We start from the raw sequence: 278,330 nt of genomic DNA on the forward strand, positions 1-278,330 counted from the left end.
CCCAGACTCATGATCAGTGTGGTGTGGGGCCAAGCACAGGAACTCAGGGCTCCTCATTCCTCTCTACTGGGGTTTACTCCCTGGAAATGACGTTTCCAGCAGCCTGCCATGTTCCCTTCAGTCCTGCTTTTCCCGGCACAGCCTCCCATTATCCCGTACTGGCACTTGCAGTAAACCACCCCTATGGGGTCTGATCGCAGCAAGGTCAGGGTTTCCTCCCCGTTTCAGGGCATTCTCCCAGCCCTGGAGTGCCATTGGAAAACATAGAGGGTATCTGATCTCTCCCTGTGCTGTCAGGGCTCAGCTTCAGCAGGGACAGATTCTGGGATTAGGAAAATAAAGCACTGAGGCTGGCGGGCAGGGTCTGAGCCGTGGGTGCCTCCCTGCATCCCCCCAAATCCTCCCTTGGCTCCTCAGGGCTGCTGCAGCCGCAGGGTGGGAGCTGGAGAGCAGAGACCACAAGTCCAGCTGGACCCGATCCAGGCCTCAGGGCTGTTATTTTAGGGTGCTCCTGTGTCTTAGGGTTCCCAGCATTTGGAAGAACTTCTGCGCAGTGCCAGTGCTGGCTCCAAAGCCATTTATTGGGGGGATAAGGGAGGGGGAGAGGGGGGAGGTCCCTAGGGTTGGAGGACGCTTCTCAGCAGCTTTTTCACCTCGGGGCTGAGCCTCTTGGGGAACAGGATGTCGAAGTAGATGTAGAGGTCGCCCTTGCGCTGCGGGTCCTGCGCCAGCGGCATCCCCTCCCCTGGCACCTTCTTGTAGTACTTGGGGCTGCCGGGCAAAGGGGGGGGCTGAGGGGAGCTGTGGGGTGACCCCAACACACAGCCACGATCCCCAGAGCCCCAGGTGGGTTTCACAGGCTATCTGCTCCTCCAGCTCCACCAGGCCCTGTTCTCTTCAGCATCCACCCTCACCCAGCCCTCTCCTTGCCTCTGCTCCCAGCAGTGTGACTCCAGACCCACAGAGCCATCCACTCTCTCCCTCCTGCAGCCCCAAACATGCTGGAAAAGGTTTTGGAGCCCCCCGAGCTCCTCCCAGGTGCCCCCTCACCCCCATTTCCCCTGGCACTTACTCCACAATGTCGTTGATGGGGATGTTGAGCAGCCTCCCATCCAGCGTCCACACGTCCAGGGTGCAGCCAGTCAGGGCCTGCCGGGCGTGCAGGGCCACCAGGAGCTGCTGCTGCAGCCCCAGGGCCCAGAGGTGACCCTCTGTCCCCTCCCTGGGCCCCTCACCTTGGCCAGGGAGATGCTGGCCACGTACAGCAGGTTGTTCTCGATCCTCTTGAACCTTGGGTGAAGCTTCTCTTGCACAACAAAGGTGATGTCAGCTGGAATGATGTTTGGGCCCTGATGGAGGGGGAAAAGGTCACACAATCATGGAATGCCAGCATAGGACATTAAAATTCACCCAGTTCCACCCCCTGCCATGGGCAGGAACATCTTCCACTAGCCCAGGCTGCCCCAAGCCACATCCAACCTGTCCTTGGAAGCTTGAAAATTATTTTATACAGGGACAACTGACACAAACTCCTGCTCCTCTTTTGTTGCTGTTTTCAGCTGGCTAGAGAGAAGGGAAAGGAATTTTCTTCCCTTAAGAGAAAAAGGAATCTTTAATCGAAGATGGCTGTCCAGAACTGTGTTTCTGCCAGGAACAAAACCAGCCCTTTCAATTATTTGTTCTTTAACCTGTCCTGAGGAAAACCCAGGCTCCTCAGAGTGCTTCTGTTGGCCACGCTGTCCTCAGCAGTGGGAAAGCAGAAGTTCTTCATGGAAGAGCTTTTCCCACGGAGTGGGCACAGGACTGGAGCAGCTGCTCATGGTGGGGGCATGGAGTCTCCTCTCTGGAGAGATCCCAAACCCCCCTGGAGGGGTTCCTGCCTGGGCAGGGCTGCTGGATGAGCTGATCTGCAGGGGTTCCTGGTTATTGTGTGGCTCTGTGCTCACCTGGTCTCCCTCCTTCTCAAAGGTGACCCTGGTGCCACGCTGCCATCCTGGCTGCACCTCGATGGTCAGGATCTTGTCCCTGATGGTGCTGGTCTGGCCATCCTCGTTCATCACCTGGGCACAGGGCACAGGGAGGGTCAGCAGCAAAGGGCAAGCCTGGCCTGAACGGCAGAGCCTGGCAGATCATGAACCAGATCCATGGAATCATCTGATCCATAGAACCGTGGGGTCATTTAGGTCAAAAAAGCCCTCCAAGACCATGGAGTCCAATGTTCCCCCAGCACTAACCCCTATCCCCAAGCGCCACAACCACACAGATTTAAATCCCTCCAGGAATATTTAAATCCCTCCAGCCTATTCCAATGCCTGACCATCCTGTCAGTACAGGAATTTCCCTTAATGCCCAAGCTAAAGCTCCCCTGGCACAGCTTGGGGCTGCTCCCTCATGTCCTAGAGCAGGAGAGGCCAGGGCTGGGCCCAGGAGGCTGGGACAGCAAGGAGGGGGGACAGAAACCACCAAGGGCACAACAAGGAGACAGAGTGGAGCGTGAAAATGGAATTGTGGGAGCCCAGAACACACTGAGCTCCTCCTCCTGTGCTGAACTCCCTCTGCCAAGCTGGGGAGGTGACCACTGGTTCAGCTCCTCCTGGCTTTGGTGCCACTCCCTCCCTGCCACAAGCTCCTGGGCAGGGCCACCCCCAAACCCCCACATCCCCAAAGGGGGCAGAGCCCAGCCCAAACGCAGCCCCTGGAGCCCCAGAGCCCCTGCCTGCCCTGCGGGAGATCTTGATCTTCTTGGTGCAGCCGTGGAACAGGTCCTCGAGGGACACGTACAGGTCCCGCACGATGGGGGGGTCCCTGCGCAGGGCCCCCCGGCCCCGGGGTCCCCCAAAGGGCAGCAGCACCTCCGAGCCATCCTCGGCAAAGAACTCTGGGGGAGGGAGCACAGGGACAGCCCTCAGAGGGCTCAGGGCTCCGGGCTCTTCACCTCCCACCCACAACCATCCCAAATGCCCCAAGGGTTTTCCTTCCAGGAGTGTTTATGGCAGCCTGGCCTCCCTCATCCCTCTTTAGGATGGGAATCCCAGGAAGGGTCACAGGAGCAGCTGGGGAAAGCTGGCAGCCTGAGCATGCAGCTGCAGGCCTCCCTGGGGGAGGCCAGGATCTCCCCTCCCAGCACCTCAGAGGGATCTGAGGGCAGCAGGGCAGGGAAGCGTCCCTGGAGAGCTGCCATGGAACGGTGGCAGAGCCCCAAAGTGTCCCAGCCTACCTGCAAAGGGGTTGTCCCCTCCAAAGAACTCCCTGAAGACTCTCTCAGGGTTGTTGTGGAACACGTAGCCCACGCTCCAGGGGTTGTCACTGGCGTACTCCAAGGGGATGCCACCTTTGAGCCCCTCTTCCCCAAATTTGTCGTAGATGCCTTTCTTCATAGCTTAGGGGACAAGGAGGTGTTGGGGGAGAGCCCCAGCCTGAACCCAGGCTTTATTGGGGTGCAGAAGAGAGAGAAGAGGGGTCCCAGCAAGAGTGTGCCAGTTCCCAGCTGGGCTGGGGGTCACAAAGGAGCTGGTCCTGCAGGGAGCAGGACACTCCAGGAGGGGGACACACTCCAGGAAGGGGGGACACGCACTCCAGGAAAGGGGGGGCACACACGCACACTCCAGGAAAGGGGGACAGTCCCACTTACGGTCGCTGAGCACATCGTAGGCCTCTGCCAGCTGGTGGAACCTCTTGGGGCCCCAGGGCTCCTTGCATTTCAGTGGGTGGTACTTCAGAGCCAACGTCCGATAGCTGAGGGGCACAGGAGGGCTCGGGTTCAGGGGGGTTTTACAGCATCTCATTCCCAGCCCCTGCCATGGGCAGGGACACCTTCCACTAGCCCAGGCTGGAGAGGGCTTGGAGCAGCTTCCAGGAATCCAGGGGCAGCCACAGCTGCCCTGTGCCAGGGCCTCACCACCCCCAGTATCCCATCCATCCCTGCCCTCTGGCAGTGGGAGCTCTTCCCTGTGTCCTGTCCCTCCAGGCCTTGTCCCCAGTCCCTCTGCAGCTCTCCTGGAGCCCCCACAAGGGCTTTGAGCTCTCCCTGGATCCTTCTCTCCTCCAGGCGAGCTCTTCCAGCCTGGCTGCAGAGCAGAACAGAGGAGCTCCAGCCCTCAGAGCACCCCCAGGCCCCTCCGTTCCCCCATCAGCCCGGGTTGCCCGCACAGCCCCAGGCCCTTTCCCCACTGTCCAAGGCCTAGCACGGCCACTCCCGGCTGCCTCCCGGCCCCGGGGGTCGCTCTGATGCCGAGGGTCCCCTCACGCCTTCTTGATGTCGTCGGCGGTGGCGCCGCGGTCCAGCTCCAGCACAGCGTAGTAGTCCAGCCCCATGGCGTCCCGTTGCTATAGCGACAGGACTTCCGGTCCGCGCCGCGCGGGGCACCACGGGAAATGCAGTCCTCATGCTCACTTCCGCCCTCTGCCGGGCCGCTCAGTCCTCACCCCGCACCTCTTTTCTTAAAAAATACCCAAGTTTCCATGGAAACACATGTATTAGCATATAACACGTGTATTAACATCCAGCACATGTATTAACATATAAACACATGGATTAAAAGGAATGCTGATAACAGGTGTTATCAAAGCAGCGGTTTATTTCACTCCATCCTGTGACAGTCACTCTCACTGCACCCCCTCTTCTCCCCCTTCCTTTATTTGTTAAATCCCCCCCACTACAAAGAGCGTATTTTCAGCACTGGAAATGCAACCACAAGATCACTGCAACACAAGATCCTCTTCAAATTAAAAATTGATCCCAGTTGTGGAGTAGGAAAAAAATATGACCTGTTACAAAAACACTGTATGGAGCCTGGTCATGACAAGAGCCTCAAAGCTGTGCACACACATCCCAGGAAAATCAGCTTGGAAGAGCCTTTCCCACGTGTTTCTCCTTTTTGGCCCCTTCAAACACCTAAAGGTCAGAAAGTTGGTATCTCCTCACTATCCCATCCCTGCAGCACGTGTAGATCTCCTTCTCCCAAGAAGCCACCTGAAAAAAGGGGGAAAAAAAAAAGGAACAAGATGGGTCAGGCAGAACACATTGCTTTTACCCTCAGGATCCTCCCAGCACCCTTTATCCACACTTTTTATAGGAACAGAGGCGTTCCTCCAGCCAGCTCCTGCACAATGGAGATAAAGCCAGGGAATTCTGCAGAGGATTGCTTTATGCAAAATATCAGGATTATCGAGGTAGAAGGAGCAAAGATAAGCTCAGAAGTCAACCTGTGCCTGAGGTGAAGGCAGTGCCTCCTGCCTGGCATCAGCTTTCCCTGCCCACCCTCTCCTCAGGGACATTCCCCACCTTGTACACGGGGTCACAGTCAGCCTCAGTGAGATCCAGCACATAATCCAGGTCCTGCTGAACAATGAAGCACGTGCCATCCCCTGCAAGCAAGGCACAGCAATTAGTGAAACGAGCCACACTCTTAATTACAGACAGAAATTGCAGAGGGAAAAGGCTCCAGTGGGTGAGACATTCCTTGGAGGGGTATGAGGGATGCAGAGGGTGGAAACCCCAAAGCAAAGGGGCAAGAGCACAATGCCCAAGGAGCACAAGGCTCCTTGACTCGATTCCAGGATTTCTAGGGGCACAAAACAGCCCTGGAATTACCTTGGCTGGCAATGAATCCATCTCTGTACGGGAGCAGGGACAGCACTGGTGCTCCTGACCTGTGGATCACCTGGATTGGAGCACTGGGAAAAGGAGCAGAAAGAAGGGATGAGGATTGCTGTCCAGAGCAGCTGGGCCTGTCCCTGGATCCCTGGAAGTACCCAAAGCCTGGCTGGATGGGGCTTGGAGTAGCCTGGCACAGTGGAAGGTGTCCCTGCCCATGGCAGGGGTGGCAATGGATGAGCTTTGAGGTCCCTTCCAACCCAAACCATTCCAGGATTCTTTCCTATGGACTGAGCTAGCAGGGAACAGCAATAAAACTCCACAGCTCAGTTCCAGTCCTGTGCTGGAATCAGGATCATGGTAAATATCAGGATAAATATGATGTCAGGATCCACATGAGGGAAAAGAAATGGGAAGTGTGAGAGTGGGGAATATTGATGATAAGAAGTTTTCTGCCCAATTCATCTACATGCATGTGCACACAGATATTATAAACATAAAATTATATCAATGTTTCCATAACAATACAGCACACCAACAATGCAAGAGGCTCGGGATGCAATGGGATGCCCCCTTGGAAGTGGCACCACCCTCTGCCTGACTCTCTTTTCCAAGCAAACAGTGCTTGTTTGCCCCAGGCACTCCCTGACTCACTCACTTTGTGTTTCTCACATCCAGCTGGTAGATGTTCCCATCCTGGGTCCCTGCCAGGATGTAGGTGCTTGACAGGAACGTGCAGCAGTTGAAGGCATCAGATCCCATGAAGAGGAACACCTGAGGATTTGGGAACAAACCAAGTGTCAGGCACGTGGGACACCCACGAGAAGGAAGCTGTCATTTATTTAGACAGTACAGCTGCCACTGTTTAATTTTAAATACTGTTTTCCCTGTTCCCAAGTTAAATCCTGAGCAATTCTTACTCCTGACACAAAAATCTGTCCAGGAGGAAGGAGGGAGTATTACAGCAACCTGAGTGGGTCGCTTGGGTGGTGAGAGAAAGATGAGAATCTTGTTTCTTGATCAGAAGGCTGGATTTATTGATATATGATATATAATACATTATAACTATACTAAATAGAATAAAGAGAGAAGTTGCAGAGGGCTTGCTAAGCTAAGAATAGAAAAGAAAGAATGTATAACAAAGTTGTGTCCAGGGACACTGTCCCCAGCTTGCTCCTGTGATTGGCCCTTAATTATAAACATGGGAACATGAACCAATCACAGGTGCATCCTATTGCATTCCACAGAAGCTGATAATCATTGTTTACATTCTTCTTCTGGGGGCCCTTGCTTCCCAGAAGATACAGAAATCTGAAAGAAAGGATTTCTGTGAAAAATGTCTGCAACAAGGGAGAGCATCCCTTTACTGCACCAGGCTTTGGCCTCTCCTCCAGTTTAGGTTTAACCCAGCTCAATTCCCCATCCCAGTGCCCTGCCATTCCCAGATCCTTACTGGCTGCCTGCTCTGCAGTCCCACTCCTTGAAGCTTCTTGTCCTCCCGAGCCAGCAGCAGCATTTTCCCTTCCGTGCCCACCTCCCGCTCACCTGGCAGAAGGAAGGACAGCGGGTAAGAACACACCAGACCTCGGTGGGACCGGGGCACGGAGCAGCACCCCCAGCCCTCGGGATCCCTGGGGCCAAGGCCAGGCAGCCTGGGCCAGGGAGATGAGAGGTTCAGGGCAAGGCCTTACTGGGAGGGCTCTCGGGGGAGCCCAGGCTGAGGGAGCTGTCGGCGGCGGCCACGGCGATGCCATTGACGGGCGCGCCGCAGTCGGCGACGGTGCCCAGGCAGGAGGCCTGGCCGCAGTCCCAGAGGCGGGCGGTGCCATCCCTGGAGCAGGACAGCACGTTCCTGCCCCGATCCACCATGGCAGTGTCCAGGATACCTGTGGGACAGCAAGCACTCTGCTCACACACACACAAAACCAGCCCGTCTCCCCAGCTCAGCGTCCCCAGTGACGGCAGAGTGACAGCGACAAGCTGTGCTCCCAGGAAAAGGTGCCTGCCCAGTGACAGCAGTCACACACAGACAAGCTGTGCTCCCAGGAAAAGGTGCCTGCCCAGTGACAGCAGTCACACACAGACAAGCTGTGCTCCCAGGAAAAGGTGCCTGCCCCAGTGACAGCAGTCACACACAGACAAGCTCTGCTCCCACAAAGAGGTGCCTGTGGAAGGCAGCAGCTCCCAGAAAACCCCACAGAGTGGAGCCACCATCTGGCACAAAGGGATATTATAGATATTACCAATCACATGATCAGCAACACCTGACCTCAGCCCGAGCTGGTGCCACATAAAATTCACCTCTAATCTGGGCAGAAAAGAGCCTGGCACTTTGAAACATGCTCACTTCCACCCCTGCTGTCCAGCTACAGCAACATGCAAAGGGCAGTGTCTGCTGGCACTAAGATCCCTTAACCACTTTATTTTACTGTCACATTTGGAGCTGAAAAATGGCAGTGGTTTTTTCAGCAGAGAACAGCCATGGGGTCAGCAGATTTAATTGGCACTTTCCCCACAGAAGCTCAAAGGACAGGATGAGCCAAGCAAACAGACTGCAGCAGTTTGGGCTGGAGGAAGGACAGTGGCTAAGGTCACCTGAGAGTGACTGGCAGTGCCACTGTGACCAAGGTGCTGCCACACCATCTGGTTTGGTTAGGGGACACGGCTGCAAAAGCATTTTCAATGCTCACAAACAGATTATAGAATGGCTTTGGTGGAAAGGGACCTTGAAGAACAAGGTCCAACTCCCCACATCATGTAAGAACAATGGCAGGTTCAGCACAAGATGGGCTTTTGAGTTAATCAAGTTTAGGGCAGCCAGACACAGGGTTTATTAACCTCTCAATGAAGCTCAGCACTTCGTGGGACAGGGAAAACCAGAGCCTGGACACAGCAGCTCAGGGAAGAGAGAATTTGGGGCATCTGATGCCACATTCCAGACATGAAACACGGAGTGCAGCAGGCTGCAGACTGGACATCAGTCCTGGAGTGCAAGGCAAGTACACACACAGCACACGAAGCATTTCAAGGGCTCTGTACCTCCTTTGTGGCCTTTAAATGTTACTACACAGCTGGCATCTTCTGCTGACCAGATCTTTAGCTGGGCATCCATTCCCCCGCTGAGAACCACGAGGCCCGATGGGAAAAACCTGCAACAATTCACATCATACACATGGCCTTCCAGAAGTCTCTGGAAAAACAAAGAACTACATGCTAGTTCCATTGTCATCATCCTTGTGCCGAGCAGTTGTTGAGTTATACCCTGGAAAACTTGGCATTCAGGATTAAACCCCAAATCCTCTGGCTCTGCATCGCTGGAATGGGCTGCTCTGAATTTGGGGCAGTCAAAGAGTGACTTTGGGGCTCCCTCTGCCATTTGAGCAGCCAATTACACAGCAAAAGATATTACATTTGTTTCCAAACACAGGCTAAATGTCTTTATCCTCTGCCAAAAATCCTCCACAAGAAGGAGCTTTTCCCTTTACTGGGAAGGCCACAAGCCAGGATGTGGCTAATCCAGCACCAAAATCCTTTTCCCCAGCACCAAAATCCTTATTCCCGTGCAGGACAGGGGCTGTCAATGGCCTGTTACTCCTGAGTACCTCTCTGAGCAACACCCTCTTGGGAGAAGCCAACTTTTCCAACAGATTTGACTTAAAGCCTCCAAAATGCCCAATTTCAATTAGCTTTTCATTAAAAAGCCAGATTCCTCACAGGGTGTGCACAGCCTGACCAAAGTCATGGCCTTCAGGACTTGAAGAATGTCACAGACAACCCAAAAACACCCAAGGCACATGTTCTTACTCTTATTTCTCCATTTGCAGCCTGCCATATTTTCATGGTCCCATCCGTGCTGGTAGACACTCCGAGTCCTCCACCACTGGAAATATCAAGGCAGGTAATCTGCAGGAAGGGAAAAGCACCAAGAATTAGCTTTATATAATTCTGTATAGAAATATTGCTGCTCAAGAGCCTAGTTCTGTTCAGGGGGAGACCAGCTAAGTACATTCTCTGCCTATGGCTCTGCAAAGCAAGGAGAAAAAGGAATGCTGAGGCACAAGCCTGCACAAGCAGCAGGGAGCATGTCCAGGGAAGGTGAACAGAGAGAAGGAGAATTCTCTCACTCAGGTTTTTTCCCAGAGAAGCACAGAGAGAAGAAGAGAAAATAATAGAAGAAGAGAAAATAATTCTTGGCTCTACTTGCTGCTCCTGTTTGCACAGGTGAAATGCATTAGGAAGATTGGCTAAAGAGAGTTCCTAATTGGATTCAGGTGAGAGTTGTTAGCCCATTGAGTCAAAGCTGTGCTCCAGCTAGCTCAAGACACTCATGGGTTTTTCTTTCGTATTCTTTGTAGTATAATATAATATAGTTTTAATAAAACAATTGCTCAGCATTCTAAATCAACAGAATTGATTGGACAGCTTGGACTCTGTGATCTCAAAAGTCTTCTGACATTACGAATTCTGTGGTTCTGTGAGCTGCACTTGCATTGCATTTTTTGAATTGAATTTCCAGGCTGCGGGTGGGGACAAAACAACCCGCTCCAGCGGTAAAACCCACGGACAGGACTAAGAATGCAGCAGGGCTCCAGGCAGGACAGGGTTAAGTTCCCAGCAGCAGCAGGGGCAGGGCCAGCAGGAGGATGTTCCCGCTCCCACCTCTCCGTGCGGCGGCGGGAAAAAGTCCCACGTTTCCCGCTTCCCTTCTCTCCGGCCGGGTCCCCGCGCTCCGTCCCTGTCCCACTGCTGCTCCCAGTGAGTCGCTGCCTTCGTGCTCCGGTTCCCATCCGCAGCCTCGCACCCAGCCCAGCGTGGGAACGCTGAAATCGGGCATACCAGTCCCAAGGCAGCCATCGTGCGGCACCAGGGTCGAGATAAGGACAGCTCTGCCCGCAGCGGGCTGGAAGCAAGTTTGAGCTGAGTGCTTGGGGTGTTAGGTACCGTCGCTGGTCACGATGTGGCTTGGTCAGCTCTTCGTGGCGTGGTACCTGTGCAGGTTTATATTGCCCTGTGTGGTCCTGATAATGCACTTTAACAGCTTAGAGAGATGGTTCAAGATTCTTTTGTCCGTGGACTTTGTGCTAAAAACCTGAGCAGTTATACACCACCTCCAGGAGACCATTAATAATGGTTCCCAGTCCGTGGGGGGAACAGGGGATGAATACTTTCACAACCTTTTCACCTCCTTTAACTCCTTTAAGCCTCTTAAAGCACCTTTTGAGCTGCCTCTGAACACTGAAGAAAGCACATTGTCATTCTGTCTGCTGTGTCTCCCTCTGGTCTACATCACCCTGATGGTCTACTTCATCTTCAGAGTTGCAAAAGAGATTTCTGGGAAGGTCTTCCAGAGAGTGGATCACGATGAGTGGCATGGAAGGTGGGAGAAAATTGGCCAGGTTCTGAAGGAGTATTCAGCTCCAGTGGTTTGGAAGTTCACCCCTCAACAAATACGGGACCCCGTTAAAGTGGCAGAACACCTGAAAGAGAAACGCTGCCGTGGTTCCAGGGAGGAGCAACTTACAGCACTCTGCTGGGCCCTGGCTACTCTGTATCGGGCACTGCTGGATACCAGCTAGCCCCCTCAGGAGCAAGAGGAGGAGAACAGACCAACAAGCAGCGAGGCCACTCAAACTGCAGCCGCACCAGAGGAACAACCCATGCTGGGAGCAGTCGCTCCTGAACAGAACACATCCAATACTGAATTAGTTTCCTTAGTGAGGCGTGAAGATGAAGAGGAGGAAGAGTCCTCAGAAGAAGAGGTAATGAGCGAGCCCTCATGGCAGCTGCAGTTGGTGTGGGGGCTCTTCAGGCGCGGTGCGAATCAGTCCCTGCTGCTGTGGCTGTACGACTGCTGGTTTATAGGGGCAGCGGACGTGTGGCTGCGCAGCTCTGAGGTCCAGCAGCTGGGCCCCCTGTCCCAGGACGCCGCCATCGACGGGGGGCTCGGCAGGAGGCCGGGCAGGCACAGCCTGTGGGCGCGCCTGGTGGGCAGCGTGAGGGCGGCCTACACCGCCGAGCGGCTGCTGCGGCGCAGGGACAGCTGGAGCAGCAGGCTGGAAGGGGCGCAGTACCTGACAGAGCTAGCCATGGCCGACACGCTCTTTGGGAACGCACAGGACAGTCGGTGCCTGGATGACCCGGACAGGGCCTGCTGCACGTGGGACACGTGGCAGGAACTGAGGAGGAGCGCGCCGCCGCTCTACGCCGAGGCGCTGTCGTCCAACACCTGGAGCAGGAACCTGAGGGTGCTCGCATTAAAGGGCTTCATCTGGGACTACAGAGCGAAACCCTGTTCCTACGTGGAAACACAGCCCAGGGAACAGGCAGCCTGCAGCGATGACCAATGCTCGATATGCCACGAGAAGCTGGGCAGGAGCTCGTGTGAACTGGAGTGCGGCCATGAGTTCCACAGGGAGTGCATCAGGACGTGGCTCCTGGAACATTCCAGCACCTGCCCCATCTGCCGTGAGCACGCTGTCCTGCCTGCTGTCCAGCCTTACAAAGCCAGGCCTTGCCAAAGATCAGGCATTTAGAAGAGCTCCCAAGGAAAATGCTGAACACACCAAGGTTTTGAAGAATGGACTGGATTGATTTCATAAGGCTCCAAGTACAAGTGAAAAAATGGCAGCAGGAGAAGAAAACTCAGAAGAATTTAAAAGTCAGCTAAAGAAGCCGCTGGATACCAATGAGAGAGATTGGAAGCCCACTGGTGACAAGGAAGAGCAGTACAATGGATATAAACTCATATTCTGAGACATTTAGGAGGGACTGCCTGTGATGAAGGGAATGATTCCTGTGCTTTTGTGTGTGTAGATGTGGTTGGGTGGCCTGGGATCTGGGCATAAGTAGATGGGATAGAATGAGGGGTGGGGAATGTCCTGGTTCTGGCCAGGACAGGGTTACTTTTTACACGTGCAGGGAGGAGCACATTTGGGATATTTGGTTGCACAGGTTCCTTGTGGTGAGCAGAGGTCTTCCCTGTCCTGTACACTTTATTAATTAATGCTGTTGCTACTGTTGCTTTCTTAAACTCCATTGCTATTCTCAGTAAATTGTTTTATCTCAACCCCGATCTTTGTCTTTTGTGCCTCCAATCCCCATGTCCATCCCACTGAAGGGGGAAGGAGTCAGTGGCTTGTGGTCCAGGGTGTTTCAGTGGGAACACCATCCCTAAAACCCCAAGTTCCATCTCCACTGCAACCCCTCACATGCAGATCCACACTCCAGGCCAGCCCTCACTGTGAGGACACCAGAGACAGGGATGTGAGAGTTGCCAGCCACACCCAGAGACTCCCACCCAACAGAGCTACTCACACTTTTCTGATGAATCCTGCAAAAACTCGTGTATGGAGCCAGGAACTTTGTGGACACATTTTCATGAGGACAAGAAATGAGGATGCTTTTCTAGGAGGGGAAATAAGGAAAAAAAGCAATTAGGAGTGCTATTAGTCCTGAAACAGAGGTTGCCGAGGTAGAACTGTGGACTGGACCCAGCTGTGGGATCCCAGAGTTTGAAAATGGATGGGAGGGTCAGTGTGGGGCTCATGGCCTCAGGATGCAGGCAGGGGCCAGCTCCAGGGCCCTGCACAGCAGGACAGGACTGTGCAGGGCAGGGTGACAGCCTAGGCTGTCAGAGCAGCCCCTTTATGTACAGGGAATGTCCCCAACCCCTCTCTCCCCAGCCCTGGCACCTTGGTGACTTCCCCGACCACGAATCCCTCGGAGGCCACGATGTCTGGGACGCCGTCGGAGCTGAGCCCGCGCCGGGTGACGCTGCCATACAGGGTGGCCTTCCCTGGGGACAGCAGCCATCAGCCCCAGCGCTCACAGGGACCCCACACACCCCTCTCAACTCAGAGGGACCCCAATCTCCCTCACCCGCAAGGAATTCAGACACCCCCATCCCCTTCTAACCCCCTCAGGACCCCTAAATGACCCCGCAACCTTTAAAATCAAAGGGATCCCCAAACCACCCCAGTCCCTTTAAATTAAGGGACAGCAGCACACCCCAGCAGCCCCATTCCCTGCTAACACACATCCCACCCCTATCCCAAAGGATCCCCCGGGCACCCCCATCCGTTTCTGCTCTTTGAACACCCCTCTCGATCCTCCCTGATCCCGTCTCACCCTCACGCCTCCCTCGAGGCCTCTTCAGGCCACTCACCGGGGCTGCGGCAGCTCAGCCACGCCTCGCCTTCGTCCCTGCTGCAGAGAGAAGGGGCGGTGAGTGAGGCAGGGAGCGGGACAAGGACAGGGACAAAGAAAGGGACCGTTCCCACCTCAGCGCCCGGCTCCAGTCGCTCTGGATCCGCAGCGTCGCCGCCATCTTTGCCGAGGTAACCGCACACACTTCCGCCTCCTTGCTTCCCGTCGACCCCCGCGCGAGCGGAAAGGGGAGAAACCAGCCAATCAGCGAGCGCCGCCGCGGCCGTGCTACAACCCGGAAGCGCGGCCGTGCTATATCCCGCCTTAAAGGGACCGCGCTGCGCTGGTACGGGGGCTAAGGCATGGATGGGGAGGGAGGGGATCGTGGAGGGGGGGCTGGAAATTCCTGGGGATGGGGACCCTCGGGAGGGGAGGAGGGCGCTGGGCACGCGGGGCTGGGGTGAGGTGCCCCCGAAGGACACGGCCGCCTGTCCCGCCCGCAGCGCCCCATGGCGAGGCCCGGGCACGGCTGGAGCGGCGCGGCGGCGGCGAAGCGGGGCTCGGAGGAGGAGGAGGAGGGCGAGGACCCGCTGGACGCCAGGATCGCGCGGAGCGGCTGCCTGGAGCAGCACCGGCAGCTGCAGGAGTGCATGGCCGAGCGGCGGGACTGGCGGCACTGCCAGGAGCAGGTCCGCGCCTTCGGAGCCTGCATGGCCCGGCGGCAGCAGCAGCGCGGCACCGGCCCGGCCCGGCCCCCGGACTGACACCCCCGGACAGACAGACCCCTCTCCGGCTTGCTTTTTGTCCAACTCCTTAAAAACCCAGGTGGAATTGCTGGGAAATAAACCTGGAGTTTGGCAGCCCTCGGCTTGCTGTGTGCCAGTGGGAGAGGGGGGCTGGTTTGGAGCAGACAGCATCGAGCTGTGCCATGATACACTCAGGTGGGACATCAGCAGGAATTCCCTCATGGAAAGGGGATTTCACCATTTGTAGGGACTGCCCAGACAGGTTTGGAATCCCCAAGTATGACTGGACATGGCACTCAGCCCTCTAGGCTGGTGACTGGGCATAGCTTGGACCGAATGATTCCAGAGGTCTTCTCCAAGCAAAATGATTCTGTGGTTGTGAATTCCCAGCCCAAAATGTCCCCATCCAGGAGCATTCACAGCACTCAGGCTGGGTCTTGGCTCCAGAACAGCCTTGCCATGGATTTTACTCCATGTCCTCTGTGCCATCCTAAGGCTTTCCCCAGCAGTGATAACCTCACAGGATGAGATTTATCTCCTGGGAAGCCACAGAAAAAAATAGCAATGGGAGAAAAATGGATCCTCATCTGACCACCAGCTGCTGGCAAATAAGCCACGAGAAAGAAAATAAAATTGCTTTCTGCATGGCTTTTGTCAGAAGGAAGGTTGCAGGCTATTTCCCAGGGATGTAGGTGCTGGGAATACCAAGAGGCTGGGAATGGAAGCACAAGCAACACCTGGACAGCCCCAGTGTGGAGGAAGAGTGTAAATAAATGAATTATTTTCCCTCTTTTTCACAAGCTGGTCTTTAGAAAGGGATAAAAAAAAAGCCTCCAAACAAACCAACCAGTTTCTGGAACAGTTTCTCTTGGCATCCATCAAATTTGGTTATAACAATTCCTGGGATTGTTGCAGCACAGCAATATTCATGCACAGAGATTTCTGCAGAAATTCCCACCTATCAAAAGCAAAATAGGCAGGAATTAAAAAAGAAATTAAATAAAAAAGGAAGGAAAGCAAACCCACATTTCGTTGTGGCACCCTTGCTCCCAGTACAAACCAGTGAGATATAAACACATAGTTTATTTTTACTGAGCCAAGCTGGTTGCCAACAGTGGGAATTCCTCCCAGTTCACAGAGTTACCAGGACAGAGCTCATGGAGGCACCCTCTGGAGGCTGGAGCAGCCCCTGGATGGCAGCACACTGCTCCTCACCTCAGGACATTTCTGCCAGCAGCTCCTCCAGCTCTGGTCGAGCCTTCAGCCGGCTCTTGAAATCGGCTTCCGTGTGCTGTGGAGAGAGCGAGGGAACACCAGCACAAATCAGGATCACACAGAAGTTCCCTGCTCCCCAAAGGGAAGCACTGGGAAGTGTAACCATACCTGTTTCATCAGCAGGTGCACCCCCTCAGGCTGGCTGCTCTGGATGACCTCCAGCAGGATGGGAGCAAACGTGGAGCTCAAACCACGGATCTGAAAGCAGAAACGACAGAGCTGCAGGAGAACAATCCTAGAGACTCTGGCTTGGAAGGGACATGAGGGATCATCCACTGCCACCCCTGCCATGGGCAGGGACCCTTTCCACTGTCCCAGGTTGTTCCAGCCTGCCCTTGAACACCCCCAGGGATGGAGCACCCCCAGCTTCTCTGGGCGCCCCGTGCCAGGCCCTCCCCATCCTTCACATATTACTTCCCAATATCCCATCCACCCCTGGGAGTTTCTGCCCTCACCCATCCCCAAACATGACTCTTCTACCCCTCATATCAATCATTCAGCAGAAAATAGATAATACATCTTCTGCCTGAAACACAGAGCCAGGAAATCCTCCTGGGCTTCTAGTTGAGGAGCAACACACAGCAGAAAACATAACCAGACTTTTTGCTTCCATTTCTGCCTCAATTTGAGGCGTTTGTGGAGGCTGTGATGGGATCCCAGATCCTACCTGGACAACCCTCTGGTGGGTGGTAAGGACTGCATCCAGCTGCATTTTGGATCCCCTCTCCTCCAGGAGCAGCACCTCGTTGGTTCTGGTGGGCATGGCGTAGCTGCAGGGGCAGAGGGCAGGGCTTAGCACAGGCAGGACATGTGCAGGGATGAATCCTGTAAATATCCACCCTCCCCAGCACAGAAAAGGCAAGGAGATTAACTTTGCAGGGGAAATTAATGATGCAAAGGATGTATCTTGCAAACCAGGGGCTGGCAGAGGCTGGGTGTTTTGCTGGGAGGAGATAAGGAGGAAGCTCTGCCAGCAAAAACCTGGATTAGCACAAAAACCAGCCTGAGAACTTTTCACTTCTCCACAGCTCAAGAAAAGCAACAGTTGTGACTTATTTTGTCTTTTGGGACACAGTAAAATCTGCTGCTGCAAGGCACCATTTAAAATATGTTTGCACCTCAGATTTGGTGGGAATGTGACTGGGAGTGGATCAGACTCTGCTCAATGCTCAGAGACCTCAGCTTCCTCATCCCCACATCCAAGCTCCATCCTACTGTCCACCTTTTCCCCTCAATTCCCTGTCTGAAGGGCAAATCCTTTCTTTCTGTGCACACTGAGGCACCTCAGAGGGTACAAGGGAAAAGCACACACACTTTAGAGAGTCCCCACTGGTTTTATTCCAGAATAAATGAATGCTCTGACATTCCTCAGGCATTAAAGCCAGAGGGGTGGCTGCTGGAATTCTCCTGCTTTGGAGAACCAGGGTGCTGCTGGAGCATCCTCTCCCCCTAAACTGAAGCAGCTTTCCCAAGCTCATTCCAGTTCCAGGCATGCACAGCCTGGATCACAAACCATGACATGTCAGCAATTGCCAGCTCTGCACCCACAGGCTTAAAGCCTTTTCCTCAGAGGAAGGACATGTAACAGGCATTTTTTCCTTGGAATCTGCTCAAGTCAGTGCCTGAAAAATTCAGCGCTTCTAAATAAAGCATGCAAAATTGTACAGGTACACAAAAGGAGAACCCAGGGCAGGTGAGAGGTTTGGATTGACACCCAGATGGGGTGTCTGGTGTCTGGGAGACTGGAGTGTGCCCTGAGGTGCAGGGGCCCTGTTCCAGAGGGACAGGGGGACAGATTTCCCTTACCTCTCGTTGACCCGGACGCAGAGGCGGTTGCAGAGCCTGTGCACATACTGAGCAAAGTGCTCCACCAGGCACAGGTCATGGGAAGTCATCTGGATGTTGATGTCTCCATACTGGTGCTCATCTCCAGCACTGATCTCCTTCATCTGCACCTTCTCCTTCCTCCTCTTTGGCACCTGTTTTAGAAAGAAAACACAACAGGATAAAATAAAGAGTATCTGGTTTGAGCAATGCTGGAATAAAGGTGCAGCTCTTGGGTGGCCCCACACAGAAAACACACTCGTGCTTTGATTAATTTCTCCCAGGGGAAGAAAGAAAGGAGTAAAACCAGTAGAAATAAACCTGCTGTTCATTTCTGCCTAAAAGGCAGCTGACTTCTTATTGTTTCCTCCTGCCACAGAAATTGATGTCTTTGCAAGTCTCAGGGAGTGAGAAAATGTTCCACACAAGTGAGAGCTGCTCACCATATTCAGGTGTGAAATTGAACTATTAATTAACCTTAAATTGAATTATTAATTGCCCTCAGGAGGAGGTTCCTCCTTTCCAAAGCTCGAATGTGCTGGACAAAAGGAAGCATTTCTGCAGTGTGCTGAGTGGGTATTTCATGGAATAACTGGGATTAGGATGAACCTTAAATCTCATCCCATTCCAGTCCCCTGCCATGGGCAGGCACACCTTGCACTATCCCAAATTTCTCCAAACCCCATCCAGCCCAGCCCTCTGAGATGGGGCACCACATGCTTCAGGAACACCTTGGGAAGTCCCTCTGCCTACCTCCTGTGGGAGCAGGTACTTAAACCTCCCAATCCCATGGGTGGGTCGGGATCTGTAGGATCTGTGGGCAGCCAGGAGTGCATCACCTGAAAATGAAAGCAGAGCAAACTGTTTCCAGCTGCAAACAAATAGCTACAGGTGCTCTGAGAGCCCCAAATTATGGTCACATGACACCACCTGCTTAGCCAAAACAGGGCAAAAAAATAAGAAAAAGCTGGGAAAAAAACATATGGAAGTGGCAGACCACCTGCTCTGGTTAATTACCCAATCCAAAATTGGCTAAAAAACCCCCCAAAACAAAACACACATACTCCAACGTTTAATATTTATTTGAGGGAAGTGAATTTTTGCATCAAAACTAGATGGACAGCAGACCTTACCTGCAGCACACAGAAGGTTTTCTCTGGCTGTTGCTGCTCTGTAGAAAAAAAGATAATTAATAACTCTGATTTCTCTCATTTATGGAAAAATATGTGGCCAATGTCCTCTTGCGAAGGCACAGCCTGATCCCATCAGCACAGATTCCCCCTTTTCCCCAGCCCTTTCAGCTCCCAGCTCAAAGTCCTAACTCCAGCATCAGAAGATTTGGCAAAAAAAAAAAATAAAAGAACGGGAAAAAACATGCAATTTTTTGGTCATGTATGTTTTCTCACCTGCTGAGGGCCAACACCTGCCTGAGCAACGCTCCCTTCTCCGAGCACAGCACCTGCAGGGGTTAAAACACAGCAGGGTGGCAGATCTGCCGGGAATTTTATCCGGGTTACTGCACCTCTAGGACAGGACCCAGGCAAGGGCTGGAACTGTGTCTGGAGGGTTTAGGCGGAGACCAGGGAAAGGTTCTTCCCCAGGGGTGCTGGGCACAGCACCAGCCTGACCGAGCTCCAGGAGCGTTTGGACACCACTCCCAGGGACATAGCTGGATAGGCCATGAACAACCCTCGTGCTTGTCCCGCCTCCACACGGATGGAGGAACAGGCTCATCCATCGGGCAAAGAGCTTTGCTGTCGCTCTTGTGTCCCCGCGTCCTTCCCCGTTCCCGCTCCCCTTCCCCGTGGCCATCCCCGGTACCTTCGGCACCGCCGCCATCTTTCGGCGCCGCGGTCCGTCGCTTAAAGCGTTCCCCCTCAGTGCCTCGGTACGCCCGCATTCAGCCCCCCCAGTCCCGTGGCCCGCTCCTCACGTTCCGCCCACCGAGGCCTCCCGGGAATTCTAATTTTCGGACAGCTCCCCGCTCCGCCCACCGAGAATTCCCGCAGGCAACAACTTTTGGACAACCCGCGGTACTGGCGGGCCGCTGACATCCTGAAGGAGGCAGCGGGAAGGACGCGGGGGTGCGGGCAGTAATGGCGGACACCTCGTTCCTGCCTGCCAAAACGCGGTGGGCAGCGCCGCCGCGCGGCAGCGGCTGCACAGCGCACCCTGCCCTCCGCCTATCACCGCGCGTCCCGCCCCCCGCCCGTCCTCGCACACGGACTGGTTCCCAGCCACGTCCATCACGGCGCGGCGGCCATGTTGAGTGTGGCATGGCCACGTTGCAGGGCTGAGGGCGGTGCCCGGCCCCGCCCCAGCGTGGTGCGGCGGCCATCTTGAGTGTGGCGGCCCGGCGGCCATTAGGCCTTTGGTACGGCTGAAAAAAAAATATATTTATAATCACGAAATCCTAAGCGAAAGAAGGCTGGGCTGGCAGGGACCTCCACTCTGATTTCCCAGTGGGAGAGCAGGTGGGCAGGGGATCTGTCTGGGAGGAGATGGGCTTGTACTCTTCTGCCCGCCAGGCCTGACAGTCTGGAGTTGGCTCAGGGAAACACATCCTGTGTCTCACTGCCTCTTCCACACAAACTTTAATTTCCCACAGGTTCTTTTTCCTCCTCCTGGCTCCCCTGTGTGGAGGGGCTCCAGTTCCCCCTTCTTCCACAGCAGGTGCTCACTCTGGAGCCCACATATTGGAGCTGTTGCCTGCCTGTGAGCCGGATTTTGAGTCAGGATTTCCCTCCCTGCTGACTGCTGGCTGCTCCAACTCTCTCAGAGCTGTCAGAGCTCCTGATGGACTTTCCCCCTCAGCTCATCCACGTGGCAGGTTCATGTCCTGCTCTGTGACCCAGCCCTGTCCTGCATTGCTCAGTGTCCAGAGCTCCGGACACACACTGGGCACCCTCAATGTCCATCTGTCTGTGCTAGAGACAACAGAAGGAACGTGAAGGGACGAGCTTTGTGTCTGCACCTGCCCAGCAAATGGAAAGCACAGAGGAATCCATGGCACCTTTGCTCTTTGCCCCACAGTGCAAGGACACGTGTTCCCAGCTCTGAGCTGTGTTTTCCTGGCGCTCCCAGGACATGACAGAAGTGCCCACGTGGAAGTTTGCCTGCCCTTTGATCCCACCTGGCCTTGAGCACCACAATTAATGCAAGTGACTCCTAATTCCCTGCCCTCCAGTTCTGTGTGCCCCTGGAGTGGGACTGCACCCCTCAATTCCCTCTGCCCCTCCTGGGGACTCACCTTTGTTCCACCCCCAAAACGTGGCTGAGTGTGGGGCAGGGCAGGAACAGATTGCAGGGATTGCTGCTGTCCTCTGTGTCTCCGTGAGAAACGAGTCCACCTCTCCTGCAGTGAGGAATGTCTCTGCTATCCATCATAGGTGGATACATTTTAAGGCCAAAAGGGACTGTTAAATCAGGCAATTCACTCTCCTGCACATCACCCTGGATGGGGTTCCAGTGACTTATGGCTCTATGGAATGGATCACTCCTCTCCCCGTGAAACCATCTTTCTCACAAAGGCTGCCCTCCATTTTCCCTGGATACAAAGATAGTGCTGCTCTTGGCAGCTTGTTCTAGTAGCTGAACACCCTCTCTGTTAGGACACAGTCCTTAATTCCAACTGCAATGTGCCTTTCTTTGCCTTTTGCATCATTTCACATCCCTGTTGCAGGAGCACAACTTCCAAACCTGTTGTTATCATATTTCTAGAGTCCCATACCTTCTACCTCCACAGCTCTCAGGCTGCCACAGCTCCATCACATCAGGGGCACAGACTTCCTCCTCTGCTTACTGCTGCTACTTCTCAGCCAGGGCTCCTTCCAGGCTGTCCCTGCCTGGCCAAGCCCACCCCCTTTTATCCCAGCTACCTTCACCAGCCACAGCTGCAGCCCATCTAGAGCAACCGGGGCTCATCAGGGCAAGGCCCATACACAGATATTCAATATACAATACAGATATTTTACTGGGATTCTACTATACAAACCTTTTTGTGACATTTCCATGGAGAAGTTGAGGGGACTTGATGACTTCCTTTTCCTGCACCACACTTGAAAACTCCAGGAAGCTGCTTCTCCTGTTTAAGGTTTCCCATGCCTTGCTTCCACTTCTTTTCAGACTCATCCAATGATGAAAACAATCAAGAAGTGTTCAAACAGACCTCAGAAGAAAACCTCTGTTTCACGTGTCTCCTCCTCTGCCTTCAGCTGTTGTTTTCCCTGGGACTCATGGGAAAGATCCTGGAATGAACCATGACACAAAAACAAGGACAATATCTGTATTTAATATTTGAGATCCTGTCAGGCCAGGCTAGGTTCCCTTTTTCAGCCACACAACCAGTGTGGAAGCACTCCCAGATGCCAAGTGCAGAGCTGGATGGGAGATTCTGCTCATATCTATTAAAACTTGCTTAAATTTACTCACCTGATTAAAGACACATTTTTCTGTTTTAGTTCTCTGGTACTCCAAGGCCTGGGTGAAAAAACCCCAACCCTTGGTGAAGCAGTTCATCACATTGAGGGAATATAAATGAAAGGATCAAAAATAGAAAGACCTTCAAAACTAAACATGGAGCAGGATCCTTTTCCTTGACTATCAGAGCAGAGATGCTCTGGAACAATCTCCCACCCAAGGTTTAAACAGGAGGGGCGAGGATGCGCCTGGAAACCTCCTAAAACACCGAACTTTGAGGGCAGAGTGGAGGAAAATGGGCAAAAACTAGTGAAAGGCAAAGCGGGCCCCTCCAGCAAAAGGCGGAGGGCCCTGAGCCCCTGTCAAAGGATGGCAGTGGGGATCACTGGGAAATATCGCCTTGCTGTGAGGGACCTGCTCCCCAGAGATCTCCTCTGAAAGGAGAATCTGCGCCAGGGTAGGATTTTAAGCCTTTGCTTTTAAGGACTTTGCTGGTTGTCCCCTCACGCCCGTGCGGGCCGGGTACACCTTGCAGCCCTTACCCGGGCGCTGAGGATGTGAGGGCGGCGAGGCCCTGGCACTGCCCAGAGCAGCCCCTGGATCCCGGGCAGTGCCCAAGCACAGGGCTTGCAGCAGCCTGTGCCGGAGGAAGGTGTCCCTGCCCCCGGCAGGGGTGGCACTGGCAGATTGTCCGCGTCCCTCCCAGCCCGAACCATTCCCGGCCCGTAGCCGAGGGAAGCGCCCACAGCGCCTGCGCGGGGCGGGCGGAGCGCCGGCTCCGGGAGCGCGGGGGGGCGAGCGGCGGCACCGACACCGGCACCGACACCGATCACCGGCACCTCACCGGGGCTCGCAGCCTCCGCCGGGCAGGAGCAGGACGAGGGGAAGCGGCAGGAGGAGGCGGAGGCGGAGAGAAGCGGTCGCGGTCGCGGGTGCCGCCGCGGGGAGCGGAGCGAGCGCGGGGCGGCGGCGGCGGCTCCTCCATCATGTCGTCGGGCGGGGACTTCGGGAACCCGCTGCGGAAATTCAAGCTGGTGTTCCTGGGCGAGCAGAGCGGTGAGTCACCGCCCGCCGAGGGCCGGGACCCCAGAACGACACTGGCTGCCCTCGGGGGGCACGAAGGGACCCCCTCCTCATCCTCCCCGGCATCCTCAGGAGCGGCTCTGACACCCACCCGCCTTCATGGGGTCTGGTGGGATCTCCCTCCTCACCCTCATGGGGGCTGATGGGATCCCCCTCCTCACCCTTATGGGGGCTGATGGGATCCCCCTCCTCACCCTTCCTGACATCCACCCTCCCTCATGGGGTCTGGTGGGGTCCCCTTCCTCACCCTTCCTGACACCCACCTCCTCTTCAAGGGGTGTGATGGGATCCCCCTCCTCCTTGTCCCCTACATCCATCCACCCTCATGGGGTCTGATGGGATCCCGTTCCTCACCCTTATGGGGTGTGATGGGATCCCCCTCCTCATTCTCCCCGACACCCACCCACCCTCATGGGGTCTGACTGGGGACGCCCTCCTCATTCTCCCTGAAACCACCCACCCTCATGGGTTCTAATTGGGATCCCCCTCATTCTCCCTGACACCCACCCACTCTTATGGGATCTGATGGGATCCCCCTCCTCACCCTTCCTGACACCCACCCACCCTCATGGGATCTGATGGGATCCCCTCCTCAGGACACCCATCCTCTGTCATGAGATCCCTGCCACCCCCCCACCCTGGTGGGGCTCCGTGGGGTTCAGCCCTGCTTTAACCCCCCCACCCAGCAAAGCCCATCTGCAGGAGCAGTTGCTGATTCATTGGGTCCCGGCTCCTCTGGTTTTTGGGGGGCAGGAGTCTCGATCCGCAGCGTTTGCTGTGGGAATCCAGCGTTTTTCCATAATGGAGTTATGTCTTGGCAGAGCGACGCTCTGAATATTTAATTCAGTCAATGAGGTTTTCTTCCCTGTCTTTGGAATGAAAAAAAAAAAAAAAAAAAAAAAAAAAAAAAAAAAAAGCCCAACCTAAACAATGTCTCCTCCTGTCTCCTCCTTCCTCAGCGGAAGGCCTCTATCTCCAATGCTGCATTCCAAATTTTTCCCTTGGAAGAGTTTTCTGAAAAAAAAAAGAAAAAGAAAAAGCTCCTTTATGAGATGCTTTGTGCAATTCTGGGGATATACTGTGAGATCTATGACATAATGAATAGGTGCAAAATATTTTCTGTCTTGGGGTGGGGTATTTGCTCCCTCAGCCACCTTTGGTCTGTGTTGGTAGGAGATGATGAAATACTGGTTGGTTTAATTTTTTGGCTAAATTAGTTGTATCTTGGTGTTTCCTCACTCAGATGGTGATAAGGCTGCGGTTGAAATTATTTACCTGTGTGTTGGCAATTTTCTTTAGTCTGTTCCTTGAATCATTCCCTTTTTATTTTGTGGTTTTGGGGTTGAAACAGCTCTTCTCATATCAGGGATTTGGGGAGCACGAGTGCAACTTGATTATTTATTATTTTTTGGGTAAGTCACCTGATCTGTTTGGTAAGGTGCTATTCGGCCAGCCATTTTATGAGGATTTTGGATGAGGGTCATGTGTAGAAAATGCTGTTTGTTTTTTTTTTTTGTTTGGTTGGTATTTTTCCCAGGTATTTGATAACAGGAATCTGAAATATTTACAAAGGGCTGTGATGATTTCTGAGCTTCAGTACCACGAAGCTTTTCAAATCCATCCTTGGAAGGTTGTGGCACTTGGTGCAGACCTCAAACCTCAGCAGCTCTTCCTTCACACGTGGATTCCTTGTCTCCTCTAGCAGACATAACGTCAGATATCTGCTTCCTCTAGGAATTTTTTTCTTTTCCCTCTCAGCTAATCATGGAAGGTTTGAAATAATTCCCAGTCACAGCATGAAGCTCGGGGAGGAGAGGAGGGATTCTGTGGGTACAGCCCAGCGAAATCCTCCTGGCCCAGCACTCCCAGCCCTGCGTGTGCTGCCGGGGCTGGGGCTGGGGGCTGCCTGGGAGCTGCCTGGAGAGCAGGCAGGGCTGGCAGCTGCAGGGTGGGCTCCAGCCCTGCCCCTGCCTTTGTCTGGGCTGCCTCGGTGCCAGCTCGCTCCGTGGTGGCCGCGCATCCCGCGGGTGCTGCAGCGTGGGCATGCTCCGACACGGCTCCCTGAGCCTGCCTCCCTGAGACACGGCCCTTCCTCCCGGAGTGAAGCTCCTCACATGTCTCTGTCATGATGTCATTCCCTGTAATTTTTTATTTTTTTTTATTTCTTTAACTGCCCGGAGGATGCGGAGCTCTCCCGGAGGAATAGACGCCCTCGTGATGTTTGGAGAAAGCTGCGGGAGATTCTGGTGCTGCAGAAAGGGAGCTGGGGCGGGCTGTGCTCACACCTTGCTGTTCTTTGTCTGGAGGGTTAAGGGGGATGCAGAAATAAAAGTTTTTTAGGACAGAAGCTTTCCCAGCCCAGGAGATCTTTGTACAACTGTTGCGCTGGATTGCAGCCTTTGCTTCCTGTTCAGATGAAAGGTTCTGTGCCCTGTTGGAAGGCCATAATTAGAGATATGCTCTGGCTGCTGGTGGCAGGCTGAGTGCTCTGCCTTCCCTTACATCCAGGGCCTTCAGGATGACAAATGAAATGGTACAAAGGTCTGTGATGGCCATTAGCTGCCTCAGCATCCAGAGCTGTGCTGGCTGTACACGGCCTCGCCAATAAACATGTGTCTCGAGGCTGAGGAAATCTGAGCTGCAGCTCCTTGCTGGGCAGCCTTTGCAGCCCTTCCTTGGCAGATCTAGAAGCATCCCTGGGTGTTTCATTTCTGTGTGAGGGTGGGATTGCCCGTGCACGCAGTGTGAGGTTGGCTCTGCTCTCCTCAGCCATGTTGTGGGAGTTCGGTGCCGTATCCTCAGCGTTCACAGGGACTGCAGTGCCTCTGCCTCGTGCCCTTCAGCACCGCTGCAGATGCTCTTTCCCCTGCTAAGGTGCTGCTTTTCCCTGCTCCTCAGTCCCCCAGATCTCCTTGTCCCTGGGGCTTGTGGCCCCCTCGCCCCTCCCAGGCCCAGCTGGGGCCTCGCTGCGTGCGCTGTGGGTGCATCACGAGCCTGCAGCATCATCCCTGCCCAGCCAGAGGAATCCTCTCCTCCCTTCCCATCCCTGTTTTTGCTAACTTCTGCAGGGATACAGCATTGGCTGGCTAGGAGAAGGCAACTTCACCAGCACTCTCCTTAATTGAATTACTTTTCTCAATGATTGAAGATTATACAGAGTTTAGCAGTTTTAAATATGCTAATCTTTGCTAAAAAGGCAGGGAGAGCTCTCAGTGCTGAGGGATTAGATAGAGCTATTGTGTGTGGGGAAGTATGTTTCTTACTGCCTTTGATCTGGTTTTATCAGGTGGTTTTCATCAGTCCTAACACCTCAAGTTTAAGGAATTCTGATTTCTGGGTCACGTCAGGGAGTGGACACTTCACCTACATTGGGGTGGCTTGCAGTAAATATGACACATATTCAAATATTAATAACCTCTTTGGTTCTGCTTTGCATAGGAACACCTCTACTTGTTAATAAATGGATTTTTTTTTTTTTATTGAGTGGGCAGAAGTGAATGCTGGGGCACTGCAACAGAAATATTTGTTTGTCACGTGAGTTTCTACTGCAGCTTTCATTGGCAAGCAGGTCTGAAGGGCACCAACGTGTACAGAAAGCACAAGAACTCCCAGCTGTCTCTCTGTGCCAGCATTTCTGCAGAAGATCTTGAAGGAAATTAGAACCAGTTGCATTTGGGGTTTTTTTAATCAGGAGCTGAGATTTTTAATATTGAAAGCCAGTGCTAAGTGCAGTGTAATAACTTTGGAGATGTAGCAGTTTGGAAAGCACTAATGAGCTGTTGTGTTGCATAACGCTGTTGGTCCAGGCACTGCTGAGCAGCGTGATGTGGCTCATTGGATCACTGGGGAGCTGCAGGTGCTCTGTGTGTGACGTGGGGCTGCTGTGGCCCTGCTCACAGCTGGCACACACTGCTCCCTGTGCTGCCTAAAACTCCCTTGTTTTAAGGGATTCTCAGTTTCACAAACCCCAGAGGGTGTTACCTTGTCGCACTGGTGGTTTAAAGGCTTATCCCCTCCCCTCCGGGTAATTTCCCAACCCTGTGGTTTTCCTGTGGCTGGGCCTTCAGATACTTGGGGTTCTCTTTGGACTGGCTGAATTTTCCATGAGTCTCTTAACTTGGGCTTCACATCTGGAAATGGAACATCAGCAGCGCATCCCAACCAAGGGGGAGTCAGGCAGGAACACCAGGAGGGCTGCATGGATGAACAAGGAACTCCTGGGCAAGCTCAAACCCAGAATGGAAGCCTGGGAGGGTGGAAGTGGGGGCAGGTTGCACAGAAATTGTCTGAGCAGCCAGAGATCAGGTTAGGAAACCCAAAGCCCTGATAGAATTCAACCTGGCCAGTCATCTGGGGCAGCAAGAAAAGCTTCTGTGGCGATAAAGGAAAAGTGTGGGGTCTCTGCAGAAGGAAGCAGGAGGTCTGGTTACCCCAGGAGAAGGCTGAGGCACTCAGTGACTTCCTGTGCCTCGATTTTCACCTGTGTTCCTCAGGGCTCAGCCATGGGATCAGCACTGTGGAACATCTGCACTGGTGACAGGTCCCTTCCCACCCAAACTGTTCTGGGATTCTTTCACAGTGCAGTGTGCTTGGTGTCTGATCCTTCAAGATCTTGAGCTCCACCATTTCTCTTCTTTCTCTTCTCCATCCCTGAAAAATCCCTCCCTGCAGCAACGTGTGCAAGGAGCACAGAGAAAAAGCCATCAGTGTTTTGTGGTGCCTGTTCTCACGGTGCCTTTTGATCCCTGGCTATTTGTGGAAGCCTCTGAAGGAGCTGTGTCTGTTCTTGAAAGGAGGAGTAGCTGTGCCTTGCTGAACTCTGCTGTGCTTTTCTCTCTCTGTGCATCTCAGAAATAATCTGTGAGCTGGAAGGAAAATGATCATCCTTTCCCTTGATGTGCCATAATGGATTTTCTATCTGCAGCTCTCGGGGTGCTGGTGGTACCTGGCACGGGACCCAGGCTCTGCAGAGCAGGTGCCTGAAAGCTTTTGCTGGGGCTGGAAGTGGGACTAATGGAGAAACAAAGGCAGGGAAGCTCATCTGAGCCCACCTTAGCAGATGATGTGGCATTTGGGAATCACCAGAGCCCACAGCCATTTTTCTCAGCTTCAGTGATGGCTAAAAATGTGTCTTCTGCCATCAGTCTGTGAGGAAAGAGCTGCCTTTTAGTTACCTGCTAATTTAGTCCAGATGTTTAAAGGCATTTTGTTGTGCTCATGCATGCACAAGTAGCTGTTGTGCACACTAATGGTTATAAAACCCCAAACCAACCAAGCAAAACAAGCCAGCCAAACCCTTCAGTGCTCTGAAAAGTGGCTCAGGAAAACCCACACGTTGCTGCCTCAACATGAACACCATCAGACTTTTCAAGCCAACCTCCAGAATTTACCTGTGAGGCCTGTAAGAACAGTGACCTTGCGATACACGGGTGTTTCTGAGCAGGTGTGGAAATGCTGATCCATCTCTCCCACTTTGGAGCAGGGAAAAGAGCTCTGAGATCATGGGCTGATCAAGGACTCGGTGATCTTGGAGGTCTTTTCCAACCTAGATGCAGTGTTTTGAAAATTAACAGATGTCATCAAATTGGTGATGGGTTTGACACGTTCATATAAATTATTTATGGAAGCAGTTTAAATGAAAAATGTGTGTCTTGGCAAACAAATGGCAGCAAAATGTGGACTTGCAGTGAAAGTCAAATTTTTCAGGTCTCTTGGCTTGATTTATTTACTGAGCTCACAGAAGTTGACGAGCTAAATGAATTCTTTGTTTTCCCCTCAGCATAAACCGAACTCTTCTGGCTCTTAATATTATGAAAGGCCCAGGGACAGTGAACAATTCCATCAATTATTTTATGTCAGACATTTTCCTTTTATGTTCAAACCATGTTCTGGAATATTTGAGTGATATTAACCAGAAAAAATGACTTTTTTGTGTGTTTCAGTACGATTTAACTCTTACCCAAATGAAGCCTAGTGCATCACAAAAAAAGACAATCTGGGAAGCAAATATTGTGTGAAACTGAATGTAAATAAATTTGGTGTGAGCTCTGAGTTGTCAAGCCCCTTGCTTGCTTCTGGCTGCCTCCTGTTGGGTCTGGCAAAGAGGAATTTTGGGAAGGAAATCCTTATTCAGCTGTCCAGCACAATGGTGCATTTAATTAATTTGACTTCTTAGAGTCAGGGTGTGAGTTGCCTGGTTTTTATCTTGGTTTGCATTTCCTTTCTGCTGGACCTGGATGGGCGTGTGCTGATGTCACCATGGCAGCTGCTGCTGTTTGAGCAAGGAGGGATTTTGGGGTTCCCTTGGAGCAGTGTCCCTGCCTCTCCCCCATGGAGCAGGGATTTTGGGGCTCCCTTGGAGCAGTCTCTGTGCCTGTCCCCCATGGAGCAGGGATTTTGGGGTTCCCTTGGAGCAGTGTCCCTGCCTGTCCCCCATGGAGCAGGGATTTTGGGGTTCCCTTGGAGCAGTGTTTGTGCCTGTCCCCATGGAGCAGGGATTTTGGGGCTCCCTTGGAGCAGTGTCCCTGCCTGCCCCCATGGAGCAGGGATTTTGGGGCTCACTTGGAGCAGGGATTTTGGGGTACCCTTGGAGCAGTGTCCCTGCCTGTCCCCCATGGAGCAGGGATTTTGGGGTACCCTCGGAGCAGTGTCCCTGCCTGTCCCCCATGGAGCAGGGATTTTGGGGTACCCTCGGAGCAGTGTCCCTGCCTGTCCCCCATGGAGCAGGGATTTTGGGGCTCCCTTGGAGCAGGGATTTTGGGGCTCCCTTGGAGCAGTCTCCATGCCCTGAGCAGCTGTCTGTATCCCCTGGAGATGGCACCCAGCTATTCTGAGTGTCTCAGGCTCGTGGTGTTCTCTCATCCAGACATGTGTAGGTGTTACCAACACACAGAATGAAGGCTTTGCCTTAGCTCTGAAGCATATTTGCCCGGAATTGAAAGAGTTATGGAGCAATATTGATGAGCAGTATTTTGTCTTCAGGCACAAGCAGGAAGGGGCAGCTAAACCTGCTAATGAGAAAATGTCTTAACTTTGAGTTGGTCTTTTCTCTGTCTTGAATTGTGACCCTTTAAACCTCTGTACTATTAACATTTGCACCATTCAGACGAGTGCCATTTATCCTGCTAAGTGACTTTCCTTTAATGGTTTGCTTCTTCAGGAGCAATCAGCGATTGCTGCAGAAAAACCAACCCACTCCAGCATTTCTGTAATTAATGCAGGGGCCAGTTTATTCCATTCCACTAAATGCTTCCTGCTGCGCTTCCTGCCCGTGCCCCTGTCTAGGTTTGAGTTACAGCAAGTTAATTTTCATCATGTTCTTGATATCTGCAACACAAAGAGGAGGGAGATTAAAACTGGAAAGGAGAGGGGCCCATGGAGGGTGCAGCATCCCTGGCAAAGCTCCAGGCAGTGCCTGATGCAGGATTGGCGAGATCCCTGTCAGTGTGGGCTTTAGGTAGCTGCTGCTGGAGTTGGGAAAAGAGAGTTCCTGTTAACAGGTTGGGACTCTGTAGTAGGAGTCCTAGTAAAATATCAGTATTGTATTTGAATATCTGTGTTGTATTTGAATATCTGTATTGTATATTGAATATCTGTATTGTATATTGAATATCTGTGTATAGGCCTTGCCCTGGTGAGCCCCGGTTGTTCCTGATGGGCTGCAGCTGTGATGTCCTTCAGTGGGCTGCAGCTGTGGCTGGTGAAGGTAACTGGGATAAAAGGGGATGGGCTTGGCCAGGCAGGGACAGCCTGGAGGGAGTGCTGACTGAGAAGGAGCAACAAGCAGAAGGTGAGGTCTGTGCTGTGAAGAACTGCCCCCAAGAAATATCACTGAGAAGGTATGGGACTCTAGAAATATCATTGTGACAGTGTGGGACTCTAGAAATATGAAATACAAGATAACAACAGGGTTCTAGTCCTGTAGAGGCTCTGCAGCTGCACAGGAGTGGGCAGACAGCATTGGATTCATGTGAGTGCAGCTCTGTTTCTCTGCAGCTTCCTTTTTTTAATGGTGATGTTGCCTTTTCTGGAAGTTGAAAATACTCATTCCTGTCCTCCTCTGCTGGTACAGCACTGGCTGTGGGAGCCCCTGGTATCAGTGACTGGAGGGTTTTTTGAATGGCCTGGTGGAAGGAAGGCTTGGTAGAGAAATCTGAACTGGCTGGGTGATGGAGTCGTGCAGTGGGTGTCTGAGTGGTGGAGGAGATGGAGAACATTCTCTTTTGAAGGAATTTCTAACTCTTTTCTGACTTTCCTCACAGCAGTATGCAGGTATTCATGCTAGAGGTTTGCTGCCCTGTCTTGTCTCTAGTACCTCATTGTTCTTTTCCCCTTCCCCTTGCTTGATTCTGCAGCAGCTTTTTGGGCATTTTGTCCTTGACTCACTCAAAAAGGCTGAGAAGTCACTTGTGTCCACATCAAACCCAGGATGGCTCTCCTCAAGCTGAGCTGGTGCCACTGATTGGGGTGAAGCCAGAGGTGAATCCTTCAGCAGCAGCTGGACACAGCTGGAAGAGGGGCTGATGGCTGAAGACAGCTGGAGTATCATCACAAGGAAATCCCAATCTTTTTGGTTTGTTTCCTTTTTTCCCCTGACCTTGGAATGCTTTACAAAGAGCATTTCACAGGGTTGCTCTATTCCAGTCTCTCACTGCTGGGCTTACTCACCACTTCTTGTAATTTCTCCTCAGCTTTTCCAGCTGCCCCTTAATATTAAATATTTATGTGTTCAAATCATAATTATGTTCCTACTCTTTCTGTTCTTCCAGTTTCCCGCTTGTCTGCCCTAGCTGAATTATCTTTGCTCTTTTTTCACTGGGCAGTCATCAGTTTTCTCCACCACTGTACAGTTGTGACCATAATTCTCTTCCACTTTTTTTATTTTTATTTCTGGTTGCTCTTAAAACACAATGTGACTTGAAGAAGAGGATGGTGTTTATTTTTTTTCCCCCTGACACTGCATAAACAGTAGGGAGATCAAACACTCATGTCCCATAAAATTGACCTCTTTATTTGGATGCTGTTGTGCAACAGCAGACTTGAAAAAAGCTTTTCCCAGTGAAAAAAGCTTTTCCAATCTTGGTGTTAAAATATTTCCCCCCTCCGTGGTGAAATGCAAAGGGTCCATAGGTTGCCTCTGTTTCTAGGCTTGGTGGACTCTGTACTGTCACAGTGAGAAATTCACAGTTGCAAATAAATTCCTTGGGTTTAGGAATTCTACATTTTTGCTTAAAAATGCAAGAGATTTAGGAAACTCAAAAGGAGCCTTGTGTGAACTACTACACTTTGCCTCCAGTAAATCCTGCCATCTAGAGAAAAATGTCCCTGGGGGATTGTGTGGCTGATAGTTTAAATTTGGTTGTTTGGTCTGTGCAAGCCTTGCATGGCTGAGGGAGAGGCAGAGATTTGAGATCTGGCTTTGCCTGCCTGCTTCCAGATCCCAGCAAGAGCAAAGCTTTTTTAGCTTTACCTTTGGAAACTGGAGGGGGGGAAGAAGTGTCCTACATGAGGTGTTTTTAAGAGCAGCTCTGTGCTTTTCCCTGCATTTGGTGCCTCTCAGCTGCTTGCCTAAGGACCTGAGTTTAGAGCTAACCCCTAAAAGTTGGTTTTGGGCAGCCTGAAGACCCCAAAATATTTTCTGTGCACATTTATACAAGGAATTGCTCAAGTCAGAAACAATTCTTAGAGGATAAATATTACACTTAAATAGGAACTCAACTATTAAGTGTCCTTAATATGAAAGAATTGTTCTTCTGGAAAATACTGCCGGAGGAGAGTGTTTATTTCAAGATCCTGTATCCCAGGTGGAGTGTAGGTAATTCTTGTCTGAAGGATCTTCTGCTCCAAACCCAGTTTCTCATAGAAACGCTTCCTTTTTTTCTGTAGTTGAATCCTACAATTCCTTCTGGAATATCCATTCATCTAGAAGAGATCAGAATAAAACACAAGCAGAACTTGTTCCCTTTACTACTTGCAACCAAATTTCTGCCTTTTAAAGACTAGCTATTTTTAATTTTAGATGGGTATAGTACTTGAATATCTGTAAGTAAAAGAAAAGGGGGAAATATTGTGCTTGAATATCTGTGTCTAGGCCTTGCCCTGATGAGCCCCTGTTGTTCCTGATGGGCTGCAGCTGTGGCTAATGAAGATAACTGGGATAAAAGGGGGTGGGCTTGGCCACTCAGAGAAAGGAGCCCTGGCTGAGAAGCAGCACCAAGCAGCAGCAGAAGTCTGTGCTGTGAAGAACTGCCCCCAAGAAATAACTGCGAGAAGGTATGGGACTAGAAATATGATAACAGCAGGTGAATTTCAGACGTTGGGTTTGCAGGGCCTTCAGGCTCCGTGGCTCTGCCCAAGGCATTTGTGAAGTACAGCTGGGAAGGAACAAATTCATAGTCAGCTCCATGTGGAGAGGTCAGTGTCTCAGTTTGGAATAAGTTAGAGGAAGAGGGGGAGATTTTGGAGGAAGAGTTTCCCATTGAAGAGTTGGGAATTGATGTCATGGTTTAACATCCTTTAGCTTGGAGTAGTTAATTTGCAGTGCAGGCAGCAGGAGCCTGAACGCCTGCTGGCCTCCATCCTGCCCCAGTTCCCAGGAGAGGAGCTGGGGCAGCTCAGGATCAGGAGGTGTGAAGGAGAGTGGGACAGTGTGGTGTCAGGATATCCTTCCCCGAATCCTTAATGCCAGGGATTGTAGGATTGTGCCGCTGGCCCCATACAGGCTCTGAGCAGCCCAGAGCCCGCAGCTCCTTCATCTGCTCAGTTTTACACCCTTTGGGTTTCTGTTACTAAAAACCAAATTGTGGTTGGGGTTTTTTTTGGTTTCCCAAACCCCAGGGTTCTGTGGTGTCCCTGTGCTGTGCTTTACAGCAGCTGTGTTCCCTCTGCCTGCCAGGGCAGCTCCATCACGTGCACAAACCCGTGTGTGTCCCCGGTTATTGTCACAGCAGTCCCCAGGTGTTCTCCACAACCAGCCCTGTCAGCTCACATCAGCAGATGCCTGCAGGAGAGCTGTGCTTACTGAGGCTACTCCAGGCACTTTTTCCTTGCAAGCTGCCTCTTCATAAGCCAGCTGCATTCGCCTTAAATCAGGATTATTTTAGCATCTTGTCCAAAGTCGCTTCTGAAGAAACACTCGCCCGTGTGCCTGCCTGGGGAATGAGTTTGAGGAGCTCCTGTGGAAGCTGTTCTGCACCTCCTGTGTGGAAAGAGCAGAGAACAGCTCCCAATCCTTCCAGTGCTACCCAGGAGATGGTAGGCTGTGGCAATCAGATGGAATCACTCAGGAGAATGCTATATGGAGCTCTCATCCCCTTTTTTCTTTTCCTTCTTTGCTTCCCCCAGCAGGAAATTTCTCACACAGTGTGAGAGAGCAGGAATTTCTTTGTGGCAGTGTGGGGAGTCAGGAGAGGAAGCATTTGCTTGTTTTGCCACTGGGATAATGGTGCTGGGGAAACATTAGGCAAGATTGAACTGAGTTTAAGGATGGAGGGAAGGGAAGGGGATGGTAATCCCTTGCATTTTAATAGGTCTCCTGAAACTTGTCTGACTCCTCGCTGGAAATGGCTGACTTAGCAGTGCTTGTTGTGCTTTCAAGGGTAAAACATCTTTGGGGAGGGAGCAGGAGCTTGTTCCAAGGGCTCCATTTGGCCGGGGAAGCAGTGCCTGGGTTCCCTCAGCTGGATGCTGGCACCTGCTGGTGTAGCCTGCGTGGGGATAATGCTCTGTGCTCAGAGCTGGGAACGTTTCCCCTCAGAAATGCATCCTCAGGTGGCTGCTCCCTGCTGCCTCTCTCTCCTGCCTCAGGAACAGAGCTCTGAGGAATCCAGGGGAGTGTTTCCATATTGGATGAAGCATTAGCCTATCATTTGCAGTTTATTTAACAGAAGTTACTTCTGGGAAGTGTTCTGTTTGAGGATTTCTCCGCAGATTTCTGTCTAAACTGCCTGTGAATATTGTTTGTTATGGGAACAAATTCTGTGTTAAAGGTATTTAAACCAGAATTTCATAATTAGGTTTTCACTGTCTGCTTCTTCTTTCCAAAGTGGTTGGATAGCATTTAGTCTCTGACTTAAATTGAGCACTTAAAGTGGCTGTAAATTTGGAAATCAGTTCAAGGGATCCCTCAAGCTTCAGGTAATGAAGGAGCTCTTGCCTCCTTCCCCTTTTGCCCACGTGGAATTTGTGCTTTCCAGAGCCACTCCCCACCCTTCCAACGTAATGCCTGTCCAGAGTGGCTTAATTACTTTTGCTGCTTCTCCATATATAGCATTTTATTTCTTTCAGGCCTTTCACAAGCAGATAATTAGGTATTTAAAAATGAAATACTGAGATGTAAAAATTGGATCTTAGGAATGTTTAATTACAGAAGGTCTCCAGGTGGGTTTTTGCTCAGTCCTGCACTGGTTTTTAATGGAAAGTTGGAATGATAGAACCTGGATGCAGCTTCAAAAAGTGATTTCATCCCCATGGGCTTTAACTGCCATCGTATATAAAGTGAATATTGAGCCATCTTTGCATGACAGTAATAAAGCTTCAGCATTGGGCTCTGAAACTTGATAGGCCAAATTTTTGTGTGGGAATGGACTGAAATAGAGTAGAATAGTTGGATGTGTCTCTAATGTGATTTGTCTCATTGTGCTCAAAGCAGAACTTTAATGATGTGGGATAAAGTTGAGTTGTTCTGAAATCTCAACCCAAACACTGCAACCCAGAATCCATACTTTGTCCAAAAGCTGAGTTGCTGAGGTGATGGTTTGTCTGGAGTGGTGCTGTAGGGATTATTGGAGCAATAATGAGCAGGCTGTGTTGGGAAGAATGAAATAGTAAATGTCACCTGCCAGGGTGTCACTACCCAGGGTCTAGCACTGTTATTCCTTTTCCCAGTCATCCTCCAACTGCTCTGCCTCACAAATATGCTCTTAAATGAGTTGTTTTCCTCACAGAAATGTAATTAGAAATATCACCTAACTAAATGCTGGGGATAGGATTGAGTCCAGTTTTGGGATTTGTCTTCCCAGGGTGAAACCCAGTGTTTAAAACCAGAGTGAGGAGTCCAAAAGAGGTGACTTAGTGAGAGCTGCTGCTGTTCATCACCTTTAGAAAAATCATTTCTGAGATGCAGGAGCAGCTTCCCAGTAGCATCTCCTGCATGAAATGTCTTCCTCTTTGCAGTTTGTGCTGCACTTGCCAGCTGAATTGTTGTTCAGGTCCCCCTGGAATTCCTCCATTCACTGTGCCTTGCTCCTGAGCAATTTTGGGTGGAGACTGTGGTCACATGGACTTCTGGGCTACTAAATCTTCCTCCTTCCTCAGCTCCACAGTCATCCTCTCCTGGTCAGAATTTCCCTGGCATGTGCTTTACAATATTTCCAAGTGCTGCCTTGTGTTACCAAGCTGAGGGTCCTGAGGCATTTTGTGAGCAGTAAAGATAAAATCCTTTGGAGAATATTTGATGCCTCATTGGAAACTATTTTAAAAGCTTTAACTATGTAAGATAAGAAGGAAAGCCAAGTCCTCAGGCTGTGGTGAAAAAAAAATCCTTGTGAGTTTGAAAATTTTGAAGTTTTTTTGCATTCCTGGCAAATAATGAGAGACTGCAGAGAAGCCTTTGAAATGTAAAGGTGGCCTGTGAGTACCCTTTAGTTAATGAACCAAGTGATATCCATGGAACCATGAGTGTATCCCCCAGAATTCCTGTTCTCTGGTTGGTGTCAAACTCATCCCCATGGAAGTGAGAGGCATCCTCATGTGGGTTTCCCTCCCAGCCACTGGAGTGTAAATCTTATCTGTCTGCTCCAAGGGGCCAAGATTTGTGCCCTGATGCTGTGACATAGCATGGGACACAGCTGGAGGTGTCTTTTGCCTTTTCCATGCTTTTGTCACACTTGTCCTGCACCCCTTAGGAGCCAGAATTGTTGGGACCTTTCCTATGGGTGCTTTGTCTCATCCCTTACAGCTTGGGCAAAATTCTTGTGTCTCCCCGTTCTTTTGTTTTCCTTATCTGCACAGCTCCTCCAAATCTTGATCTTCTGGTTGCTTTATCTTGGGTTGTTCTCTCTGATTTGAATGAAGCCACGTTTACCACACAGTGCAGCAATTGGCGCTGTGGGATTCCATTCCTGCTGTTCCCTGTGGTTCCAGGTGTTCATGTTTCATTTTTCCCATTGCAGCATTTGGGTTTCAGCTCTTCACGGGATTCCAAGGCTCCTCATCCAAGCCAAAACTCTTGCTTTGCCTGGCCATTGGAAGTTGAAGATGGTTTCTGGTTTCCACACCGGTTTAACCTAAACTAAATGTAAAAAACCCACCCAGCATTTCAGAAATGGGCAGGACTTCACTTCAGCCATATTTAATCAGAATATTTGCCCCTTCTGTGTGAAATGGTGGGAGGCTCAGCACTCTGAGCACGAGAGATGGCAGCTGTTCCTGCAGCAGCAAGCTGAGAGTCTGGCTCCTCCCGTGGCTTTGTGTCCCTTATCCTGGGGGAGGAGAGCCGGGATTGCCTGCAGGTCTTCCCCTTGTGCCCCTCCTTTTGGCTCTGTTGCTTTCAGGAACCTTTCAGTCTGTGAAAATAGCACTGGTTGTGTTACAGGCTTGGTTTGGAGTTCCTCTGCAGCAAAGCAAACAAGAGGTTTCATCTCTAGAACATAAGGTGTAGGTTTTAAAGTGGATTTTTGTAGCTGTGCTTAGGAGGTAGCGTTTCCATGTTTTATTTTACTGTATTGACAGAGTAATTGAATTGTTACATTTAATAGATCTCTTCCAACCCTGTTCAGGGTTGACCTTGTTTATCCTTTTCTACAGTGGGATGGTAAAAAAAAACCCCAATTTTTATATAAAAACTTTTCATTGTTTAAAAGAACTCCAAGGTGTGATTTTGAGTCAGAACCAGAGGCTGACCCCTTTTTACTGTTTCATTTCTTGGTGGCTGTGACTGAGCAAACAGAACAAGATTTGTTTGCATTGTGCTCTTTCATTTATTTCCCATTTTGGGAGGAAGAGTCAAGCTAATTACTGACAAAACCCACAAGAATTAATGAAGCTATTTATCCCTGGGTATTTTTGTCCCTGTCACAAGGCTTGGTGCAGATCCCCAAGGAAATCTTGCCTGTGCATTAATAATCAGGGATATTGTTCTACTTTTATCAACTCTGCCAGTGCTGATTAGGATTTGCCTAGCAGGAAGGAGCTCTGAGTTTGTCATTCAACTTGTAATGAGTCTCCACACATTTTTATTGATCTGTGTGATCCTTTCACATCCCAAAATGCAAAGAGGAGCCTTTTCCAGCTTTGTGTGTCCAGGCTCTGCCTTCTGCTTTGGGGCCAGTGATGATCAGTTTTAACTTGTGCCTCAGTTTATTTCTGAGAAATACAGGTACCAGCTAAAACTCACTGGCATCTCCCTTGAGGAAAAAGTGTAGTGCTAAATAAAATAGCATTCTAAATTGCCTGCACACAGCTAACAGGCTGGTGTTGCCTCAGAAAAAGACGGATCATACAAAATACTCTCTTCTGCCTCTTCCTTTCCCCTTTAGCTACTGCTGAGCTTTAAACACAAGTGACAATTCTTTGCCTCTCTGGCTGGTTTAAAATGCCCGGGGACTGCATAAAATGCATCCATATGGCACTGAATGCTTGGATCAGTGGCAGGGCAGGCTTTTTTCTGCTTGTCCTTCGATGGGTAGCTGCCAGCTGTAAAACCCCCCTGGGTTTTTACATGCTGGGAATGGCTGTGTAAAAGGAAGGGTCCTGCTCACATCTCTCGCAGTGGCAGAAATACTCTTGGGGTTCCCTTGAGGCAGGGAAGTTCCACCTGAGCTGTTTGGAATGAAGATCCCAACAGGGAGCTTGGACAGGATGAGAGGTCCTTTCCAACCCATCCCATTCTGTGGGAACTCTTTTGCCAAATCCTGGAAGCAAACTGCAGCAGTGTACAGCAGGAATTATACATGTATGCTGCAGGATTAGGAATAAAATGAAAATGTTCTCATTTAAGGGAAAAGAGAGCAAGTTTTTAATAGCTTTAACTAGCTCTGCAGTTCTTAGTTACACAGAGATGTTCAGCTAGATGTAATCCCAAGTGTTTGTCTCTATCCTGATATATGTCTAATCTAAAGCAAGGCTGAGAGCTTCAAATTTAAGACCTAAACCAGCCTTGAACTGGTAGATTTTGAAAAGCATCTCTTGGGAAGAAAGAAAATAAATAAATCCTTGATTTCTGCATTGGATTGAATTTGACTGAAAAGTTGGGGGGGTGGAGTTACAGGCCCTGCTGGGCACTGCTGTCAGCAACACCCTGGGAAAAAACAATTTCTAGGTCAGAAAAGTGCATCAGCCTCCATTTCCCTCTGTCTGTGATGAATTATTGTGGAAAACAAGCCTGTGAATGTGCTCTGAGGTGCCCAAAGAGAAGGATGAATGAGAATTAATGAGCTTTTCAGGCTAACACATATTTTCATAGGCATCTTTTTTCTAAGGCAGTTACTGAAGTGTTAATCATTTGATTACTGTTGTTGTAGATAAGGGAGTAATTGGTGCCTTTTTGTATGCGATGGAAATGCCTGACAGGAAGGGGCAGGCATGGGAACTCTTGTTTCCATGGATTATTGCCCAGAGAGATTGACTGGAACTAAAACCCCTTTGCTCTGATGGCAACTGGGTGGCAACAAAATTCTGTGTCATGTTTGCTTCTCAGCAGCAAGGGCAGGTCTTTAAACAGGATCCCAAATGTGTCTGAAACTTCATTTTTGGCTTGGCTTCCAATGAGTGTTATGGATTTCTTGTAGAGGCCATTGCAAATGAGCCTTTGGTGGTGGCCAGGGGCAAGGGCTGGGTGTCAGTGTCCCTGTGCTGGGTGACACACGGGGCTGGGTCTCAGTGTCCCTCTGCTGGGTGACACACGGGGCTGGGTCTCAGTGTCCCTGTGCTGGGTGACACACGGGGCTGAGTGTCAGTGTCCCTGTGCTGGGTGACACACGGGGCTGGGTCTCAGTGTCCCTCTGCTGGGTGACACACGGGGCTGGGTCTCAGTGTCCCTGTCCTGGGTGACACACGGGGCTGGGTCTCAGTGTCCCTGTCCTGGGTGACACACGGGGCTGGGTCTCAGTGTCCCTGTCCTGGGTGACACACGGGGCTGAGTGTCAGTGTCCCTGTGCTGGGTGACACACGGGGCTGAGTCTCAGTGTCCCTGTGCTGGGTGACACACGGGGCTGAGTGTCAGTGTCCCTCTGCTGGGTGACACACGGGGCTGAGTGTCAGTGTCCCTCTGCTGGGTGACACACGGGGCTGGGTCTCAGTGTCCCTGTGCTGGGTGACACACGGGGCTGGGTGTCAGTGTCCCTGTGCTGGGTGACAAACAGCTCTGCTGCTGCTTGAGGACATTGCCCTGAGCCTTGAGGACCTGCACTGCCCTGTGTTCCTGGGGCTGTAATGAATACAGCAGGTATTTTTTGGTGTAACTCTTAGCAAAATCAAGTAGTACCCTCTGCCTGAGTATGAAAAATAAGAGAAATGCAGTATGAGGCAGCCTTTCTCACATGCCCAGAGTTTCAAATGGTGCTCCTGTGCAGAGGGCCTGGCTCCTTCCTCTGTATCCCGTTCTGCAGCACGTGGGGCCGAGCTGCAGGTGATCCCAGAGCGGCTCTGTGTGCTCATCTGCTGGGCTGGTGTCATTCCTTGTTATTCCCTGTTACATCAGGCCAGCTCACTCTGCTCCATGCTTCCCTTCCTGCTGCTCTGCACCAGACACTGATCAATATTCATCAGCACCTCCCACCCTCCCTTAGGCTCCTCTCCCTGGCTCGGGGTCTGTTCCAGTTTGCCAAGTGCAGCTTTTTTTACCAGCGCTGGGGAAGGCTGATGTCACACTTCCTCCTTTAGGAACTTGCTGGGATGTTGAGGCTGTGAAAGGTTTTGCTCAGAAATTCTCCCATCACAAAGAGCAGAGTGAAGTTCAAGGCACCTGATTGTCACAGGGTGAAAGGAAAATGGGAGTTTCCTCAGCAGCAGCAAAATTCTGGCTGTGGGGTTTTTTTTACTTCATTTAATGAGTAAAACTCATCTCTCCACCTTCAGCTCTCTTAAAGCTATCTCATCTTGCCTTGAAAAGTCCAGTCCCGATAGAATCTTTGTAAGGACTAGGGGAATTGAATTTACCATGAGCAAATAATCAACTTTTTGTTCAGCATCTCTCAATACTTTAAAATACTCAGGGCTATGTACGGAGGGCAGAGTAAAGAGGCCAATTTGGTTATTCCAGTGGTTCATTGAGCACGTGTTGGATCTCCTTAAACCCGTCCCCATTTTGTGTGGAGCACTGGGACAGTGCTATTAGTGATCATCTGGAAAGGGGTTAAAATCTAGGTTTTGAAAAAGTAATTTAATTTTAAGAGGCTCAGCACTCTCCCATGAATCACAGAATTCTGGAATGGTTTGGGTTGGTAGAGACCTTAAAGATGATCCAGTGCCATGGCAGGGACACCTTCCCCCATCCCGGGTTGCTCCAAGCCCTGTCCAGCCTGGCCTTGGACACTTCCAGGGCATCCAAATGCTCCAGGATTACCTGGAGCTTCCAGAAGTCTCTCCTGTTCTCTGGTTGGTTTCTGTAGAGCTTGTAATTGTGATTGTTTCTTCTACAAATAACTTTTTTTTATAACTCTTTGAATAACTGTGGTGGTGGCTGTGAGGAGTTACTTCTTATGGCTCTGGCCACTGCTGGCTAAGAGATGGAAATGGAAAACAGGGCAAGGCCAAGTGCACCTTTCCCTGGAGCTCAGCAGGGCTGAGCAGGCTGCTCTGGGAATGGAATGGGGTATGGGAGTGCTCCACTGCCAGTCCCTGTGTTTCTGTGTGTTTTCTCCTCTGCTCTGTGGGTACAGGCCAGCCATGCCCAAATTGAGAGCTCCAGGCTGCCAGCAGTCCCTGAAGCCCAAGTAATTGATCCAGGACTGTATCAAACAGTTTCCAATAGTGCTTTTAATTAAAAGGCAAAATAAAGGCTGTGTTGTGGTGGTGACCTGAAAAGAGATGAAGGATTGGCAGGGGTTCATTGGTCTAAAAAGGCCAGCTGCAGTTGTTTGATGTTATTGATTGTGTCTGCCTTTCTAGAGTTCCTTTGAGGTAGGATGCCATAAAACCTCCAGAAACAAAGTGCCAAAACCCCTTTGGAGGTGGCTCTGCTGCTGCCTGTCCTCCCTTCCCCTGCAGCCATGGACAAGCTGCTGCCAGCAGCATCCTTGGGGCTGTTTGTCATTGCAGGAGGCTCAGAGCAGGTTCTGCAGCCTGTGTGGAGGTTCTCGGCTTATTTTGGGGCTGAGGTTTGCCACGTGGGTGTTGTTTGTAGCCCTGTGAGAGCTGCTGGATCCCCAGTGCCAGAGGGATTTAAAGCCCTGGGGATGCAGCGCTTGGGCCATGGGTTGGTGATGTTCTTGGTGATGCTGGAGGAATGGTTGGACTCCATGATCTTGGAGGGCTTTCCCAACCAAAATGGTTCTGCGATTTATTTCCTTGCACTTCAGGAGTATCCTTGTGGATGCTACAAAATGTGTCCTGAGCTGCCAAAGAAACACCTAAATACCAATATTTGGCACCAGCACGTTGTGTGCAGGCTCCTCACTGGCTCTGTGGGAGGCAATGCAGCTGCAGATGTCCTTTGGCAGACAATAAATTTTGCTGCTGATAAAAGAGAAGGCTGGAGCTGCTGGAATTTGAGGGGCTTTGTGCTCAGGGGTGCTCCCTGTGCCCTCAGAGCCAGCACATTCCCCATCCCTGCTTTCATTTCCCTTCCTCATCTCCCTGTTTGATCTCTGCCACCAGCTCCAGGCCATGGTTTGTTCTTCTTGCCGTGAGTACCAAACCCAGAATCAGCCAGAATTGAGGTGAGTTGTTCTCTGGGAGGAATGAAATGAAACATTTTTAAGGTAGAAAATGATGGAGCATCTTTCGAATTCCAAAAGCAATATACAGCAAACCTAAATTGTTCCCTGTTTTTCTGGGTCTTGTTTCCCTGTAACTCTCTGGATATTCTACATTAATTTTCTAAACAGAATCTTAAATAATGAAGCACATCTCCACAGTATCATTTATAACCTAGATCTTTACTAGGCTGGGAATAAATTATCTTAAAAGGAGCTGTTTGAACCGTTTTGTTTATACTACTTAGAGGGGTCCGTGCATGGATTTCAAGAAGGTTTGTATTTTGCAGGCTTTCCGCTAATTTTAGTTTTTCTTGATCTTTCAAAAAAATATTGAGGCCTTAAATCTGTAAGGAATTGGCTCAGGTGGTCCTTTGGTCCCATCTCATCTTCCACCAGGAAAGAAATGGCAGCATAAAATAGGTTTGACAATAGAGCAGGAGTGGAATCAATAGGGGAGAAATCAGGGCAAAAAATCCTTTAATTAGAGCAGGGAGATGAGCCCTCCTCACCTGTGGCTGTTGCCTCTGCTCCCTGGGACCAGGCTGGGCTCCATCCTCCGGGTTCCTCGTGGGACTGAGACAGATTCCACCTGCCTGAGAATCCCTGGATGAGTGCAGTGTGCTGGCTCTGCCAGTGCCTTGGGTAAGGAATGAGTTTGGTGTCTTGCTTTGAGGGAACCAGGTGAGATTTCCATGGTTTGACAGCACGCAGCAGAGCAGGATGGGGGGTGGTTTTATATTTTTTAAAGAAGCTGCTTTAATCACTTTAATACAGCATTTCTGTTTGCAGTGCTGGGAGTGACGTACCTAAAAATGTTTTTACTGGCTCACACAGATCAGTAAAAGTCAACTGTGTGCATCTTCCTTTTGGGGCTTCTTTTTAAACACAAATCTAGAAATGGTTTTGAGGCATTCATAATTCAGTATATTGTTTTTAGCAATGCTTTTCCTTTTGGTGCCTTGGGTGGTTTTTTTTTTCACAGCAAAATAATTCCAGTGAAGATTTTGAGGTGAGCTTAGGTATGAAAGTTGTAATGTCACTGGGGTTTATCCTTCAATCAGATCTGAAAGGAGTCATGCAAAGGGCAAGTGAAATTTGGGGATCACACAGTGAGGAGAAGGCTTTGCTCTTCCTCCTCCCTTGGCCTGTGGCTTTCAGCAGGTTGGATCTCGTGGCCAAGGGCAGCTTTCCACTCGAACAGTCTGGACATGTTGATTACTTTTAAGGTTATTTTGCTTTCAAGATAATCCTTGGGGTTTTTTCCTGACTGCTGATGCTTTGAAAGTTCTAAACAACCACTAGGATGAAGTCAGTGATTTAAGTGTGGCTTCTCCAGAAGAATCCTTGGAGAGGTTGTGAGTATGATGTGCCTAAAATGAGGGGGGGATGTCAGTCTGCTCCTTGTGCATCACACAGTCCATGTGGCACAATCCCAATTACTTTTCCTTGCAGGTCACTCCTGGCTGGTGCCTGAGCCCTTTGCAGACTCTGGCAGCAAACAACCTTGTAATGCTGTGCTGGTGCTGGCAGGGAGGGGATTTGTGTGGCCTCAGGGGCCTGGGCCCTCCTGCCCAGAGCCACCGTGGATCTGTGGCACTCTGGGGCTGCTGCTGGGCACACAGGTGTCCCCAGGAGCAGGACAAAGGCAGCCTGCAAGAATCAGGTGCAGTGACCTTGGAGTGTGTCCAGGGCTGCTGTGGGATCAGAGGGGCTGGGAGCACGAGATCAGCGTATTGATTCCATCCTGCAGCTGAGTTCTCTGTGAAATCCCTGCCAGGCAGTGGCTGCAGGCTCCCAGACAGGGGGCATTGATCAGGGGCACTCCAGGAGCTGGAGCCTTGGAATTCAGCCCCTCCTGCTTCGTGGCAATTCCACTGATGGGATCTTCACAACTTCCCCTCAGTCATCTTTGGGCACTTGGCTCTTCGCTGCCACGGTTTAGTGTTGGGGCATCTGCTGGTTCCTGTGCTGAACCGGTGATCAAACCTTTCCTTTTAGCACTTTCCTAATTTTGTCTATCACAGCAGCCAGCTTCTTGTCCCAGAACACATGGGAACATTGCAGCCTTGCAGAATTCGTGGCCATGGGTGAGCAGCCAGTTCATGATGGGAGCCACCAGGTCCAGATTGCTCCAGAGCTGATCCAGCTGAAGAAAACCATCTGAGCTTAAAACTTCCTGTTGGAGCTGGATCCCTTCGGAAGTGAACATTGATAGATGATAGCAGGTGCTCTGGGGGCTGGAGCCAGGATGGGAGAGCTGGTTGTTCGCTTGGGGAAGGCTCCAGGGAGACCTCAAAGCTCCCTGAAGGGGCTCCAGAAGAATTGGAGATGCTCTTGGCACAAGGGATGGAGGGACAGGACACAGGGAATGGCTTTGCACTGCCAGAGGGCAGGGCTGGATGGGATATTGGGAATTAGAAATGGTTCCCTGGCAGGGTGCTGAGACCCTGGCACTGCCCAGAGCAGCTGTGGCTGCCCCTGGATCCCTGGAAATGTCCAAGGCCAGCGTGGACGGGGCTTGGAGCAGCGTGGGACAGTGGAAGGTGTCCCTGTTGGGGACCAGGAGTTGGGATGAGCTGGTGTTCAAGGTCCTTTCCAACCCAAAACCTTCCAGGAATTTATCATCACAGCAATCACTCAAGCAATGGTGCGTGAGGCAGAACTGTGTGATCAGGAGCTGTTTGATGTGGATTTTGTTGGATGGAAAGCTGGAAGGAGTCAAGAACTCGTCTGGTAAAGCCGTTGTTCAGCCTCTTAATGACAGAAAAATGTCCAGAATGTCAGGCTTGGTGTTGAACCAAATGGTTTCTTTGGTTAATCACTTCTGGATGTAAATTCCTAGAGTGGAGTGACATTGGCAACTCTGCATGCCAGGGGAGGGAGGAGAATCCACTGCCCAGCTGAATAAGTGATTTTGAAGTTCAGTTGCCTCAATTTCCCAGTTCTGTGCCCTTCCTGCTCAGATTGTGGCTGCACTCAGCTTTTGGCTGTTAGAGCTTGATCTACAGAGGGGAAAGTGGCTGCAGACAGCTTTCCCTGAGCAGCAGGTCACTCCTGCCCCTGCCCTCTCAGCTGCTTGCTGTGAGCTCTGCAGGCTGCCTGGATTTTTGCCACAAAGTTCCTTCTCAGCTCCTGAATTGTTTGAGATTTCCCTCGCTTCCTGTAGCTGTCAGTGTGTCCAGTCAAAGCAATTCCCATTCCCAGCATTTCCTCCCCACCTCTGTGCCTCAAGGATGTGATACTGACCTTTTCCTTGGCTTTGTTCCAGCAGCATGCCAGGAATATTTTGCCCTACAGGATATTTATTGCATTGCTGACTAACGCTGCCCTGGACGTGCTTGTGTGTGGAAATTTTTCCAAGAGATTAAATTAACTCACTAGATTAAAAACAACCCCAAACCAACATCTTAATGAAACAAAGCTGAAGTCTTGAGTGTCTGATCTGTTCCTTGGGCTGTGACCCCTGGATTGCTCATCCAGTTGTTTCCCATCTGGATTTTAAGCAGCTGCTTGTTCTTGTCTCTGTGTATTACCTTGTTCTGCTTCTCCCTGCTGGGCTTCATTTGCCTCCTGAGGTCATTTTGGCGTTTTCCAAGATGAATTTGAATTCTGAATCTGTCCCCTCCCTTGCTTGCAGTCTCTCCCAAATTGTTGCCTTCTGGGAATTTGAGGAACATGCAGCCAGCAAGGCAGAGCAGAAATTAGAGGTACAGCGGGAACTGTGGGCTTTCATTCCTGCCAGCGTTTCTAAAAGGAGTCACTTTGGTTTTTTTGAAAGGAGGAATGGCAATGCCTCAGTATTGATGGAATTAAAACTGTGAGCAGTTGGTGTTAATGCCATCTTGATCTGCTGCCTGTCAACATAAACCTGGGTCTCTTCAGAGAAGAGATGTCTTGGAACTCAGTCCGTTAGGATGCTCTCTCCAAATGTTGCTTGAAGCAGATATTTAAATATAAACAAGCCAAGCAGTACCTTATTTCTCCCCTCTTTTTGTGAAATGAGTGAAGATAGTGTAGGGAGGCTCCAGGAATAAACAGAATATTTTTATTTTTTATGATTTGTGGACAGATCCCTTCCAAGATACGTTACTCAGAAGGGAAGAATTTTCTGGAACACTTGATTGTCCTTCAGAGCTAATTTCCTGGGTGGGCCTGGGCCTGGGAGGGGTTAAATGCGGCTCTTTGCATCAGTGGCCACGTGAGGAAAACCAGCAGCTTGTTTCTGATGCTGCCAATCAATTCCTGGGGTTCAGCCCGTGCTGCAGCAGGAGGGGATTGGCTTTGCTTTTGTGTCTCCTGAGGCCTGGAATTAATCCCTCCTCCCTCACAGCACATCCATGGGACAAATCTGAGTGAGGGGTTCAGGAATCATTCCCATCTGGGATGTGCTGCTTCTGAAAACCTACTCAGTGCAGGGAGTATTTGCTCTGCCTTTGTGAAGGAGCTTTTTAACTTGCTGGGAAACAAGACTCTGCCTCCAGAGCAGAATATGTTAGAAATTCCTGTGGGAATTCAGGTTTTGGCTTGGGAAAATCTCATCTCTCTGAGGCTGTCTGCTGGGTTCCTGTTTGTTCAGCCCTTTTTCAGAGTTAACTGAAGAGAAAATGCTGCTTAATTTGGGTGCTGGACATTTTGGTGACACTTAGGGTAATTTCTAAAACAAACAAAACCCCCCCAAACTCACCCCAGAAATCACAGAATGGTTTGAGTTGGAAGGGACCTTAATCTTGCCTCAAATCCCTGTGTTCACTGGATGTCCACCCTGGCAAAGAACTGAAATCCTTGGAATATTGCTTGGAGAGCACAAGTTCTGCCTTGAGCACTCCTTTTTATCTTTTATTTGCACATGCAGTGTTTGTGTCCAGCTCAAGTCACACAGCTCCTCTCCTCTGCCTATGGGAGATGGCAAATTCCAGCTGCAAGGAGGGTGGGAAAAACTCTGGGATGCACCCCTGAGTTGCTTCCTAAATAACTGGAATAAATTCCTAAATAAATTCCTAAATACAATTAAGAGGATTTCTGCACATTATAATGAGGCAGCTGGAGATGTTCCTGTGGATATCTTGCTGATTCCTCCAGGTGAAGATGCAGGAGAAAGAAAAAGCCTTTAAAGTATGAGTTAGGCTGTGGTGTTTGTCTTAGAGGAGTAGAAAATAAGTGTTGTGAGGATGATGGGGTCTGAAAATGAAAAAATCCCATGTTTTATGAGTGAGAAGAGCTTTTTGTTGCTCATAATTTGTTATGGGGGCTGTTAAGGTCATTCAGTGCAACCAAAATTACACAGAACACTGAAACTAATTTTCATCTCAAATCACAAATATTTAAGAGCAAATCTGATGGTTGGGAATGATCCAGGGGGGAAAAAATGTGACTTGACAGTTGTGAAGTCAATAACTGCTCTGGTTCTTGCAGGAAGTTTAAGTGCACGTGATGGATCTGTTGAACAGTAAACCATTTTTATATCATTTGCTTAAACCTTGCTCTGAAGTTGGTCTTTGAATCCATGGTTTTTTTCTCTTCTTTTAGTGGGGAAGACTTCCTTGATCACCAGGTTCATGTATGACAGCTTTGACAACACCTACCAGGTAAGTGAATCCATATTTTTGTCTTGTGTAAGACTCCTCTCCTGCCGTGTCTTCCACTGCAGGAAAAGTCATTCCAGAATCTAATCCCTGTGTGTGGAAAACATAACAGGTACCCAGCTCTTTTAAGCAAGTTGACACAAGCTAGAAAACAATACAAAATATATTTATGAAAAAATCAAGATGCTTAGAAAACAATTTTACAAATGAGCACGGTGCAGCCCAGGAGAACAGTCAGCGTTGCCCACTCCCAGAATTCAGCATGAGCTGAAAATGTGGTGAGATATAGAAGTATTTCAGTTTCCTGAAGTGTGTCTCCTCCAAGCAGAACATGTTTCATGACTTGGTTACAGTTGGTGATGTTCTGGATACACGAAACTGAGAAAAATCTGTTCCCTGGTGCCTGGGAAGGTTTTTAGGGGGTTGGGAGGAGGAGGTAACAGAAAAAAGAAAAGGAAAACGTGATTCTCCTGTTCCTCAGAGTCTAGCCAAGGATCTCATTGAACTGAGAGATTCCCCTGCTGCCTCCTTCATTAATTCCTCCTTGCTGCTGCTAGGAAAAATGGGATGGGGAGTTGTCCCTGAGCTGTGGGAAGAGCCGCGTTTCCATAGTGTGGGAGGGCTGGAGCACACATCCCTGCTTCCTCCCACTGTAATTACATGGACATGGAAGGCAGTTCTTTTATTTAAGCTGGGATTTCATCCCTTCCCCAGTATTTTTTTTAGGAGAGCTCCTTTTCCTTACTGAGTTTGTCCCAGTTCTTGAGGAGGTTTCACCCTGTGTGCTTTAGGGTGTCACCACGGAAGGGTGGTCTGATGTAATACATGAAATGATTGCAAAATCAGTGAGTGGCACTTAGAACAATGAGAAATCCTAAGGGCTTCCAAGACAGCTTGGGTTTAGGCATCAGTGCTGCCTGCCCAGTTTGGGTGTTAGGGACTTGGGTCAGAGCCATTCATCCAAACCCTTTGGTTTTCCTGGAGTTGTGCCTGAGATGGGGCCATACCTCCTAGTGGGTGCTGTGGCTGGAAGAAGGAACCAGTCACAAAAGCTCCAGGGATTTGGCCAAAATCACACTGCCTGTTGGTGTCAACCCAAACCAGACCTCTTTGGATGCCCAGGATTGGCTAGAGCCCCCTGAGACCTCAGTATTAATGCACCTGATCATGGGTAGCTGGAGCAGGAGGTGAGTTCAGGGATGATCTGCTTGTTCTGGACGTTGCTGGCACATTTTGAATGCCTATTTTTCTGAAACCTATCATTTGAACACGGGCTCTTTATGTTCAGCTGTTAAAAATAGCAAGCTGCCATTTAGAAAAATCCGTGCTGTGCATTGGATTCCTTCTGCTCGCTGCTGGGTGGGAGCAATTCAGCTGTGTCCCTCTGTCTTGTCAGTAAGAACTTGCTGTGCTGTGGCAGAAACCCAGACACCTGGAATGAAACCATGTGATTGGAGGGGTTTCTTTTACCAGGAGTCATTCCCCTCCTCCATGGACGTGCTGGGAATGGTTTCCTTTGTGCTGTGGCCCCACATCTGTTTTAGTACAAGTCTGGTGTGTTGGGCCTGCTGCAATCAGCTCATTGGTAATGCTGCTTCCCTGTTGTGGTAGGACAGGCTGGGAGAGGAGAAGGCTCCAGGGAGAGCTCAGAGCCTAAAGGGGCTCCAGGAGAGCTGCAGAGGGACTGGGGACAAGGGATGGAGGGACAGGACCCAGGGAATGGCTCCCACTGCCATTAAGATGTTCTCCACTGGTGTTGGGAAGTTGGGGTGAACCAGGCTTTAGTTAGGGATCATGTAGGTGTCTGCGTTGATCTGCTTGGAAGAGTGAAGATCCATGGAAATATGTGGCACTTGGGTAGAAGGCAGTGTGCCCACCAGTCCTGGTTTAGCTGGGGGGACACCAGTTTGTCACATGCATAAAAATCCCTGCTGCTACCCAAATTAATATGCCCCAAGTCAAGCTTAAAACCTTTTGTGCCTTAAGGAATTGTTCTGGTCATGGATATATTAAACAAATTGCTCAATGAATCAAGCTATATCTTAAAAACAAGAAACCAAACCTGTTTTTTTTGCAGCTTCTGCTGCTCCCCTGAAAATGACTGCAGGTGTTCTGACATTTTTTTTTAAGAGCTTTTGGTTTTCTCATCTCTTTCCAGGCAACAATTGGCATTGACTTCTTATCGAAAACCATGTACTTGGAGGATCGAACAGTGAGTAAGGTTTTGTTGCTTTTCTCTGTGAGCAGTAGGAATGAGGACCAGCATCTGGTTTTGTGCAGCCCACACTTGTGAGATCACTGGGAAGCACAGGCTGAGCCTTCATCTCCCAGCTGCTCCCAGGCTGACAAGTGCTGTGGAGACACAGCAGCGGGGATGGGAAATGTGGTGTCATCCTCTGGGAGGAAAGAGATAATCTGAGGGGTGAATGGTGGTGGGAGTCTGGAGAAGGGGGAGCCATGATTAACCCCTTCAGCTTTTGATGCCACAAGACAGAAAGGTGAAATGCAGGTTGTCAAATGTGGCCAGTTAATAGCTGGTTCCACGTTCTTAATACTCTTTGTTTAAAAAGAAGGTGCCTTCTGATGAGTGCACAAACGAGACTGAATTCCTTGCTTGGTGCAGTTTTAGCTCATCAAGTGAAATCACTCCTCTGTGCAAGCAAAGCTGTGGTTTAAAATGAGCTCAGATTCTTAATTAAGAAATTCAGCCTCAGTTGAGCTATTTGCAGAAACAAAACTGCAGTGCTGCAGAAGCTTGTGATGAACACCCAATAAATGGGATTGGATAAACCCCCAGTAAATGGGATTGCATGGAGAGGGCTTGAGGGATGAGATGTGCTTTCCTTGGCCCAACAGGCTCTTGCACACCTTGCTTTTAGTGTGCCTTGCCTTTTCTTCCAGAGCCTTGCTGGTAAGAGCCGTTGAGCCTGTCTGTGAGTGTCATTTTGCAGTTTAGAGTAACAACAAGCGTTTTATCCTCAAAAACCTGACATGAGGAGCTTTTCCACCAGCAGCTGTCCTTCATGCTGCTGGAGGTTGCCTGTGTGAGTCCTGAGCAAGGAGAGCAGAGCATGAGTTTCTCCTGTAGGGAGAAGTGCAGGTGAACATTTCACAGAACCACTGAGGCTGGAAAAGCCCTCCAAGATCAAGTCCAGGCATCCCCAGCACTGCAGGTCCCCAAGTGCCACATCCACACCCTTCTGAGCACTTCCAGGGATGGTGATTCCATCACTTGAGCTGTAGCTTTCTTGTTGGTGCTCTCAGTTTGGAAGCTGAGCAGTTCCACTCCCCCCTTTTGGAAGGGAAGCGTTTTTTGGGAAGCTGCACCCCCCAGTTTGGCTGCTCTTACCCCTCGGGAGAGATTGCTGTAGGGAGACAGTGTCCTGCTGCTCCCAGTCCCCAGGCACCTCCTGCATGAGTGTCTCCTTTTTACTTAGCTATTTTTTGGAAGAAAAAAAAAAAAAAAAGTAGTGAAACATTTCTTGACTCTTTGCCTTTTAGTGGCAGTTTGGCTTTTTTCATTTTCTCCCGCCCACAGATCAGGTTGCAGCTGTGGGATACCGCGGGTCAGGAACGTTTCCGTAGCCTCATTCCCAGTTACATCCGTGACTCTGCCGCTGCTGTAGTAGTGTACGATATCACAAGTAGGTATTTGCCCTGCCTTTGACCTTTGTCTCATCTCTCTTGCTTGTTTGACTGATTTTGTTAGGTACGGTTGCAATTGTGGGACACAGCAGGTCAAGAGCGGTTCAGGAGCTTGATTCCTAGCTACATTCGTGACTCCACTGTTGCAGTTGTTGTTTATGATATCACAAGTGAGTGGGGGGAATTCTGCATTTCTAATACTCTGCCCTTTTCATCCTCTAGCTTAGCTTTGCATGTCCTCTCACGTCATCTGCTTGGGCTTCGTGCTGGCATGACAAACGTGGTTTCTCTGCTCGTTTCACACAAGCCCCGTGGTTGCTGCTGTTGCCATGTATAAAGTGTCTCACAGAGGCCATGTTAACCCTTCCCCACCCCATTTTCTTCAGTCCCCCAGTCCTGCCTGCTCTCGTTGCACTCCTCCATCCGCCTTTGGTCATAACATCACCTGTGCCTTTTGGTCTTTGTGTCCATGGGTATCTGAATTCTCAAACTGGAGACTTGTGTAGCTTGCTCCACCTCATTGACCCTCCCCCTCAAATGAACTCTGGGCACGGGCTGGCGGGGAGACGGCATTAACATCACGTTTTCCTTGGAATCGGCCACTCTCACATGCTGCAAGATGCAAAACTTACTACTAAGCTCTTACCCTTTAACAATTGCTCTTTCATTCCTTACTAAGGTATGTACATTTTTGTCAACTAAAATATTAGTGCTTCTTCAGCCCTGCTCCTTCTGTCCCTCCCCTCAGTCCAGACACCCCTTAACTTACCAGTTCCTCACTGACAAAGAGCAGAAATTCTGTTTTAGGGGAGCTAAACCTTCAGACAGTATCAGTTTTAAACCAGAATTGACTGAGAACAATGGCCTAATTCTGCACAAATGCATAAGTTCTTGTCCTTTGACTTATAAATACTAGAAGATTACAGCCAGGAATAGGGGCTTTACCTAGAAAAGGTCTAATTGTTAAAAATGGCACTTTCCTTTGAGCTAAAATTACAGGTTAGCTGTGAATTCTGAATTTTTTCCTGACCCAGCAAATTCAATATTGCCAAGCAGTAAAGGGAATTAAGACACTGGCAGGTGATCAAGTCTTGGCTGTCTAGCATGCAATATATTACTTTGCAGTAGAAGCCATTAAAAAAAAATCAATACTTTTCAAGAACTGCTGCAGAGGCCCCCCCTTTCCTAAGTACTGAAACTACTTTGGCTGCTCAGATGCTCTTTGTGTCACTAACTGGCAAATGCTGAGCTCTGTGGCAGCTTCCCTCCAACTCCTTTTTCCCTGTGGGATGCAACATTCAAGCACCCCAGAGTCTGGAATTCTTACCTTGCAGCTTTAAGGGTGTACATGAAGTGCCTGTGAAGAAGTTAAATTTCTGCTTTTGGTGTTATGCAAAGATTTGGGAATTTTTGTTTTGAAGGCAAGCATTCAGTGCACGGGAGTTGCTGCTGTGTTGTATAACCCTGGGATTCCCTAGAGAAAATAGAAATTTATTCAAGTGTACAAAATGCAAGGCTGGGATTGAGGATTTTTGGGAAGCAGGGGTACTGTAGGAACCTCTGTAGGTGCACCAGCCATGAGTAGCAGAGTGCAAAAACTAATCCCCGCTCCCAACAGAAAATACTTCATGTAAAAACAAACTGAAACACAGTGATAAGACTTTTTATTTTAGGTGCTGTCAAAACCAAATTATAGATGGACTCGGCTCCCTCTGGGGCTTTGAGCCCACCTGTCAAGAGGCACTTTTCCATCTGAAACCAATGCCAGAGCTCTGTGTCCTTTAGTGGGGGAGACTCGGGGTTCCACTCGCTGATTCTCCATCACCCTCCTCCGTGACTGCACGGAAACTGAAGCTTTTCTTTCCAAGTGCAGATGTGTGTCCTGGTGAGCTGTGAGGGACAGCTGCAGTGCTAACCCTCTCCACTGTTCTCTGATAGATGTAAACTCCTTCCAGCAAACCACAAAGTGGATCGACGACGTCAGAACGGAACGGGGCAGCGATGTCATCATCATGCTGGTGGGGAATAAAACAGATCTAGCAGATAAGAGGTATGGGCCAATCACCCAGCTTTCAAATGCTTTTCTTACTCTGCTGCTGCTTGCTCTTATTTTAAGGAGTGTATTGTAATGTATTTGTTTTTTCTGGAGATGGCTGTGACTAGAGAAATCTCAATTTTAAATCCTCTTTCTTTCGACTAAGCCAAATTTCCATCACAGGGCTGAAAAACCATCACCAGCTTGTACAGATGTCAGGGGAGAAGGGATTGTTAACTACAGCCCACACCAGTGAATGAATAAACTGGTTACAAATATTTGTTCTTAGTAATGTCCTGCCTAATGGGTGGAACACATATCCAGGGAAAAATCCCTCCCAAATGAGGTGGTTACACTTGGACTTTTGTGGAAGTACTTTGGTTTTGATGATTATTTTGGGACTGTGATTGCTAATTGTTCAGACATAAAAGCAGAGCTTCCTGGGCAGGGATTTTAAGGGTGAACACTTGGCTTTTCTGCTGGAATGCTGAGTTCTGCTTGGGTGTGCCATGGAAGTGAAGTGGTGATACCTGTCAGCACCTGTAGATTCCATGAAGGCAAAAAAAACCCCTTTAGGTGCTTTCAGATAAAACACTTAAAGGTTTTTTTGAAGTGTAATAAATCTTAATTATTGAGGTATTTGTCCAGGTTTGTGTTTTATGAGGTTTTTTTCTCCCTAACTCTGTGTTTTCTTCCCCAGACAAGTGTCCATTGAGGAAGGAGAAAGGAAAGCCAAAGAGTTGAATGTAATGTTCATTGAAACTAGTGCAAAAGCAGGATACAATGTAAAACAGGTGAGTGGCTGCAGGTAACACACCCTCCTTGTGGGAGCAGCACCTCCCTGGCTCTTGGGAAGCCTTGGCACTGGGGGCAGTGGGAATTGTAGTGCACACACAGCAAGCAACACCTCAGAGCTCAATTGTTGGCTGAGGTTCTGAAGGATCTCTGGCCTTGCTTCACGTGATTTGGGACTTCCTTTCCTTAAATAACAGGGCAGTTATGGAAGAAGCTTTGTGAGTACAGAATCACACTTTCCTGGGCTTTTGGTAATCCAGATTGGCTGTTTGGACTGAGAGTGAGACACGACGCTGGGGAAGCACAGGTCTGAGGACTGTTTGTGTTCTGCTTCAGTGAATGAAACAAACCAGGGAAGGAGGAGCACGATGGCTTAAAATGCTCCCAGTGCACAGGGGGACAGAGCAACTGCTGTTCCCACTCTGCTGCAAGGCACTGCAAGTGCCAGCAAATGTTTCTGGACAGCCAGAGCTATTTATTTCCAGAAGATGATGAGTTGCTTTTGAATTGGGGAAAGCAGTGAAAGGTCTTTTGAACTGATGGGAGTGCAGAAAAATGAGGGTTTATGTCCTGACATGAGCTGTGGCTCTTAAAATTCAGACCTGGAGAAGGCATAAATTGATGGGTGTCTCCACAGAGCAAACACACCAGTGTGGAATGCTGTGCTCAGCTCCCTGTCCCCAGGAACAGAAAGAGATGAAGGTACTGGGGAGAGCCCAGAGGGGAGCAGAGAGCTGGAGCCAGGCTGGCAGAGCTGGGGGTGCTCCCCTGGAGAGGAGAAGCTCCAGGGAGAGCTCAGAGCCCTGGCAGGGCCTGAAGGGGCTCCAGGAGAGCTGCAGAGGGGCTGGGGACAAGGATGGAGGGACAGGACACAGGGAACGGCTTCAAATTGTCAGATTTAGATTTGGTATTGGAAAGGAACTCCTCCCTGTGAGGGTGGGCAGGCCCTGGCACACAGAAGCTGTGACTGTCCCTGGATCCCTGGCAGTGCCCAAGGCCAGGCTGGACAGGGCTTGGAGCAGCCTGGGACAGTGGGAAGTGTCTCTGCCACGGCAGGGGTGGCACTTGGGTGATCTTTAGGTCCCTTGCCACCCAAACCATCAGGGATTCTGTGTGTATGGGTGACATTCCACATATATCTTCTATATGGAATTACACAAATGGTTTCTGTGCAGAAGGGTACGAGGAGTAATAAAATAGGATTATAAACTGCTTCATGTTCTAGACAGGACTGAAGAGTCTGTTATTAAAATGTCCCTTGACTTTGCCTCTAAGTAGCAAAATGATTCCCTATATAATGGGATAATTATAGCAGTGTTAACTCAGAGCTGTTTCACTGCATCACCCACCATGGATGGGTTGGCTTCCAGGGTCCCCCAATTATCCTGCCACAACAGATAATTAGGGTTTGGATCCTGTGCTGCAATCCTTAATGAGTGCTTAGACCTGGGGGTGTGCACTGAGAGCAGTTGCCTCACTGAGAGGAGTGATGATGATGAAGGAGCTCTACCCTCCCTCTTTCCTTCGGGGAGTTTCTGGGCCCTGCCACATTTGCAGAGCTTCTGTAGCCAAGCCTGGGAGGGAGTTGTGGCTTTCAGGGCCAGCTGGAACCCTGGGGATGTGGTGGTGTGCACACACACGAGTAGATATTCAAAAAGAATTAAAAATGGATTTTTCTTACACGTTTTGATCTGTGTGTTGCAGGTGTGGACTGGGATTCTCAAGGATTTCAAAGCTGCTCTATATTCTAGAGTATTTGTAACTCATTTTTTATTAGTTTAATAAGCAGTTGTTTAAGCAGTTATCAAAGGATAAGAACTTCAATACCACCACTTAGGCAGCTCCCTGTTTCCTTGCAGCTTCTCTGCTAAATGGTGTGAATTTATTTTATAACTTAGCAATAAATTCTCTCCCAGTGAAATGGGAAAGTACAACTGCAGAATGGGTCCCCTTCCCATAACCTGTGTGAAATCCTTAATAAGCTGCATGCAAATTTGACCTTCCCATAACTGATAACTTCTCTCCACAATATATTCTGATCCTGCAGAACAATCACGGTCTCAGTTCATCCTCACACAGAATTTTCATCCAGAAACAGCCGAATTTCTTGTCATGCTCGGGGAGGGAATGGCTGTGACTCCACAGTGGGAATCCAGGGGCCTTTTGTCCTTTGGTGCTGCTTTTAGCTTCTGGTTCATGCTTTTCTGTGGGAAGAGATAAGAGGGAAGGGCACTGCCTGCAGCTCCCTGCAGCTGTGCTGCACATGCAGAGGGCCTGCCTTTGTGCTGGACCCCGGTAGGTGAGATGCTCTGTACATCCAACCGCAGCTATTCCAGTGCCAGGGTTTTCTGCAGCTATTCCAGTGCAGGATCTTCTCCCAGCAGAGAGGCAGAGGGGATGGTGCTGCTGCCAGGCTTCTCCTGCCATTCCCTGAGGCAGCAAAGGGGAGAGCTCTGAGGATGGCACCTCACTGCTGGCTGCTGTTGGACCTGTGATTGCAGAGCTGTTTGCAGTCCCCAAGGTCCTTCACACTCACTGTTCCTCCTCTGGCTTTGGGCAGGGGGTGTTGAGGGAAAAATGAGTGGATATTAGGGAATAAAAGCATTGGCGGTGTTATTGTAGGGTTAAACCAGTGCAGCAGAGGGGAAAAGACTGGCTTTGGGATCCTGCAAAGCCTGATTGCCAGGGGAGCCTTAAGCTGGGAAGAGAAGTAGATAAGTTGCTCCTTTTAATGCAGAGAGCTGTAGTCTGTGATTCATTCTGTCAGCCCTGAGTGAGCTTTAGGAGACTTTGCGATTCCTGCTCTGTCTCGGCGCTCCGTAGTTCGGGGAATCTTATTGTTAGTCCCTGGATTTCATGCCCAGAATATGTCAGGGTTCATTTTGCTGCCTTGTAGAAGGAGAGGGGAGGGAGGGCCCTGGAGTTGCTGCCTCCAGCAGTACCTGGCACGCTGCACGCTGGCCCTGCAAGGGCTGGGGATGAATGTGGGCCTTGGCAGAAGAACTTTCTCACGGCAGCAGCTCTCTGAGCACAGCCCCTCTGTGACCCTGTTCTCACAGAGCTGGCCTTTCTCCTGTCTTCTGATTCTTACCCATCTGATGGGCAGGAATTACCCTCAGAGTTGCAGAGAATGGGAATTAGGGAGAGATGTTTGCTTGCCTTGCATTGGGGAGCAGGGTTCTTGGCCGGCTTTTCCATCTGGACAGCGATCCTCCCGTCCTTTCCATATTGCTGAAAACTGGTTTGTGCCTGCAGTCCTTTGTGACCCTGATCTGTTGGGATTTATTGGCTGGAGTGGCAGGCAAGGCACAGTTTGGCAAATGACTTGAAACTGATGGTGAGGGATGAGGCTTCTTTCCAGAGTTTCTATCAGCAAGCAGATTGCAGAGTTGAGCGCTGAAAGAGAGTTTGTGTGGCTTTTAGTCTTTCAGCTGCTGCATTTAACTCCTGCCTTGGAAAAAAAGTCCTGGATGCTCATCAATACTTGTGTTTTTATACCCACACAAACATTGAAACATGTACATGTGTGTACAGACACACACTGGCTCGGGGCTGACAGCACCAGCAAGCTCAGAGGGCCCTGTGGGAAGGCTGCTTTCCAACCATCAGGAAGTTTCCCTAATTGGATTTATTCACATATGCTGGGGCCGATAAGCAGAAGGTTAATAAGAAATAAAGTTGATTTTTCTTAGTTGCCAAATTCCTATTTTTAGTCCGATAATTTAGGGGAGAAATACTGCTAAAAGCATCATTTTATTCCTAGTCTTAATGTAAAGAAAGGATTACTGCATTTTAAATAACCTTTCTGTCAGCAGTGTGGTTTAAATGCAGGAATTCCAGTCAGTTCCATCAGCTGAGGATTTTTTAAAGACTCCTCACCCTTCCTGTATGTGGGCATTCCTGCTGTTGGTTTAGGTAGAGTTTAACATCTGGAATTTTGTTGCTTCCTGGTTGGCCTGTGAGGATTTCCCTGAGGTTTCCAGGGAGGCTGGAAGGTCCAGGTTAATGGCGAAGGTCCACAGAAACACAGAGGGAGGCATACTGAGCTTTTTTGTTGGCTGAAATGAGGGAGTTACATCGAGTCCCGACTTCTCAGACCCATCCTTGGCTCAGATTCCAGTGTGTGCCAGATTGCTGCCAAGAAAGATCCCAGACAGACCTGGGGGCTTGCTCGTGGTGAGCTTGGAGGGGGCTGTAAGGCCAACAGAGTGACCTTAGGAAGGTGGGAGCATCACTGGGACACTGGGAGAGCCCAAATGGGGAAAGCCCTTGGGCAGGGATCCCCAGGGCTGCTCGGGTACCCACAGCCCTGATGTGAACAGGCTGGCAGTGCCTTGGCTGGGCTTTCTGTGCAAAGTGGGTCACTGGGAATAAGTGGTTTAGCTTTGTGTCATTTGAGGAGAGGCAGGACAGCGGAGGAACGCGCCAGGCCTGACGTCAGAGCCGCAGGATCCAGGGATGCACGGGGAACGCGAGATGGAGGGACAGCATCCTGGGCAGGGGGACGGGCAGCTGGACCCAGGGCCCTTCTCCTGCGTTGTCCACAGGGTCCTCACCCAGAGGGCCCAGGACAAGCTGTGTGGTGGCAATTACCAGCCTGAACCTCAGGGGCAGAGGTAGGAAATGCAGGAGAGGGAATCGGTCCTGTTCCATCTCGCCTCCTTCAAGTGGAATAAAACCATGAGGAGAGTTTGTAGCTCAGACCTTGCTGGGGACTGGAGGTGGTGTTCAAGTGAGGGGCTTTGGATGCCTTTGTTCTGTGCTTTTTGCCCTAAATATGGGCATAGGAAAACCATGGAATGGGCACCAAATGATGAGGATTAGGTTTGGCTGTGTTCCTTTGTTCCTGTGTCTGTTCCATAGGAACCTGAGCCACAGGTAGGGGAGGCTTGGGAGAAATCCTTTCCATACGTCCCATTGTTAGACACTCTTCCATGTGTGTCAGCTGGGCTGTTGTCGTGACAGGCTCCTGGATGTGTGTTTGTCTTCATCAGCTTGTCCATGCTCCTCTGCAATCCTCTTGGGAGGTGTGAAAATGTAATTCCCACCTGCCCTGGGGAGGCTGTTGGGTCTGTGGACATGCGTGGCAGGTGTGGGGTGAGATGCTGGCTCCCACCCATCCTGTTTGCAGGGAAGGTGCAGGAGGTTTGCTGCACACAGCTCTCTGATCTCCACTAACAAGAGCTGTGCTCTGCCCTTTTCTGGGAAGAAAGGTGATATTTGGTGTCAGGATTTTGGGGCTGAGCAGTGTAAATAGTGCTGGGGATGTGTTGGATCATTGTTTGAGCTGCCTCAGCCGGGGGGAGCCGTTGTTTTCATCTGTTCCCTCTGTGGTTCTTTGCAGCTTTTCCGACGTGTGGCAGCTGCCTTGCCCGGGATGGAAAGCACACAAGACAAAAGTAGAGAAGACAGTATCCTTTCTGTGCCTGTGCCAGGCATTACCCTGCACCAGGAAAATCCTCTGCAGCCCTCACTCAGCTCCTGGACATCCCAGAGAGAGGGGGAACAGGGGCAAGTAACCTGCGAGCTGAGCAAGGAGGATTGGTGGGTTGGAAGGCTGAGGGTGGAGAGGGCAGCAAGGGGAGGAATGGTGATCCAAAAGGATTCTTTGCTTGGTGTTTGAATGTGTGGAAGGTGTGAGAAAACAGGTGCCAAGAGGTCTGAACAAAAACCCCTGTGGTTCTTGCAGACCTGACTGACAGAATCCAAACCAAGCTGTTCTGGAAGGGACCTCTGAAGGCCCCTGATCTTCTCTGATCCTCCTGCTCAAAGCAAGGCTGACTCCCAAACTGAGCCAGTTTCTCCAGGTCACGTTCAGGGAAACTTGGGAAATCTCCAAGGATGGGGATCCCATAAGCTCCCAGGGCAGCCTGGGAGCCCAGGCAGCATCTCAGACTCAACTGATGGGATCAGTCTCAGCCAAGGGAAAGCAGGGGTGGGAAAGGCTTGAAAAGCAGTACGGCTACACTGGAATCACCAGGCTGGCCAGGTGGGTGTGCTTGTAATAGCTGCTTTACCAGGATTGCTGGTTTTATTTGCAGCAGGGATCGTGGAGCTGGTAAATAGAGGAGAAATTGTGATGTGGAGGAAGGACGTCCCAGGAACTGTGGGACCTGGCACTGAATTTCCATCAGAGCATCTGATTCATGGGGAAAAGAAGGTTTGGGAAGCTGGGGATTGCAGCTGGACAAGCTTTGTGTGGCAGGGACTTGAGTGATCAGAAATACTTTGTTATGCAGGTCCCCAAAAGGTTAATGAGCAACAATCTTTATTAATGAGGGGGTAGAGTGCACAGGCAGGGAGTTGGATCAGCAGTCCCTAATGGGAGTGCATTTAGGGCTCTGGGCATTGGGCTTCCTGCAGGCTGCAGATAGCAGGGATGGATGGGATCCTCTCTCCCAGGCTGCTGCATTAGGATTAACGGGGGCACTTCTGCAAAACATGGGGGGTTCAAGGATCTTGACCCATTCGTGCTCTGAGATGAAGCTGGCAAGGCTCATGTCAAGGTCTCTAACTTAAACACACTTTAAGCTTTAAATCAGCCAAGTGGACCAAACACAGGAGATGAATTGCCTGTCTTCTGTTCCCATTTCCATGTTGATTTTCTCCAAACCTCTTTGAAAAGCAGCTTCAACCCCCTGAAGAAATCAGTTGGAAGCCCCAGCTGTGTGATCTCTGTGCCTCTGTGTTCTGTGATAAGGGGAAGGCTGGAGACTTGTGGTGAGCAGCTCTGAGCTGGGATTAGCATTCAAAGCTCCTCCTGGGAAGGGCTCTGGGAGGCTGTAGCTGGAGGGCATCCGCTGGGAATTGAGTGCTGCTGCAGAGGGAGGCTTGTCACAGGCAGGCTGTGAGCAGCCAACTCTGCAGTGACCTTGTGGGACATCAGCTGTCCCTGCAAGGGGGAGTGCAGGCTGGTGGCAGGGCTGTGCTGCCTGCTGGGGGAGCACAGAGGTTTGGTGAGGAGGTTGGGTGTGCAGTGGTGCCCAGGGAGTCGTGGAGCCCCGTTCCCAGAGGGATTAAAGCCCTGTGGATGTGGCGCAGGGGGACATGAGGTGCCGGTGGCCTTGGCAGTGCTGGGGGAGCAGATGGACTTGGAGATGTCAGCAGGCTCTTCCAGCCTGAGTGATTCTCTGGTTCTGCAGCAGCGGTGATTGGACCTTTCAGTGGATCCGTGCATCTCGAATTCCCACTGCAAGAGAGCAGACTGGTTATACACAAACAATGGGCTCTGACGTTGTTTCTGCTGCAGGTTTCATGTGCCAGGGCAGGAGGGGCAGGTGAGAAACCTTTGCTTTGGAGCTGGTCTTTCCCAGTATTTCAGCAGGAAGCACTGAGAATGCCATTGCAAATCCTGCTCCTGGTAGGGAAACAGAGTTGGAGATCTGTTTGCCTTAACTTCCGCCTTCCAGTGATTGACATAAAACTGGAAAAGCCTCAAGAGCAGCCTGTCAGTGAAGGAGGCTGTTCCTGCTAATACCATGTGGCTTCCACCTTTCTCCAGAACATCACTGCTTTCCCTCCCTGTCCTCTTCATTGACTGCAGTGTGAATATTGGCTTGAACCTTCCCCTTTCCGTAATAACGTATCGCAGTTCATCATCGCTGGCTGTCTCGTGGAGATGATCTTTAGCTTCACAAGCACACCCCACACACACACCAACAAAATGTCAGTGTCTTCATTATTTATAAGAAAAAAAAAAAAAAAGCCAAAATATTCCACCGTATCCTAGGTATAACTTTAAAAAAAAACAAAAGCGAAAAAAAAAAAAAAGAAGAAGAAAATCCAAACAAAAAAATAGGTACAATTTCTTAATATTTGTTCCTTTTTTAATATGTTATGATATTGCACTTTGAAATGATGGCAACTGAGTAAGTTTGGAATTGGACCTAGATGAGATGTATGTGCAGAAGAAGGCTTGCAAATCTGACCCATTGGAATTTCTCTCAGAAACTGGGAATGTGTAGACAGCAGGCGCCATCACGGGGGGAGGCAGCAGATGCCAAGGGCTGAAGGCTTATAATAATTAAACACAAATTAACCCCAAGCTCTTAATTGCAAGTCTGCCTGGTGTCCAGAGCCAGCCTGGCCTTAGCAGGGGTTGGGCACTGCTGGCTCTGGAGCTGGGAATTGTCGCCGAGGCAGCGGGGACGCGTTTCCAAGGAAGCGTTACTGGGAAATACGGACGGGCTCTTTGGGATGAGTGGCTTCTGGAGGATTTGGGGGGAAAGGAAAGGGTGGATGTGCATTAGCAAAACACTTGCAGGAAACAGGGAAATAACGTTTCGAGTGCAAAATGAGTTTTCAGAGCATTTTTTTTTTTTTTTCTTTTTTAGTCCTTTTTAAGTAGAACACCAATGAAGTGAATTAGTACTGCCCAAGAGATGGGAAGGTAACAGTTCAGCTGTTTGGAAGAGAAAGCATTTTGCTTCTTGGCTTTTTTAGGGGAAGTATTGAAATCAGGACTGGCGCTAAAACCTGCCAGAGCCGATTGAAACCTTGGAAATTTGGGAGAAAGAGGGAAGAGCAGCTGGCTGCCCCAGCAGAGAGGGGGAATGGCACCCACTTTCCAGAGTGTGGGCATAGGTCGGTGGGGAAGGGGTGTTTACTTTGAACCTACAGGATCCTAGTTGAGGCATCTTAGATGGAAAGGGAGGGACTTGAGTAGGATGGAAACCAACTTCTGATTATGCAGATTTATGCCTTTATTTTTTAGCTTTTTTTTTATTATGTTCGGTCTTCCAAGTTGGTTTAGTTTGGTTCTCTAGAGCTGTATAGTTTGGTTAAATAATTAGTAATTTAGTTTTCTATGAAATTAGGCTCACAATTAACCCTTTTTTTTCTTTGATATTTATTTCTCGGCTTTAATTTTTTTTTTTTTTACTCTTTCCAATGCTGATTTTGTTGTTTTTCCTTTGGCTGAGGAATCTGTGTAGAGCTTTGCTGATGTTGCGAGATGTAGCTACCCGAGAAACACGGAATGAAACACACTAGAAGTGCACCCTTTTAATCTTTACTAGTCATTGTGAAGTTGCTGTGTAAGTTAATAAACACAATTGTAAATACATTGTTTGCTGGGCGACTCTGGCCGAGTTACAGTGCAGGAAGGAATTCTCGAGTCTGTGTTGCGATTGTGGGTTAAATGGACAATTGCAAGGGAATGTTCAGGCTCCTCCTTGGTTCTCTTCTGCCCCTCTCTCTACCACCTAAAATAACCACCTGGGGGAGGGGAAGGGAATCATCCTCACCACCACTTTCCCCAGGAAGCGGGCATAAAAGAGTTGGAATTGTTCATTCCTGAGGTGAATGCCAGGCTCATGCCCTGCCCTGGGTTTCTAGCAACTCTGCACAACAATAACTTAAAGGCAGAATGAGATGTAAAAGTGCTTTTCTAATGCAATATTAAAGGCGAATTTTTTTGACGTGGCATGTCTTGAAATAAACATCAATGATATGTGACAAAGGATCATTCTTTATTTAAAAGAAACTCTCTGGGGGAAGGAAACCTGGCTGGTTTTCCTTTGTTGTACTGTTCTTAACCGTGCTGAAATGCTTCATCCTGCTGCTTCTTCCTTGGCTTTGGTTTGCTTTTTTCTCCTTGGGTTCTCCGTGCAGCTTCTGTTGGTCCTCATTTGGCTGTTCCCCACGAGCACATCCTATTTTTTCCTTGCTTCTGATAGAACCAGCCCCCTCTGCTTCCCACAGTCCCAAGCTTTAAGCCCTGGATTTAAGGAGCTGGCTTAGCCCGTTCGGGCTGTGATGGACCAGCAGCCTGGACGCTTTTCCTGGGAGACCTGAGAGCAGGTTTGTCCAGAACTCGCTGGAAGCAAAGGTGTGGAGAGCAGCATTCCCACAGCTCCGTGTTCAGCACGGCCAGGGGGCTGCAGGAGCACAGCCAGGTACGTTCAGTGCATGTCCTTGCTGGTGGCCTGTGCTGCTTGACAGGGCTCACTCCAGCTCTCCAGAGAAAGCACACTGCCAAGGTGAGCACAGGAGCAACGTGGTTGTTAGATTCATTTTTTGTTTGCTTTGGTTTGGGTTTTTTTGCACCATCCGTCTGTCAGGTTTCAGATTTTAATTTTCTTTCACTCCGTGGGTGTGGCCAGTGGAGCCATGGGAACAGATGTTCTTAATGCTGATTTCTGTGCCATTTTCTGAGCGAAGGTCTCGGCTCTGTTTCTTTTCTCCTCCCTGCTCTGGCTTGCTCGTTGTACAGTCCATCATGCAGCTATTCCATGCCTCACGTTTTGTCTTGGTAAAAGTAGTTGAAGAAATTGTGTAAGGGGGGGGGAAAAAAAAAGGTTCCTTTTCTTCATGTTGGAATGTCACTGGTACCTCAGCTCTGTTTGATAATATGAACCAACAACGACAAGAGAACAAATCCTTAGTGCTTGAACTAAATAAATACCTGTCTCATTGGAAAGCTCTGCCTCTCTTCTCTCAGTGCAGCGTGGGCAGAGGAGCAGCTCCTCAGGGGAGGCTCTTGTGGGGCAGGAGGAGCTTTGGGGTCTCTATGGTACAGGGAGGGTGTGCAGGGGTGCTGCAGGAGGAGCTTTGGGGTCTCTGTGGCAGGGGAAGGCGTGCAGGGGTGCTGCAGGAGGAGCTTTGGGGTCTCTGTGGTACGGGGAGGGCGTGCAGGGGTGCTGCAGGAGGAGCTTTGGGGTCTCTGTGGTACAGGGAGGGCGTGCAGGGGTGCTGCAGGAGGAGCTTTGGGGTCTCTGTGGTACAGGGAGGGCGTGCAGGGGTGCTGCAGGAGGAGCTTTGGGGTCTCTGTGGTACAGGGAGGGCGTGCAGGGGTGCTGCAGGAGGAGCTTTGGGGTCTCTGTGGCAGGGGAAGGCGTGCAGGGGTGCTGCAGGAGGAGCTTTGGGGTCTCTGTGGCAGGGGAGGGCGTGCAGGGGTGCTGCAGGAGGAGCTTTGGGGTTTCTGTGGCAGGGGAAGGCGTGCAGGGGTGCTGCAGGAGGAGCTTTGGGGTCTCTGTGGTACAGGGAGGGCGTGCAGGGGTGCTGCAGGAGGAGCTCTGGGGTCTCTGTGGTACAGGGAGGGCGTGCAGGGGTGCTGCAGGAGGAGCTTTGGGGTCTCTGTGGCAGGGGAAGGCGTGCAGGGGTGCTGCAGGAGGAGCTTTGGGGTCTCTGTGGTACAGGGAGGGCGTGCAGGGGTGCTGCAGGAGGAGCTTTGGGGTTTCTGTGGCAGGGGAAGGCGTGCAGGGGTGCTGCAGGGCTGTGTTTGCTGTTGCTGCGGTGTCTCTGCCATTGTTTCCAGGGCTCCAGGGACGGAGCCCGGCCTGTGCCGGCTGAGCTGTGCCTTTGTGCTCCCCTCCTGCTCCGTGTATCCAGCTGCTGCCTCCGCTCCCGTTGTGCGGCCCCAGCCCCGCCTCAGCTCCCTGGCACACGGTGCACCCAGCCCAGCTTCCCTGGGCAGGATCCTCCTCCAGCCGGCTCTGCGGGGCCGGGAGGTGAGTGACACACGGGTGAGTTACCCTCTGCTTTCCCGAGGGACAGAGAGGATCCTGCAATACAGCTTGGGTGGGTGGGAAGGGACCTTAAAGAGCATCCAAGGGCAGGGGCACCTTCCCCTAGCCCAGGTTGCTCCAAGCCCCATCCAATAGGGAAGGGGAATTACCTGGGTGTGGTGTGCGCCCAAACCTCGGTCTCTTGGTCAAGACTCACGAAGAAATGGGTCATGAAACTGGAAGGTAGTGCTGGAATTAGGGTTATGGGAACAGTTGTGTGGTGGAGATGAGTTCCTGGAGGTTTTTGTCACTGTGGGGAGCTTCTGTTCCCTGTAGCCGGTACCTGCAGGTGCTGCCCTGGCTGGGAGCCTCTGCAAACACCACCTTCACCTCCTCAATTCCCATGGCTGCTGCTGCGGGTAGCCCTGGGACTCTCACCTCGCACTGCTGTCCCAATTCCCAGCCTCCCTCTGGTGGAGGCGTCTGGGTTGAGCTGCTGTGGAGCAGGGAATGGGTGGGGATCGCCCACCAGCTCAGAGGATGCTCCTGGCCGCTCACTCATGGCTGCACTGGGTCGAGCTCCCTCTCCAGCCCGGCTCCAAAATCCAGGAGGGATTGTCTGATTTAGATGGGAAGGTGCTGATGGCTCCTTTGCTGGCTGGTGGGATCAGCCCTGCTTTTCCCACCATTGATTTTCCCTCAGCATGCACCTGGCAGCATCTGCAGAGCTGCTGCGGCAGCCGAGCCGAGCATCCCCTGGCTGCAGTTGTGCTTCCAGCTCCCCGATCCCGGCGATCCCAAGTGCACGGGCTCTCCCTGCCTGCTGCAGCCGCCCCTTTTGCCATGCTGGGCATGTCCCAGCCCCGAGGAAGATGAATGGGGCGGGCGGGCTGCGCCAGGCAGGGCTGCCGGCAATCCCGCGGGCACGGAGGCAGCTGCGCGCAGCCGGACCTCGGAGCAGCCTCTCCTCCCATCTGCGCTGCCTCCTCCTCTGCTGCTCTCCCTCTGCCTTTCCAGGCGTGCTGGGCTTGGGGCTTTCACCAGTGGAGTTGTTGTTTCATCAGTTTAAGGGATTTTTTATCAATTGGTAAAAATACCGATTTTATTTCCCCCCCCCCCCCCCCTTCTTTAACCATTTTCCCCTTCCCCACCCTGATCCAAGCACCTGGTGAAGTCAAACATGGATTTTTATAAAATATTCAGGATCCTCTTGTAGGAGCAGAATGGAGCTGACTGCCTAGATGGTTGCTGGAAAGCCTGGGCTCCCACTGATGTTGGAAATGAAACTCCTGTGGAATTGCAGCTCTGCCCTTCCCGGGAGGATGAGGGGTAGGGAAGGGCTGCAGGTGATGGTGCTCCTGCTGCCCCACAGCCCTGCCCTGCTGCTGCTGTTTCCAAATGGAATTTTCCAGCCTTGCCACCTGTTTCTGAGGGTTTGGGTATGAATTAGAGCCATTGTGAGTGCTCGCTGTGGGCCACCCGGAGAGCACGTCTGCAATGAGGATGTTATTAAAGGCTTGATTAAAGGTACTGCTAATTAAAGCACTGAAGTGTTTCTCCCGCAGCCAGTGGCTCCTCGGGTACAGGGCAGGGAAGGGAGAAAATGGGATTTATCCATGCTCCCAGCACTGGTGGTTTGGCACTGTGTTTATCCCAGTTTGGGAAGGGGGGCTGTGTGGAAACTGGAGGTTTGATCCTGACATTTCCTGAGCTGCTCCATTTCCAGAGAGGTGGGTTTGGATCCCAATGTGGCTCCCAGCTGACTCCTGTGCCATGGTATATTGTGGGATTCATTTTCCAGGCAATTTGTGGCCATGATGGGCTCTTGCCTGCTCCTTACTGCGGGTCCCGTTTTTCCGAGGGGCTCTGGAGTTGTTCTGGGCTTTGGAGCTTCAGCAGCTCTCCCTGCTGGGAGAGAGGAGTGCTGCGAGCTGGGGATGGAGCAGGTCAGCCCTGAGCCCTGTCCCTCAGCACTCCTGCTCCCTCTGCTCCTACCCAGCGCCACTCTCGGGCACCACGAGCTCCTGGGAAGCCCCTGCGGAGGCTTTTGTGGGCTGTGCATCTGTTGTTTGGGCTTCCAAAATTATTTATATTTAATTGCTGCTTCATTTAGCTCCCTAGTGCAGGGCCTGCATGAAGACCCCAGGAATTGCTGCTGGAGGCTGCTCCAGCCTGAATTGCTCCATGTCCCTGGATCTCTGGGAGAGCAGCACAGCAGGAGAGAAGCAGGAGCACTGTCCAGGACGTCCAGGTACTGCAGGGATAAGGAGCGTGGGGTCTGAGCTTCAAGGTCTCTTCCAACCTAGAAATTCTGTGATTCTGTGAGCTTGGGAAAAGGAGCTTTAGAGGTCAGCAGCTGGACGTAATGTCCAGCATGGCCTTCCCATGCCAGACAGTTTCTAGGTCATGTTGCTGTTGGTAACAAGTTTCCAGATCTTTCCATCTCCCAGTGTGTCTCACCTTGGCCCATGAACCATAAAATGGATATTGGATTGGTAAATAGAGTAAAATTCTTCTCTGTGAGGGTGATGAGGCCCTGGCACAGGTTGACCAGAAAAGCTTCCTAATATCCCATCTATCCCTGCCCTCTGGCAGTGGGAGCCATTCCCCCTTGTCCCCAGCCCCTCTGCAGCTCTCCTGGAGCCCCTTCAGGCCCTGCCAGGGCTCTGAGCTCTCCCTGGAGCTTCTCCTCTCCAGGGGAGCCCCCCCAGCTCTGCCAGCCTGGCTCCAGCCCTGCAGCAGCTCTGGGGCCTCCTCTGGGCTCTCTCCTGTTCCTGCTGTGTCCCCAGGGCTGCAGGTGGGCTCTCACTGAGCACAGACACAGAATCCCCCTGTCCTGCTGGAAAGGCAGGGGGGACAAGAGGAGCTGGTGACAGCCCTGGGCAGCTCTGCAGGGGGACACAATCCTTCCCACCCCCAGAGTGTTCCCTCCTCATCCTCACTCACCCTCAGGCCAGGCTGGTTTTTCAGTGCCTTTATTAGAATTCAAAGAGGTTTTTTTGTAGTTTTTTTCCCCTTTCTGGGGGCGGGTGCGCAGCAGGAGGGAGGCAGGGAATGCAGGAGAGGATGAGGATGGTGTGTGGGATATCCCAAAGCCCTGATGGGCACAGGAACTGACCTAAAGGCAGGAGCAGGCTGGGGTGCTGGTGTCACTGGTGGTTTTCCATCCAGCTGTAGGGCTGTAATTCCTAAACTCAATGTCAGTCGTGGTTCCAGGATCCCATCCTGGCTCTAGGGGTGACACTGGGCAGCTGTTCCTCACCTCTTCCATTGCCCAACCGAAACCCTGAGTGCTGCTTGTCCCCTGGCCTGACCAGGGGTTTGTCCCTGCTGTGTCCCCTCAATCCCAAATCCCTGCTGTGAAGATCCCGGCTTGGCTGCCAGAAAGGCTCCCTGGTCCCCATGGAGAGCTGCCCTTCTGCCCATCCCAAAAGTGAAAACCAGGGATTGTTCTGGGTGAAACTGAGGATGCTGGGTGTCCCTCCCACTCCCTGGGCTCTTCTCAGCCTCATTCCCAAGGTTTAAACTCAAATTCCTGAGGGTTTTGCACCATTTCTCCAACTTGGCCAGGCCCAGGGGACCGGTGCATGTTGGAAAGGGGTAGAAATCCTGCAAAGGGTTTCATCCTCCTTCATCTTTTACCTACCTCCTGAGTATCCCTGTGGTGCCCTCTGGTGCCAAAAATGCCCTTAAAAAGCCTCTGCATTGTGGGGTTCACCCAGCCTAAAAAGGTCCAGCCACTTCCCCCACTAAAAAAATTCAACTTTCTCCCTTCTCCCAAACCCGGAATTTCTGCAGCCAGCTCCCTGTGGAGATTTGGGATGGGGAGTGGCCCAGGGAACCTTTGCTGATGGGAATTGGGTGCTGTGGTTCTGGAGAGGGTTTGGGGGCTCTGAAGCACATGGGGGTTGTTTAATGCAGGAGCTGGGGCCGGCAGCAGGGCGTGTGTGGGAGCCTGTCCCTCTGGGGAGGCTGAGGGCGCTCAGGGCAGGGTCCAAGGCAGGGCTGGGGAGCGAAGGGGGGCCGTGGCTCAGTTTGGCAGCCACTAAAACCAGCAGGGCATCCACATGAAGGAGCCCAGGGCGGCGCCGGTGGCGGCCCCGGCCAGCAGCCCCAGCGCCATCTGGTCCCCGGAGACGCGGTAGGGATCCTCGCGCACGATGACGTGGGTCACCCCGGGAGCTGCGGGGAAAGGGGGTGTCAGCAGGGGGGGATGGCCCCGGGCACCCCTCCCCGGGGCCACGGGGCCACCCACCTCCGTACTGGGGGCCGTAGTGGCCGGAGCTGATGTAGGCGGCCTGGTGCGAGTCCAGGGGCACCGTCTGGTAGTAGTCGTCGTCGTAGGGGTCGTACACGTGCACCTGCAGCAGTGGGGACTGTGGGGTCAGCTCCCCGGGGGGGATGGGGTTCTGGGGCTCTGGGGTGGGGAGTCACAGCGGCCCCAAGGGCTGGGGACAGCCTGTGCTCGGGTCACCGTCATTCTGCCCCTTGCTTGTCACCTTAACGGTGCCCCCGCCACCTTAATGGTGCCCCCGCCACCTTAACTCTGCTCCCATTCCCTTCACCTGCCCCTGTCACCTTAACCATGCCCCTGTCACCTTAACTGTGCCCCAATTCCCCTTAACTGTGTCCCTATAACCATAACATCGTCCCTGTCATCTTAGCTGTGTCCCTGTCACCTCAACTCTGCTCCTATTGCCTCTAACTGTCCCTGTCACCTTAACTGTGTGCCCTTGTCACCTTACCTGTGTTCCGCCACATCAACTCGGCCCCCTTAATGGTGTCCCTGTCACCTTAACAATGTCCTGACCTGTGTCCCTGTCACCTTAACTCTCCTCCCGTCACCCTCCACCAGTGCTCTGTCACCTGCCATCAGTGGTGGCATCCAACCCCTCCCCTCCTTCTTCCCTGCGCCCTGAGGCTGCACTGTGGGTGTTGGGGAGCCCCCCAAGCTCAGGGTTGGGGTCACCTCTCCCTGCCCAAATGCAGAATCCCAAATCCCGTGCCAGGACGGTGTCCCTGCTCAGGGGACAAAGCCTCACCGGGGTGGATTTAGCCTCCAGCACGGCCATCTTCCAAGCACTGCAAACAAAACAGAGTTACTAATTTTTGGTGGGTGCTGGAGGGGTGGGAATTGTCCCCTTCCTCCCCCCGGGGACCTGAATGTGGCACTGTTCTTTAATTCCCTGTTAAATGAGTGCTGGGCCAACAGCTGGGATTGGGGATGTGCTGGGAGGTACCTGACACCACAGGGATGGGCACAGAGCAGTCCCTGGGAATGGCCCTGGCTGAAACAAGGCAGGCAGGAAAATGACACCTAAATTTGGGGGGAAGAGCACATAATGGATGAATTTCCACTCAGCTGAGATCAAGCTCAGTTGAGGAAGTTCTGTTTGGCATGTTTCCCTCCATCCAAGTTCAGCATAATAGTATAAACAGAAGTGGGACAGTGCTAAAAAGGGCAGTTTGCCTCTAGCCAGTGAGGGCTTCACATTCAGACTTTTTATTTCCAGATAATGATGAGAACCCTTCTCCTCAGTCAGGCCAAGAGGGGATTTCTTATCCACGAGGAGCTGCCCCCATCAGGAGATGGACTGCTCAAAACCAGCTGCTTTTGGCTGTGGATTATTCAGTGAGAGCCCCAAATCTCCTCCTGCACCTTTTGCCCTGCAAGTGTGTTTGAGAGCAGGGGCTGTGGGCCGGTTTAGCCAAGGGGAGCAGGCCAGGGCTCTCCTGCGGCCCGGGTCCCTTCCAGGCTGGGATAACTGGGATGGAGAAGTCGCTTACACGGCGTCGTCCTCGCTCTCGGCGCACAGCGTGGTCTTGGAGCCGTCCCGCAGCACCACGGTCAGCAGGCACTCGCGGCTCCTCCCCTCGGGCGGCTGCACGTCTGCCGGGGAAGGGATGAAGGGATGGGGTGGGATCCAGCCTGGGCCAGGAGGAGTCCCACAGAGCCTCCCCGGGCTCCACATCCCTCCTGGCACAAGAGGAATGTGCCATTCCCTGCCTGGATGGAAATTAGCCCTGGGTTTTGTTTTGGCTCCGTCTCCGCGTGGAGGATGCAGTCAGGGTCTCACAGGGTGAAAGCTGGCACAGGGATTGAGCTGATGGGCAGAAACCTCCGCCCCCATGGCAGAAGGAACATGGAAGGGCAGCAAACTGCCAAAATTCTGCTCGAGGCCACGAGGCTGAGCTGCCTGTGCTTTGAACTTGCCGGAGCGCACCCAAATTTTGTAGGAACGGGAGATGCTCATTGCTGGAGCGGGAGCATGAGCTCCAGCAAGGGCAAAATCTTCAATCCCTGAGGTTTGTGTGTGTGTTCCCCTGTTGTGAAGCTTGGCAGCAGCGTATGGAGAGCACGGAGCTGTGGGATTGTGCTCCCACGGCCGCTCCCAGCCCCAGAAAGGCGCTTTGTGCGGCGGCGTGGGCTGCGGGGCCCGCCGAGCTGCTGCTTTGTTCCCTTGTTTGTGCGAGACACGAGCGATGAGTCAGGGCCGTGGGATCCTGTTTGTTACAAGCACGAACCACGAGGAGAGTTCCTCCTTCCCTCCTTCCTTGCTCCTTCCTTCCCTCCTTCCCCCAGGAAAAGCAATGGCAGAGACCGTCCAGGGTCTCCCGGCTGGGCGCAAGGAGGGGTGCATGGGGCAGCCTGGGGTTATTAATGGGTTATTTTGGGGGTCTGCTGGATGTGCAGAGCTGGAGCCTCGTTTAAGAGGGGTGCAGCCACACGTGGGATGGGGTTGGGAGCAGGGGCTCGGCTCACCTTTGCACTCGCGGCCGATCCGCACGTCCCGGCAGCTGTACTTGATGTGGATCCGGCCGTCCATGTCCCGCTGCGTCTCATCATGGTAGTAAACCAGGCTGCCATCCAGGTAGAGCACGAACCAGTTCCTCTTCCAGCGGCGCAGGATGGAGCCTGGTGGGACAGGGAGCAGCTGCAGGAGCCCAGCAGGGCCAGTGGGCCGCAGCCAGCACACTCACAAGACCCCATCTCATTCCCCAAACTTGGATCCCTCCTGGGACACCTGTGCCTGGCACGAGCAGCCGGGGCAGCGTGAGCAGGTGGCTGTAAGTGGGAAAGGGCTGCCAAAAAAGCCATCAGGGCACTGGGTGCTGCCCTGCCGAGGCACGGGAGCGGATCCAGCCCCAGACACGGAGCCGTGTGTGCTCTCATGGCAGGCAGCCCCTCTCTCTCTGCGCTGACGCAAATCCATGAGCGGCTGAGCCACAATCTGCCTGTGGATTACCCGCCCAGCTCGGGGCTCCTGGTGTCCCCCACACCCCACCTCTTCCCAGCAAACCTCCCCAGGTGTTTCTGGGGGCCTCCCAACCTGGAAAGCTCAGAGGTGGCACTTACTCTGGCGCCAAAGCCAACCGCTCTTCACCAGCGCCATGGCTGCCGCGGGCTTCGCTGGATCTGCTGGGACGGGAACAACAACGGGGGTCAAACAGCAGCTCCTGCCTCGCCCCTGCCTCTGGCCATGGCTCCCACCTCCCCACAGCCACCGGGGCTGGGATTCACCCTTGCTGCTCCCGGTATTCCTGGGGGCTGAGCTCAGCGCCCGGGTTAATCGGGGTTAGGCAGACGCGGGGTTTCATCATGTGGGAAATGTGGCAGGGAAGCACTGCGGCCACCTTGCCTCCTGCCTTAATCTCATTGGGATTTAGGGATTATCGGCCCGGAGGTAAGGGCAGAAATCCGGGCCGTGTATGAAAGCAGGCAGTGCCTCCCCACAGCCCCAGTAACTTTCCATGCTGAACGACACCTCCACTTGTTTATTTTCCCTGCCTGGATGGAAATTAGTCCTTAATAAGGCCATGAAGTCATCACTCCCCAGGTCCCTGAGCAGAGCCAACACCCCAGGGGCAGGCAGGAGCAATTCCCTGGCCGTGGCCCCTGCATCCCCCGTATCCACTGGGAATCCCAGCTCCCAGTGATGGGAGCTTGGCACCCTGGCATGGCCTCCAGGACCTCCCACCAGCTCCAGGGGCACGGCAAGGCACAAACACCCCCAGCAATCTGTGCCTGCGTTACCGAGTGCCTGAACCCCTGAGCATCCAGCTCCCCGTGGAGTTTGCAGCCCTGCTGCCATCACCCGTACTGCCACATCCCCGGGAAATCCCAGCCCGTGGATACCCCATACCCCCATCCCCTGGCACCCCCCTCATCGCACTGTGCTCACAACCCTCGGTACCCACATCTGCTGCCCTCATCCCGCATCCCTGACATCTTCCCCCCTCCATACCCAAATTTTGTGGCCAAATTTCGTGGCACCGTTCCTCCCCCCTCAGCACCCCGAGTCCCGTCCCCGCGGCAGTGTCCGCGCCCGGTTCCCCATCCCCGCTCCCCATCCCGGTCCCCCCGCGCATCCCTCACCGGGCGGAGGCGGCGGTGCCGCTGCGGGCTGCGCTGCGCTCCGCTCCCGCCGCCGGGCTCCGGCTCTGCCCGCCCGCCCGCGCGGCTCGCCGGGAGCTGTAGTCCGGCACGGCCATGCCCGGCGCTGCCCGCCGCCAGAAACCCGCCGTGCACGCATCTAGCCCCGCTTTGCACAGATTTAGCCCCAAAAAGCCGCTGCCCGCCGGGGATGTCCGTGCTTCATCCAGCAGCTTCCATCCTCTCTCCTCCAATCCCCCCTTTTCCCCCTTTCCATCCAGCAGTGCGGGGGCCCGGCCCGAATCTGGGAATCCAGGGAGGAGCTGCTGCCCCGCACCGAGCTGGGCACGGGGAGCGATGCCCAAAATTTTCAGTTTTTTCCTGAGGATGGCTCTGAGGAGGTGTTTGATGCCGAAATAAACCAGGAAAAGTTTTAAGCACCGAAGTGCTCGTCTGAAATAAACTTCAAGTGGAGTGAGGAATCCTCTGGGTCAAAATCAAAGCTTGTCCTGGGTTCTGCTGGAATTAGAACCGTCCTGGCCTGTGGGACATGAGGTTGGATTATTTGGGGAAGTCAAGACACAAATCAGGTGACAGCTGTAAATAAAAGATGTTTATTGAGCACATTGAACACTTTATTTATTTTTATATATATATATATATGTTTTCTATTCCAGCACGTTTTTCAATGTGAAGTCCTTTCCCCTCCTCTCCCTCCATTGCTGGCTTTATTTCCTTTTTTAGAAGGAATTAAATTAATCCAGCAGCCTGCTGGATGATCCCAAAGAAGTTAAAAGGGAATCACCTCCTCAGCCAGCCCACACTCACAGCCTTGTGCGTGGCTGTGGGGCTGCAAAACATCCCGGTGCTGCTGAATATTCCCAAAATCAGGAAAATTGTTTGGAAATCCGGCTGGGCCAGAGATTTTGTCCTGCCACAAGTCCAGAAAAAAGTTCCCTGAGAATTTGGGCTGAAATTTGGATTTATCCACTGGCTTGGGCTGCCTCTCCGTACAGACATTAATTGGAATTAATTGTTGTCAAAACTTTTCCATTGTGGTTTTCCTCTTGGGAAGGAAACAGTGCTGTTTTGAGATTTTGGGTGGGCTTTGTCTATTATTTTTTGTCAACTAGGGTGTGATTTTTTAAAATGTTAAATAGGATAAATTTGGGTGGAGATGGTGACCAAAGAGCCAGGAAATGTTTTCCAGCCAGTGAAAGGATTCCACGTGGGAATACACTCTCAGAAGAGCCAGATCCTGGATTTCCCCGCATTTTCCATAGCAATTGGGGGTTGTTTAATAAAATCCATGGACTTCGATGCCTCTGGTTTGTTTTTCCTCCAGCTCTGCCTGCTGGGGATCTCCCCCGTTTTGGGAATTTCCCAAGCTCTTCCCACGCCTCAGGAAATCCCTGTCTTCCACAGGGGGTCTCCCCAGGTTCCAGGGAGCTGTGGAGACGGGAGCTCAGGGGGTTCAGAGCTGAACGTGGGGACAGAATTTGCTCTTCCTGTCATCCCCACCATGGGGACGGGTGTGCACCTGGTTAAACAGCCCAAAATCCCAGCGGAGGCTCCTTTTCCTGTAGCTGAGCGTGTCCCGCTGGAATCCTGCAGGAGAAAGGCACAAGGACAGCCGTGCCCTCCGGCATGTTCGTCCCGTCCCAGGGCAGGGCTCGGACCCTGGGAATCCCGGTCCCCATTCCCCGATTCCCGGGGGAGGCGTTCCACACCCACAGCTCACATCGCCCCCAAAACCAACAGCGAAACACACGGAACCGCTGTTGTGAGGGATCTGAGGAGTGTCAGTCTCCGGTTGAGACCCAGGGGGTTCTCCAGCCCTTCCCAAACACTCCAGTCCTGCCCTGAGCAGCGTGAGGGGCGGCTGCGGCCGTGAGGGCAGGGGGCCAGCGCTCCGTGAGGGCGGCGAGCACGGCCGGGCCCCGCCGCTCCCCGCTCCCGGCCCGCGGCCCTGGGCTCCCCAGACGACCCGGGAAGGGTGTCCCGGAGCCGGGATCAGCTCGCGGATGGCCGTGGAGCCCCGCCCGGCGCATCACGGTGGGATTCCCGTCGCGGCCTTCTGCCTCCCATCAGCCTTCGCGCACTACAGCTCCCGTCACGCACCGCTGAACTACAACTCCCGCCATGCCCGGTGGCTCTACCCCTGTCGTACTACACCTCCCAGCCCGCCCCGCGCCCGTCCGGGCCCTGTCGCCTTATGTCCTTCCCCCGCCGGCCGCATGGACTACACTACTCATGACCCCCCGCGCGGAGCGGCCAGCGGCAGGCCGCGGCGGCAGGGCGCGGAGCATGCCGGGAGCCGTAGTCCCCGCAGCGCCGGCGGCTGTAACGGTCCCGCTGGTGGTACTGCCCCCCCTACCCCCCCCATTCCCGGCTGGCGGCTGCGGGAGCAGCGGGAAGAGGAGGAGGAGAGGGAGAGGGAGAGCTGCTGCACCGGCACAGGGGCCGCCGCCGCCCGAGCAGCCGCAGGTAAGGCGAGGGGAAGGCGAGGGGGGACAGCGGCGGGTGACAGCGGCGGGAACGGGGTGGCGGCGTGCGGGCACGGCGGGGATGGAGGGGGCTGCGCAGGGAGGGGGCGGCGGGGCAGCATCCCGCAGCCGCGGGCGGGGGCAGCGCGGAGCGGAGCCCCGGGGCGGGGGGAGCCCCTGATCCCCGTGTCCCCCGAGTCCCCCGTGTCCCCCGGGGCTGCAGCCGCCGCCGTGTCCCTGCAGAGCCCGATCTCCCCGTGGCTCTGCCGGGTGTCCCCCTGTCCTATCCCCGCACCGCGCCGTGTGTCCCCGTCATGCCCCGGCGGTGCCCCCAGCCCAGCCTGTTGCCCCCAAACCCGCTGTGCCCCCCTGGCACGATCCCTGTCCCCCATCCCAGGGCTGTTCCCCGCTCCAGGCTCAGCCCGTCCCCGGGAGCCCCGGACGGGATGCCCGGGCTGGGGGTGCCCCCGGGACGGGCGAACCCCCGAAATGTGCCCGGGGCACGTGGGGCCGGGAGGTGCGGGGACAGCGGCGGCAACTCCGGGCTGAGCCCGTCCCGCAGCCCTGCCGGGGGGAACGGGGATAAAACGGGGATAAAACGGGATGAAACGGGATGAAACGGGGATAAAATGGTTAAAGGCTGCGCGGAGCGGGGGGATGCCGGCGCAGCATCCACAGGAATGAAAGCAGGGACGTCCAGGTTGGGAAATGCAAGGCGGCGGTGAGATTCTGTGCCTGGATGAAATGCCTGTTCCGGTCGGGTTTTTATGAAAATGTGGATTGTTCTCCCCCCCACCCCTTCCCTTTTTTTTAATGATGATTGCTCGCACGCTCTGCTGTTGGCATTGTGGCGTTCAGGGCAGCGGAGTCCATCGCTATATTGTGGGGGAATAATGCCAAAAGGGAGCTTGGTTCCAGTCCTTTATAGAAAGCAGGGGAGCCTGGAAGTATGGAAATGAAATAAATATTCATTAGCAGAAAGAGGGTTTGCGCCGGGTTGGGTTTTTGGGGGCGTTTTTGCCCCCTCACTGCACATGGTGATGGGATTTTGGGTTATGGTTTGTGTTTCCATAGGCTGAATTTCATTTATTTGGTGCTCATTATTGTCAAGTGCAGAAAAATGAGCAGGTTGAGGGTATTTTTTTCCCCCCTCTCCTGGACAAAGACATGTTGTGCTAAGCAGAAAGAAACCCCAGAAAGATTATATTTCTGTTTTAATCAGAATATGATTTAAGATGCAGTGGTGTGTTTATTTTTGCTGCTAAATAGTGATGGAGGAAGTCAGAGCCTTTTTTTTTGCGTGTGTGTGTGTGTTTTTTTTTAAGGAATGTGAATGATGGAAACATCTTTAGGGAAACATTTTGCTGGACTTGATTGCATCAACTGCATTATTTCATAAAATGTGAGCTGTGAAGTGGTTGTTGATTAGAACTCCAATTGAGGAGCGATGTTGAGCAATGTAAAGAAAAAGGAAATTAGTATGAAGAGGCCAAATGCTTATTTTCTTTTTTTTTCCTCCAGTTCTTTCTGATTCTGAATTTTAACTGTTTCGTGGATTCTCCTGACCCTTATGGTTGAGTCTATTTCAAAAAGAAAACCCAAACAACAACTATGATCTGTGTGTTTATTTTTGTTATACATACATAGTTATTAAAAGGACTGATATCAGCCAGCATTGTGTATTTTGCATCAAATTTGTGTTAAATCTGATTAACTTTTGTTCTGTAAGTTGCAAATACCAACTAACCCTGCTGTGCATCCCAACTTTTTATTTACCAAAGCAAATGTTGACGGTTTTTAGAAGGAATCTTTCTCTCCCAAACCCTGTGCTTTACTTTAGGGAAGGTGGGATAAGTGTTACAGATGTTATTGTCCAGTTCTAGGGGGTTTGGGGTATATTCTTCAGCTGATTAAAATTCCTGGCTGTCAGCAAAGGGAATACACTCTCAGATATTAGGATAGGTGGATATATATCCTCTGGAACAAAGGGACTGGGAGCAAAATGTGTTTGGAGTTCGTTCAGAAAATATTCCTTGAGGAAGTAAGTTCCTTGAGTAAGGAGTGAAAATCCTGAATTGCAGAAAAATTTACATGGAATAACCAGGATACAGTGATTTAGGGAGAAATCTGTGGAGCTGCTCTCTGCCCTTGGCTGGTGCTCACCTGTCCAACCCCGTGCTGAGCCTGCGCTGCAGCAGGGGAACGGCCCAGGGGGTGAAAATCTGCTGGATCGAGTGAAGTTTCCCTGGTGCTCATGATCCAAGGGCTAAAAGAACAGGGCAGAGAGGTGCTGAAAGCATTTCTGAGCAGGGTGAGGACGCTCTGGAGCAGCAGCTCAGTGGAAGGGCTGCAGTACCTGCACTGGAGGCACAATGGCGATGATAATTGAACTGGGTGAATTGGACCCTGTGCTGAGCCCAGCCCGGAGGTGTGTGTGGGATCCAGGGCACTGTGGGGGCTTGGCAGGGAGGTGGGACATCGGGATGTCACCTGCCGTGCCCAGAGCTCCCTCTGGCTCCAGGTGTGCTGGCACTCCTCGCCCTGCTCCTCAGGTGCTCCCTCCAGGAACGCTGAGCGCATTCCCAGCTCTGCAGGGCATCTGTGGGGCTGTCAGGAGGGCAGCACAGCTTTGTCACCTCCCTCTGGGAGCTCCCTGCTCCCTCAGCAGGGTCAGGAGCTCCGCTTGTGTCCCAGCCCTGCCTTTGGGGCTGATGGCATCTGCAGAGGTTTCCCCGGTTTCCCTTTCCGCAGCAGCAGCGCCAGTGCTCCGTGTACTTTGTGTTTCCTCTGCCATTCCCAGAGCCTCTCCCTGTGCTCTCCCTGCTCCTGCTCCCTCCTCCCTCATCCTCCTCATCTGCTGGGCTCAGTTCTGCTGCTTAAAACCCAGCAGTGCTCACCTGCAGTCCCTAGGAATATTCAGTCAATATTCAGTCCATAGGAATATTCAGCCAATATTCAGTCCATAGGAATATCTGCTGCTTAAAACCCAGCACTGCTCACCTTCGGTCCCTAGGAATATTCAGTGTGGAATGACTGACTGGCAAACAGCTCCTGGCATGCTCTGTGGTATTTTCTTCCTGCTGCTTCCAAATTCCAACCCCTTGATCCCCCTGGATGCTGCTGGATTCTCGTGCCGTGCGGATGAAGATTTCTGTTTCGGTGGCCACAAATGAAATCCACCTGTCTGCTTTTTTACCTGTTGATGGTCTTTTAAGTCTCTGAATTAAAAAAAAAAAATACTGATTCTTGATCTGTCACTGTTTAAAAGTGGGGATAATTTTTTAGGAATTATTTCCATGGGACTCAAATGCCAGCTGGACAGACAGAGTTCTCCAGAGCTGTTTATACTGTGTCACTTTCTTGTTCCTTCCACTCAGCTGAATCACTTTGTTCCTACTTTTGTGTCACAAACACTGATATCCCTAAATGTCAGTGGCAGGGCTGTGTTTATTTATGGAAATTCATGGAATCCCAGGAGGATCTGGGTTGGGAGGGGCCTTAAGGCCCACCCAGTGTCACCCGTGCCATGGCAGGGACACCTCCCACTGTCCCAGGCTGCTCCAAGCCCCGTCCAGCCTGGTCCTGGACATTCCAGGGATCCAGGGGCAGCCACAGCTGCTCTGGGCACCCTCCCAGGGGGAACTTTTTCCCAGTAAAATTTGTGTAAACCTGATTTTAGGAGAAAGTCAGGATGTGATTGCACTTCCTACCTGCCCAGCTGGGCAGAGAGACAGTAAAATCAGTGTAAAATCAATGTACAAACATACCTATGATCTATATTCCATGTTATGCTCTGCTTTAAGTGCTTTGTTGGGTGGATAATCTTGAGGTGAGGTTTTATGTTTGTTTTGGGCAGCAACAGTTGGGAATTTCTGGGATTTTCTTTTGCTGAGGACAGGTGTGCCATGGGCGTGTGAGGCAGCAATCCCAGACCTGCCATTGGGATCCCAGGCAGCAGAGATGCAGCTTTTGGATCTTTTTGGCAATTCTATGGAGGCATATCCAGCATTTGCAGATCTGAAATTTTGGGAGCTCTTTATTTATAAGACCCACGTAGGGAAGGAGCTTCTGTTGATGATGACGGAGACTCGCAGATTTTTTACAGCGTGAGTGGGACTCGGATAAATTTTCCAGAGCTCCTCTGGGTTTTGTTTACTATGGATGTGCAGAAAACCCTGAGCATTGCACAGGAATTTCAAGTGACTGTGCTTTCTGGGAGGCAAAAAAAAAATAAAATGTGGGCCTGCTGACGCTCCCCAGCAAACCATTCAGGAGATTATCGTCATAGGATTTATAAAAGCTGAATAAAACACACCCCATTCCCCTCCTCTGGGTTGTATTTGTGCTTCACCCTGTCTCCTCTTCCTTTCCTTGTCTGAAAGGGTCCTGTGGAAAAGTGGAGAGTGGAAAAATGAGAATTTAGAGCAGAAAGCTGGGGTTGGTGCAGTAACTCTCTCAATAGGAAGGCTGAAGCTGAAGTGTGTTTGTGGGCTGATGGGTTTTGCCTTCCTTGTCTCAGCAAGGGTTAGAGATTTGGGAGGATTATTGGAGACAAGCTTAGAGTATTTTATGAGAGGAAAAGTACTAAACTGGCAAAAAAAAAAAAAAAGAAAAAAGAATAGATGGCATCATGCCTGCTAGGCATGTCTAATTCTTTGATAGAATGGATAAAGATTGCAGACTGCAGCAGAAGTTAAAATAGACCATAACATCTCGGGGTCCGCAGGGTTTTTCCTTCTAATTTGCTGTAGAGCTTAATAAAAAAGATTTGCCTCTTTTATGGCACCAGGCTCTTTATCTGCCACAAATTGAAGCCCCGTGCTCGAGCTGCTGCTTTCTCTGCTCTTAGATAGCAGCTCCCTAAATTTGATAACGAATGGGTTTTACCATCCTGAGTTTGCAAAACACATCCTGAGGACTGGGGAGAAGTTCTGAGCATGGTCTTCTTTTTCTTAATTTTCCTTTCAATTCTGTACACCTGGATTTATAGCCAATAATAACTCGCTTTTTAATGGACAAGGGGATTTTTGGGGTTATTTTAAACAAGGTTCTAAGAGTCCTTGGACAGACGGGTTCTAGAGGCTTTTCCCTGCTGAAAAGCATTTTGTGTGAAGCTCGTGAGCATTTAAAATGCAATTACTTTGGAATAGGTCCCTGTGTAAACATTTGCTTCTGTAGCAGTTTATTCTACAAATCATTTTCTTCAGCTTTCTGTGTATGGTGTCACTTAATGAGACTTTTAATGGCTTTTACAAAATTATGGCTTTCCACATATTTTTCCTGTTTGCTCTTGTATTGCCTTGCATTCACAACACAAGTTTTCAAGCCTTACAATGCAGTGCCATAAATTGGAGAGCTGGGTTCTTTTTCTCTGCCAAATCCCAGCTGTTGAACTTTCTTGGTTAGCTGGGTCTTTTAATATGGATTTGGGAGCTCAAGGAAATATTCCTTTGTATAAGAAGTGTTTCAAATTGGATCCCTTGGAAAAGCAAACACGGCGGAGCAGCATCCTGCCCGCGTGGTTTTGCTTTCCAGGGAAGCTGTGCTGCTGCTGCTGGAGCAGGTGCCAGGGACAGGGTGGGTGCCTGGGGGGTTCCTGAAGGGTGGCACATCTGCAGCAAGCGGGGCAGAACTGGGCATGGGGAGAAGGACAAAATAAGGGAAAATTTATGGGGGAAAAACACTGGCACAGCTGCTTGCCCAGGGAGGTGGTGGCTGCCTCATTCCTCACCCTGCCCAAGGTGGCACTTCAATTAATTTCTAATTATTGCTTCCAAAAGCCAGTTATTGTCTGGATGCAGGTCCTCTGATACCCAATAACCTCTCCCTTTGGAATGAACTCTTAATTCCACTCTTAATTCAAGTGCTCTTTGGTTGTGGTGCAGTCAAACTCGGGGCACTGCCTGGGAGTGCTGGGCAGGTTCTGTCTGAGGGGCTCTGGCTTTCCCACCTTGTTCCCTGCATTCCAGGGGATCTGGGATGGTTCTGGGCTCTGGCTGGGCCCAGCAGAGCCCCACTGCAGCTCCCTGGGCTGGGGATTTTCCACCAGTGCTGTTGTTACTCATCTGTGCCTGGGCCAGCCCTGAGCCTGCTCAGCCGCTGTGCTGACACACACAGTGGCCACTTTTTAACGGGGATAAAAAATCCTCAAAAGATGGCCTGTCACACTGCAGCACTCACCTTAGCACCATGGATCTCCTCAGCTTTGCTTGACAATCCCTATTTTCCATAACATTGCCTTGCCTCTCACTGGTTTCACTCCTGTTCTTTAAAGCCCAGACCCAGCCTGATTCAGTTTTCCCTTGTTTTGTCCAGAGCTCGTGTCTGGCAAACACGGTAGTGTTTACTTGAGTCATTTTGCCCTCCCCTGATGTAGTTGTGTTAGAAATGTTTGTCTTCCAAATTTTCTCCTGTGTTCAGAAAAATACTGCAGATGAGCCCTTTTGGTGTCTGGAATATTGCAGGACTCCATGGTAAAACATCCTGGGCTTTGGGGCATCATTCCACAGTGGAATGCAGAGCTGCTGGAGACCTTGGGATACCTTCCAGTCCATTCCCTCCTCCAGGCAAGCTGAAGTGTCCCTGGAGCATCCTTAACAAATTTATTTCTAATTTTCCCTTAAAGTCTCCCCGTCTCAGAGGTGCCAGCCTGCTCGGGAAGCTGGCAGTGAACCCTTAACCAATTTGGTTAAAAGCTTTTCCAGTATCTTAGATCTTTCAGGAAGCAATTCTTGGCTGCCAGGCTGGGCAGGCCCTGGCACAGGTGCCCAGAGAAGCTGGGGCTGCCCCTGCATCCCTGGAATTTTTCCAGGCTGGGTTGGATGGAGCTTGGAGCAGCCTGGGACGGTGGAAGGTGTCCCTGTCCATGGCAGGGATGGAATTGGATAATCTTTCAGGTCCCTTCCAGTCCAAGCCATCCTGGGATGCTGAGATCTCTGGGAAATGAAGATGCTTTGCTTTTTATTTATTTATTTGCTATTTTATTTATTTATTTATAACCCATCCCCTTATTTCTGCTGTCCCTGATGGGAGCATGTCACATCCTCCTCCAGTTTGTGTTCCTGGGCTGGCACAGCCCTTTACTGTGTTCTTATGGATCAGTTTGTATCCAAATCCCTCCATTATTCCCTCAGCTTTCCTCTGTACTCTGGTGTGTTTACTTCTCTCTCTCCTCAGACTTGGCACTGCGTGGCCTTGTCAGCATTGTATAAAACAAAATAATGCTGCTTTCCACATGGCACTCTTAAAACAATCTGAACTGCCTTTTAACATTTTTTTTTCTTTTTTTTTTGGCAATTCCCCTGTATTGTTAACATTTCACTTGTGATCCAGTATCCCCTCAGGGTTGTTTTCTCCTGTCCATCAGCCCAGCTGGGACTTCTCCACCTGCACAATGTACCCTGCCCTTCCATTTGTCATTATTGGGTTTCACCAGGCTCTTTTGGTTTGACACAGTTTGGTCCTGACTCATCCATGTGGTTTCATTTTGGCTGTGTCCTGTAATTGCTTTTATGTAAATTATTAAATCATCTTCCTGGTGTCCTCCCATTGATGGTGAGGGGAGTTCAGTCTCTGATTTGCCCCAGAAGCTTTTCCAAACTTCACGCTGGAGCTGTTTCCTTTCTGATCCCAAAAGCACTTTGAAACTCAGTGAGAGGATCATCTATATGCAAATTCCTTCGTTTTCCCTCTGCTGTGTTGCATTTGTGGAAAATCAGGTGATGCCAGTTTTCATTGCAGTTGGACTCACAATATCTTAAAGGTCTTTTCCAACCCAGATGATTCTGTGAGCCCGTGATTATGTTGATATTTTGTTAAGATGATAACTGTAAAGCACAAATGCCACACAGGTCAAAATCAATTATTGAAATCAAGAACATTTTGCAGTCCCGATTGAATTACTAAACTGAGATACATTTAAATGAGAGTCTGTTCTTTTCCTGCTCTGTCAAGGCTTCCAGTCGGGTGATTCCTGCAGCTTTATTGCTTGTAACAAGGCCCAAATCAGTTACTTGGTGTTACAAATTGTCACCCGTGATTTAGGGAAGCTAATCTCCTGTAATTACTTGCTGCAGGAGAGTTTCTGTATCCCTCCTGTCCCCTCCCAAACCCCACATGGGGTTTTTCCCCAGTATGAACTCACCTGTCTTGGTGCTTCCCAGAGCTTCCCCCATTGAAACACAGCAAGTTTCTGCCCTGGAAATGCACTTTTCCTGCAGTGTTGATAGCTGTCAGAGAGGTGAGCCTTCCCACCTTTTTCCAGGGATGCATTGCAGCCATCTCTTCCTTTCACATCTGAAGAGGCACTAATAATTTTCAAGTCCAGTCACATGCTCATTTTTTTCTTTCCTGCTGGCCAGGATTTCATTTGTTCCTGCTTGTTATCCAGACTCCCTACATCCATATATAGCAAGAGAAAATTCTTTTTTTTTTTTTTTTGTCTGACTTTGTGCCTCATTTCCCCCTCTAAGTGTCCTTGTCCTGTGTTCAGCTGTGCCTTTCCTGGATGCATCAGCACTTTCATCTGGGAAGGTGTCTTATTAGTTGGGAAGGCGCTGGCTCTGCAATTTGTGCTCTCTCCCTTCCCTCCAGTATTGTTCCGTCACTCCAACCCAAACATTCTCTCATCCCTCGTGCAGCCTTGTTCAATTCCGGGATTTTTTGGGGGCCTCCTCTTGCATCCTTTAGCTCGGGGATCCAGGTGCAAGGAGCCCGTGGATGCAGCGTGGAGCAGGCAGCACTGCATTTGGAGGCACTGGCCTGCAGGAGGAATTTGCAGCTGGCAGCTCCTGCCTCTCCCCGAGCTCCAGGCTCAGCACAAGCCTCTGTCCTGCTTGGAAGCAGCTTCCTGCTGCTTTGGGAGGCAGCTCCTCTCCTGGCAGCCTGCTCCAGTGGGAAGGAAGAGCCTGGCATGGCACAGTGTGAAGGTTGCCAAACCTTGCCTTGGGCTTTCCCTGGAGCTCCTTTCCAGGATCCCTGAGCTCTCTGCTCACCTGCCTGGCTTCAGCTGATGCAGCTCCTTCTCCTGGCCACAGTGACCAGGCAGTGTTGAAGAGGAAACCCATGGCAGCCAGTATTTCTTGGAGGCCGCGGTGCTGATCCACAAAGCAGGTTTGCAGAGGCTGGATTTCTGAGCACAGCCTGGAGAAAGCAGCAGGAATCCATTTTTCTCCCTAATCCAAGCTCGTTCTTCCCTGCCAGCACTGAATCCACATGTGGAGCTTGGTGTGACTTTCACCATGGGTGTTTCCCTGCATGTCCTTGACTTTCTCCTGTTTCCCTGATGCTCTTCACTGACGCTGCTGGCACTTGACTCGAGTGTTCCATCCTGTTCCCTGCAGCTTGTGTATTTTCCCCTTCTCCTGACACAAAGCCTCATGCTTGTCTTTTTTCCCTCTGTTTGTGGCCAGAGTTTCAGGCTTTAACCAAATTCCACATAACAGAATTGTCTTCAGCGAAGATTTTTTTGGGATGAACTTTCAGCCTCATGCTCGACTTCTTTATTCAGGGGAGATCTCCCTGCCAGAAAACCCAAATTTCCAACTTTTTGTATTGTGGCTCATAATTTGCTAGGGATCAACGATGCTCTTGTGATCCAATGGTGGAAGACTGGCACCTGCTTCTTTCCATGCCCCAAAGCTCCCTCCAGGTTCCAAACTGCATAAGCAGTGCCTCAGTTTCCCATTTGGAATGGGGCAAAAAGGGTTGGCAATGTCTGTACTTGCAGAGAGAGATAAATTAAATATTGGAGGGTGCTGCAGTGACAAATTCCCCCCATTTCTCTGCCACATGCAGGAATGGGAAGGTTGTGCTTGGGCTCCTTTATTTAAAGTCTTAGACAGGATTCAGAGCCAGTTGATCCCTGCCACATGGAAATGTGTCTGTGTGACATCAGCTCTGGTGTCACCCTTGCTCAGGTTTGCACTTGAGGCCTTTGATCTGTGCAAATAATCTTGATTTGAATCTTCTCTGCGCGTGAGACCTCTCTCCCCAGGACTGTGCTGGCAGCCAGGATTAGCTGGGCTTTGCTTCCCGGACAATCTTGTTTTTCAATCTGAAAGGACCTCAGCAGAGTTCTCTCCTGGGGCAGGCAGGGAGCTCATTCTGGAATATGTTTCTCTTGGAGTTATCAGGATTTTCTGGCTGTCAGGATAAGCCGTGGGGCTTATGGGTCGTGGAGTTTTCTTCCTGCAGGAAGTTGTGCCTTCACTTTAGGTTAGCTTTTACCTGACCTCCCTATGATTTTTATCTTCTTATGATTTTTTTTTTTTCATATTTCTTGCTTTCTGTGGGTGTTCATATTTACCCAAATATAGTGGGAAGAGCATTGGGTAAAACAATCTCTTATTTTTTGCCTTTTGGTTTCCTCCTGCCCTCTGGAGATACCAGATTCCAGGAACATGGAGGGGGGAGAAAACAGGGCAGTGTTCCTTTTCCTGCCTCAAGGTAGACACCAAGAGCTGCTGTACTTTTAGGGATATTGCCATTAGGTAAAGAGAGAGAAGAAAAAACCCCAGATATTAAATTTACTTGAGCTGTGTTCCCATGAAGATGCTTCGCTGGGTATCAGTGCTGTCTGCAAACCTTTCTACACTGAAATAATTGAATGGGAGTTTCCATTTTAGAGTTACTGGGGAGTATCCAGAGTCTATTCCGGGTGCTGGGAGCGGAAATCTGCTTTAATTGGAGCGCTTTGCTGGGAGTTGTGTTTCCTGCCAGAGCCCTAACAGTGGGAAGGATCAGCAGCATGAGGGGTTATAAAACCCCCAGGCATTTCGCATTCATTTCAAGTAGCTGGATAGAGTTAAAAAAACCCCCAAAATTGGGCAAACAGAGACTCTGCACAGAGGATTCAGAGGCTGCTTTTAAAGCCTTCCCAAAAAGCACCTGAATCCGTAGGGACACAGTTCCTGAGCTCCCTTCTGTGTTTGTTTTACTGAGTGGCTCCTACTCGGAGAGCAGATGAAAATCCACTGCTGCCACAAATAGCACTCGAGATTTTGGTGCTGATTGTAATTAACCCTGATGCTTTCTGCCTGATTTGGTTCGTTTTTGTGTTTGTAGGCAGCACACAGGAGTGCAGGAACAAACCCAATTAACACTGGGAAGTGAAGGCAGGGTGTTATCAGATAACCCAGGGAATGAAGAGAGCTGGAAGCCTTTAAAAATAGTTTTTTTCAAGATAAATGTGTCACTCTAATTTCGCAAGAAAAATGTGTGTAGGTACATTATTTTTAAAGCCAGTTTTGTTTCCCAAAACAAAAAAAAGCCTTGAAAAATCGAGCTGATCGATTAAAATTGCTTTTCCTTCAGTGTTTCATCTTAGAGGGATTCTTCTACACAGGGATAATTTATTCCTGCTTGGCACTGTGTCCATAATGCAATTATTAGCAAACTCTCACAATTCTGTTCTCACATGCTAAAATAAAGTGGAAAATTAAAAGATTTTGTTTCATGTCCATCATCCCGGATTACCTGGGCTTCATTTCTGAATACAGCCTGAATACAGAATGGGTGAGAAGCCATCATTAGAGGTTAAAGACACTATTGTGTTCTCATGTGGATTTTCACTTTGGGTTGTTTACTTTCTCAAAACTTGTGTCTCTATAAATCCATAAATCAGGAAAGTTGTGGAAATCCATTTTCCAAAGGTTACTGATTTCAATGCACCCACTCAGGATTCTGTCTACAATAAACATCTCTTAAAAATGAAAGAACACCCCGAGACAGCCAGACCCCAATGAATAAAGGGGAGCTTAAAGGTTTGAAATCAGTCCTGTTAGAGCAGATCTGCCTCCTACTTAGAGCCAAGTTAATTTCAACTTGATTTGAAGTTAATAATGCCTAAATAGGTAGCTAGTTTTTGTCATCACTAGGAAATTAAATCAAATTGAGTCGCCTGTGCTTAAATTACTGTTTCCAATTAAGTGGCTCAAAGGAGAGCAGCAGCACTGAGAACTCACCCTGGTCCTGCTGGAGCCTCTGGGGTGGATCCAGGGAAGCTCTTGTTTAAATTCTGACCTGGGAGGATTTTTAGAACCAAGTGATACTCTGGTGGAGAGAATTGGCAGGATGTTGGCAAATAAATATTGCATTAATCACATTAAAAATGGGTTCTTGTGGTCAAGTGGATGGGTTTTAGAAGGGTTCCAATGATCCAGCAGTGGATGCAGCAGGATTTTGGGAGGCTGGAGAGGAGAAGGCTCCAGGGAAATCTAAGAGCACCTTCCAGTGCCTAAAGGGGCTCTGAGAAAGTTGTTTTATGGGCAGTGGTGCTCAAAGGGATTATAGAGCTGGTGGGTGTGTAAACACCAGCAGCGATGCTGCAACAAAAAAAGCAATTTTTAATTTAATTTTTAAATTTTTTTTTAGTTTTTAGGTGTATGAGCAAGAAAATATTTAGAAGAGAACAGATTTCATTTCTATATTTGGTGCTTGTGACTTTCCTGGGTATGATTTCCATTTCAGCATCCTGAAATAGCTCCTGGATAAGTTGTAGGGGAACGGAAGAAACGCAGAAATAGTCTGAGAACTAGAAAAACACACACAGAGAAGCACAGAGCTGGGTCTGCTTGGCTTGTCAGAGGCAGAGTCTGACTGCAGGAGCATCCCGGAGAAAATTCCAGGCACTGAGTGCCCTCCCATGCATCCTAGGAAGTTTTAAAGGGACAACCTTTTAAAGGTGAACTGCCTTTTGGGGTGAATGATCCAAGGAAAAGAGCACTTCCCATCTCTAAAATTGATCTTTTTTTGTTTAAAACTGTACAGACCAGTGCAGGGCATGTTCTTGTCAGGATTAGGTTGGTTGTTGGTGACATTTAAATGATGAAACTGTGGCCAGGGTTTTCTTCCCAGGCAGAAGGGATTGCGGGAGGGCACCAAGCACTGTTAACCCCTGGCTGTGGCACAGGGGTGATGGAGTTTGCTGATTGGAACATCAGTTTTTATTTCATGGGCCAAACTTCATTAAAATCATTAAACATTAAAATCACCACCTCCTCCTAGTCCAGCGTTTCTGTGGAGGATGGCACAGTGGGAAGGGTGGGTTTGGGATACAGCTCAAATTAACTGGAGCTGGAGACAAGCCCAAAAATGTTGTGGAGCACATGGGGAACATGGGAATGCAATTGGTTTGCTGGGAGTGAAGGTTAAAAAGATTTCTATTTATATGATAAATATATTTCCCTGTATAGAATCACAGATTTGTTAAGGTTGGAAAAGCCCTCCAAGCCCATCAAATCCAACCATTCCTCAGCACTGCCAAGGCCACCATTGCCCCATGGCCCCAAGTGCCACATCCACACAGCTCTAAATCCCTCCAGGGACGGGGCCTCACTGCCCTGGGCAGCTGTGCCAGGGCTGGACAGCCCTTTTCCAGGATGGAATATTCACAATATCCAATCTAAACCTCCCACTGAGCCTCCTTTGCTCCCCAGCTGCCCCATTATATGGGAGAGCGTCTCAAAGCTGTAAAATGCCTGTGGGAGCCTGGGCTGGCTGGCAATGTGATCATTGTCTGGTGGGTCTCCACACAGGAGCAGTTAGGGGAGGGATTGATGCGCTGCACCACCCCCCTGCAATTACTCTGCAATTATTATTTATTACATATTATTAATTGATTCTCCCCAAATCAATCCCATCCCAAGTGTTCGCCTCTGGCCACTGCACGCTAATTTAGGGAACTGTATAAAATGGAGTTTCAATGGGTGCCAGCACCAGGTAAAACAGTGCACAAGAATGCTCTGAGCAGCAAGACAAAGCCTCTGTTGGAATGCTGTGGCTCCAGGTGATATCTGTGGTGCCTGGATGTGTCCAGGTGATCCCTGTGCTCCCTGGGCACTGTCCCTGGCGTTTCCAGCAGTGCCACGTGCACTGCTCAGCCTTTGTCTGCATCTCACACTCATCCCTGCCAGCTCTGCCCCGCCATCCTGGCCTGACTGATGTTTGAAGTGATCTAAGAATACCTCAGATGTATTGTCAGGGGGCTCAGTGCTAAATAAATGATAGGAGAGATGAGATCCTAGCAAGCGTTTGGGTAACATAAGCAAGATTAATGGTTTGGAGCCTGTTTTCTGAACAGTGGGACGTGATTGATCAAAGGGAAAAAATTGTCTCTGTGCCTCCTTTGTGCCAAAACTTTCAAGAGCTGAAAATGAGCAGCTGAAGGAGGAAATGCAGAGCTTAGGGAAGAACCTTGTGATGAAAAACTAGGGTGGGAGGTTATGAAAGTACAGGTTGACAGCTCTGTCCTCTTTATCAACCTTTCCCCATAGGGATCTGCTGTAGAAGATTTTGGACAGGCTGCTGTAGCCTGGATAGGTACTTTGAAATTTTTTTACAGTATTTTTGAAAAATCAAAGGCTTTCATTGTGCTGTGAATAAGATTTGAGTTTCTAGAAAGCTGGTTCCTTGTGCTATCCAGGGAGGAAAGAGCTGAAGAGGAGGAAGGCTGCTCTCCCAGGGGAGGTGACTGTGCCTGAGGATCTGGGGAGAAAGGCAAGGGCAGATTTTCATGTGCCTCACTCCCTGCAAATAATGCTCCTTGCAATTGCTGCTCCTCAAGTCAGAATTTAGGACTTTAAGACTTGAGTCTTAAAGGCAGAATGATATTCTGCCTTTTCCCAGTATCTTTCTTTAAAAGATGTTGCCCTGACTAATCTAACAGTGGGGATGGGCTTTCATTTAGCTCAACCCAAATAGCAGAGCTGGTGTAGGAATAAACATGAATTCAATATCAATAGAGGAGATTGATTTTGTAAAAACACTGCAAGGAGAAAGGTGGTTTAAACCCATTTGCTCCATGTCCAGAATAACCATGTGTAAATTGTGATCACTCCTGCACTCCAAGTGCCAGTTTTAATTTGAGTCTTTTATAAACCACTTGGTTGTTGAATATTGCAAAGAAATTTAACCCCCTTGGAAGAAATCAGGAAGATTCCTGCTATTGAGGTAATTAGATACAAATTTGAGTGGGGATTTTTTTAATAAAGATTAAATGATCTGTTCAACTGTTTCAGGCCCTGCTTGAGATACACACACCTGTGTCTAGCTTGTAGAGCATTTTCCTCATTAATTAAGAGCACTTTCCTTGTGTTATTACTTAATTGGGTATCACAGGGAACCTGATGAGACAATGAAATGGTCTTAATTGCAGACAAGGTAAAAGCGTGACACTGCACACGCCGGAGTGTTCCACGACGTGACCCCAGCTCGTCACCGTGTGCTAACAGCCATGGTGCCCCCTCAGGGGAGAGGGAGCCCCCATGGGATTAATTCAGCGTGAGCCACACAGCCAGGCTGGGCTGGGGAGCAGGATTTGGGGTGCTGAGGGATGAAAGGCTGGGCACGCCCTGCCCATGGGTACTGGCACCTGGAAACCTCCATGCCCTGGGCTCAGGGGGATTGTGTCCCTGTGCCCAGGTGAGAGCCCTCCTGCAGCCCTGGGGACACAGCAGGAACAGGAGAGAGCCCAGAGGAGGGCATGGGGATGCTCTGAGGGCTGGGGGTGCTCCCCTGGAGAGGAGAAGCTCCAGGGAGAGCTCAGAGCCCTGGCAGGGCCTGAAGGGGCTCCAGGAGAGCTGCAGAGGGGCTGGGGACAAGGATGGAGGGACAGGACACAGGGAATGGCTCCCACTGCCCGAGGGCAGGGATGGATGGGAGATTGGGAATTGGGAATTGTTCCCTGTGAGAGTGCCCAGAGCAGCTGGGGCTGCCCCTGGATCCCTGGCAGTGCCCAAGGCCAGACTGGGCAGGGATTGGGACAACCTGACCTGGTGGAAGGTGTCCCTGCCATGGCAGGGGTTGGAGCTGGGGGATCTTTAAGGTCCCTTCCCACCCAGGAGGTTCAGGGTTCCAGGAGGTTCCAGGTTCCAGGTTCCAGGAGGTTCATTAATGCAACGCTGCCTTCAAGCTCTTTGGAAATTTAAGGGTCTCATTCTCTCGTTTACACCAAGCCATTCTGGGACTGTATGAATTAAACACTTTCCCATTTCCATTTCCCCCACTTAGCAGATTTAGGAAGTTTTCCTGGTTTGACAACACTCACTTTGGAACCACCTAAACACTCCTGGCTGTTTACATTTCCCAGGGATGTCTGTCCATTTCCCTGGGATGTCTGTTCCATTTCCCATGGTTCTGTCCCATTTCCCATGGTTCTGTCCCACTTCCCACAGATTTCTCTTTCCCTACAGTTTCAAACTGATAATTACAAAGGTAAACGACCATGTTGAACTTCAGAAAATAATATGTAAGACTTGCTTTCTCTGAGGGTACACATGTGCTTCTGGACAGCCAGGGGCTTGTGTGCAAGCAATAAATTTATTCTTCTGGGATTAATCCCTACTCTGCTTCTTCAGCCTATTCCTTTTTTATTTTATTTTATTTTTTTTTTCTGTTGGGAGAGTGAAAGAAGGAAAAAGCTCTGCCCATGTCATGTTTGTGTGTGCTCATCTTTCCCAAGCAGCAGGTAGATGTGTCAAAAGCATGAATTATGAATGGAGCTGCTGGAATGCTGCAGATCCACAGTGGAACTGACCTGTTTTATTCATCCCTCAGCAGCACTCACTGTGGGACTGGGAAAACCCAAAACCTTCCCATTTTCTGGGCTGGGGAAGTTAGTCCTGGATTGCACTGATTAAAACTTGGCAAGGGGAAGCTGGAGAGCTTTCACACCTTTCCAGGATGGGAAATTCTCTTGTTCAGGAGGATATTTCAGTCTGAAAAACAGTTGTCAAAGGCAAAGTTATGTTTTTCTCTCTTGGAAATGAACTCTTTTGCAGCGAGCCAAGGTATTTTTTTAGATTTAAGGAGAAGAGATGGCAAGAGATGGTTTGCCATCAAGGCCAGGGACTGTGCATGCCACAGGAGCTGAGTTCTTGTGTGACTTGGAGCAAGATCTGTGCTTTGTCTGGATTTTTGTTTTCCCAGTCCCTGGAAAGGAATTATTGATATTTCCCTTGCAAGGCTGTTTCCAGGCTTCTTGGATCGAAATTTTGCAGGGGTTGATTATATGGCACAGAATCCCTTGCAGCTCGGGGGTTTGGCATTGGTGCCACTCAAAGTAATGGTGAGAGCTGGAGAAAAAGCAGTTTTTTATCATGCTCCGAACTCCTCGAGTGCCTCACACAGCCCTACAAAGGCAGAGTGGCAGTGAACCAACACCTTTTATCTTCTGCATGTTTGCATTTTGAATTTATGCCCCTCCAACAGTCATCATGCAAGGAATTTGATAGTGGGAGGGAGGATCTGAATGGATTCCATTTCCATTCTGTTTGCTGTTGTTACACCCAGTTTAATTTTTCCTGTTGTATTCCTGTGTTTAGCCCCAGCCTGTGTGTGACTGCATTCCTGGTGGGGAAGGGTGGGAGAGCTGCATTTGACCATTTACCATCCTATTGAAGGTAGTTTTTGCTTTCCTTTTATTGCTTTCCTTAAACAATATTTTGGATTATTATTGTATTTTGTATGGGGAAGGGCTGCAATAGGTATAATTTATTTTAAATGCTCAATTTCTCTAAAAATTTCCTATTTTCTTGCCAAAGGGGATCCTGGAGCTTTGTCTGCCAGGAGAAGAAATGGTAATTTCATGTAGTTACTTCTGGTTTTAAATCAATTTTTTAAATCTATTGCTGATTTTATTTCTATTTAAGTCAAGAATCCCAGCTTGCTGATTTAAAACATTTGATTATAAAGTTTTGGGGTTTTTTTAAAGTAATGCTTTTGTTCTCCTGAAAGAAATTTCTGCTCCCTGCTTGGTCAAATATCAGTTGTACACTGCTGTCCTTTCATTAAAATTAGACCTCCTTTATTTTGGCCACTGCTTCTGTGCACACTTATTTAAGCAATGGCATCTAATCAGTAATTTGAGAGTCTGTTTAATTTTTTATTGTGTGACAAACAAAGAATGATACATTTCAGTGGCGATGTGTGCTAGGAACTAATGTCAAGCTCCCCTTGGAAACTGGAATTCAGATTAATACAGAGTGGGGTGCACAAGTGTTTGTGTTCATAGAACAGCTTCCCACTTGATGAATTCCTGAGAAAAGGAACAGATTTCTCCCAGAGCAGGCTGGGGTGTCGGCAGCAGGATGGATCTGACAGGTGATCTCACAGAACCCAGAATGGTTTGGGTTGGAAGGGACTTTAAAGTTTGTTCAGTGCCACCCCTGCCATGGCAGGGACACCTTCCACTGTCCCAGGGTGCTCCCAGCCTCATCCAGCCTTGCCTTGGATATTCCAGGGATCCAGGGGCAGCCAGAGCTGTGCCAGGGCTTTTCCACCCTTAGAGGGAACAATTCCTGTTCAATATCCCATCCATCCCTGCCCTCTGGCAGTAGGAAGCCCTTCCCTGTGTCCTGTCCCTCCATCCCTTGTCCCAAGTCTCTCTTTCAGACTGTTTCAGAAACTATAAGATGTGAATCTTAAGGTGTGTCTCAGCTTGTTTGCTGGAAGATAAACATCAAATGACATGAACAATGTTGCTTTCCCCCCTCCCTTTTCTACCCAGATACTGAAGTGCTCTCTTGGTGCTTGGGTTTTGTCACAACCACTCTGCATCCCCAAATCCTGTGTGCCCACCTGAAGGGGTTTTTCTCAGGCTGTGTGAGTGGGGCAGGACAGGGCAGGGCTGAGGTCAGGGGTGCCAGGCCCTGTAAAACCATTTCAGCCTCTCTTCGTAGGGATCTGTTTGTCTTGTGATCCATCAAAAGCCAGCTGGGGAATTTGTCCTGGCTGATGGCTCGTTTCCTCCTTGGAGAGACCTTCAAAGGCTGCCGTACAAGGAGCTGGCATTCTTCTGCACAGGCACATGGTTGTTCCAGGAGGTTCATTAATGCAACGCTGCCTTCAAGCTCTTTGGAAATTTAAGGGTCTCATTCTCTCGTTTACACCAGCGTGGAACCGGCTAGGAATTGTAATGACTCGAGCTTTTGTAGCGTGTGTACAAAAAAGGGAGATTGAATTTGATGGGTTTGCTGGGAATTGAGATCAGAGAGGAATATTAGATCATCTATGCTAATCGTGAGTAAATGAGATGGCGCAAATTCCGAGCAGAAAACGAAAGGCAGGCTGTGATTCCTTACAGGATGAACTCTGTCACAGGGAGCTGAGGGGTGAGAAGAGGGTGTTAATTGCTGAGGCTGCTCTCGTGGGGCATGGCTGATGCTCACTTGGGCACAGTCCATGCACCACACGAGGAGGGAGTGCCGTCCCTTCCTCCCTGGAATTACCCTGATGCCCGGGCAGGATGCTCAGGGCTGCCTGGGAAGCTCCTGCAGGGCTCACAGTCTCTGACTGGCACCTCTGTAGCTGCTGCTTAGGGGGCTGCAGGCTGGGCTTGGATTGGCTCTGGTCTTCTCCTTGCCAGACCAAAGTTCAGCTTCCTCACCTGATTTTTCCAAGTCCTGTGCTGTGTGCACTTTGGGGCATTAATGACTTCCCTTGGCCGGCCAGAGCCTCCCACTGCCCAAAGGGGCTCCAGGAGAGCTGGAGAAGGACTTGGGACAAGGGATGGAGGGACAGGACACAGGGAATGGCTCCCATTGCCAGAGGGCAGGGTTAGGTGGGATATTGGGAAGGAATTCCTGGCTGTGAGGGTGGGCAGGCCCTGGCACAGGTGCCCAGAGCAGCTGTGGCTGCCCCTGGATCCCTGGCAGTGCCCAAGGCCAGGTTGGAGTTCTAACAGTCTCTAGGGTCCCTTCCAACCCAAGCCATCCTGTGATTTCCTCTTAACATCAGCCTGTGCTGCTACTCAAGTAATCCATGGTGGTTTTGGACAGGACAAGCCCAAGTACCAGCCCTGTTTTCCTTGTTTCTGGCTGCCAGCTGGATGTGGAGCCATTGACTGCTGTCCTTTGAGCACAGTGCTCCATATTGCTTTAAACCCACTGAGACATGTTTGTTTGATTGTAATTATTATTGTTACTGCAAGGTTTTGATAACTTGTTCAGAGCCTCCAAAAAGGAAAGTAGTGCAAAATGGATTTATATGTTCCAAGATCAGGAGGGACTGACATAATCCTCTGTTTGGATGAAAGATCCTCCTGCAGCTTGGGACTGAGCATTTTTTTTCCTTTTGGTCTTTTGGAAACAAAAGTAAAGATATTGAGTCCAAGATTTATTAAATCCTGATAGATCCTTCTGATGTGCACTTGGAAAGCTCTTCTGTGTTGGCCTGGCCTTTTATCTGCTCAGTCTTCAGATGCTTCTATTTTATCTATTTCTGAACTTCCAGAGCTCCAGAAAGCCTTTCAGCCCAATTTAATATGGAATAAAGCAAAAAGCATGGTTTGATTCCAGACCAAGTCGGTCAGGCCGCAGTTAGATAAGTATAATTAGACTTGTAATTGGAATGCGTTGTAGACAATTAGTTTTTGTAAATGTGTGTAATTTAATCCCAAGTAAAGGGTCGGGAGGACCTTGCTGTGAACGAGGTTAAGGAGTAACATGTATAATTTCCAGGCCTTGTGATGCTCATGTCTGCCACAGCTGGAGAGGGGCATGTCCATCTTTGCAATGGCAGCACAAAATCTCCTTCCATGAGGTGAGTCAGGGCTTCTGTTCTGCCTCTGTCTCCCAGCGCCCATCCCAAGAGCAGCATCATAAATCCATGGGGGATGGATGCTGCAGCAGCAGTGATTTATGGGATCCCCCATAAAATCCCACAGCCTGTGAGGGAACAAGACCCACTGTGTCCATTCAGAGTTTGGGGAAGCCCCTGAGCAATGGGATCTGCTCCCATCCCAAACCCCGGACTCGCGCTCTCTGTGGCACAGGATCCCACCCGCGTGGTTACGCGGCAGCGCTTGGGATGTTTTTCTTCCTGCAATCCTTTTGTCAGGAAAGGGGCAGCCCTTCAGCTCCAAGGTCAGCCCAGGAAAAGGGCCTGCTTCCCAGACATGTGGTACTCATTTGCTTGGAATTTTTGACACCACTTATTGCAATCCGGCGCGGCTGCAAGTTCCCAGGCTCTCGGTTTTGGGGTAGGATTGAGTGGTAAGGGAGGAATGCCCCAGCTTCTGCCTGGAATCTTACAACACAGTGCGTTCCCAGGATTGCACAGACCCTGCACCATTATGGCTGGCCTTTACAGCTTCAGGAAAACAGCCTCAGTGTGCTGGAGTCCCCGGGCAGGGGCTGGTGCTGCTGGTGAGCGGCTGCACCTGGGATTTGCCAGAGTTCTCCGTGTTATTTATGGCTCACAGGCTGCACTGAGCGTGACCCAGGTTCTGTCAGCACAGATGCTGGGGCTGGGGGTGGCTTCCACAGCTCAGTGTTAGCTCCACAAATGCAAAGCCTGGAGGAGCAGGTTCTGGTTTCTTGCCTTCTGCTGTAATAGCAGGAGCGGTGCAAGCGTGTGATTAACGGCGAGAGTCCGAGCAGCAGGATAATAAATACTGGGAATTCAAAGGAAACCTCAGCTCCTGGCAATTACAGAGTTTGTGCAGCAGGGAGATGGAGCTTCTGACTCCAGTGTTATTTGTGACCTACTTGGAACTGAAATGTTGCAAGAGGCTGTTTGTTTAATACTCAATTGCTGTTTTTTAAAAGTTATACCGTATTGGGGTTAAATGCAATCCTTTGAACGTGGACTCAGAGATAAACATTGTTCTCTGAAAATTCCACCAGTTCTTGTTGTCTTCATTTTTACTGCCGGCAAGTGCTCAATGTGTTCCTTCTTTTTCCATTGCAAAAACCCCCGCCCCAAACCTCCATAACCTTTCCCATCATGTATTCAATATTTTATAGAGCAATCACAAAGGGTAGTAAATTGAGTAAAACATACTATCCTTGGCAGGATTTCCCTCATGACTAAATCCAATATGAACAAAGAGGACAAGGGCAAATAACTTCACTTATTCAGGTCATTTTTCATAAGAATCATAAAAATTAGATAGAAAAGGCCTATTAGATTATCTCTCTTCCATTTTGCCAGTTCTTGGTTGTTCTGTACAGTAACCTTGTGAAATTTTACTTGTCCAAATGGAAGAAAGATAATTTTTCCTGCTGGTTATTATTTCTTTTGAGTGGAAAAGGATGGATGGTTTTTCCATCTGGGCTAGAAGCACTTCTTGGGCTTCTACAAGGCTCATTTTTAATTTCCACAAGTGTCTCCTCTTCAACAGTTTTGTGTTCCTCTTTTTGGGCACCGTGATCTTATCGTGAGGCGTTTCCTAAGCTTGGGCCCATGTTTTTAATTCCACCCCATTATTCCAGTTGTTCAAGTATTGGAATAACCCTGAGGCCATCTGTAACAATTTCACCCCATTGTGTTTCTGCCCTTCAAGTGCTCGCCAGGATTAATGCACCACCAACAAGAGATTGTTCTTGCTGTATACTGGGAAATGTTTATAAATGCTCTTCAGATTAAAATAATTTAAAATCCTCTTAAAAAATTGTTTCCCTCTCCCCAAGAGAACTGCCAAGGAAGTATATATAAGATGACTTAAACCACCCAAAGCAATAAAAACAAAGCCTCTTGCAATGGCAAAGGACCATGAAGAGCTGGAGAGAAGCTGTCAGTGCAGCAGCTCTAGAGCTTGTGTTTAACTCCACACACGTGGTTTAATTGCTGAGCTGAGCTTCTCACAGGCTGAAGAAAGCAGTGGAATGTTTTTGACATTTATTGCTCCAAATTGAAGTTGTGTGAATGTCCAAAAAATGCTGAAATGAATATGGGTTTGGAAGGAGTTAATGTTTAAGGAGTGTGTGTGCTTATCTGCTGCTGAAAGGTCACTGAGTAAATTCTTCAATGATCCCAGTGTTGTAGGGGTGCTGCTGAAATGACAGCTCTTGTTCTGTTTCCAAAAAAAACCAAATCTGGGTAGGGACTCTGGAGCAAGTGGGGATGTGTCTCACGTTGCTGGGAAATAGGAAATAATTGAATCATGTCACAGAATCCCAGAATGGTTTGGTTTGAGAGGGACCTTAAAAACCATCCAGTGCCACTCAGGGGCACCTTCCACTGTCCCAGGTTGGTCTAAGCCTTGTCCAGCCTGGCCTGGGACACTTTCCAGGGATCCACACACGTGTGTCATCCTCATCTCCTCAGCACCTCCAGGGTGAATTGCTAGCAGTGGAATTTTGGAGGAAAATTAAGGGAAAGGAATGTGCTCAGCTCAGTCAGGGGGGAATGACGTGCCTCAGTCTGTTCTCATCCTGAAGGAGTCTCAGCATCCAGGACTTGGACCTCCCCAGTGTCTGCTGGGTTCCTGAATTACTCTAGACTCCTGGGTGAGGTTAGGGAAATCAGGCAAGTCTATAATTCATGAACTGGAGATATATTGAATGTGACAGGGGAAACAAAGAGAAATTAGGATCCACAGAATGAACATTTGTGACAGCAGCAGAGGATTCTTGGAAGCTGCTTCTGGATCTTAGGGGGACTGATGTGCTATAATAAAGGGAAATAAACCTTTAATATACAATAAGGTGTCTTTTTTTGAGAATTGGCCTTTTGACACATGTATTTGGTTATATTTCAGTCTAAAAATATAGGGTCTCCTGGTCAGGCTGATAAGAAAATAAGGTTTTATGTTTAACAACATCCATAATTGCCCTTCTGTGTCTGTCTAAGTGTTGATGCCACTCCTGGGCATCCTGCATCCTGATCCCTGTGTGGGAACACAGATCTGAGGGATGCTGTCCCTGTTCTCTGTGGCTCTTGTGTTGGGAAGTTTGCCTGCCTTGTAAAATGGAAGGGAGGACTACAGTCTGTGGTACCACACAGGGATTTTACTTAAAAATACTCCTGATTTGGGAGAGTGGTTTCATAGTGAAGTAAAACTGGCATCCTTTTGCTCTGTTCTCCATAAAATCCATGGATGGGAGGGTGGCCATGTACAGACTTGCTGTACATTAATTTTGTTTGTAAAAGCTCTGTAATTATACAGCTCTCCTGCCAGTTTGGCACAGGAAGACAAGGAAAATCCCAAGCGGAATGCTTTCCCCATGAAAAGTCTTTCTGTAGGGTTTTTTTCCTCCCTTAGCTTGAACATAATAACCTGATTGGCAAAGCATTTAAAAAATGAATTGCAGGGCTTCCAGCGTGAAATGATTGGCTCCATAGGAGTTATGGCTTTTGCATACGTGGGGGAAAAATCCAACCGTGCCGCCGAGATCCGCTGGGATGTCCTCGTGGAGAGCCTGCCAGGCTGCAGTGACCTGGAATGCTTCCAGCTGGTGCGTCACCTCTGCTACCAGCGCTGCATTTCTTCAGCTTTTAACTCACTTCTGCTCTCCGTGGCAGCTGGTTCGTTCTTCTGCCAGAGATCGCTTCAGGAGGGGGAGGAAAAAAAGAACTGCAAATAGAGGAATTGTTTGGAATATTGGGTCTAAACATAGATGAGGGTGATGGCTGGTTCCATTTTTAGCTTCCTAAAGAAACGAGGCTTATCCAGCAGTGACATCTGCTCGTCGGCTGCTTCCTCACAGGTTGTGAGTGCAGGGGTCAACTTCAGCCAAATTCTGATTAAAAACCAAGTTTTGCTCCAGCTTTTGACGTTTGATGAATGGGGACATTTTGAGCTCAGTGGTGATTTCTTTTTGACCATGTGGCTGCAGGGCAGGGGAGGAGGGAGGGTGGGCCATACAAAGCACAGGAGCAGCAGAGGAGGAGAAGTGCAGGTGTGTGAGCTCCGATATGAGGGCAGAGAATAAAAATCATGGTAAAACCACGTTCCAGTAGCTCCCATCTCCAAGAACAGCCTACCCTGTGTCCCTAGGCAGGCTCCCACCAGGGGATGTCTTCTCCTGCTCTGTTCCCCCCTCTCCTTGTGCTGCCACGACCATTTGTGGATCACTGGGGCTCAGGGAACGTTTTTGGCCGTGTTCTCTGAGCTCAGATGAGCTTAAGGCAGCCGGGACAGTGAGGGCCGGCCTGTCTGAGGCGCCATGGCTCCAGCCGGCCCACAAAGCTGCTTTGCCTCAAGGATTATCCGGCTGCCTGGGACAGTGCCATGCTTCCAAGTGGGCATGGAAGTGTCTCTGAGAGGAGGATCAGCACCTCAGTGTGCCTCTCAGTGCCTGAGCAAAGGTTAGATATTGAACTTTTTAGTTTGAGTCCTCAATGTTTCTCTCCTGTGTCAGAATCCAACAGGCTCGCTCGGTTGAAGGGGCCCTGAGGGATCACCCATACCCCTGGCCAAATTCACAAAGCATGCTCTTTAAGGGGGCAGCTGACAGGCTTGAGGCATTGGCCACCTCTGCAGGAAGCCATTTCCAACATTTGACCACCCTGTTTGTAAAGAAATGCTTCCAAATGTCCAGCCTGTGTGGGACAGGCCAGCGGGACAGGCCTCCCTTGGCCGGCCCTCGGGTGCATCCCAGGCCGTGGTTTGTCCTCCCTGACCTGCATCCCCAATTCCTGCCTGCAGGGCTCTCCAGCCACTCCTCTCTAGGGATTTGGGTGGATTTGTCCCAACATCTGCTGGAGCATGGCTGGTGAAGGCCACGTTCTGCTGGGCGGGCTTGGAGGCTGTGTGTTCCCATCAGGAAAGCAGCAAGGCGGTGGCTTTGGGAATTGCACCAGCCTGGAGAGTAAAAGCTGCAGCTTTCCTTTTGGAGAGGACTTTGCCCCCTTTTAGAAATGTTTTAGGGTTTAGTGATGGGGAAATGCTGTGGCTGCAGAGCTCTTTAAGGCGCCCTCCCAGAGTCCGTGGGGAGCTCTCGGCCGAGGGAAGTAAACTGGTGACCTGGAAAAAGAAAATGAAGGAAACAAGATTAGTGTGCTCGACAGGGAATGCCATCCTGGGATTTATTTTGATTCCTGTCAAAGTAGCAGGCTGAAAGACTTTATGCAGAGAAGATTTGTGGTTTGTAATTGGAGAGGAAAACAAAAATATACATTTGAGACATACATATATATATGTAAAAAATATAGAGCTTGGTTCCCGGCTGGAGGCTCTGGGAGTGCTTTAGAGAGGCTACTCTGCATGATATCCTTTATTTAGCAACTGTCATGCCCGTTTGTAGGATCTGTGGTGATAGAACCTGTCCTGGGAAACGTCTGAAATCCAGAATCATGAAATATTTAGTGGACCGTTCACTGCTAATGGGCTCCAGCCCTGCGCCAGCACCACAGGATCAGTAACAAAAGGCTCTGTGTACCAGTGCCAAGCTGCCTGGGACTGCTCTGAGTTTGTTCAAGTCTTATTTCAGGTTTTATCAAAAGCAAAATCTGAGTCCAGCAAGGCAGGGTTTGGTTGGTTGAAACCAGCAAAAGCTTGTTTTATTTTCCTTGCTCAGAGGAAACCTGGGATATGTCATGTGTGGCATACACAGAAGTGAGTTATTTTTTTTCAGCAGTAGATAAATTGATGTGAGAAAAAATACACAGTATTGATTTTCCTTTTCCTGTGGCTTTTGAGAGGTTGTTAATGCAGCAAGTACACAAGAGCACTCATATGTCTGTCTGCACAGTAATCGCTAATAAATTGACTTTCTTAAAAACAATTTTTAGTCTGTAGTTTCAGTGACTTGATTTGTGGAGTAGATGATATCTCCTGGCACATAATTACTCATTTTTGGGCCGTGTATAAGGGGGGAGGATAAATTTTCCTGCATTATCTGTAGCACTGAACATCTCTCCTATTACTCACACAAGTTTTTTCTCTGTGTCTTCTTCCTTACTGTAGCTGAGCAGAGAGGTTTTTAAGGATCTGAGGCTTTTCTCAGTGTTAAAATTTACAGCACAGACACTTTCTAGAGCTAATTCTTGTGCATTCTGACACAGCAGTGGTCACGATCGTGACAAGGACAATGATTTATACTCAGGGGACCAACAATCTGTTTCTCTCAGTGTCTTCAGAGTGACTGCAAAGAACTTGTTTTCCTTTGGGGAAAAAACCCCAAACCTGCAGTAGGACCCATGGTGATAATCACATTAACAGCCCAGTGAGAGCAATTTGGTGACATGTGACAGAATGTGACATGCCAGGCCCTGTCAGTGTGCTGATGGTGATGGTCTGAGGATGCTGAGGAAGGCAGGAGCTGAGCCATGGAGTGGGGTGAGGTGTTGGTCCATGCCTGGGGAATTGTGGTGGGTGTCCTGGTCCTGATGCAGAGATGGGCACATGGTGATGCTTTGGAATCACTGGTGTGATGGACACTTCTGTGATGCTCTTTGTTCTTGTTGTTCTGGGCTTGCAGTCCACATTTGGTGGTTGTTGATATTTACTTTCCCTTGTAAATGCAGGATTCCATTGTGTCCAGTTTCTCCTGGACATGGTCTGCACAGTCAGTGTTATCTGGGATTTGTTGTCCCAGAGGTTTGGTTCTAAGGCCTTGTAGGTTGCCATGGTGGCACAGGGAGCATGTTGTCACTGTTGTAAGGAGACAGACATTGATTGTGCGGCTCTGAGGTGATTTATTCCCAATAAGTCCTTGTCTTGGCAGTCATCTGGTGATTTCAGCTCTCATGACAGTGATCCTTCTTCAGTATCATTCCTGAGAGAATTTTCCTGATTATTCCATTGGTCTTGGGTCCCTGTCCCACTTGTTTTTAGCCACTTTTCTGGTTTTTGGTCTCTCTTCCCATGGTGGTTCTCAAGGTCCTGCCAAATCACAGATCTCCACTCAGGCACCTTTCTGTGGAAGAACAGAGACTGCACTGAGGTACACAGTGAAATTCAGGACTTGTAATTCTTGCACATTCCCAGCACTGCTTTCCCCCCCACTTTATGTCCTGTTTACAGTGCAAATGGTTTCTGCAGGAGGGCCCTGGACATCTGTGTGTTTGGCTGTTTATTGCAGAAGGCTTTTAGTGGGTCAAGGAAGCACACAGAGGGGAGCTTCTGGAGTGGCCTGTGAAATGGTTCTGCTTAGCTTTGTTTTAGCACTCCTTGCACAAACCTCTGCTTCTTCCCCTTGGGTCACAGCTTTCCAAGCTGTGCCAGCAAAAGCAGAGTCAGGCTCTTCTAAACTCAAATATAATTTGCATTTGTGCAGAGGTGCTTAATTACAAACACCTCTCCTCCTGCCACAGTACTCCTGGTAGTTCCTGATTGCTCCCAGTAGGGAGCTGAGCAGCTTGGAGGGTGGATGTCGTTCCCTTGGGTTTAGGAAGGTTTTCCACATCCCCAGGAGTGCTGTGCTGTGAGATGGATGAGCAAAGGTCAGTGGTTTGATGTTCCCAGAGGGCTGCTCATTACAGGATGTAATAATGGAATCACAGAATATCCTGAGCTGGAAAGGACCCACGAGGATCATTGTGTCCAAATCCTGGCCGTGCTCAGGAGAGCCCCAAGGATCCCAGCATGAATCCCACCCCAAGGATGTGTGTGAAACCCTCCCTGAGGGTTCACAGCGTGACCAACACTGCTAAACTCTTTCTCTCGAGGATTTGTAGGTGGGGTAGCATGCACCATCTACAAACCCACGGATGAATTGGAAGGCAAGCTTGCGGTGAGACAGGAAAAAACCCCCAAACCTGAGCTATTGCCTGAGGAAACATGGGAATCCCCATGAGAAAGATTTAGATTAGAGAACACATCTGCCAGGAGTTTGGCTCTTGGAATTCCATCAGGGAAGTCCCACCTTATTTTCTTCTAGAGATTAAAAAACAAACAAACAAACAAATCCACCAAAACCCATCCTGAAAATACATTGCCTGTCTGCTGTATTATTTATATGCCTAGGACTGGACATCCTCTTGCAGTGCATCCAAATCCTCTCAAGAGATGGTCCCAGGATATTGCAGGTCCTACTTTGGATGTGCAAGCCTCAGATCCAACTTGGAAATTGTGAGGGAAGTATTTTCCACTGAAACACAAATATCCCCTTCTCACCCCCTCAAGAAACATTAAAGCCTGTTTGGGGGAGTGAAAGTGCAGTACAACATTTAGTTCTAAACTGAAGATTTCCAAGCTATGTTGACTTAGAGCATCTGTTAGTGAAACATGTCTGCTCTGCAGACAGTTTTTGTACTTGTGCTGTGCAAGCACATTTCCAACAAGCACAGCAAATGTGCTGCTGAGAACAATCCAGCAGTGCTGCTTGGGTCATTTAGATGACTTAATAGGTCTTTTCTTTTTCCTTGCTATCTGTATTAAATCAATGATTCATATAAATTATGCCAAAGGGAGTTAATTGTTATTGCATGGTATAAAAAGCTGCCAAACTAAGGGCAAAACTCTGATTGCAGTGCATGAAAGAAAATGGAGCTGTGTTCTGATTGCTGAAAGCATAAAATGGCTGAACCTGTCACCCCTACCAGAACAGCCTGGACTGGAATTCCTGTGGAAACAGCAGCAGCAAAGGAATTGTAGAAGCAAATGTTTGGTGACTGTGGCATGTTTGGAGGTTTTGGAACATTTGGATGTCTTCAGAACACACAACAAACATTAAATGTGAAATAGCCAGCTGAAAGAACTGTGCTTCTCTGGTGCCCGGATCTGCAGAGGAATTTTGGAATTTGACTTTGTTGGTTCAGGGGGAGCTGAGCTCCTCAGTATCTCCATGAGATTGGACTGTGGTCTGTAGAATTTGGTTTATTTCTTATCTTTGCAGGAGGGGCACTGCTACCATTCTCTCTTGTGGTTCCCCCAGCACATTTTCAGGGCTGTTTGAAGAGGAATTGGTGCTTCTCAGGCTCTTCTAGCTTTTCAAGGTTGTCCTTGATGATCTTGGCTGTCTTTTCCAGCCTGAAGGATTCCACGGCTCTCAGAGGAATGGTACAGCAAGGGCACTTGAAGACAAGCTCAGGTGCTACACTTTGCTGTGGAATATTTCTCAGTGTAGCCAGTGGAGAGGCAAAAAGAGGATCTGTCATGTGTAACTTAATTTTGATGTGCGTTCTGCACTAAATCATATAGTGGGAGCCCTAGTAAAATATCTGTATTGTATTTGAATATCTGTATTGTATATTGAATATCTGTGTACAGGCCTTGCCCTGGTAAGCCCCAGTTGCTCTAGATGGGCTGCAGCTGTGATGTCCTTCAGTGGGCTGCAGCTGTGGCTGGTGAAGGTAACTGGGATAAAAGGGGGTGGGCCTGGAAGGAGCCCTGGCTGAGAAGTAGCACCAAGCAGCAGAAGGAGTCTGTGCTGTGAAGAACTGCCCCCAAGAAATATCACTGAGAAGGTACAGGACTTTAGAAATATGATAACAACAAAATCTGACAGGGTACTTTCCTAGGGAAGCTGCATTTTACGTGGAAGAAGCTAAAACAATGAGAAGTTCATGGAATCATGGAATGGCTTGGGTTGAGAGGGACCCTAAAGCCCATCCAGTGCCATGGCAGGGACACCTTCCACTGTCCCAGGTTGCTCCAGCCTGGCCTTGGACACTTCCAGGGATCCAGGGGCAGCCACAGCTGCTCTGGAAAATCTGTGCCAGGCCTCCCCACCCTCCCAGGGAAGAATTTGTTCCCCATATCCCATCTGACCCTGCCCTCTGTCAGTTAAAAGCCATTCCCCCTTGTTGTATAGTGTGAGAGTTGAAACACTGCCTGTTTTATGAAGGAGAATGGAAAAATACACACTTTTAGGAATTGTTTGGAGCTAAGTCTGGGTTTTTTCTGCAAATAAAAGTAGTTTTCAAGTAACACTAGGAAATAAAATAGAGGAGCATGTGGAATATATAGGTCTGGGGTGGGATGGAGGAAGACAGCATTAGGGAGATGCTGGCACAGAGAAGTGTTTAGAATAAGAAGGTGGGTTTGTTGGAGCCAGTGGGAAAGTTCAGGAGCACCACAACACACCAGAAACTTGGGAAATGAGGAAATCCACACTCTGCAGTGACTAAATAATTAATAAGGGACCATTTCTGGCCTGCTCTGTGACCTGACCCGACTGCAGGAACGAAATGTGTGGGGTGAGGATTAATGTGCCTTAGGCAAGGTCTGTGCTGGGATTGGAACAGGAAATGATTAAAGCCCTTTGCAAAAGCTGGAGGAAAGCTTGTTATTTTGCTCTAATATTATCAGGAATTTTTATAATCCGTGTGCAGTGTTGAGGAAGGTGAAGTAGTTGAGTGTTGGGGGCTCCCCACTATGATCTCTTTAAAAACTGGGGAATATTACTCTGAGTTTTGGTGAGTTTTCCACCAGCACTGTAATACCTGTCCCTGTGTGGCCTAGGGAATTAAGTGAACAAAAATTAAGTCTACAGTGACAGAAATTGCCAATGACTTCTAGAGGGAGGAGAGACTGGGACTGCTTCAAACAAGTGCTTAATAAACCCCAGTGAAAGAAATGTTGACTTAACTCATTTTTAATTGCTTTTAAGCTCTTAAGTGAGTTTGGTATTGAAAGTAATTAAAGGCCTTGAAAGATTGTGGGGAACTTTGGGAACACCTCTATGGAAAGGCAGTTACTCACCTTAAAATAATTTTTACTGCTACCTAATCTGTCTGAATCACTCAATTAATTACTTAATGAAGTGTGGTTCAGCACAGGGATGCTGCTCAGGTATGGCAGAATGTGTTTTCTTTGGGTATAATAGAAAGCAAAACACCTCATAAACAATCAGTTGTTGTTTTGAGAAACTTTATAGATAAATACAAAAACACCAGTCAGTTTTGTGAAGCCCTTTTTTGACCAGGACTCCTTTTCCCATAAGAACTGGAATGGGTGAATTTTCTAGAGCTGCAAGGTTTCCTTGCAGAATCACAGTTTAAGCAATGTTTTCATCAGTGTGGCTCGCTTGGTTTTTGAGATGGAAATAACTCCAGCAGGAAGTGTCTCTGTCAATACAACAATCTCCAAATTGATTTTGTTGTCATGTTTCCATTGACGGCGGTGCAGAAAAGATTTCAAGGCTGCCTTGTGCAGCTGCAGTGCACAAACATCCTGAAGGGATCAAGGGCTGTTCTTAACCTGGAATTCAGGTTGGGAGAGAGGATATGCCCCTGAGCCCCGGTGAGACCCCACCTGCAGAGCTGCCCCAGCCCTGGGACACAGCAGGAGGATGTGGAGCTGCTGGGAGAGCCCACAGGAGGCACCAGAGCTGCAGCCAGCCTGGGAAATCTGGGGGTGCTCACCTGGAGAGGAGAAGGAGCCAGGGAGCCCCTTTAGGTACTGGAAGGGGCTCTCAGTGCTTATTTTCTGTGCTTTGTTAGCAGTAGGATCCGTCTGCCCAAACTCTGCTTCTCAGCAATGCACTGAGCTGAATGATTCCAAAACCAGTTATTCTGAGTCTGGAGATTGAAGGAAAGCCCTCCCCAAAAGATGGCCCATGTAAATTGAAGTGGATTATTAAACCAGGCTAGAATTTACTGCCCTTTGCTTTTCTAAACACAATGAAGTGAAAATCAAGAATGAGGGCATTTATCTTCAGTGTGTATTTTTCTGGATTACAAACTTTGGCAGATGTGGTGCAGAGCGATATTTCTTGGCGAACTGGCATGTTTGAAAGACTGGCCTTAGAGAAATGAGTCTCTCTTAAATAGAGCTAAATATAAAAGCAAACCAGCTCTCACTCTGTTTAAGTCTCTCTTATCTGCTGGTAGGAGTTCAGATTAGAGTGTCTGACTGAAATATCTTGAACCCACCCATCCTGCTGCTGCATCGACTCCCAGCTCAGCACCTGAAATGCAGGGCTTGACAGGAGCAGGGAGCCCAGTGCTGATATTTCAGTAGCACTTGTCCTTTTCCTGCTCTTTGGCTCCAAAAGCAACCTCTCCAGTTTTCCAGGGGATTAGACTCTTTTTTTTTTGTTTTTGTTTTAATCAGTAACTGTGAGTGAGTGAAAATGCAGATGGGATTTGCTGCTTTTCCTAAGCTCGCTCTGCCCTTCTGGCTTGCTGCTGGCATCCTCCAAGTGGGAAAGTTATTCTAAGGATGCAGTGGAAGTGATGTCAGGGTGACATTCGCAATCCTGATGTGTGTCACTTGTCTTTGTTGGGGGCTGAGCCAACAGGATGTTCCTGGAAAAGGACAATGCCCAACTTTGCCAGTTTAAGGCTTTCCTCCCTTTCCTTGCCTCTTGAGTTCTCACTTTGATCCTGCATGTGAAAAATGAAGGAGGATCCTGGGGTATTTAATACTCTGGAGTCTCAAGAACCATCTAATTTTAGAAGCTCATTGCACACCTGGAGATGTTGAGTCATTTTGTGTTGTTCCATGGAGTTTTCCTGGAGGGATGTTTTGCCATGGTGGATGTGTGCAAGGGGCTGCCGAACCACAGGCCCTTTTAACCCTATTCATTAAAAACTCCTTCCCCTCCTGCCTGGCCAAACCCAATAATTCCAGCTGAGTGCTGGAGATGGGGCTTTGGCAGGAGGGAGCTCAGGAGGCGGAGGCAGCCCTGGGAGCCTTTCCTTCCTGAACATCATCAGTGTTTGGGGAATCTGGGATGAATTGCTGCTGGTGCTGCCCCTCTTGCTCCATCCCGGTTCCACTGGCTGTGTCCTGCATTTCCTGACCCCAGGGTGAAGCTGTGCCTGTTCCCAGTGCTGGGCTCCCTGGCTCACATCAGGGAGCAGCAAACCCAGGTTCTTTTTAACTGATCCCTTCCCTGATCCACAGCTCTGGGCCGCTCCTGGTGGCTCCAAGGCAGCTGCCAGTTTTTAAGGAGAGGAAAGACAGGAGGGTGCTTCCAGCCAGGAACGACCCTGTGGTTTCCTGCAATGTTCTCTGCCTCCCAAAATTATTTCTTTCCATGCCTTTATTTCCTGCTAGGTATTTGCACAGATGTTTTCCCTTCCAGTTGCTCCAGGTGGATCTTTAATTTGTTTTTTTTTAAATGTGCCCTGAGCAGAATGGAATTCAGATCCATTCTGGATAATTTGTGTACATTCATTAACATTTTGCCCTATCCTTCCACAATTTAGGTCCTAAGTGCATTAGGCTCCATGACAAATGTCTCTGGTATCCTCTGTGGTGTCTCCTTGCTCATGGTGTAACATTATTGCCTTTAAATTCTGTTTCTTTAATTCCATTCCCTGTGTGAGTAGAGGAGTCTGAATTAACCTTCACAATGAACCTGCCAGGGCTTTTCCCAGTGTCCAAATAGGTTCTCATTAATCCCTCTTTTGTAATGCAGGGAAGGCTTGTGTTGGGGTGTTTTGCTTTGATTTTATTATTTTTATTTTTAAATAGAGGAAAAGGCCTCTGAGGCTGCTCTCACTGAGAGGTTTATTTTTATTTCTAAGACAATGGCTGCATATAATTTTTAATGCTGCACTTTCTGAAGGTTGACTGCTGTTGGTAGTACAGTCAATGTTTCCTTCAATTAACAATAATCTTAGATAATGAAATTGTTTTCTTTTCATTACAAAGTCATTTGTGATTTAGAAACCCCGAGGTGCCTTATAATATATAACTTGCACAAGTGAAAATAATTATTCCAGAGTCACTTCTAGAAGAAGTTTGGGAAAATTGTTGAAAACAGGCAGTAAAGAAAGTGAACGTTGACTTTTGGGGAACTTTTCCATTTTGAGGGGTTTGGTTGCTCAGAAGGCTGAACCCTAAATGTTGTGGAATAGGATTTAACCCTGCAGAGTGTCAGATATTTGCTGAATGTTTTTATCTTCATTTGATAAGCAGTTGTGGAGTGTGTTTGTATGCTCCCACTATTTTATCAGAACCCTCTACAATCTACCAAAGCAGGTGTTTTAATCACCACATCCTAATTAACTCAATACATTTTATAATCCATCCACCCAGCTCCTACCACTGGAGTCCAGTTTTGTAGAAAGAAGAAGGAAAATAATGGATTCAGAGAGAAATACAGAAGAATAATTGTAATAGGATCATGATTGAAATATAGCTAATAAAACAAAAGAAGAAAACTGAATTTGGGGCATAGGAGGGAGGATAAAATTAAAAATCTTGTTTTGCTGCACAGGAGCACATGGAGTTGAGGGAGATGTTAGGGAATGATCTTCCCTACTTAGTAGCTGCAGTAATCTTGGGAAATATTAAGGGATTTAATCTCTTTCTTAGCAAGAAGAAAGTGGGAAGGGAAGGAGGAATTCTGGGCTGCAGGAACCTGCCTTGGTGTCTTTGCTTGACTTGATAAGAGGGATGGAGAGGGACTTGTCATGGGAGCTTGTAGTGCCAGGAGACAGGGGATGGTGTCCCACTGCCAGAGGGCAGGGTTAGATGGAATATTGGGAAGGGATTCTTGGCTTTTAGGATAGGGAGACTCTGGCACAGAGTGCCCTACAGGCAGGCAAGGCTGGTTTTTCTGTGTTCTTGAAGTTTTCCCTGACTAAATCCCAGATCACACTCCTGATGAACCTGGCTGTGCCAACAGGACCTCTCAGCACTGTGCTGTGTCCCTGGATTTTCCAAAGGCTTACCTTCTCACAAATTCATCTGGTTTTTCTCCCCCTTTAATGAATGTCTTTGCACTTCCACTCAAACACACTGATTGGGACTGATTGTTTTTCTGTAAATACGTCCAAATTTGGTCCATCCTGCCTGTTGCCTGCTGGTTTTTGAGCAGTGGCAGAGGGCAGGGATGTGTGCTGGCAATTCCTTCTCTGCAGCTTTTCACAGCTTCTCTCTGCAGCAGCAGCAGCATCCACTCCCTCTGAACTGAACCATTTTGACTTCTGGTCAGGAAAAGACAGAAAAAGAGCCAAAAAAAATCCAAAAAAGGGTAGATCTGCTGAGTGGCAGCACAATGCAAGCAGGTATTGATAGTGAAAGATGCGGCACCAAGGTTAATGAGAGGTGGGCACTGTTCTTCTCCCTCTCTGCAGCAGCCAGAGCTGAACAAAAGGGGGAATGTTTGGAGAATCCCTCAGCATTAGAGGCTGTGGCAGTGCTGTCCTCCTGCCAAATCCTGGAAACCCTCTGGATGTTCAGCACCATTGCACACTCACCTTTAGTGCTTGTCAGCAAGAGCTGTGGACTTCCTTGGTTTATACACGCATGAGGATGTGAAAATACCCCAAAATGGGGACTTGGAGCAAACTGAGGTGTCAGAGCAGCTCTGCAATGAAATAATGATGGTAGAGGTGTGGGGATTGAGGTGTGAAAGCAGCCAAGGAGTGCTTGGTGATGCTGTGGCTGATGCTGAGCCTGGTGCAGCAGGCAAGGCTTGCTTTCCCAAAATCCAAGGGGGGAGGAAGATGTGAGGGAGGTGGTTTTCTCCCCCATTTGCTTGAGCACTTATTTTCGGCTTCTCTCTTGCCACAAAAGGAGTAATTTGTTTAATTTTACAAAATGTTACTGAAGCTGTTGGAAGTGGAGCTGCAGCCCACGTCTTCTTAATAAATGAGTGTGTGTATTCCTGGAAGGAAGTTAAAATGGGGCTGTGTTATATTTGGTACCTCCTGAAGTACTGAGGCTACTTTGAGTACAGAATGTGCTCTGAGAAAGACTAATTTGCCACTGCAGAGCTTGATGGGATGAGATTTGTCAAGTCCTTGTCTCTGCTGAAATTCACTTACGCTTTCCTCTCTCTCCTGAAGATATTTTAGGGCTCTATCTCTGAACTGAAGGGCCATAAAAACAAGTCAAAAAGCCTGAAACCAGAATTAAATTCCAAGCAATGAATATGCTTCTTATAATGTAGAAATGCTGAAGCCAAGCACCCGTGGAAGCAACAGGTGGAGATGTTCCTGACCTGTTTTCCTGAGCATGCTCATGCTCCTGCTAGCACCAGGGTTTGGATAATTGGGCCATTGGAGCATCAGCAGGGTGGGTTTTAAGTTCTTTCCAAGGATGCCAGCTCTGATGGCAGGTGGTGGCTTCCTGCAGGAGGCAGGAAGAGGAAAGATTGAGTAAAGATGAAGATTTTACTGTTTTCTGTTCACTGACAAATTCATGCTGTTTCATTAGCTGGCTGGAAGGGTCTGGTGGTGTAATTCTACAGGGAAAAGTGGGATGTACCAGCACTCCCTAAAAAACCCTCAGTTGTTTTACTGGATTCAATGTTTTCTGCCTCCTGCTTTCTCCCCCAGAGTGTTTTTTGAGTGAATGTAAACTAATACAGGATCAGTGGTTAGAAACCATGAAAAAATATTTAATGTAAACCTTTTGGTGCTGGGTTGATTAAAATAAACAACTGTTCCGAGGAGCTGGTCCTGCTTTGGGAACAGTAGGGTTTCTGTTCCTCCCTATAATGCATAAAGCATGTGGAGTGCCTCGAGAGCTTTTTTTGGGTGCTGCACTTCATTTTGAGGGATTTCATTTTCAGTTCTCGGAGCTTTTGTGTCAGCTGGGAAGGGAGGATGTAGGAGTAACATGCAAAACTCAGGCTAAAACCCGTTTAGTCCCAAATCCTGACAAATAGCTGGTAAACAAGTATTTAAATGAAAGCTTGGACTTTGTTTTCTCCCTCTGGGAAGCTGGGAAGGCCTTGCTCTTACTGCCAGCTCTGGTGTCCCTTCCCTCTCCTCGTGCCCTGCGGCTCCAGCGCTCCTCCTTTTTTCCCCTGCATTTCTTACATGTCCCATTTCTCCTTCTGCTCCAGTGGAGGTGAAGGCCACTCTGAGCTGGGAAGAGCTGTGTTTTCTTCCAGCAGGTTTTCCACAGAGCCTCACGGGTGTTTCTCTCTCTCTCTTGCTGCTGCAGAGCTCTGGAATGCTGTGAAGACTCCCAGCCCAGGCACACTCCTCTGCGGATTATCTCCATCCCAAGGAAGCTTCTGTCCAAGAGGTACCAATTCTTCCTGTCTTTGTGCCCTTCAGTTTTAGCTGCTCCTCCCAAAGCCCTTTCCCTGCTCCCTCCAGACAGGAAAGCCTTGGATGCTCTGGAGAATTTCTGGGTCAAGAAATGCGTAAGCTGAAGCTCCAGCAATACTGTGTGCCTGGTGTGTTTTATTGTGTTGATTTAGAAAGGTAACAAACATCAGGTCTTCAGCAGCCTGAGTAAAACACACAGTACTTATGTGCTGCTCCTATAAAGAATTGTGAGAGGGGTTCTTTTTTTAGTGTTTATTGGTCTTAATATCTTCCTAGTAAGTAATACATTTTTGTTCTGTATTAAAAAGGAGACTTGTGTTCATTAGCTGGGTCAAAATCCCCAGGTTGGCACAGACACCATTCCTGATATAAACTTCTGTCATTTGCCTGGAGACAGGCAAATTGTTGTCTGATAGCTTCTATTTCTTTGGAGAAGAAAGCTGGAAACTGTTTTCAAATAGCAACTTTGCAGTGTCATTTGGTTGGAGCAGTTTTTGTCTTAACTCCTTATTTTGGTGTATAGAGCCCAGCGTGATGAGACCTGAGCAGGTCAAGCCTTTTGAGCATGTACATATATTTTTATATATATATGTGTAATTTTTTATATATATGTGTAAGAGAATTTAATATAGCAGTGGGACAGCATGATCTACAGGAGCTGTGAAACAGGAACATATCCCCTCAGGAAATCCCTCTGGAAAGTATGCTGGGAAAATGTCCCTGTGTGCCTGCCCTTCAATTTTCCCTTAGGGATTCACACTTCCCTGTTGGGCAGAGAAGACACAGGGACGGCCGAAGTGTCTGTCTGACCCGATCCAGCTGTTCTTGTACAAGAATATGGAAAAACCAGGCTTGACTCTGTGGTTTTTTCCATTTTATATGTTTTGCTGCTCACTTAATGACATGAACTTTAAATGTCAGCTGCTCTTGGGTCTGCTGCACTGCGTTGGGATCAAACCTTTGGGCATGCTCTGACCCTTATCCTCACAATAATTTAGCACTGCAGCCCTGCTTTGGGAAAAGCTGCCCTAAATCAATGCCTCCTTTATAGATATAGACAAAGTCTGGGTATTTCTTCCTCTCCTGCCACCCCTGCTTAGGTGGGATGGGACAGAGAATGGCAAGGATTTCAGGAAAGCTTTTCCTTGTTTGAGGCAACAACAGTGATCCCCTGTCCATCTCCTGCTTCCCCTTTTTGCCCTCTTCATGCTAGAAAAAAGGATAAATGAAAAAACAGAAGAAATGCAGAGCTGTGGAAGGGGAGAGGCGAAGCCAAGGGTGGGTTTGGTGGGTGGTGAGATGGGAGAAGGGACACAAAGTAAGGCTGGAAGTGATGGGTGGGAGATCCAGGGAACCAGATCGTGTTTCAAGTGGGAATATGTGGAGTGTTGGCTTTGCATAAGGAAGCTCCTGATCCAATCCAGCTCCAGATTAAGAAATGTGAAGCTCAAGAATGAAACTGATGGAGCCTGTGGAGATTTGGCTGTCCAAGCAGACTGAGGTTGCTCTCCAGGCTGTAATTGCCCTGCTGGGCATCTCCAGCAAATATTTACTTCTGGGTGACTTTATCTTGGGTTGAACCCCTCCCTGTTAGCCTCAGTGTTCATTCAGAAATCAAAAGGTGGAGGAAATTGAGTTAAACTTGAATGTGTGAGTGCTCCATGCCTTAGCTTACTTAGGTTGTTTCCTGCTTGGGAAATACCCCACTCCTCCCATTCTAATTGAAATTCCAGCAATTAAGTAGTTAAACACGGTGTGTCTGTGAAATCCATGTGTTTCTATAAATACCTCTCTTATCTCTGTAATGCTTTGGTTTGATGTAAATATTTTTAAATGTGCTCTTACATTAGGCTGGTTTTTATCCAGTGTGTGTGAGTGGAATTTGGAACTGGGCCTGGACTTTATACTTGTGCTCCTCAACGTTTCTGAACTCATGTGGAAAATTTCTGGACTTTAGGTCTCCTGAGCATTTCTGCCACTTTGGTGGGGTCTTCACTGGGCTGGGAATGCACTGAATCCAGAGCTGAAGGGGAGCAATTTGCCAGCAGCTCTTGGACACTTTGATGCTGTTGGGAACAAATTTAGTGATTTTTTTTTTTTTTTTTTAGAGCAGGAGCTAATCCTTTTGTTCACAGATCTGAAGTTTTCCTGCATTGCCAGCTCTGTTTTGGGGAACAGAATTCCTTTCAGAGAACATGTGATATGGAAAATGATTTCTGTCAAGCCAAGTTGTGTGCTGCATCCAGCTCTGGGGCCACCAACATCAGCAGCACCTGGAGCTGCTGGAGAGGGTCCAGAGGAGGCCCCAGGGCTGGCAGAGCTGGGGCTGCTCCCCTGGAGAGGAGAAGCTCCAGGGAGAGCTCAGAGCCCTGGCAGGGCCTGAAGGGGCTCCAGGAGAGCTGCAGAGGGGCTGGGGACAAGGATGGAGGGACAGGACACAGGGAATGGCTCCCACTGCCAGAGGGCAGGGATGGAAGGGAGATTGGGCAGAAACTGTGGCAAAAACGTTTTAAAAGGGGATTTTTTTAGAGGAGTGGATCTGATTCAGGGAAGTATAATCAAGACTGTTACCTAGGATGGGTAACAGAATGGCTGGGCCATTAATCTTTATAAATTCATTGTGTGTGATCTATTCACTGTATGTGATCTATTCCATCATATTTAGGTACATCATAGAATCCCCAAATGGTTTGGGTTGGAATGGACCTTAAAGCCCATCCAGTGCCACCAGGACACCTTCCACTATCCCAGGTTTCTCCAGCCTGGCCTGGAATGCTCCCAGGCATGGGGCAGCCACAGCTGCTCAGGGCTTCCCCACCCTCACAGGGAAGGATTTCTTCCTAAGATCCAGTCTAAGCCTCTCTGTCAGTTAGTGAAGTGTCTGTCTCCATCTTTCCCTTCAGGTCCTGGAAGGTCCCCATTAGGTCACCCCAAAGCTTCTCTTTTCCAGGCTGAGCACTCCCAATTCTCCCAGCAGAGCTGCTCCATCCCTCTGATCCCCTCAGTGCCTTGTCTGCCTCTGCTCCAGCAGCTCAGCAGCAGCGCTGTGCTCTGTTCAAGGCTCTGTGGCTGAGGTGAGCTGATGGGAAACACCCTCCCTGTCCCCCCACCTTTCCACAGCGCCTTCCTGCAGTGTTCTCCACATTCCTGCCCTCACAAAGGCCGTGCTGGAAGCAGGGCCTTTCTCTCAGATGTGTAATTCAGCCCCTCTTCCCAGCGTGCCAGCCTTGTTTGTGTTGATGAATGAATGTTCCCTGTGTACAGCCTGCAGATTGCTCTGCTCCTGGACTGCAGTCCTGCTCAGTGTACCTGGTTCTGATTAAGTGCATTTGAATTTGGGAGTGTGCTTAATGAGCTACACCTTTCACAGATTCTTTTGTTAATTCAGAAAAGCTGCCTGCTCTGATTTATGGCGCCAAAAGGGGTAAACTGCCATTAAAAGCATTAATTAGTCTTGGTTGACTGCACAAAGAATAGACTTGGTGTGAGCCAGTTTTTGATTTAGCCCTTTGATTTTTGTCTAAGCTTGTTAGAGGGTCTGTATCTCTGGCTGTCTCATGCTGGATTGTATAATTGGAATTTTGTGTGAAATTCTTGGGCTGAAGGAGGAAGAGCCAATTACAATCAATAAAGTTGTAAGGCGATTGGGCAGAACTTTGCAGATAGTTGAAATCAGAAATGTTCCTTTTTAACATGTGGAAGTGATGACTTGGGATTGTCAGACCGGCAGGAAGGAAGGATCCCCAGGAGCAGGTAACCCAGGATTGTGTCCACCATCCTTGGGATTGTGGGTTTTGACTGCCCCCAGGGAAGGAGACTCCACACCCCTCTGGGCAGCCTGTTCCAGTGCATGGTCACCTCACAGCAAAGTTCTTCCTCCCCTTCAGGAGGAACTCCATCATTCCAGTTTCTCCCCATTGCCTCTTGTCCTGTTGTACCACCCAGCAGAGCCAGGTGGTAGCACTGGTGTTTTTTTCTTTCCCTCTACATTTTTTTCCATTTTCTATAGGCTAATTGCAAAAACACCAAAAAGCCCTAAACGCTGGAACGTGATCTGAGTTGTATCCTTGGAAATCCTGTATTATATTGATGAGTGTGTTTCAGTGTCTGGTAGTTCCTGTACTTCTCAATTCTGGCCATCAATTCTCCACACAAAAGTTTGAAAATTAATTGAAATGCAAATGATAGCCTAAGCTTTCTTTCCAATAGACTTTACATAATTATGCTTGACTGCAAGAAAACAATTCCTTTGCTATAATTTTGGTAATTGCCTCTGGTCTGTTTGAGAATTAAGATTTCCCTCTGTCTGTGTCAAGTTTCCTTCTCTCTTAGATATTATCACATTAGCTGCTCCATAAAAAGAAGGTTGGATTGGGCTTCCATCCCAACTTGTCCTTAAGGAGCCAGCAGTTGGATCCTCCAGCTCTGCCTTATTTTCCTGGCAGAACTAGAAGGTTCCCTCTCCCTTCCTTCTCCCTGCATGCCTGGAGAGATGATGGTGGTACTGTAGGACTTTGGAGTATTGAACTGGAAATATCCTCGGATATTCAGGGAGATGGGAACTGCCTTTAAAACGCATTTTTTAGCAAAAACTGATTCCTAACAGCAGCACAGATCTGAAATGACAAGTGTCCTTAGAGGCATGGGGGTATTTAAGAGCTGTATTCCCTTCCCTGAACCATCCAAGTCCTTGGGCAGTGAGTTTCCAGTGTCTGCCATGTTTGGCAGATGGATTTTTGGGTAAGAGTGAAAGCCTTTGAGCTGCTCTTTAGTTTTACACTCTCAGCCATCACATCCTTGGAGAGAAGTCCATCATGTTGGAAACTTTGGAACAGCCAGGGAAACGGGAGCTCCTCATCTCTTCACATGCACAGCCTGGGCTTGGTTATTCCCAGCTCCCACAAGTGTTCCCAGCTTTGTCTCTTCATTATTTGTTTTCCTTTCCCATTGAAGGAAGTGGTTCTTTCCAGTATAAGAAGCATTAAATTGACTTAAATGCTTTGTTTGCCAAAGTAGCTCTTTGAAGTGGATCTTTCAAGTTTCTTATGTGATCTGGGGTTTGATGAGACACATTTTAACCCAGCAATCTCACTGTGAGGAAGGAAGGGAGGGTGGAAGGAAGAGAAGGAACCTTCTAGCTCTGCCAGTTTTGATCCTAACTCGCATTTTCCACATTCCCTTTTAACACTTGACTTGTGCTGGAGCGTCCAGACGTTGCAGGGCGATCTGTGGGATCAGCAGGATCTCACTGGTCAGCTTTTCCAAGCTTGTCTGCAGCATTAAGTCTCAAACTGGAAAGGTAATCCCCTCAGGAGGCTTGACCTACTCTTCAAATTACTTTCTCCTGTTCTTTTGAGGCGTTGGCTTTTATTCAGATATTTTTTTTCCTCCTCATCAAGGCATCTCGTTTAATTGCTGTGACTGCCAGGCAGAAACCTCTCTCTCACTCTTACAGACCTCCTTTTCTTCAGCTCCTTCATAATAAAGTGGTTTTTGGAGCGGGGCCAGGCCTTTAGCCCAAAGTGTCCTCTGGTTTCATATCAAACAAGGGACAGCACAGCCAGATTGCTTCCCTAATCCCTCTTCCCAAAGACAAAGGTGTCAGCACTGTCTAGACATTGGTGTTCCATGTGCTCATTCAAGGCTGAGGGTTCCCCCTCTCTCCTTTTCATCCCACACAATTGTCCTCAAAGCCTCCTAAGCTGCCATTGCTCAGTGGGTGAAATCCCCCATACAATTTGGGATGGATGTGTCCAATTTGGGAGTAGGTGGTCTGTGCCCCTTTGGAGCAGAGTCAGGAAAACAGGACGAGTGAGTTCTTGCTGCTGTACAGACCAAGCATTTAAAATCTCTTCTTTCCCCATATTCATGCTCTATCCAGCCAGGAGATATTACACAGCAGCTCTTCTTAAACTTTTATATTTCTTTTATGGTTATTTAATGTCTTTCTTTGGGTCAACGTTTTGCAGCTTTTCCATGGGGGAGTGGGTCCTTGCAAGCTACAGATTTGGAGTAGGAAAAGTAACAATTCAGCTGGTTTCCTGGTCCTTTGAAGTTTTCCTTCTAGTGATGGCAGGCTTTGACCTCTCCTTGCTTTGGAAGTGTTCTTATGGGGAGTTTAGCTAATGGGCGATGATTAGGATCCTGTTTAGCCTTGGATGTGTCTGGTTGTGTAATGGAGAGGTTAGGTACAAAAAAATTAGGAGAACTGAAGACCAACTGATAGCAGGGAAAATTCACAAATTCTTTCTGCCCAAAGTTCGTCCTCATTTTGGAGCTCCTTACAACCCTTTTGGAGGAGGAAATTTTCCCTGGGAGCAGAGCCTGACTCCCCCAGCTGCCCCCTCCTGTCAGGACACTGTGGCTGAAAATTCCTTGGCACTTCAGGGTGCTCCTTGTGCCTGTCTGTCAGTCCTTGTGCCTGTCACAGCTGGGAACAAGGAGAATGGTTGTGTTTTGTGTGTTCCATACAGCTGAGTGTGTCATTTTGAGTTAAAAATAAGACATCTTTAATGTCAAGATTGCAAAGTTCAAAAAGCAGAACGGGGCTGGGAGTCAGTAGCTGCACTTTCAGTTTGTTCTATATTTATGTGTGGCCTTATCAGCAGGATTTCTGTCCAGGATTCTCTCCCTAAAAGTCATTCATCCACAGAAGGTGTCTTGGGCTGAGGGCTATGGCAACTGGGGGATAATTAATCACTTAGAACTTGTGAGGCCACCTAAAAATGAAGCTCCTTGTTTCTTCTCTAGGCATTTAAAATCTCTTTAAAATGTCTTTCAGCCTGGTCTAGTAGAAAGTGTCCCTGTTCATGGAAAGGGATGGGAAGGAGATGGGCTTTAAACCCCCTTCCAACCCCAACCACTGTGGGATTCTGTGGAAACAAGCAGCACCCTACATTTGTGGAGCTGCTGTTGCCTTGTCTTTGAGTAGGTCAGGTTTGAAAGATGTTTCTTCAGCAGAAGTGCCTGAAAAGAGCTGGTTACTCATCAGAAGTTACCAGCAAAGGGGTTTGCTCATTATTCATCAGAAGTCACCAGTCAAGGGGTTTGCTGTTGGTCCCAGGTACTGCTCAAGGATTATTTTGCCAGTTCATTAAAGCTTGGATAGGGATTTACAAGCTGATAGCTTTGGCTCCCCTGGTGGACTTGGGCTGCAGCCCCAAAACATTTTGCATTTAACGTTGAAATAAAGTGGGATTTTGGAATGGGAAGCCAGTTCTCCTGTTAGTTCAGAAAGGATTACAGGCAGAGAGTTTGCAGGCTGGGGACAGTAATTGGTGTAGCTGTGCTGAATGGGAAGACCACAGCAGTTTATTCACCATTACTGCTCCCATCCATTTCTGCTTTTCTTGGGGTGGAACAGTGACCCCAGAATGTCACAGCACACCCTCAGGCTGCCTTCCCCAGCTGCCAGAGGGCAGGATTGGCAGCTTCCCATCCCCAGGGAGCTCCTGGCCTGCCAGAGCATCTCCCTGCAGCTCAGTTGGGATCATGGCTCCGTTTGCCAGTGCAGCTCCAGCCTGGCTGCGGAGCCTTCCATGGAATCCACAGCGCTCTGCCAGGGCGCTGCATTGCTGTCAGAGCCCCTGGGCTGATCAAACACATCCTGACTGCACAGCATTGCATCTCTGGCACTGCATTCCTGCATGGGAGCTCATAACTAACCTAGGAATTTGTTGGGTTTAGCCCTGGGGAATACAGAGTGGGTGTGGGCGCTCTAAACTGTTAATCCATATATTTTATTGTTTGAAAAATTCATTTTCCTGAGGGTTATTTGGCACTGCAAGTGCATCAGCAGGATCTCTGTAATGCAATCAGAATATCTTCTACACAAGAGGAAACGTGTATTCTTTTTCCTCAAACAAAAAGACAACTTGCTTTACGAGGAAAAAAATTCCTTTTACGACCTTAAAATAATTCATTGGGGAAAAAGAAAGCTTTTTGTTTCATGAGGGTTTTGTCTGCAGGATCCCAGCTGAATGCCATGTAGGAATTAAGTAGTGCTGGTGTTGATTTAAAAAAAAAAAAATTTAATTCCATGGACATGGGAGGTTATCAGTCAAATCCTGCTTAGAGAAATTGTTGTAACGTGCTGCCTTCAACACCTCACTGAAGCATGGGATGGGCAATAATGTGAGCAGAGTGGGCAGTGTAAGATCATCACTCTTCTCCTGATAATTTAACTACATTATCAGTTGTAGCAGGAGTAGCTGTTGGTAAAATGAGAGGAGAAAATCATCCTTACACTCACATTGTCCTTGTTCTCATCCTCCTGCTCCACGGCTTGCTGCCAGTGCAGGGAGAGCATTGCAGGATTCCCTGTGGCTCTGCCTTCCCCTGTGTGTGTGTTTTTATAGAGTTCCTCCTCCTGTCTGCTCCTTTGATTCTGCTTTTTCCTCAGAAGGCCACACACAGAGCTGAGCCTTCAGTTCTCCTCACCATTGTCATCTTTTGTGCCATTTTCTTTATCCCTTTCCAGTCCCACCTGTGAAATAGGTGTGGTTTAAAAAAAGAAACCCCAAATGCCAGGTTTATGATCCCGTTTTTGTGTTGCTCTGCCGTGGCTCACAAATGAGGGTCGGCCTCAGAACAGACACAAATGAGTTTCTGTGGCTCTTGAATGTTTTTGCAGGCTGATGAATTTAAAGCAGAGGGAATTAAAATGTAAAGGTGCGTCTGGGAAAGGGTGTCCCACATCTGCTCCCTGGGGCCCAGCAATGGCAGTGGGGAGGCATTTCCCCGGTCCTGTCCCTCCATCCCTTGTCCCAAGTCCCTCTCCAGCTCTCTTGGAGCCTCTTTAGGCACTGGAATTCAAAAAAAGGAATGCAGTATTTAATGCATTGTTTAATCATTTGGCAATTTCATTTTCGTTGCATGGATAGAAATATTGCAGCATTCAATCAAGCATTTCAGAAGCTCCATTATAAGTGATTTTTGGATAGCCAAAAGTTGCCTCTAGGGGATCTTTCTAAAGCATCAGCCACTGCAATAGGAGCAGGATTTATTGTTCTATTCAGCACACACACGTTACCTTGCATGTCTCAGCAGATGATTTCACTCTCTGCGCTTCTCTCAGGGCTCTCTGAATCTCCCAACTTAATTATGACTATTATGAATAATTTACTCTCCACAAACATTGCTTTGTCTCTTCTGTCTCTTTCCCAGTTTCCACTGCTGGTCCCTCTAAAGGCTCTGGGAGCACCTTGCTGTCATCCTTTTGGAAGTCTGAAATCCCATGTTTAATACAGGCTGTTTCCTATTGCTTAACTGCTCCCTAATCCATAACATTCCCTTTTCCTATTGTCCTATGACTTTAATTTTTTAATAGTGTCTCGCTGGGGCTTTGGTAAGCAGCTTTTTGAGGTGGTTTTTTCCCCAGTCCTGGACTCTTTAGCCACAATTGAAGGATTTGGGCTGAGTTATTTTGCTTCCCATGCTGTGTCTGTTTATCTGAGTGAGGGCACTGCAGCATTGCAGCCACTTTGCTTCATGGGAGAGGAGACATTGGCTAATTCCATGGTAATCCTTAGGACACTTGTTAAAGATAAGGACAAGTCTTGTGCTGTTACATAGTGAGAGATGTGAATGTGATAAAGGATTTTCAAACATATCATGGACAGGGCAGTCTGAGTTTCCCCTGACTTTTCAAGTAAACAATATTTGGTTTTGTTGACTTTAGCCTATATTTGCTTTCTCTTCCCTCATGGAGTTGTCTGGAAATTCCCAATCCTTCCATACTTGGAATAAATGTGGAACAGATTTGTATGTGCTATTTTTACTTTCTATCTTGTTTAAGGTGTTCTCTAGTTTTGTTTAAGCTTTTCTTGGTTTGGATTTTGACTCATTTTCTTCCCATGACTCTGTTTTTCACTGAGCATCCTCCTCCCTGCTGTCCTGTTCCTTCCCCCATTTTTTGGAGGTTCTCTCACATTCCTCAAGCAGACCACAGGCAGAGTCTGATGCCTTTCATTTCCCCACCTTTGGACTCTTCTTACATGAAATGATCCATATTTTAAACCCTCCTGTGAACAGATGCAAATTTCTGTGTCACCCTGCTCACTTTGGAGAGCACTGGCTTTTTCCCTGTCCCAAATAAGATTTTATTCTTGGCAGGGAAGAGCTGAAGTGCTGTTTGTTTGCAGAATTTCCGGATGACTGACGGCATGCTCAGCCCTCACGGTAAACACAGCTCTTGCTATTGGAAAAACACATCAGAAACCCCAAAATAAAGCAGGGAATGTACAGAATTCCCAAGTTAGGAGCACCACGTGGGGCTTTGGTGGCAGTTTGTTTGGTTCTGAGATGTAGGAGAAGTGAAATCTTTCAGATGTGTTCCAGGGAGAGCCAGAACATATTTTTTTTTCTTTTTCCTACTCATCCGGAAACACTTAGGAACGAGCAATTCCACCTCTTTGTCTTGTTGATGGCTGTTTTCTCCTGGTATAAGGAAATACTTTCCACTTGTATTAGATCATTATCTCACAGGGATGTGGAGCAGATTTCCATTTGCTGTTCTTGGCTGGGAAGGGCAAAATGAGAGAAATCCGCAGGAAGTTGGGGAAAGAACCTGAGAATATGAAGTGCCTTAAGCTGCTTGACTGTGTGTTCTGACCTAGCCTGAAAATTCCTCTTTTTTGGGGTGCCTGTCGTGAGAATAAGTGGGGAAGACACTGTGCCACTGATGGGGGTACTGCTATATTGTTCTTTTAATTTGGGGCTGGCAAAACCTCTTGGTGCCAGTTGGATTCTGAGCCCCAGTGTGAGGGGATGCCTTTTGTAACTCTCCCACAATAATTCCCAGCTCTTCCACCTGTGTTTCAGGAAGCCTTTGGAAAGGGAGTTGTCAGGTCAGATGGTCTTTCTTTAATAACTAGAAATCCCCTGGAATTTCTTGGTAAATACCCTGTAGGATATGCTCCTGGTGTAGGTACCCAGCCAACTCTGGCCTTGGAATAGCTCAAAAGCCATAAGTAAATATGTTCTTGGAATTACATTTTTAAATTTGGTTTTCATATTTAACTGATTTTGAAGTTCAAACCTAATTATGAATATTAAATTCAGGTTAAAGAATCCAATTTTCTTCTAGTTCTGCATTAAATGAGCTGCCAAAACCCACCTGGTGGTGACAGGTTGGGGAGGAACATTCTCTGAGCTGGCATCACTAAACTGCAGATTCCAGCCTAAAACTGTATTTTAAACATTAATTTGCATAGAATGGAGGTCCTGTCTTTCAGAAAAAAAAAAATGAATTAGCTCTCCCCCAGCTGGCCCTATCTATGATGAGCCTGCAGTGGAAAAGTAGGATTCATGCTTTGGAAAAAGGGGTGTTTGCCAGATTCCCATCTGAGTTCTAAAGAGCAGCTTTGGCTTTGAAATGAGCCGTGAGTTCACGGTGCCCTTCTATGGATGGGTGAATGAAGGATGGATTTGGGCAGTGCTGTCTGTTTTTCTGCTCCTTTGTGTGACGTGGCCAGGGCTGGCCATAAAACCCAGCGGAAAATTCCCCCATGTGTTTTGTGTTGCTGCAAGTTCAGGTTGTGCTGCTCGGTTCGGAAGGGGACACTGAAACACATGTTGGCAGCAGTAAAAAGGGACAGTGTTTACTGGCCATCCCAACTGCTCTCATCCCAGGAAACATCAGCTGTTTGTGCTGCTCAAGCACTGGAGCACTTCTGGAACAGGGGAGCTCTTGCAGCTGTCCCAAAGTGGCTCCTCAGTGGGGCGCAAAGAAACTTTACCCTGTCTGGGGTGCCTTGGATGTGATGTAGAAATCTGAGGGGCCAGGCAGAGGGAATTCCAACAAAGCCATGACAGCCACGAGCCCCTTCTCAAATTGTAGCTGATTTCTGGGCCAGGGAGCTCCCAAGTGGTGGAGTTGGCTGATTGAGTATGTTCCCTCCTGGAGCCCCCTCAGGCCCTGCAGGGGCTCCGAGCTCTCCCTGGGGCCTCCTCCTCTCCAGGTGAGCACCCCCAGCTCTGCCAGCCTGGCTCCAGCCCTCAGAGCATCTCCATGGCCTCTTCCTATCATTTAGGAACAGCCAAATTTCTTTCATTTTCAAGGCAGATCACTGTAATTTCCCTTGAGTTTTGCTTTATGGATATTTTTAATGAGGTTCCAATCCGGTGAACAGGAACTTTTGACTTGCTTATCTGTGAATTTGCACTGATTATTGACAGAGGTGTGAAAGGGAAAGTAAATCACACGTATCCTGATAGAGTGTGGATTTATCTGACCAGATACTGGGAACACAGGGAACAGTGAGGGTGGGCAGGCCCTGGCACAGGGTGCCCAGAGCAGCTGTGGCTGCCCCTGGATCCCTGGCAGTGCCCCAGGCCAGGATGGACAGGGTTTGGAGCAACCTGGGATAGTGGAAGGTGTCTGCCATGGCAGGGGTGGCACTGGATGAACTCTGAGGCCCTCCCAACCCTAATTCTGGGATTCTGTATCTTTGCTTGTCCTCTTGCTGTGTCCAAACCTGGCAATGTGTTCGTAGCATCTTTGGGTGAAATAGCTGCTGTTGGCATGGTGCTGCTGATCCAGCCAGCCAAAAGTTATGGAAGGCTGGAGCTGGAAAAATGATGCCTTGTTCTGCAAGTTCAGGGACCCACAGTGATTCATCTTCAGGCTGTTTGCAGCTGAGGGAGCACAGCAAGGCCCAGCAGCTGCTGATGATGAGAGCAGGGGAGCTGCCAAGGCACAGGCAGTGGCATTCCCTGGCTGGAAGGCTTTCCTCAGCCTCCCTGCTGAAGAGAGAATAAGTTTTTAGATGCTTGAAGAGCCTGTTCAGTGCATCTCTCCTGACTTCCTCTCAAGCAGACCTGGGACTTTATGTATAATGTCACCTTCAGGTCTGTAGCTTCCAGTTAAGCCAGTGCTTGTGCTTCACAGAGATCCATATTCCACATTGCATGGGTTTTCCCCAATAAAGGAGTCATGGAATAGTTTAGAAATCTGGATAAGTTTAATTCTGTGGAGTAGCTTTGGATTAACATGAAACCTCTGTTAGTTGCTGTTTGGATGATTGGTGATGGCTCTGTCAGGAGGTACACAGACCCATATGAAGTCTCCAACTCGTGTCAGGAACATGTGGGATATGGAGCAGCAGGTCACCTCATTAACCCAGTCACCCCAAAATGCTGGCCAGGAGGGAGCCAAACCCAGCCCAGCTGCAGCTTCAGCCCTCTCTGGGACATGGGATGTGGGCACAGCCATCAGGTCACACCAAAGCAGAGCAGGGTGAGATGTGGGATTGCCCCAAGGCTGATGCTGAGAAAAAAGTGATGTGCAGCCCTAATTAACAGCCATTAATTGAGTGATTTGCCCAGGCTGTGTGGGATACAGAGCAGGATGTGGGAACACCCAGCCAAGGGGGTTTGAGCTTTGCAGGAAATGATCCGAGGTCGTGGGCAGAAGCTGCTGGAGCAGCTGTAAGCCTTTTTTTGGGGAATGTTGAGAGTTCCCAAACCTTTCCAGGGCTGCACATTCTCACTGTTCTCGTCACCCCTGGGAAAGTAAACCCAGAGTTCCTGCTGCTCATCTGAAGCCCTACTTTGTTTTTTGAGCAAACACTGCACAGCCTTAGAAAGCCCAACAGAACAGGATGCTTTTTCTTTGCTGGTGAAAGCAAGTGTTAAGGACTGGATTACAAGATGGGAAATGGAGCTGTATTTTTATGGGGCTCTTTTGTAATTGCAGGATTATGTCTAACAAAGATCCTCTTCAGCTACACCAGTATTTCATTCCCTTTGGATGCTGGTGACCCCAGGGCTTTCCTTACCACGTTAAACTCTCTGAGATGGAGTTTTTCATTCTATATTCAAGATGGAATTTCCCTTTTCTGCTTCTCAGTATTTTGTTAACCTATTTTAGGAATGATTTCTCTGGATTTATACCAAATATAGCAGCCATGACTCAGCCTCTGTTCCTGGTTTTTGACTCAGAGATGCACTTGCTGCTTTTGCATTCCCTCTGCTTCGGTAATTTCCCCCTCTAAGTTTCCAATCTGGTCCCCCTGCATTCCTCCAGGAGCTTCCTTCAGTTTACATGGCTTTCCTATTGATTTCAGGATTTTCAGGATTGTCACAATATTTTATAAAAGGGCAGCAGCAGAAGAATTCAGCACAGGGGACAGGACTAGGTGGAATGCTTTTAAACTGAAGGAGGATGAATTTAGATTAAATATTGGGAAGGCATTCCTGTCTGTGAGGGTGGGCAGGCCCTGGCACAGAAGCTGTGGCTGCCCCTGGATCCCTGGCAGTGCCCAAGGCCAGGCTGGACAGGGCTTGGAGCAGCCTGGGACAGGGGAAGGGTCCCTGCCCATGGCAGGGGTGGCACTGGATGGTTTTTGAGGTCCCTTCCAACCCAAAGCCTGGGATTCCATAATGCACCATATCCAGGCTGCCAGACTGTCTCAAAGCCCTCAGCAGGCATTTTCATGTGCAGGTGACAGATCTGGAGCTGCAGGGTTCTTCTGCAGCTCTGGGGAGATCCTGTTCCTCCACATGGAGCAAAGTTCCTTGGAAGATTGCTCCCCAGCACGGGCTGTGCTCTGCTGGAGCCGTGGTGGGGCTGTGGCCTGGCTGGAATCAGTCACCCATGCACACATTGTCCAGGACTGGGCTCACACAGAGGGGAGCAGAAGCCTGGAGAGGCACAGGAAGCTTGGCAGTGATGCCAGCTCCGACTTCCAAGGTGGTTCAGGGGCTGATGAGGATTTTTTTGAGTGCCCTCTTAATTGCTGGTAATTGGTAGCACAGCCTGAGCAGTTCTGTCTGGTGTTCAGTTCCCTGTTTGCCTGCTCTGATGTCTGCAGAAGATTTGCAGGATCAGATGGCAGCAGTGAATTGCAAATCAGGAGGATTAGCATTTGTATCAAATATGCTCCAGCAGAAGGAGATTACAAGTCCTGGGTCAGCAAGAGCTCAGGAGTGTAGCTGTGGAGCTGCTGCTGTGGTGGGGATGGGAATTGTGCTCTGTTCCTTCCACAAGGTTGCCTTGACAGATGACAGAATCATGGAATATCCTGAGCATCAGAATCCAACTGCTGGTCCTGCACAGACACCCCAACAATCCCACCCTGTGCAGGAGAGCAGTGTCCAAACACTCCTGGAGCTCTCCCAGCCCATCCCAGTGCTCCAGCTGGGTACAGAACCTTTTGCTAATAATAATAATATTTAGCTTCTGCCAACAGGTTGTGTTCTCCTGTGAAAATGCAGAATAAAATCCTTCCAAAATGGTGCTCCTGTCCTTCAGTATCAGACCTCCCTTTCTCTTTCCAGCCAGTGGACAGGTACTTTACATCAGATAAAAGACCAGGAGAGGAGCAGGCACACATTTTGTGTTTTTAGAGCTGCTTTTAGTGTTGGCTGAGCTGAACAAAGGAGGGATGTGAGAACATCAATGGCAGCTGATCCACACCGAGCTGGAAATACCTGTGGGCTCGTGTTCATTTAGAAACTGAAAGTGGGAGCAGGGGAAACCTGGGCTGCCTCTGCCAAGGGCTCAAACACCCACAGAACACACAGATGAGCTGCTGCCTGAGGGGGAAATGACAAGTGCCACCCTAAAAGCCTTTGTAACTACATTTCCATAGCCCTCAGCCACACTGGGAGGACAAATCTGACACTGTTGTGCTGATGCTGAAATCTGGCCACAGCTGGGTTTTAATTTCCAGAGAAAACAGAGGCGTGTGAAGTGCATCTTGCTCTTCTTGTTTTGTGTACCTTCCATCTTCCTCTGGCATTGCTGGGTTTTAATTTCCAGAGAAAATAGAGGGGTATGAAATGCATCTTCCTCTCCTTGTTGTGTGTACCTTCCATCTTCCTCTGGCATTGCACTAGGGCTGTTCTGCACGTTGAGGGATGCTGGTGGGATGGCACAGCCCCAGTCATGGCAGTGAGGGACACTGTGCCCTGGGAAATTTGTGTGGAAATAGTTTATGGAGTGTCATTCACTGTGCTCTGATTCTAAATGCAGGCACCATTGTGTTTAAATTCATTTAGGTAAAGAAGTGAAAATATAAAATATATATTACAAGTGTGATTAAAGGCATATTGTTAATTGAAAAGGAATAACCAGATCATTCTGTAGTTATTGAAGAAGTCAATTTGGGAAAATATAGAGAAAAGGAGGACCTTGGGAAGTGTCTTGCTGTGCAACGTTTGTTCTTTCTGAAGTGTGTATTCCCAGGCTCTCCAGATCGTAGAGGTCGTGGCTGCTCTCATAATTTGCCCTCCTTTTCTTCCCCTCAAGGACATTTTTTTCACTGCTGTTGCCTGGCAATTCCTGTGAAGATTGCCCAGGCCCTGCCCTGTGCTTTGCCTGTGTTCCCTGTGCTGGTCACATTGTCCAATATCTTAGGGCTGCACTTGCAGAGGATGCACATCCAGTCGGGTTTCTCTCCTGCCCACAGTGTGTGCTGCCTCCTGGGCTGCTTATTACATATTTAATTCCTTCTAGATCCCCTGTTAGCTCTTCCTTGCTGTTGGAATCATCTCTTAAAGCTGAATTCATCATTGAACAGAAATCAGGAGCTCAGTTGCTGTTGTTTATTAAGGAAATGAAAAACATGCCGCCAGTATTTCACAAAACATCTTCTGGGAATGCTGAGTTTATTTTCCAGGCATGGCAAAAAAAATTGTGAATTCATTAAAAAATAGAGAGAATCTTACCAAAATTAGTCCCTTCCCAGACTGGGGGTTTTATCACAGTTATTATCAATTTAGGCATTGTCAGAGGACAGAGAAATCTGGAGAAAGGAAATCTGTCTCTTGAGTAGGTGATGTGCACCTGTTGTATGATTGATAGAGTTCATTTAAGATGAAAATTGAATTGTTAGGGAGAAATGATGGCAGAAAAAAGCCTTATTATGTGCAGAGATGAGGCTTATCAGCATGAAAAGAAATGTGTCACAAATTGGTTGCAAATCAAAGGCCTGATTTTTTTCCTTCTTTTTCAAAAAGGCACAAATAAGGGTGTGCACTGTAAATCATGGAATTGCTGTGTAATGTGTGCTGGGATCTTTTGTGCAATATAAAAAGGCTTTGTTCTCTGTGGAGTTTATAATATGAAGCTGTGAGGCTACAGACAGCTCTGTGTGCTTAAACCAGGTGGGTTTATTCTGGCTACACCTGAGTGTGTTGTAAAACCAACACTGAATTCTAAGAATAATTAAATTATCAGTCATAGGTACAGATATGGAATTGTTAAACTTGGAAGCAGCCTCTGAGGACATTGAGTCCAAGCGTTCCCCTGGCACTGCACCAAGAGAGCTGGAGAGGGGATGGAGGGACAGGGCCCAGGGAATGGCTCCCACTGCCAGAGGGCAGGGCTGGATGGGAGATTGGGAATGAGGGATTGTTCCCTGTGAGGGTGGGCAGCCCTGGCACAGGGTGCCCACAGAAGCTGTGGCTGCCCCTGGATCCCTGGAAGTGCCCCAGGCCAGGCTGGATGGGCCTGGAGCAGCCTGGGTCAGTGGGAGGTGTCCCTGCCCATGGAGTTGGTAGAACTGGAGGATTTTCAAGGTGGCTCCCAAGCCAAACCAATCTGTGATTTTGTGATTGTTTAATCTACATGGATGCTGGAGCCCTGGTTTTTCAAGTGGCTCCTCAGCTCCTTGACCTTGCAGCCAGGAGGGATCAGAGATGAGTACAGATGGTCACATGGGAAGGCAGATATTTGCTTGGCTGCTTCACACTAATCTTGTCCTTTTTAATATTTCCAAGACACTTCCAGGACTTTTTTAACTTTTTTTTTTTCTCTCAGCACTCACTATTATTTTAAGGAAGAAGGGAATGGCTGATCTGCAATTTCTGCCATGCCATTCATTCCCCAAACCAGTCTTATCCCCCTGATGGGAAACAAGGAAGCAAAGCTGGGTTTTCCAGCCATCACAGGCTGGGGATTTAGTAGTTCTTTTTTTCCTGATACAAACTGCAAGCTGTGAGCTCCTTCAAACTTCTCTTCCCACTCTTTAGTTTGGGAAGGTATGTCCAGAAATCTGTGAAAAGTGTTAATTGTTGACTTGCTGTGGCCTTTCAGCCCTTTCCTTTGTGCTGCTGCAAAAGCATTCCTGGTTTTGGCCTCCTGGGCTGGGTGTATTCACTGGAAACCTGAACAAGTGTTTAGGTGAATAAAAGCCCTTCCAAATCTTCTGTAATGGCAGGCTGGAAAGTTCTTGGCTTTTCCAGTGGTTGTGAAATATGGATATGCTAATAGAGTGCATACTGCATGTGTCAGGGATCCTGCTGTACATGCACTGATTATTGGCTGCTGTCCCTCATACAGTGTCTGGTAATTCCTGTATGGAATGTGTGACTTGTGGTTGAGGCCTGGGACAGCTTTACAGACATCTGTAGCTTTCATTTAAAGGTTTCCATTGTGGTCATCTGTGTAAGCTTGCTTTCTGTTGTGCTGGTTATGTGTTGTTCTACTGTGCTCTGCCTATGATTGTTATGTTTTCTTAATTTCTTAATTTGAGTTCTGTTTGTTCATCCCTTGGCAGCTTTCCCCCAAAACATCACCAACTCCTTTCGCTTATTTTTCAAGTGGTACTGAGTTGCCCTGTGTATTTTCTGGGGTTTGGTGGGGCACATCAAGCCCAGCATAAATCTGGGGTCTGTTTTTCTCCTTCCATGTCTCTTGCTTTCCAAATGCAGTGAGGGAATGCCACTGTCTGCCTGTCCTATGGATGGGGAAAGACTTTCAGGCTCCTGGGCCTGTTAACACAGAGCCTCTTGCCAACACGAAATTACAAAAAGACGATGATAAACAAACTTCTTGCCAAAGCTCCCTTCCTGCTGACAGATTTAGCCTGGGCCCTCCTTCATCTTCCCTGGTACTGCTTTGTTTCAGAAGCAAGATTCCAAAATATTTAAGGAAGAAGGGACTGTTAGGGAGGATTGATCCCCTCTGTTTGCACTGCTCATCCTCCTGTTTCTCTAAACCCATCTGGGTCCATCCATCAGTGTGAGCAGAGAAAGAGGAGAGGACAGGGAGAGATTTGCTGTGCTGCTTGATGGGAAAGGGGGGCTGGAGCTGCTCCTCCACCCTGCCTGGGGTTTCCAGTCTTGGCCAGAGAACAAATCCCAGAAGTGACCAGAAAACAGGACCTGGGTGAAGATTGTTAGAGAGCAATGAGGAACAACCTGGCTGGACGTGACAAATTACAGCCAAAACCTGCAGCACAGTGCATTTGACCAAATGAAGCCCAGGGAAGCCTGACCCATCTGTTATTAAAAGGATATCTCTGCCCTCATCTGATTTTAATTCCAGGAATATTGTATTGGTGATGTGCCAGCTTTGTACGGTGTGATTGACTCCCAGACAAATTTAAATGTTTATCCTGTTGTGATCCATGGGAAGGAGTCATGTTTGCACTATTTGGGATATGGCTTCAGAGGGATTCTCCCATCTTGGGGGGAGTAATTATAAAAATTGAGGGAGGTTAGCTAGTGGTAGCGGTTGGAAATTTGGAGCAAAACATAAATTAAAGCTTGTCTGTGAGGATAATGTGATGGAAAATGGGTATTACACCTGAATCCTGGCCCTGCCAGTATGGTCTGGTTTACCCTAGAATCATGGAATTATTAAGGTTGGAAAAGCCCTCTGAGACCATTGAGTCCAACTGTGAGCTCAGGGAAGGCCACCACTGCCCTGTGTTCCCTGAACACTTCCAGGGATGGTTATTCCACCTATTCCAACACTCCCAGTGAGCCCACCCTTGAGCCCATTGCTCTCCTGCATCTTCTCTGCATCTGTAAAACAAAGCCAAAGAGGTGATCAATTGTTTCACATTTTTAAAGAGCTTGGAGGGGGGAAGATTGTATTTATTGGTGTCAGAAATTGTATTTTCATGGGTTTTACTCTTGTATCTGGTTGTTCTGTGTGACTCCTGCAGTGCAGCTTCTCTTAGGAGAGGGAGCAGTGGTTGGCTGGGAGAAAGGTCTGAAGCAGCTCAGATAAGAAAGATAAGTAAGAATATTTTGGTTTGTTTTTTGCAGTGCCTGGGTGATGTTGTGGGATGGATGTTTACAATCCAGGCTTTTCCTGGTGGCCAGCCCAAACCTCCCAAGGCAGTGCTTGTGGAAAGGAAGGAGCAGAGAGAAGTGTCTTCAAGCTGTGTGTTCCAAGCAGCCTTTTCAGCAGAGCATAATGAAGTAGGGCAGGGAAGACAAAAGGATGGAGAAAATCAGCTGGAGGAGGCCGTGGCTCAGTCGGGGAGCACCAAGTACAAGAGTACAGCAGGGTTCATCTCCAAAGGGAAAGTCAGCAAGGCCTCAAGTTAGAGAAATTAATAGGAATGTATCAAGGAAGTTGTTTGAGAGCTGCTGAGAATGGTTTGGGACTCACTGGGGCAGATATGTTAGATCTTTTAAAAAATACATGTATTTATTGGTTACCTGCTGGTGAAACCCATCAGACTTGCAGATAAAAGGCTGGGAATTTGCAGCACAGAATTCATCTGCATTAAGACATTTTCTTCTCTGGAAACAAGTTAATATAACCCCAGCTGTGCCAGAATCTTTTGGTTTTCCTCATTCTGAAATTTCTTGTGGGGGAACTGGTTCAACTTGGAATAACCTGGTCTGGTGGAAGGTGTCCCTGCTGAGGTTCCTCCCAATGCAAACCAGTCTGTGAGTCTATGATTCAATAATTTCTCATTTATTTAGGCTCAGAGGGGGGTTTGTGTAAGCTCTGCCTATTTCAAATAGGCAAACACAATGTGCAGGTGTTTTGCCATCACATTCAGGTTCACCTGTGCAACAAGTGATCCCACCTTCCTAGTCCTTTTCAGGGAGGACAGGGATTTCCTTTACCATATTTCAATATGCAGTCTATAATGTTAAATTGAATTAATAACTGAATTATCATTTTTTGATCCTCTGGCTTTTAAGCAGATCATAAACTTCAGCACACGAAATGTCGAGATTTTTCCTGCCTCAGCGTTTATTTTTTTGGCCACTCTGAGGTCAGCAAATTCCAAAGTCAAGAGCTGCTTTGTGCTTATAAATTATCTATTTAATTTTTCATACAATGAAGACAAAAGGGCTTGTTGCTGTGAGAGATGTCAGGCTTTTCTTGATTGATTGGAAAGCCTGATCATTTAGTTTTTCATCTCAGAGGAAACAGCAGTGATAAGGAGGTAGCTCCCTGGAGTTTTGTCTCCCAGGACATTTTCTTGAGTCTCCTCAGTGAAGATCTGAGTGCTCCTGTCCTGGTTTGGAGGTGGATCTGACAGAAGATGCTGTAGAATGTAAATTTTTGGGAGCTGGAGGAATTCACCTGGAGAGGAGAAAGCAACCTGGGATAGTGGGAGGTGTTCCTGCCCATGGCAGGGTTTGGAGCTGGATGATCTTTAAGGTCTTTCCCACCCAAACCGGTCTGGGTTTCCATGTCTCAACCTGATGTGTTCTCATTATACATATATATATACATATATACGTATATATATATAATATAAAACACAGTTACATTTATTTCTATAACTGGCTCAATATTTTTTTTCCCTTGTGAGATGTTCAATCAACTCTTAAGGTGTCGCTAAAAAAAGAATAAATTAAAGAAGGAGCTGCTCATTGTGGAAACTAATCTCTGAGCTCTTGCCCATTGTCCCAGACTTTTTTTGGGGAAAGGTGGGATATACCCTTGTAACTTGCCTAAATTAACCTTTAACAGATGAATTGGAAAGTAATTTAATTATTGTTTGGTGGATCCCAAGTGAGGGTCAAGCTTCAAACGACTTAAGGGAAAAAATTGTCAGAAAATTAGTGGAATTTGCATGGAGTGTAAGGTCAGGAGGCCTTTTCTTGTTCAAGGAGACTTTGGCTGAATATTATTAGCATGCAATTTGTGTAAAATTCATTTAAAGAGGTGATGTGCGGGTCAAGGAAGAAAAGTATCTCTTTTCTTTGTTCATACTCTCTCATGTTGGTTCTGCACCACCTGATGTGAAATAAATTACTTTTGGCACGTAGAGAAAATAGTACCCTCTCTCCAGAGTGTAAGGAATGGGGCTCTCAAAAGGCATTGCATCCCAGTGGCACAAAAAACAAGGCAATGGGAGTTTAAAGGGAAAATCACCTTGACACAAGAAATGACTTGAAAGAAAATGGAAAAATGTCTGTTGTTCAGAACAGCTCCCTTTTCCATTGTTTACTCTTTTCTTTTCAATTCAGAGCCACTGTTTAAATTTTGGAGAGCCTGAAAGATTAACCTGTCCATGCCACTGTTTTAAAAACCCTGCAAAATATATTTATTTCTCTGTAAAGATTTCATTCCTTTGTTCTGAAAAGATAATGATAATAACTTCGTTAACCTCCTGTATTTTCCATGCCTGCTTTATTCTTTTAGCTTTTAGATTGGGCCAGAGGTTGGACTTGATGATCTTGGAGATCTTTTCCTGCCACAGTGATGGGGGTTGCAAATTCCACTGTGGAGATGGAGGGATCTGGGCACAGTGTTTGCAAAGGCACCAAGTGAAGGGGAAACAGTGGGATGAGATGTTCCTGATTCCCAGGGGACACACTCATAGAATCCCAGAGGCATTAAGGCTGGGAAAGCCCTCCAAGGTTAGAAAAGCCCTCCAAGTTCATGGACTCCAACCATTCCCCAGCTCTGCCCAGGCCACAGTGACCCATTCCCGCCCTCCCCTGTGGCTCAGCTTGCCCTCCCTGGTGTGATGGGAGCCTGCCCTGCACTTTCACAGGAAGGATAAAATGGATGAAAAGGTAACCAGGTTACAGGCACCAAGTATCCCGGGACTGTTTGCTAGCAGCTCATTCCCATGGCATTCCTGCTGGAGTTACTCCTTGCTGGAGTCTCTCAGAGCAACTGAGCGTGGCTGGCTCAGGGATTAGGGAGCGCTGGGAGCTCCTGCAATAGAGCAGCACTGGTGTTTGTCTGTTTATAATTAATTTTTAGTAGTCTTTTTGTTGGGCATTCGTGGCCACAAGCGAACTCTGCAGGTTCTGGCGGTGCAGAAGGTTTAATTTTGCTAATCCTGTTTTATTCCCATTTCAGTGTAGCTGTTTCAATGCCACAACATGGTGCCTGCAATGAATTTCAAATGTATTTTCGGATGGCATTGTCTTGCAGAATGGGAGAGAAAATCATCCCTCCCAAATGCCGTTTGCAGGGGCTCTTTCCTGCTGGCTGGAAATCCCACCCTGCATACAAAGCAGGGAGGAAGCACAAACCTCTTCCTCACAAGCTCTCAAGCCCCTGCCACGATTACAACCTTTTTATCTGGGATAAAAAGCATTTTCTTTCATCCTTCTCAATAAGAGTGTTTTGCTTTTACCGTTTGGTACAACACCTAATGCAAGCCGCACTTACTCTGTCATTTTTTTCCCCTGAATTATGATTTTTTTATACTCTTCACACACACAAGAGTACAAATGAAATGGTGCCTGGCATTGAAAAGGCGCTTTAGAGAAGCAGCTGTGATTCCAGCTCTGCCTGGGAGCAGGTCCAGCTGTCACTGGGTGGTTTTTGGGGAGGAACAATGCAAAGGTGAAGAGTTACCATCCTAAATTTTATTCCATAAAATCACAGAATGGTTTGGGTTGGAAGGGACCTTAAAGCTCATCCAGTCCCATGGGCAGGGACATCTTCCACTAGATCAGATGCTCCAAACCCCATCCAACCTGGCTTTGGGCAATTCCAGGGATGGGGCAGCCACAGCTTATCTGGGCAGCCTGGTTTTGCACTGATTTTATTAAAGATCTTCTTAATGCTCTTAATGCTGTGTGTCAGTGAAGCCACTGGTGGAATTCTGAGTCTCCCTCTCTCTTCCCATTTGCTTATAACCCTGATTTCCTTTCCTTGGAGAATGGCTCCTTCAGTGCTAACTTGGGGGTGGAGGGACAGCTAATTAATTAAGCACTAATTGTTGTCAAGTCAATCGGTGCTAACGTGTAATGTTTGACTTGTTTACTCTCCCGAGGTAAAGTGAAAGGAGTTAATGATGTAACAAATTGTGTCCCCTATCATGAGGGACTTGTTCGAGAGAATGGTGTTATTTATGAACTGTAAAATAACACATTTTAGCAAAACCCCCAGATTTTGAGGTGAGATGGGTTTGGTTCTGGTGTGAAATTACCACTAGATAGCTGCGGAGACAAATGCGTCGCCTAATAAAGCTTAATGACTGATTTTCCCATTAATCAGAACTGAGAATGTGCTTCATTAAGATAATTAACTGAGCCAGTTGCTTAACTGACAGTTAGGAGACACAAATTCCCAAGTCACTTGCTTTCCTCCCAATAAAACCCACAAGAAGCTGACCCTGCTGTGTGGTTTTTATCAGCGAGGGGAGCACGAGGGATGCTGAAATCTCCTCGCTCCTGGAAACTCCAACTGTGGGACCAGTTGGAGTTTCCATGAGCAGCCAAGCCTTGGCCTCCAGGTTTTCACAGTCAGCTCACGCTGAAAGCTCAGCAAGACCTGCCCTTCTCCATCTCGCCAGCGGCAAATGATCTTTCATCTGCCGCTCTCTGAAAGGTCAGGTCTTCGGTGCGCTCGGTTTTATCGCCCAAGAACCGCTCGCTCTTCCAAGGGGGACAATCCCTTGCCTGGCTTTGTGGCTCCTCCTCTTTGTTCATCTCACGCTGGAAGTGGGGTCATGAGTCCTGAGCCCAGGGATGTGGAAGATGAATCTGCTCCGGGGGCATTTGTAGGCAGAATATGCAGCGCCGGAGAAGTTGTGGGAATTAGCGGAGAGATCCAAAAGTTGAATTATTAAATATGCTATCTGGTTGGAACGTCTGCTTGTAAATCCCTTCCTTCACAGCTGTCTGTGTCTGGAATTCTAACAGGGTGATGCTATCAGGGCTCTGCACACAGACAGCGACTCGGGAGCCAACCCAAGGCAACCGTCTCAACTCTGCTTTTCTTTTGTCCTCAGAGTTCCCGGTCTTCCAGCATGAATCCTGTTTACAGCCCCGTCCAACCTGGGGCTCCCTACGGAAACCCGAAGAACATGGCCTACACAGGTAGGACAGGGGCTGGGGCTGTTGTGATCTCTGTGTGTGGTGTGGCTGATCCCTTAATGAGGGAGAAAGGTTTCCCATCAGGGAGCCGGATGGGAACGTGGCTGGCAGGAAAAGCCCTTCAGCAAGGGTGGTGAGAAGAGCTGGAGCTGAATTCATGCAAAGAGGATGCCCTGGCAATCCTAAGGAAAAGGATCCAAAGGGCTTTTTTCTTTAGATTAACAAACATGCCAGCAGGTGCTGGGACAGCCCAGCAGGAGGGCTCCCCTGAAGCACTGGGGTGCACGGGCTGGAATAATCCAGCTGTGGGAATGAGGATCCCACAGCCAAGAGCCCCTTGTTTGGAGAACATCCAGGTATTGTGATAGGTGGTGGCTTAAGCTACAGTATTGACTGTTGTTATTTTATATTCCAAGTTGTGCTTTGGTTGAGTTAATCTAATGTGGAAGAGCAAGTCTGTTTTCTGTTTGAAACCTTCTTTAGAACTGAGTTGTCTAAAAATGTCATCCTTATTACTTGATAAAGATGTTTACCATCATTACATAACTAGTGGGGAACTTAAAGTGTACTGATATGGAAAGAATTCATTTGGGACAGAAGTGGTGCTTTGGAATAAGAAAATCCCAGTTCAGGTGTATCTGGTTTTCCCTGTGGCTTATGTTCACCTTGACTTACTATGATCTTGAACCCCCTTACAAAATCAGCCCTGGAAAACTCCTCTTTATGCTATTTTGGGGTATGCAATCAGCTCTTGGGTGTCATGTTGTGTTAGAGCTTCCTGCTTTCTATTTGCGTTGACTTTCACCTCATGTGTGGAATTGTTTGGGAACGTGCTTTTGATGAGGAGAGTGGTCACCAGCAGATGGGAATGAGCATCAAATACTCTGAGCTGCTTTGTGCATGGATGTTCTGGTTGGGTTTGGCAGCCCTTCCAGCTGGTGGATCAGTGGGGCTGTGAGGAGCCCAGTCTGAGACTCTGCAGAGCAGAGAGTTCCTCAAAGGCGATGTGCCCCATTTTTATTCATCCTTTCTTTTTCTCATTCCAATTTATGCAGCTGCTTTGTTGGAGATACTGTAGCTTGGGGGAACTTTGGTCTCACAGTCAAAGCACAAGAGGCTTGAAAAAAACCCAACAATCTCTGTGAAAAAATCTCTTCAAAAATCTCCCCATTGTGCAGGACTGTGGACTCCAGCAGTGCCTGGGTGATAGAACAAGCTCATAAGTGCACAGTTATTTTCCTGCTCTGGAAATAACAGGAATTTTTTGACTTTCCAGCACAAGAGGCTACTTCTCTCCCACTTTACTTTGATTTTTTTTTTTTTGGCATCTGCCTAAAGCTCCACCCTAATATCCATTCAATGTACGTTTCTGTATCTGCTTTCGTACAATCCTGGGTGTCTTAGCAGCTGCTTTCTGGCACTTGATGAGACAATTTAATTTAAATATTGAGGTGCAGATTGGTCAGAATTTGGACCTTGACCTTTTTTAGAAGACTTTTAGAGGGAGAATTCTGCTTTAGATGAAGGGATTAATGGAAATCCAGAATGTTTTAGGTGAAAGTGGACCTTAAAGCTCGTCTGATTCCACCTTCTGCAATGAGCAGGGACACCTTGCAAAGACCAGGCTGCTCCAAGCCCTGTCCAGCCTGGGCTTGAGCACATGAATTCTGCAGGACTCCATTTGGAATTAGTCAAGTGCCAACATTAATGGGATGTTGTCTTCTAAAGTGACCTGCTGGTTGATGGCTGTGGAGTTCCTACTGTGCCCTTAACTCTGTAAAATTTGACTTGGCCAACTTGTGCCAGCTTTGATCCATGCAGGGATCAGGAGGATGTGGCCCCCATGGTTTCATCCCAAACCATCCTTCAGGCATTTGTCTTCCAGAATTTGTGGTAAATGCACTGCAATCAGTGGTGGATGTGCAGGATAATCTTGGGGGAAAAAGCTGGAGGCAGATCAGACTGGGAAAATTAAAACAAGGTCCTCGGTTATGTCAGTGGTAAAACAAAGAAACAAATGTGGGACAGCACAGCAGGAATATTCCTGCTGGATTGTTCCATGCCCAGGTGGAAGGTGAGGAGTCAGTGGGCTGAACTCTTGCAGTGAAGTCCCAAAATAGAAGTCAGAAAGCACTTAACAGAAGAATTTTTTTTTTTTTTTCTGGGCAAATAGTATTACAAACCCTTTTAAATCTGAATTTGTTTGAATATGTAATGAAAGACTCAAAGTTCTATAGCGAATGAGGAGGAGAAAATTTAAATTTTAGCCTCTGTAGAGAAAAGACAGGCAGCTCCTGAGGGTGGTCTGAGCAGCTGTGAAAAGAGCTGTGGAATAAAACTCAGGTGGGGTAGAGGCAGGAGGAAAGCAGGGATGGTAATCAGGACACTGGCAGGTTGAATTCTGTGCTTTTGTGGGGGGTTTTTCATGCTAAATGTGAATGCTCTATACTACTTAATATTTTGTGTGTTGTTTTTATCTATATGGTATCTTTAGTCTGAAACAATGAGTTTTAATGATTTTCTTTTCATTCTGACTTTTGTGTTGTTTCCTGGCAGAGCAGGGAGAGAGGTCTATTGCAAGATAAATAATCCAGTTTTTTCTGCCAGATTGGCTGTTAGGGAAAATAGGAAATCCTTGAGTTAGGGAGAATGGGAAATCCTTGGCACATACTCAAGTACTTGTTGAAGCATCCGTTTATTCAGATTCTTGATTTTTCCATTTTGATCTTCCTTAATGGAAGTGTGAAGGACAGTTATTTCCTAAATCATTTTTCAAGTGTGGTCAGGATTGGCTGGATTTTTATGGGAAATAATAATTACATTTAAAAAAGGAAGTTTTAAAATACAGTTACTTGGGGAGATAAAATCAGAATTGTTCAACTCATAGGAGAAATCTTTATGAAAACAAGATTGTTTGAACTAAGGGATTTATTAAGCACCTGTGGCTTCTCCTGTGTCTCACTCTTGGGGTCCTTAGAACGCCCAGATCTGTTGAATTCCCCCCTCCTTTCCCGTTTTTTGTTGGGAACTGAAAGAGGAGGAGAAAACTTGTGCTGGCAGTGTTTGCTGCTGCTGGATGAGCAACTGTGGAGCTGAGGGACGGTGGCACAGGGAGAATGTTCTGGCTGCAGGCAGAGCTGCATCTGCCCAGTGCCAGCTCTGAGCTCCAAGTGCTGGCTCCTCGTGCCCGGCTGGTGACGGCTTCCACTCCGCTAATTCCACGGGTTTTGGAACATCGGCAGCAGTGTTTCAGCCTTGTTTACTGTTTAATTAAACCAGACTGTAATTAAGTTGGATCTTCATGTAAGCTGCTGTTTTAATTGAGGCTAATTTATTTAAGGCCTCCAATTTGCTTTTTTTGTTCTTGGTACAATTCACTTTACCTGCCCCAAGCGGGGGCTGCCGAAGCACCTGCTTTTCCTCTGGCACATTACCCTTCCCATTGCCTTGCACCCTTGCACTGCAGGAAGGCACCAGTGCTGCAGTAAATAGATTAGCCCATTGGTGTGGAATCAGGGGTGAAGAATCAGTCTCTCCTGGAGCTGGTTTGACTTCAAGCGTGAAACTATAAAGTGTTTGTGATAGCTCACACCGTTTCCCCTCTCCCTCCCAGGAGCTGATTAATATGCTGATAAGATGCTGTGATTCATGAACCTCCGCCAGGCTGGCTCTGTGTTCGGTGCAGTTATTCCTAAATAATAAATGGCAATAAAATCCAAGAGGCCAAGGAAGCAGGGCTGGCTGGGGAATCTCCAGGGGGTTTGTGTCACGGCGTTCCTCGGGTCCTGCTGCGGCACCGCCTGCTCGCAGGATGCTCACAGCATCCGGGGATGCTCCTGCAAGGGACCTGGAAGAACATCTCATTCCAGTCCCCAGCCTTGGGCAGGGACACCTCCCGCTGTCCCAGGCTGCTCCAAGCCCCAGTGTCCAGCCTGGCCTGGGACACTGCCAGGGATCCAGGGGCAGCCACAGCTGCTCTGGGAAAATTCCATGCCAATCTCCCATCCAGCCCTGCCCTCTGGGAAGCCATTCCCTGTGTCCTGTCCCTCCATCCTTGTCCCCAGCCCCTCTGCAGCTCTCCTGGAGCCCCTTCAGGCCCTGCAGGGGCTCTGAGCTCTGCCTGGAGCTTCTCCTCTCCAGGGGAGCAGCCCCAGCTCTGCCAGCCTGGCACAGAGCAGAGGGGCTTTCCCTGCATGGGACCCCTTCATGCTCCTGAAGAGCAAGACACATCCCTGAGCTGGGCTATTTGCAGCACTCCCAAGTTGAAAATTCCCAACTTTTGTCATTTTTTTCTTCCCCAAGGTGAAACCACAACATTTGTTTGGACATAATGATGAGCAGAGGGAATCTGTGCCCTCTGGCGCTTGGTTTTGTTGGCAGGACAGGAGGTGAAGGATTCTCACGTGTGCTCCTGCCCTAATCCCTGTCATTTGTGTTCAGACCTCAGACACAACTGCACATGTGAGGAGTGACCTCATTTACTCCTGACTGTTCCCTTAATTTATTGTGATGTTGAAAGGCAGTGGCCTTCGATGTTGCAGGTGACTGAAGGATGTTCCCATAGGATTTCTGCTGTTTTTTAATCCTCCTTTGCATACTCTCTGTGGGACAAAGATAATTCTAGGCATGATTTCAGCTTCCCTTATTAGCTGACAATTAAAAGTTTGCTGTATTCTTCTCTGGAAATGCTGGGCCTTTAATGACAGATCAGCTCTTAGGCCACACAAACCATGTTCTTTCCGAACTACTCTGTGAAAGGGATTGAACTTTATATTTTTTCTCTTTCTTTTTGGCATTCCTCAGCATTTTCACGGGGAGCACTGAGGAACACGGGGCAAATGGCAGGGTTGAGGTGCTCTCTCCTTACTTCTCCTTCTGCTCTGAGACGTGCCTACACGTCAGCCCCTTCCATTGATTGGGAAATGCCACTCCTGGATTTAATTAGGTGATCCATCGCTTACCGGCTCTGTAAAACAGGAATTCTAAACCGTGTTCAGGGTGTTGAATTGATTTCAGGGTGATTAAAAATGTATGAAGTGGATACAGTGAATATTTTTCCTCTGGCGTTTCTTCATGTTTATTAATTGGTGTGTATAGAGCAGACAGGAAAATCCTACTTGACTGGGAGAAGAATGAGCTGTGACTTGTGTAGGCTCTCATTGTTTTCATGTTTAAACGCGTGATTTTGGTACGGGAATGCTTCCAAACAGCTTGCTGAATTCCTCAGTGCTGGGAGCTGCTGAGTTTCAGCACTGACATCAGCAGTGCATAAATCACCATCTTCCTAATGAATCAGCTCAGGGACTTTTTTGAAGTTTTAAAAGCATAAAGCCACTAAGGGAAGGAGGGAGGAGTTTGGGAGAAGGAAGCAGAGGGGTTTGGGTCGGATTAGGGATGTTTGTGAGTGGCAGAGCTTGCTCAGGGAATGGTGGAATCATCATCCCTGGAATCGTTCCAAAGCCACGTGGATGTGGCACTTGGGGACACGGGGCAGTGGTGGCCTTGGCAGTGCTGGGGAACAATTGGGCTCGATGGTCTTGGAGGACTTTTCCATCCTTAATGGCTCTGTGGTTCTGAAATAATTCATGACATCCACTCAGCTCCTTTGGACACTGGTCCAACTGATGCCAGCCTTCCAAGGAGTTCATAGAAACTTTGGGAAACATCCCTCACCCCCTGTTTTGTAACTGTCTGGAGGTTTTATAGGCTTTGAGTCCCCCTGTGTTGTGAAGAAACAGAACAGTCTCAGATCTTAAAAGCAAACAAAACTCATGTTCTGTTTTCCCAAATGACCTCATTGTGGGCCTTCTCCTCCTCCAGGCTCGGGTGAGTCCATGCAACTGCTTTATTTCTGCCTCATTTCTTGGCTGCAATATTGATTTTGGTTTTCCTCACGGTGGAAAAGAAATAAAAAGATTAAATGGCCACTCTTGAAGAGGGCTGGGGAAAAATTGTGAGGCAGAGAAGCAAAAAGCATAGGTGGGAAAAAGAAAAAGAATGGCCTTGGGAACATGTTTTGAAGAGAAAAGTGTTCCATTTAAAGAAAATAAAAGGTGGACAGAGAATTTTCTTGTGTCTCAATTGCTTTTATAGAGTACAGGCACATCTTGTGAAGTTCTTCACTCACCTGGGGAAAAGAGAATCTTTATTTTTAACCATGAGCCCTCCCAGATTTCTGTCTCAAATTGCATACAGACAAACTCTAACCAGTGCTTTTGGCTTTTAAGTACACGTTCAGTATTAAAATTGATAACTGAAGGGTTTTTTGTTGTCTTCTTTCTTAGTGGGTGTACATCAGAGAATGAAACTGGGTTTGGCTGGCTTATCAATTTCTAGTCTGTTTCTGAACCATCTCCTTTTTCCTTGTTTTAGCCATGATCAGTTGTTTTCCATTTAAAACTTATTTTCCTGCACGTTCCTTTCACTTCCATATCTTTTCCTAAGTTGCTCTTGCTCTGCTCCTGAACAAGGAGCCTCAGTGTAGCAAGTCAAAATCACATTGGCGTTTCATTGAATCACTGAAGCTGGAAAAGAGCTTTAATATGATCCAAGTCCAGATGTTCCCCAGCACTGCCACCACTGCCCCATGTCTCCAGGTGCCACATCCACGTGGCTTTCCAGTCCCTCCAGGGATGGGGAATTTGGGAGCCTTTGCCACAGGCTCCATGGAGCTGGAGTGTGCCCCTGTCATTCTGCAGGTTGGAGATGGGGGTTCCTAACCCAGGATGGAAACATCTCCTGGCCCTGGCACATTTCAGGGAATCTCTCAGCCAGAGTTAAAATCTCACCCACTCCACAATAAAGGCCTTTTCCTGCATATTTCTTTCTGCCACTTGCAGTTCAAATTCATATGCTGGCTTGTTTTTCTCTGTGCATGTTTGCACCCCACACATTCAATACCTCTAAAATCCCCAGGTGCTTCAATTAAATGATTGCAAATAAGCTCCAAGGCTGCCTTGTGATCCATTGAAAACCCTTAATATTTGCTGCCTTTCCTTCCCCCCACACCTTTTTTTTTCATCTTGCACAGCAAATAAGTGGTCAGATCCTTGTTCTGTTTTTTCAGGCCGAAGGTAATAAATTAAAATTTAGTGGCTTGGCTTCTGCAAAAATGTTTTTAGATTAAATATTGAGTTTTTCTTCCCTCCTGGTGCACAATTATTTCTCACACCGGGCGCAGTCAATGTGATCCAGCACAGAGGTTTGTACAGACAGAAACGTGAGCTGGCCCAGGCTTGGAAAAGGCTTTTATGAGCTTCAGAAATAATTCCCTGGTTTGTACCAGATCTGTTAATTACTGGCTCTGTTTTCCTACTGTGCTTTATACCTAATATCTTATTTCTAATTTAGTGGGGATCAGCTTTCCCGAAGCGAAGCGCTTGAGTTTATTAATCACAGAATCCCAGGATGGTTTGGGCTGGGAGGGACCTTAAAGATCCTCCAGTTGCAGATGTGTTTTGCAGTTCCATTTCATTAGACTTAGCCTGGTGTGAGGCCAAAATCAGGTGTTGCTTATATGCAAATGCGTTCATACACTTATTTTAAAGTGTGCGTGGCTGCCCTTCCCTCTCCCTGCGCTCGCTGGCACTCGGCCCCATTTCATCTGATGCAGTACTGGGCTAGAATTTTAATGTCTCTGCGGCCAACCATGATTTATTAGATCCCAAAGCCCTGGCTCTGAGTGCAGGAAGAAAATATTGCAGCAGTGAGCTGCCTTGGCACCGCTCGAATAAATGAGTCCTGAAAGACTCTTTAGTGCTGCAGCCTTTTTCCCTTCTCCTTCCCCCCTGCCCGACCCCTGCGTTTCTGCTGAGGGTGGGAAGTGCTCCTTTCCTTGTGGGAATTGCCATCTCCAGCTCTGTTTACAGGAATGGATTTGCCAACAGCCTCGTCATGCAAAGCCCTTTGAATTCCAGAATGAGCTGCTGTCCTTCATCTGGGGGAAATAAAACCAGCTTTTGTGGCAGGGTGCAAGGCTTGGGCTCCTGGTGATGAGCTGGTGGTGCAGAGAGGCGGTCATGGAATTCCAGGGTGGTTTGGGTTGGAAACAACCTTAAAGGTGCTCCTCTCTGCCCCCCAGCCCATCCTCCCAGAGAGCTGCCAGCCCTGCAGCCCTTCCTGGAGCAGCTCTGGGGCATTTCACTTCATCTACACAATAATCTCCAGGGACTAATGGAACAAAGAATTTGGGCTGGAAAGATGAGCTCTCAGAAGACTGGGAGCAGTCAAGGGAAGGGTTTGGGAGGAGAAGAAACCCTGGAGTAGTAACAGGTGAAACTTTGGAGCTCATAGTTACAAAATTCACTTTAGTAAGCAACCAAAGGAAATGTCCACTTTATGCTTGATTTGTTGCCAGCTATTTACACTTAAAAATGACATCTCTGTGCCTCATCATTAGAGAGCTCATGTCTGGCAGCAAAGAGCATCCGTCTCCGGGGAGAAGAGGTGATTCTGTGGCACTCCCAGGGGATGCAAAGCACATGGTGCCTGTACATGAAATCACACAGGGGAAAACCTTGATTTTTACAGCTGAACAGTGAAGAGTTTCATTCAGAAAGATGAATGTGAATGTGAAGGAATGTGTTTGGGCATCTGAACTTCTGTTTACCTCTAGTTGCTTTTATTTCAAATTAGGAGCTCTGTTGAGGTGAAGAGCATTCTGTGCTGCTCTGAAGGTGAAGAAAGGTGTGTTCTGTGCAGGCACTCTGTTGTCAGAATAATTTTTCTCTCCTCTTAAAACAGTTAAGGAAACAGTAGTATAATGGACTACCTAGTAATTTCAGGGTGAGCAGAGCAATTTTCCACAAAAATAACAATTATGTTGTCATCCCACAAGGCATGCTTTGCTCTGAGCCCGTTAATATAATTGAGGGTCTCACTGAATGCACGAGCAGCAGGTTGATCACTCACACCCAACACCCCCAGCTCTCCCAGCCTGGCCCCAGAGCAGAGGGACTGCAGCCCCTGGAGCCTCCTCTGGGCTGGAAATGCAGATTATTTTCCCCTAGTTGGGCTGTGTTGAAAAACTGGACATTCTGTGATGTTTAATGCGCTGTGAACTCTGGTTTGAGAAGAGATTGTCAAGATGGGACTTGAGTCACAGAATCCCTGACTGGTTTGGGTTGGGAGAGACCTTAAATCTCACCCAGTGCCACCCCTGCCATGGGCAGGGACACCTTCCACTGTCCCAGGCTGCTCCAAGCCCTGTCCAGCCTGAGCTTGGACATTTCCAGGGATCCAGGGGCAGCCACGGCTGCTCTGGGCATCCTTTGCCAGGGCCTGCCCAAGAATTCCTGCCCAAAATCTTTTATCCATCAAAGTATTTTCCTCCCTGGATTTTTTCCCCTCCTTTTGTTGCTTCACTTGACTGTGGAGTTTAAAATTTTTCTTCTAATCCCCGCAGTCCTTTATGCCTCCCTTGCTGCTCCCAGGCTCTCTGGTTCCTTACAGGCACTAACATGGAATTCTCCTGTGCAAGGTGCTGGATCCATTATGAATAAAGATGAAGTGGAAGTGGAATGCTTTCCCATTAATTTCAAACTTTGGTTATCATGACAACAGGTTACAACTCTCTCCATTGCCATGACAATCTCCTGCAAAATTGTTAAAATGCTGGCGTATGGTTATTTTTAGTTTGTCCTCTATTCCCATGGAGACCAACTTTTCCTTGAAGTGTTTGATGCTTTGTGCTTGGAGCCTTTAATGAGCCCCACAGAAGCCTGGAAGTCAGGGAAGGCAGAGGCCTCTGAGGTCAGCCCATCCCTCCACCAGCCTTGAGGGATGCTCGGTGCACTGGCTTTGCCACTGCTTTTGTTGTATTGTGGGCACTTCTTTTTTATTGTTATTATCTTCTCTCGTGTGATTTTTAACATTTACATTTCCTGTCGTGCCTGAGCTCTTGCATTCTTTGCCTGTGACCCTGTTTTTTTATTGTATTCTTTGCATATGACCCTATTTTTTTTGCGTTAAATTCTATCTGAAAACTTAGCATTCTGCGCAGGCCACTGGGGAAAAAAAAAACTACAAAGGAAAATGAAAAACTATAGAGGAGTTTGAACAGGACACAAAAAGTGATAATTTTTTAGTTGCTGGGTTTTTTTGGAAAAAAAAACCCACAGAAATTAACTTTTCTGTCTGTCAATTTACCAAGGAGTTTTACTGAAGTGACATTTGCTCAATCAGCTGAACATTTACTGGCTTATAATTAATATATTACAAATCAGTAAGATCTTTAAAAAGGGAAATAAAACTACTTTGTGATCCTCCTTTGTCCAGGGGCTTTGATTTTTCCCCAAGTCTGTGACTGTGCAGGGTTTTTATGTGTATCCATCAGACCCTGAATGAGGGTTTTCGCCGAACTGGGGAATTTTTTTCCACATCTAAGAACTGTTAGAGTTGTTTGTAGCTTCTTAGACATCTTAAATTGTTGTGTCATTGATTCCAGCTGAGCTCTGAGCTCCACGCAGCCTTCCACTGTCCCAGGCTCCTCCAAGCCCCATCCAGCCTGGCCTTGGACACTTCAGGGATCCAGGGGCAGCCACAGCCTCTCATACAGATAATATTTCTATCAATAGTTTCAAACCTCTGGAGAGGCTCAGGAGCTTATCATGGATGGTAAAAACCTATTTAAATGGTGTAAAATCTTCCTCTCTCTGGGATAATGAAATCCTTTTGCTGTTCAGGTGACTCTGAATCTTTTTACAGCTGGTAAGAGCAATCAGAAGAGTTTTTAATGCCTCTTGCTTGCAGAATCTCAGTGCTCATCAGAGTCCTTTTGCTCTCTGCTGTGCCTGAGTTTGCCTTTTCCGTGCAGAATCCAAATAAAACATGAATTCTGTATAACACAGCCCTCATCTCTGTGATTGAAAGGTTATTTTGGCAGCAGGATTTCCTGGGAGGGTTGATGGCTCAGTTCTACTCTGCAGATACAAGGGAGAGTGTGAAATATGTGGATTTTTGTAGCACTAACAGTGGTGGTAAGATTTTTATCAGGATGTTGCTCAGCATCCTGTGAGATGCAAGGAAGATAAATTCTGATGCTGAAGCTGGAGAGCTTAATTGAAATAATAATTTATAAATCACTTTAATTTTTTTTTTGTTGTTGTTTTGCTGCTGCTTGTAGAGGACATGGCATAATTACCCTGATGTGATGTTGATGTTGATTGCAAGGTGTGTGGCTGTATTTCAGTGTTCCCACAGAATTCTGGCCAAGTGCTGTTCCCAGAATAATTCCTTTGCCTTTTCCTTGTGTGGTCAAGAGGCCATTTAGCTTTCCCCAATCACTGTTTTATTCTAATGGCTGGTAATTGGTAATAAAGGTTATAGTAATATGATATTGGTAAGGTATTGATAACACTGCTTATGTTTTTGGGATGGAGTGGGTTTTGTTCCTTGGATTTTTGTTCTTTTCACATTATTTGGGATTGCAAGGAATAGAATAGAACAGAATAGAACAGAACAGACCATTACTGTTGGAAGGGATCTCCAGCAATCATCTCATCCATCTGCCTGTCTAATTCAGGGCTGATCATGTTATTAAGGACATTTTATTATTTGGTTTTTATTTGCATGTCTGTGACCAGTGAATTAATTTCGTGAGACAATGTTGGTTATGAAATCCACCATGATCTGTTCTTTCTCCAACTTTGGGAGCAGCAGGTACAGGGAGGTGCACTGAGAAATCTCCAGGCATGGAAAAATGGAGTTTCCTTCCACTTAAATGTAGCAGAAAATTCAGGAGGTAATGTTATTTTGAAGGAAGGGGGACTTTTTTCAGATTTTCCTGTGGGAATTGTCCAGGGAACTGTGGCTGCCCATCCCTGGGAATGTTCAAATCCATGCTGGACACAGCTCAAAGCAACCTGACCCAGTAGAAGATCCCTTCTAATCCAAACCATTCCAGGATTTTGTAACTTCTCCTAAGTGCAGATCCTGTTCCAATGCCTTTAGGAGTAAACAAAGAAATAGGAACAAAAGAAATCTGTGCAAAATTTTTACACACACAGGAGATTTTCTCTCTGTGATGACACACCCCAAAAGCAGGCTTAGTTTCCACAGCCTATTTTGATATTTTAGCAAAATTACTCTGCATCAAATTTCCAGCTTGTGGAGATGTTTCCCATCCTTGGTTCTAACTCAATTTGGGATCAGCTCTCCCAGGGCTTCCTGAAGAAGCTCAGAATGAGTGGCATCATTTTCACTTCTGTTTTTCCTGTGAAAAACATTCTTCGGGATCGTATCCTGCTGGAAAGGAGCAGGAAGAACTGGTGCGCAAGAAATTCTGGAGGCGTTTGCATTAAGCTCAGGATCAAACCCTGCTGGGCGCTGGCTCAAGTGCCATCGATCCATCCCCTGGTTTGCCTTCCAGCCCTCCCATTAAGCCATGGTTAAATCATCCCTGGGGCTCCCTTGACTAATTGAGCGCTCAAGGTGCTCCAGGTGCTCCATCTGGCACCAGCTCCAGCCCATCTGGCCTTGGAGAGGCCTCTCCTGGGAAGTTCATCCCAAAATCCCTGCTTTCAGAAGTGTTGAAGGGGCAAAGTGAAGTACAGCCATGACCAGGAATTCCTGTCAGTCTGCAGGCCTGGAATGGCTTTGACTGTGATCAAATTCACAACAGGAGCAAATATTGCCCATTGGAAAAGCCTGACTCCTGGGTATTTAGGAAGTGTGGATGTTCAGGCTTCTCACACATTCCTTCAGAGCAGCTTCCCAGAGTAAATGCAAAGCCAGTCACCTTCAAAAGGGAGGCAATGTCACCCTGCATTTCTCTATCCACCTCTGCCAAGCGGGAGGACTTGGCATTCTCTGGAACGGGGAGATTTGATGGATGGCAGGACTTCTAATGTTGTTGGCAAGCAGTGCAGGTTCCATAGGATTTGGCAGTGTTAGAGTCTTTTATTTTATTATTCCTTATTTTTAGAGGAATCTTTCAGTTTGCTCTCGCTCCTGGTGTAAATCAAGAGCCTCCACAGGGAGGTGTGCAGATATTTCCATGCATGGCACACATTCTACATCCCCAGTTTCTGATCCAGTCACTAACCACGAGCCTTGCCTGCCCTGCTGTCAATCCCAACACATTTTTGCAGTGAAACCAAGGTCATTTCAGTCCCTCAGTTGAAGGAAGGACCTGCCCACAGTTTAAAATCAATACTGGGAGTGAGGTTATTTTTAGAAATAAGGCAAAGCCTGACCCCAGGCACGCACAGGTTTATCCCTGCCTTGGCTGTGTGGGGCTGGGAGGATGCTCCAGCAGGAACCACTGGGTTTCCTTCCAGCATCACCCTCGTTATTCCAGTGAGTGCCTTGGGCTCACTGTAGGGAAGCAGATTTATTCAGCTCGTGTGAGCCCCTGAATAATCATCCTTAGCCCTGCATTAATGTGCTGAGCAAGTGGAACTGGTTAATGAGAGGAGGAGAAAGGAATCTCTTTTTGTCCCTGGAAGTGGAGGGGAATAATTAACATTCCAGCCAGGAAGCCCAGTGCGTATTGATGGAACACGGGGGATACAGGTGAACTAATTCCAGCCAGCCACAGGCTTGATGTTTAGCTCTGCCTTTGTTATATAACAAGTTTTTAGGGCTTCAAAAAAACCCCATTTCTGAGCAGAAATGACCTTCAAGGAATGGTTAAAATAAGAAAGCCGACGTCCCTTTGGTTACCGGTGCACAAACTCATCACTTCCATAAACAGGACAAAGGCTTTAATCTCCTTTTGAAGTTATTTGCATCTTTATTGAGGCTTGCAGTGCCTTTTTCTTTGGGATCCCACTGATGTGGAAGTGAAGGACACACATGGCTGGAAAACCCACCAGGTTTCCCTGAGGTTCACATCAAACTGGCTTGTTAGTCCTTGAGGTGGGACAAAGTGGAAGGACTCAGCTTTGCTGTGAAATCATTAAACCAGGAACTTCTTGGCATTTCTATGCATTTTTTACTTGTTGTTCAACAACCTTCAAAATATTCTTTTCACCTGTTATCCCTTGTTACTCTTTAAAAGAAGAAAACCTGAAAACCTTTGGGGGGCTTTGAAATGAATTTCTCTGTAGGTTCATTGAAATTCCTTTTCCTATATGGGATTTCAGCCTTGCTGAGTGGCACGTGACCATCACAATTAGGTTGATCAACAAAAATGACACTTCCAAAAGCTGTTTTGAGACAAATGGTGCTGCACACTCAGAGAAGGTGTTTGGAGAAGTGGTGCTACATTGGTGCCATTACTTTGCCATTAACCCCACTGGGAGTCTTTGTGATTTTGTGGCTGAAGGTGAAGCAGGCACCAAGATCCTTCATGCTCCATTGGTGCAGGATGTCCTTGCTCATCCTGGATGCAGCAGCCAGCACCAGTTTTGAGTGCTCATATTAAAAACCCCCCAGACAACCCCCAAAGCATTGCACATCTTGCCAGGGTGGGGATTCTCCAGGCTGCAGGATGAGGAAGGTGCTGTGGACAGTGAGGGGTGCCATAATTGCATTGCACAGTGCACCTGCACATGAGCTATCGCAGTAATTACTGTTAAATGCTGGCCTGTAATTATAACCCAGCCACATTCCCGGCAGAAAGCTTCGTGTGGAAGCTGTGAGGAGCTGTTCTGCATTGCTGGCTTGGAAGTAGCTGGAAGAAATTCAAAACATCTTCATATAAATTACATTTTGGTCATGGTCTGCTCATCCCCAGGGCTTTGCAGGCGCAGGTTCCCCTCCTCGACTCCTTCTGGCTCTGAGGCTGCTTTGAGAGCTCATCTTTCCCTTTTCCCATCCCCACCAGCAGGGTTTTCCTCATGGACAGCAGGTTGGGCTGTGCTCCCAGGGAACAGGGACAGGAGGAGAGGGAACAGCCTCAGGCTGGGCCAGGGGAGGCTCAGGGTGGATATTAAAGCAAATTTCTTCATGGAAAGGGCTCTCTGTTCCTGGCAGTGGTGGAGTGCCCATCCCTGGAGGGATTGTTGTGGGTCCCTTCAAACTCAGGTTATTTTGTGACTGTACATTCCTAAAAAAACCTCATTGTTAAGCCTCAGGTCTTGCTTTGTGCTGCTCCAGCACTCGGTGGTGGCAGGCAGGGATCAGGTGAGATCCTTGGCAATAATGTGTGCCCTCCACAAAACCTGCAGGCACATGAACCCTATGAAATTATTTTCAGGAAACATTTCCCTGATTTTGAGCACTTCCCCCTTTTTTTAATCATTGGCCGATTTATGTCAGAATGTCAGGACTGAGCATGACTTAAAGCAGGCTTGAACTTGGTAGATATCATCAAAAAATGTAAATGTTTCTGGATTGCCATCTGTTTGCCTGGAATACACCTGGCTTTTGGGACTAGACACATGCTATGCCTAAGCCCAAGGCTTCAGAGATAAAACATGACACCGGCATGCCTGGCTAATCTCCTGCAGGGATGCTGCTGGGATAGGATAAGGAATTGTTGGGAATGGTTATTATTGTCCTGGGGGAGCTGGCAGGGCTGCCACAAGCACCCGATAAGGTCTGCAGGGCTGGCACCCACAGCTCCTGCCCTGCTCCATGCTGGGCTTTGTCAGGAGATGAACCAGCATCTCTGCTTGCAAACAACCCCAAAGGAAGCAGGGCTTCCCTGGACGCTGGTCCTGATGGAGGTGGGGAGTTGTCAGGAGTTTCCCTTGGCAGGCAATTCCAGGAAAATCAGAAGGAGCTGTTATTGGGGTGATGTTTACATTCCTGTCTCTTCCTCCTCTGCAGCAGTTTCAGGGGGCTCAGCCTTGCAGGTTTTATTCCCTCCAGTTCCATGTCTGCACTGCCATTCTCCTTATCTTTCAATGCCATTGAATGATTCCCCCCCCCCCCCATTTTTTCTCCTCCCTGCTTGTGGATTTACGTCACCTTTTATAAATACTGTATAAAACATTATTTTCACTGTGTGAGCAAATAGGATTCTCTGAAGAACAGGATTCTCTGAAAACATAATTTTAAAATTGAAATAGAGCATTGAAAATTGGCTCTTTGTCCTTTAAAAGCATTTCAGGTGTGTTCAGCAGGATGTAGAAAAAAAACAAGGAAAATATATCGTAGGGTAAAAAAGAAATAGAAATCTTTGTGGTCCTGATAATTTTGGGAGGAAAAAGAGAGATATTTTTAATGGGTAAATGAATCTGGTTTAATTCCAGGCTGGATATTGAATAACTGGTGTCTGTAGCTGTTCCTAAACCCCAGAGGGATTAGGAAAATCCCTCTCCACCTCCTTGAGCTGCTTCTGCAGCTTTTCCAGGCCTTCCTTGAGGTTTTAGCTCTGGGCTGGGGTTCCTGCAGCTCCCCATTTTGTCCCAGTTCAGCCCATTTTTTTCCTGCCTGTTCAGCCCAGGATGTGACAGTGATGTTACATTTCATTTGGCAAATAAACTGCAAACATAATAACAATTCCATTCTATTTAAGGAATAATTAATGTTTATTCTTGTCTCAACACCCCATTTGCCTGCCAGCCAGTCTGCTTGAGTTTAATACAAATGATTTCATTCAGCTCCAAATGTTTCATTTCATTCATTTATGAGCAAATTAAAGGAAGTGAAGAGGGAAGAGAGTTGCTAATTTTCATAAAATCACAGATTCCCAGGATGGTGCCTGCTCCATTTTGGGTTAACCCTGGAATAGGACCAAAGCCCAAATGAATGTGCAGAAAGTTCAGTCCTCAACATATTGGGGTTTTTTGTACCAGAAATTTGAATCAGAGTCCCTGGATAATTCAGGTTGGAAAGGACCTCTGGAAATGCTCAGGTCCAGCTGGGGCTCAGGTTGGTCAGAGCTTTTTCCAGTGGACAGAACTCAAGGAAGTTTTCCATTTTTTTGGCAGGTTTTCAGGTTTTGCTGAAGGAAGTTCTCCTGGCTCTGCTGCCAGGTTTTGAAAGCACAGGATTTCCAGAGGATCCAGGATGTTGTAGATGGATATTTGCAATTTTATGTGAGCAGTTCTGCTCTGGAGCCAGGCTCGGAGAGCTGGGGGTGCTCAGCTGGAGAGGAGAGGGCTTCAGTGCCTAAAGGGGCTCCAGGATATTGCGGGGGAAGGGTAGATATAAGTTTAATTGTGTCAGTTAAGGTGTAAAATTCTAATTTTGAAACAAATCATTTAGTTAGGAACTTTTATCTTTTTTAATTTGGGCTGTTAGATTTTTTAATTTTTGAATGTTTTTGTGAATGGATTCAGAATGGTTAGACAAATTTATATAACATAATCTTTTAAATTTTTTACAATTATGTTTTTGTGTTAGTAAAAGAAAATCAATGGTTGTTTTGTTTTGAAGAGTAGCATGTTTAATACTATTAATATTGGTTAACATATCACTGATTGCAGAGGATGTGGCATTAGTTTGTTTGCTTAGCTAACATTTAACTCGATTTAATTGTTTTAATGTTATTGTTGAAGTTAATTGGGGTAAAAATATACTTGTTGAAATCTGCATCTGCAATGCTAACAGAACTCCAATCTAAGGCTTACATACTTTTTTTTAACTATTTCTTAAAAATCCTCTAACTTTATAGATTCTAACACCAGGAGAGCTGGAGAGGGACTGGGGACAGGGCATGGAGGGACAAGAAAAGGGGGAACAGAGAGCAGGAATAGTGGGAGCTCTGGTAATCAAATGCAGCGCTCCATCTCCTCCTCCATGGCTGGTCCAAAAGCTTCCTTTTATTCCTTACAAATACACAGTTCTTCCTCTTCATCCTTACAAATTTCTTTGGAAAATTGTATGGCTTTAATGGGCAGACTCATTATCCTTTGCTGCAATAGCAATCTGCACACTGGTTTGCTTGATTTTTTTTTTTAATTTTTATTTTTATTTCCCCAAAGTTTGCAGACTCTACGGACACAAAGCCTTTGCAGCTGGTGCCACTTTTTCAATGGGTTTGCACATCCTCCCAAATTCAGGGGATGAGTCACCTGGCAGGAAGAGGGAAGGAGCAGCAGTGCTGTCTCATCCCAACACATCCCCATTCACACCAGTGCCTTGGGGGGCTGCACGCTGGGTGTGGGGAGCATTTGCTGGGTTTTGTTTGCCAAGGATGTGCAATTAGCGAGGATACAAAAGCTGGTGCTGCTCACACTTTCTGGGACAGCAAATCAAGGAGTAACAGCTGAGAGAAGGTGGGAATTGTGGTTGTGGAACTGTTTGGGCTGGAAGGGACATTTAAAGCTCATCTCATTCCGCCTCTGCCATGGCAGGGACAGCTTCCACTGTCCCAGGCTGCTCTGGGCACCTGTGCCAGGGCCTGCCCACCCTGCCAGGGAACAATCCCTTGCTGAAATCCAATTTAAACCCGCTCTGTGTCACTTTGAGGCCATTCCCCCTCTGGGCTCTCTGCAGCAGCTCCAGGTGCTGCTGCTGTGTCCCCAGGGCTGCAGTGGGGTCTCACCTGGGCACAGGGACAGAACCCCCCCTTCCTGCTGCCCACACTGGGGGATCAGCCAGGACAGCGTGGTTCTGTGCTGCAGGGAATAAAGAAAGGAAGAAAAGCTGCAAGAATAGCGGGATTTCCTCCCAGAGCCCCCTCAGCTCTTTGGGTGGGACCCATCTGTGCTCTCTCCCAAGAGCGCTGCCCAACATTTTCCTGCCTTAACTCAGCCCAGGGCACATTTTCTGGTTACCAGGGGGAATCAGGGCATCACTCAGCAAAAGCTCAGCTCAGTTTGAGCTTCCTGGAAAGCTGGCTTGGTCCTGCAGTTGAGCTCATCTGGACTTCAATTTCCTAATTAATGATCTTCTTCCTAGGAAGCAAAGTACAAATCCAAGGAAACAGATGATGGCCAGATCTTGTCCCATGTGCTGTCTGTCCAAAATAGGACAGGGAAGGCTGGATCAGTGCACTGTGATATTTTCTTGTGTGAAATTCTGCCCAAATTAGGAATCATGACAAGTGCTGGGTGCTCCTGTTAAAAATGCACCTCCGGGGCGTGGTGAATGTGTCCCTGTCAGCTCCCAGCTTTTCCTTCCTCACTGTGTCTATTCTCCTTATTCTTTATTTTACCAAGGTGAAATGGAAAGGGGAATAAGCAAATTTTGATCCTGATTTCACTGGAACAGGTGACACTGATGCACACAGGTGGCATCTTTGGTTTTCTGACCAGATTCCTTCTGCACATTCAACTTACTGCTCATGACTGAACCTTTGGGAAGCCAAGAGCTTCTTGAATATTCATGGAATTAGTCCTTGGAACACCCTGAACTTGCATACCTAATCAGGTGATATATTTACCTTCTTAATCCCTCCTGACCTTCTTCCCTATGTAAATGAGACAATTTGAAAGCATCTACTTCAGCACTGGGTAGGAGATCCAGCTGATTCCTCTTACAGTAATTGCAGTGCCTCTTCCCAAAGTTTCTGGGAAAAAATCTTCAATCTTAAATCTCACTTGGCTGTGCTGTGCCCTTGACCACTAATAAATTAGTTTTAGCTCCTTTCTGTTTCCTTTGAAAGGAACCTGCATCTGCATTTTTCAATTCCATCCAAAGCCTGCACAAATTGCACCCAAAGAGTGACAGAAAATGGCTTTAAAGTATTTTCTGACAGGTAAGAGACCAGCTGTCAATCACACATCTTTTTCAGCTCTTTCTTTGCAAATATTTTTGAAATATTGGGAGATTGTTCCAGTAGTTTCCCTGGACATCTGTGATAATATTTATTATCACAGAATGGTTTGAGTTGGGAAGGACCTTAAAGCTCACCCAGTGCCCCTCATTCCATGGGCAGGGACACCTTCCACTGTCCCAGGGTGTTCCAAGCCCCATCCAGCCTGGCCTGGGACACTTCAGGGATCCAGGGCAGCCACAATTCCTTCCCAATATCCCATCCATCCCTGCCCTCTGGCAGTGGGAGCCATTCCCTGTGTCCTGTCCCTCCATCCTTGCCCCCAGTCCCTCCGCAGCTCTCCTGGAGCCCCTTTGAGCACTGAAAGGAGCCCTGAGCTCTCCTTGGAACTTCTCTCTTAAGGCTGAACACCCCATTACATTACACCCCATTTCCATCCCACTACATTCATTTTAGTAAATAAATATAAAAAAAATTTAAAAAACTGTCAAAACACAAGCAGGAGACAAAATGGTTGTGGAATGATTGGTGCATGATGAGATCTGGACTAAAAATGGCACATCTCAGCCTACTTCAGGCAAGGTCTCTCTGTCTTGGAGAATGAATTCAGGCCTGACACTGATGTGATTATCCACTCCAATAAAACAGGTTATTGACTCACCCAGGCACTGCAGGAACTGCAGCACTTCCTTCTTTTGCACGCTCCTGAGTGGAAATGGGAAACTGGAGTCACTTTTTGGTGCCTCAATTGTGAGAACAGCCCTGAATGTGTGTACTTTGTTGCTGAGCTGTGATGGGATGATGTGGAGACGGAGATTTGTTGCCAGCAGTACCTGAAATCATGTTGGGAGCATCTCCTCTTCTCTGTAAAATAATAATGGGATCTTCCCTGTAATCCTGACAGTGTTGTACCTCATTCCAAGAGATGATCACCAGGCAGTGACCAGTTGTGAATTTCTACTGGAAAAGGCAGGGATTCCTTGAGCTAGGGAAGGATAAATGCCATGACAGGAGCTGCTGTCACCTGAGGTGGCTGTTCTGGAACACAAACACCCCGAGCAAGCCGGGGGTTTATGGTCGCAGTCACAGAGAATTCGGGGTGGGGCATGAAGGGGATGTTTGTTGATAAAGTGCAATGAGAATCATTAAGAAAAGTCAACAGGCTGCTGAGAGGGATCTTAGGAGGGCGGTGTGAGGATGAAGAGAGGTAAAACAGGAGGTGGAAGTCTGGAAGGAAGATAAAGCACTGAAGTTGCAAAAAGCTAAAGGAGGTAATTTGTGCCGTTTATAAAACTTGTGTGCTGCTGCAGAAGCTTCAGGAGGACTTTTTGATTCTGCTGAAGCTCTTCAGATCTTCACTTTCATGTTCTTTTTCATAATCTCTTTATCTTTTGATTTACCAACACCAAAAGGATCCTGCCAAGCTGTTTGAAACCATAAAGAGAGAAGTTGCTCTGTTTATTGACCTCTACTTCAAGGCTGGAAACCGAACTTCGATTTTTCAGATGTTTTCCTCATTTCACATCCTATGTTATTATAAACATTTGTCTTTCAAGCATGGGACAGGCTGAGAGCTGATGAATTGCCAGCCTGGTGCAGGTCCTCAGAGTCCACCTGGTTCCTTCTGTCTGTGGCAGGAGCCTGGAAGTGTCCAAGGTCCATCCCAGACTGGTTTGGGTTGGGAGGGACCTTAATGCTCATTCAGTCCCACCCATTCCATGGGCAGGGACACCTTCCATTATCCCAGGCTGCTCCAAGCCCTGTCCAGCCTGGCCTTGGATGCTTCAGGAATCCAGGGGCAGCTACAGCTGCTCTGGGCACCCTGTGCCAGGGTACTCACCACCCTCAGAGAGAGGAATTCCTTCCCAATATCCCATCCAGCCCTGTCCTCTGGCAGTGGGAGCCATTCCCTGTGTCCTGTCCTTCCATTCCTTGTCCCCAGTCCCCCTCCAGCTCTCTTTGGAGTGTTTTTCCCAATATTTATTATTTTACACCTGTCACAAGTGGATTTTTTTTGCTTATTCACCAACTTTGTGCAGGTGTTTTTCCCCATTCTATTCTTGTGCTCTGTCTGGCCTGGCTGGTGTTATTAATACATTGAACTGGCAGCTTTCCTACTTTCCTACTCACTTTTCATTATTCATCCATATGTCAAAACAATTTTGATGGGTTTGCTTTTCTTCCATAAGTTAATAGAGCAGTGGTGCTACCCTGGATGAATTCAGGATTTATGGAGAGTCCTCCCCGAGCCAAGGGATGGCTGATATCACAGCAACAGCACAAATCAGCCAGAACACCCTGTCCAGGACACTGAGGCTGGGTCAGCTCAGGCAAGGAGCCTTTCCCCTGTTGGTACCAGCAGGGAGCTGATATCTCTCCATTGAAGTACCCAGGGATAGCAGCAGAGATGTCTGGAACATTTGGTGGCCGGATCCCACGGGAAGGAATTCCATCAGTTTGGAATTTAATTCTTCTCCCCTTGTTTTACCTCTTACTCCTTTATCTCCTGCCAAATATTAATTTAAATGCATTCTCGTTGCACTCTTTTTTATTTTTTTTTCCTGCCAGACTGTCTGTGCTCTATCCCCAGTTAATTTCCCAGAGTACAGGGAGCTTCTTGGATAGGGAGAAAAGCTCTTCTGATGCATTGAATCATAAAGCTCCATTTTGTGGCATTTTCTGGCAGCTGTAACTCACTGTGGGAATTGTGTTTGGGGTTTGGGTCTGAGACAGCCCTTTCCTATAAATCATTAGGAAAGGATACAGAAGCTCTGGCTCTGACAGCTCAGTCCCTCTCTCATTACTGCACTCTGCTTTATTTACCTTTTTCATTAAGCTTAAGGGCAGAACTGCCCACATAAACAAACCATCAAGAGGGAATTAGCTTCAACAGGAATGATTAAAGCTATTCCCAAGTTCTAATTTATCCCTATTAGCAGACAAATGAGCACATGCTGACTCCATGCTCTTCCTCCACCACACTCTTCATTCCCAGTGTCACTTCCTTGACTCCACTGAGAGCACAGTGCCCAGAAGGAATCCAGCACCTCTGAGTGCCCAAATGCGGGTGGAAAATATATTTCTATCTCCTATATGTGAACCTGTGCTTGTTGTAATTGCAAATATGGAACAAAGGTACACCATTCCAGGGGAGAGAGGGCAGGAGCAGCAGGATCTGAAGTGCAGAGGAAACATGAAATAGCAATTATTGAATAATTCTGTGTCAGACACTCTCTGGGTAGTAAGTACCAGCATCATTTGGTTTGGAAGGTTTTGGTTTCAGAAGGATTTGCCTGGTGAATCTCTGGGTAGGGAGTGAGGCTGATGGGCTGGCATTTCCTTTTCTGACGGTGGCTGTGATGTTGCCCTTTTCCCAATCACCAGGGACATTCCCCATCCCTGTGACCACTGGGAGGTGACAGGGTAGCAGTGACAGCAGCCAGCTCCCTTGGCACCCCCAGGCCCATCTCATCTGGCACTGTGGATTGTGTTTGTGCACATTGTTTAATTGGTCTGTAACTCATCCATCCTTTATCAACAGTTATCTTGCTCTCCAGACTCTGATCTAACCACAGCTTTCCACAGGATCCCACTGATCACCTAAATAAGGCAAAATCTGAACTGGAAATTCATAAATTCCTCATTTTTTTTCTTCTTTCTCCTTCCATGGTAGCGTTTTTCCCAGAGCCAGTCCTATAACATTGCCTGCATCACCAAATGACCTCCCTCCCCTGCTTCTCCTGCATGTTCTCCTCTGGGTTCTCCTCCAGATCCAAGGCATCCTGCATGTGTCACCCCTTGGACACAAGTGTGACAGGAGCTGCACTCCTGGCCCAGGAGAAAGCCTGGTGTAGCCACATGGATTACCTGGAGTCACTGGATTTCCTGTTCCCTGTGGTGTCAGTTCTGCCCTTTGGAGACATCCAGTGATGTGGGTGGGGAGGTTCCATGGGAGGGGAGGTCAGGGAAAGCATCCAGGACAGGCAGAGAAGGTGAGATGGGAGGAGAAGGTGAACGTGAAGCTGCAGTGGGGATAAGCAGCCTGAGGGTTGCTCTGATCCAGACTTGGATGAGCATTTTAGTCATGTGAAAAATGCAGGTTTGGGGGAAGTAGAGAGAGGATGTGGTGGAGCTTGGCCAGAAAATTGCTACTGACAGGAAAAGCTCTCTGGGCTATTTAAAGATGCAGGTTTGGCTCCTCTGTTTTTCACTATTTTGTGGTGTTAATTTGTTTTGCTGTTGATGCCTGAATGATGTCTCACAACGCCCACTCCAGAGACTCTCAAATTAATTCCTACTAGAATTTGTTTCACAGAATCACAGACTGGTTTGGGCTGGGAGGGACCTTAAAGCCCATTCAGTGCCACCCCTGCCATGGCAGGGACACCTCCCACTGTCCCAGGCTGCTCCAAGCCCCGTCCAATCTGGCCTTGGGCACTGCCAGGGATGCAGGGGCAGCCACAGCTGTGCCAGGGCCTGCCCACTCTCACAGGGAACCATTCCTAATTCCCAATCTCCCATCCATCCCTGCCCTCTGGCAGTGGGAGCCATTCCCTGTGTCTTGTCCCTCCATCCTTGTCCCCAGCCCCTCTGCAGCTCTCCTGGAGCCCCTTCAGGCCCTGCCAGGGCTCTGAGCTCTCCCTGGAGCTTCTCCTCTCCAGGGGAGCAGCCCCAGCTCTGCCAGCCTGGCTCCAGCCCTGCAGCAGCTCTGGGGCCTCCTCTGGGCTCTCCCCAGCAGCTCCACATCCTTCTCATGCTGTTTATTATAGGTGGCCATTGAATCTTAGTATGTATTGTACAGGTGGCCTTTGAGTCATAGTGAAATCTCTGTATTGTACAAGTGGCCTTGCCCCAGTCCTGGTTGTTCTAGATGGGCTGCAGCTGTGATGTCCTTCATTGGGTCCTTAATGTCCTTAATGAAGATAACTGGGATAAAAGGGGATGGGTTGGCTGGTCAGGGAGAGTCTTGGAGGAGCCCTGATGCAGAAGCAGGAACAACACTGCTGTGAGGAGCTGCTTGTGAGAGAACCACCCAGAAGGTATGGGACTCTAGAAACAGGGTAACAACAACATGATAACAGCAGTTTATCATGGATGGTGATGTTGGGATGTGCTTTTAATAAATGTTGAGGCTGACATGTGTTGATCTTGTCCCATCAAAGATCATCATCTTTCCTGATGTGTATTTTTCTTGAGGGTTCTCGGGATGTGCGAAGCTTCAGCTTCTGCACTGAAGTTTTGAGGGTTTTTTTCTTCTTTTCTGAGAAAGCTCCCCAGTAATAGAGCACAGAAGGTTGTGGAAGGCAGATTGGTGTTTGCTGTGTTCAGTTCATTGGTGTTTGCTGTGTTCAGTTCATTTGCTGGAAGCACCTGGTGGCCATTTAGAGAAAGGGATAAACTTCTGTCAAGCCCAAAAGGAAACAAGATTAAGGCAGAATTGACAACTCCTGTTTCTCCAGCCATCATTTGTCATCATGCTTTGGTGAACAACATCAAGAGGAAAATACTTGGTTGTGATGTGGATAGAGATATTATTTATTTGTACTGGCACAGAGTGCCTTCAGCTGCCTGAAAACACAGCAAGATGAATCAGGCCTGTTGTTTAACTCCTTCTCAGCCAGGCTCTTCCCAAGGATTATGCAATTAAATTTTGGATTAAAGTGGAAATTTAATTGGATTTATTAGCTCTAGGGGGTGGATGAACAAAGTTTATTGGTCCTAAGTGGGAAAGACAGGATGATGTACAGTGAAATGAGGGGCTCATGGATTGCACACTCCACTGCCCATCACGGCACCAATGCTCTTCTAAAAACCCATCAGGAATTCCATGTAAAGTCTGAATTCAAACCATCATTTTTTTAAAAAAGCAGTTTTAAAACCCAAGAAAAACCTCCAAACCTCTCATTTTGTCTTAACATGGAGCCTTTTTGCATGAAGGAAGCTGGTTGCTTCCCCTTGAATTATCTAGCTGTTTGGAGTAGGGAATTAAGACTTAAAGCAGCATCTGCTACCTAATCACATTTTTCCCATTGTGATATCACTGAGTTAGTCCAAAGGGGTTTTTTGAGAAATCACAGTATTTTAGAAGACATCCCTGCTGGAATCTGCTCCATGTCTCTTGCAAGAAAACTCAGATATCTGGTCTGTGCTTATCCCAGAAAAGCACCAGGTAAAGTCTGCTTTGGGTTTGGCTTTTGCCAGCATTTCCAGGCAGTTCCCTCTCCCCATCTGCAAGGTCACGTGCCTCAAGGATGGAGCAGCAGGACATGGATGTCTTACATGAATGAGAATAATCTCACAGATGGGGGAAGGCTGGGAGTGAGAGAAAAATTACAGTATTAATTTTTTCCCCCCTTAATTCTGAAGGACGACAGAACTTCATTATCCAATCTGCTTAAAATTGAACGACCTAATGAAATTTCACACCCACTAAATTTAATCATGGATTACTCATGTGGGATTTGAATCAGATAAAAAGGATGCTTCAGATATTTGGTAGCAATTGCATAAGGTAATATAAAATCTGCAGCGTTCTTTGTCCTTTTCAGCAAATGTGAATTGCTTGACCTACTTTTCTTTTCTTTACTTTTTGCCTTTTTCCCTTTTTTTTTTGGTGTTCATGACCCCAGCTCCCTCCTGGGCATCACTGAACAGTCAGTCCCACGCTCGTGTACAAACCCATGGATCTCAGGAGTGCTTCCTCCTGGGTGCTGGGGCTGCAGGTGGATTATTGCTTTTGCTGCAGCAGTTTGGGGCTGGGAAGAGAAAGAAATGTTTTACAGTCAATATCTTAGCTGGTGTATTAAAAGGCCAGGCTGATAAGAGGATCTTGTTTGTGGCAGGTGGGGGTGGGTGATGGATTAAAGTTCTGCTCAGGGCTTTGGTTGTGGCTGCTGAATGAGCTTTTGCAGATCACTTTACCCCTCCAAACCTCCCCTGGATGGGTTTTACCCCTCCAAACCTTCCCTGCCTGGATTTTACCCCTCCAGACCTTCCCTGTATGGATTTAATTGGTGTTTGACTCGCAGGAATGTTCTGACCCCCCCAGAACTGGCAGTGCCTGTGCAGGAACATTGGCACAACACAGGCTCTGTGCTTACAAGCTGTGGTTTTCCCCTCCTTCACTGTTTCCTGCAGAGCTGACCAAAGGGTGAGAAAGGTTCTGGAAATAGCAGCTCTCCTGTATTTTTAGTGGGACTGTGGGATTTGGGGTTGTTTTTCAACATCTGCTTCGGTCAGCACCCCAAGCACAGAGCAACACCATGAAGGGATGGACACAAGCTGAAATATTGTTTGGACAGCGTGGCTCAGGTCTGTAGGAGACACCACTTGAGTTTTCCCTTAGGGAGTAAATAGCTTTAAATTCCCCTTCAGGAAAAGCTGGAGCTGGAGAAGCCACTCCTTGATTCAGAGCTGGTTGTCCAGAGTACAAGAAGTCAGTGGAGGAATGGCTCAAGGAGGAGAGAGAAACAGGCTTTGTTGTCAGATCTTTCCTGCTTTTGCAGAACCATTATTCTGAAGTTGTGCAGTCCCTGCCGGGTGTCCACTGGGTGCCCTTCATCCTTAAAAAAAACCCCAGGAAAAAAAGCAGCTTCAGACATTTAAAAGGATCCTTCAACAGACTGAACAGCAGCTTCAGATGTTTCATCAAGGAGTAGGAAATCTCATCACAGCTGGATTACCCACCAGCTTCAGGGTTCTTTAAGGTCAAAAAGTGGTTAAATTGTAGGGAGCAGCAGGCAACAAGGGCCCTGAGGCCTCCTCTGGAGGCTGCTGGGTGCGAGTCCTGTCCTCCACCCATGGCCCATGACATTTTTGTTCTTATAATCCCTTCCCACCAACACTTTGCAGGCTGAGATGAAATTTTTTTTTTTTTTTTTTTTGGTGCCATTCTTTCCACACAGCCAGAATTAGGGGAATTTGTTGTCTAACTGGTGTTCTGTGGTCTTTGCAAACACTTTGATGGTCTGGGGTGGTGGTGAGAGCTTTTACCACAATTCTCCATCACCCTGCAGGAGGATGCCAGGGCATTTTTAATGGAAATCTGTAATTTTTGTTGGCATCTGTATGTGCACATCTGGGAGTGATGGCCATGGCTGGGCACGAAGGGTTTCTGGCCATATTTATCCAGGGATGGCAATGGAGCTGGAGCCCCAGGAGAGGCTGAGGGAGCTGGGCAGGGCCTCAGCTAGAGCAAAGGAGGCTCAGGGGGGACCTTGTGGCTCTGCACAGCTCCTGACAGGAGGGGACAGCTGGGGGGGAACAGGGACAGGAGGAGAGGGAACGGCCTCAGGCTGGGCCAGGGGAGGTTAAATTGGATATTGAGAAAATTTCCACATGAAAAGTGTTTTCCAGCCCTAGCACTCACTGCCCAGGGCAGTGGTGGAGTCCCCATCCCTGTTAGGGATTTAAAGCCATGTGGATGTGACATTTGAGGACATGGGGCAGTGGTGGCTTTGTCAGTGCTGGGAAAATTGTGGGACTTGATGGTCTTTGAGGTCTTCTCCAACCTAAACATTTCCAAAGCAGAAGCAGTGTGTTTGGATCTGTTCACTGCTACCAGTGACAACAAATCTCCTGCAGTGTCAGCTTCTTGGGAGATAAATAATCAGTGGTTTATATCAGATGGGTGCCAGTCACAGATTGCACAGCCTGTGTGAAAAACACGTGTAAGGCCAAAGAGGAAAGCAGGGATGGATCAGGGGGAGCTGAGGCTCACACCAGGAGTTGGTGGTGCAGGATACAGAGGAGATTTTCCCTCTTTTTTCAGTCTCCTGCTGACACACACCTCGTTGGGAGACACCTCTGCCTGTCTCCACTTGTGCTGCACTTTTAAAGCCCTGAATTTATTGTTTAATATAGAACCAGGACACAGGGCTGTCTCTTCCTGCATGGAATGCAAACTCTTTGCATGTGTGATGTGCCGAGGCACACTCAGAGTGCTGATCAGAGGGTCAGGGCACTGGGAAATGGCAGAGGGTGGGAAATATCCTTAGGGATATTTCAGAGTCATAAAATCACAGGACAGATTGGGATGGGAGGGATCTTTAAAGGTCATCTCATCCAAGCAGGCCACCATGGGCAGGGACACCTTCCTTCCCCTATCCCAGGCTGCTCCAAGCCCCTTCCAACCTGGCCTTGGACATTTCCAGGACCAGGGCCTGGAAAAATGTGGCAAGTGGTGGAAGGAGGAAGAGCAGGAGCTGTGGAAGAAGAGAGAGTGTGGTCTGCTGGAGGGGAAGGGAGGAAGCAGCAGCGACACTTGGAATGGGTGTTTTGAAATATGCCGGGAGTTAATTTTATCCAGAAGCATTTGACATGAATTTAGATTTGAAATCAGCATTTGCTCATTACCCAGCGACTGATGAATGCCAAATCAGGTCATTACTCTTGGAGTGGGTTTTTATCTTCTGCCATTATCTGGGGTTGCTCAGATCCTCTTCATTCACAGTTGTCTTTTCTGGATATAATTGGGTTTAAGCAACTGAGATACTAAATGAAGTGTTGATAACGAGAAGGATTGTTCATCTCTCCAAAGATGGTTGGGTTTTTCTCCTTTCTCTCGCCCCTGGTGTGCTGAGGGCTGCTCAGCAGTAATTGTTCTAAGCTCTGTGCATTCAGATGTGTTCCATCAGTGTCAGGATAGATGTACTGACCCACCCTCCCTGCTCTGTGGGAATTTGCCTGCAGAGCTGAAGTTCCTCTGTCTCCATTCCAACAGCTTGGCCAGTGCTCAGTAGGAGACCAACAAAACCTTAACACCTTTGGAAACTCAGCTACCTGCTTTAACTCAATAACGCTGAGGGGAAATTGGCTTCCCTTCCTAAAAATGTCTCCTCTCCTCCTGGAGGCAGGGATGAGCTTTCCATTTATCAGAGCAGTGGAGATCAACAGGAAAATGTTACCGGGCTCCTGCGGCGCTTTTAATGGAATAAGGAGGCAGTGCCCTTCAGCAGCTCCTCAGCCAAACAAAATGTTTGGTGAGCCTTGCTAATCTATCCTGGCAGGACCAGAGCCACCTAACAGCAGGAAATGTCACCATGGCCAACTGCTAAAATAATATTGTAATTGTGTGATTTATATTCCTGCGGGAGAATCCGGCCCCGTGCTCCAGCAGCCCAGATCCCCTGGGCTGATCCCTCAGTGTGGGCAGCAGGACAGGGGGATTCTGCCCCTGAGCCCAGGTGAGAGCCCACCTGCAGCCCTGGGGACACAGCAGGAACAGGAGAGAGCCCAGAGGAGGCCCCAGAGCTGCTGCAGGGCTGGAGCCAGGCTGGCAGAGCTGGGGGGGCTCCCCTGGAGAGGAGAAGCTCCAGGGAGAGCTCAGAGCCCTGGCAGGGCCTGAAGGGGCTCCAGGAGAGCTGCAGAGGGGCTGGGGACAAGGCATGGAAGGACAGGCCAATGGGGAATTACTTTATATATATATATATATATAAATATCCCCATTGTGCTGCTGGATCCCCACAGAACGTGGCAATGTCACTGGGTATTTTTTTCTCTCCAGCACACAAAGCTGAACCTCTGAGTTTGCAGGCTTCAGCATTTTCCCACATCTAAATCAATTTTGGACATGCCAGGCCTCGTGCTCCCACATTGTATCTTTACACTAAATATCCTACTCCCACATCTTGTCATTTTTAAAAACAGAAGCGTGGCCCAAGAGGTCCTGAAGGGCTTTTCTTCTCTTTACACAGAGCTTTTGATTCCTGGATCTGTTTGAAAGTGTCTGAGGGCTTTCAAGATAAAATGCAGTTGTCTCCTTTTCACTCCTCTCTGGTAGGCAGAGTCAATGCCTTTGTTTCCAGGCACAGCTGAAGTGCTGCCATTCCATTTGAAAATCCCATTAAATCTCATGCATCCAGCGATAACATTAAAAAGCAGTACAGTATATGGTTGGTTTCCCATTGTTCAGTGAACACACGTGGCTCTGTGGGAACAGGGTTTGGGGAGAACTTCACAGGGATCTCAAGGGAAATTCCCCAGGCTCAGACCTGCCAGGATGTCCCTGTTTTACTCCTAGATCATCTCCAGTCTCCTACTCCTGCAGGCACTGCTGGCATGGCTTTGAGTCTTTTTCCCCAGGTACAGAATCCCAGACTGGTTTGACTTAGGAGGGACTTAAATCCCATCCATTCCCACCCCCTGCCATGTCAGGGACACCTCCCACTGTCCCAGGCTGCTCCAAGCCCCATCCAGCCTGGCCTTGGACATTTTAGGGATCCAGGGGCAGCCACAGCTGCTCTGGGCACCTGTGCCAGGGCCTGCCCACCCTCACTGCCAGAATTCCTTCCCAATATGCCATCCATCCCTGCCTTCCTTCAGTTTAAAGCCATCCCCTTTTGTCCTTTCACTCTATCCCCTCCTATTTATTAATTTCCCTCTAAATTCTTCCCTTCACACAAATAGGATCTGAGCGCCACCGAATTCTTTACATTTTCACCCATTAGAAATTCAGCTGAATGGTCATGAGGAATATTTTGCACTTCAGCAAGAACAGCATTGAATTGGGAACAAATTTAACCATTACATTAGCTACTACATTTCTCCTCAAACACAGGAAGATTTCTTTGCACCATGTGGCCTCCCCACCTTTTTTTCCCCTCAGATAAACTGATGTTCTCTGTTCCGTGGGGATTTAACTCTCTTTGTCTTCAGCTTGAACACTCCCTTAACTGTATTAATCACATATTTCCATCAGAAGAGATTTTTGAAAGTCTTTTAGCATATTTTGCACAGGTTGGAAGACTGAGTGAGCTGCCATCTCACTCTTGTTACTCTTCAGATTTGTAATTCCCCAAAGATAAAGCAGCATTAGGAGCAGTCCCCAGTTTTCTCTGGAAAGTAATTTCTGATTTCCATATTAATCAAAAATAGCTTTACCTTCGTCCTGCCCTAATCCTAGGAACAACACAGGAAGAAGATTACATTCTGTAGATGTCAGAAAAGCAATTAAAATCTGCACAGAGGAACTGAGGGGGGAAGGAATCTCACCTCTTTATTTTGTGAGCCGAGCAGGGAAAGCCCCTGACCTCCAACTGTTTGTTTCTTATTGGCTCCTTTTCTTTTGAAGTGCCTGCTAGAATCATCTTTAATATTGCAAGATTAAAACACTGGGCTTTGAGCAGGCTGAGAGGGTTACAGTGATGAGAAGAGACATTTAAGGAGGGTGAGGATTGGCTGTGGAGAGCCTGGAATTTGCAGCTGGGAGGTGAGTGGCTATTAATGGCTCTGTCTGCAGAGATGGCTATTCCTTGATCCATTCTCCTAAGCTCGTTCCTTGAGCTATTCTCCTAAGCACTTTTTATTCTCCAGTTTTTCAGGTTCCTACAGGGTGAGCACTGAAGCTGCAGATATCAATTTTTACTGACTGAACCTTTGAACTGAGCCCAGTTTGCAGCTGGACTGATTGTTGTAGATCCCTTCCAACTGAACAATTCCATTCTAATCTCTTCTATTCCTTCCATTCCATTCTTTCTTTTTAGTGAGCACATCTAAGTGTTCTATGGAATGTGTGACATCATGCCCACAATAATTCCCTTCCTGAAATACTTCTGCTGGTAAATAGGCCCATTCTGGAAATTCCTTTCCTCCACTTGGCTGATAACCCTGGACCAGTCCAAGGCACTGTGGTCAGACTTTGGATCCCAAAGGCCTCTATTTATTGCAATAAACTCCTCCAGCAGCTTGCCATGGGACTTATGACAGTTCTCAACACTCAACTTTCTCTCCTGCTTTCCCCATGCACTACAACTCACAGCAGTATGGTCATGGAATAACTATAATTAGATGGGATATTGGGAAAAATTCCTTCCTGTGATGGTGGTAAAGCCTGGCACAGGGTACCCAGAGAAGCTGTGGCTGCCCCTGCATCCCTGCAAGTGTCCAAGGCCAGGTTGGATGGGGCTTGGAGCAAGCTGGGATGGTGGAAGGTGTCCCTGCCCTTGGCTGATGATTGGAATTAGATCTTTTTTAAAGTCTCTTCCAACTCAAACCAGTCTGAAATGTTATACAAAATATTCTGCTATAAAACTTCTATTTTATGGCATTGAAAGCGTTTCTAGTTGTGACTTACAGCCTGTGAGGGCCCTTTACAAATCTGTTTTAAATGGTTTGTGTGTTAGTTTATTTTTGATAGGGAGGAAAACCTGCTGCAAAAGGAGCTGATTGTCTTCATGCATTTTTAAACCTTATTCAGCCAGAGCTGTGACAGTGACAAACTGGCCTCAGGTCATTTCTTCTCTGTGACATTTACAAGACATTTCCCAAGCTGTGGCTGCCCCATCTCTGGGGTGTCCAGGCTGGCTGGGGCTTGGAGCAACCTGGGGTGGTGGAAGGTGTCCCTGCCTACTCAGAGGTTGGAATTGGATGAGCTTTCAGATCCCTTCCAACCCAACCTGTCTGTGACTCTGTGGTACTTTGAACTAGTATACATTTCCTGAAATGCTTCCAAAGTAAATGTAGAGAATTCCAGACTTCTAATTAATTTGTTTTACTGGAAATTAAATGCTAAAACTGAGTCTTTCAATCCTTGTTATATTTCCCAATTTCTTTGCTGTTGGTCCTGTAATTTCTGAAAAGGGTTGGAGCAGAAAGCTCAGTTCTTGATGGCAGTGCTGGGGCACTGCTTGCCTTCAGCTGGATTTTGGATCTCAGGTCTCATTTCAATTTATTTAAGGACAACAGCTTGGATTTGAGCCATAGGTGGCCTGGAGAAGCAGGGGGTGAGTGCCACATGTTAGAATTCCACATTGGAAATGAGGCTGCTGTTCTGTCGTGGTTTCCCTCAATTTATTGCTGTGAGGAGATCCTGCAGGTCAGTCACTGGGATAAATTAATTGCAAGGCATTGATCTTGTCCTGGAAGTGTGCAGAAGTTCATTGGCATTGAGCAGGAGCGCTGCCTGAGCAGCTGCCTGTGGGTGTTTGACCCAAAGGAGTCACTTTGTGCCAGCAAGGACGCCCAGGATGTCACCGAGGTGACACCAAACCGCCTTTGACCGCCTGATGTATGCCAGGTGACCTGGAACTGGCACTTGCTTGTGCTTAAAACAAACAGCAAAATCTTCAGGAGTGATTCCTAAGGCAGCTCCATTTCCCATCAGTCTGTTAAAACCAGATTCCTGGAGGAATTTGCTGATTTCTTTAGGCCATGGGAAAGCTTCCTCAGAGCCTCCTTTGCCATCACAGGCAGGGACACCTCCCACTGTCCCAGGGTGCTCCAAGCCCTGTCCAGCCTGGCCTGGGACACTGCCAGGGATCCAGGGGCAGCCACAGCTGCAATGTGTGTACCCATAAAGAGCTCAGAGATGAGGAATTGTCTCAGTCTTTTGTAGAGCTGAGGATTTAGAATAATTTCAGTGCATTCTTTCCATAGAGCTTTTAAAATAACCCCATCCAATAAAATAGATGCTTTTCTGCTTGCCCTGCTTGGAAGTAGACCAGGACTTTGTGGATGACAGGAGGTCTGAGACGTGCTGGGATGGAGTGGGAGGCACAAATCCAGGCAGAGGAGGATTCCAGGGCATCTAAAGGGAGAGCAGCACCACTGCCTACAGAAGAACTGGTGAGGGACCTTGTGCTGCCAGTCATGTTGTGCCAGGATAAATACAAACTCGGTTTATTTTACCTATTTTAGTTATTTCTGAATGTAGACACGGCCTGGGCCGATCCTTTATTTCTCAACTGCTCCTGTTAACGTTTTTAGGCAGAAGGCAAAACCTGCCAGGAGTTTTGGCTCTGTAAACAGGTTGCCCAGAGAAGCTGTGGCTGCCTCTGGATCCCTGGAATTGTCCAAGGCCAGGTTGGATGAGGCTTGGAGCAAGCTGGGACAGTGGAATCTGTCCCTGCCCATGGCAGGGGGGAACTGCATGAGCTTTAATGTCCTTTTCCACCAAGCATTCAGTGATTCTCTCCATAATCCATACCCATGTGTATATATTGCTATTTTCAGTTTCAAATGCCCCAAATGGTATGTTATGCAGTATATTTGATGCCATGAATTAATGGCAGTTTTATACTGTTGTATGTGTTTTGGGTAACAATTTTTAAGTCTGTCTGAGAGATTCCCCTGGGTGCCTCTTCACTCCTCACTTAAATCATCCCTCAGGTTCTGCTGGTGAAACCAAAGCCTGCTGATGTTCTGAGTCCCAAACCATAATTAGTCATCTTGTCTTTTTTAAGCTGATTTTTTCAACCCAGCAGCCCTCAGTAGAGGAGGGGGCTGATGTGAACCCTCTGGTTTTATTGTGCTCGAGATCTTTCACTCCTTTCACTCCCGAGCTTTTCTCTTTTTCCCTCTCCCTTTTCCATCCCAGTCCATTACTCCCATTTGCTATTCCTGGAGGGAGCTGCTGATCCTTTTTGCTGTTTCCCAGCCACACTGGATGTGTTATTTATAAGGCAACCTCCCTACCTGCAGCACAGTGACTCATTTTGGGTTTGCCAGGTCCCCACGTTCCTGCCCAGAAACCGGCTCCTGGACTGAATTCCTGAGAGGATTGCTGGGATCACAGCAGAGAATCCCCGAATCCTAGAGGATGTGAAAGTCACAGCTATTCCCTAAACAGAACCCAGCAGTGCCCTTTTAAATGAGGGTGCAGAGAGTGCCCTCAGGGCCTCTAATTCCCCTGTCCCTGGGAGTCTCCGGGGCCAGCTCGGATGGAGCTTTGGGCAACCTCATTTTTTAAATCCCTCTGGGGATGGGGACTCCACCACTTCCCTGGGCAGCCTGGACAATCCTTTCCATGAAATCATTTTCCATCCTCCTCCCTCGCTCCCCATCTGCCATCCACCCTGGGAGTCGCAGGGGTCTCCCAGTTATCCATGTGAAATAATTGCCCCACACAAATCTTGGGGTTTTTGTTTTTAAACAAGCTTCCCTGCTTCCCTGTGTTAAAAACAAGTAAAAGAGGAGCTGCCACAAATTTATCACTTTCAACCTGCTTTAGCAACCAGGAGGATGCACCTCAACCATAAAATGTAATTTACTTAATTAGTAAGTGCTTTGCTGAGTTGAGCCAGTGTAGAAATCCTTGTTTTAAAGCAAGCAAATGAAAACTGTGCTAAAACATCCCTCAGCTGTGGGGTTTATTATGTTTGGAGTTTCTTCTGGGCTTTTTGTAAGGAATAAAATATTTACAGGATGGAGGGAAAGGATTTCTATTTGATTTTTTGAATTTTTTTTCTTCCTAAGCTTTCTGAAGAGACACTCTACCAGAACACCAGGTGCAAAAACATAACTCTAATTCAAGTATTCCCAGAAATTGCTTGGGTTTGTGGTTTTTTTTTTTTTTTTTTTAGAAGAGGGATTATAGGCCATGAGCATGGTTTATAACACTTCTTTAGGGGTTGAAAATTCAGTTTATGAACCAGAAGTAATAAATTCTGCACAGCCCCATGATTCCAGTGCTGTTCTTCCTCCCTGGGTTTTGGTGAGTTGGGCAGGAGCTGGTAGGATTTTCAAGGGTCAGGGCATCTCATCCCAGCTCTTGGCTGGAAAATCAGTGACAAAAACCTTGAGATGAGGGATCTGTGTGGGATCACTGTATCCCTGCTGCCTTTCTGGCAGAACCTTTGCACTTCCAAGCTGGTGAAATCAGATTTTATTTCCACCAGAGCCGTTTGTCAAACAGCACTGTGGAGTTTTGCCAGTTCAAATATTAGGGATTCTCAGCTTCCCCCAAGCATAATTTGAATCCCATCTCCTGGCCCAAATACGTGTGAGAGACCCATTAAGCCTTTTAACACCCAAAACCTGCTTTTGTTAATATTCTCTGTGTGCTCCATCTGCTGCTGTGTTTGTCCATAGCCAATGGATTCGAGAGCAATTCACTTCTCTGGTCTGAGGCCAAAATGTCCAAAATACCATATGGACATTTGAAAGTTAATGAGCATTTCAAAATTTCAATATCTAAGGCTGTTGGGATCCCTAAACCTGAATCTTCCTAGAGCTTGGCCTCTTCTTGTAACCCTAAATATTTTATCATTTTGAATTTTTAGCTTTGCAAATGAAAATCATGACGTTTGTACTTTGAAACTGGCCCTTTGGGGCAGTAATGTGATTTGTAGCATTGTTTTGACTGTTCTGGAGCTGCCTATTACTAAAATGAGCTGAAAAAGGAAACGTGGTGTCCCCAGAGATGTTGTTCAAGGGTGTGAATCAAGGATGAAATCAGGAGGATGCTGCCAGTGCCAGAGGACAAAGTGGAGTGTAAAAAGCAGAGATGGGAGCCAGGACTATGTTGTGCTACAGAGAGACTTAATTAGTCAATTAATTGATGGATTACTGTTTAATTGATTAATTACCAGGCAGTTTCTGTTGTGTTAATCATTGATCATGCTCAGGGCATTGCTGGGCACCTTGGCTTTGGCCACACACCTGGAATATAATTTTTTAAGGCAGTTCTAAACCTGGCAAATTCAATCCAAGCATTTGGAATAAGAAAAACTAAAAGGCAGGAGCTTTTTGCCATCACCTCTTTCAATCCAAACCATTCCAGGATTCTGTTCTACCCAGTTGTTGCAAACACCAGTTTGCAGAAAAAATAAATGACAATAGACAGAAAACAGGGACAAATTCCCATATCCAGGATCTAGGAAGGCATCAGGAATGTGGAGCAGTTGCCTTTCCCTAGCTGGGAGCACAGGGGTTTTTATGGACCACACTCTGTGACAGAGCGGGAATTACAGCTGGAGCAGAAAACTCAGTTTTTAACTGATTCTCTTTTTGGCCCTTGGCTAGGGAGCAGAGCTGAAAAGGATGGATTGAGAATTAGCCAGATGAACAAGTGCATTTTGGACATCACAAAGGGCTATTGTAAATACTGTAAATATTATTGTAAATGCCTTGCTGTAACCTGAGGGCATGGAGAGCACGGAGTCCTGCCTGCATTTCCATTCCCAGCTCCTCCAGAAAGGGCCTTCTCCCCCCTCTGGAGCTGCCATAAAAACTCTGCCAGGGCACAGCAGGAGCCTCCAGGTGAGGCTCTCCTCATCCTCCACAAATTCAGGGAATGGCAAATTCACTATTGAAAAGCAAATGAAGGCATTCCTGGCAGTGTCCAGGCCAGGCTGGACGGGGCTTGGAGCACCTGGGACACTGGAAGGTGTCCCTGCCATGGCAGGGGGGTGGAACTGGGTGGCTTTAAGGTCCCTCCCAACTCAAACCATCCTGGGCTTCCAATACCACATGGTCTGTTTCAAACTGAGCACTCTTCTGCCTTCTTAATTTATTTTAAATCTTTCCAGCTGAATATTTCCCTGGGGAGCCTTATTGGATAAGCTTGAGCCACAACTGAGTATTTAAGAAAAACTGCAAAGGAGCTTCTTTATCTCAGGCTTCCACTTTCTGTGGAGCAACAAAGCCTTTTATTTTATCAGTAGGGGCTGTTCATACCCTGTTTGGGATTCTCCACATACAGAACGAAGCAAATCATTGCAAGGAGAATCAATATTGCACAACTTAAAGCCTTTTCCAGAAGTTCTTTCCCACAGAGCCTTGTCTGAGCACAGGAGAGGATGTGACATATGTCTGTGGCCCAGAAGTGATATTGATTGACAGTCTGACAAGTTCTGTCACTCTGGTTTATTTATAGCCTGTGCACTAAGCAGGCAACAATCTCTCTAATATTTTTGGACACTTGCTCCCAGTTTTCAGGATGAGTTTTGCTCATCCAAACACATCCCATACCCAGACAGCTGCAGTAAGGCCTGGGAGGATTGTTTTGGATGTAGGTGGGAAGTAAAACTGAGGTGGAATTGAAATAAGAATGGAACAATCTCTTTTGTCCTAGAGCTTGCAAAAGAGAGCCTTTAAAAAATGGTTTGAAAGCAAATGTGGTTTGAGCAAGAGAAAATCAGGGCTATGTGTGTCCACAACAGTGCTTCCATCCATCCATCCATCCATCCATGCATCCATCCATCCATCCATCCATCCATCCATCCATCCATCCATCCATCCATCCATCCCCTTGCCTGTGAGCTCCAGCTGGGAAAAGCTCCTCCAGGACCCCATTGTGTCACCCCACCTGTGGGATGGGGACAGACAGGCAGTGCCTCGTGGCTCAGCTGTCCTGCCAGGGCTGGAGCTTTTGTCCCCATCACCCCTGTGCCACTCCCAGCCCTGGCAGCAGTGCTTCAGAAAGGAAATGGGCATAAAAGGCAATATTTCCTGCCAGATCCCTGTGGGGATTTTGGGCTGGTTGGGTTTCTCTGTGTGGTTGCAGGTGGTGCCTGTGGAGTTCCCATCCTTGGCCTCCAAGCCTTGTGCTCACCAGGTAAAATGTGGGTAAGCCCTGGGGAAAATTCCTTGAGGAGCTGTGCTTTCACACCAGTGGAATTTGAGCAAAATATTTACAGGACGGAGGGAATCCATAGTTGGTTTTGCATGGCTCTGTGTAATGAGCAGGCAATGGTTGCTGTTTATTTAAAGGGAAGGACCTTTCAGGGAAAAAAATCAACTGGAAAAGGTCTCCAGGAGTCAGATTGTCAAATGTGAGAGCAAATCTTTTTTTAAAGCCCTTGCTGTGTCTGGTGCATCCACATTCATTTGACTGCTCCACTCTTGGGCTGATGAGGCTTGAAACAGTAATAAGGGGGTGGCATTTTTTCATGGGAACAAATGCATTTATTATCCTCAGAGCCTTCAGAAGTGCTGGATTCTCAACCATCCATTAACTTGCTCTTCAGAACAGTCCCACCCTTGCTTTCAGCTTTTCCTCTATTTTTACACGCATTTAGCATGAGTGGGCTGGAATAGTTTCGTGGCAGGGAGGTGAGTGAGTGATGGGGTAGCTGTGCTTGTGTGGGATGATCAGTGGGAAATGAAACCTGCTCCAGCCCCTGGGCTCCTGCAGCATCCAGGTGCATTCACCTGGCTGCTTGTAGGGAGAGGTTTGGGTAGAACTTGCCATGGAAATGTGCCAAATGGATCAGTGTGATGAGGGAAGGAAGGAGAGGTTATCCCATCCTCCCTGCCCTGAGCTGGCAGAGCAGGATTCACCCAGAGGTGTTTGAAACTGAGCAGGGAAGGTCTGGCACTGCCCTGTGTGAGAGGCTGCTCAGAGGTCCCCTCCCTAAATCCCCCGTGCTGAGGGACATTCCAAAATGCAGGAGGAGATACACAGCCTCAGCCCGGAGCTCTGCAGCTGTGTGAGGAGCCAGGCAGGCTGGGAGATCCTTCTGGAATGAGATTGATTCATGGCATGGGAGAGCAAGCTTTGGTGACAGCCCTGCTGCGAGTCCTTTGGGAAATGCTGCAGCTCTTCCTCTCTGCAGGCTGGTTTCCACTGCAGGAGGAGCTCCCAGATGTCCTGCTCGGCTCCCTTCCCCGTGTCCCCTCCCCGTCCCATCTCCAGGCACGTTCTTTCCGCTGTCACTGCTCCCAAAACCAACCTTCAGGAGCCTTTCCTGTGAGTCTGGCTGCTGGAGGCTTGGTGGAGCCGTGCCAGGGAGCCTACATAGTGTCTGCTCTCTCATTTCTCACTTGTGGGGTAATTCCTCAAGTACCAAAGCTGCGCATCACTCATTTCCCCACGTGGGATTCTCTGCAGGAATGAATTCCCAATAGCTCTAAAGGGAATGGATTTACAGCTGGGAGTAGTTGAAGGCATGAGGCTTCTCACATATTTGTCCTGAGAAGGTGCTTGCAAATCCTGTTTTTGAAGAGTTTCTGAGGGCTGGACACTAAAGAATGAGAAATGCTGGATGGGCTTAAAATAGAACATGAAAGTGTTGTGCAGGGGAAAATGCTTTGGCTCCATCTGGCTGACCCGAGGAGGTGATCATGAAGCAGGAATGTTCCTGGGGCTGCTGCAGCTTCAAAGCTGTCACTCAGCACAAACAAAGGGCTGGACAGTGGCTAACAGGGTTTAGAGGGAGGATTGGTAAAACAGAAGCACAGAATTGGGTTGGAAAAGCCCTTCAGGAACACTGAGTGCAGCCATTGCCCCAGAGCCACCACTGACCCATGTCCCCAAGCACCACATCCACCCCATTCAGGTATGGGGACTCACCTGTGCCCTGGGCAGCAATTTTACCTCAGATTTATCTCATATTGACCCACCTCAGTGCAGTGAATGCCACAAGAGGGACAGGTTTGTGTGGCTGCCTGCCCTCTCCTTGCAGGGATTGCTGGTGGTTAATTGAGCTCTCAGTTGCAGCGAGTGTGGAGCTGGAGTCCTTGGCAGCTCAAGGAGCTGAAGCGTGGGTTTATGGTGCTTTGTCCTGCCCTTAGATAAGGGACTTTATCAGCCTGTAAAAATCCTTGTGACATGGTCACTTTGAGGAGTCTGTGCTGCTTGAGACTGGTGAAGGAAAAGAAAAAAGGAGAATATTTTGTCTTGTAAATTAAAGTCAGCTGCTTGTAGCAATTAAGGCCTTGATCAGATAATGGTCAATGAAACTACTCTTGAAAAAGTGAAATGGCACTTTCTGGAATTCAGTGTTGGAAGTGACAATTCCCAGTGAGTGGGAGCCTGAGACCATGGACCAAGCATGGGCTCTGTAGCCAAAGAGAAGCAAATTCTCTTTCAAGAATTTCAGGAGAACCTTCATAGCCTTAGCACTTATGTATTGGGTGTTATTTAGGTCATTTTGCTACAGAAACATTTAAAATACATGAAAAATTAAAGATGGCTTTAAAATACCTGCTTGATGCAGCCCTGTGTACTTTTTGCTTTGCACAGTTATTGTGTGGTGATTTTTAAAGCTGCTCAGCCAGTGCCTTCCAGAGCTGGAGTGCTGTGTGTTTTCCCTGGGGAGGAGATTAAATGAACACTGCCTTTCTTACTCCTATTGATTGTGGAGATGATATTAAATTAAAATAAGCCACAAAACAACTTTGGATTTCTTCTGCGAGGAATCTAATAAATTTTGTTCAATATTCTTCATCTCATTTTCTCTCCTTCTGCACCAGTGCAAGGCCTCAAGCCCAGCAGAGACAGAGTCCTGTCATGTGCAGATCCATAGGAAGTAAAGGATGTTTTCTTTCTCTTCCTGACATTAGATGTCAAGTGGGATTGAGCCTCTTGCTGTTATTTTTCATTCAAGGTGACGAGGCAGGACAGAATGGCAGGAGGGGAGCACTGTCAGCAGCAGGAGCAGGAGTTTACAGGAGGTGTCTTGGGTTTTCCAGAGGGAAAATCAGAGCAGGATGCTGCAGGCTTTGGTGGTGTCACCTCTCCTGAGATCATTCCTGGTTGTTGGATCCTGATTTTGTTTTGTACCCAAGGGGATGTAAGGCATGGGCACCGTCATGGGGGAGCTCAGCTTTTTCTTCTGTGTGGGAGCTGGTTTGGGATTATTAGGGAGGTGAAGAAGAGCCAACAAACAAATCCAAAGGCTCAAAACCAAGAGGATATAAAAATTATAGCATTATTGAGTAGTTTTGAGTCAGAAGGGACATTTTAAAGGTCATCCAGTGTCCATAGGCAGGGACACCTTGCATTATCCCAGGCTGCTCTATCCAATCTGGTCTTGGACCCTTCCAGGGATCCAGGGGCAGCCACAGCTTCTTGGCCACCCTGTGCCAATGTTTTATCACCCTCATTGTAAGAAATGTCACCCTCATATCTAATCTAAATCAACCCTCCTGCAGTTTGCAACCTTTCCCTTTGTCCAATCACAACAGGCCCTGCTAAATAAAAAATGCCTCATGTATTTTTAAACCTGCTGGATTTTGAGTGCTGGGAATTTCCAGGCATGTTTCTTCTGGCACAAATTGCCCCAGATTCTGCTGCTTTCTTATTTTTCACTATGTCCAAAAAAAGGAGCAATCCACACTAATTTTCCTGTACCTTTCCCATCTCTGCTTTGCCTTAAAATAGAAAGGACAAGTTTTCTTGCTGGAGGTCAGCACTTATCAAAGTTTATGAGATCAGAGTGGATGATAGTGCAGCGCAGGGCTTCTTTTGGCATCCAAAGCTATTAAAGCTTCCTTGATAGAAATCATATTTATTTGAGCTGAAATGAATGCAAACCCAGCCATAACTTACCTTCAGAACAACAAAAGATACCACGGGAAGGAAGAGTCCTGCCGAGCATAAAATAAACCCAAAAAAAAGGAGGAAAACCAGTTAAATCCCCAGCCCTGGAGGGTTTTAAAATAGGTGTGGATGTGGCATTTGGGGACATGGGTCAGTGGTGGCCTTGGCTGTGCTGGGGTGGGCTTGGACCTGATGGTCCTGAAGGTCTTTTCCAAGTGAAACAATTCTGTGATTCTATAAATGCACAGTTACTTTCATCTGCCTGAAATAAATCCTTCAGTACTCAGCTGGATGGAAAATCTTGCCCCAAACCTCACTCTTCTTGTGCTTTGACTTATTTCAGGCTCTTTTTTAAGGCATAACCCCAATGCTGCAAATTTTGGTCTGAGTAAAGGAGGTTTTTTCCTGATTTTGGCAGTGGGTGAGTGCTGGTGGCACGTCAGAGGGCACAGGTGAAACATTTGTGACAACACAGGACTGTGTTTGTCATGGCTGGTGACTGAGGACTGGTAATTAAGGATTATTACTAAAGACTGCAGCAGTTTGGGGGATTCAGGGCTTATTTGGGGGGATTTTCCAGCAGCAAAGGTCAGAAGAACCTCTTGGAGCCCCAAGAGCCTGTCACATAGATCCCTTACAAACGAGCAGGGGACTTCCCAACACCAGGGCACACAGAGCCATCACCATCTGTGCCCATGGCAGGGGACTGGGATGGTCTTTGAGGTCCCTCCCAACCCCAGCCAGTCTGGGTTCCACTAAACCATGTGCCAAAACCCCATGAAGAAACACAGGAAAATACACAATTTTAGGGGAAATACACAAGAAGTGAGCTGGGGTTGGTTTAGCACCCCCGGCCAGGTTGTCAGGAGGAAAGAGGAGGAATGTGGAGCAATGAATGTCCTGGAAAAGGCATAGTTGTCTTCTGATGAGCTGGAGAGAAGGGATGTTTCTGATTTAACATCCTCATCATTAGTGCTCTGCTTGCAATCACTGGATCTGCAAATAACTTTCTAAGGAGCTTCTTGATTGCTGGAAGGGTTTAGATATTCCTGGGTACGATGAAAACGCAGTTCTGTGTAGCCTAAAAAACAACCAAAAAAACCCTGTTAAACTGCTGCTTATCCAACATTAACTACAGCAATTTTTAATTAACCTGATTTAGAAGCCAAATATATCACTGATGAAAATGAGAGGGTAGAACATCCAGTCATTTATTCCAGTACAGTGGCCATGATTGTTGAATTAGATTTATTCAAATGAACCTCAACATTTTGCCACAGAAGCCTGTGGTGCCCGGGTTTGGGAGCACTGGGGTTTGGGCTGTGGCTCTTTTGGTGCTCAGAAGAGGGAAATACAGACCCATGCTGGCTTTTATTTAATAAAATGAAATATTAAAAAAGATGGGTGTAAATCCACTGCTAATTACCTCCTTCCAGCCTTTGCTGGCAGCCAGCAGGCAGCATCAGTGGGGCTTGGCATGGAAACACTCTCCAAGGGCCATTGCACTGGCTCTGCTCTGGGACGCTGGCCAAGGGGACACACAGATAAACCGAGGGGTGACACACACAGAGCCAAATTGTCCACCAGCAAAGCAGGGTTAACGTGCCCTGCTCCCTCAGCAGCACCTAAGGAGGATGGAGTTGCTCAGGTGTTGCTCTTTTCTGTAGGGAAAACCTGCAAGAAATTGAGGGAAATGAAAAGCAAAATGGTGAGCAGTGACAGGAGCCCAGGGAAGGGCTGGAGCTGTGCCAGGGGATGCTCAGGTTGGATTTTAGGGAAAGGTTCTTCCCCCAGAGGTGCTGGGCAGGGAATGGGCACAGCCCCACAGAGCTCCAGCAGCACTTGGAGATCACTCCAGGGATGCACAGAGTGGGATTTGGGATATCTGTACAGGAGCAGGAGTTGGGCTGGATGATCCTTGGGGTCCCTTCCAGCTCAGGACGTTGTGTGATTCTGTGGAAAAGGAGCAGACCAAGGTGCAGAGGTTGTGGCTGTGCTCTCCACAGAGGACAGGAATTTCCAGTGAGGTAGGAATTGGATGCTGGACACCTGCACTATAGTAGGAGTCCCAGTAAAATATCTGTATTGTATTTGAATATCTGTGTACAGGCCTTGCCCTGATGAGCCCTGGTTGTTCTAGATGGGCTGCAGCTGTGATGTCCTTCATTGGGCTGGGATAAAAGGGGATGGGCTTGGCCAGGCAGGGACAGCCTGGAAGGAGCCCTGACCAAGAAGCAGTAACAGGCAGAAGGTGAAGTCTGTGCTGTGAAGGACTGCCCCCAAGAAATATCACTGAGAAGGTACAGGACTTCAGAAACATGATTGCGACAGTATGGGACTCTAGAAATCAGCTAACAGCATGCACTGTGTGGGTGCACACAGGCTCTGGGGTGTGCCAGGATTTCCAGCCCCTCACTTCCCTCACACAGCTCCCCTGAACTCCCCCAACCTCTGCCAGTGAGGCTGATGCGAGCTGAGGGTGCTCTGCAGCCCTGCCCAAAGTGCCCATTAAACCCTGCCTGGCTCCAGAGGGCCCTTCCAGGTGGCCTGGCAGGTAATCAGGTCCCTCCTGGGAGCAGCACTGTGCAGCCATGGGTGAATCCAAGGCTGGCATGTTTTCCTGCAGGATCCCTGCCTTCCCTTCAGCAAGGCACTCTGCTTAATGGGAGTGCTGAGCTCTCCAAAGTGCTGCCACGCAGCCCAGGAAATCCTTTCCGATATTGCTGTGCTGGTGGGGTTTTGTACATGAATTCCACGTTCAGAGTATGGATTTTCCCAGCAGTTTTCTCCAAAGCACAGTGAGCACACCTGCATTCTGATCCTTGTTTCCTGCAGAAATAAGGATGAAACATTGATGATATCACACATGGAGCACATTCGTGGTCCTTCCTATCCCCAGGGAATCCACCTGTGTTTTCCCTCGGTGGCCTCTGTGCTCACACAGGTTGTGTATTGCTTTTCAGGGGTGCCATCCTTGCTGGATTGATAAAATCCTGATGGTGTTTTCCTCTCCTTTCAGGTTATCCAACAGGCTATCCCACTGCTGCCCCAGCCTACAATCCCAACATGTATCCAACCAGCAGCCCCGGCTACGCCCCAGGTAAGAATCCTCAGAAAGGCCTCAAAACATTCCTTGCTCATCCATTCCCAAGCACTGCAGATGAAAAATAATATCTCACCCTTCACTTTGACTTTTGGTTGCTTGAGATGTTTATTCTGAGTGGTTTTGCCTCAAAAGAGCTGCAGGGTTTTAGCCCTTCCAAATGAAGCTGCCTTTGGAGCTCAGTGTGCAGCAGAAGAGCTGGACTTTGTGCCAGTCTTGCTAAGCCCTCTCTTCCCCTTAATTGCCAAGTTTTCAGTCCCCCAGTTGCCATAAAATCAGTGGCTCCCCAGGCTCAGGCGCTTTCCAAGGCTGATGAAACAGGAATGAGGGGTTTGTTGCCAAAATCTTTTGGTTTTGTCTTCTCCACATCACAGTTTACACATATTCCATAAAGCTGTTTATTGTGGATGATTCTGGAAGGGATCTGTTGTGTTTTGTTTGGGTTTATGTGCTTTTAATAAGGTCTTTAGCTGAATTTTTTCCCATTAAAGCCTTAACATGGAACATGAAACAATTTTTGTTCCCCTGGATTTGTGCTGGCCACCCTCCTTTCCCCTGAAGGATAAAACACTGGAGGAATTAAATGAAAACAGCTCCATAGAATAAGAAAAAGCCCATAAATTTATTAGTAGCTTGTCCTGCCAGAGGCTGGCAATGTCCTCCCTGCTCAGCCAGGAATGTAAATACTGCAGCATTCTGGCATTTTGGCCTGGATATTACAAAATGTCACTTGTCCCCAGTTGTGCAGGCAGCAGCTCCTCCACTCACATGGGCACATGGCCAAGGGAACACCCAAGGGAGAGGAAACCCCAAAGCACTCAATGATAGGGATTTTTGGGGGGTCTGAATTGCTTCTTGTACATCTTAGACACCATTTAATAATTTCCATCTTGGAAATCTCCTGATGTCCAGAGAGCTGACAGGTCAATTTTTATGGAGAACAAAAACCTTCCAGTGGGTAACACAGCTAAGCTCTAAACTAGCAAGGAAACTATGAAGATTAAAATTGAGAAATTAAAACTGGAATGAAAATGCTGAAACTTTTATAGAGTTTCCCATAAATCTTGAGACCAAGTTGGAGAGACCTGGTTTAGGTAAAGGTGTCCCTGCCCAAGGCACGGGGTTGGAACTGGATTGTCCTTAAGGTCCCTTCCAACCCAAACCATTCTGTGGTTCTGTTACAAACAATTTTTGCAATCTTGAAATCAATACCATTTAATATCACAGCAGGATTTTAAACCATTTTAACCACTCTGGGAAGCAGAAGCAGGCTCTGCTGCTCAGAACCTCCCAGCACCACACTCAGTGGTACCTTCTCAATGGAAAGCAGGCTTCCAGGAGGAAAAAATAAGGGATTCAGAGAGCTAACTGATGGAAAAGAAGTGCCATAAAATCTCCCAGCAGTGGGGACATGTGACAGAGTGACAGCATCCTCAACTGTGCTAAATGGAATTGGGCTGAGCTAATTCTGTGGTTCAGTGGCTGAGCTAAAACCTCCATCAGTACAGAGAGTGTTTCCTCAGATTGAAGGAGCTGCTGTCACACAGGAGGCTGGAAAAAGCCTGGAGAGCAATGTGGTCCTGGTGTCCTTCAAACACACTGGGAATCAGCTTGGGGGCCAAAATCTTGGACTTCTCAAACAGCAGACTAATTCTAAATAAGGGATTAAATAAGGGATTTTAGACATTGAGTCTAAAAAAAAAAGAGATGCTGCATGTTGCCAGCAGAATAACTGCTCCTGAACATCCCATCCATGGACAAGGTCCTGTTCCAAAGCTCCCAGGCTGGGCAGGGGGTGCTTCCTGCTGGCAGAAATCCCTCCAGCTCACTAAAAAACAGTCACAAACCCAGGGTTCATCTGATTCTCCATGTGGAGATTGCCCAGGGAAAGGTGCCCCTCAACACTGCTCGGAACAGAGCTTGTGGTTTCTGAGTTCTTGGGAGGTACCTGCAAGCAAGGTCTCTTGAGCAGAACCATTCTGTCCCAGCTTGACCACCCTCTCTGCTGCACCCTGAAGATCTCCTGCTCCCTCTCAGGTGCCTCTTGCCTCAAACCTCAGGAATTTTGGTGGATTCCATGCAAAATCTTGGCAGGAGATCAACCCCTGAGCGAAGATAATTGCAGTTTTCAAATCCCACCTGCTTTTGCCCCTGATGTTCTCCAAACACTCCCTGAAGCTTCACTGGAAGTCAGCCATGCCTCGTGCTCTTCTCTTGACCTCGTGGTTCCCAGAATCCTGGGATCCACATGGGCAATTCAATGATGTGGTGACCTAAGCTTTGCAACAGCATCAGAGGGAAACAAGGACAGGAACTTGGAGAGGCCTGGAGTTCTCTTGTTTCCTCCAGTGAGGAAAGGGAAATGGTGACTGGAGCCAGTCTTGATTTCTCCCTCTCCCAGTGCCAGGTTTCTAGTGAATATTTGCTGGTGTTTGAGCCCAAAAGGTGTTAAATTATTCCCCAGATTATTCCAAAGGAGCCCTATGAGCAAGGGCATGAGTTGGACTAGATAATCCTCACTGATCCCTCCCAACTCAGGATGTTCTGTGATTCTATCAATTCCTTTCCATTCACTTCAATTCCTGCCCTGTGTGATTTTCCTGCTGCATTTTCCACAGTTTTTAAAGGGAGAGACACAAGGCAAAACACAGCATTGCAAACTCATGCTTGCAATAAGCCTGTTTTTTTAGGACACTGTTCTTAAAAAATCCCTTTTAAGTATGCAGAAATGAGCATCTAAAATCACTCTGCTGCAAGAGACACAATTAAAAAAATATAAAATTATGTATGTCTTCATTAAGCCTGGTGCATGTTCCCTCACAGGCATTCTGTCTTGCTCATGGTTGTTTTGTTTTAACTTCCTTCATTAAAGCCTCCCTTTTTTATTTTCCTGAAAGTAGGACACACATTTTGCTCGTGGAGGCTGAAGCTGTGTTTATTAATAATGCAGGGCAGAAGTAATGGCTCTGCAGCAGTGCCCTCACAGAGCAGGACTGAAATCAGCCCCAGAAATGAGGGATCTGTGTGGGAATGTTGTGGGGCAGGATGGAGGCTCCAATCCCCCATTCCTGCTTCTGGATCCTGCTGGAGGAAATGCTGCTTTGCAGAAGGGAGCTGGAGCATCAGCAGAGCTCTGAGCCATCCTTTAGAGGTGCCCACCCACTCTTTGGGGACACCAGTGGGTGCCCTAAGGGGTATCTTGGGCTCTGGAGAGGTGAACATCCTGTAGTGCCTCACAAGGCTTTCCAGGAATAAATGCTCTCATCATTTTGAGGCACTCAGGCACAGGACTGCCTGGGGAATTAAGCTTATTGCAAACTTTGTTCAGGGCTGGAGGCTGTATCCATCACAAATGAGGTTGTTCAAGGGAAGCAGGATAGCCTACAATGCTTTGAAAGGGTTCATAATTTTGTTTTTTCCACTTAAAATATGTCCTGAACATTTCACATGTCATCTAAAGGTCCTGTCAGGAAAACAGAGCAGTCCCAGTGCTGCAGAGACCCACAGCTCACTTTGTTTGCTCAGTTCCCACTGGTTGATTTGCCAGGGGTTAAACTGATAATTAACAAAAACTCCTTATTTTATTTCTATTTATGTGAGAGGATAAACCAAATCCAGAAGACACTGGTTGGAGTGTCCCTTAAATGGCATTAGATAGTCATGGCTGGATTGTGATCCCTGTGAATTATTGCAAAGGAGCAGGAGGTATTTATGTTCCTGAAACCTCCTTGGTCCACCTTTTGTGTAGTTCTAAGTGATGGATTCTCCAAGGATCTGTGATTTAATAAAGAAAATGCAGAGCTGTGGCAATCTCCCAGCCATCTCCAACCCAAATTGCCTTGATTTTGTGGCAGGTTTAACGTGGAGAGGGAAAACCACAGAGGAAGGATTCGTGTAACATTACAATGAATTGTCTCATCAGTCTCAGAGATTAAAACCTCTGTGAAATCCACAGGCAAAAGTGAATCTGATTCTGAGTAAAAGCAGAAGTGAGGGAGTGTTTCTGTGGCAGCGCTGGGAGTTGCTCTCCAGTGTGATGTTCCTGAGTGCAGCCTAGCATGGAAAATAAAGCAAGGCAGCCTGGAAATCCTTAATAACTCCCAAACCTTTGGGAGAGGGCAGACACTTGGAGCAGAAAATGATCAGTGACTGAGTGCAGGAGAAATTGGGCTTGAACCTCTGACTCCCCACAAAGCTCCTGGTGTTCACTTGGAGGAGGAGGAGGGAGGAGCAGGGTTCCACATCTCCAGCCGTGGACCAGCATCCGGGTGGATCTCACACCCATGAGTATCTCCCACAGCTGCTGATGGCCAGCAGAGCAGCACTGCTGGGTGTCCTCTGTGCTCCCCATTCCTGTCTGAGTCCAGGAGAGTCTCAGGGGGGTTTGGTGGACCAGCAGACCTGCAGCAGTGCTTCGCTGCACTCTCTGGGAGATGGATTTCCATCCTCTGGGATGTGCTGTGCTGCTGCAGGCTGTGGCCCCAGTGCCAATTCCTCCTCAGCCTCCCAATCTAGAGGATTGATCCCAATCATTGCCAGCTTGCAGCCCTGTGACACTCCAGATTTACAGCTGTACCTTCAGAGAGGGTTAATTCAGAGTCTCAGCAGATGTGGAGGGTGGGGAACATCCTTGCTCCAGGAAGATTTCCAAGCCCTGACTGAGATGTGAAGTCCCTTCCGTGGGGCTCAGCACCTCAGGGGCAGGAACCTGGAGGGAAGAGATGAACCAGGTGATTGCAGTGTGACCCAAGTGTGGGAAGCTGTCCCTCACTGCTGTGTGACACCTCTTCTCTGTCCCCACTCCAGCCACACTTCTGATGAAGCAGGCCTGGCCCCAGACCTCCTCGTCCTGTGCCACCGAGGGCACCTTCCACCTCCCTGTGGACACCGGCACGGAGAACAGAACCTACCAGGCTTCTTCTGCAGCATTCAGTAAGTAAACCTTTCCTTCTGGGGTTACTGGGGTGGTGGGTGCCTGTTTGCCTCCCCTGCTGGGGGGTGATGTGTGGACAGGGTGATTTGGGATCACAGAATTGAAGACTGGTTTGGGTTGGGAGGGAATTAAACATCATCTTGTTCCAACCCTTGTGGGCACCTTGCACTAGACCAGGTGGCTCCAAGCCCCATCCAGCCTGGCTTTGATAGATTAAAACCACAAAGGATCATGAAAAGGAGAGCACTGACCCTCCTGCTGCTCCTGCAGAGGAGGAATTCCAGTGGAGAAGGTGAAACCTCTCTCTTAGTTGAGTGTTTGATCCCTGGGAGCAACACGGGGTTGTTCACAGGTGTTTATCTCCAAAGGGACATTATTCCCCATTCCCTTAAAAATGAAAGAATTCCAAAATAAAGGCTGATTTTCAAGGAGCACTGCTGAAACTCCCACCTTGTAAGCCAGGCTGGCTGAGCAGGAGCAGGGGGAGGAGATGCCATTGAGGGATCACAGTCAAACAGGCTTTTCCAGTGCAGCCTTGTCATCTCACCCCTCAAGAGGATAGGCAGTGCCTCCAGCAGGGCTGATAAGCTCCCTGATAACCCCGGGATGCTTTCCCTGGTATGTGGGGTGTCCTCTGGCCCCTGCCTAATCTGGGACATGAGTGCTGTGAGGTCAGAGGGTTCCTCACCTTACAGCTACTCCAGGCTCCTTTTTCCTCCTAAATCCAATCAATTGCACAACAAAGTGAGAGGAAGAAATGTAATTTCTTTTTATTTAAAGAATTATTAAAAATAAATATTTTAAAAGTCTTTAGGAGACTTTCTCTTGGAAAAAGGATGTCCCTGTCATTCCTTGGGGTAGGAGCTGTACAATGGGCACGGTCCAGCCCTGGAGCAGCTCTGGTGCCTCCTCTGGACTCTGTCCAGCAGCTCCAGGTCTTTCTGCTGTGTCCCCAGGGCTGGAGGCAGCTCTGCAGGTGGGGCCTCACGTGAGGGAGGCAGAGGGGTAGAATTGTGGACATCCTGTCAGTTCCTTGCCCAGCTGAGGAATCCTGCTTGTGGTGAACCCTGGAAACAAGCAGCAACACAATATTCCCCACTGAGCTCTTTCCCCCCCCCCCCCACAAGAAGCCTTTTATAGAAAACCATTTCTGTGCACTTGTGAGCTGCAGGATCAATAAGGCTGAGATTTCTGGAGTGACATGAGGGATTTAATCAGCAATTTTAATAGAAGCTGGAGCTTAAAGGCTCGCTGCTGCTGAACCACAAAGCGGCAGCAGCACGGGCCACGCCAGCCTAATCCTAATAAGGCGTTAGTCATAATTAGGTTTTGAAATTATCTGCCAGACTGAGAGGAGCCTCCATCATCTTGTGTCATTAAACCTTGTTTTCACATTGTTTTACCTGCAGGTTGTTCTGTTTTTTCCCCAGTTTATAAGCACAGCAGATTACCTCTGCCTGGGTTATTGTGTTTTAATACCTTTTTAATATAGGAGATAAACTGTCTGTGATTCATCAATCAGGAAACACTGCAAGTCCTGGTATTCAAAGTAGTGAAACCACACAGGCTTGGGCAGGTCCACACCTCTAGACACCCCTCAGAAATGAAGTGTGACACTGAGAACTGGCAGCCTCTGAGGTATTTGTTTGAAAAATGAGTTCAGAATAGAGAAGAAAATCCATTAGATGTAAAACCAGGAGGTTGGTTGGTCTGTGGCTGACTGGGTTCCTGGAGGAGTCCTGATGGAGGAGGCTGCACTTCTGCTCTGATCAATATTTCAAACCTTTCCCACTTCTCATTGGAAGATTGTTGCTCTCCTGCTAATGTGAGCGAGGAAAAGAGTCACAGCTATTCCCCTTGTTAATTAACACCTATTTTTCCAATCTGCCGTAATCAGGAGGGGGTGAGATGCTGTTGGGGAGCTCCTAAAAGCTCCGTGTGTTCTTCGCCCTGTGGGGTATTAGACTTGAAATCTTGGTCATCTCTAATTGCTGAACACTGGTGGAGTAAATAAGTTAAACATATTTGAGTTAAATATATTTGAGTAAATAAGTTAAATATATTTGAGTAAATAAGTGAAATATATTTGAGTGTTTTGGCTGGGCTGAGCCTTGCCTTCTCCTCTCCATGCCACAAAGTCTTTGGAGCCTGTTTGCTTAGGGGATGGTTCCTCCCAGCCCTCCTGCCAGCCCTGAGCAGCCATGCCAGGCCCTGACTGGCACCCCTCCTGTGTCTGTGGCAGGGTACACTGCGGGGACTCCCTACAAGGTGCCACCAACCCAGAGTAACAACGCCCCTCCTCCCTACTCGCCGTCTCCGAACCCGTACCAGACCGCGATGTACCCCATCAGAAGTGCCTACCCACAGCAGAACCTGTACACCCAGGTAGGTGCCACCTCCTGTGCCCATCACAGTGCCTGCCCACAGCAGAACCTGTACACCCAGGTAGGTGCCACCTCCTGTGCCCATCACAATGCCCACCCACAGCAGAACCTGTACACCCAGGTAGGTGCCACCTCCTGTGCCCTTAGCCATGCCCCAACACACCCGAGTCCATTGGAGTCCAACCCACCCCTGCACACTGGTTGCTCTCCAATCCCAGAATCTGCCATTTGTCCTGTGAACCTTTGTAGCTCCTGAAAGAAAGAAGTGATGGAATAGTTGCCCTGCACCTCCTTCTCCCTTTAATCCAGACCTTCAGAGGTTCTCTAATGGGGCTTTCACTAATGCACAATAAAATCTCCCTTTTGCTGATTCAAATCCTTGTTTTCTTTCCTCCCATGCCTGGTTTGCAGGTCCTTACAGTGCTGCTGCCTGTCCTGGGGACAGCAGTTCTCTCCCTTGTGCATCTCCTCATTTCAGGCCCTTCATTACTTAGCATGTGAAGCTTTTTCTCCTTTTTCTGTTGGCTCCTTTTATTCCTGTGCATCCTTCTCCCCTTGTTTCAAAACCCTGCAGCCTGGATTTTGGAGCCCTGTGTGAAACCCAATTGGATGACCCAATACCTGGACCCAAGAACCATGGCTTGTCCTTTCCTTCCGTCTCTTGTTCCTTTTCTACACCAGCAGACGTTTGTGTCCAGGCCCTGTTTCATCCCATCAGAGGGAGGCAGCAGGGTCAAGGAGTGAATCCATCCAGGACAAACCCATTGAGGAGATCCTTTTAATAAATCCCTGCTTTATTCTTTAGCTCTGTTCCAGGGCAGCCTCCTCAAGGCATCCCAGGCACAGGAGCTCATCCATGGGAGCACCACCCACCAGCCCTCGGGCAGCGCTCGAGTTACAGAGCCGAGAACTCCTTAGGTTGGAAAAAACCTGGAATAATGATGGGATTTTGTTTTTTTCCCCTTCTCCACCAGGGAGCTTATTACACCCAGCCCGTGTACGCGGCCCAGCCTCACGTCATCCACCACACCACGGTGGTGCAGCCCAACAGCATCCCCTCGGCCATCTACCCCGCGCCCGTGGCCGCGCCGCGCACCAACGGCGTGGCCATGGGCATGGTGGCCGGCACCACCATGGCCATGTCAGCAGGTAAGGAAACCAACAGGGGTAAAAAACTCCCCCTGCGCCCCAGGTGCTGCCCTGCTTCACCTGCTGGGTTTGCTTGCTGGGTGCTGCTCCTGTGCAGGCAAAAATGCAGTCATTTACCCCAAATCTTCATCTGACTCAGCAGAGGAGACCTTTGGTTTGGCTCACTCCTGTGTCCTTCAATACATTATTCTGTATCCTTAAATATATTGTATATATTATATTATATATGATATATATTCCTCTCTCTGTTCTGTAAGTGAAGGAATAACCAGGCTGGTCCATCCTCAAGTAGTTTTATTTCCCTCAAGCTCTTTTCTCAAAGACACTTTTGGTCATGTTTTTGTTTGACAAAATGAATGTTTTTGTTTGACAAAATGAATGTTAACCTTGTTTTATCTATCCCTGTTCCTATACATTTTACATGCAGATTCTAACTGCAATTAATAGCACATTAAGTAAGATACGGGCTGGTTTTATTTTTTCCAAAGCCTGGGTTTTTCTCCTTAACAATTTGGAGGAGGAGACCTTTGGTTTGGCTCACTCCTGCATCCTTAGATAGATTTTTCTATGTCCTTAAATATATTGTCCCTTCCTCTGTCTGTTCCTTAACTGAAGGAATAACCAGGTTGGTTGATTCTCAAGTAGTTGTATTTCCCTCAAGCTCTTTTTTCAAAGACACTTATGGTCATGTTTTTGTTTGACAAAATGAATGTTAACCTTGTTTTATCTCTCCCTGTTCCTCTACATTTTACATGCAGATTCTAACTGCAATTAATAGCACATTAAGTAAGATAGGGTTTTTGGTTTTGTTTTTTTTCCCCAAAGCCTGTATTTTTCTCGTTAACAATTCTTGGGATTGTATATTGAATTATGCCAAGAAATGCATCATTCATCCTTTTGCATCTGCATTAGCTGTGAAGTAGGAGTCTGTAATGGGACACAATCCCTATTCCAAGCAGAGATATTGCAGCCTGGATGTGACAAGAACCACTCTGAGAGATTTACTGTTGCTTATATTAAGAAGTGGATAAATGTAATTAATGTATGTGGGATGTTTTAGAATTTCATTAATAACATTTGTAGAGAGATACCCAGAAACTGAGAATTTGGTTTGAGCACCCAGTTGCTCCCAGAACAGAGTAGTCCAGGGCTGTGTCCTCCCTCCCCATGAAGGCACTGTGCAAATTCTGACCTAAAATCCCTCTGTTGACCGGCTGCAGACTTAAAAAAAGGCTCATTTCAATTTTCCCTGGAGATTTGTTGAGTTTTTTTTCCTCATCTCCCTTTGCATCCCTCATCCCTTCCAGTTTGTTTCAGATCTGTGCAGTGATTTGCTGTCGCAGTGCTTTCAGCAGGTAGATGTCAGCAGGTTGTGGCCAGCTGTGCTTCCTGTCTTTAGGGACAAGGAACACTGGAAAAAAACCAAGGAAAAACCTTAAGGTTAAGAGCCAGAGCTAGCATGGAAAATCTGCTGGAGCTTCAGGTGTTCTTATTCTGTTTGTGGTGCTGGCTGATCCCAATCGTGTGGGTCCAACACCTTTGAATCGGGTCTGGTGGGCAGAGGAATTATCTGGGAAAAGGGGAAAGGGAGAAGGGAAAAAAGGGAGAAAGGAAAGGGGGGCAGCTGGTGCTGTCCCTGCTCCACTGTAGGCACAAATGCCAGCTCCTCTGCTCCGTGCCAAGTGTTTCCCTTCCCTGCAGGAACCTTGTTGACCACCCCCCAACACACCGCCATCGGAGCACATCCAGTGTCCGTGCCAACGTACAGGGCTCAAGGAACCCCCACCTACAGCTACGTACCTCCACACTGGTAAACCACTGGCCAATCCATGTGAGTGCTGCCTCCAAACCCCATCCAGCCCCACCTTGGGCACTTCCAGGGGCTTCTCTGGGCTCACAGGGAGGAATTCCTTCCGGTATCCCATCCACCCCTGCCCTGTGGCAGTTTGAAACCGTTCTCACTGCATCCCCTGACAAAGAGTCCCTCCCCATCTTTGTGTCCCTGGAATATTTCCTTTCCCCTGCTGGGAGATCAGGCTGTTCATTAGCACCGGGGTTGCGTGCACTGCCTGTGTGTTCCTGTCACGCCTGGGATCCCAGAAATCCCAGCTGCTCGTTCCTGCAGCCCTTGGCCCATCATGCCCAATTACCAGCACAGGCAGCTGATGGGAACACGATGCTGCCTGCCCGTGGAGAGCCCATCAGCCCCGGGGTTATCTGAAATCTCCCTGTGCCACACAAATTACACCGGGCTAATCCTGCCCCTCCCAAATTGGTGTGCAATTAGCAGGGAGCAGCTCATCTGCATATTTGTAATCCTCTGCGTTGGATAGCACGGGTGAGCTGCTGCTTTCCCAGCTCCCTGCCTGACAAATTGCCCACAGGGATGGTTAAATTCCGTATGGATCAGCTCCACGTGGTGCAGGGGTGCAGAGAAGACGAAAACATCCTTCTAACTCCCAGTTTTTAATGTATTTGCTGTCTTCCAGATCCGGAGTCAAACATTGTATGCAACTACACAAGTCTTACATCGGTGCTGCGGCCGCTGGGCTGCAGCGCCTCGTCTGTTTGCAAGAACAAAAGAAAAAAAAAAAGTGCAAGGGTCACTTTATGCATTCTTTAGTGGTTTTTGTAAAAGCTGCTTTTTCTAATCTTCTGCCTCTTTTTTCCCCCCCTTCCTCCCCCTCCCACATGAATTGTGTAACACACATACTGACACTGAGCAATAGTCGAGTTCTCTCTTCGGTCCTATCATTTGAAAGCTCAGAATCTTCACTTTTCCAGCATTGCCCAGCTGAGTGGTGCAAAGATCCCCCCACTTCTTGTTCGTTTGGGTTCTTTCTGTTCTTTTTCTGTTGTCGTTGTTGTTGACAAGAGCCTAGATTTTTTTTGGCTAGTAAGAGTGGTTGATGTTCAGGGTACTATGTGAAAAGCACAGCGCTGGTAGGCAGGCTTATTCCGATTTGGTTTGGGTATTTTTAGTTGAAGAATATAAATTATTCAATCTTTCATAACATATTACAAGAAAATTGGTGTCTTCCAGATAGCTGTCGTGATAGATTATAAATGCATTATCTGCAGTGGAATTCTGAACTCATCCCTTCTTTTTGTAGGAGTAAGAGAATATAAATATAATTAGCGACGTAACACACTTGTCTTAGGAAGCACGAGGACTGGTCACCAGCGGGTCTTTGGTCTGCTTTTTCCAACTGGGCACACGGATCACGGGTGATGGGAAGGGAGCAGCAGGAAGATGCATGCCCTGGGAGCATCTGGAACCCCTTGGGAGAACGGGATGCTCCCCTCAGCCACGTCCTGGGGCAGTGTGGGGAAGAAGGAGGCTCCTTCCTTGCGTGGCTGCTGCTTGCAGGCACAGATGTGCTGGGCAGCTGCTGAGGGAAGCAAGGAGATGTCCAAAGGTTGGGCTGGAGAGCTTCTCCAGGTCCAAGGATTGATCTGGAGAGCTTCTCCACGTCCAAGGATTGATCTGGAGAGCTTCTCTCAGTTTAGGGCTTGGTCTGAGGAGCTCCTCCAGGTTCAGGGTTTGGTCTGAGGAGTTCATCCAGGTTTAGGGTTTGGTCTGAGGAGCTTCTCCAGAGTATGGTGGTGTGGGAAAAGAGGGTGTCTGGTTGATGGAGATGAGTCTTCAAGGCAGGGCAAGGGGAAGATGGGTGGCTTCAGCTTGCACCCATGGTGTTGGCAGGTAAAACCAAACTGCACTGCCTCCATGGCAGTCCTCCAGTGTCCCCCTCCCGTTCTTTGGGTTGCAGCTCCAAGACTTCCAGGAGGAATGTTCATCCAAGCACAAATACCAGCACCAGGGAGGAAGGTCGGGGAGGGGGAGGATGTCTGGCTGCTCTGCTTGGAGGGGTGGCAGAGGAGGAAGCAATAGCAATAAACACGTCGCCTCCTTCACGGGAAGGCACCTGAGAAGAGGTGACAGCAGGGAAGGAGATCCACAGTTGGCGTGGAGCAGGATGGGGGACACCAGGCACGCAGAGGCTGTGGGCATCAGGGTCATTTGGAGGGGTTTGGCTTACCTGGGACGTGGGGACAGGGAGCTGGTGACATCCCCCCTCGGGGTGTCCAAGTAGAGCAATAAGTTGTCTTGAGGGCAGCAGAGGCAGTTTGGATTTGCAGACAATGCTTGTGGCCAGTTTGTTTTTAAATCCTTGTCACTAAACGCAGCATAGAAACAAGGTTTTTGGGACTTTTTTGGGTATTTTTTTAAAGACAAAGGCTTGGTTGGGTTTTGATTTTTGCCTCAAGTGTGCCAAAAGTGTTCCATGCTCTCGGTGGAGTCTCCCAGCTTGGCTTCTGCTCCTGGAGCTCCTTCCCTTGAGCATGAAGTGGGGAATAACAAGCCTAGGGGTCCCAGGAGGATTTTCCCTCCCTCTGGTTGGTCCCAGGAGTTTGTCAGGTTAGGTGTTGGCACTTCTGTTTGGGGGCGATTTGGTTGATTCTGCTGGTTTTGAAGGAAATCTAGAGCAAAGCTCTGGTTGATCTCCTCAGCCTCGAGAGGAACAAAGTGGGGGAAGACTGTGCTGTGGGGTGGGGAAGGGGCACCCTTGGGCTGCCCTTTGGGGTGGTATTGAGGGAAAGGAGAAGGAAAAAAGAGCCAATCATCAGTAGATTCCCTACTTGGCTTGATTAATAAAGAACAACAGACCTTGGGAAATAATACCAACACATCATCCTTGCACTGTTTGTAGCACATTGCAGTTAAACCTGGGCCAAAAAATCCCCAGATCCTAAGAATTGAAGAGTTCTGAGATGCCCTTTTTCCCCTCTCACGTTTGTGTTACACACCAGGAGCTGTCTGTCAGCATTGAGCCAGGTCTCCCAACATAATGGCACTCTGGTTTGTGGGGTCCCAGTGAGCTTTGGGATCCCAGCCTGGGCTCTGCAAACGACCTGAACCAGCAGACACCATCCCACCACTGTCCCAGACACCACTTCAGGAACCACTCCTAAAATTCTGGCCTGGGTGTGGAAAGGAGATGTTGGGCTTTGTCCTGGAAGGAAAAGAAACATTAAAGGTGGGGAGAAAGACCCAGGAGTGGAGCATGGTGGATCACCCAGTGTTCCCACTGACACAGGGCAGTTGGGTTTTGATTCCTCTGCTTGGATCAACAGCAGATCCAGAGCTCCTCACACCATCATTCCCAGGCAGAAATACTCATTAACCAAAGCGTGGAGAGGTGAAGTATTTGCCACCTGTTGGGCCAGAGGCTTTAGTGAGGACATTTGGTATCCAGCCTTGAGCCACTGTGGGGAACCAGGGCCACCACACAGTGCCAGGCTTGGGTGGCTCCTTCCCAAGGTGGGGAGATGCTCCCTGCCCTTCCCTTGCTCCCAAGTCCTTCCCTTGGTCAAGTCTTGGCTTAGCTGAGGGTCCTGGTAAGGTCACGGTGGGGGACACTGATGGGGGCCACCAGCTTCTCAGATATGTCATTCCAGCAAAGCTTTCCTGATGTTGGTTAAGGAAAAGGGATTTCCACAGTGAAGGATCACTCTGGGCATCAGTGGGAAAGAGCAGGAGGGGTTAAACCCTCCTCAGCAGCCACTGAAGTGTCTGAGATTAAAATTCCAGCTAAAGAGGAAGGAAAAATAACTCTGAACCATTAACCCATCCCAGACCTTACCTTTACTTCAAAACACAATCTGCAATGCAAGATTTGGGGGGAAAAATAGGATTTTAGTGGTGATGGTGACCCCCAAAGCCCAGGAGCCCCTTGAAGCCTGAGGCCATCATGCCTCCAAGTGGCTGAACCCTCCAGGCAAGGATTTGCTACTGCATTTTATGAATAATAAATCACTCAGTTCAGCATGGTTTCAGTTTTGGGATGTAATTCCCAGGAAATGTTATTTAAGGGGTTTGTTTTAATGAGGGATGTTCAGAGCATCAGGTTTTCCTCCAGCCCCCAGCATCCCACTGAATCTGGTCCTTCCCAGAGAGACCCCCTGACTCTTTGCCATCCCCTCTGGGAATGTGGGGATGATGTGGTTCCCAGCTGGAGGGCATCAAATGGGATCCTGGCTTTTCAGCAGGGTGGAAAACAACATTTGAGGCTTTATTTTTGGTAAAATCCAACCAGCCAACAATAGCAATAAGAGCTGCTGGATACCCATAAATCCAGGTATTTTTGATTTGGGCTTTTTTTTTTTTTTTTTTTAAATAGCCAATATTTTCAGGCCCTCCAGCTGTGGTGACCCTCTGCCCATCTTCCCTTCACTTTGCTCCCAAGCCAGGATCAGCCTCCAAATATTTTCTCTGCTGTCTTTTAGCATTCCCTTTGGGGGGAAAAAAAAGGAAATAAAGCCTGTGAGGGAGCTTGGGAGGGAGGAAGGAAATCTTGCAAAAGGCATTCCTGTGGCATGTTGCACCATGGCACTTGGAGATTCTCTGGCAATCAGGTACAAGAACTTGTGGGAATGTTTGCAGGGCAGGAATAGCAGAATTTGTGGTTTGACAGGAGCGATTCCCATTTGGAAGCGCTCGACTGTGCTGCTTGTAGGGAATAATCCTGATGCAACATGGCCACCTGCAGCCTCCCTGCATCCTCCTGCAAGAGATGGAATTTTCCAGGGGGAACAGGGGTTCAGGGTCAGGGGAGGGAGTTGTAGGGAAGCATGGCAAGGTGCAGGATCACACCCAAACCCTCCCATTCCCACAACACGGCCTCGACCCACACCAGGCTCCCGCCCCTCTTTCTATGTAATTCATTTTAAATTGATTTCAACCACCAGACCAGCTCATTTTTAAGTATTATTGGACCTCTTAAATAAAAATAAATACCAAAAAAAAAAAAAAATATTCCCTGAAAGAACAGCAACAAAAAACAATTTAAACCCAAGAGTAACCACGTCTTCCAAGTCTACATCTCACAGGTGTGTAGGGAACATGGCCTTGGACTGATGCCCTGGAGAGCCCCACAGCCTCAGTTTGTCCATCTGAAGTGTAAATTTGGGGTTGTTTTCCCGTTTGTTTTCTGTTCTGGTTTTGGTTCTGAAGATCAGGTCGTGATCTCCCTGACAGATTTCAGCCAAGAGTTTGTAACTGTACGATATTTACTGTAAGATGTAGAACATTCGATAACTATTAAAATGTTTCCAAAAAAAATTAAATAAATAAATAAAAGAGCCCGAGAGGGTTTGGTGGTGGGTTTTTTGGCACGGTGATGTCGTGGGGAGGTGAATGGGACCAGCCATAAACCCTTTTTTGGGTTGATGGTTGAGGCTGATGGTCTCCAACCCAACATTGGGTGGGTTATCCCAGTGATCCCAACAGGGCCAAGCCAGCGTGATCCCACAGAAGCAATTCCTATGGAAAGTGAAATGTGTCATCTGCATGGTGAGCATCACCACCGTGTGCTCCTGAACTGGGACTTTGGAGAGAGGATGGATGGATGGATGGATGCAGGAGACCAGCAATCCATGCCCCAGCTGGGCTTTTGGGAAGGGAGGAGGGGAGGAGTCACTCTGTGATCCAGTGATTCATTATCCTGCGATGCTGAGCACTGGCACCAGGTGATGCAGGGAAATCAGGAGTTCATGATGGTCCTGGAGAGTTCAACACACCCAGAAGGTGACCACGAAATGGCATCCAGTGCCCTCTGTGCTTCCAGTGGAGCTGTGTGGTGGCATCATGGTTCCCAGAGATGATGGTTCCTGTGGCCACCACCCCTGGCATCGCAGCTCCTGGAGTCACCTTCTATGAGGCCACCACGCTGTGGCCACCACCAGGCCTCAGGGACAGAGAATCCTTGTCACCAGCCAAGCGAGATGCTGGATTTGCTGTGCTGCCCTTGGACACCCTGGTGGCAGGAGCAGGAGCTGAGCTGCCACCTCCAGCACCTGGCAGCTCTGAGCAGGACTGGCTTTCACACAGCACCCGGCGTCCTCCACCCCTCCACGGGGTCTTTGTGGCTGTCACCTACAGTAGGAGTCCTAGTAAAATATCTGTATTGTATTTGAATATCTGTATAATATCTGTATACAGGCCTTGCCCTGGTGAGCCCTGGTTGCTCTTGATGGGCTGCAGCTGTGGCTGGTGAAGGTAACTGGGATAAAAGGGGGTGGGCTTGGCCAGTCAGGGACAGCCTGGAAGGAGCCCTGGCTGAGAAGCAGCACCAAGCAGAGGAAGGAGTCTGTGCTGTGAAGAACTGCCCCCAAGGAATATCACTGAGAAGGTATGGGACTCTAGAAATATGAAATACAACAGTCACCGAGCCCCGAGGCAGCCCCCAGGCCAGGTGCCCACTGTGGAGGACAAGGGATGGACCACAGGTGAGCCTGGATTGGCCCCTTTGCACCACCCAGGGTGGCAGGGGCCACTCACTGTCACCCATCCGTGGCTGTCACTACCCAACCCGAACCTCCCCTGGCACAGTTTGATGGGGCTGTTTCCCCTTGTCCTGTCCCTGTTCCCTGGCAGCACAGCCACAAGTTCCCCCTCCTCCAGGCTGAGCCCTTTCCCAGCTCCCTCAGCCTCTCCTGGAGCTCCATTCCTCGCCCTGGCCACGCTCCAGCCCCTCCATGTCCATGTCAAGAGGCATTCAGAGCTGGATGGTCACAGCAGCAGCAGCAGGAGGGGACACGGGGATGTGAGCGAGGGCACGTGAGCCCCTGCAGCTGCCCATGAGTCAGGGAGCAGCCCCCGGCCGAGGCAGTGCCAGCCCGTGCCAGGCCCTGCCAGCACCCTGCAGCCGGGGACGCCCTCCCGCCTGCCTCGCTGTCCCCACACTGTCCCCACGCTGTCACTGCTGCATTTCCCCGCCTTCAGAGCCCCTTTGTCCCCTCACCTGGTGGAGCCCTTGGTGCTGTCCCATCACGGGTCACATCCCGCCGCCAGCGGGGAGGGCACCACGGAGGGGCTCCCCCCCGGCCTCGCTCCTCAGCTCCGGGATCCGGGACACCCGGAACCTGTCGGGGAGCACCACGTCAGCCCGTCCCCCTGCAGAGGGGACACGCACCAGGGGCTGTCCCTGCCTACCTGCCGATGGAGAGGATGGTCACCTCGCTGGGATGAGCTCCGGGTTTGGGGGCTTTGGTGGCACCGAGCGGTGGCAGCACCTCGGGCCACTTCTGGTCACAGCGGGCACACGGGGCCGGGCCCTGCACCGTGTGCAGGTGCTGCTGGTGGTGGCAGGCGGGGGGAAACTGAGGCAGGAGGTGCAGCCTGGGGACGGGGGAACGCCATCAGCATGGGGGTGGCCCCACCATGGGGGGTGCTCAGGGCAACCTCTTACTTATTGAGGGGGGCACAGCTCGGTGGCATCAGCTGCTGCCTCTGGTGCTCCTTCAGCAGCTCCTCCAGCGCCGCTGCATTTTCTGTGTGTGACACCAAGGATCTGGGGGTCACGGGGCTCTGGCCCAGGTCACCCCCTCCTCCCCCTTCCCGGGACCCCCTGACCTTTCTTCTCGGTGATCAGGCGCACCAGCACCCCGATGGTGTCCTCGTTGGCATCCTCCAACTGGTAGATGGAGCTGGCACCTGGAAGCAGAAGTTAGGGAATACTCGGTGATGGGGGATGAGGCACCCCAAGGACACGCAGGATGCCCTGGGACAAGGACAAGAAACCACAGGAATGGTTTGAGCAAGATGAGACGGGCGTGGGCTCACCGGTTCCGGCGGGCTGGGGCTCCTTGCTGGCGGTGCAGTGATAACCCTTCTTCTTCAGCAGGTTGCACACCAGGATTCCCAGCAACCCCATGGCACAGAAGACCGGCACGATGGTCAGCACGGCCGCCTGCGCCGCTGCCGCCTCCTCCTCCTCCTCACCCAGCAGGGTCACGCGTGTCCCGTTGGTGCCCGGTGTCCTGCCCGGCATTTCGGGGCTGCGGGCTCGCCGCCCGCCTGCGGGGAAACAGGGATCAGCCTCACACGGGGGCTTTGCTGGGATTAAACCCCATTTCCACAGGGAAGCAGAAGCCGCTTGAGTCGGGAGCAGAGGTGTCCTCAGCTGCCAGGACATCCCGAGGGGGACGCACATCCCCGGCTGCAGCACCCACCTGGGCAGCCCGGGGTGCTGCGGGGAGCGGCGGCGCAGGGCAGGCACCGGCCCCGGGGCTCCCTCTCCCCTCCGGGGCTGTGGAACCTGCGGGGCGGGACGGGACGGTCAGGACACGGCCCCGGAGCCCGGGCTGGGCCCGGTGTCCGGGCTGGGCTCACCCCGGCAGGCAGGCTCCGCAGCGGCTGTCGCTCGCCGCCGTCCCCGCCGCCACCAGCACCCTGTTCCCGGCCCGGCACTGCGTGTGAGCGGCGCAGGACGCGTCTCCCAGAGAGAAGGTGCCGGGGGGACAAGCTCGGCACGCCCCCGATGGATCCTGCGGTGGGGCAGAGAGAGGGGGTGAGCCGTACCTCCCATAGCCACAGCCGGGCTCGGTTTAACCCCGCCGGGCTCGGTTTAACCCCCCCGGGCTCGGCTCACCCCGCTGGGCTCCTCTCCGGGCGGGCATCCCGCCGTGCCCGGCTCCGGGGCGCTGCAGCTCCCGGTTCCCCGGGCAGGTCCGCTCAGCACCTGCGGGGGATCAGAGCGCTCAGAGCAGCCCCTACTGTGGCTCCGGTGGCACGGTGGCAAATGCCACCCTCTGGCTTGCCCCACAGCCAGCGGATGGATCTCGCCAGCGGGGTGAGGGATGTGAACTCACAGGATGTGCCAGGGCGGATGCAAACCCGTCCCCATGTCCTGTGTGGTGATGGGGTGATGGTGGAGCATCAGAGAAGCAGAGGAATGGGATGAGATGGGACAGACGAGGCCATACTCACCCCCAGGACAGTGACAAGCCACCAGCGCATCCCACTCCTCTTCATCACCTGCTCATCTTCATCACCTTGGAGAGACCTGCCCAAGGAGGAGCAACAGAGTCATCATCCAGGGAAAGCCCCACTGGAGAAGTAATTCGGGGGCCCTTTTTCTTCCTTTCATCCCTAAATGCCCCTACTGCTGCTGTAGGGGTATTTAGGGATGCTGCCTAACCTGACCACTCCTGAACCATCCCCCAGAAAATTGTTTCAGAGATTTTATGGAATGGCCAGCATCACCCCTTCCCTTGGAGACCCATCCCAAACCAGAGAGAGACCAACCTCACACCATTCATGCAAGGAGCAGATGATGCTAAACCAAGTTAAAGAAAGGGTTTTTTCCTGCTCCGGAGGAAATCCTTTTGCATCTGTCACAAGGAAATGAAATCACTAAAACCGATTTAAAAATATTTAAATAACAACTCAAACAAAACAAGAGGTGTTTCCCAGAGCCGCATCCATCCACGCTTTGGGCTCAGCAATTGGTTGGTAAAATTAAAATCTATGCTGACAGCATAGGGGAAGGAAGGAAAAAATAAATAATCACCCAAACCCGGATCCTGCCGCCCTCATGGAAATCCTGCCGCCCTCATGGAAATCCTGCCGCCCGCATGGAAATCCTGCCGCCCGCATGGAAATTCCCCCCAGGTCGTCACAGTCCTGTGAGAGCCCTGGCAGAGCCTCATTACAGCCTGGGCCTGATGAGTTTCTCCTAATTAGTGGCCAGCACCACGGTGAGATGCAGCTAATTCCACATGAGGGGGGTCCTGGGGGTGAGCTGGGTGTTTATAGGATGTGGGTTGGGACACCCAGAATGAGCAGGACCCAAAATGAGCATCCTCTGTACTCCGGTTTCCTCCCAAACTGAGATGTCTGGGGAAGAAATGGCCTCAGGAGGGGACAGGAAGGTCCCACCGTGGCTGAGGGACCACGAGCATTCCAGATCAGCATAACTGGATCTAAGCACCACCAGGAGCAGGGGTAAAGCTGATTTGAGGCCAAGCTTAATCCAGGGATTAAGGGCATCCCTCAGATGAACAAAACACTGCCATAGGGATGCAGGAGCTGCAGGGAGCAGAGGGTGCCAGCTCCTGCTTGGCACTGGAGCTTTGCCCAGGGCTCAGCACCCGCTTTTGGGGGCCATCCCGAGTGGGGATGGGGTATGCAGGCACAAATCCCCAGCTGCCCTGACGCACTCCTCAAACCGACAGAATATAACCCCACAGTGCCAGACCCGGCTGTTTTTGGGGACACTCCAAGCGCCGAACCCCACCTGACCTCTGCACCAGTGCCAACACAGCAGAAGAGGCCGCTCGGTGTTGGAAACCTCCCCAGACCCCTCCGGATCACATGAGCCGTGCATTCCCAGCTCCCCGTAATAGAATCCGTAACCCAAAGCTGCCCGCCGGGATTCCAGCCAGGGCTTCCCCTCCCCGAGGGGGAACAGGGCTCCAGCCGAGGCTCCTGCAACAAACGGAGGGAAAAAGGAGCAACTGCTCGGGAAAACTTCGGGGAGCAGCTGCTGGATGGAGACTGCCCGGCACAAGGAGGGGATTGTCCGGCAGACGGAGCGAAACTCGGTATATCGCACTCCCGGGGGAGCGGTGGGAACGACCGGGACGCCACGAAATTCCAGAATTAAAGTCAAAGCATCCCCAGGGAGCGCTGGGGCGGCGCTCGGCCCCGCAGCGGCACGTCCCGGCCCCGCAGCATCCCGGCCCCTTGGCTCCGAGCCCTGGCATTTTCCAGCTCCGGCAAAAAATAAAAAAGGGGAAAAAAAGAAAAAAGAGAGAGACCCGACACGGCTGCTACCTTTTTTCCCAGCTGAGTGTTCCTTAACCTACTTTTCCTCCTCTCCACCCCTTATTTTAACCTACTTTGGCGCTGCAGCAGCCGCAGCCTCCCGGACCCGCGGGGCTCCCCCACTCCCGGCGGGGGTCCCCAAATGTCTTAGGGATACAACGAGACAAAAACACCGCGCACAGCGGGGCTCGAGCACCCCAAAAAGCACCGCACCCCCGTCCCGGCACAGCCCAAAGGTGCGGGAACCCGAACCCCAGAGCCCGCATGGGGGATTGGCCTTTAGAGGGGAATATCCCGAGCTCTCCCCGCGGGCAGAGGGGGGTCCCTGTCCCGGGGGTGTCCCGGGGGTGTCCCCGGGGGTGTCCCCTACCTGTCCCCTACCTGTCCCCGCCGCGGAACCCCCGGGCTGCCCCCGGGGCGGCCCCGTCGCTCCCGCCTCCTCCGTATGAATGAACCCGCGGGCGCGCGGCTCGCTAGCCCCGCCCGCTCCGTGACGTCACGCAGAGAGGCCACGCCCCTCTGCCCTCACAGCAGCGCCACCTCCCGGCCGCGGCGGGGACTGCGGGAATCGCGGATCGCGGCCGGCGACTGCGGGATTTGGGATGGGCTTTGTCCCACCCGCGAGGAAAACCGGAACGACCGGAGCGCGGTGAGTGTTACCGGCACAGCAGGAACTTAAATTAACAAGGAAAAGGGTTGGTTTTGTTTTCTTCCCCATGTGGGCTCGCATGGGGCATCCCTGAGGGCTGCGGCCCGCTTTCCTACCTGTCCTACACTGCACCTTGTCCTGTTCCCTAGGGGACACAGTGGGGACACCCGGTTACCGTCAGGCCCCCTTCTGTTCCTCTCGGTTTTCCCCAGGACGACCTGGTGTCCCCTGTTGGGCTGTTTGTCCACCCGGGGAGTGCCACGTCCCGGTGCCCTATGGCACACGGGATGGATATCCTGGTATCTCCCTCAGGGTTTTCCAGGACTGAATAACTGCACCCTGGTGGTGGAAAGGGTTTCTTCCTCCCACCGGAGTCTTCATCACCAGTGGCACCGGTGGGTGGTGGGAGCCGCGCCCCTCCTCACTCCGTCCCTGCCACCCCATCCCGAGGTGAAGGACGAGACCACGCTGGGATCGTTCTGCCACGGGTGACCTTTAATGACAAAGAGCCCCCAAGTGACCGAAATCCCCCTTCCCCACCCCTTTCCCAAAATGTCCTCGTGGTCCCAAATACGGCCCACGCCCACTCACCCCGCTGACGGACAGACGGACGGCTCCATGTGGGATGGCAGCATTGCTGTCACTCACCCAGCTGTGTGGGCTTGGGGACACCCTGATTCATCCCTGCCACCACGCTTGTCACGTCTCCCATGGGGACAACAGCGTGTCCCAACCGGGGAGCACGGATCTCGCCTGGATCCTGGGGTGAAAGCAGGAAAATCGGGGAGGAAAAGGGCACAGGGGGCAGGGCTGGTCCAGCACAGTCTCGTTTTTAGGATGCCCCACATTGTAAGGGTGGGGGGCCAGCCCTGGTGGCTGGAGATGATTGTTCTCATCCAGAGACGCTTCACACGGCAGCGGCGCCTTCATCCCACTTCCCAGGCAGCACAATCCCACTGGGAATCACAGAGAAGGAGGGGGGGACACCCAAATTTCCTTCCCTCCTCCCCTCCATCAGCTCCCCCTCCAGCGGGGTCGGGCTCTCCCTCGGGGCGATGCTCACTCCGGGAAGTTTTAACCCCTCAGGGGCTGGCAGCGCGGTGATGAGGCCCCTGAGCCCTCCCCGAACCCCAAATAAATAAGGATGTTTATATATATATATAATATATATATATTTAAAACAAACGAACAAACGAACAGAGCTGTCTGGGTGCTGGCGATGGAGCGAGCGGGTTAGCGGGAGGCCCGGGCCGGGGGGGACACCGCGGGCAGACTGGGACCGGGATCGGGATCGGGATTGGGATTGTCCCTGGGCTGGTCCCGCGGCGTGGCCGGGGGTCCCGGGGGCCGGGGGGGCGGCGCCCCCCGCCCCGTGAAGCAGGCACACACAAAACCGGAGAGCAAGGCAGGATCCTGGCTGTCGGGCATCCTCCGGCCGCTCCCCAGGGATGCTCGGTACCCTCCTCATCCTCCTCCTCCTCCTCCTCCGCAGCGCCTTCCCGAGCGAACCCCCGCCCCCTCCCCATCCTCTGGAGCCCCCCAAGCGCTGCGGGTCCCCCCCGAGTCCGGGGGGCGGCGGGGGCAGCGGGGCTCATCCCCCCAGCCCCGAGCACACAGAGAGCAGCCGGGTCGGAGATGAGAGGTGCTGGGCGGGGGGCGCTGGGGAGGGGGCCGGGACCCCCCTCGGCACACAGGGGGGGCCGGCGCCCCCCGATCCTGGCCCGGGCAGGTCACGCTCTCCAGAGCAGCAGGTGGTTGGTGCTGTCGTCCCTGCCCACGGTCTCGCTGCTGCTGGTCAGCCGGAAATCCTCGTAGCCGTCGCCGCCGCTGATCACCAGCATCTTGGGCTTGGACAGCGCCAGGGCGGGGCCGCGGGGACGCGACGGGTCTCGCTTCTCCGCCTCGCTCGGCTTCTCGGCCCCTGCCAAGGGCAGAATGCCCCAAACGCGGTCACCTGTGTGCCCACCGCTGTCATCTGTGTGCCCACAGCTTCCCAGCTGTCACCTGTGTGCCCACAGCTGCCCTGGTCCCCACCAGAACTCCTCAGCATCAGCCCTCCACCGCCTTCCCAGGCCCCACATCCCAAAACCTCCTCTCATCCCAACAGCCCCTCCCAGCCCAAACTGGGCCCCCAAATCAGCTCCTCCATCAGAACTGCCAGCTCCCATCCCATCTCCTCCTCCTCCCCATCCCAGCCCTGCTTCAGAGCTGGGAATTTGGGTCTCCCTGGGAAATTGGGGGTTGCCCATGCTGGCAGAGGGCAGCTGAGCACTCAGTTTCTCCCGCCCTCCACTGCCGGTTTTTCACCCGGGATTTGGACAAGGCAGGAATGGAACGGGGACTCTGACATTCCACTCCCAGCCCCACAAAGGCCGTGCCCTGCTCCCGGGCAGTGCCAGGAGTGGGACACAGCAGCCACCCCCCGTACCGGTGTCCCTGGGCAGCGGGAAGAGCACGTCCAAGCCGTCGGGCAGCTCGATGGCCGTCAGGAAGCGCACGTGGCCCGTGTGGCCCTGGGACAGCCCCACCAGCGTGGGCGCCGCCTTGGGGGGCACGGCCAGCGTGAGCACCACGCCGGCGCTGGTCCCGATCCACAGCAGCTCCTTGCAGGCCAGCAGGGCCGTGATCCGCAGGCACGCGGCCTTGTGCTGCCGGATGATGGCATCCGAGCCTGCCGGGCATGTCCCTGTCAGTGCCTGCTCCTGCCCCAGGGGGTGGGAACCCCCCTCCCACAGGGATCCACTCCCAGGGGATCTGTGTGTGGCACATGGGACGTGGGGAAGGGAGCTCACATCCCCCTGGCTGGTGGCATCACAGTGGGGTGACAGGACAAGGGGGAATGGCTTCCCACTGCCAGAGGATGTCAGGAAGGAATTGCTCCCTGTGAGGGTGGGCAGGCCCTGGCACAGGGTGCCCAGAGCAGCTGTGGCTGCCCCAGGATCCCTGGCAGTGCCCAAGGCCAGGCTGGACAGGGCTTGGAGCAGCCTGGGATAGTGGAAGGTGTCTGCCATGGCAGGGGGCTGGAATTAGATGATCTGTAAGGTCCCTTCCAGCTAAAACCATTCTGGAATTCCCTGATTCTGTGATTGTGGATTACCGCCCCTCCATTCCCCCTGGGGCTGCCCTATTCCCACATGGGATTACCCAGCTGCCCAACAGGAGCACAAGGCCTTGCATCTCCTTCCCCAAAGGCAGCATCCTCACTCTCCCAGCACCGGATCCCTCAGGGCATTTCCCAGGGGCGCTGGCACCCTCTGGAGTCGTGTCCCTTCCCGGGTGTCACTGACCTGCGAGCATCTTGTGCACCGGGGGGGTGATGTCTGCCTCTGCCAGCTGCTCGTAGGTGGTGGCGTGGTACAGCCTGACCTGGGCGCTGCCCTGCAGGGCCACCCACACGCCGCTGCCCGCGCTCACCATGCAGGTGACGCTGCGCCCGCCGTCCTGCCCCACCTGCAGCGTGTGCTGAGGGGACAGACGCCACCAGTGACGCCACCGGTGATGCCACCGGTGATGCCACCAGCGCCCATCACACCTCCCATTGCTGCCCCCTGTACCTCCTGTGCCAGCGTGGTGGTGTTGAGGACGATGACTCGGTTTTGGCAGCCGCACCACAGCTTCCCTGCCACCGCCACCATCTTGGTGATGGGGCTGCCTGGTGAGCCCAGTGACAGGGACTTGGAGTTCTGGGGGTCCCAGAAGCGGCCTGAGAGGGTGGGCAGAGTGGGGTGGGTAAGTTAAAGCGTTCCCAAAAACAAGTGCAACTTGACAATGGCAGGCATTCTGGTGGCTGAAGACAACTTTCTCCAGGTCACCCCTCAGAGGGAACATAAATTGGTGCCACCATGGGGTTCCAGTGGCAGAAGAATGCCCAGCTCCACCTGCCTCTGAGGTGGTGTCTCCAGCATCCCTCCAGGAATGCCACCCCGAGCATCCTCCCCAGGGGCTGCCCAAGCCACCCTCCCACAGCCACCACCTTGGGACTGCATCTCTGATATCCCAAATCCAACCTCACCTGCTTCCCGCTGGTACACGACGAGCTCCCCGTTGGCCAGTGACACAAAAACCTGGTTATCCAGGTACCTGTGGGCACAAACCACCTTTGACATCCAGCTGCAGAAGCCCCAAATCCCCAGAGCTGAAAATCCCCCTTCCTTCCCCACTCACAGGATGCACATGACGGCAGCAGCGTGCTGCATCTTCATGCTGTTCTTCCTGTTCCGGATGTTGTCCGAGGACTGGTACACGTGGATGCTGCAGGAGGAGAGCAAAGCCTGAGGCTCCCCCAGGGCCTGGCGTGAATTCCAGGCAGGAATTCCCACCCCGGGGACCTACCAGCCATCCTCGGTGCCCAGCCACATGGAGCTCTGGTGGGCCTCGGGGTCGAGGCTGAGCAGGTCCTCGAGGCTGCCGCGGGTGAAGGAGCCGCGGCTGGAGCGGCGCAGGGCGCGCCCGTCCGTGGGGCTCTCGCCGCGCCGGCTCTGCCCGAAGGTGCCGGGGATGGGCATGAAGCCAGGCTCCTGCTCCTCCTCCGAGCTCGTCGTCTCCACCGCTGCCTCCTTGCAGCTGGGAATCTCCTCGTCTGCGGAGGAGGAAGAGGAGGAGGATGGAACGGGTCAGACCACGACCTCCAAAGTCACGGGGAAGAGACCATCCTGGGTGATGTCAAGCCCAGGGATGCTGAGCCCCAAAACCCACGAGGCTTCACCCAAAGTCCCCCCATCTCAGAACCACACTGTTGGGCCGATGCCTCTCAGCATCTCTTCCCTCAGGCCCAAAAGCCTCCACCTGCAGACTCCCCCGAGGAATACAAGGCAGAGAGGACAAAACAGTGCAGCTGCCCATAATTTTGGGGCTAAAAAGCGCATTTCTCCCTAAGCAGGGGCAGGGGAGGACTCACTGCCGAAGCTGGAGGAGATGGTGGAGTGGCTGGCTTGGCTCTGCAGCGTCCCGGAGGGGCTGGGCGAGGACTCATCGTCCGTGTCATCGCTGTCAAAGGGCACCAGCTCCCTGTTGCCGCCCTCCACGGGCTCCGAGAGCTCCAGCGAGGAGCCCGAGATGGAGATGTGCAGGCAGGGCTGCGGCCCCGCGTCCTCGGGCTGCGGCGCCGGGCCCAGCTCCGCCGAGGGGCTGCCCAGCTGCTCCGCCCGCTCCCTGCTGCCACCGGGGAGGGAGAAAAGGGAGAGGAACAGCTCCAGCATCGCCCTGACATCGCCCTGAGCCCCCGGCACCGTGGGGCGGGCATGCCGTACCTGTAGGCGCGCTTGAGGCCGGGCACGGAGGCGATGCAGAGGATCCTGGCGGAGCAGACGGCGATGCAGGCCTCCACCGTGGGCTCCTTGCGGATGCTCAGCAGGCAAACCTGCCCCACGTAGCCGTCGCTGTTGCAAACCCAAACCTCGTGCGAGCTCTCCGGGCTGCCGTGGCTGGGAGAGGCGCAGGAGAACTGCGGGGGAGCACAAGGTTGCGTGATTCAGGGGGGATGCAGGAGACGTCTGGCAGCACTGGGGTGGGGGGGACCTGTGGGGTGCCTGAGCCCAGACTTTGAGTACCTGCATCCCACTCCGCGTCTTCATGATGGGGATGGCTTTGAGGAACTCCGGGTCCAGGCAGTTTTTGCTGGAGGCTGGGAAGATCAGATTGGGGGATCAAAAGGGGTCTGTAAAAGCGGGGTGGGGGGGATGCCAAGCGCAGCACCACGTCCAGCTGCCCCCCCTCCCTGCTGTTACCCAGCTTTTTCTTGGCGTCCTCGAAGGCTTGCTCGAAGCCGAGCCGCGCGTCGGGGTTGGGGAACTCGAAGATGAAGGACTCGGTGCCGTCAGCCTTGGTGGTGCTGAGCTCCACCTTGTTGGGGGGGAAGGCCATGCTGAAGGACAGGGACTGCTTCTCCGACAGCTCCCGGTGGATGGCGGCCATCAGGTCCTTGATCACATCATCCAGGCCCTTGGGACAGGGACAACGCTTCAGCTCTCAGGGACAGGCCACCACAAGGCACATGCCTGATAACCCCCCGTCCATCCCCTGGCATCCTTCAGAGGCTGCCCCAGCTTCTTTTGTGGTTTTGGGGTGCTTATGGCCACCAGCCCTGTCACAGGTTGTCCCCTCTGGCTGAGGACATGCTGTGTGTTCCACTGGGAACATACCCAACCAGGGGACAGCTGCAGGGCTGCCATCCCCATACCTGGTGGGGGAAGCTGAGAGTCTCTGACAGCTTGCTGACTTGCCCCAGCGTGTTGAGGTCTTCATCCAGGCGGCTGATGCTCTTCTGGATGCTCTCCCTGTTGGTGGCCTGTGAGGCACCTGTGTGGGGACACACGCACAGCATTAACCCCTCCCTCCCTGGCACTGCCAGCCAGGGGCAGCCATGGGTTTTGGGGTGAGGTGGGACACCCCAGCAGGCGGTGACAGACCTTTGACAATGTCCACATCCTCCAGGGGCAGCTTCCAGAGCAGCTTGTACTTGCTGGCGGTGTCGATCACGCTGGCCGCCGTGTACCTGGGAGGTTGGGGGGCATGGCCGAGCTGCACCCACAGCCACAGCCCCCAAAGCCAGGCCAGCTGGCAGGGACACCCAGGGGCTGTCCCCAAGCCTGGGGGTACTCACAGGCTCATGGAGCTGCGGCGGAGCGAGCCCGACTTGCGCTTCAGAGTGGTGCACACCAGCAGGTCCGAGAAGAGGAAGAAGGAGCGGTCCTTCTTCCCACCCACCGCCTTCTGTGGAGCAGTGGGAGACACCCGGGGGTTAGTGACCATCTGTGCTGGGAGAGGGCCCTGCCTCAGTTTCCCCATGTGCAGCCTCGCCTTTCCATCTGTCCATTCCATCCATCCATCATCCATCCATCCATCCATCCATCCATCGCCTCCCATGGGCACATAGGCACCCCATGGCTGCACTCACAGCCTCCCACTGCCCACCCAGAGGGTCCCATTTCCCCTCAGACCCCACTCTTACCACTTCCACCACCATCTCCTGGCGCAGGAACCTGCGGAGCGGAGCCTGGAGCTGTGGGGACAAGGAGAGCTGTGGTTGGGAATGCACTGTGGGGCACTTTGTGGCCTTCATGCATCCCCCAGCTCAGAAATGGAACCCCAGTCCCTTCCCAAACCCCCAGGAGCCCACAGAGACCAAATGATGATGGGGAAAGCTGCACCTGGAGGAGCAAACAAGTGACCCAAGTGGCCCGGGGTGACCCAAGAGAGCAGAAATGAGGACATTTGGTGGAGAAGGAAAGCGTGACCCCATGCAAGGCCCCCCCCTACATACATCCTCCATCCCTTCGATGTGGGACTCGATCTCCTGCACGATGCGGGCGTTCCTCTCCACCTCCTCGGCGCTCTTCATGCCCTTGTTGATCCTCTCCGCCACCTGCTTGATGTTGCGCTGGGCGTCGATGAGGAACGGGTGGTCGGGGTGGTCCTCGGGCGTGTGCTTCAGCAGGTCCTGCCAGGGGGGGACACGGCCAGGCTGTCACCTCTGGCAGCACCAGGGGCACTGCCCCAGCCCCTCACACGCTGCTCTGAGTGCTGGGGATGGAACCAGTCCCAAGGAGGGGTGGACATGTCCACGTCAACTTTGTGACAAGGGATGGGAAAAGGGCTGAGGAGAGGTCTGTGAGCCCTGAAAGCTGCGTGGGGGTGAGGAGGAGCTGTGGCCTCCCCGCTGCTGGTGTGACACTGCCACCCCCCCGGTGTCACCCACCTTCACCAGCAGCTCGTATCGCGGGATCCTCTGCACAGGCTTGATCATCAGGTCTGACAGGGCCTGCTTCTCCTTGTTCTCCCGCATGCTTTGCTGCAAAACAGCCAGGAGGGACAGGGATGGGCCCCTTGGTGGGACACAGCAGGGACACTGCCTCCCACTGAGCCAGGATCACCCATTTTGGTGTGGGGTCCAAACCTCCACACCACCCACACTGATTCCAGTTCACCCCTCTTTGCAACAAACCCAAGAAGGTGTGTGGGGAGGAAATTCCCAGTCTGGCAGTAAACTTGCTCCCATTCTGCCTGGCTCTAGATGGTGGCCAGGATCTGTGGAGGCAGGAACCAGACCCACCTCCAGGAACTTCATGAAAGCCGGCCGGGCTTCCTTGGCGATCCTGACGGCGTCCTTGGCGTTGAGGAAGTTATCGATGTAGGCAGAGTAGATGTTCACCAGCACATCCTTGGAGAACTGGATGGGGGGAAAACAGGGATCCAGCATCATGGATCATGGGAGAAGCTGCCCCAAGGGTTAACTGTGGCTCTGGGCTGGCGCAGGGAGGGCTCACCGCCGTCCGCCCACCTCGATTTTTCAGCCCTGACGTTTGCGCTCCCGAGGCAGAAACGCGGAGCTGCAGAGCCAGCCGGGAGCAGCAGCTCCCACCCTTACGCTAAGCAGACAGCAGGCCTGGAGATCGTCTCCTGCTCTCCATCCCAGGCCTGCCTGGCCCATCCTTTCATCCCTGCCCTGCCTCCTGCTCCCAAACCTCTGCTCTGGGGCCGTGCCCAGCAGCGGGCACGCCCGCATTCCCGGGGGAATCGCCGCGCCAGCACCCACCGACTGCACCAGGAGGTCGCCCACTTTCTGCTTCTCGTGCCAGTTCTGCACGCAGTCGTGGATCTGCTCCAGGAACTGCTCGTGGTGCTCCAGCAGCTCGGGGATCTGGTCGAAGATCTCGTCCACCAGCGAAGGGTCGCAGAGCAGGGAGTTCTCCGGCTGCTTCAGCGGCTTCATGTACCCCTGCGGGCAGGCACGGGCACTGGCATCCATGGGGGTTCCCTGTCCCTCCCCAGCCAGTCTGGGTCCCTCAGCCCATGTACACACGGGCATGGATGGCACCCTGCAGCGGGGGCTTCCTCCAGGGACCCATCAGCAGCACCAGAGAGGTTTTGCAGCCCAGCCTTCCTCAGGGAATCCCCAGAGCTGTGCGGGGAGAGGGACAGCTCTGCACCAGGAACCTGCATGGCACAGGATCCTCTGTCCCAGGGCCTCCAGAGCCATCTTTGCTGCTGTGAGCCTTCACCACCTCCATCTGCCTGACCTAGCTTGGAAATGACAGCAATCCCAGGATCCAAATGCCAGAGTGTTCCTGTGGGATTTAGGGTGTTTGGAACCAGGAGGGGCTGGACCAGCAGGATGCACCCACTGGGTCACACCCTGGACAACCACCACACAATGGCCAAGGAGCAATACTCAGGGCCAGCAGGTCCCCAGCAGGGCTGGTGGGTGGCTCTGCTATGAAACTCCTTTCCTCCATTCATGGAGGATGTGGACATTGTCCATGGATGGGGCTGAGCTGCAGAGCAGAGGAGTGCCCCTGGAATGGGAGACATGGATTTGCAGGGGATGCAGCAGGATGTGGAAGGTCTTCTCAAGCCTTGCCCCCCACTCAGTCTGCACTCAGTACAGGGTGCTGGTGGCTGTCAGGATGTGTGGAGGACCATGGAGCTGAGCACTGAGGACAGGACCCATCTCCAGTGGCTTCACACCTCTCCAACCAAGCTGGTCAAGGAGGTGTCATTCCCCAGGGATCACTTTCCTCAAGCTGATGCCAGATATCTCATGGAGACCCAAGTCAGGAGGACCAAATCCATCCTGAGGCTCCTAACTCCCTTCACCTGTCCTGCTGTGTCCAGCACCTGCAGCAGGAGCTGGGATGGACTGTGCCATGCATTCCCACATTGGGAAGAGGAGCACGGAGACAGCCCTTGGTGCAGCCCCAGAGCCCTCTGGCCCCTCTAAGCCAAGGTCTGCACTGGCAGCAGCCAGAGGGTCCTCCCCTCCTGCAGGACATCTGTGTCCACCCTGGGGGCATCCTTGTGGGGCATTTATGGGAAGAGCCCAGGCAGGGTGGGATGGAGTGCCCCATGCCCCTGGGGACTGTCACTGATCCCACAGGTGCTGCTGCAGGGTGGGATGGAGTGCCCCATGCCCCTGGGGACTGTCACTGATCCCACAGGTGCTGCTGCTTTTGCAGAGCTGTTTTTGGTGTTCCCCCCCCCGCAGGGATGTGGCTGGACAAGCCACACCTCGGCCAGGTGACGTCTCCAGGGCGTTGACCGTCATTAACCTGCTGAAACACCTTCATTAGCATCTGAAATGGTAAATGTGGGGTGGGCCCTCGGGCCAGGCTGCTCCAGGGGGTTTGGAACCAGCTCAGCAAAAAAAGCCTGAGAAAAACCTTTGGCTCAGCTCTGCAGGTGACGATCCCAGCAGGAAACGGGAGCACGGGGGAATTAAGGATTTCAGGGGTTCCCCACCCTGATGGCAGGGCCATCAGGAGATGGGGTGCAACACGAGGAGGAGATTTTGGAAGGCAAGCACGGCAAGAGGCTTGGGGACAGCTACCTGCCAGGTGACAGCACACTGGGAATGCCACAGGCTCGCTTTGGGCATGGAGGTAAATCCTACACCCCGTTCTTGGCACTGCTGCCACAGCTCTGCTCCAGCTGTCCCCAACATCCCCCCGGCGCCACCCAGCTCGTGGCACATCCCAGAGCCAGGGTTTGGGGTGACAGGGCGGATCCTGGGGGAGCTCTGGGGTGTCACACCCCGGCCGTGCCCCCTTACCTGCATCAAGGTGCGCAGGGACTCCACGTAGGACTGCTCGGTGTCCAGCAGGGTCATGATGACGTGTTTCCTCATGTCCTGCCGGGGAGAGCACACACACACAGCGGGTTTTGGGGTGAGCGGGGCCCGGCTGGGGAGGCTGAGCGCCGGAGAGCCCGGCTGGCGTCCAGCTCCCCTGCGCTGCCTCTGCAGCCCGGTGGAGGAATCCGGGAGGATTAGGAAGTACATGACACCGAGCGCACAGACGCCTGCTCTGCTCCGCGGCCGCGTCAGGAGCCCGCCCTGGAGCTCACAGCCCTACATGGGTCGGAGCCGGAGCCCTCTGGAGCCGCTGCGAGCGGACCCGCAGGAATTCGCCTCCCGCCCCGGGCACCCTGGGGCAGGAGCGGCGTGCGGGGCTGGGAGCCCGGGGGGCAGATGGGCCGGGGTCTCCTTGCCGCGGGGCTCGGGGACCCCTCCTGCGTGCAGCTCAGCCTGGGGGCAGTGCTCCAGGGCCCAGGGAGTGAGACACCCCAAAGGTGTTGGGAGTGGGATGTTCCAAAGGCTCTGGGAGCAGAGACACCCCAGAGGTTCTGGGTGTGAAACGCTTCAAGGCTGCTGGGTGGGAGACACCCCAAGAGATTTCGGTGGGAGATGCCCCAAGGGCCCTGAGATGCAGAAATGCTCCAGAGGTGCACTGATACCCCAGAAGTTTTGTGTTTGGATACACCCCAGAGATTCTGGGTGCAGAGACACCCCAAAGGTTCTGCATGGCAAAGAGAGACTCCAGGTGCGGAGACATCCCAAAAGCTTTTGGTGCAGAGATGCCCTGGGTGCACAGGTACCCCAGAAGTTTTGCGTGTGCAGAATCTCCAGAGACCCTGGATGTGAGACACCCCAGATGTCCTCAGTCTTGTGGGATGGGCCCCTGGACACGAGGGGCCGTGTCCTCCCCGGTGGGGACACAATGAGCTGTGAAGCTGCTCTGCAGCCACAGGAAGAAGTTTGGCCATCCTCACCATGGAGAGAGCCCACCATGGCCCTCGTGGTGCCCAGGGAGCAATGGAGAGGGATCCTGGCCAGATCCCGCTCCAGGACAGAGCTGTGCCTCAGTTTCCCTGCTCCCCACTGGGCTGCTGATGGAACCAAGCATGGAGGAAGCTCTTGTCTGGAGCCAAATACTGGTGACGGGTCCAAGGCTCTCCAGGAACCAGGAAACCATGGAGATATTGGGAACACCAGCTGAGACCTCCCCACTTGCATAGAGAACGCTCTCACTGCTGGATTAATTAGCTTTAATTACGGATGGATGGGTGCTCACTGGAGGATGGAGCTTAGGGGAATCTGATGCCCCAAACTGCCTCAGTTTCCCCAACCCTCACCAACCAGTTCCCTGCTGCTCCTGTTTTCCCTGGAGCTGTCCCAGGGTCAGACCCAGGAGCTGCCCAGGCTCAGCTGCACCAGCAGCACTGGGGACACGCAGGATGAGGCCCAACTGTTGGCAGGGGGATTTTTTCCAGCCTTACAGCACCAGTGTTACCCCGGCAGGGGCAAATTCCCACTGGGACGAGCAGAGCTGGGGGAAAGGCAGGATGTGCCCCACTGCATTCCTCACCCCAGCCAAGCCTCTCTGCCGGGGGGCTGAAGATGCTTCAGCCTCCATCTGCTCTCCCCGGGGACACCCCCACCTCACCCCGGCCTCATCCTGCCCAGCACCCTCGGGATCAGCCCCTGGAATCGGGCATTCCCCACCATCCAACACCTCCGCGGTGTCAGCCAGCCCCGGGGGGGCGGCGGCAGCGATGGCTCCGGCCCCCCCATCGCCCCCTCCGGGCGGGAGCACCCCGGGGCTGTGGAGCCGAGGGTGAGGATGGGGATGGAGGCACGGGGATGAGGATGGAGGCACGGGGATGAGGATGGAGGCACGGGGATGAGGACGAGGATGGAGGCACGGGGATGAGGATGGAGGCACGGGGATGGGGATGAGGATGAGGATGGAGGCGCGGTTGCCATGGCGGCGCAGACCCCACAGGTGCCGGGTACCGCACACGTGTCCGATCGTGACGCATCCCCGCGCCCCCGCCTCGGCCCCGCGTCCCCCCGGCGCCCCCCCGGGACCCCCGGGCCGTCACCTCGGTGCCGCCGCGGCCGCCGCAGCCCTTGTCCGGCAGCTCCTCGGCCGCGCCGCTGAGCCCGGAGGTGGCGAAGGCCGCGTCGATGCCGTCGCCGATGTCCCGCATGTCCTCCAGCGCGATGGTGAACTGCGCCAGGGTCCTCACCATCTGCAGCATGCGGCTCCCGGGGGTCGGTCCGTCCCTCGCGGCCCGAGGAATGGCGCAGAAATCCCTGCGTGTGCCTCACCTCCCTGCCGCGATCCCCAGGTGTCCGCCCCGAGCGGGATCGCTGCGCCGGGATGCGGCGGGGAGGGGAATCGGAGCGGGGCGCTATTTATATCGCCGTGGATGTGGAACCGGGGGGATGTATGGAAAGATGGAAAGATGGAAAGCCCTCCCGCAAAGCGGCAGCGGGCTGAGAGGCTGCGCCTGCGTCCACGCCAGGGTCCCCGGCCCCCGGAGCGGGCCAGGCACGGGCGGGAGGCTGAGCCGAGCCCACACAGACACACAGGGATGCGGGCAGGGCCGGATCCCGCCCAGGGATGCGGCTGGGAAGGCTTTGCCCAGCGAGGATGCTGCGGGGGAGATGATGCTTTCTTGGGGCATGGGATTTTTAGGGATGGGGGACGCACGGTGGTGCGGGGATGCTCGGCATCCTCAGGGACTCCGTCCCCCTCCCTGACCTTGCAGGCAGGGAAACTGAGGCACGCCCCCTTTCCCCCGCCACGGCATCACCGCCTCGGCACCCACATCCCTGCTGGCCGGGTGATGCATCCTGCCCAGATCTGTTTGTAACGCTCCCCTCCTGCTTCGTTAATTAAATCTAATTAGCCGCTCACCCCGTTTCCACAGCAACGGCGTGCAGCAGGGCTGCATCCTCGCATGGCAGCCAGTAAATTTCCTCTTGGAAGTGAGGATGGTGAGCACCCCACCCCGGGAAGGGGTCGTGGCAGAGAAAGGACCCTCGGGGCAGGCAATGGGAGCTGCAGGAGCTGCCAATGCACCCCGGGATCAGGGAATGCTAATGGCACCCAGGTAACGAGGCTGCTCCTGCTCCCACAGCTGCAGTGCCCTGGTCATCCCAGCTGTTGGAATGCTGGGTTTATTCGGTTTGCAGTCCCAGACCTGAGCTCTTCTGGGATCCAACCCCAGACCCATTTCTGCTGTAATCTCAGATTCCTTTAGGCTGCCATCCTAGAACCAGTTTTGTTGCAAGCTTGGATCCATCTGCATTGCAATTCCAGAGCCATCTGGATTGAAAGCCTGGGCTCTTCTGAGCTCCAATCCCAGATTCATTTTGGTGGTAACCCCAGTCACATTTGGGCTGCAATCCCAAACCCATCTCAATTGCAATCCTGGGCATATCTGCATTGCAATATCCTGGGATCCAATAGGGACAAAATCCTGGGCTCTGCTAGAACCCTATTGCAAACATGCTTCTGTTGCAACCTCTGATTTTTTTGGGCTCCAATTCCAGATCCATTTGGGTTCCAATCCCAGAACAAAATGCCTTGTTAATCTAGATCCATCTGGATTCCAATCCCAGACCCTTCTGCTTGCAGTCCTGTGTGTTTTTGGGTTGTAATCCCAAACCCACCCAGGGTTGCAGATCCAGGCCCAGCTGGGCTGCAACACTCTGGGTTGCAATCCCAGACCTGTTTATTTGCCATCCTGGGCCCATTTGGGTCCCAACCCCAGACCCATCTAGCTGTAATCCCATCCCCATTCCTTTGCAATTCCAGAACCATTTGGGTTGCAATCACAGACCCACCAAGAATTCAAACCTGGCTCCAGCCGCACTGCAATCCCAAACCCATCTGTGCTGCAACCCCAATCCCATTCCTTTTGTAATCCCAACCCCGTTCCTGCTGCAATCTCAGACCCAACAGGGAAGCCAGCCTGGGTCCATCTGCATGGCAATGCCAGATCCATTTGGGCTGCAATCCCAGACCCACTCCTGTGGGAATCCTGGACCCACCTGGCTCGTGGCTTTGGACCCGTTTGGGCTGTAACCACAGATCCATTTGAGATGCAATCCCAATCCCATCCCTTTTACAATCCCAGGTTCATTTGGCTTGCAGTCCCAATCCCATTTCTCCTGCAATCCCAGGTTCATTTGAGCTGCAATCCCAATCCCATTCCCTTTGCAATCCTGGACCCACCAGGGATGCAAACCTGAGTCCCACCACAATGCAATCCCCAACCCCTCTGGTTTGCAATGCCATTCCCACTCCTCGGGCCGTCCCCATCCCGTTCCTGTCCCGGTCCCTGCCCGGTCCGGCCCCGCTGGCCCCGGCGGCTCCGCCCGCAGCCGCTCCCCGAGCCCTGCCCCGGTCCCGCCCGGCCCCTCCATCCCAGCAGCGCCTTTCCCGCTCCCCTTGGCTCATCCATCCCTTCATCCCCCCCGGCGTGTCCCGGGATCGCTGCAAGGGACTCGCATTCCTCCCATGGGTCCGGACCGCTGGAGATGTGACCCGGGCTGGCTGCGGAAGGGTTAAATGTAGGGAAGGATCCAGACCCGATCCAATCCCGCTGTTCCTTCGGGGGTCCGCTCTCCATCCCGCCCTCCATCCATGCGAACCCGCAGCGGTGCCCAGCCCGGACCCCCCTGCAGGCGGCCCGCGGCCCACAGGAAATTCCTGGGAGTGTTTGGCCACTCCAACAGCGCTGCCTATTTTTAGGGCTGTCTAAAATATGAGCCGGTTATTTTTAGCAGCGCGGCTCTTTGTAAACACCTTTAGATTTCCTTTCGGACCGGCCCCTGTTGGGTTTTTTTTTTCTTCCCAACCTGAGCGTTTCCTCTCCCAAAACCCCAAACCCTCCTGGGAAACGCCAGTTCCTTGGGATGGAGCCAAGGGACTCGTCCCCCATCCCAAGGCTTGTGCCAGCGTGGCAAAATGCTCCTGAAAACTCAAAGGTGGAGAGGATCCGGCACCAGGGTTTGGGGGTGATTCAGCAGCACCCCAAACCTGGCATGGGGGCCAAGGAAAAGCCTTTTCCCCCAGCTTTCCCTCTGACACTGGAAATACAGCCCTGAAGAAGGATGGGAACTCTCCCATCTCGATTTATTTAATTTTTTAACTAGGCTCAGGGAGCAACCCCATCATTTTGCTTTTCCCTGAGCAGGAATATCGACGCAGGAGGAGTCTGAGCATCCCCAGGGATTTGAAAACACCCTAAAACATTTGGAAAAGGCCATGGCATATTGTGTCCTGCCTCCACCCCCACAAACAAAGAGCCGTGGATGGAGGAAAGTCCTAAAACATCCATTTTTTAAACAAACAAAGGCCAAAGGGAGAGTAGGAATGTACATTCCAGGAGGGATCGCACAGATTCTGGCCCCTGAGCCCCTGCACACATCAGTGCATGGAATGACGATGATTCCAGCCACTCGGAGCACTGCCCCCACTGTCCCAAACCCTGGTGATTGGGTTGGTGTGGGAGGGGGTTCCTCCTGCTGCCACCCCACCTCTGGGATGCTAAAATCACATCCCATGGCAAGGAGGATCTCTGCATCCCCAGAGACCATCCCAAAATTCCCACAGCACTCAGGGTTTGTCCCTTCCTTTGGTGTGAACTCACCCAGCCACAGCCTGAGTCAGCTGCAGCAGGGATTGTGTCCCTGAGATCCCTGAGATCTGGGGCAAAAATATCCAGATTTAGGGGGGAATGGAATGTTTCAGACCACTTTGGGAGTGGGATTTGCTGCTCAGGGCCCTCCTGCAGCTGCTGGAGGAGGAGCTAATCCTGCCTCAAGCAAAATTATTCCCACCCCTCCAAACCACGCCAAAATTGAGAGAGTAAATAAATACAAGTTGTTTTTCCCTCAATTACAGCTCATTCCTGCTGCCAGCTCCTGATGGGAGATCCTCTAGGGTGTCACAGCAGGGTTGTGCTAGGAGCTGCCTGAATCTTGGCACCTCCTCGAACCCAGCATTCCCCGTTTGAAAGAATCTGGAATTTCTGCACCTTTTCTTTCCCTGCATGCTTGTTCCCAAGGTAGATCCCACTAGAGGGAGCTGGGACATAGTGGGAGCCACTGGTACACGGGGACAGCTTGACAATTTCAACACATCCTCAGCTCTATTTCTACCAAAACTCCAGAAAGAAAAGGCTTGGAAATAACCTGGACCTGCTCCCATCCATCCCAATGCAATGAGCAAACACCTCTGCAACAAACAGCATCATCCTGGCACCTAAAACTCCCTCGTGCAGCCAGAAAAACCCCATCTCCCAAAACAGGACGATGCTATTCCATCCAATCCTGTATTGCCTCCATCACTCAGCCTCTGGCAGGAAATCACTCGAGGGGAAAAAAAAAAATCACATTCTGTCCTCTTGGGAAGTATTAAAGCAGGAGGTTGGATTGGTATAGGTGGCCATTGAATCTTAGTATGTATTGTACAGGGGGCCTTTGAGTTATAGTAAAATCTGTGTATTGTGTAAGTGCCCTTTGAGCCATGGTGGGTTATATGTATTGTAATTGTATAATTGTTAAAAGAAAAGGGGGAAATATAGGTGGCCATTGAATCTTAGTATGTATTGTACTTTGAGTTATAGTGAAATCTATGTATTGTACAAGTGGCCTTGCCCCAACCCTAATTGTTCTAGATGGGCTGCAGCTGTGATGTCCTTCATTGGGCTGCAGCTGTGGCTGGTGAAGATAACTGGGATAAAAGGGGGTGGGCTTGGCGGCTCTGGGAGAGCCTTGGAGGAGCCCTGATGGAGGAGCAGGAACCATGCTGCTGTGAAGAGCTGCTTGGGAGAAAACCACCCAGAAGGTATGGGACTCTAGAAATGGGATAACAGCAATAGGATAACAACAGATTGGGTTTTGTAGGGTTTCAAACCTAAGCAGCCTTTCCCTTGGGATCAGTGATGCTCTGCCCTAAGCCAGTGCCATCCCTGGGTATCAACCACCTCCATTCCATGGTGCCAGTCACCTTTTTGGGGCATGTCAGCCCATCCCTGGGTGCCAACCACTGCCATCCCTGAGCACAAGTCATCTCTTTTTCCAGGTGTCACCCCATCCCTGGCTTCCAATCCCTCTCTCCCTGCTACCAGCCTCTCATCTCTGAATCAGAGCCAGCCCATCCCTGGGACCACCAGGTGCTGGGGAAGCCGCTGCCATGGGAAGAGCAGGAGCTGTGGCACAGCAGAGGGAGCCTGCCCGACGCCGCAGGGAATCACATCCGGGGCTGCTTTCCCTCCCTGCCCAGCCTCTCCCTGCTCTCCCACGGGTAAGTCCGAGCTGCTCTCCACAGAGTAACTTCTTGAAAGGAAATCAGAGCATAAATCAGCAGCTCTGATTCAGCCCTGCTTCAGTTACTAATAATATTCCCGTGTTTATTCGCAGGCCCGGGGCTGGAGATGTTTGCTTTTCCCTCGGCCGTGGTTTTTCCCAGGCTCCCAGCTCACAGAGGAGCATTGATTTGGTCAGGGATGCTCCCATGGAGAAACCCAGCAGCACCATCTCCTCTGGGATGAGGAGGAGGAGGAGCAGGGCAGCCTCAGCCCCAGCGCACGGGAATTCAGTTGTTTTCCCTTCTTGGACTTCTCGGCCGCGGTGATTCATCCCGGGAGGACACGGCCTGGCTGCAACTCTGCTTTTAAAGTGTGAGGAAAAAAAAGGGGAATAAAAAATAAAGGAGTTGGGGCAAGCTTTCCAAGGCAGGGTGGAAGGATGCTGGGCATCCCTGTGCTGTCCAGGGGAACAGCAGTGCTGGAGCAGTGCCAGTGGGAAGGGGAAAGGGGAGCTGTAGGAGATTCATCTCCCAAAGCAACAAAATTTCCTCCTCTAAATGCACAGTGGGGCTTTTCCTGTGGGATTTTCACTAGAAATTTTCAGCAATGGCACTGGGGTGAGGGGTTCTCCCCTCTGCCAAAATCTGAAGCTCAGGATTGTGCTGGTGCATCTCCTGCATCCTCCCACAGATCCCCACTCTCCATGCCCCCCTTCCCACCCGGCTGGAGATGCTCACCCCAGTTTAACCCTCCCCAGCCACCATCCATCCCCTGGCACGTCTGCAGGGCCCTGACAAGAGCAGTGGTCCAGGGCAGAGCTGGGGGCTTGTGGTCCCCGGTTTGCTGCCAGCCTTTGCCGAGTCCTGGAGCAACTTTCACCAAATATGGAAGGTTTTTTTTGCCTCCGGTTTTCGGCACGCAGGCCACGGCCCAAGAGCGCAGCTTTCCAGATGCTGAGGTCAGCCCAGCTCCTCTTCCCTCCCCCTGCTGCCTCCCAGTGGGCTTGGCCCTGCACCCACCGGGACAGGAGCGATTCCACCCCCTCAGCTCACGGGAATCCCTGGATCCCCCACCCGCATCCCCTGCCGCTGGCACAATCCTGACCCCACATCCCACATCACCCCAAAAGCAACGGTTCTGAGGATTTGGGGGGACAGGGAAGCCAGGGAGAGGGGTACCCGATGCTGGCACTCCCTGGCATCACTGCTGGATGCCAGCCTGGCACAGGAGGGTGGGAGGTGCCCTGGCTGCCTGCTGGAATGGGGCCAGAAGCCTTGGGACAGCTGGGAAGGAGCCAGCCTGGCATGCAGGGAGTGATGGGCACAGGAGGTGTTTGGTACCCAGGAGCTGATGGGGATGCAGGTCTCCATGTGGAGCCAGAATTCCAGGCACACCCAAAGCCAAGAGGTATCCAGGAGTCAGAGATGATGGATGCTCAGGAGCTGCCCTGGAGTCCACGGGCACCCAGAAGCCAATGGGGACTCCCTGGGTACCCAGGAGCTGATGGATGCCCAGCATCCCAAAAAGACTTGGGTACCCACGGATCCACAAGCACAAAGGAGCTGAAGGACACCCAGGAGCCCACAGACACTCACAGGCATCCAGAGGCCATGGGCACCCAGGAACTGATGGATTCCAGCATCCAACAGGTACCCAGCAGTCCATGGACACCCAGAAGCCACTGGGCACCCAGAGGGGATGGAGATGCAGGAGCTGATTAGGATTCCCAGGATCCAACAGGTGTTAGGAGTCCATGGACACTCACAAATCCAGAAATAATCACAGGCCCCTATGAGCTGATGGCCCCCCAGGTGCCATGGGCACCCAGATATGTCATCCAGCTGCAGACAGACAGCCAGGAGCTGACAGATGGATTCTCAGGATCAAACAGGCGCTGGAAGTCCGTGGGCCCCCACAAACCCACAATGGACACCCAGAGGAGGCAGGAGACCTGACCACCCCATTCCATGCCCCTGCCAGGACCTCTCCTGTCCCTCCTGCCTGGATCCACGCCTGGAAGCAGCCGAGGTACAGCCACCAGCCTCACCCAGCTGTGCCCCACAGACCCCCAGCTCCTGGTGCTCCCCTCACCCTGCTGCAAGCAGGGATCTGGGGACGGGGGGAGCACAGACCTCGCCAGGAACGCCCACAGCCCAGGTCACATCGCAGCCGGGGCGAGAGGTGACAGCTTCCCTGCCCTGTCACACCCTGGGGAGCGGGGAGCAGGAGGTTCAGCATCCACTGACCTGCGCCAGGTTTGGCCGATGCAGGGACGAGCTCCCTCTGCGCTCACCGAGGCTCTGAGCCATCTACATCCCATCTCACCGGGGTTTGGGGCAGCCCAAAGAGCACCGAGAGGACCAGACCCGATCCCTACCGCTAGCGACGGTGTTTCTGCCGAGGGGTCAGGATGAAACTCTTCCAAATAAAAAAAAAGAGCAAGAAGAGGGATGCCAAATCAGGGCAGGCCAGCGAGTCTGCTGCTACTCCAGCTAAAAAAAGCAGGAAACCATATCCCAGGCTCGGAGATGCCAATCTTCCCATGCAAACAACTCCCTTTTTGTTTTTTTTGGAGAGTATCAGAGGGCTCAGGAACGGCCAGTCACAAATAGCAACTTCACGGCACCACCAGGAAACCTTCTCCAGCCCCGTGCAGGGATGCTGGTGACCCCACAGCAGGATGGTGGCTTCTCCAGGGGCACCTGGTGGTGGCTGTCCCCTCCCTGGGATGGTGACTCCTCCAGAGGGAACCTGGTGGTGGGTACTGGCACGGGTGTCCTTTTCCCAGCACATCCATGCAGGGATGTCCTGCTGGGGTTCACTGGTGTCCTGCATGTCACTGGTGGGTGGAAGGTGGTTGTGGCCATCTCCTGGTTCCCAAAAAGGGACGTGCCTGGGGTTTCTGGGACAATGCAGGACATGGGGTCACACAAGCCCAGCATCTGCTCCCACCAATCCTTCCACCACTGGGATTAAAGGGATTCTACTCACAGTACCCTGCACAAGGTACAGGGGAGCAGCAGGCTTGGGGACAGCCCCAGCTGCACCCAGGCATGGTGGTGAGGAGGGCAGGAGCTGGGATGGGCCCTGGTGAGGAGGGCAGGAGCTGGGATGGGCCCTGGTGAGGAGGGCAGGAGCTGGGATGGGCCCTGGTGAGGAGGGCAGGGGCTGGGATCGGCCCTGGTGATGAAGGCAGGAGCTGGGATGAGGGCAGGGCCTGGGATCAGCCCTGTGATCAGGGCAGGAGCTGGGATCAGCCTCCCGTCCCCCGGAAGCCGAGCGGCTCCGAAGGGAATTCGCACCAAGAGGGAGTTACTGGAATACTTTTACCCAGATGCTGATTTTCCTTCTCCTTCCCATTGGCCGGGCTGCAGTTCCCAAAGAACCAAAAGCAAACACACTATTTTTAGAGAAGAGTTCATTTACTGGAGCCATTCCCTTTGAAATTCCTCACTCATCCTCTCCATGGAAACCAAGGGAGTCGGGAGAAACAGCCCCACCGGGACCAACCATCAGAGCTTTAAAAAGAGCCACACTGAGGGAGAGGGGGTGGAAGTGGCTGAGTTTTCCTCACTGGACGCATCCTGGCCTGGAAGCACCATGGTGGAAATGGCAAACCTTTTGTTTTAGAGGGCTCTGTCTGTGCAAGCCTTCAGGAGGAGATGTCCTGGAAGATGGACCATGTTCTCTTGGAAAATCATGCCTGGAGACTGTTGTCCTGGATAGGTGGTGGGAATGGGTGGAGAGGGATGGCTGGATGGGAGCATGGACATGGATGGAGGCTGATGGAGATGAGAGGGGATGGATGGATGGATGGGAGTCTCCTTCCCTGTTTTCCAGGAGGATGACATTCTCCTTTTTCCTGTTTTCCAGGGCATGTCCTGAGAGAAGAGGAAACTGTACTGGCCAAACCCCAGTGCTGCCTGGCTGCACCTTCCCTTCGTGTGAGGGCACCTCCTTCTCCATCCTGGATTTGGGAGAAGCTCCTGCTGCAGCTCTGAAGCTGTGGGATGCCCCATGGGAGCTGCTGTGACCAGGTGAGGGAGCTCAGCAAGGGGAGACCTCAGCACACCACCTCTCTGGACACTCCCATCACACAGGGATCAATATTATCCAGGGGAATATCAGAAATATCCTTGGGAAAGGCTCTAAATCAGAGAGTGAGCAAATCACAGAATGGTTTGGACTAGACGGCGCCTTAAGTTCATCTTGTTCCTACCCCCTGCCATGGGCAGGGACACGTCCCACTAGAACAGGTTGCTCCAAGGCCCACCTAAGCCAGGCCTTGAACACTTCCAAGGATCCCACAACCCTTGCAATGCTGGATTAGGGCTGCAGGAACAGCTCTGAGCTTCCATCCCAGCTGGGTTTGGCAGGAGGTTACCTGGAGGTTACATCACAGGCAGGCTGAGCTGCTGCTTCCCTGGCAAGAGCAGATGGAAGAAGGAGGCCACCTCCTCCCAGGGGCTTTGCAGGCATGTGATTTTCCATGGAAAAGCCCAGGCATCTGTGCACAGATGCAGGCAGGGTGCAGGCAGGCTGCCCAGGGCATCTCTGAGAATCCACCCCAGTACCAGGGCCCTCTCCATACCCCATGTGTGCATCCCTGCACCAGGGACCTCTTCCCTTAATAACATTAATTATTTAGAAATGCCACTAGGTGCCACAGGCTCATCTTGGGGACCTGCCAATGTCCCCAAGGCAGCACCAGCCAAAGCTCCAGGAGGTTCCTCATTAACCCATTTTAATTACAATGCTCAATGGTTTCATAGCACTTTCCAGTCCACGATCAGAGAAGATAAAAAACTAAACCTAAAGTGGTCCATCAGGCAAAAATTGCTGCCAGGTTTCCCCTAGATTCCCTTTGTGAGTGTCCCTGTCTCCATACCCCCTGTATGTGTATCCCTGCACTCCAGGACTGGACATGCACACAAATCCCAGGGATTTCCCTGGATGCACAGGCTCCAGATCCAGCCTCTCCCTCCGTGCCCACCCCATCCCCAGGGAGCTGCTGGTGCATCCCAGCTGCAGCACCGTGGGTCCCTCCAGAGGCTGGGAGCCCATTCCAGCCTCCCACCCTGGCTCCAGGGCCTGGATCCTGCCAAGAGCCTGACCTTTGCATCAGGCCAAGGCCAGCCCCCAGCACCAGGGATAACCCTGTCATTCCAAGGCTGGATCCTGCCCCACACCACCAGCACAGGCCTCAAAGGATGCACATCCCACGTGGATCATCCCCCTCCCCTGGTGGAGCTCGCTCCCTAATTAATTAGAGGCTTTTAATTAAAGTGGAGGGACGAGGGACAAAGCAGCCCTGTTCAAAGAGCTGGCAGTGAGGAAGGGAAGGGGCAGAAATGGGCAGAATTAAGGGGATTTTGGCACTAGGGAAGAGACAAAAATGGGCAGAGATAAGGGGATTTTGGGCAATGGGGAAGAGTAAAAATTGGGCACAGTTTAGGGAATTTTGTCAGCAGGGGAAGATAAGAGGTAAAAATGGGCAGAGTTAAGTGAATTTTGGCACCAGGGAAGGAAAGAGGTAAAAAATGGGCAAAGATAAGGGATTTTGGCACAGGGGAAGGAAAGAATAAGAAATGGGCTAAGATAAGGGATTTTGGCAGCGGGGAAAGAAAGAGACAAAAATGGGCAGAGTTAGGGGGATTTGGGCTGGGTCACCCTCCTGATCCCAGGGTCAATCCATGCCACTGACAGGGAGCATCCCCTGTTCCCAGCCAACTTCCCCCTGCTCCATCCCACCTCTCTGAAGGGCTGCCTTAGTTTCCCCCCACTCCATCCCACATCCCACCTCTCTGAAGGGCTGCCTCAGTTTCCCCCCAGTCCAGCATTTCACTGAGCACAGCAGATCCAGGGACACAGAACCCGGGCAAACCATTGGAGCAGGGAGAGGAGAGCCAAGATTTGCCCCTTCCCACCTCTCCCACTGTAGCTGCTTTAATTAATTAGAGATTCCCAGTAACACCAAAAAAACCGAGATAACTCCCAGTCACAGCCCCAAACCTGGGGATTCACACAAACGGAACGGAGGGGAACTGAGCCCAAAGATGACAAACTGCAGGAATATACGGCCAGTGCATGGATCCGGCTCTGGGCTGTCCCCACAGCGAGGAGGAGCCTCTGGAGGAGGGGGATGAGCCGGGAGGGAGGATGCAGGGGAGGAAATGTCCGTAAGCTTCCCTGGGAACGTGACCCCGCCGCTCCCTGCGGGATCCCCTCCATCCCCGATGGCTGTTCCGGGGTGCGGCCGCCCCGCTCGGGACCCGCAGGTGGGGAAGGCCGCGTTCCCACGGCTGCCCTGCTCCCCAGAGGTGCTATATTTAAATCAACATTTTCCTGTTTAATCCAAGTGCTGCTAGGTCAACAAACACAGCAGGACAGTGCAGATCCATTGAGAGCAGCAAATGGATCCCAAATCCATCCCAAAAGTATCCTAAATGCATCCTGGCTCGCTGCTAGGCTCTGTGGGGCTGCACATAGGTGCATGCACATTGTGCTGCCCATTCCAGCAGCTTTTGGGATGCTGGAAGGAGGGAAAATTCTTTCTCTTGAGTTTTGGGGTTTTATTCTCCAGATCCACCAGAGTGGGATGTGCTGCTAACAACCCCTGAGGAATTAAAAGCCTGGTGCCCATCATCAGGCACAGGGTGAAGGAGTTCTTCTGCCCCCAGGATGAACTGGATGGCTCCAGCCCATGGAGAATTGCTGGAAAGAACCCAGTACAAACAGTGCTGCCCCCGAGGGAGAACACACCATCACCTCTCTGGGTGGGATGTGGCAGATGCACCTCTGCAAAAGCCACCACCAAACCATGGAGCTAAGAAAATACCCTGGGGGAATGGTGCTGCAGGGATGCTCAACCCCAAGGGAATATCTTGAGGTGAAAGATTTTGGGAGAGAATATTTTAAGGGAGCATCACCCCAGAGGTGCCAGACCCCATTAGGAATCCCTTCCCAGTACAGTCTGCTGGAGATGGGCACCATCTCACCATCACCACTATGATAGGAGATGCATGCTCCCATCCCACAAAATTCCCAAGTGGATATGGCCATATCCCCATACAGTCTCACTGCCTTGCAACGCTGGCCCTTCCCATTGAGTTAGGGAGGGGAAAAAAAATCCAAAAATAAAAAATAAAGGAGATTTCTTCTCTGCTGGTCAGGGATAAATCCCTGTTCCCAGCCAACCATCCCAGTGCCAAGTTATATCCGGTCCTCGGTGCTCTCACATAGGATTAAAGCAACCCCCTTGGCCCCCCCCAGGCAAAGCTGATGCCATCTGAAATAAAACATCCCAGCTCCACCATCTAATAAATCAAAAGGAGAAATAAAAATCCTGGTTTCAGTTAGGATATGGCTGGAGCACAAAGAAATCCCAAGGCAGGAGGGAGATTGGAAGATACAGCTGTGGTGTTGCCCTTAAAAGGGAAAATTCGCACCCTGCTCCCCGGGGCCGGAGGGTTCAGGCAAGGTGGGGAGCAGCATCCCCAGGGTCTGCTCCACAGGGTGGCTCATCCACCTGAGAACATGCTTGGCCAAACAGCTGGTAAAAATCCACCCAAAATCATCCCAAAGCTGGGATCAGACCAGGGCTGGGGGTGCATGGGTGTGTGGGGTCAGCAGAGCATCCCTGATATTGGGGCCATCAGGTCCCAGCCCCAGGACACCACAGGGACCTGCCTGAGTGAGAAATATCTCTCTATAAATTATTGAGATAAACCATATATTATATAAACTAAACATATTAATTATTCAGAAATGCCACTAGGTGCACAGCCTCATCTTGGGGACCTGCCAATGTCCCCACGGCGGCAGCAGCCAAAGCTCCAGGAGGTTCCTCATTAACCCATTTTAATTATAATGCTCGATGGTTTCATAGCACTTTCCAGCCCACAATCAGAGAAGACAAAAACCTAAACCTAAACTGGTCCATCAGGCAAAAAATGCTGCCCAAAAACTCACCCACAACATCCTTGAGGATGTTTCACACAATGGCCAAGAGTGGCCATCCTGTTCTCAGCCACCCACAGCTGCTGTCTGGCAGGAGAAGGAGCTGGATGGGGAGCAGAAATCCCTGGAGAATATTTTGAGGGGAATGTTGCTGCAGGGATTATGGATTCCAAGAGAATAACCTGAGGGAATGATGCTGTGGGGATGCCAGACCTCAGGAGAACCTCCTGGGGACGATGCTGCTGCAGGGCTGCTGGATCCCACAAGAATATCCCGTGAAGAGGATGCCAGATCCCAAGAGAACACCCTGGGGGGAAGATGCTGAGGGATTTTGGGAGGGTGCAAAGAGAAGCAGCCTCTCTCCACATGGCTCTGCCCTGGCCAGCAAGGGTTACACCGCCAGGCTCAGCCCTGAGGACTTCGCGCTTGGCTGCTGCTGGAAGGGAATGGTCCAGCCCATCCTCTGAAATGGGTTTGGAGCAGGGGAGAGAGCCCTGGCAGCGTCATTCCTGCGAGCTCTCGGCAGATCCCCCACGGGAATGGGTATTTCTGGGCCTCTCCCAGAGCTATTAAAAGCCCCGTGGGTGCTGGCACTGCCGTGCCGCAGCAGGAGGTGATGCTTCCAAGCCCTTCCCGGCACAAACACCCGGAGTGATGGGAACCCAAGCCTACCTTCAGCCAAAGGGCCAGCGATGCCAAAAACCCATCCCAGGAGAGATCCCAAAGCACGCAGCTGTGCTCCAGGGTGAGCAGAGCACCTCCACATCCCCCAGCCTGCGCCAATTCTTCCCCAGAGAGGATCAAACTTTCACCTATCAATCAAATATTCAGTGCATGCACAAAAATATTTTTCCCCTTTTTTCCCACGCACCAGCATGGCAATGCTCATGATCCCAAGTAGAGGGATGGTGGTTTTTTGGGGGGGGAAATGCAGTTTTGCTCAATAAGGGGTGGAACATTTGAATTCCCAAGCAGAAGGATTGTTGCTCAGCCTTCCCAGCCAAGGAAAAGGCACTTTTTGGTTCAGCATCTCAGGGATGGTAAATATTTATCAGTAGCTTATGTAGCACCACTGAGAGATTTTATATATAAACATAATACATTTCTAAAACCCTCTTCCACCAAAACGTGGTGCTGTTTAACCTGAAAACTGCTTTTTCCCATCCAAAAGTCTCCTTTTCACCAGGGAGGTTGCCCCAACAAACAAGAGCTCATCCCCTGGGGACCAGCAGAAAGGGCTGGGAGGGCTCTTGGCCATCCAGCAGTGCCTCTGCAGATGGGAATTTGTCCATCCACCAACAGGGACACGTGACAGACCCCAAGGCCACCAGTGCTTTGGCTGGGTGGTGCACCCCATGAAACAAAGGTGCTTTCAGGATGGATGGGCACTTACCACCTGTGGCTTGCTCCTGGGGCCGTGTTCGTCGGGCAGCCGCGAGCAGCGGGGCAGCCGGGGCGGCGGGGCAGCGGGTGGCGAGCGGGGGCCATCCCCGGGAGCGGGGGACGTGTCACCTGAGTTGAGGGCCAGCATGTACCGCTTGGTGACATCCTCCAGCGAAGGAGGCTGCAGGCTCGGCAAGGATTTCCCGGGCGAGCGGCCGGCGGCCGGCGCGGGGAGGTGGTGGCCGTGGTGGCCAGAGGGGACGAGCGGCTCGGGGACGGCGATGGGGACGAAGGTGGCGGGCTCGCTGGTGTGCCGCACGTGCTTGGCGGCCGGGCGGCCCTTGGCGAGGACGGCGGGCGCGGGGGGCGGCTGGTTCTCCTGGTGGGCCGCGCGGTTGGAGCGCTTCTTGGAGCTGCGGCGGGCCACGCGAGGGGACAGCACCTCGGCCAGCTTGGGGTCAAAGCCGTAGCCGCGGCCGGCGCCCGGTGCCGCGGGCTGGGCGGAGAGGATGGGCTCGCTGCTGGACGGGGGAATGCTGGCCTCCAGCTCGCTGATGGCCTCTCCGGGACCCTCGAAGGCGCCAGGTGCCAGCTCGCCGCGGCGGCTGGGGTCGCTCAGCGACTTCTTCTTGATGGTCTTGCCGTTGGCCTTGTCGTCGCCCAGCTTGGCCATGGCGCCGGGCTGGCTGACGATGGTGCGGATGAGGCTGCTGTAGTCGCGGGGCCCATCGCTGCCCAGGGACAGGTCGCTGCCCGCGCTGCCCGCGCTGCCCGCGATGGCGGCCGGCTGGGGGATGCCCGTCTTGGCGCTCAGCGAGCCCAGCAGGTTGCTGTCCACGGAGAAATTCTTGGCCTCCTCCGCCACCGAGCGCCTCCGGTGAGGCATGGGGTCGCTGAGGGAGCGGTAGGGCTCGGTGCCACCCTCGCTGCCGCCCTCTATCCCATTGGCGCCCGCTGACGGGAACTTACGTCGGCGCCGCAGGCTGCCAGGGGTGCTCGGCGTCTCGGCTTTGCCAGCTGGAAGGTCTTCAGCCACTGCCACAGGGTGAGCGGGCAGCGGCGTTTCGGAGCCGCCCGCTGCCGGCCCGGCACTGGGCAGCATCCAGGCGTCCACAGCCTCGTGCAGGCCTTGGAAGGGCATCCCCACGGGCTCCAGCTCCGTGACGATGCCCTCGTCCGTCACGCTCGACTCGTGACCCGACAGCTCCTCCACGGATTTACTGTGAGGGAGGTTCTCCTCCAGCTCCACGTCGTTCAAACACCGCGTGCTCTCCACCTGTCCCCGAAGGGTCGCGTCCGTCGTCCCCGTCGTCGGTGCCACCACCTCAGCGCCCTCCACACCTCCGCTGTCCTTCTGCTCGGCGGCAAAGCCGTAGTCCTGCTGGGAACCCATCCTGCTGATCTTCTCAAACACCTGCCTCGCCTCCTGGATGTACTGGTCCTGGATGACCATGGGGAGAGGATCCTCGTGCCCCTGCTGTCCCCCACCTGGAGCCACCCGGTCCTGGCTGTCCGCAGAGGCCAGGAGGAGCTCGGAGGAGCTCTGCTTCATGGTGCTCTGCAGGAAGAGCCGCCGTGTCCCGGATTTTTCGGAGCAGGTGAAGGACTTGGCGCGACGCAAAGTGGCCGTCAGGTCCTTGAGCGTTGGCCGCTCGCCCGGCGCCCAGCGGGTTTGGGGATGAGCGGCACCGCAGCCGCCTGGGGAAGGGCTGGCACCGCTGGAGCATCCATCAGAGCCCACATCAAGGCCGATCCTCACCCCCTTCTTCTTCACCTTCAGCTCTGAGAGGTCCGATTTGAGGAAGCTGAGCAGAGTCAGGGTCTCGGTGGCGATGTCGGGGTTGGACAAGGACTTGCGGTGCTTCGCCCGCTCCCCTTCCAGTCCCGGCTGCTGCAGGCTCTCGCTCCCATAGTCCGGTTTTGCCTTGGCCACGCTCTGGGGCAGCTTGGGGCGGACGCGGACGCCCGGCTGTCCCCAGGCCAGGCCATCGCTGGCCCCGAAACTGGGCGATCGATAGATACCGTAACCCGCCTGGAGAGCCCGTCCTTGGCCGGGCCAGCAGACTCCAAACTGCTCCTCTTCCTTCAGCGTCTCCGTGCTGGAATAGCGACTGCTGCTGCGGGACCCGCCGGGGCTGCCGAAGGGCAGGATGTTCACCTTGGAGACGCGGGCCACCATGGGCAGCGGGTGCCGGGGGACCACCCGAGCGCAGCCTTCGGCCTCGGCATCGCCATCCTCCGTGCCCTCCTTCTTCTTCCGCGCGGCGCGGGGCCGGAGGGCAGCGCTCTGCCCCTCGCCCTCGCTGCCCGATGAGGCGCGGGGAGAACGGGCCGCCGCGGCTTCATCGTCCCCGTTGGAGCGGGGCGATGGGGAGGAGGAGGGTGGTTGCGGTCGAGCCGAGTTATGCCAGGAATGCGGGCCGGGCTCCGGCGGAGCTCCGCGGGGAGAGCGGAGCGCCGGGTGCGGGACGCGGCTGCGGGGCGGAGGCGGCGGGGGAGCTCCGCGGGCGCTCCCGCTGCCGCTCCCGTTGCCCATCCCATTCCCGGTGGCCGCCGCGGGCTGCCGGCAGCTTTCCCCGAAGAGTTTCCGCATCGCCGGGACGCTGGGCCAGCGCGGCGGCTCCGCGTTTAACCCCGGGCCCGGCGGCGACGGCGGCGGCGGCGGGGGCGGCGGTGGAGCCGGGGACGGCGGCTGAGCGCCGGCATGAACCGGGCCCGTCGGCTCCGGCTCGGTGAAACGAAGCGAAAGCTGCCGTACCGACGGGGCCAGGCTGCCAAAAGCCCGGCCCGGTTGTTGCTCCGCGCTCGGCGCTGAAACTTTCCTAGCCGGGAAGAAGAAGGAGGAGGAGGAGGAGGAGGAGGAGGAGGAGGAGGAAGGCGGGGAGGAGGCGGGCAGCAGGCACCGAGCCGCCGCTACCCCCCGGCCGCTGCCCCCCTCCGCCATTGTCGGTGCCCCCCCGGCGCCGCCGCCGCCTCCGCCCGCCCCCCGGCCCCGCCGCCGCCGCGCCCCGGCCCCGGCCCCGCCGCAGGCACCGCCCGGCCCCGCTCCTCCTCCGGGCTGCCGGCGGGCTGCATCCCTCCCGCTTTGTTTTCTCTCTCTCTCTCTCTCTCTCTCTCTCTCTCTCTCCCCCCACCCCCCCACCCCTTCTTTTTTTTTTTTTTTTTTTGGCTTTTCCTCCTCCCTCACCCCCTGCTTTTTTATTTGTTGCATTCAAATAAACTTTCCTCCCCGGAGGCGGGGTTTGCTCCCGCAGAGGGGGAGGGTTGAAGTTTTGCTCCCTTTTAAAAATTATTTATTTAATTTTTCTTTTTTTTTTTTTTTTTTTCCCTTCGGAGGGGATGAGGAGGGAGAGGAAGGCGGCTTTACAGCTGCCCTCTTGCTCCCGGGCTAAGCAGGAGCACCTCGCACCCCCCTGCATCTTTCACCCCCCTCCCGCATCCTTCCTTACCCCCTGCATCCTTTCTTCCACACCCCCCAGCATCCTTCATCCGCCTTCCCTTTTATAAAGTGGCTTATAAAAAAGTGGGAGAGCAACTTTTTACATGGGCAGATAGTGATAGGATGAGGGGGGGACAGCTTTAAACTGAAATAGGGGAGATTTCAGTGGCATATTGGGCAGGAATTGTTCCCTGTGAGGGTGGGCAGGCCCTGGCACAGGGTGCCCAGAGAAGCTGTGGCTGCCTCTGGATCCTGGCAGTGTCCGAGGCCCGGCTGGACAGGGCTTGAATTAACATGGGATAGTGGAAGGTGTCCTTACCCATGGCAGGGTGTTGGAATTAGGTGGTCCTTGAGATCCCTCCCAACCCAAACCACTCTGTGATTCCCTCCATCCCTTCCCACCTTTTTCCTTTTAGAGGGAAACAGGACAAATAGCCAAAAATGTGAGTGCCAGTGAAAGATTCTTCCCATTGCAGCAGATTCCTCCAGACCCTGCTTTGCTGCTCGTCTCAGGGAGGAGACAACACCTTGTTCCCAACTTGCACAGCTCTGCAGGGAAGCACTGCCCCGTGAACAGACTTCCTCGTGGGTTTTAGCAGTGCTTGTCAGCGCTTGCTATTTGAAGCCTATAACCCTTTTTTCCCCCCAAGACAGCAGATTTATCGCTGGGGATGTGAAAAATGAAGGTGGCTGGGACGGCTGGTGGGTGAGCTGTGGCCTTGGAGACGTGGATGGGGCTGCAGAGGTGTTCTGGCCATGTAGAAGATATTTCTGGCTCTGACCCAAAGGCACAAAAGAAGGGGAGAAAAAAAAATCCAACACCTTCTGTAAATTAAATTTTTCAGGGCCTAAAAAGAACCCACAGTGATGCCGTGAGATGCTCCACCCCACCAAGTCTTCCTTCCCTGGCTCTCCCTTCCCACCCTGCTTCCCCCAGGCCTGGGTGTCTCCTGTCCCCACGATGTCCCCGCCCAGGTGGCATTTTGAGAAGATTTTATTAAAATGATGAAATTATGCATTTCATCCCCGCTTGGTTCTGTGGGAGCTGTTCCTCAGTGACTGCCTTTGAGCATCTGGCAAGCAAAGGAGATTTGTTGAGGTGTTCACTCCATTTCTAAGGCATCCCTTTATTCCCATCACTTCCAGGCCTGGTGCTGCCAAGGGAGCTGCTGACAGGGCAGGGCATGGCGAGATCCAAAGAGAGCTCTGTGTGTCCCCTCCTCTTCAAAAACATTCCAAATTAGTGATTCCAGTATCAGGAACATCATCCTGAGCCTGTTGGATGTGACCACCCGAGCCCATGCAGCCCTTGCAGCCACCACCAGACTTTTTGGGAGCTGATTAAATTTTTTCCCCCCCTCAGAGCTTTATTGTGGATGGATATTTTCTGCCACCTCCTCCCATGGGTCCTATCCATGCGCTGGGCACTCTGGTCCTGCAGGGTTCCTCCCTCCGTCCCTGGAGCCAGATGGACACCCACAGATCGGCCGGATTTCTCCAAATCTAAATATTTTGCGCCCTCTCCTGGGTCCGGATGGCGTGGCCCGGCCCTCCCACTCCGTCACCTCCCTCCGCTCTGGGAAGAGATGGGGACATCAGGCTGGGGCTCTCCCTCCAGCCTCCCCTCTCGCAGCCCCCCAGCACTTTGCCCTTCCATTGCAGGACCCCAAAAACGCATCAGAGGGGATTTTGGCGAGGATGAGCTCAGGCCGAGGGAAAGCACAGGGCTGCCTTTGGCTCCTCCATCACATTCTGCGCCCCAGCCCAGAGTCACTGTCACTGTCAGGACAGGGACACAGCTCCTGCAAAACCAGGTGGTTTGAGTTAATGCTGCAGCCCAGCCGTGATGCTGGGATCTCTGAGCATCATCCAAGAGCCTGTGACCACTCTGGACACCCTCCTCATCCTCATTACAGCAAGGAGACACCCTGGGACTGCCAGCCCTGGGTGCTTGGATGCCCAGGTGGCTGAGGAGATGCTGTGTACCTGCAGGGAGCAGTCAGGATGGAGCTGCACGCTTGGCCAGCTGCAGGCAGCCAAGCTGGAGGGGTGCTCAGCCCTGGAGATTGGAAACAAATCACTTCAATCCACTCAGGTGTGATTATCATAAGCAGACATGAAAAATGCGGTCATCCACATATATATTTTTATATATATGTATATATACACACTGTATAGATACACATACCGTGTTCAGGCAGAGAATTTCTGCACTGCAGAGCCTGGGCTGGGCCACAAACCTCCCTCTGCTGGGATATATTCTATGTCTGCACACACAGTGGGTGTATACACCCATCTGAGAGAGAGCAGGGAGTTAATTCTATACATCCTATGCATTAGAGAAGAGCGATGAGTGCAGCATCCCCCTCGCAAACCCTCCTTGCTGTGAGGGAGCAGCATCCCAACAGAGGCTGGGGGAGCAAAGCTGAAGTCCCAGCCCCGTGGAGAGGCCTAGCCAGCTGTGGGATGTATGTGATGTGGCCCGGACATTGAGTGGCTCTCTGTGGAATGCATTTTCCAACTCCAGGTGTTGTGTCCACGTGTGCTGGCTCTGATTGTGGTGGATCCTGTTAGGAGGTGACAGCAGGGCACCACTGGCACCAGCATGGGCCAGACTTGGGGTGTTGAGCTAAGCAGGGAGCTGGATTTATGGAGGTCCCCAGGCAGGTGACAATGCTGCTGTCTTGTGCCTAACCCAGCCCATGGTCATGGCTTCAGTGGGAAATCCAGCATGGGTGTTCCAGTTGCCCTGATGTCCCCTTTCCCTGTTCCCAGTCCATCCAGGGCTGCTGCTCCACCATTTTGTAGCACCAGTGAGCTTGTGTCTCTAGCTGGTGTGGCCTCATTCCAGGCACTGGGGGATAGGGATGTCCCAAAAAGGATGTTTCACTAAAACCACCTGTGACACTGATCTTGAGCTGGAGGAACACATGGCCCCGTGGTATGGGCTGAACCAAACCCTCCCCAGCCTTCATGCTGCCCCCATCAGGGAATTTTTAATGGAATATGGGGACAAACCATCCACCAGCAGCTGAGCCAGGGATGTGTCCTCCATGGAGCTCCATCTTGCTCTCCATGGTCCCAGTGGATTTTTATTGCATCGGTGCCTTGACCACCAAGGTGCTGAGCTGCTCCAGGTGAGCAAGGGGGAGAACACTGGATCTGTGATGGGGTTAACACTGCACCACTGGATGGAGGTGGATCACCACGGATCCACCACCAGGCTGACAGCTTGGGAGATGCCATCCTCCTCCCCTCCAGCACGTCCCTGGTGAAGCCATCTCTGCTCCGTGGAGCTCAGAGCCGAAATTGCTCCGCGCCTCGGTGGCACCGAGGTGGCTTCGTCCTCGCCTAGGAGCCGTAGGTGACGCAGTGGTCGTGGCGCCACTTGGAGCTCACCTTGTCGAGGAGGTAGCGCGTGCTCTCGCGGAACTTGCGCTGCGTGAAGTAGAAGAGGATGGGGTCGAGCACGCTGTTCATGCTGGCGAAGGGCCGCGTGCACTTGTAGGCGATGGCGAAGGCCTGCAGGGCCGGGCAGGGCAGCGCGGGCGAGGAGCGCACGATCAGGTAGATGGTCTTGGTGAGGTGGAAGGGCAAGAAGCTGATGGAGAAGACGATGACCACGATGATGACCATGCGCACGGCCTTGTCCTTCCTCTTGTGCACGGCCAGGCCGATGAGCTCGTCCTTCTGGCACAGGATGCGCGCCATGCTGCAGTAGCAGGCCAGGATGGCCGCGAAGGGCAGCAGGAAGCCGGTGAAGGTGAGGGTGATGCCGTAGGGGAAGTAGGCGGCCGAGCGGTCGGGCGCGCTCAGGTCGTAGCAGACCGTGCGGTTCCTCTGCGTGCCCGTGGAGGCGAAGACGAAGGTGGGCAGGCACTGGGCGATGACGATGAACCACACGGCCGCGCACACCAGCCACGTCAGCTTCTTGCCCTTCTTCTTGTGCCACGAGGCCAGGGGGTGGCAGATGCCCAGGTAGCGCTGGACGCTGATGCAGGTGAGGAAGAAGATGCTGCTGTGCAGGTTGGTGTAGAACTGGAAGCGCACGAATTTGCAGGTGAAGTCCCCGAAAGGCCAGTAGTCCTTCTGGGTGTAGTTGTAGATGAGCAGGGGCAGGGAGCAGACGTAGAGCAGGTCGGCCACGGCCAGGTTGAGCATGTAGATGGTGGTGCGGCTCAGCGCCTGCCGCGCCAGCCAGATCTGCCCGATGACCACGGCGTTGAGGGGCAGCCCCACCACGAACACCACCGAGTACACCAGGGGCAGCAGCACCTGCTTGAACTCCTCGTGGTAGGTGCACGAGTTCCTCCCGCTGCTCGTGGCTGTCAGGTTGGCCATGATGGCGTTCCCAGGTGTCAGTGTCCTCTCTGCTGGTGTGGCCCCTTGGTAGCACCTGTGAATGTCAGAGGGGACAGCTGGTGACTTGTCTGCCTCCTCAAAGGATGAACCTGGACTGGTGATCTGCAGGTTGGGGCAACCCCCAGGCTGGGGCTGAAGGGATGGAGAGCAGCCCTGAGGATGATTTGGTGGATGGGAAGCTGGACATGACCCAGCCATGTGCAACCCCCCCGTGCCCTGGGCTGATCCCCCAGCACAGGCAGCAGGGGAGGGGGATTCTGCCCCTGAGCTCAGGTGAGATCTCACCTGCAGAGCTGCCCCAGCCCTGGGGACACAGCAGCAGGACCTGGAGCTGCTGGAGAGAGCCCAGAGGAGGCCCTGAGCTGCTCCAAGGGATCCCCTCTGCTCTGGAAGGGCTGGGCTACCCAGAGAAGCTGTGGCACCCCTGGAAGTGTCCAAGACCAGGTTGGACAGGGTTTGGAGCACCCTGGGCTAGTGTGAGGTGTCTCTGTACAGTACTTGAACATCTGTAAGTAAAAGGAAAGGGGGAAATATAGTACTTGAATATCTGTGTATAGGCCTTGCCCTGGTAGGCCCCAGTTGTTCTAGATGGGCTGCAGCTGTGATGTCCTTCATTGGGCTGCAGCTGTGGCTAGTGAAGGTAACTGGGATAAAAGGGGGGTGGGCTGGCTGGTCAGGGAGAGCCTTGCAGGAGCCCTGATGAAGAAGCAAGAACAGTGCTGCTGTGAAGAGCTGCGTGTGAGAAAACCACCCAGAAGGTATGGGACTCTGGAAATAGGATAACAACACCCTGGGCCAGTGTGAGGTGTCTCTGCCCATGGCAGGGGGCTGGACTGAACCTTGAAGGTCACTTCCATCCCAGATCCTGCTGTGATTCCACAATCCTAAGCCACAGTGATGGCTTTAGGCAGGGTGAGTGGGGACCGCGCAGGGCAGCGTGGCGGCCACGCTTGCCACCATCCCCTGGCACTTTTCCTGCCCGGGAAGGTTTGCCCGGGGCCGAGCGGCTGCCGGGGCCCTCCGGCGGAGGGGATGGCGGCAGGATGCTGCGCTGGCCGCCGGCGCGGCTCCTGCGCCTCTGCAGGGGGTGCCAAAGCCCCGCGGTGCCACCGCGCCGAGCCCAGCGAGACCCTGGCGGGCACTGCCAGCCCGAAATCAGCGCGGGGACAGCGAGCCCAGAGCTTTCCCTAGTCTAGCCCACCCAGCTCTGAGCAGCGGAGGGGGAGATGTGCTTTCCTCAGGGGCTCAGAGCAGCACATGCGGTGGCACAGCCCATGAGCCCCCTGCCCGGGGGCAGCGTCTGTCCCGGCGGGTCCCCGAGCCGCTTCTCCTGCCTCCCCTCCCGTCCTCCCTGCCCTGCCCGGGATGCAGCCCTGGCCGCAGACACGGCCCCCGCTTCCCCTGCTGCCCTGCGCACAAACCTGCCTGCAACGGGGTGCCCACTGGGAAGGGGAAACTGAGGCAGGGAGGAGGTGCCCAAGCTCCAGCCAGGAGCATGGGGCACGGGGCACCAGGGAGGGAGAGACAAACGAGTCCAGGGGTCACCCCATTAGCTTGTACACCTCAATTTCAGGTGTCTGGGGATTCAGCAATCCCCAGAGCACAGCCCAGCCATGGTGTCGGTGTGGGGGACACAATTTTGGGTTTGTGAATCAGTCCCCTGGTTGCTTCCATCCCCCTGGTACCCTGCTGAGTCCCCCTGCACCCCCATGCATGCCCTCACACCCTATTTGAGTCCCTCTGTCACCTCACTGAGCCCTCATCATCCCACAGTGCCCCCCTGCATCCCAGTGTCACCCCACTGTCGCCCCAGCTCCAGGCAGTCACAGCACTCACCTCTGCCACCTCCAAGCCAATAAATGCTCCAGGGCTGTGCACTTCCCTCTCCCCTGGCTTCCCCCAAAGCTCCCCTGGGTCCCCCCAAACCTCCCTCAGGACCCAAAGTCAGAGCAGCACCCACAGGACCCTCTGCCACCCCCCGGTGTCCCCACCAAGGACACAGGGGACAAGGTGGCTGGGAAGGATCCTGGGAGTGCCTCTTACCTCTTGGGGTGCCCCAGGGTGCTGGAGGCACGGCTATGCCAGCCCTTGGCACATCTGTGGGTGCTGTGCTCACCCCATTGAGCAACACTTCCCTTTCCTCTTTCCCCCCAGGGAAACAGGGAACAGAAACCAGCTGGCAGGAATGGCTCTGCACGGCTGTGGCATAGCACAGATGCCACCAGGGCAGGGGATGCTCCTGCCTCTGAGTGCCAGGATGTGGCTGGCTCACGATTATTTGGTTTTTTCTGTAATTTTTTAAATTTTCCCCCTCAAGTTTTGGCTGCTTTCCCTCATTTTTGAGTCTTTCCTCCATTTTTGCCTCATTTCCGTCATATTTGGCTCCTTTTAATTTTGCGCAGATGTTAGGGACAGGAAAGTCCCCTGGCACTGTGGCACCAAGAGGAAGAAGATGCTCCAGCTGTGCAGATGCTGCAGTAAAACGAGGGAAACTGAGGCACAGGTACTGAGTTTGGCATGAACCCGTGTGACCTGCACCCTGTTTCAACATATTTTTACCCCAAAATACCCCTTGGAGATGTTAGCAGGGACCTGCTAAGGACCATGCCCAGGGCCACCTAGGTCTTCAGTTACCCAAAAAAATGGAGGAGCAGTCAAAAAAAGAAGGGATCCCCCCCAAAAAAGGGCAAATGAGGAAAAAATCCCTCTTTGTAAGAGGGAAACAGCACTGAACCCCCTTCTGCTGGGTTTGGAGGGATGGGAAAGCTGGAGGAGAGGAGGAAAACCCAGAACCCCCAGTCCCAGTCTGCCAGTGTCCCTCCAGTTAATGAAATCAATTAATGAAACCACACTGAGACCCTCAGCCAGTTTCTGTGCCCAGGGCATGCTCCCAGCTCATTGTCTATCGGGGTGGGTTATCCCAAAAGTCCCTTTTCTCACCCCAAAACCCCATCATGGGAATCCCTGCCAGCTCTTGGGGTGATGGGGCTGGCACCTCCCACATCCATTGGAGCTGGTGCCCTGCCACCACTGGCTGAAATCCATAGGGAAATGAGAATTTTAGGGGGAAAAAGGGGGGTGCCTGTGGTGTTGGGAAGGGTCAGGATGGGGTCACCCTCATCCCAGAGGTTTAAGGTGCCTGCAGAGGAGGAACAAGGATCAGGAAAGAGAAGTGGGGCTGCTCTGTGGCCAGATGGGGAGGAGATTAAAAATAATCACCCGCAGCCGTGAGCTTCCCCTGCACGTGCCCCCTCCAACCTCTCTGCTTTCAAACCAAGGCCTTCTCCAATGGAATTAGCTTTAATTAACACCCTGCTATTGACTGGGAGGGGGATTCTGTGAGCTGGATATGGTGAGGAAAGCTTTTGGACGTTGCTGCCCTGGAATAGGATGTGGGGAAGGCTTTGTCCCTTGGAAATCTTCCTGCGTGGTTTATCTTTCCCAGCCTGGTCTTTGTGGCTGGCTGGCAGGGCTGGAAGTCTGGGCTGGGGGAAGTGAAAGCTCCAGCTCAGCAAATTTCAGAGCATGAAAAGGGAGATGCTCCATCCTGCATGTCACTTGGCCAAAGACACCACATCCTTATCCCCAAACATCTCCTGGCTGGTGCCAAGATATCCTCAGGTGCCCATCTGCACAATGGGGAGCCAGGCTTGGATGTTTAAAGGGAAATCTCCATTTAGTGAAGCCTCAGGTTGTAACAATGTGGAAAAAATTGGGGCAAATTTGGGAATTTTGGGGTACCAAATAGGGATTGTTGGGCACAGGGGGTGGCAGAGCCACTCTGTCCTTGGGTGAGCACATTTATCTTCCCACAATTTGGTTCCCCATCATAAATCAGCACCTCAAGGAGGCTCTGAGCAACCTGGGCTGTGATTCCCTGCTGGAAAGGGAATGATGGGGACAGGGAAGGTGCAATGAGCTTTCCCAGTCTCAGCTGCCCTATTCCTCTATGCATGTAAATATAAATACAAATATAAACATATATCTCTTTACATAAATACACCTCTGCACACCTCTCTACATATGTATCTCACTATATTCAATATATTGTATAATAATATTATCTATTATTATATTAATATAAATGGTAATAAATAAATGTGTGGAGAGCCTATCTATGGCTCTCCAAACATTTATTTATTATCATTTATGTTAATATAATAATAGATTAATATTATATTAATATATATTAATATTATATTAATATATTTTAATTATTTATTTATATGATTTTATATAATTATATAATCACATATATAATATATTATGTATAAATACTTATATAAAAATATAATATATAATATATTTCTATATTCTATATTATACATTATATAGAATTATCTATAATTATAATATAGTAATATAATTTAATATAATATTAATAGAGTAATATATTAAATTATATTAACATATAGAAATAATTATTAATATATAAAATTACATATTATTTATATTCTATAAAATCATATTTATGTATAAATGCATATTATTTGTATTTTTATAAATATAAATAATGTATATCTCTTTACTCACACACACACACATACCGAAACTTCTCCACCGCTACACACATATATATGTCCCTGAGCACATGGAATCACACTCGTGTTGATACATAACTCCACCCATATATACAGAAATATATTTCATATACACACATGTCTATGCAGACATGCTCATATATAGGAATATATTTATCCCTCTGGAAGTATACATGCACAAATATATTTATATATAAAAGGTGGATGCCAGGCTACTGGCACCCAGAGCAGAGGTGCCAAGGAAAACCAGGTCCCTCGAGCAGATTTAAGCTCTATTTACGTGCAATACTACTTCTGGCACAGGGCTGATCGCTGTGGATGCCTGAGGGATGCACGCACTCCAGACCATGGGAGCAGAGGGAGAATCCAGCCTGCACCAGCCCTGCCAGGGGGATCACGGTGGGATTTTGAGCCCGGCTGCCTGGTAAGAGCTGCCGAACCTCCCCAAAAGCAAAGCTTCGATTCGGAGTGGCTCTGGGATCACCCCAAACCCCAGCTGAAGCACTGCTGTTCTCTGGATCTGCCCCTATTCCCTCTTGTTCTGCCTCATCCTGCCCAGTTCAATTCGATCTGTTGGGGTCCAGTCCTGCCCAGTCTGGCCCCGTCCTGCCCAGTTTGGTTTCACCCCGCTGCATCCCATCCTGCGGGGTTCAGCCTTGTCCCCCGGGTCTGACCCTGCCCTGTTCACCCTGACCCGCTCGGACCCCGTCCTGCCCAGCTGGGTCTGATCCCATTGGGTCTGATCCCATCCTGCCCTGCTCACCCTGACCCGCTCGGATCCCGTCCTTTCCCGGTTCGGCTCGGCCCGTCCCCCCTCCCCACTGGCGGCACTTAGCAGAGCGGGATGTGCCGGGAAGGAGCGGGTTCCCTCTCACCCTGTAAGGTCCCATCCTGCCTGGGTGGGTCTGACACTGTCGGGTCCCTTCCTGCCCAGTCCAGTCCCATTTTACCGAGTTGGGTCTAACCCTGTTGGGTCCCATCCTGTCCCGTCCAGTCCCATCCCGTCCTATCCTGCCCGCTTGAATTCCATCCTTTCCCGGTTCTGCTTGTCCCGTACTCCCGGTACGCGGCACTTACCAGAGCGGGATGCGCCGGGAGGCAGCGGCTTCACTCTGACCCCTCAGGGCTCCATCCTGCCGCTTCCAGCCCCGTCCGGCCCCATCCCGCCCAGTTCACCAAGATCCCACCCTGCCCGGTTTGTTCTGACCCTTTAGGGTCCCAGCCTGCCCGGGTCCCATCCCGGCCCGGCTGGGTCGGTCCCGTTCCTGCCGTTCGCGGCACTTACCGGCAGCGGGATGCGCCGGGAGCCGGGCGCGGAGCGCTCGGAGCCGCCGCCGCTCCGCCCCGGGGCCGCCCCGCTCCGCCCCGCTCCGCTCCGGCACCTGCGGCAGCGCCCGGGGAGGGGTCACAGCTGGACTGGGGCGAGGCAGGGGGCAGAAACAGCTGGGACAGCATGGGGGGCTCCCCGGCCAACATCTGGCTCAGGGTCTTGGGCCAGCATCTGTACCGGGGGAATTCCAACGGCCCCAAAAGTGGGATGGATTTACAGCGTGGGATGCCCACGATAGGGAACAGCCGGGTTGTCCTGGCGCTGGGTGTCGGGGACAGGGTCTCCCTGCAGCCCAAGGGGTCGATGCCTCCCGTTCTCATTAACCAGGCGGTCAAAGCTCCGCGCTTCCTGAGCAGGGCTATTAAAGAGCAATAAGGCAAAGAACCCCGGGGGCATGGGCTGGGTATGGAATGGCAGATGCATAAACAGCGCTGGGATGCTGAAATTCCGCTGGATGATGGGCTTGACCCTTCCTTTGCCTGGGAATCCCTAAAGAATTATTCCCTGCTTTCTTTTTAGGGGCCTGTGATGGGTCTCGGTGGGTGTGGAAGGGAAGGAGGTGCTGAAGGCATTACCCAGATGATGGAACACCATATGGGGGGCTCCCCAGTGTCACCTCACTGAGCAGGTACCCAAATATGCCGTGAGAGGGTTTGGGCTGTACAGAATGGATGGAGGGATGTGCATCCTGCTGCAGTGGACAGCACAGGCTTTCATTGATCCTGGCATGAGCCCACAGCCAAGCCGGGCAGCGTGGCCACGGGAGAGATGGGCTCTGGCAGGATCTGACACGAATATTTGCAACCACAGCCAGGCTGGAGCCATCCCTCACATCCCGGGGCTGCCCGGGCTTGTGGGGTTGGGTTGGCGGTGGCTCGGTGCCCTTGTGAAATTCCCCGCTCCCTCAGCCTCCACACAGGGAGAGCAAAATGGGGGGGAAACGTGCTTTTCCCCAGAAAACGCACACCTTGTGCAAACAAGCCCAACATCCGTGCATGGGGAGCCCAGGACTTCCCGCAAGCATCCGGGGAATGCGGCTGAGGATGGATAAACTCGTTCCCCCCGTGAACTGACAGTGAGGGCATCAATCCCAGCTCCAGTGCTGCCCCAGGCTTTGGGAAGGCTGAGGTTCTCCTCCCTCCCAGCGTGGCAGTGTCCTTGCAGGTCCCCAAGGTGAACAGCCGGCTGTCCCGCTGTGGGGACACTGTAAATAGTGGTGGGAGTGTTAAAAAACAGAAAATATAATAGTGGCTCCTGGCTGTCTGCCAGCTCCAAACACCTCCACTGAGCCACAAGCCCAGCCCTAGAGCACCTGGAATTAATGGGAAATCCCCAAAAATGACATTTGGAGTGCTGATCAGGGATAGGAGAGGCAAATTTGGAGGCAGTAGCTGGGTCTAAAAATGAGATTTCAAGCCAAGTGTTGTTTTTATACCTCTTTTTATTAATACCAAAAGATCATTGGGAAAAATAAGTGGGGAAAGGGACTAGCCTGGGTTCCTTTTGGAGCCTGACTGAGCGAATTAATCCTTGGCAGAAAGGGCTGGCACGGTGGCTGGGTTTGAGTTTCCCTGGTTTCTGTTCCTCTGGCTGGATGCTGCCAGTAACTGCATTAGCTCCTGAGTGCAGGTGACCTTTGCCTCTGCTGCTCCCAGGGGTAATTCCACCTTCCCTCTGCTAGCCAGGCTTCCAGCTGCCAGCAGACCCCAGCATGGCTGGATGTGGGCAGGATCCCCTGTGGTCAAGGCCAGGGAGGCACTTTGGAACTGGGACCGTGGCCTTTCAAGGGCTGCAAAACCTCCTGGGGGTGAAAAGCATCATTTTTCAAATGCTGAAGCTTTGTGAGGGCCTCAGGGCTGGGGTGTTCCCATCACCAGACACTGGCTGTCCCCATGGAGCGGTTCCTCAGAGCTCTCAGGTTGTTCCCCAGCACAGACATGCAGGGATCAGGCCGGGTCCCTTTTGCCTCGGGCTCCGCCGCGTCTCACCAGACCGGAGACGTCTTGCATGAAGAATTTCATTACATCTAAAAGCTGTTTATAACGGAAATGGAGTTCATTTCTCATGTCCTGACAACTCCAGCCTGCCAGGGTGGTGGATCTGGTTGAGCTTGCTCGTGAGGAGGTCACATTTGATGATAACTTTTTCTTTTTAAACCAGCTCAGAGGATGGTCACCCCAAACTCCTGCATGGACATCTGGTATCCCAGCACCTTTTGAGACCCTGGATTTTTGGCAGAGAAAGTGTTTGTTGCAGAAAGTATCATCTCCTGAGGTCCACTCTGATGAAACCCTGCACCTTGTTGCTGCAACCAGAGTTCACCACGGCCAGAGCAGTGCACCCAGCTGGGGTGAAATCAGACGAGTCCTCTCACTGCTGGGCTTCTGAGGGGGAGAAACTGGTCACCCTCCAGTGCCACGAGGAGCTCTTCACAATTTGGACCGTCACAATTTGTGGTGAGCTTTCTCTCTTCGAGGACAGAGCTGGGGTCTGGGATGGGGATGTCTCCAAACTTTTCATGGTTGAGTGGAAATCAAATGTCTCCAGGTTGGCCACAATCCCTCCTTTGGCTCCTTGCCCTCCATGCTGAAAACCCTTAGGTTTTCACCTCTATGTGCAGTTTTTAGTCTGTGCAACAAGTCTGTGCATTTCCATAATGGGAATTTTATGCATTTTCTTAAGTGATTTTTCAGGTCAGTTGAAGTTATTTCCTCATTAATACCATTTAGTGCAGCACTGTTGACTCAGTTTGACTCAATCCCATTGCCAAAGGCGGTAGAGATGGGGCCTTGGGGATTCCTGAGAACCCAAAATAACTCAAGGCATGAGGCATCTCCCAGAGGGAGCAAAGCCTTCCAGAAATTCAAACTCGGAGCATGGACCATTTGCTTCCCAGGAGAACGCAGGGATGTGCTCAAGTCTTGGGCTGGTTCTCCCTTTTCTGCAGGTGGGTCCATCACACCCAGCCACCACAGCAAATATTGAAACCACACTTCCCTGTTCCTTCCACTGCAGAGGAAACCAAACTGGACATTTATTTTGGGGAGGAAAAAAAGCTCTGTTTCATGCCTGGCATCACTGATGATGTTTTCTGTGGGGGCTACTCAGATGTCTTTACTTCTCCCTTTCGATTCTGCTTCTCAGAAGATCACGCTGTGCCCTTGAAGAAGATGAAAGGGGAAGACATGTCTCAAGTGATTTATTTTTTTAATTCCAAGAATTGGTCTCTTTCTCATAAGAAGGAAAAGACTTTTTTTTTTTCCTTTTTCTGTGGAAGAGCAGAATTACAGAGACAAGGCGGAATTGAGTCACAGTTTTCTCTTCCGTCATTCATGAGTGGGCAAAAAAAACCTCCACCAGTGCTTGAGGTGTGCGCTCAGCTAAACCAAATGTGATGGGAATATTTTATAGGAAGATTTTGGAGATATCCCAGGTAATAACACCCCTTGATTCAGGTATGAGAGGTTTTTCTGCTCTGTTTGCTGGGAGATGACTGAACCACCACTTGTTGGAGGTTTTACCAGGAGCAGCCCCACAGAGGATGGTTCCATGTCCTCCATTCCCAAATGGGAATTATTTCCATTTCTTCCCCCACCTAATCTACCAGAAAATCCCTTGGATGTGCTGCTGTGCAAGCAGAGAAGGGCTCAAAGCTCCAGCAAACCCACTCAGGGCTTGCTGTAGGGTTTTCTTGCTGTTAAGGGCAATATTAGGAGCAGGAACCAGGGGTCTGGGGCCAGCTCAGTGCCCAGGACAAGGAGGGAGACAGGAACAGCTTCCCAGGATGGGCTGGGGTGTTGCAGGGATGTGGTGCTCGTGCAGCAGTGCTGGGAGCAGCATTACCTTGGCAGCACCTCCCAAACAAAGCTCAGAGCAGAGCCAGTGCCCAGACACTTCATCCAAACACCGGGGGGAAACCATAACACGGAAAATACAATCCTGGGGGGTCCTGGCCATAAATTGTCTGCGTTTGGGCAGAACCAGGCACGGCTGCTGAACCTTCTCTTTTGATGTGGTGGCTTGCACGAGCTTGGGGGTTTGGGTGGGTGGGATTTGGGTGCCTGTCCAGGCCCAGAGATGCTCATCTCAGGAGCTGTTGATATGTCACGTGTAGCTTTGGGGGGTTGTAAGACCATCCTGAGCAAGGAGGTCTATGCCTGTCACTGCTGGGAGTGACAGGGTGGACTGGGGAGATCCTGTGATGACGTCAATCCGTGCCTCAGTTTCTCCAGTCGCACCAAAGAATGAACACCCAGCGTTCAGCTTCCGGGTAACAGCTATAAAACCCTCACACAGAGCATTGGGAGGTTGTATTCCACATCTGTCACAGGTAACACCTGGCAGGCAGGGCCCTCCTCCCCTCAACCCGCCCATCGTGTGCCATCTGGGACACCTGCGACCTGCCCCAGCCAAAAATGTTCAAGCAGGTCCATCCCGTTGGGGATGTGTTGCAAAACCAAGGCAGGGGCTGAGCTCTGCACCTCAGCAGGGAGAGAGGGAGGAGGGGAATCTGATGGGAAACAAGATCAGCTCGTTGCCCTGGAGCCTGCGTGTGCTGGCAGGCTCAGGAGCAGTGAGTGACCTCACTCACAGCACCTTTCGCAGCTTTTCAGCCTCTTGAATTTGTTTTTAAGTCATTTTCCTGCAAACAAGGTTCTAGTCTATTCTTTCCTGTTCCAAGTTATTATTTTTAAATCCCTTTATTTGGGCCAGGAGCTGCCAGTGCCTGGGTCGCTCTCTCTCCATGCACGTCAAACCAAGAGTCCTGATCTCAGCAGTGGTGAGTCCTCTAACTTAAGGGATAAATACCCAGACAAATCTGGCATAAACAGAGAAAATGATGAAATGGGTTTGATTTAATATATCCAGTAATTCTAGGCATTCTCACTTCCTTCCCAGTATTATCTGATGTGTCTTCTATTCTTGGACACTCAGAGAAATTTGCTCAAAGGAAAACCGAACAATAACAGACAGGAGATTAAAATAAAACCAGAAAAATAACGGGAATGGCAGACAAGAAAATGGTTGGGTTTCCAGGAAGGTTCAAGGGAATCTCTTGTGCAGGGATGTGAGTGTGCCTTGCTTCAAATCCCTGCTGGAGGGGGAGGTGAAAGTGCTGTGTTCCCCTCAGGATCAACTGCTTGGATGTCCATGGTCCAAAGGGGCTCATCTCAGCAGGGTGGCTGAAGAAGGAGCCCTGGGATGTTCTCTGGAATGTGCTGTGGTGGGCTCTGTCCCTGGCATGTGGCTCTGAGTATTATTCCCACCCTTGTCATCCAGAGGCCAAGATGGGCTGAGACCAGGCGGCTGTAATTAAGCACATAATTAAATCTCTGTTTTCCAGGCACTTGGACATCTGGTTTTTAACCCAGCCACGAGAGGAAAGGCTGGTTTCCCCCTCAGCGTGAGAGCAGGTGCAAACCACCCTTGGCTAAGCAGGACCTCTGAGCATGACACACTTCATGGTCTCCTCTCGCCCTGGCACACCTGGACATGCCTCTCTGCTGGGTTCCAGAGCGTGGGCTGAGCTGCATCCCATCTCCTGCTTGGTGAGTGTCCAAATGTCCCAAGCTCTGGGATTTTACAGGCACCACGTGGCCCACAAGCCAACACAGCAATGGCCTGGCTTGGCCATTCTCAGACTGGGAACCTCCAAGGAGAGCACTTCCCTGTGTTTGTGTGTGCACAGGGCTTTCAGTCTGCAAACAACCAGCACAGCTCAAGGGCTTGGCTCCCGCTCTGCCAGCTCCTGGATGTGTTCCTCCACTGGCTCTTCTCCCTCTCCCTCTCTCCATGTCCCAGCAGCCCTGCTCCTCCCTCCTCTCTGTGCTTGTCCCTTGCCAGGCATTAACATGGGAGAGGTCCCAGGTGTCAGAGACATCCCCAGGAGATGGGGACCTGTGTGCTGACTCCTCTGGGCGTCTTCCATGTCCAGGGGGTTATGCTCCTCCTCCTTTATGTTCCCATACAAGGACAATGGGATTTGTATTCCCTTTATGTTATGGGGATTCTTTGTTGGTGTGCAGGGCCTGCACCAGGGCCTGCACCCACCCAGGGAAGACAACAACCATGTCCACATTGCTTCTAGGACTGTCACCTAGGTCCTAGACTGTCACAGAGGTGCTGTGACTGTCACATTGTCCCAGGACTGTCACATCTCTGCTGTGATTGTCACATTGTCCTAGATTGTCACATCATCACCCTTAGACCAGTGAGGAAAATGCAGCTGCACCAGCAGGTCAGTGGTGTGGTGGTGAAGGCAAACAGTCTGGCTTCTCCTTCTCTTCCTCCTCCTCCTGCTGCTGGGGCAGTTAATATTGGTGGGGTTTATGAATTAACTTCCCTCTGAGCGAGTCTGCAGAGCCGGAATGGGGACATTAAACAAAAAGCAAGTGGCTTGTGACTCACGCCATGGCCCCGTGCCAAGGCAAGCACAAAGCAGAGGCCTCGGCAGAGCCTTGGGAATTGTTCCCTGCTCCAGCCCACGTGCTCCTGGAGAACACACCAGATGGGTCCTCTCACTAAATCCACCTGGGACAGGTGAAAATCTTCTCTCCTTCTCAGGAACTCTGCTCCTCAGCCAGCTCAGAGTCAGCAGAACCATCCATGCAGAGACAAACCTTGTCCCTGAGGGCCACCCAGCTCCCACAGTGACACGGATCCCGGATTTGGGAAGGTCCCTCTCCCACACCCCACACAGGGCTGCCTGCTCCTGCATGGGATGATGCAGCCCTGTCCTGCAGACTCCCAGAGGGCTGTATTTTTGAGGAAAATGAGTAAGAGTTGATTGTTCTTTTGGGTAAGAATGAATCAAAGAAGTTTTAAATAGTAAACCTGTCCTTTCCTATAGTTATTTCCCACTTTATTCCCCCTCCTGGCTGCTGGAAGGTTTATAAACATTTATAAAAATCTGCTTTGACATGTCACGCTGACTATTTCCTTTTGGCCAGCTCCTTACACGTTTGTTTCCATGCAAATTCCCATACAAGGACAAAGGAGAGCCAGACCCCTTTCAACCCTCAGAGCCTGCCCAGAGCCCTCTCAGGGGTCACAGATGGAGGACAGGGAGGCTGAGACCTCCCCAAAGTTCTGGCTCAGGCAGATCCTTTCTTTGATGGGCTAAGGAGGGGGACTGTCTCCTCCAGCTGCTTGCAAGGCAAAAATCCAAAGGCAACGGATGAGATGATAAGAAAATGGAGCCAGAGTCTTTGGAGTGTTATCCATGTGATGAACAAGAGAAATACTGTTTAAAGGTAAGAAAATGATTGTGCAACTGTGAGGGTGGTCAGCTGAGGTTGTGGAGATGCTCAAAATGCACCTTGACATGACCCTGAGCAGCCCAGTCCCAGTCCCCCCAGTTCAGCACTGGGCTAAATGATCTCCAGAGGTCCCTGCCAGCCTCGGGGCCTCTAGGAGGGAAGGAAGGAGAGGACACTCCTCAGAAAGAAGCTCTGTGGGAAGGGGGGAGTTTCTCCCGTGCCTGGGAGTTGACCAGGGAAGTCCTTGAAGCCACAGATGGGTGTGATGAGGGGGTGTCTGACCCATACTTGTGCATGAAGGAGGGCCTGCTGGTTCCAGCCCTTTCCAAGCCTTTTTGGGAAGCTTTCTCCCCCACACCACAGGGCACAGCAACAGTGCAGTGCCCTGCCTTGACTCATGCAGTGGCTCTGCAAGGACACAGTGAGCTCATCCTCCTGCTCCTGCTCCCTCCCCATTACATCCCAGACATCCTCCAGATGTTCCTCGGAAGGATGAGCACCACATTAGATCTGAGACAATGGCTCTGGCTGCAGTGGATGAACTTGGGCCCTCTGGAGCAGGTGCCCAAGTCCAGATGTTCACAGCATGTACAGTAGGAGTCCTGGTAAAATCTATGTATTGTGTAAGTGGCCTTGCCCCAATCCCAGTTGCTCTAGATGGGCTGCAGCTGTGATGTCCTTCACTGGGCTGCAGCTGTGGCTGGTGAAGATAAATGGGTAAAAGGGGGTGGGCTTGGCCGGTCAGCCATGCTCTTGGCCGGGAGAGCCTTGGAGGAGTCCTGGTGAAGAAGCAGGAACAACACTGCTGTGAGGAGCTGCTTGTGAGAAAACCACCCAGAAGGTATGGGACTCTAGAAACAGGATAACAACACCCTCTCTTCCAGCAAGGCTTCCCAGCACACTCCTCGCATTCCTCCCAGTGCACCCAGCCTCCTGGTTTGGGGATGGAAAATGTAGAGAGAAATGGTGAGAAAAAACCAGGGGGGGGAATGGGTACAACCAGGTATTCAGTGTTCCAAACCACCCCTGCATGCTCAGCCAGCAAACCCAGCTGGCAGGGGAGGGATGTTCTCCTAATTTCCAAGTGCTCCCAGTTTGTAAGCACAGGGAGAGTGTCTGGGGGGAGATAAGGGCTGGTACAGATGCAGGAGCTGGGCTGAGATAAGAACAGCCACTGGCTGAGCTGCAGAGCACAGAATGGTCTCAGCATCCAGGGCCAAGGCACCCTGGGCTGCACCAGAGATAGGAGAGGGACACTCTCTGCCAGCCCTGGGGGCATGGACAAACCCTGCCCCTGTGGGATTCAGTCCAAAACCATGGATGTTCCAGCTGGGTTCCTTTGCTCTGCTGCCCTTTGCATTCCTGGGGTTACAAATCCCAGCTATAAATAATTATAACTGAGCATCCCCCAGCACCTTGATCCAGGTTCTGGCTGCTCCTCCAGCTCTCTGTGGCATTGCGGCTGGATGCAATACCATGCTCAGGGTTGTTTTCTTTGGGAAATAATCCTGGCTTTGGGTGTTCCCCTTCCCTTGGCTTTGGGTGGAGGTCAGATACTCCAGGTTCTTCTGCTTGGTCTGACATTAATGATGATGATGATCTTCAAGGTCTTTTCCCATCTTAATGATTCTATAATTCTATAATGTGCTGCAATCTTTTCTCACCTCCCAATCCATCTACTTTGATTTCCACACTGTTCTTTGCTTATAGGTTGGTGTGCGCTAAGCAGGTCTAAGCATCCCTGAGGATTTGCCTGATTTCCTTTACTCTATGCTCTGGAAAGCATCTTGCTTTTTTTATCCCTTCACCCAACAGAAAAGCTCATTTTCAAAGGACAATGCAAGCCCTTAGTGCCACAAACCAGCAGTTTCTGAATATTTGGGGACAAGGCCTGGGATTATGCAGAGCTGTTTGCTGCCTACCTCTGAATTACAGTGACCTCCCACGAGCAGCCACAGTGGGAGCACCAGGGAAATACCAGTGCCCCAGAAATACTGCACACTAACAGCACAAAAAGCCAAATATTTGTCCTTTCTCACTCCCCATGAGGGTTCCTTCTGCAGAGCTCTCCTGGCCGTGGACTGGGATGAAAGACAGGGGAAAATGTGGAGGGGAAGAGAGGCAGGAGGGGAAATAATAACAGGAGCAAACAAGCAGCACCCGAATTTGAGCCAGAGCCTGGACAGTGAACTCAGCTCCTCTTCGTGATGTTTCCTAGGACACCAAATCTTCTTCCTTGCTAGTGTTAATGGATTGTTTTAAGCAGGAATTAATGTGTGCTGCTGATACTTCTCACCACAGCCAGTGGCAATTTGTCATCTCCTTTGTCCCCTGTGTTTGCACTTGGGACACAATGCCAGGCAAGTGCAAAAGGGGTGATGAAATAGAGATCAGAAATCCCAAGGAGCTTGGAAAGAAGAGCTGGTGCTTCAGCACTGTCTCTAAGGATGGGTATCCATCCACTGGGTGCAGAGGAGCTGCTTGGCTCAGTTTGGAGACTGGGAAATGACAGCTCCTGAAGTTTCACTTTCTGACCCCTGCGGGGACAAGGGATGCTAGAAAATCCTGGGAAAACCCTGTGATAAGAAGACAAATAGAGAGAATGCAATAGCAGAACGTGTGTTACTCTTGTGTTCTCAGAGCTGGTTGTATTTGATTTTGGATGGGCTGAAGGTGGCTTCTCTAAGACAGCAGCTGCTCATGAGCACACTGGGGTGTGTTTCAGAGAATCATGGAATTATTTCAGTTGGAAGGAACTTTAAAAGACCATCTTGTTCCAACCCCACACCATGGGCAAGGACACCTCCCACTAGGCCCCCTAGCCCTGTCCAACCTGGCCTTGAACACTTCCAGGGATTCTGGATGAAGGACCCAGGGTTTCATCTGCTCTCTCTGAGCACAGGCTCATCACTCCAGGCCCTTCCTGCCCCTGCCTCCGTGGTGAGGAGCAAATCCTGGCAGGAGGCAAATCCTGACCCCAGGTCAGCCTGCCCTGGACTTGGTGTCCCAGCTGTCCCTGTGGCTCCCCAGCTGGCACGGCCTGGTCCCTAACCAGGGACACAGAGCTCCCTCGCTGCTGCCACAAGAGCAGGAACTGCTCCCTCTCCATCCTCCTTCCCTCCGGGCTCTGGGGAATTTCCATTTTTGCTCTCTGGATGATGTTCAAACCCTCAGGCCACACAGAACAACAGCAAGGAAGCGAGCTGGTGTAGGAGAATGGCATTTAAGGGACAAAGGAGATGTCCCCATCCCTGCTCTCCACGAGGATGGAAAGGTTAGGAAAGGGGCTCATCTCTGAGGACCCCCGAGATACCCACAGGGGATTTTTATCTCTTCATGTGTGCTCAGCCAAGCAAGGAGTTGCGCACCTGGAGAAAGGATCTGGCTGCATATCAAGGACATCTGCTGTGCCCATAACATTTCAGCAACACAAAGAGGGACTTTGCACGAGACAGCGCTTTCACACCCTTGTGAGAATTCACAGATTTTGAGCTTTCTTGGCCAAGAAAAAATGCTGTGTCTTGTTTTAAGGGTGTAGAGACACCATCCAGCCAAGTAAATTTGCAGGTCTTGCACTGTTACAAGTTGAGGATGCTTTTCCTCAGTTTTTTCTCTCCTTCTGGAGGATCCATGCACAAGGTCAGGGTGCTGCCCCCGAGCTCTGGGTGGCCAAGCTGTGACAGGCAGAGCCAGGAGGAGGCATTTGCTGTGCCACAGCACTGACCAGCGACTCTCCAGGGCTCAGGCTGGGAAGTTAAAGTGTCCTGGCCCATGGCCAGAACAAATATTCCTTTTAGGCTCATCAGACCGAGGCTACATGTCTGGAGAGTCACTGCCAGCCCCGAGTCTGCTGGCCAGAGCAGAGGTCCAGAGAGGCAGTCCCTGGAGGACAGTGGTATTTTACTTTTCTCTCCTTTCCTGTGACCATCCAAGCAGTGCTTCTTCTGCAAGATGCTCTGGACTTTTCTTTGTAAAAGCCCCACAGCCTGTAAAGCCTTTAAAGCTCTCAGATCCTGGGATCCTTCCTAATTTAGCCATGAATTAGTGCTCCATCCTCAGAGAGGACAAATTCTGGCCAAGCCATAGGGTTGACCATCCTTGGATGCTATCTTGATGGGTTTGATTTGGTTCTGCTAAACCCCTGCCTGGTCATGGTTAGAAAGTTGTTTGGATTTAGCAGAGAAGGTTCACCATTGCTGCAAAATATTTTCAGTGGGAAAAAATTCCTGGTGCTGCAGTGTTTGGCTGCAAAAAGGGAAACGACAGAGAAATGAGGAAGCTCCTGAGAATTAAGCAGCTGAACAGGATGAAATGTTTGCAGAGGGAGTGGAAGTGGGCTGAGGATGCAAGTGCAAAGCACTGATTCAAAAAGGCCCAGGGCATCCAGGCTGAGAAATGCCACCAGGGAAAGAAAATCTTCTGCAGAAGATCCATGGCATGTCCAAATGGGAGGCATGGGAGAGGTGATGGACACAAGTGGAATGTGAAAAGTTGAAAGTGACATCTACTGGAGCGTGTGGAAGATTTTGAGGAACAACTCACTGCGAGCTGCCAAAGGAGTTAACAGGAAGCAGAGCCCACAGTGCAGATCTGCAGAGCTTCGTGGTGGTGGTGGATAAAATTAATTGTGCTGAATTGCACGGTGCTGAGGAGGAGGCAGCATCTCCTGCGAGCTGTCCCTGCCCTGCTGTTCCTCAGGGAGATGGGCTGGAGCTGTGACAGGCCCCAAGGAGCAATGAAGACCTCAAACACACATTAATGGTTGTAAAAGACCTGCCCAAGACCCAGGACCAAGATCCAAGATCACCTGGATGGAACAGGGGGCTTCCAGCCACCAAGGCTCCCTGCAGCACCCACCTGGAGGAGGCAGTGACGTGTGGAGGTTATAAAAGCAGGGAAGTTTCCAAAGCAGGGACATTTTCTGGAGATTATCTAACTTACCCCACCTCCTTCTCACAAAATCCTGCAGCCACAAAAGCAGGGTGTGATTCAGAGCAGGTATCACATTGCTAATTCCTTCCCCCTGTCCCTTTCCCAGTGACCTCTGCCAGCAATGGGGCACTGGGGCTTATGCAAATAGGCATGAAAAAAAATGCACAGCACATCTCAAAATACATAAATATATGTTTATATATCTAACAGGTTTCACAAGGCACTTTTGAAAGGTGTCACCTGCTGTTACCAGGATCTCTCCAGGTATCTGCAGGAAATTCCCCAGTGGAGACATCTCAGTGACAGCCTGAGAAACACGAAAGAGGCCTTTTCAGTGGTACTAAACCATGTCATTAAACCTGAGATTACCTGGGGTCACTTGGTGCGGTGCATGGCAAACATTTGCTCTTACTGGAAAAGGATTTTTTTTTTTTTTTATCCCTCCCTGCTTTTGTGAGTGCTTTATCTGCAGGGCAATGAGGGAACTGAGTCTTTCTCTTGCCTTTTTTCCTACTAAATTTGGTTTCTTACAGTCTTCAGACTGATCCTCTCCTCCCACACAGGGTCGACGTCAAGTGTGCGTCCAGCAGTTTCACAATAATCCCATTAACTTGAAACCGGCCAGAACCCACAGAGCCAGCCCTGGGCAAGGCTGGGGCAGGAGGCACTTTGTGACTGGGTGGCTGAACCAAAATTTGGGAGGAAAACATGATTCCGGTCAGAGGGAGGTCAAAGGCAGCAGTTTCTGCTGATTTCTCTTAACCCTTGCCTATTTTGGTAGAAGAAATTAGTGAAGGTTTTTTGTATGTTTGTTTGGGGTTTTTGTTGTTGTTGTTGAAAAAAAGGTGTCTTTTTGAAATGAAAAGTCAAGCGCTTTGTATCAGAAAAGCAGGAAGGGGGATAATTCTCTCTCCCAAAATTATGAGGTTTTTCTGGGAGTTGAGTTATTTATAGAAATCACAGAATAATTTGGGTGGGAAGGGACCTTAAAGATCAACCAGTTCCACCCCCTGCCACAGGAAAGAACACCTCCCACTATCCCAGGTTGCTCCAAGCTCCACCCAACCTGGCCTTGGACACTTCCATCCCCATCTTCTCTGTTCCCCCCCAAACCATCTCCACCCTGAGCTAAAGATCAGCCTCTGATCAGCAGAGCAGCACCTTGGTGGTAAATCTTTGTGAGGAATGATTCACCCTCCTTGGACGTCACCAGCTGGATCCATAGCCCTGGGCTGGCAATGTCCAGATTAATCATTGCACCACCACTGGCACGGCTTGGACCCAGACTCCTCCAAAGCAGCTCCTGGTTTTTGGGAGGGTGCCCATCTGGATGTGGCCACCTGGGCATCTTGAGTGCCTCAAGAGGGTCCTGGGGGGCTCATCTCTGCCTTGTGGGCCCATATTGGGGTCTTATGCCAACATCTCTCCCAGGACAGGCTTTAATTACCCAAACTAAACATCTGATGGGCCAAAGCAGGGGGGAGGAGACCCCCAAAACACCACACACCCCCAAACACCACATGCCCCCATCAAGCAGGCCACTAAAGGAGGAACTCAGAGGGGGCAGTGCTCTTCCTCCATCTATGGGCAACCAGGAGGAAGAGCAGCTGCCACAAATCCAAATCTGCAGCACATTTCAATGCAGCTGCCTTCTGGGGATGCTCCAAGAGCTACCATAATTGGGACAAAAAATGGGAAATATTTTGGTGATGAGGGGGATTTTGATGCTTCGTGGGATCGCTGGAACGTGCTGCTGTTGCTCCAGACTCTGTGCTGCCTCACATCACCAGCCAGATGCTGAAGTGCAGCCATGGGTTGCAACATCTGGGAAGCATTGCCTGAGGAGGGATGGTGGATTTCGAGGAAATGACCTCATAAAGTCTGGATGAGGGTCAGGACAGTGGGGTATTAATCACCACGTGGAATTGGCATCCTGGGACAGGGGCACTCACCGCTGCCCACAGCCCTGGCTCGAGGCATCATCCTCACGCTGTTCAATCCAGCCCAAACCATCCCAAAGGTTCCACCCCCTGGCACTGCTGCTGCTCCCCACACCAGGAGCTGAGCACAGAGGGGTCCCCGAGCCCGGACCACCCTGCTGGGGGCCCGTTTGCCTGAGGAGGAGCAGATGGGGAGGCACGAGTGGGCAGCTGCTCCAGGGCTTTTGAGACCTCCTTCTCCTTGGGGTTCCTCCGATGGGGTTTGGGGCTGGAATGGGAGTGCAGATGGGCTTGGAAACACGGGCTTGGGAATGCTGACGCTGGTGGCGGTGCAGTGACAGCGATGCCCACCCACCCTCTGCCCCCAGGGAGTTATTTTTGGGTGCCAGCCCTGTGAGCTCAGCCTGGGAGGATGCTGGAGGGTGAGGCACCGGAGTATCGGCATCTTGCTGAGCACAGGGATGCAGGAGCTATTTAGGGATGATTTGGGTCATTTAGCAATTCCCAGCTGGGTTGCTTTACCCATGCAGGACCAGAAGAGTGGATTCCCTGAGCACCTCCCCTTCCTGCAGCGAGAGGATGGCACCCAGGAGCTGGACACCCCACAGGAGCTCCCAGCCTGCTCTGCAGCCCCATCCCAGGGCTCCTTTGGGACCAGATGGGCTCCTCCACAGGTCATGAGGGGTGTTGAACCCGCACCCTGTTTGCAAACAGGCTGTGCTGGCACCCACGTGGCAGCTTGTCCTGCTGCCAGGCTGCAAAAGGCACCCAAGGCACACAGCAGGAGCAGGAGCAGGGCAAGGACTGCATCCGACTCAGGGTGGTGGCGCTGCTCACCTGGACAAGCTCAGGAGCCACTTCCCATCCTCCTGCTTCTCAGCAGAGGAGCTTTGTAAGGAGTTTCAGGGCCCAGATGAATGACTGATCAGGGACTTGCCTGAAATAAACTCATTTCCAAAGGCAGTGATGGTGGGGAAGCCCCACCACATACCAAGGTCCTTCCCAACGTGGGTGCCAAGTGGCCTCCACCTCCATCCATACACATCCATCCTTTCCCAAAGGTGTCCAGCCAGTTTCCAGCCCACTTTTTTCCAACCCAGCTGAGGAAAAGGATGGCAGCATGTCAAATGAGCATCAAGGCGAAGGGATGGAGCTCGAACAGCAGGTGGGAGACTGGATGGTGAGTTGATGGTGACCAGGCTCTTCCCCTGTCATTAAAACCACAGATCACAGGAGGAGAAACCACACAAGGGAAACTTCAGAGTGCAGAGAAAACTTCCCCATTCCCTGGGAAGTGCCATGGATGAAGATCAGGACCGTGCCTGGAGTGGCTGAGAGTGCCACAGTGCCAGCCTGGGACAAGGACCCTGCTGCTGGCACATCCCCTTGGCACCAGCAGAGGACTCTGCTGCTGCAGGTTCAGTTTATTCAGATGAACAGTTCCTCCCTTAAAAATCAGGATGGATTTTGCACTGCTGGGCCCAGCATCCTCCATGTACCTCCCACCATCTCCCAAGGTCTCCACAGGCTGAGATCTCAGCTGAAAACCTCTCATCCCTTTCTGTCCAAGTTCAAAGGTAGGAGCTCAGTGGTTTGAGGGCATCTCAAGGCTCCCCCAGGATTTAAGGGGGGCTGGGAACGGGGTTTTGACACAGTGCCTTCCCACAGTGAGTGGCAAAAGCAGAGGAGAAGGGTCTGGGGGGAGAATCTCCTGCTCTCCCTCCAGCAGCATCGAAGGGGGCTGCAAAACCCACCCAGGGGTTTGGGGGTGCTGCAAAAGGGGAGCCCCCAGTGCTGAGCTGAGACCTTGCAGCTCGTCTCAGGAGTGAGGGGCCACAGCCAGGAAGGTTTCAGCTGGCTGGGAGGATTTGTGGAATTGCTGCTCTCGTATTAATTAGGTTTTGGGGTTTTTCTGGCTGATTTTTTTTTCTGAATTTTTTGGCTTTTTTTCTGAGTGCTTTCCTCTGCCCTTGGGAGATCAGGCAAAAGGCTTGAGGGTTCAAACCCTTCCCCAATCCCAAAGTGGGATTGGAATGGGCATCTGTGTACATATGCATGTGTGCCTACATGTGCACAACCCAGCTGCTCCCCAAAACACCCTCGAAATGTTGGTGCTTAGCCAGGGCTTAAAACTGCAGGTATTTGAGGAGAAATCATTTTTGAAAAAGGTTATTTTAAACTTCCAGGTTTCCATGAGCATTTATTTGTCAGAGTCTGCAAATATTGGTATTGAAGCTGTGAAAGTCTTCAAATAAGCTCCTCACAAAGCTGGGTGATTGATGTGTTATTTCAAACACCCACTGGCTGGTTTCTCCTTGAGCAACTGCTGCCTTGGCCCATCCATACTGGGGGAATTTCTGCAATAATATTGGGCTGTGGGATTTGGGAATTGCCCCTGTGTTTGAACACAGCTTTGGCCTGCTGGGTGGTGGCCTTTGGGCCTCTCATATCACTCTCCCAAAGCCACCTCAGGCTCTGGCATGGGGAAGGTTTCTCTGGTGTCAAAAACAGATTTTGAGCTGTTGGGTGACAATTCCTTCAGGTCACAATTAAATTATTAGGAGCTCAGCAGTGTGGCAACTTTGTTCCTGAATCAAAGTGGTCAGAGATGACTTGGAGGGGCAGACAGACTTGCTCCTCTGGATAATCCAGCCCCCAAGGCAGAAAAGCAGAACAAAAATGGAGACAGGACTTGGAAAAAGAGGTGGAAGCACCGAGTGTTTACAGTAACAGCATGGCCCCTTGCCTGCCACTGTCCCATTAAGGGCCTGCTTCCTCGGAAGGCACGATCAGGAAGGAAAAGCTCTCATGGGATGCTGGCAAGGCCCAGCACAAGTGTGCATCCCTCCAGCCCGTGTGGCAGATTTGTTGCCTTGGCAGGAAACCATCAGTGCTCTCAACTTTCCCTTCCTGCTGCCTGTGCTAAGGGATATTTAGAAAAAGTGCTTTGTGACCACTTGGCGTGGCTGGGTGCCTTTTTCTGCTCGTTCCTCTGCACAGCCTCTGTGCTCCCCATCAGTGGCTGTTTCTCTTCCTTGATTCTCATTCTTGGGTTTGGGCGACTCAGGGCTGGATGAGCTGTGCAGAGTCATTGCAGTAAAGATTTGGGAAGGATGCTCTAAATCCCAGAAGTGAAACCTATTCACGTGTGAGCCCTTGGTCCCTGGGCATTGTCCCCAGAGAGGAACCCCTCTGAGAACCAGAGGTTTCCAACATCTTGGTTTGGTGGCTTCTGAGTGGCTGGGAGAGCCAGAAAAACAAAATAAGTTATATGGGATGGGAGACAAATTATTTTGAGTTATGCTAATTAATTACTTAATCTAACTATTTATTCCAGTCTTCAACAAGAGCAGCCTAGGAGAATCTACCAAGACCATGGAGACACAACCTAAAAAGGTTGGCTATTGAATTTGTCACACTCCAAGGAGTTTTGTCCTGCCATGGTCACAGAGCTGTCTCTGGATTTTTCCAGAACTGGTGGCACCAGCCCCATGAAAATCTTGAATCAAGAGTGGAGATTGAATTCATTGAATTAGATATACAAAGGAGTGGACAGCTGTACCTGGAGCTTAAAATATTTCCACGGTACTCAAGAACCCAGTTTCTACCCACAATACCCATCTTTGTGCATACCAGAGGAGACAGCAGAGAAGTGCTTCTAGTAGAAATAAACTCATTTACTGTCAGAAATCTGAGGTGTTTGCATGTTACAAAAATAAAAATGTACAGTCACTGTCATAAAACTCACCTTTTTTTTTCTCTCTAGTATAAGTTAGTGCTTTTACAAACAAAAACAAAAAAGAGTCTAGAGCTAGATTTCCAGCTGGTACCTCTCCAAGTGCTCTGCATTGGCCAGTGGGATCACTTGGGATGAGGACCACAGGATGAGGGACACCCCTGATGGCACTGCCAGTGCTGCCAGTGCTGCGGCCAGCTCAGAGGGAGCTGGGATTTCCAAGCAGGACCAGAGGAGGAAACTTTGGGTATGTTTTTGTTGAATTATTCAGAGCACGGAGCGTGTCCCCGTTGCTTTTTGGCAAGGGTGGGAGGCCAGGCAAGGCCTGGCCTGGAGTGATGTTTGTACCAGCACAGTGCCATGGCTGAATTCATTTCTCCCAGCTGTTTGTCTCGCCCCAGTGACTGTGCCATGACCCTCCCCATCAGGCCAAGCTCCCTCCACAAGAACAAAGGAATAAAGGTGCTGCTATGGTGCAAGGCCGCTCTTAACCCAATCCTCTCCCAAACACACTCGAGGGTGGCATGAACCACCCTATAAATGTTCTGTTTGCCTTTGCCTGCTGTGGTTGTGACATTGTTGGTTGGGACAAGAGCTCCCCGTTGGGGTGGGACCACAGGAACTCCCAGTTAGCCCTGAATGGTCCCAGTCACCCGTGACTGAACACACCTGGTGACATCACGGTGTGCCTTTGTCTCCATCAAACTTCTCAAGAAGGAAGGATGGGAGAAGCTAAGGCCTGGGTCTAAGCCAACATCAAATGTGTTTGCCTAGTCCTGAAATAGAGCTTCTACAAAATGTGACTCGTCCAGTGCTGCAGCTCAAGCAATTTTCATTTCTGGGGGGAGGAATCAGCGCCCTCCTGGCAGGGAAACCACGGACCTGGGCTCTGGGCTCTCCAACCCAACAACTACAGGGAAAAACACCAAGAGCACCTTCAGGTGAAATGTTCTGTGGACATTTTTTACAAATCCAGGCAGAATGGGCTGAAGCTCAGCACCACCTGCAGCTCCTCAACTCGGGGTTTGGTGCTGGCAGATTCTGTCACCTCTGAGGGACAGCAATGGGGACATGGCAGTGCTCAGCCAAGGGGAAGAACTCAGGTCTTTGCTGCTGGGCTGGAAACATGAGTCACCAGGAAGGGGGTTAAAAAAAAATACATGAAGAGCTCACCTTAAATTTTAATGAGCTGGAGATGATTATTAACAGCCAGCAGCTGGAAGCTGCAGGTTCCTGAAAGCTTTTAAAGGGTGACTGCTGCTGTTGGGAAGCACTAATGGGTTTTTTGGAAGATGTTGGCCTCACTGGAGAAACCTACAGGGGACCTGCTGGATGGTACCAGTAAACTCCAGTGAGCTGCTACCAGGGCACTCCAGTGGGATGGAATGTCCATCAGGTTAGTGGGAAGGCAGCCCTTGGACAGGAGCTGGGAATGCCATCCCTGCTCTGCCAGCTTGAAGCTGGGAGAGCATTTCTGCAGGGATGCAAAGCTGTGGGAGACCCTTTCCTCTGTGGGTGCTACTTGTCCTTGACATTTGCATCAAGCTGCTCAGCAGAACTGCAGCTGCCTCTCCTCATCCCCCCAAAGCCCCTCCTGCCTTGCCAAGGCACAGAGGAACTCCAGCTCCCCCCGTGCCAGGCAATCTGCAAAGAGATTTCTTTAGGGGGACTTTCTGCACACAGTGTTCTTGCTTGGGAAAATGACTCAGGGCACTCAGGGCACGATTTGTTCCCCAGATTTGGTCACCTCAGCGTTGATCAGAGGGGCAGCCTGGGATGCAGAGCCACAGACCAGGGTTCATGTGTGCAACCACAGCTGCACCTTCCTGAAAAAAGTACAGCAAAACAAGCAGAGCAGCGCGTTTGACACGGACCACGCCGGAGCGGGGGCAAGCCCAGGCACCCCAAACACCCAAAGCCTCGGGCCCCAGAGCATCCTGTCCTCCCTTCAGAGCCAGGACAAACCCTCCTGCTGCGGGGCAGAGCTAGGATTTCAGATCCTTGGAGAGCTGTGTGTCCGTGTCGCTGCTGGTTCCCAGGTGACTGTTGGGCACCGTGCCCAGAGCCACCTCGTTCTGAGGCTTCCACGGCACTTTGTTGCCCGCAAACCTCATAAATCGTTGCCCTGCTAAGAAATACAAAATGGGATCCAAGCAGCTGTTGGTGCTGGCCAGGGGACGAGTCACCTTGTATGCCAGGTTGATGGCGTTGAGGGTCTGGCAGCTCAGGTCCCAGCTCCGGAAGGAGTAGTACAAGGTACGGGTGACGTGGAAAGGAAGAAAACAAACAATGAAGACCACCAGGACGATGATGATCATCTTCACCGACTTCTTCTTGGAGCGGGACAGGCGGGAAATGCCCCGGGTGGGCTGGAGCAGCCGCCGCGCCATCAGGCAGTAGCAGACGATGATGATGAGGAAGGGGATGCAGAAGAGCAGCACCAGCATCACCGAGCTGTAAATGACGAACTGCCCGAAGAGCTCCTTGCTGGAGGTGTCGTGGCAGGTGATGGCGTCGCCCTTGGCGCTGGTGGTGACGAAGAAGAGCACGGGGCACTGGCATGCCACGGTCACCAGCCACACGGCCGCCGAGACCTTGCGCGCGTGGCGCACGTGGCCCCAGCGCAGCGACTTGAGCGGGTAGCAGATGCCCAGGAAGCGGTGGATGCTGATGCAGAGCAGGAAGAGGATGCTGCAGTAGAGGTTGGTGTAGAAGAGGAAGCGCACGAGCTTGCACAGCCCCGCGCTGAAGGGCCAGTTGTCCCCCATGGCGTAGTAGTAGACCAGGAGGGGCAGGGACACCACGTAGAGCGTGTCGCTTATGGCCAGGTTGAACATATAGGTGGTGGAGGCGTTCCAGGTCTTGATCCTGAAGATGAAGGCGTAGAGGGCCAGCAGGTTGAGGAAGAGCCCCACCACGCACACGATGCCGTAGGAGACGGGCAGCAGGACGTATTTGAAGTCCTCGTCAAACACGCACTTGTAGGGGTTGTCGTCTGTGCCACCCGGCTCCAAGGAGCTGTTGGTGACCCTGGTCCAGGCTGGAGGAGTTGTGAGGTTCTCCATCACCCTGGGGGGAAAGCAAAGAGGCTGTAAGCACACGGAGACAATGGCTCAAGAGGGCAGCACATCACTGGCCACAGACACCATGGCCTCACGGTGTTGGTGACACAACTGAGCAGTCCCTGACATGGAGGAATCATTGTCAGGTGGATCAGGTGAGTCTTACTTAACCTCATTTTGTATCTGGAGCACAGAGGAAGAACTGAGCTGCTTTCAAGTCACCAACAAACCCCAGGCCACATGTGGGGCTCCACCTCAGAGCTCCTGCAGCCCAGTTCAATGTCCCAAACCTCCCTTCCCACCAGGTTCACACAGAAATTTGCTCTCCTGCATCTCAGAACAGGAACGATGCTCCATTCTGTGTTTAACCAGCCACAAGGGGTGACTCAGCTGAGCACCACTAGAAATGCATTCCTGCTAAATTCCAGGCAGAGAGGATTAGAAAGCGGAATTTCAGCACGCAAACCTCGTGACCATTTCGGAGGTCTTCAGCTCCTTCTGGTAGGGCAAACCCCATCACACCCTGTAATCAAACCTTGCCAAAAGGAGCAGGGTCTCCACCACGGGGGCTCTGCCTGGCTTGGCTGCTGATGAGGATGAGGGGTCTTTAATGGGTTTAGTGCTGGGCTGATGGTGGCCAGGTCACAGTCCTGCTCGCTGGCCTTGAGCCCTGCTTGTGCAGAGCTGGTTTCTGCACGGGACTGATTAGCTGGGAGGAGAAAAATGGCCTTGAAAGGGTCTCTGCAGACACACAGAGCCTGGCCTGTCTGTGAGGAGGGACAAGGGCCCTTTTGTGCCCTGGGCTCTGCTGACACACAATCTCTGAGCGAGCCCATGGGTCAGGAATCAAATTAAAATGCATTTCCTCCCTTCCCGTAAGAGGAGCCGGATTGGTGTCCCTGCTGTTCCCTGCCTTAGGGAAGCCCGTGGAAATGGGGGGTCACAGGGAGGCAAATCCAGCCCAGGAGCTCAGGGAGCAGCAGCTCCTGCAGGAGAAAGGCTCTGAGGAAAGGTGTCCTTGGAATGAGCGTGTGGGATGTACCCTGGCCCAAACCTCACCAGGATTTCAGGTGGGAAAGAGCAATCCCGGCCTTTTTGGGTGAAGGGCTCAGCTCTAACCTGGTGCCACCATGCTGAGGGACAGTGTGGCCATGCCCTTTCTGGCAAAATAAACACCACATCCAGAGCTATCTCAACCCAGATGCTGTAGGGGAGGAGGCAAAGCTGCCAGCCTGGATGGTCTCTCACCAAAGTAAAGCACTTTGGCACTAAAAAGCAGCTTGACAACTGTTTGCTGAGGGAGAGGGGATGAAGTGATGCTTCCAGCCCATCACAAGGGGATAACTCCAGTCCTTGCTGTGGGGACTGGATCAATCAAGCTGTCCAGAAGTGCACTGCCGCCATCCCTGATGATGCTTCCCCCATCCTGCTGCTTTCCCCTTGGAGCAGAGCAGGAAGAGGGCTGGCTGAGGCTCACACTTCCCAAGGACAGGGGTGGAAACCACACTCACCCCCCAGCTAATCTGGAATATCTGCAAAAACCCCAGTACAACTTTGGGAACCACTCTGTGATGAAAATCAGGAGCCAGCACTGTCCTGGTCTCAGGGTTTTGCTTCTCCTGCACTCAGCTCAGCTTTGCTCCCATCCTGCTCCCCCTGAGCCCTCAGCAGTGTGGCTGTGGATGGAGAGGGTTAACAGAGCTCTGGCAGATGGGAAAACATTTTCCAGCTGCTGTTCTCTGCCATTTCTTCCTTCCCTCTGGGCTGTGCAGCTCTGTGGCCAAGCAGAGAGAGGTTGCCCACAGAGCTGGCAGCTGATGAAACGGGCTGGGCAGGCCACCGTGACCGAGGGAAGCCACACAAGATGCCCCAAAAGGCTCAGGGAAGGCTTGTACAGCACTGATGGGGGGAGATCACCCTGAATTCCAGCTCAGCTTCCCACAGGCTCCTGGGACCCCAGGGAGAGAACCCAGCCATGCTCCATCCCTAAGCCAAGGTGGGGAATCTCCTGTGCCTGGTCCCTCATCTCCACCTTCAGGACAAGGAGCAAACAGTGTTTGCTGCTTGGTTTGAATGCAGCCTTGTCCCTGCTGTTGTGCTCTCCCTCCTTTTCCTTCTGGCAATGCAGAAGCCTTTCTTTTTCTCTTTTTTAGCCTCGTTTTGCCCAGAATCCCTAGGACAAAACGTGCTGTGTGTGCAGGGCCCGTGTCTGCAGTCCACCCCCTCACTGCATCCGCAGGCAGCGAGCTGGAGAGGCCAGGCCAGCCAAGGCACGTGAGGGAACAAGGGCTGGCAGCTGGCGCTGCCCTTTGCTGTGCCCAGGGGTGCCACAAATGCCAGCTGGGACTCCCCCAGCCCCGGGATGAGGGGAGGGAGAGGAACCAGCAGTCCCTGAGGACGGCAAGCGGGATAAACACTTCTGTGATCCCCAAAAGCAAATAAACCACGATGCTTTGGTGAGAGCCACCTGCATCTGCCCCATCACTTCATCTCCTGGCCCTTTCTGAGGCTTTTCCTCTGGCACTGGATGCAGGTGACCAGACACAGCTTTTTGGGTGCCCTCCAGCCATCCACTCACACTTTCCTCCATGCTGAACCACGTGCAGGTTGCAGTGGCTGGACCATCCCTCTCTCTGCAGTGTGGACCTGTTTATCCCATGAGTTTATTCCCAGAAAACCTCAGTGCCAGAGGATGAGGGCAGCACAGGAGAGCAGCCTGGGCAGATCCCTGCCCTCAAATACAGCACCCACAGGCACGTGCACGTGAAGTCAGCATCCCAAAATGCTCCTGTAACTGGATCTGCAGGGATATTTGAATCAGGCAGCAGGGCAGAGGAGGGGGCTGTCATGGGAGAAGGTCACGGGCAGCTGAGGGATGGGCAGCACTCCACAGGGAGCCCACGGGATGGGCACTGAAATCCCAAGTAAAGGCCTTGGCTCCTGATTTCTGCCCCATTTTCCACATTCCCACTGCCATCCCAGCTGGAATTTGCCAGGCAGCAGCAAAGTCACTGAAGACAGCAAAGCGCAACCAAGTCATAGCTGCGATTAATATGTTTTCACAGGGGGCTGATGAGGTTTAATTGGCCTTCCCAAATAATTAATGTGGATTGATTTCCCAGCAGGACCTCACAGAGGCAGCCCTTGCTGGTGCCACAGCTCCCACTGTTTAATGCTGAGGCTGAAACCACGATCCCTTCGTTCACCACATCTCCCTGACTGCCTCCCAAAGCACACACGGAGAACGTGGGTGTTTTCCCTGCCCTCATTCTGAGGCATTGCCTGGACCCATCAAAATCCTCGCTCAGGATCAGGAACCACTCGAGACTCTGGGAAGCAAAACGACCTGGGATCGTTTATTATAGGTGGCCATTGAATCTTAGTATGTATTGTACAGGTGGCCTTTGAGTCACAGTAAAATCTATGTGTTGTACAAGTGGCCGTGCCCCAATCCCAGTTGTTCTAGATGGGCTGCAGCTGTGATGTCCTTCATTGGGCTGCAGCTGTGGCCAGTGAAGATTACTGGGATAAAAGGAGATGGGCTGGCTGGTCAGGGAGAGCCTTGGAGGAGCCCTGATGCAGAAGCAAGAACAGCACTGCTGTGAGGAGCTGTTTGTGAGAGAACCACCCAGAAGGTATGGGACTCTAGAAATAGGATAACAGCAATAGGATAACAACAGTTTTTCACTGCTCTGGGACTGTGGTTCCAAGCCTTTGTGATCAAAAGCAAACAGGGAACGCGTTTGGTTGCTCCTGAGCCTGTCTGCTTGGAGCTGTGGGGTGGGATCTGAAATCTGAGCCTGCCCAAACTGCGGCTTTCCATCTGCCCTTTCCCTTGGATCCTTTCTGCCACAGTGACCTTCAGAGCCCTTCTCCTCCAGGCTGGCCCTGGCCACCAGTGTCGGCTGAGGATCATCCCCAGCGCTTCTGCCCAGCAATCCCAAGGCAAGACACCCCCAAAATGCACTTCCAGCTTTAAGGGGCTTTATCCATCTCCCTGCCAGGCAACATCCCTCCTTTATCCCTGCTTACCCCTTCCTCCATCCCCAAAATAGCCAGAGCGCCTCAATTAAAGCAAAACCTTGCAAAGAATCTCTGTTTCTGTCCCTACAAAAAAGCAGCTTTGGAGGGCAGCTCCACTCCAGGAATGCTGCCTCAGTTTCCCCTCCTGTCAGCAGGCTGAGAAACAGCAGAGTTGAGTTTGTTTGCTCTGTGAAAAATATTTTTTCTGGGGGTGTTTTGGTTTCCTAGAGGGTTTTTCAGTAACCTGATCCAAGCTAAAAAGGGGAGAGAAAGTCTGGAGAAAAAAATGTAACGAGTTTAAAAGAACTTCATGACTTTGTTTGGAGGTCAAATAAAAGGTTTTGCTTTGAGAGAAATCCTTTCCTCTGGGAATTTCTGGTTTCCCCCAAGAAACTCCCTGAATCCATCTCCCTTCCAGCTTTTGCTTCCCTGGGGGTACCAAAACCTCTTGCCTTGCTCCACACCATGGGGAATCAATTGAGATTAATCAAATCTTTGGCTTTACAGTGAATTGAGAAAGCATTAAAACCATCAGTGACAATGGTAATTAAGGCCACCTTCACTCAGTAGAACCTGACTCAATTCCCAGCATGGCAGAGCTCTGGGGATGGATCCTGCTGGAAGCAAACAGCAACCCTGGCCAATATTTAATCCCTTCACCAACACTTCCCTTCCTGCTTCAGCAAGGGTGATGCTCCCTGCCTGTTTTTCCCTGCTGTGGGAGAGGGGCAGATCCCATTTGACCCCTCAGACTTCCAGTTTTAATAATTCCATGGGGGAAACTGGGCACTTAGGCTCCTTTAGGCTTCCTGGAGGTACAAGATGGTGTTTGTGTCAGGAGTTTGACTTTGGTTTTGCCCCTCCGTGACCTTTAGATGCCCACAGGAGGAAGCAACAGTCAGAGGGAAGAGTGTGGCACCAGTTCCTGGCCGATTTGGCGACCCTACAGACTTCATATGTGGGAGAAAGGACATTTCCATGGAGACCTCCTGCCCACACCAAGGGAGTCACAACCGCCCTGGAGAAACCAAAGGCGCTCAGGGGACAACCAGGACAACGCAATCACCGTGGCACCCGCAGAAAAAGGACTTTGGAGGACGCATTCTTTGTCCCATGGAGGCAGGAGGGTCTTTGCTGCATGGGTGGTTCCCAGGCAGGTTTTGGTGGGGGCTGCCCGGCAGCACGCTCGGCTGCCAGAGAACTATTCGTGGCTTTGGCTCCCTGTCAACAACCCGAGATAAAAATCGCGCTGGGCAGAGACAGGATAAAGTCACTCGGTGCCACGGCCCGTCAGAAATCCTTTTGGGGCCTTTATAACCCACTAAGCCCCGACATGAGGCTGCGCTTTGGGGCTCAGAGCGTTTTGGGGGTCTCTCCCTTTGCACGGAGCCCCCCAAACTATCAGCCACCTGTTGTTTGAGGGAAAACAAGAGGAATTTGGTGGTAATGATACGGCCCAATTTTGGCAGCAGTGACCATCCCCCAGTGCTGGTGCCCCCCAGAGCTGGGTTTGCTGCTCCTCACCTCGTGCACAGGAAGGCAGCGGGTTGCCAAGTGGCTTTTGCAATAAACTGATAAGCAAACTGGAACAGAAAGAGAAATGAGATGTTTTGCCCCTAAAGTTGTTCCTGCGGTGATGTCAGCCAGTGTCCCCCTCAGGGATGAAGGGTGTTTGGGGTTTTAGGAGCTACTAGAAGGAGTCAAACAGTTTGAAATGAGAGTATCACCACTGCAGTGTAAATTAAAACGCTCCCAAAAGAAATTACATAGGGAGCCCAGCACGCAAAGAGGTGGAAAAACACGCGGAGCAAAGCAGGGAGTCAGCTCCATGGTTTAACCTGAGCTGTGCGCAGGAAATCACGGACAAACAGCCAGAGAACTCCCCGGGGAAGGGAGAAACTCAGCAGCAAAGACATTATTGTGAATTAATGCATAAAAAAGCCAGCAATTCACGCGAAGAGGAGCAGAAGGAGCAGGAGGTTTCCCTGCGTGCCCGTTCGTGCCAGCACCCGCCCAGGCCAGCGTCTCCCTGCCGGCTGCGGGTCCCACTGCCCCATTTGGGGCATTTTGGGGCTTTTTTAGTGTCTTTTTTAGTGCGTGGGGTTGAGAGGTGGAGAGCAGGAAAGCCGGGGTTCGACTCTGTCTATGCCATGCCCCACTGGGTGCGCTGTGTCACCCGTGTCACCCAGACAGCAACAAGTGCCACCACCACCTCCGTGAGTACGCGCATGTGTGTGTGTGTCCCACCCGTGTATGTCCCATTCGTGTGTGCATGTCCCCTGTGCATGTGTGTGCGTGTCCCTATTCATGTGTGTGCCTGTCCCCTACTCATGTGTGTGCGTGTCCCTATTCATGTGCGTGCCTGTCCCCTACTCATGTGTGTGCGTGTCCCTATTCATGTGTGTGCGTGTCCCCTTCCACCTCCTCCGTGTGTCGTGTCTCCCCCATGTGCGTGTCCCCGTTCCCACCCCATTCACGAGTTTCCCACTCCACCCTGGAGGTCTCTTCCCGTCCTTCCTTGTCGTGGGCAGCCCCACATCCCCCCAGGATCCCCCCAGGATCCCCACCATTGTCCCCCCGTTGTCCCCCGCCCGCCGCGGCCGCGCTCACCGGGCGATGCCGAGCCGGGGGCTCCGTGCCGGGGTTCAGCGCCGATGGCCCCGCTCGGGAGGCCGTGCCATGCCCGGCTTTGGTCCTTCCCCCGCCCCGGTGCCGCCGCTCCCGCTGCCGCGTGTGAGCCGGGCCGGGGCCGCGCCGCCCTCCCGGCGCTGGGAATGGGGCAGGACCGGGGCCAGAGCTGCCCCGCCCGGGCCGGGACCGCCCCTTCCCCCGGGGACGGGACAGGAGCGCTCTCCTCCCTGGATGGGAACGTGCGTGGGACCGGGACAGGAGCGCAGCCGGCCCTCTGTTCCCCTCCGGATGGCGCTGTGGGTGGGATCGGCGTTAGGGACAGAGCGGGATCCCCGCTCCCTGCCCCGGAGTGAAAGTGTGGAAGGGATTTGGGGCTGGGCACCGACCGCTCTCGCCCTTCTTCTCTGGGAATGGGACCGGGATTAGGGCTGGGACAGGAGACCCTCCCTCCATCCTCCAGAAATTGGGAGCATGGATAGCATCAGAATTGGGACTGACATTGGAGACAGGTGATTGCCCCCAAATCCTCCAGAAATGGGAGCATGGATGGCATCAGACTTGGGGCTGACATTGGAGACAGGAGATTGCCCCCCAAATCCTCCCCCGGGGATGGGGCCCGAGTTAGGACAAGGACAGGACCCCTCCCACCTCCCTGGCCCGGGAATGGGACCATGGATGGGACTGGAGCTGGGACTGAGACCGGACTCACTTCCACGGGTGCTGGGGCTGGGACTGATGCCAGGACTGGGATGTTGGGACTTTTCACCATCGCTGTGTCCAGGAGGACACGGCAGAAGCTTTGCTCGAGGTTTGCTCCTTGCTGTGCCCTCTTTGCCCTGCTGTCCCCACAGAGCCCTGCAGGACACAGCCTGCCAGGGAGCTGCAGGAAGCTGAGGAGGCCACCAGCACCAGCAGCACCCTCACACCCCGTCCTCTCCTGCAGGTGCCCGAGGGAAGCAGCGGCCAGGTCCAGCCCAACTTTCCTCATTCACCTGGGTGAGAAACCCTGGGATTTTGGGGCTGGGGGAGCAGTCACAGCCCCAGGGGATGGCGTGCAGGTGGCCCAGCTGCTTTCCACGGCCAGGAGCTCCAGTGCTCCCCCGAGCATTCCCCATCTGTGTCCCTGGGTGACAGCCAGGTCCTCCTTCCCCAGCTGGATTAATTCCATCTGGGGGTCCTTGGGCCCCCTGGCTGTGCTGGGAGGGCACACAGCCCTTGATGAGGAGGGGAATGGCATCTGTTACTCAGCAGCACAAAGTGGCAGCTGGCTCAGGAGGCTTTAAGAGGATATGAGCTCCTGGCATGGACACAGCGCTGCAGAGATTTCGCTCACGGACCTCCATGCCAGAAAAGAGCAAAAAAAAAATAATTCCTGTTTCCTTCTTCTGATGTAATTTGTTTGAGGAGGGAAAACAATACATCACATCGCAGCTATTTGGGGCTGATAAGGGAGGAAGGACAGGCTTGCTGCCTGCCCAGAGGGAGGGAGGGAGATGCCTGAGTGAGGCTCAGCCGGGTGCCCTGGCTGCTGAGCCCAGCCCAGCCCATCCCTCCTGGGTTTGGAAACGCTTCTTGGGCAAAGGCTGGGCTCACCCAGCCACAGCACCTTGGTTTCATCCTCCCAGTCCTTCCCCCTGCCAGGGAGGGATGATGCCCAGAGGGGGTGGATGATGCCCAGGGATGGTGGATGATGCCCAGAGGGGGTGGATGATGCCCAGGGAGCTGTTGCTGTCCGTGCAGGAGCTGTGACCCGTGGGGTGATGATGCTGCTCTCAGCATCCCTTGCCTGGCACTGTCTCCCCTAGCCTGCTCCTCCAAGGTCTGAGCACCTGCAGCTCTTCCTCTGCAGGATGAAGCCAAGCAGCTCAAAAACAAGGGGCAGGCGCCTTGCTCATCTCCAGGGGTGATTACCGATGGCCAGGCCGGCTGTGAGGGCTGCTTGAGGAGATGTTGCTCTAAAAGCTTCTTTGGAGCAGGGAGGTGTCCCCTGGAGAGCCCTCTTCCCATCAGACTTTTCCCCAGCCTGGTTGGAGTCCCAGCAGCTCCCAGCAGGCAGGAGCTTCCCAGCTTCACTGCCCACTGCAAGGAAAATCCTCTCCTTTCCCTTCTTTTGCTTTTTCTCCTCTCGTTTGGGTGTGAGGGAGATGGAAGGAGGCCTTGAACCCTAACCCACCTTGCTCATTCCTGTCCTATCGCCCAGGGCACCCAAAACCAGAGCCTCCCCTGCCCCAAATCTCCCTTTCCCAGCTCCACAGCAGCCCAAGGAGGAGGCAGATGTTTTAGATCCTGTTGAAAAGCCAATGATTTGTGCAGCTGCATGCAGAAGACAGAAGCAATACCCGGCCAGCCGACCTGGAAAGCAGCCCCACGTTTCCCTTTGCAGCTTCATTTTTCAGCCCTTCTGGCAGCCCAGCAGGTTTCTAAGACACTTTCAAAACATTCCCATGCTGACTAGTAGGCAGGAATGTGCTACAGGAACGGGTGGACCGGGGAGGTCAGGCTGGCCACAGCAGAGCCTGCACTGCACCCATGGGTGCAGCTCCAACACACAGAGAGACAGCA

The 278,330-nt window shown here is 50.8% G+C and overlaps 11 protein-coding genes across 14 annotated transcripts; 3 read left to right on the forward strand and 8 right to left on the reverse strand.

Annotated features, from left to right (window-relative positions):
* Window positions 1-612: 612 nt before the first annotated feature.
* DNAJB13 (DnaJ heat shock protein family (Hsp40) member B13) lies at window positions 613-4,314 on the reverse strand. The gene is made up of 8 exons (XM_054270382.1): window positions 4,247-4,314; window positions 3,632-3,735; window positions 3,218-3,379; window positions 2,721-2,878; window positions 1,947-2,060; window positions 1,236-1,349; window positions 1,073-1,149; window positions 613-771 (listed from the first exon to the last, which is right to left on the reverse strand). The coding sequence occupies exons 1-8, from the start codon at window positions 4,312-4,314 to the stop codon at window positions 618-620; spliced, it is 951 nt and encodes a 316-aa protein (XP_054126357.1). The 3' UTR covers window positions 613-617.
* A 270-nt stretch (window positions 4,315-4,584) lies between these two features.
* On the reverse strand, window positions 4,585-13,945 carry PAAF1 (proteasomal ATPase associated factor 1). Its single transcript, XM_054270368.1, has 12 exons — window positions 13,876-13,945; window positions 13,761-13,801; window positions 13,288-13,391; window positions 12,911-13,000; window positions 9,401-9,499; window positions 8,636-8,786; window positions 7,288-7,482; window positions 7,050-7,141; window positions 6,255-6,370; window positions 5,594-5,676; window positions 5,285-5,367; window positions 4,585-4,972 (listed from the first exon to the last, which is right to left on the reverse strand). Exons 1-12 carry the CDS (start codon window positions 13,920-13,922, stop codon window positions 4,895-4,897), a joined length of 1,179 nt encoding a protein of 392 aa, XP_054126343.1. The 5' UTR covers window positions 13,923-13,945; the 3' UTR covers window positions 4,585-4,894.
* Window positions 13,946-14,058: 113 nt separating this feature from the next.
* LOC128933478 (cytochrome c oxidase assembly factor 4 homolog, mitochondrial) lies at window positions 14,059-14,657 on the forward strand. Its single transcript, XM_054270471.1, has 2 exons — window positions 14,059-14,087; window positions 14,245-14,657. The coding sequence occupies exon 2, from the start codon at window positions 14,251-14,253 to the stop codon at window positions 14,503-14,505; it is 255 nt and encodes an 84-aa protein (XP_054126446.1). The 5' UTR covers window positions 14,059-14,087; window positions 14,245-14,250; the 3' UTR covers window positions 14,506-14,657.
* Window positions 14,658-15,550: 893 nt separating this feature from the next.
* MRPL48 (mitochondrial ribosomal protein L48) lies at window positions 15,551-19,703 on the reverse strand. The gene is made up of 8 exons (XM_054270390.1): window positions 19,408-19,703; window positions 18,993-19,045; window positions 18,720-18,757; window positions 18,340-18,425; window positions 17,569-17,741; window positions 16,430-16,532; window positions 15,871-15,960; window positions 15,551-15,778 (listed from the first exon to the last, which is right to left on the reverse strand). The coding sequence occupies exons 1-8, from the start codon at window positions 19,423-19,425 to the stop codon at window positions 15,704-15,706; spliced, it is 636 nt and encodes a 211-aa protein (XP_054126365.1). The 5' UTR covers window positions 19,426-19,703; the 3' UTR covers window positions 15,551-15,703.
* A 3,077-nt stretch (window positions 19,704-22,780) lies between these two features.
* Window positions 22,781-62,725, forward strand: RAB6A (RAB6A, member RAS oncogene family). Of its 2 annotated transcripts, none has more exons than XM_054270272.1 (8): window positions 22,781-23,061; window positions 48,531-48,589; window positions 50,745-50,798; window positions 52,125-52,230; window positions 54,170-54,281; window positions 54,967-55,060; window positions 60,406-60,472; window positions 62,471-62,725. In XM_054270272.1, exons 1-8 carry the CDS (start codon window positions 22,992-22,994, stop codon window positions 62,533-62,535), a joined length of 627 nt encoding a protein of 208 aa, XP_054126247.1. In that variant the 5' UTR covers window positions 22,781-22,991; the 3' UTR covers window positions 62,536-62,725. The 2 variants fall into 2 exon arrangements, with proteins under 2 accessions (XP_054126247.1, XP_054126246.1); XM_054270271.1 differs by lacking the exon at window positions 52,125-52,230 and adding an exon at window positions 52,296-52,401 and having other exon boundaries at window positions 22,783-23,061.
* Window positions 62,726-70,350: 7,625 nt separating this feature from the next.
* PLEKHB1 (pleckstrin homology domain containing B1) lies at window positions 70,351-74,960 on the reverse strand. 2 transcript variants are annotated; one of them, XM_054270273.1, is made up of 7 exons: window positions 74,886-74,960; window positions 73,866-73,928; window positions 73,272-73,424; window positions 72,296-72,398; window positions 71,551-71,590; window positions 70,764-70,869; window positions 70,351-70,690 (listed from the first exon to the last, which is right to left on the reverse strand). In XM_054270273.1, exons 2-7 carry the CDS (start codon window positions 73,900-73,902, stop codon window positions 70,554-70,556), a joined length of 576 nt encoding a protein of 191 aa, XP_054126248.1. In that variant the 5' UTR covers window positions 73,903-73,928; window positions 74,886-74,960; the 3' UTR covers window positions 70,351-70,553. The 2 variants fall into 2 exon arrangements, with proteins under 2 accessions (XP_054126248.1, XP_054126249.1); XM_054270274.1 differs by having other exon boundaries at window positions 73,866-73,925; window positions 74,886-74,951.
* A 2,317-nt stretch (window positions 74,961-77,277) lies between these two features.
* On the forward strand, window positions 77,278-197,725 carry FAM168A (family with sequence similarity 168 member A). Of its 2 annotated transcripts, none has more exons than XM_054270269.1 (9): window positions 77,278-77,369; window positions 114,828-114,911; window positions 139,843-139,930; window positions 185,480-185,560; window positions 190,370-190,495; window positions 192,739-192,881; window positions 193,855-194,029; window positions 195,731-195,860; window positions 196,519-197,725. In XM_054270269.1, exons 3-8 carry the CDS (start codon window positions 139,861-139,863, stop codon window positions 195,841-195,843), a joined length of 708 nt encoding a protein of 235 aa, XP_054126244.1. In that variant the 5' UTR covers window positions 77,278-77,369; window positions 114,828-114,911; window positions 139,843-139,860; the 3' UTR covers window positions 195,844-195,860; window positions 196,519-197,725. The 2 variants fall into 2 exon arrangements, with proteins under 2 accessions (XP_054126244.1, XP_054126245.1); XM_054270270.1 differs by lacking the exon at window positions 77,278-77,369 and adding an exon at window positions 78,055-78,124.
* Window positions 197,726-201,504: 3,779 nt separating this feature from the next.
* On the reverse strand, window positions 201,505-207,069 carry RELT (RELT TNF receptor). The gene is made up of 11 exons (XM_054270266.1): window positions 207,021-207,069; window positions 204,801-204,876; window positions 204,463-204,552; window positions 204,204-204,358; window positions 204,044-204,129; window positions 203,655-203,888; window positions 203,445-203,525; window positions 203,281-203,362; window positions 203,025-203,210; window positions 202,834-202,954; window positions 201,505-201,965 (listed from the first exon to the last, which is right to left on the reverse strand). The coding sequence occupies exons 2-10, from the start codon at window positions 204,843-204,845 to the stop codon at window positions 202,867-202,869; spliced, it is 1,047 nt and encodes a 348-aa protein (XP_054126241.1). The 5' UTR covers window positions 204,846-204,876; window positions 207,021-207,069; the 3' UTR covers window positions 201,505-201,965; window positions 202,834-202,866.
* A 1,943-nt stretch (window positions 207,070-209,012) lies between these two features.
* ARHGEF17 (Rho guanine nucleotide exchange factor 17) lies at window positions 209,013-237,457 on the reverse strand. The gene is made up of 21 exons (XM_054270262.1): window positions 234,524-237,457; window positions 217,835-217,912; window positions 215,822-216,004; window positions 215,339-215,455; window positions 214,985-215,077; window positions 214,550-214,726; window positions 214,238-214,288; window positions 213,890-213,999; window positions 213,696-213,781; window positions 213,467-213,585; window positions 213,015-213,228; window positions 212,838-212,911; window positions 212,538-212,731; window positions 212,186-212,439; window positions 211,621-211,867; window positions 211,453-211,539; window positions 211,301-211,368; window positions 210,843-210,991; window positions 210,576-210,750; window positions 209,717-209,959; window positions 209,013-209,209 (listed from the first exon to the last, which is right to left on the reverse strand). Exons 1-21 carry the CDS (start codon window positions 237,455-237,457, stop codon window positions 209,019-209,021), a joined length of 5,844 nt encoding a protein of 1,947 aa, XP_054126237.1. The 3' UTR covers window positions 209,013-209,018.
* Window positions 237,458-240,906: 3,449 nt separating this feature from the next.
* P2RY6 (pyrimidinergic receptor P2Y6) lies at window positions 240,907-242,331 on the reverse strand. The gene has a single exon (XM_054270267.1). The coding sequence runs from the start codon at window positions 242,291-242,293 to the stop codon at window positions 241,304-241,306; it is 990 nt and encodes a 329-aa protein (XP_054126242.1). The 5' UTR covers window positions 242,294-242,331; the 3' UTR covers window positions 240,907-241,303.
* A 25,531-nt stretch (window positions 242,332-267,862) lies between these two features.
* P2RY2 (purinergic receptor P2Y2) lies at window positions 267,863-269,120 on the reverse strand. Its single transcript, XM_054270275.1, has one exon. It carries the CDS (start codon window positions 269,115-269,117, stop codon window positions 268,038-268,040), a length of 1,080 nt encoding a protein of 359 aa, XP_054126250.1. The 5' UTR covers window positions 269,118-269,120; the 3' UTR covers window positions 267,863-268,037.
* Window positions 269,121-278,330: the final 9,210 nt, after the last annotated feature.

Source organism: Melozone crissalis, unplaced genomic scaffold, assembly GCF_028551555.1.
Source record: "Melozone crissalis strain CALT ecotype California unplaced genomic scaffold, PUWL_Pcris_2 ptg000009l_1, whole genome shotgun sequence".
NCBI classification, from domain to species: domain Eukaryota; kingdom Metazoa; phylum Chordata; class Aves; order Passeriformes; family Passerellidae; genus Melozone; species Melozone crissalis.

Excerpts from the sequence above, each read along its gene's own strand:
- RELT (XM_054270266.1), bottom strand. The coding sequence starts at position 204,845 with ATGAAGAGGAGTGGGATGCGCTGGTGGCTTGTCACTGTCCTGGGG. Across the intron at positions 204,359-204,462 it reads CCGGAGAGGAGCCCAGCGGG|GATCCATCGGGGGCGTGCCG; the intron begins GTGAGCCGAGCC and ends GCCCCACCGCAG. Across the intron at positions 203,363-203,444 it reads CCTGATCACCGAGAAGAAAG|AAAATGCAGCGGCGCTGGAG; the intron begins GTCAGGGGGTCC and ends TGTCACACACAG.
- P2RY2 (XM_054270275.1), bottom strand. The coding sequence starts at position 269,117 with ATGGAGAACCTCACAACTCCTCCAGCCTGGACCAGGGTCACCAACAGC.
- RAB6A (XM_054270272.1), top strand. The coding sequence starts at position 22,992 with ATGTCGTCGGGCGGGGACTTCGGGAACCCGCTGCGGAAATTCAAGCTG. Across the intron at positions 50,799-52,124 it reads TGTACTTGGAGGATCGAACA|ATCAGGTTGCAGCTGTGGGA; the intron begins GTGAGTAAGGTT and ends TCCCGCCCACAG. Across the intron at positions 52,231-54,169 it reads AGTAGTGTACGATATCACAA|ATGTAAACTCCTTCCAGCAA; the intron begins GTAGGTATTTGC and ends GTTCTCTGATAG.
- PAAF1 (XM_054270368.1), bottom strand. The coding sequence starts at position 13,922 with ATGGCGGCGACGCTGCGGATCCAGAGCGACTGGAGCCGGGCGCTGAG. Across the intron at positions 7,483-8,635 it reads ATTTAAAGGCCACAAAGGAG|GTATCCTGGACACTGCCATG; the intron begins GTACAGAGCCCT and ends GCTGTCCCACAG. Across the intron at positions 4,973-5,284 it reads ACTGTGACCCCGTGTACAAG|GTGGCTTCTTGGGAGAAGGA; the intron begins GTGGGGAATGTC and ends CCCTTTTTTCAG.
- ARHGEF17 (XM_054270262.1), bottom strand. The coding sequence starts at position 237,457 with ATGGCGGAGGGGGGCAGCGGCCGGGGGGTAGCGGCGGCTCGGTGCCTG. Across the intron at positions 212,912-213,014 it reads GGACGCCAAGAAAAAGCTGG|CCTCCAGCAAAAACTGCCTG; the intron begins GTAACAGCAGGG and ends TGATCTTCCCAG. Across the intron at positions 210,992-211,300 it reads CGTGTACCAGCGGGAAGCAG|GCCGCTTCTGGGACCCCCAG; the intron begins GTGAGGTTGGAT and ends CCACCCTCTCAG.
- FAM168A (XM_054270269.1), top strand. The coding sequence starts at position 139,861 with ATGAATCCTGTTTACAGCCCCGTCCAACCTGGGGCTCCCTACGGAAAC. Across the intron at positions 139,931-185,479 it reads GAAGAACATGGCCTACACAG|GTTATCCAACAGGCTATCCC; the intron begins GTAGGACAGGGG and ends CTCTCCTTTCAG. Across the intron at positions 192,882-193,854 it reads AGCAGAACCTGTACACCCAG|GGAGCTTATTACACCCAGCC; the intron begins GTAGGTGCCACC and ends CTTCTCCACCAG.
- PLEKHB1 (XM_054270273.1), bottom strand. The coding sequence starts at position 73,902 with ATGGCGCTGGTGAAGAGCGGTTGGCTTTGGCGCCAGA. Across the intron at positions 73,425-73,865 it reads CGGTTGGCTTTGGCGCCAGA|GCTCCATCCTGCGCCGCTGG; the intron begins GTAAGTGCCACC and ends CTGTCCCACCAG. Across the intron at positions 72,399-73,271 it reads GATCGGCCGCGAGTGCAAAG|ACGTGCAGCCGCCCGAGGGG; the intron begins GTGAGCCGAGCC and ends CTTCCCCGGCAG.
- MRPL48 (XM_054270390.1), bottom strand. Across the intron at positions 18,426-18,719 it reads AAACCTTCTGTGTGCTGCAG|GTGATGCACTCCTGGCTGCC; the intron begins GTAAGGTCTGCT and ends TTTCATTTTCAG. Across the intron at positions 16,533-17,568 it reads TGCGTCCGGGTCAACGAGAG|CTACGCCATGCCCACCAGAA; the intron begins GTAAGGGAAATC and ends CTGCCCCTGCAG.
- DNAJB13 (XM_054270382.1), bottom strand. The coding sequence starts at position 4,314 with ATGGGGCTGGACTACTACGCTGTGCTGGAGCTGGACCGCGGCGCCACC. Across the intron at positions 2,061-2,720 it reads AGATCAAGATCTCCCGCAGG|GTGATGAACGAGGATGGCCA; the intron begins GCAGGCAGGGGC and ends CCCTGTGCCCAG. Across the intron at positions 1,150-1,235 it reads CCAGCATCTCCCTGGCCAAG|GCCCTGACTGGCTGCACCCT; the intron begins GTGAGGGGCCCA and ends CACGCCCGGCAG.
- P2RY6 (XM_054270267.1), bottom strand. The coding sequence starts at position 242,293 with ATGGCCAACCTGACAGCCACGAGCAGCGGGAGGAACTCGTGCACCTAC.
- LOC128933478 (XM_054270471.1), top strand. The coding sequence starts at position 14,251 with ATGGCGAGGCCCGGGCACGGCTGGAGCGGCGCGGCGGCGGCGAAGCGG.